The following is a 257,997-nucleotide window of genomic DNA, read 5'->3' as shown; positions in this document are numbered from 1 at the left end:
TATGTGCATATAACAGGAGATTGCAGTTACTGAAGATAGACCCTGGTGTCACACAATGGGCCAGGCATTGTACACCAGTTATAGATGATGAACCTCAGGATTAGGGAATGGAAGACTTCAACTCCAGTGCTCACATATTCAGCTGACTGTCACTAGCCAAAGATCCAGAGAGACCTAAAAATTTATACATGTTGACATTTATCAATTGAAGTTAGATGGTGAGGACTCTGAAGATGACAGTTGCCTAAGTCTTACTCTTTCTATATATCTTCCCCAAACTATACAGATCAAGGAAAGCAAATAAAATCACAATTAACTCACTACATAACACAATTATATCTACCACATAACCAGTTAAGGGCCCTGCAGTCAAGGCTCCTTTGGCCTTGGGCAGGACTTGCAAGAGTCAGGGTGGAGAGCCTTGCCACTTGGGGGTGACTAGGACATGAGCAGTGTTGAGTCCTTCCTGTGGCCAGCTTTTCTCCCAGCCAGGATCCTAGCATCAGTCCCTTTACAAGGCAGAAAGAGCTCCATGGAGGGATTAAATCTTCTATCCCATCAGGAGTTGCCATCTTGCACCCCTGATTCTAAGTCTATGCACCCTGAGAAAGTGATTTCCTGTCAATGAAGAATCGGGGATACAAAAAGGAATGGTCTGTGTCCAGATTAGTCAAGACGGATCAGTCATTCTCTTCACAGTAATGGTCCCAATACACTGACCACCCTAGATCCACTGACTGTGTTATATTATTACATCAACCACCCTGGGTCCAGCAGTAGGGGAGAAGAGGGTACAGGCTAGCATTCCTTAAAGACCTGAATGAATCATCTGTATTTTATCTGTATTAAACTGTTATGTTCCCCCTGTATTAAGGCAGTGTGCTGTGCTTAGTTGCTCAGTTGTGTCCGACTCTGCGACCTCACAGACTGTATGTAGCCTGCCAGGTACCTCTGTCAACCAGGATTCTCCAGGCTAGAATACTGGAGTGGGTTGCCATGCCCTCCTCCAGGGGATCTTCCCAACCCAGGGATTGAACCTGTGTGTCTTGCATTGCAGGTGGATTCTTCACCATCTGAGCCGCCAGGGAAGCCCATATTAAGCCAATAAAACAACTCAATTTAGTGCTCATGAAAACCTTGGGCTTCCCAGGTGGCACTAATGGTAAAGAACCTACCTGTCAATGCAGGAGACATAAGAGACTCAGGTTCAATCTTTGGTTTGGGAAGATCCCCTGGAGGAAGCATGGCAATCCTCTCCAGTATTCTTACCTGGAGAATCCCATGGACAGAGGAGCCTGGCAGGGTATAGTCCATAGGGTTGCAGAGTTGGGCATGACTGAAGTGACTTTGCATGCATGCATGCATGCATGAAAACATGACCTAAAAATTTATGCTTGTTGGCGTTTATCAATTGATGTTAGATGGTGAGGACTCTTTGAAGATGACAGTTGCCTAAGTCTTACCCTTTCTATATATCTTCCCCAAACTATACAGATCCAGGAAAGCAAATAAAATCACAATTAACTCACTACATAACACAATTATATCTACTACATAACCAGAAAACAAACTGTTATTGTATTTGAGTGGAGAAATATCTCTAATTAAGAGCACTGCCTATGGAGCCCATTTGAAAATGGAGAGTGAGGCTGGGATTATTTGGAAAAAGAGTGCAGTGACATTTAGAGAGTCCCAACACTAAGTGGAAAAATACTGAGAAGAGCCATGCTGGATTAGGGCTCTCACTAATGGGGGAAGATACAGTCTAATAAACATGTAAAAGTGCAGCTTCTGGGAGAAAACAAGGAACTTAGGAGGAGACATCTCTTGGGGAAATAGTAACAAGTGGGAAAAATAAAGAAGTTAGTAGAAATTACAGTTTCTAGAGAAATGAGAGTTTCATTAAATCTAAACATCCTAAACTCTCCCTAATCCTCCTCCCCTTATCCTCCAAAAGGCTAGTCATTAAAGAAACTGTATTTCACTGTACCAACTGAAGAGGGCACTCTTGAACTGAGAAACTAGTAAGTCATTCATCCTTCAACCCTATCCATGGAAACATCTGGTCCAGGAAAATCCAAGAGTCTTGACAATCCGAATGTCTTGAAAATGAGCAGGTGAAAGCAGCCAATATCCACAGAAAGTTAGTTTCAAAAGGGAATCAATTGAGAATCAAAATTCTTCAGCTGATGAAAGCATTTAAGGCCCAATCTAAAAGCAGAAGAAGCTATAGCACAACACTCCAACCTGAATCAAATATTGTTAGACAAGCCATAAAAGATATGAAAAAACATCACAAATCATTAATCCATAAATGCAGACAAGCAGTGGGCACAAAGCAAAAAGGTGTGAAGAATTGATGGAACACAGAAAAGAAAGTGAATGAAATGACCACCATCTCCAAAATTAGGACAAAATTACAAGATGCACAAGAAGGAATAGATTCATCAAAGTACACAAAGGAGGTGTGGGAAAGTGAGATGAAAATTTCCAAGACAATGAAACAAAATAAGAAAAAGTAAGACACTCAGAAAAAAAAATAATAGCCATAGAAGTCTGATAAAGAAGATCTAATATACCTATAACTGAGTCTGTAAAGAAGAAAAAAAAAATAAAGCCAACATTTAAAGCTGTAATGCAATAAAAACTTACCAATAAATAAGCAAACCCTGAATCTATATATTGAAAGGGGTATTGTATGTTGCAAGTTACACTGTGGAATTTTGAAAGTTGACTCAGAATAGTCAATGTTAAGACATACTCTTTATGTGTTTGGTTGTGCTGGGCCTTCATTGCTGCAGGGGCTTTTCTGTAGTTGCTGTGAGGGGGCTCCTCTCTAGTGGTGCTCGGGCTTCTCACTGCAGTGGCTTCTCTCGTTGCGGAGCTCGGGCTCTAGAGCGCAGTCTCAATAGTTGTGGCTCATGGGCTTAATTACTCCTCGGCATGTGGGATCTTCCAGGATCAGGGATCAAACCTGTGTTTCCTGCATGAATGGGCAGATTCTTTACCACGGAGCCACCAGAAAAGCCTAAGACATGTTCTTATATGTCCAGAAAAACGCTTCTAAACTTCAAGTCAAAAAGACCGAGTGATTCATTTTACAAATCAAACCAACAAATGAGTAATATTTTCAAGGAAACGAAGTGTGAGCCAAGGATTTTGTATCTAGCCAAGCTCATTTTCAGTTATTAAGCAAATGTGGCAAAAAAGAAAAAAAGGGTATAGTTGTTGACTCTGGGTAAAAGGCATCAGGAGTAGTATTCTTTTAATTTTTATTTAGTTGGGAAATACTTTAATTACTAAGTTGCTACATTTTAAAAAAAGTTTTAAAATGTATTTACTGTTTTGAATATTTATTGATTTCTTAATTTCTTCCTCTCCCCAGCCCCTGGTAACCACTCATCTGCTTTCTGTCTATGAATTTAACTATTCTGGGCATTCATTGTAAATGGAACCGTGTAAGAGGCCTTTTTATGCCTGGCTTTTTCATTTAGCTTTTTTTTTTTTTTTTTAAGGTTCATCCATGTTGTAGCGTGAATCAGTGCTTAATTCTTTTTTTTGTGAGGGAAAATATTCTATTAATATAGGATGTACCACATTTTGTTTATTCATCACTTGGGTAGTTTCCATCTTTTGGTTATAAAGAATAATGCTGCAATGAACACTTGTGTATAAGTTTTTGTGTGGATGGATGTTTTCAATTCACTTGGTTATATATTAATACTTAAGAATTAAGTTACTAGGGCATATGATAATCCTATGTTTAACTTTTTAACGAATGGCCAAAGTGTTTTCGAAGGTGAGAATTTTACATTCTCACCAGCAGTGCATTCCAATGGGTTCCAATTTCTTCATGCTCTTACTAACATTTGCTATTGTGTCTTTTTTTTTTTAATTTATTTTTATTGAAGGATAATTGCTTTACAGAATTTTGTTGTTTTCTGTCAAACCTCAACATGAATCAGCCATAGGTATACGAACCTCCCTCCCATCTCCCTCCCCATCTCACCCCTCTAGGTTGATACAGAGCCCCTGGTTGAGTTTCCTGAGCCATACAGCAAATTCCCATTGGCTATCTATTTTACATATGGTAATGTAAGTTTTCACGTTACTCTTTCCACACATCTCACCCTCTCCTCCCCTCTCCCCATGTCCATAAATCTATTCTCTATGTCTGTTTCTCCATTGCTGCTAAGTCGCTCCAGTCGTGTCCGACTCTGCGTGACCGCATAGACGGCAGCCCACCAGGGTCCCCTGTCCCTGGGATTCTCCAGGCAAGAACACTGGAGTGGGTTGCCATTTCCTTCTCCAATGCATGAAAGTGAAAAGTGAAAGTGACGTCGCTCAGTCGTGTCCGACTCTTAGCAACCCCATGGACTGCAGCCCACCAGGCTCCTCCATCCACGGGATTTTCCAGGCAAGAGTACTGGAGTGGGGTGCCATTGCCTTCTCCATTGCTGCCCTGTAAATAAATTCTTCAGTACCATTTTTCTAGATTCTGTATATGTGCATTCAAATACGATATTTCTCTTTCTCTTCCTGATTCACTTCACTCTGTATAATAGGTTCTAGGTTCATCCACCTCATCAGAACTAACTCAAATGCATTCCTTTTTATAGCTGAGTAATATTCCATTGTGTATATGTAGCACAACTTTTTTATCCATTCATCTGCTGATGGACATCTTGGTTGCTTCTATGTTCTAGCTATTGTAAATAGTGCTGCAATGAACAATGGGATACATGTGTCCTTTTCAATTTTGGTTTCCTCAGGGTATATGTCTAGGAATGGGATTGCTGGGTCATATGGTGGTTTTATTCCTAGTTTTTAAAGGAATCTCCATACCATCTTCCATAGTGGCTGTATCAATTTACATTCCCACCAACAGTGCAAGAATGTTCATTTCTCCGCACCATCTCCCGCATTTATTTTTTGTAGACTTTTTGATAATGGCCATTCTGACTAGTGTGAGGTGATATCTCATTGTGGTTTTGATTTGCATTTCTCTAATACTGATGTTGAGCATCTTTTCATGGGTTTGTTAGCCATCTGTATGGCTTCTTTGGAGAAATGTCTGTTTAGATCTTTTTCCCACTTTTTGACTGGGTTGTTTATTTTTCTGGCATTGAGTTGTATGAGCTGCTTGTATATTTTGGAAATTAATGCTTTGTCAGTTGTTTCATTTGCTATTATTTTTTCCCATTCTGAGGGTTGTCTTTTCACCTTGCTTATAGTTTCCTTTGCTGTGCAAAAGCTTTTCAGTTTAATCAGGTCCAACTTGTTTACATTTGTTTTTATTTCCATTACTCTAGGAGGTGGGTCATAGAGGATCTTGTTTTGATTTATGTCATTGAGTGTTCTGCCTATGTTTTCCTCCTAAGAGTTTTATAGTTTCTATTCTTATATTTCAGAGAAGGCAATGGCACCCCACTCCAGGACTCTTGCCTGGAAAATCCCATGGATGGAGGAGCCTGGCAGGCTGCAGTCCAGGGGGTCACTAAGAGTCAGATACTACTGAGCGACTTCCCTTTCACTTTTCACTTTCATGCATTGGAGAAGGAAATGGCAACCCACTCCAGTGTTCTTGCCTGGAGAATCCCAGGGATGGGGAAGCCTGGAGGGCTGCCGTCTATGGGGTCACACAGAGTCAGACATGACTGAAGTGACTTAGCATAGCATAGCATATTCTTACATTTAGGTCTTTAATCCAGTTTGGGTTTATCTTTGTGTATGATGTTAGGAAGTGTTCTAATTTCATTCTTCTACATGTAGCTGTCCAGTTTTCCCAGCACCATTTATTGAAGAGGCTGTCTTTGCCCTGTTGTATATTCCTGCCTCCTTTGTAAAAAATAAGGTACCTATGCTGCTGCTGCTGTTAAGTCGCTTCAGTCGTGTCCGACTCTGCGTGACCCCAGAGACGGCAGCCCACCAGGCTTCGCCATCCCTGGGATTCTCCAGGCAAGAACACTGGAGTGGGTCACCATTTCCTTCTCCAATGCATGAAAGTGAAAAGTGAAAGTGAAGTCGCTCAGTCGTTCCCGACTCTTAGCGACCCCATGTACTGCAGCCTACCAGGCTCCTCTGTTCATGGATTTTCCAGGCAAGAGTACTGGAGTGGGGTGCCATTGCCTTCTCCGAAGGTACCTATAGGTACATGGATTTATTTCTGGGCTTTCTATCTTGTTCCATTGGTCTATATTTCTGTTTTTGTGCCAGTACCATACTGTCTTGATGCCTGTAGCTTTGTAGTATAATCTGAAGTCAAGAAGGCTGATTCCTCCAGCTCCATTCTTCTTTCTCAAGACTGCTTTGGCTATTCGGGGTCTTTTGTGTTTCCATATGAATTGTGAAATTTTTTGTTTCAGTTCTGTGAAAAATACCATTGGTAATTTGATAGGGATCACATTAAATCTGTGGTTTATGTTTGGTAGCATAGTCATTTTCATAATATTGATTCTTCCGACCCAGGAACGTGGAATATCTCTCCATCTATTTATGTCATCTTTGGTTTCTTTCATTAGTGTCTTATAATTTTCTGTGTATAGTTCTTTTGTCTCTTTAGGTAAGTTTAGTCTTAGATATTTAATTCTTTTTGTTTGCAATGGTGAATGGGATTGATTCCTTAATTTCTCTTTCTGATTTTTCATTGTTAGTATATAGAAATGCAAGTGATTTCTGTGTATTGATTTTGTATCCTGCAACTTTGCTAAATTCACTGATTAGCTCTAGTAATTTTCTGATACTATCTTTAGGGTTTTCTATGTACAGTATCATGTCATCTGCAAACAGTGAGAGCTTTACTTCTTTTCTGATCTGTATTCATTTTATTTCTTTTTCTTCTCAGATTGTGGTATCTAGGACTTCCAAAACTATGTTGAATAATGATGGTGAAAGTGGACACCCTTGTCTTGTTTCTGATCCTAGGGGGAATGCTTTCAGTTTTTCACCATTGAGAATAATGTTTGCCATAGGCTTATCATGTATGGCCTTTACTATGTTGAGGTAGGTTCCTTCTATGCCCATTTTTTGAAGAGTTTAAACCATAAATGGGTGCTGAATTTTGTCAAAGGCTTTTTCTGAATCTACTGAGATTATCATATGACTTTTATCTTTCAATTTGTTAATGTGGTGTATCACATTGATTGATTTGTGTTTATTGGAGAATCCTTGCAGTCCTGGAATAAACTCAACTTGATCATGGTGTATGAGCTTTTTGATGTGTTGCTGAATTCTGTTTGCTAAAATTTTGTTGAGGATTTTTGCATCTATGTTCTTCAGTGACATTAGCCTGTAGTTTTCATTTTTTGTGTTGTCTTTGTCTGGTTTTGGTATCAGGGTGATGGTGGCGTCATAGAATGAGTTTGGAAGTGTTACTTCCTCTGCAATTTTCTGAAAGAATTTTAGAAGGATAGGCATTAGCTCTTCTCTAAATGCTTGTTAGAATTTTCCTGTGAAGCCATCTGGTCCTGGACTTTTGTTTCTTGGGAGATTTTTGATCACAGCTTCAATTTCAGTGCTTGTAATTGGATTATTCATAATTTCTATTTCTTCCAGGTTTAGTCTTGGAAGTTTGAACTTTTCTAAGAACCTGTCCATTTCTTCCAAGTTATCCATTTTATTGCACTATAGTTGTTCATTATAGTCTCTTCTATTCCTTTGTATTTCTGCATTGTCTGTTGTAACCTCTCCTTTTTCATTTCTAATTTTGTTGAAATGAGTCTTCTCTCTCTTTTTCTTGACGAGTCTGGCTGAAGGTTTGTCAATTTTGTTTATCTTCTCAAAGAACCAGCTTTTAGTTTTATTAATCTTTACTATTGTTTCTTTCATTTCTTTTTCATTTATTTCTGCTCAGATCTTTATAATTTCTTTCCTTCTATTAATTTTTTTTTCTTCTTTTTCCAGTTGTTTTAGGTGTAAAGTTAGGTTGTCTATTCGATGTTTTTCTTGTTTCTTGAGGTAGGATTGTATTGCTATAAACTTCCCTCTTAGAACTGCTTTTGCTGCATCCTATAGGTTTTGAGTTGTCATGTTTTCATTGTAATTTGTTTCTAGAAATTTTTTTATTTCCCTTTTGATTTCTTTAGTAACCTGTTGGTTATTCAGAAACATGCTGTTTAATCTTCAAGTATTTCTTACAGTTGTTTTTTTTTCTTTTCCTATAATTGATATCTAGTCTCATAACATTGTGGTCAGAGAAGATGCTTGATATGATTTCAATTTTCTTAAATTTATTGAGGTTTGATTTGGGACCCAAGATGTGGTCTATCCTGGAGAATGTTCCATGTGCACTTGAGAAGAAGGTATATTCTTCTGCATTTGGATGGAAATGTCCTGAAGATATCAATGAGATCCATCTCATCTAAGGTATCACTTAAGACATGTGTTTCCTTATTAATTTTCTGTTTTGATGATCTGTCCATTGGTGTGAATGGGGTGTTAGAGTCTCCTACTCTTATTGTGTTACTGTCAATCTCTCCTTTTATGTCTGTCTTATGTACTGAGGTGCTCCTATGTTGGGTGCATAGATATTTACAGTTGTTATCTCCCTCTTGGATTGATCCCTTGATCATTATGTAGTGTCCTTCCTTATCTCTTGTAATATTCTTTATTATAAGGTCTATTTTGTATAATAGGAGGATTGCTACTCCAGCATTCTTTTGCTTCCCATTTGCATGGAATATATTTTTCCATCCTCTCACTTTCAGTCTATATGTGTCTTTAGGTCTGAAGTGGGTTTCTTATAGACAGCATATATATGGGTCTTGTTTTTGTATCCATTCAGCCAGTCTGTGTCTTTTGGTTGGAGGATTTAATCCATTTACAATGAAAGTAATTATTGATATATATGTTCCTATTGCCATTTTCTTAACTATTTGGGGTTGATTTTGTAGATCTTTTTTCTTCTCCTGTGTTTCTTGCCTGTATAAGTCCCTTTAAGATTTGTTGTAAAGCTGATTTGGTGGTACTGAATTCTCTTAACTGGCTTGTCTGAAAAGCTTTTTATTTCTCCATCAATTTTGAATGAGATCCTTGCCAGGTACAGTAATCTTGGTTGTAGATTTTTCCCTTTCAGTACTTTAAATATATCCTGTCATTCCCTTCCGGCCTGCAGAGTTTCTGCTGAAAGATCAGCTATTAAGCATATGGGGTTTCCCCTGTATGTTACTTGTTGCTTCTCCCTTGCTGCTTTTAATATTCTTTCTTTGTGTTTAGTCTTTGTTAGTTTGATTAGTATGTATCTTTGGCGTGTTTCTCCTTGGATTTATCCTGTATGGGACTCTTTGTGCCTCTTGGACTTGATTGACTATTTCCTTTTCCATGTTGGGGAAATTTTCAACTATAGTCCCTTCAAAAATTTTCTCATACCCTTTCTTTTTCTCTTCTTCTTCTGCTGCTAAGCTGCTAAGTTGCTTCAGTCGTGTCCAACTCTGTGCGACTCCATAGATGGCAGCCCACCAGGTTCCCCCGTCCCTGGGATTCTCCAGGCAAGAACACTGGAGTGGGTTGCCATTGCCTTCTCCGTGAGACCCATATAGATGCCAGCTATCTTGAGGTTCCTTTTTATGGGACCCCTATAATTCGAATGTTGGTACATTTGATATTGTCCCAGAGGCCTCTGAGACTATCCTCAGTTCTTTTCATTCTTTTTGCTTTATTCTGCTCTTCAAAAGTTATTTCTACTTTTTTGTCTTCCAGCTCACTGATTTGTTCTGCTTCAGATATTCTGCTATTGATTCCTTCCAGAGTATTTTTAGTTTCAGTAGTTGTGTTGTTTGTCTCTGTATGTTTACTCTTTAATTCTTCTAGGTCTTTGTTAATTGATTCTTGCATTTTCTCCATTTTGTTTTCAAGGGTTTTGGTCATCTTTACTATCATTATTCTGAATTCTTTTTCAGGTAGTTTGCCTATTTCCTCTTCATTTATTTGGACTTTTGTGTTTATAGTTTGTTCCTTCATTTGTGTAGTATTTCTCTGTCTTTTTGTTATTTTTGTTAACTTATTGTTCTTGAGGTCTCCTTTTCCCAGACTTCAAGGAAAGTTCAATTCTTTCCTTGAAGAAGGTTGAATTCCTTCTTCCTTTTTGTTTCTGCCCTCCTATGGTTGGTCAACTGGTTTGTGTAAGCTTGGTATAGGATGAGATTTGTGCTAAGTGTTTGTTTGTTTTTCCTTTGATGGGCAAGGCTGAGTGAGGTGGTAATCATGTCTGCTGATGACTGGGTTTGTATTTTTGTTTTGTTTGTTGTTTAGTAGCACCACAGGGTGTTACTGGTGGTTGGGTGATGCTGGGTCTTATATTCAACTGGATTGCTTTGCTTGAGTTCTCACTATTTGATACTCCCTAGGGTTAGTTCTCTGATAGTCTGGGGTCTTGGAGCCAGTGCTCCCACTCCAAAGGCTTGGGGCTTGATCTCTGGTCAGGAATGAAGATACCACAAGTGATTTGTTATGGCATTAAGTGAGATTAAAACAAATATCCAAAGATGAGAAACCAAAGATGAACCCCAGGCAAATGGCAGTTACAAAATCAGGCAAATAATAATTAAAATAATGGAATATACACATATACATATATACCCATGAGCAGGGTCAAAACAGCCCAACAAAAATAAAGTACAGTAGACTGACCCAGCGAACAAAGGAAATAAAAAATTATATTTACCAGTTAAGAACAAAACTAACTAAAGCACAAACCGGAAAACAAAACTAAAGCAAGGTGGGGAATAAAGCCATGAAAATAAAACTAACAAATATGTTAAGAGGAAAGAAAAGAAAGAAAGAATAGTAGATCAGTTTTGTTCAGTTCACTTGCTCAGGCAGTCATGTCCAACTCTTTCAAACCCCATGGACTGCAGCACGCCAGGCTTCCCTGCCTTCACCAACTCATGGAGCTTGCTCAAACTCATGTCCATCAAGTTGGTGATGACATCCAACCATCTCATCCTCTGTCATCCCCTCCTCCTTCCGCCTTCAGTCGTTCCCAGCACCAGGGTCTTTTCAGTGAGTCAGTTCTTCGCATCAGGTAGCCAAAGTAGTGGAGTTTCAGGACTGATTTCCTTTAGGATTGATTGGTTGGATCTCCTTGAAGTCCAAGAGACTCTCAAGAGTCTTCTCCAACACCACAGTTCAAAAGCATCAATTCTTCACCATTCAGCCTTCTTTATAGTCCAACTCTCACATCCATACATGACTACTGGAAAAACCATAGCATTGACTAGATAAACTTTTGTTGGCAAAGTAATGGCTCTGCTTTTGAATATCCTATCTAGGTTGGTCATAGCTTTTCTTCCAAGGAGCAAGTGTCTTTTAATTTCATGGCTGCAGTCACCATCTGCAGTGATTTTGCGACCCAAGAAAATAAAGTCTCTCACTGTTTCCATTATTTCCACAACTATTTGCCACGAAGCGATGGTACTGGATGCCATGATCTTCATTTTTTGAATGTTGAGTTCTAAGCCAACTTTTCACTCTCCTCTTTCAGTTTCATCAAGAGGCTCTGATTTAGTTCTTCTTCACTTTCTGCCGTGAGGGTGGTATCATCTGCATATCTGAGGTTATTGATATTTCTCCCAGCAATCTTGATTCTAGCTTGTGCTTCATCTAGCCCGGCATTTTGCATGATGTACTCTGATATAAGTTAAATAAACAGGGTGACAATATACAGCCTTGACGTACTCCTTTCCCGATTTGGAACCAGTCTGTTCCATGTCCAGTTCTGACTGTTGCTTCTTGACCTGCATACAGATTTCTCAGGAGGCAGGTAAGGTGCTCTGGTATTACCATCTCTTTCAGAATTTTCCACAGTTTGTTGTGATCCACACAGTCAAAGTCTTTGGCATAGTCAATAAAGCAGAAGTAGATGTTTTTCTGGAACTCTCTTGCTTTTCGATGATCCAATGGATGTTGGCAATTTGATCTGTGGTTCCTCTGCTTTTTCTAAAGGCAGCTTGATCTGCCTTTTCTAAGTGCAGCTTGAACATCTGGAAATTCACAGTTCACACACTGTTGAAGCCTGGCTTGGAGAATTTTGAGCATTACTTTGATAGCATGTGAGATAATTGCAATTGTGCGGTAGTTTGAATATTCTTTGGCATTGCCTTTCTTTGGGATTGGAATGAAAACTGATCTTTTCCAGTCCTGTGGCCACTGCTGAGTTTTCCAAATTTGCTGGCATATTGAGTGCAGCACTTTCACAACATCATCTTTAGGATTTGAAATAGCTGAACTGGAATTCCATCACCTCCACTAGCTTTATTCATAGTGATGCTTCCTAAGTTCCACTTGACTTCACATTCCAGGATGACTGGCTCTTGGTGAGTGATCACACCATCATGGTAATAGGGTTCATGAAGGTATTTTTTGTATTGTTCTTCTGTGTATTCTTGCCACCTCTTAATATCTTCTGCTTCTGTTAGGTCCATACAATTTCTGTCCTTTATTGTGCCCATCTTTTCATGAAATGTTCCCTTGGTATCTTGAATTTTCTTGAAGAGATCTTTAGTCTTTCCCATTCTATTATTTTCTTCTATTTATTTGCATTTATTACTTATCTCTCCTTGTTATTCTTTGGAACTCTGCATTCAAATGGGTATATCTTTCCTTTTCTCCTTTGCCCTTAGCTTCTCTTTCTTTCTCAACTATTTGTAAGGTCTTCTCAGACAACCATGTTGCCTTTTTGCATTTCTTTTTCTTAGGGATGTTCTTTATCACTGCCTGTTATACAGTGTCACAAACCTCCATCCATAGTTCTTCAGGCACTCTGTCTATCAGGTCTAATCCCTTGAATCTATTTGTTATGTCCACTGTATAATCATAAAAGTTGATTTAGGTCATACTTGAATGGTCTAGTGGTTTTCCCTACTTTATTCAATTGAAGTCTGAATTTAGTAATAAGAAGTTCATGATCTGAGCTACAGTCAGCTCCTGGTCTTGTTGTATACAAGACTGCTGACTGTATACAGCTTCTCCTTCTTTGGCTGCAAAGAATATAATCAGTCTGATTTTGGTATTGACCATCTGGTGAAGTCTATGTGTAGAGTCTTCTCTTGTGTTGTTGGAAGAGTGTGTTTGCTTTGACCAGTGTGTTCTTTTGGCAAAACTGTGTTAGACTTTGCCCTACTTCATTTTGTACTCCAAGGCCAAATTTGCTTGTCACTCCAGGTATCTCTTGACTTCCTACTTTTTCATTCCAGTCCCCTATAATGAAAAGGACATCTTTTTTGGATGTGAGTTCTAGAAGGTCTTGTAGGTCTTCATAGAACCATTTAATGTCAGCTTCTGCGCATTACTGGTCAGAGCATAGACTTGGATTACTGAGATATTGAATGGTTTGCCTTGGAAACGAACAGAGATCATTCTGCCGTTTTTGAGATTGCATCCAAGTACTGCATTTTGGACTCTTCTGTTTACTGTGATGGCTACTCCATTTCTTCTAAGGGATTCCTGCCCACAGTAGTAGATATAATGGTCATCTGAGTTAAATTCACCCATTCCAGTCCATTTTATTTCACTGATTCCTAAAATGTCAATGTTAACTCTTGCCATCTCCTGTTTGACCACTTCCAATTTGCCTTGATTCATGGACCTGACATTCCAGGTTCCTATACAATATTGCTCTTACAACATGAGACTTTACTTCCATCATGAGTCAAATCCACAACTGGGTGTCGTTTTTGCTTTGGCTCCATCTCTATTCTTTCTGGAGTTAGTTCTCCACTGATCTCCAGTAGCCTACTGGGCACCTACCAACCTGGGGAGTTCACCTTTCAGTGTCCTATCTTTTTGCCTTTTCATGCTGTTCATGGGGTTCTCAAGGGAAGAATACTGAAATTGTTTGCCATTCCCTTCTCCAGTGGACCAGGTTTTGTCAGAACTCTCCACCATGACTCATCCATCTTGGGTGACCTTCCATGCATGGCTCATGGTTTCATTGAGTTAGACAAGGCTGTGTGATCAGTTTAGTTAGTTTTCTGTGATTGTGGTTTTCATTCTGTCTGCCTTTTGATGGATAAGGATAAGAGGCTTGTGGAAGCTTCTTTTGGGAGAGACTGACTGAGGGAGATGCTGGGTCTTGTTCTGATGGGCCATGCTCAGTAATCTTTAATCCAATTTTCTGTTGATGGATGGGGCTGTGTTCCCACCCTGTTGCTTGACCTGAAGCCAGACTATGGTGGAGGTAATGAAGATAAAAAAGCAAAATGGCTGTCTGGGGAGGTCTTACAAATAGCTGTGAAAAGAAGAGAAGCGAAAAGCAAGGGAGGAAAGGAAAGATATAAGCATCTGAATGCAGAGTTCCAAAGAATAGCAAGAAGAGATAAGAAAGCCTTCCTCAGCTATCAATGCAAAGAAATAGAGAAAAACAACAGAATGGGAAAGACTAGAGATCTCTTCAAGAAAATTAGAGATACCAAGGGAACATTTCATGCAAAGATGGGCTCGATAAAGGACAGAAATGGTATGGACCTAACAGAAGCAGAAGATATTAAGAAGAGGTGGCAAGAATACACAGAAGAACTGTACAAAAAAGATCTTCACGACCCAGATAATCATGATGCTGTGATCACTCACCTAGAACCAGACATCCTGGAATGTGAAGTCAAGTGGGCCTTAGAAAGCATCACTACAAACAAAGCTAGTGGAGGTGATGGAATTCCAGTTGAGCTATTTCAAATCCTGAAAGATGATGCTGTGAAAGTGCTGCACTCAATATGCCAGCACATTTGGAAAACTCAGCAGTGGCCACAGGACTGGAAAAGGTCAGTGTTCATTCCAATCCCAAAGAAAGGCAATGCCAAAGAATGCTCAAACTACCACACAATTGCACTCATCTCACATGCTACTAAAGTAATGCTCAAAATTCTCCAAGCCAGGCTTCAGCAATATGTGAACCATGAACTTCCAGATGTTCAAACTGGTTTTAGAAAAGGCAGAGGAACCAGAGATCAAATTGCCAACATCCGCTGGATCATGGAAAAAGCAAGAGAGTTCCAGAAAAGCATCTATTTCTGCTTTATTGACTATGCCAAACCTTTGACTGTGTGGATCACAATAAACTGTGGGAAATTCTGAAAGAGATGGGAATACCAGACCACCTGATCTGCCTCTTGAGAAATCTGTATGCAGATCAGGAAGCAACAGTTAGAACTGGACATGGAACAACAGACTGGTTCCAAATCAGGAAAGGAGTACGTCAAGGCTATATATTGTCACCCTGCTTATTTAACTTACATGCAGAGTACATCATGAGAAACGCTGGACTGGAAGAAACACAAGATGGAATCAAGATTGCCGGAAGAAATATTAATAACCTCAGATATGCAGATGACACCACCCTTATGGCAGAAAGTGAAGAGGAACTAAAAAGCCTCTTGATGAAAGTGAAAGAGGAGAGTGAAAAAGTTGGCTTAAAACTCAACATTCAGAAAATGAAGATCATGGCATCCGGTCCCATCACTTCATGGGAAATAGATGGGGAAACGGTGGAAACAGTGTCAGACTTTATTTTTTTGGGTTCCAAAATCACTAAAGATGGTGACTGCAGCCATGAAATTAAAAGACGCTTACTCCTTCGAAGGAAAATTATGACCAACCTAGATAGCATATTCAAAAGCAGAGACATGACTTTGCCAACAAAGGTCCATCTAGTCAAGGCTATGGTTTTTCCTGTGGTCATGTATGGATGTGAGAGTTGGACTGTGAAGAAGGCTGAGTGCCGAAGAATTGATGCTTTTGAACTGTGGTGTTGGAGAAGACTCTTGAGAGTCCCTGGGACTGCAAGGAGATCCAACCAGTCCATTCTGAAGGAGATCAGCCCTGGGATTTCTTTGGAGGGAATGATGCTAAAGCTGAAACTCCAGTACTTTGGCCACCTCATGCAAAGAGTTGACTCATTGGAAAAGACTCTGGTGCTGGGAGGGATTGGGGGCAGGAGGAGAAGGGGACGATAGAGGATGAGATGGCTGGATGGCATCACTGATTCGATGAATGTGAGTCTGAGTGAACTCCGGGAGTCGGTGAGGGACAGGGAGGCCTGGTGTGCTGTGATTCATGGGGTCGCAAAGAGTCAGACACGATTGAGCGACTGAACTGAACTGAACTGAATGAAGATAATGGGGACCTCCTTCAAAAGGTCCCATGCAGACACTGCCACACCAGAGCCTCTCCCCCTGCAGCAGATCACTGCTGGATGCATAGTTAAATAGAGGTAGATAAAGAAGATTTATATACATTAAAGATTAACTTCAAGGGGAAAAGAACAGTAGGAAAAGCAAACAAAGGAGTAAATGTAGAAAAAATAACCATAAGTTTTAAAAATTAAAATGATGAAAAGAAAAAAAAAATAAAAAAAAGGAGGAAAACGTCACAGAACTGCAAAAGCCCAACATAGAGGCAGAGGTTTATAAGAACAATAAAAATGTGACTGAGGGCAAAAAAAGCTCAAAAGCTTAACTAGATTTCATAGTGCCAATAAAATCAAGAACTACAACAGAGGTGGGGGGGAAAGGAAAAGAAAAATCCAAAAGAATGTACTGCTGCTGCTGCTAAGTTGCTTCAGTCATGTCCACCTCTGTGTGACCCCATAGACGGCAGCCCACCAGGCTCTCCCGTCCCTGGGATTCTCCAGGCAAGAATTCTGGAGTGGGTTGCCATTTCCTCCTCCAATGCATGAAAGTGAAAAGTGAAAGTGAAGTCACTCAGTCGTGTCCGACTTATAGCGACCCCATGGACTGTAGTCCACCAGGCTCCTCCATCCATGGGATTTTCCAGGCAAGAGTACTGGAGTGGGGTGCCATTGCCTTCTCCAAAAAGAATGTACTGCTAAGTCACTTCAGTCATGTCCGACTCTGTGTGACCCCATAGACGGCAGCCCACCAGGCTCCCCCGTCCCTGGGATTCTCCAGGCAAGAACACTGGAGTGGGTTGCCATTTCCTTCTCCAATGCATGAAAGTGAAAAGTGAAAGGGAAGTCGCTCAGTAGTGTCTGACTCTTAGCAACCCCCTGGACTGCAGCCTGCCAGGCTCCTCCATCCATGGGATTTTCCAGGCAAGAGTACTGGAGTAGGGTGCCATCGCCTTCTCCAAAGAATGTACAGAACAAGTCAAAACATAAGAATAATAAATGTTTTTCTCGAGTCACTGCTGTCAGAGTCCCTCTCCTCACTGGGAGTCACAGTCCACTTCACTTCCCTAGGATGCCCTCCAACACTGTGCTGATCTCTGGACCCGCTGTGAGGGTAGCTCATATTCTCTTCTGGTCCTATTCCTGTGTGTTCTCCCCTCCAATGTCCACAGCTATCAGAACTAGTGTGTTTTCTTTTATGGGAGCTCTCAATTACTATTTATATATTCCATAGACACAGAGTCTGCCCAGTTGATCATATGGATTTATTCTGCAGCTTGTACAGCTGGTGGGAAGGTTTTGAGTCTTCTGCCTTACCCACACTGCCCTTGGTTTCAATTTGGGTTTTATTTCCACCTCTGCATGTGGGTCGTCCACTGGGGTTTGCTCTTGGGGCTTCCCTGGAGGACTTGGTTTGCCCCTGTGAGGGCCAGTGTGAAGGTGATGCAGCTGCTTGGATTGCAGGGGTTCTGGCAGCACCAGATACTGAGGGGAGATGGCAGCTAGGGCAGCAGGAAATATAGTGCTCTAGAAGGGTTTGGCAACCAGAGAAGGAAACGGCAACCCACTCCTGTATTTATGCCTGGAAAATCCCATGGACTGAGGAGCCTGGTGGGCTACAATCCATGGGGTCACAAAGAGTCGGACACAACTGAGCGACTTCTGTGTGTGTGTGTCTGTGTGTGTATTGGCCAATACGCCCCAGTATTCTTGCCTGGAGAACCCCACTCCCTGACAGAGAAGCCTGGCAGGCCTCAGTCTATAGGGTCGCAAAGAGTCAGACACTACAGAAGTGACCCTGCACATGTAGAAGCGAGAATTTTTTGCCCGTGGCAGCTCTGCCCCAGTGAGAGTTGAGCGTGAAGGTGACGCCGCTGCTTGGCTGGCAGGGACCTTGGCGGCACCAAGTGTTCAGGGACAGGGACTGTCTCCGCCACAGGAGTTATGGCTCTTACCAGCGTCTTTCTCGAGCCTCTGGTAGCTGGTGATCAGAAGGCCTCTTTGGCCAGTCTTTCTCCATAGCTCTGCCCATTCAGGCACTTAGAGGGCTCCCTTGCCTGGGGTCCTTCTCTGTTCAGTGCAGCAGGCACCTAGAGGGTCCCCCCCGACTGGGGTCCTACTCTATAGATTAGCGTGTCAGGCACTTAAAGGAGCACTCTGGGTGGGGTCCTACTCTAGTTCCCTATGTCAGGCATTTGATGGCCCAGCCTCTCTCTTGTTCAGCTGCTGATGCTGGCCTGTGGGGGAAGAGAGGCCATGGTGATGGCTCCACCCCCTACACATGACTCAGCAGTATGGCCTTGCTTCCATGGCTGCCCTGCTTTCCTTCACAGGCATTTCCCATCACAGTCTCCTCCCTCACATTCCCTTGATCTGTCTCTCCTCAGTCAACAGCAGCCCTCACTCTGGAATTGCTCCACAATCCCTAAACTCCAGCTCCTAGCTGCTTTGCCTTCCAGGGGACCTGCGTCCCTGTCTGGGGTATGTATGACTGTGGCAAGGACTGTCTGATTCTCATTCCATTTAGGCTGCCACAAATCAGCTGTTTCACTCTCAGCCTTAAATGTTTCTCCTCTGACTCAGACAATTGCCCCGACATGGGGATTGGACCCTTGCTTCAGTTTCCCCACCCACCGAGGACAGGTCCAGTCCTACTAACACTCCTGTTTTCCCCCCTAGTTCCTTCCTCCTACCAAGTTTTGCGTGGTTCTATGTATTCTTTTTCACTGGTCAGGCACTCCTGTCCGCTTTCAGCTGGTGTTCTGCATGTAGTTCTATGTCTGAAGATGTATTCCTGATGCATCTGTGGAGAGAGATGTACTCCATGTCCACTACTCCTCCACCATCTTGTTCTCCCAGGTCCTATTGTGTCTTTTTGATTATATCTATTCTTATGGATGTGAAGTGTAATGTTATTGTGATTTTGATTTACATCTCCCTAATAAAGTCAAGCATCTTTCATATTTAATTATTGGCCATTTGTACATCTTCTTTGGAAAAATGTCTATTTATTCTAGGTTTACCATTTGCCCACTTAAAAACTGGGTTATTTGTCTTATTGTTGAGTTGTAAGTGTTCTTTATATATTGCATACTAGACTTTAATCAGATATAAGATTTGTACAATTTTCTCCCATTATATGGGTTGGTTTTTCCACTTACTTTGATAATGTCCTTTGAAGCACAACAGGTTTTTTTTTTTTTTTTTTTAATATTTACTTTTTTGGCTGTGCTGGATCTTAGCTGTGGCACACAGGATCTTTTAATTGTGGCAGAGATCTTTTAGTTTCCTGACCAGTAATTGAATCTCAGGACCCCTGCATTGAGAGTGTGAAGTTTTAGCCACTGAACCACCAGGAATGTCCCCACAGTTTTTAATTTTGATGAAGTACAACCCTGAATATTTATTTGAAGAACTGATGCTGAAGCTGAAGCTCCAATACTTTGGCCACCAGATGTGATGAGCCAACTCATTGGAAAAGACCCAGGTGCTGGGAAAGATTGAAGGCAAGGAGAAGAGGACAGCAGAGGATGAGATGGTTATAGCATCACCAACTCAATGGATATGAATCTGAGCAAACTCCGGGAGATAGTGAAGGACCGGGAAGCCTGGAGTGCTGCAGTTCATGGGGTCACAAAGAGGTGGACACGACTCAGCGACTGAACAACAGTAACACTGAAGTACAAGTTACCATTTTTTTTCTTGTGTTGTTTGTGTTTTGGTGTCATATCTAAGAAACAATTACCTAATCCACAGTCACAAAGATTTACCCCTATGCTTTCTTCTAAGAATTTTATAATCCTTTTTAGGTCTTTGGTCTATTTTGAGTTAATTTTTGTGTATGGCATAAGGTGGGGCTCCAACAATTCTTTTGCATGTGGACATGCAGTTGTGCAACAACTTTTGTTAGAGTGGCTATTCTTTCTTAATTGAATTGTCTTGGTACTTTTGTTAAAATCAACTAAAAATACATAAATGCTTCTATTTCTGGATTCTCAAATCTCTCCTATTGATCTATGTATCTCTCCTTATGCCATCACTACAATCTTGATTACACTGTCTTGTAGTAAGTACATTTTGAAATAGAAAACACAAGTCTCCAAATTTGATCTTCTCTTTCAAGAAGGGACCTTTCCTGGGTGCCTTTAATTTCAATATGAATTTTAAGGTCAACTGGTCAATTTTGCAAAAAATGACAGCTGGGATTTTTTGCTAGAGATTACATTTAATCTGTAGGTCAATTTCGGGTATCAGATCAGATCAGATCAGATAAGTCGCTCAGTCGTGTCCGACTCTTTGCGACCCCATGAATCGCAGCACGCCAGGCCTCCCTGGCCATCACCAACTCCCGGAGTTCACTCAGACTCATGTCCATCGAGTCAGTGATGCCATCCAGTCATCTCATCCTCTGTCGTCCCCTTCTCCTCTTGCCCCCAATCCCTCCCAGCATCAGAGTCTTTTCCAATGAGTCAACTCTTCGCATGAGGTGGCCAAGTACTAGAGTTTCAGCTTTAGCATCATTCCCTCCAAAGAAATCCCAGGGCTGATCTCCTTCAGAATGGACTGGTTGGATCTCCTTGCAGTCCCAGGGACTCTCAAGAGTCTTCTCCAACACCACAGTTCAAAAGCATCAATTCTTCAGCACTCAGCCTTCTTCACAGTCCAACTCTCACATCCATACATGACCACAGGAAAAACCATAGCCTTGACTAGACGGACCTTTGTTGGCAAAGTAATGTCTCTGCTTTTGAATATGCTATCTAGGTTGGTCATAACTTTCCTTCCAAGGAGTAAGCGTCTTTTAATTTCATGGCTGCAGTCACCATCTGCAGTGATTTTGGAGCCCAGAAAAATAAAGTCTGACACTGTTTCCACTGTTTCTCCATCTATTTCCCATGAAGTGATGGGACCGGATGCCATGATCTTCATTTTCTGAATGTTGAGCTTTAAGCCAACTTTTTCACTCTCCACTTTCACTTTCATCAAGAGGCTTTTGAGTTCCTCTTCCCTTTCTGCCATAAGGGTGGTGTCATCTGCATATCTGAGGTTATTGATATTTCTCCTGGCAATCTTGATTCCAGCTTGTGTTTCTTCCAGTCCAGGGTTTCTCATGATGTACTCTGCATGTAAGTTAAATAAACAGGGTGACAATATACAGCCTTGACGTACTCCTTTCCTGATTTGGAACCAGTCTGTTGTTCCATGTCCAGTTCTAACTGTTGCTTCCTGACCTGCATACAGATTTCTCAAGAGGCAGGTCAGGTGGTCTGGTATTCCCATCTCTTTCAGAATTTCCCACAGTTTATTGTGATCCACACAGTGAAAGGCTTTGGCATAGTCAATAAAGCAGAAATAGATGCTTTTCTGGAACTCTCTTGCTTTTTCCATGATCCAGCGGATGTTGGCAATTTAATCTCTGGTTCCTCTGCCTTTTCTAAAACCAGCTTGAACATCTGGAAGTTCATGGTTCACATATTGCTGAAGCCTGGCTTGGAGAATTTTGAACATTACTTTACTAGTGTGTGAGATGAGTGCAGTTGTGCGGTAGTTTGAGCATTCTTTGGCATTGCCTTTCTTTGGGATTGGAATGAACACTGACCTTTTCCAGTCCTGTGGCCACTGCTGAGTTTTCCAAATGTGCTGGCATATTGAGTGCAGCACTTTCACAGCATCATCTTTCAGGATTTGGAATAGCTCAACTGGAATTCCATCACCTCCACTAGCTTTGTTTGTAGTGATGCTTTCTAAGGCCCACTTGACTTCACATTCCAGGATGTCTGGCTCTAGGTCAGTGATCACACCATCGTGATTATCTGGGTCGTGAAGATCTTTTTTGTACAGTTCTTCTGTGTATTCTTGCCATCTCTTCTTAATATCTTCTGCTTCTGTTAGGTCCATACCATTTCTGTTCTTTATCGAGCCCATCTTTGCATGAAATATTCCTTTGGTATCTCAGATTTTTTTGAAGAGATCCCTAGTCTTTCCCATTCTGTTGTTTTCCTCTATTTCTTTGCATTGATCCCTGAAAAGGGCTTTCTTACCTCTTTGTCTATTCTTTGGAACTCTGCATTCAGATGTTTATATCTTTCCTTTTCTCCTTTGCTTTTCACTTCTCTTCTTTTCACAGCTATTTGTAAGGCCTCCCCAGACAGCCATTTTGCTTTTTTGCATTTCTTTTCTATGGGAATGGTCTTGATCCCTGTCTCCTGTACAATGTCATGAACCTCATTCCATAGTGCATCAGGCACTCTATCTATCAGATCTAGGCCCTTAAATCTATTTCTCACTTCCACTGTATACTCATAAGGGATTTGATTTAGGTCATACCTGAATGGTCTAGTGGTTTTCCCTACTCTCTTCAATCTAAGACAGATTGAACTCCCTTCAATCTAATGAACTCTCTTCATTCTGACAGAATGTGGTCCACTGGAGAAGGGAATGTTAAACCACTTCAGTATTCTTGCCTTGAGAACCCCATGAACAGTATGAAAAGGCACAATGATAGGATACTGAAAGAGGAACTCCCCAGGTCAGTAGGTGCCCAATATGCTACTGGAGATCAGTGGAGAAATAACTCCAGAAAGAATGAAGGGATAGAGCCAAAGCAAAAACAATAACCAGCTGTGGATGTTACTGGTGATAGAAGCAAGGTCCAATGCTGTAAAGAGCAATATTGCATAGGAACCTGGAATGTCAGGTCCATGAATCAAGGCAAATTGGAAGTGGTCAAACAAGAGATGGCAAGAGTTAATGTCAACATTCTAGGAATCAGCAAACTGAAATGGACTGGAATGGGTGAATTTAACTCAGATGACCATTATATCTACTACTGCGGGCAAGAATCCCTCAGAAGAAATGGAGTGGCCATCATGGTCAACACAAGAGTCCGAAATGTAGTACTTGGATGCAATCTCAAAAACAAGAGAATGATCTCTGTTTGTTTCCAAGGCAAACCATTCAATGTCACAGTAATTCAAGTCTATGCCCCAACCAGTAACGCTGAAGAAGCTGAAGTTGAACGGTTCTATGAAGACCTAAAAGACCTTCTAGAACTAACACCCAAAAAAGATGTCCTTTTCATTATAGGGGACTGGAATGCAAAAGTAGGAAGTCAAGAAACACCTGGAGTAACAGGCAAATTTGGCCTTGGAATACGGAATGAAGCAGGGCAAAGACTAATAGAGTTTTGCCAAGAAAATGCACTGGTCATAACAAACACCCTCTTCCAACAACACAAGAGAAGATTCTATACATGGACATCACCAGATGGTCAACACCAAAATCAGATTGATTATGTTCTTTGCAGCCAAAGATGGAGAAGCTCTATACAGTCAGCAAAAACAAGACTAGGAGCTGACTGTGGCTCAGACCATGAACTCCTTATTTCGGGTGTATTGTCATTTTAACAATATTAAATCTTCCCTCCTATGACTATGTGATGCCTTTCTATTTATTTAATTATTTTCCAATTTCTCTCAATAAAGTTTTGTAGTTTTTTGTGTACATATCTTTTGCTAAGGTTTTTAGAAAATACTGTTGCTAAGTATTACATTCTTTTGATGTTATTGTAAATGAAATTTTTTTCTTAATTTCATTTTCATATTGTTTATTGCTAGTACAGATATGCAATTGATTTTTGTGTACTCATCTTGTAACCTCATGTCTTGCTAACCGCATTTTTAGCTCTAACAATTATTTTCTCATGTTCCAATTGTCTCAGATTTGGCAAGTAGGATCCTCTTCAAGTTGTTCTTGTTTCTTTTTAATGAGGATCCATCAGTATTTGAATACTTACTTGATTGTTGGCATAAGATTTCACAGTGTCATCTCAACTTTCCCTTCCAAGACCTGGAATTAGTCAATTCTCCACAGAGTTCTGGCCTCTTTTAGTGGGATGATGGAGTATTTAGAAACCACCAGGTCCTGGCACCAAGTATGCTCATTGTCATTGTGGTGACATTAGATAGAATTAAGAAATGTATATATTTTAAGTTATAAGTTCATACTGATGTTTGTAATTCAAATTTAAACATTGCAAGATTTTTCCATACCCTCTTTTATTTTATATTTTCTTCTCAAACTGAAAATCTTATTTCCTATTCACATTGATATATTTATCTGCTTTGTCCCAGTGCTACTCTCTGTATTATGTAAATCAACTCATTGTGTTCTGCAGGTACTAGGAAGTTTTTCTTTTTAAAAAGTTGCCAGTCTAGTTCAGTAGCGTATTTAGTGGCCTAGCTGATTTACATTCTGGTACTAGCTCCTTATTTTCTTGAAGACCAGTAGCAAGCAGTTGACTGACAGACAGTTGGCTGTTAATTTTCATATGTCAGTTTTACATTCTGCTATATTAGGGAATTCTTTTATTATTTCTATGATATAATACTGATTCTGCTGGTTCTTCCATGTTTAATATCTGTACATAGGAATGCTGCTGCTGCTGCTAAGTCACTTCAGTTGTGTCCGACTCTGTGCGACCCCACAGATGGCAGCCACCAGGCTCCCCCGTCCCTGGGATTCTCCAGGCAAGAACACTGGAGTGGGTTGCCATTGCCTTCTCCAATGCATGAAAGTGAAAAGTGAAAGTGAAGTCGCTCAGTCATGTCCGACTTTCCAGACCCTATGGACTGCAGCCCACCAGGCTCCTCCGTCCATGGGAGTTTCCAGGCAAGGGTACTGGAGTGGGGTGCCATTGCCTTCTCCAGTACATAGGAATAGTTTTACCTATTTTCCACTTTTTTAGTTCTAATTGTTTTCTCTTTTGTTTCTAATTGTTTTTCTTTCTGCACTGGTTAATATTTCCAACAGTGTTAAGTAGTAGTGGAGACAATAGCATCCTTTATCTTGTTTCTGGCCTTAGAAGGAATCTGTCTCATGTTTCTCCATAAATAAGACTTTTTAAATTTCCTGCATTTTAAAAGGTAGCTATGTTCCTTTCACTGATTCTTTCCTAAAATATTTTAATTATGTGTCTATGTCATATTCCATTGATTTATATTTTTCTCCTTATTATCTCCTTCCTTGGAATTCTTGATTAAGTTTGTTGATTTTTTCCCTAGCTGTTTAAGTTGAAAATTTAATTCATGTATGTTCATTTTGTGATTTTTATACATGTTTAAGACTGTGAGTTTTCCTCTGATTATTTTCATAGCAGCATCTCACAAATTCTGACATGCAATGCTTTCATTATAGTACTTATAGAAATTTTTTGATTTTGTTTGTATATTCTCTTTACACAAAGGCTGTTTAATAGTTTTTCTTTCATATCCTATGCAGAAGGGTTTTTGATTTTTCAATTTTGATATTAATTTATAGTATTATTGCATTGTGGTCAAATTTTTTTTTTAGTATTGGACTTCCCTGTTGGCCCAGTGGTTAAGATTCTGTGCTCCCAATGTAGGAGACATGGGTTCCATCCCTGGTTGGGGAACTAATCTCACATGCTGCACAATGGGGCCTAAAGTTAAGAAAAAAAAATTTGGGGGTATGATTTCTACCTTATTGTACTTTTGAATATTCTTTTGTCAGGCTTTGTGACTCTCCATGAATGCTTGAAAAGAAGCTAAATTCTCTATTATTCCATATCTGCATTATTTATTAATAATGAGTTTTAAAAGAGTTTCATCATTAAATTTATTAAGTGTTATATCTGAGAAAAATGAGATTGTTAATCAGGATTACATTATGATATATTTAAGTAAGATTCTACTAGAAATCTGGTTAATCACTTGTTTCTTTTAGAAGTCTGTACTTTTTTTGGCCACACAGTGCGGCATATGGGATCTTAGTACCCCAACTGGAACCTGCACCTCCTGTATTGGAAGCATGGAGTCTTAACTGTTGGGCCACTGGGGAAATCCAAGAAATCCCTGCTTCTTAATCTCCTAAAATGGGATATGCCAGTTGGCCAAAGCTGGAAAGAGGAAGAAAATTTCTTACTTTTCAATTACCCTGAAGTGACCAATGAAAAATACTTTTAACTATCAAATGTCAAAATTTTAAAATACTAATGATATTCAGGATTGTGAAGTTATAATGTAAAGGGAAATATATATACTGTCACAGGATATACAAATCAATAGAGTCACTATGGAAGGCAAATTGCTAGTATATATCTTATCAATATTAAAAATTCACACGTCTTTTGATCCTATATTCTATTTATTTCAAGGACTCCTTTCTACAGAAATACATATGTGCACAAAGTTATGTAGAATATATGTTGAAGTCTTGCTTGAAACAGCAAACACTTGAAACAAGCTGAGTATCTTACAGTAAGGGTATGGGTCAGTAGTAAATAATAAATCATAGTCTATCCATATATGGACCATTATGCACTGGATAATTTTCCAGATATATTGCTTGCTTGTTTATTTTTGGCTGCACTGAGTCTTTGTTGTTGCACACAGGCTTTCTCTAGTTTCAGTGAGCAGGGGCTGCTCTAGTTGTGCTGAGCGGGCTTCTCATTGTGGTGCTTCTCTTGTTGCGGAGCACAGGCTCTAGGGTGCGTGGGCTTCAGTGCCACAGGCATGTGGGCTCAGTTGCCCTGTGGCATGCGGAATCTTCTCATACCAAGGATGAAACTAGTGTCCCCTGCATTGGCAGGGAGATTCTTAACCACTGGACCCCTAGGGAAGTCCATTAATAAAAAATATAAACAATTGTAGATGATACCATTTATATAAAAACTAGTATGTGTGTGTTTGTGTGTGTGATGGATAGTAAGTCCGTTACTCAGGTATACAAGAAAAAGAACTTCTTTTATTTTTATAATTTGGTCTAATTTCTATTTTGAATCCTCACCATATCAACTCTGTAGATATACTCTCAATGAATTTGAAGTTTATCATTCCTTTTCTCCAGGGGTGCATCTGAGTTTCAAGGAACTGGGAGATAGGGGTGGCTATTGGTCCCTCTGATACTCAAGGTCCTCTGTCAACACAGCCACCTGCCAAGATATCCATCCTCCTGATTTGTGGTCATCAGTCCCCTAGGTGTTTCCACCCTGTCAGCCCAAGAGTTTCTCCCTGCTGTTGCTCCATCTTGTTCCTGGGCACAGAAGTCATTTGTCAGGTCCAGGACTTGTTTTGCTGTTTCTATTCCCTGCCAGGGTACTGAACAGTCTACGAGCAACATCTCAGAATGCTGCCTCAGAGGCAATCTACCAAGACTCTCACTCCAGAACTGTCTGAAATCTATGTCCTCACTACTTTCTTTCAGACTCTGCTCCCCTCCTCCCAGGGAAATATCCAAGGGAGAAGAAATGATGAGTGAGCAATCCCTCTGTCCTTAATTTTCTTAATTAGCACTATAGAAACTAAGATTCATCCTCATTCCAAGGGTTTTAGACTTTGGAAAACCAAAGCCAAGGAAAGACCCTCACAACCCCCATACTTGTCTTTTATCATCCTTCCCTCAATGAGCACAAAAAAGCCAAGCTGTTTAACTGGAGACTTCCAGCAAGAAAGGAAGAAGTAAACCAGAAAGAGAAAAATAAATATTGTATATTAATGCATAGATGTGGAATCCAAAAAAATTGGTATGACAATCTTATTTACAAAGCAGAAATAGAGACAGATGTAGAGAACAAACATGGATACCAAAGGGGAAGGGAGGTGATAGGATGAATTGGGAGATTGGGATTGACATATATACACTATTGATACTATGAATAAAATAGATAACCAATGAGAACCTATTGCAAAGCATTGCTGCTGCTAAGTTTCTTTAGTCGTGTCCGACTCTGTGTGACCCCATAGATGGCAGCCCACCAGGCTCTGCCGTCCCTGGGATTCTCCAGGCAAGAATACTGGAGTGGGTTGCCATTTCCTTCTCCAATGCTTGAGAGTGAAAAAGTGAAAGTGAAGTCGCTCAGTCGTGTCTGACTCTTAACTACCCCATGGACTGCAGCCCACCAGGCTCCTCCATCCACGGGATTTTCCAGGCAAGAGTACTGGAGTGGGGTGCCATTGCCTTCTCCGATTGCAAAGCACAGGGGACTCTATTTGATGCTCTGTGGTGACCTAAAGGGGAAGGAAATCCAAAAAAGAGGGGATATATGTATACATTTAGCTGATCCACTTTAATGTACAGTAGAAACAAACACAACATTGTAAAGCAACTATACTCCAATAAAAAAAATTTTAAAACCTTGTAAATTTTGAAAACAAAAAATAAAAAGAAAGGAATTTGGTCGATATTTCTAAATATCTTATAGTGATATTTTTACTCATATTTATTCATATGTGGAAATGTAGAAGAAATGTCTTGAAAGGTATGTCAAACAATTGAGAGTGACTGCCTCTGGGGAAGGCTGTAAAAATTGGGGAGCTGCAACCTTGCTGTGTGCCTGGAAGGTGACAGAGAATGACATTTGTGAACCCACTAATGACTCCACACACTCCAAACTAGAGGTTCAGAAAAAGTGATGTGTATGGGATACTCCTTTTAATCCCTCCTGGTTGGCTGACTTTTTATAAGCAGATCGGATGTCACCTCTCATTTATCCCCTCCTAATGGATAGGATTAATAAATAAGGATTCATCAAATGAGTTTCTGATCTATATTTAATTTCCAATTGGAATCTTTGGAGAATCCTGAAACTCTATTTTATCTGTGCTGTTTCAAATTCTTGTGATGAATTTTGTTTTTGTCACCAAATCTGTTAAGGAGTGGTAAATGAATCACTCGCTGATTTATCATGCTTGACAGTCTTTTGGTTCAAATATAAAGAGGAAAGACTAGGGGGCTTTCTTGGTGGTCCAGTGTGTAAGAATCTCCTTTCCAATGCAGGGTAGTGGGTTCGATCCCTGGTCAGGGAACTAAGATCCTACATGCCATGGGGCAGCTAAGCCAGTGTACCACAACTACTGAGCCCGTGTGCCACAACTAAAGAGAAGTCCACACACAATGAAAGATCCCGCATGCCACAACTAAGACCCAATGCAGCCAAATAAATAAACATTAAAAAAAATAATAAAGAAGAAGACCTAAAATGGAGGAAGGGTGAAAGCGACAGGTTAAACACACAGTCCCAAGACAAGTCACCTGCAAAGATCAGCGGAAGCAGATCTGTGTATTTGAAGCAAGGTCACATCTGTTTTATAGGCCTCTGCTTTTGGCCTTAGATGCTGCAGTGATTTAGTGGAAGTAAAATTATATTTATTAGATTTATAGCTGGGAGGGATTGGCTTTGGATAAAGCACTCAAGATTTTGAAAGACCTTGAAGTTAGGTCAAAACAACAAAATGCAGTTTAATGGAAATGATTGCCAAGTCCTACATTTAGGCTTAAAATATTCAGCAGTTGCATAAGTATAGAATGGGAGGAACTTGGCTTAATAATTTTATGAAAAAAATTCTGAAATTTTAGGTAACTATATACTAGCCTAATCTACTGTTAAAAAATCTTCCACCCTCTAAAAAGACAACTAACAGGATCTTCACTCATAATAGAAATACAGTTTTGTGTTCAGATTAATGGAGGCATCATATTGTACTCAGCATTGGAGATATTTCCAGATTTCTTGTTAATGAAAAATATGAACAAAACATAGACTATGATACCACTTGTATAAAAAATGTGTGTGTGCATGCGTGTAGTAGATATGAACTAAGTCTTGTATTTAACTTTCAAAATTCAGTTATAGGAGTAAACCCCATAAATGATTTTTAAATAAATTTTTTAAATGTTAAAAAATTATTAAATGAATTCCTCCTCATGGCACATTTTGGTAGTCACTGATGTATAGTATTTGGGCAATACCTGAAGTACCTGGAGAGGTTCTGAGTTCTACTTTTTAGAAAAGTATTGTGAAAGAAGAAAATATTCAGAAATGAAAGGAGGAGTTGCAGAAGTGGGGTAGGTAGGTGAAGGACCCAGAGCTGAGTGTGGGGAGGGGATAAGCAGGCATAGTCTTCAGATATCTAATGAACAGTCCACAGCAGAGTTAATTGTCATAAAGAGGGTAATCTGTGATCAATACAAAGAAGGCCTATACCATTTATTATTATCCCCAAATGAATAAGGCTGAGTTGCCTTCCCACTGTGTTGCCTGTCAACTGGGAAGATGATGATGATGTGAACAATAAGTTATTATTTATTGAATGTTTACTAAGTGTTTTTCATATATTTAATACCTTCATTTAATACCCACAACAGTGTTATGAGGCTCAGAGAGCTTAAGTACCTTTCCCAAGGTTTGATTGTCTACCTACAAACCCCCCCAAATTGGGATAGTCCAGTGCATCCATATTTCAAACACTTTTTGCTCTAGTCATCTAAGACTTTTTAACAATGTAATAGTTCAGCCTTTTTCAGTATACAGTATAGACTCTGATAGCAGTAGATGTTCAATGTACATTAGTGTGCATTAGTTGAATGAGGATGAATAATCTATGAATATGAATGAGGTATCATGTATTATGAATGGATTCTGGAATAAAATGCACTCTGCTATGGTTACAGATCTTAAGATGAACCCAAGAAGCATAAAGCATGTTTCTATATTGTCTAATAGAACATTCTGCAACAATAGAAACTTTAACTATGTTCTTTAACTATGCTGGCAATATAGTAGCCACAAGGCACTTGTGATAACTGAATATTTTTAATGTGACATGTTTGGACTTCCCTGGTGATCCAGCGGTTAAAACTCCCTGCTTCCAATGCAGGGGGCATGGGCTCTATCCCTGGTCTGGGATCTAAGATCCCATGTGCTGCATGGTGCAGCCAAAAATAAATGTGGCTAGTTCAACTGAGGAATTTTTATTCAATCAAATGTTATTAATTAAGTGTAAAGGCAAATAGCTACATGTGTCTAGTGGATGCTGTAATGAACAACATAACTCTAGAAGCTTTGATTTTTTTTTTTTTTTTTGCATTTCCTGTACTTGACTGCAAGAGGGGTAAATTGTGTGAGGAGGGTATACAAGGATAATGATTGTACTGAGTTAGATGAAGTCAGCTTGTCTTGGGCTCACTGAGGTGTATCAGGCTGGCTGAGAAGTCACAGGCATCATGAGCAAAACACTATTAAAGAAGCAGGTACATTGAACCCATGGGTAGGATGTCCTGGTGGCCCCCAGGCCGATTATCCAGAAGAAAGAACTAAACTCCATAGGGAAGAATCATGGCTGATAGGATGTGCAAGCTGCTAATGGGGCAGGACCACCTCTCTATCCCCCAGGGTCATGACCTCCAAAGTTCATGGGTCACCAAATTCACGTGGAGAAAATAAAGATCAAGATTGCTCAGAATTTTAGGGGACTTTATTGACCTCTTAGTATATGCCATGGTGGTGATTTAGTCCCTAAATCATGTCTGACTCTTGCAACCCCATGGACTGTAGCCCACCCAGGCTCTTCTGTCTATGGATTTTCCCAGGCAAGCATACTGGATTGGGTTGCCATTTCCTTCTCCAGGGGATCTTCCCAACCCAGGGATCGAACCCACGTCTCCTGCATTGCAGGAGGATTCTTTATTGACTGACCCACCAGGGAAGCCCTACCCTGAAAGAATTCCCAAGTCCATCTCACTGTTTTACCTTGTGCCATCTTCTCCTTTGCTCACCAAGTTTCAGTTATGCCTGTCTTCTGTGTTCCTGCCCAGAATCTACCAAATCTCAGCAGACTATTGTGACTAAGAGTACAAAATTCTGGAGCCAGGTAGTTGGAGTGAAAATTCTTCCCTTGCTGTTTATTAGCAACTTATTAACATTTCTATGCCTCAGTTTTTTCATTTGCAAAATGAAAATAATAATAGTACTTACCTTATAGGATTGCTGAAAGGATTAAATGTATGAACATATGTAAAGTACTTAGAGTATTACCTGAGCCATAATAAGTATTATAAAACCATTGGTTAATATTATCAGTAATATTAATGTTCAGTTCAGTTCAGTCACTCAGTCGTGTCCGACTCTTTGTAACCCCATGAATTGCAGCACGCCAGGCCTCCCTGTCCAGCACCAACTCCCAGAGTTCGCTTAGACTCACGTCCATCGAGTCAGTGACGCCATCCAGCCATTTCATCCTCTGTCGTCCCCTTCTCCTCCTGCCCCCAATCCCTCCCAGCATCAGAGTCTTTTCCAATGAGTCAACTCTTCACATGAGGTGGCCAAAGTACTGGAGTTTCAGCTTTAGCATCATTCCTTCCAAAGAAATCCCAGTGCTGATCTCCTTCAGAATGGACTGGTTGGATCTCCTTGCAGTCCAAGGGACTCTCAAGAGTCTTCTCCAACACCACAGTTCAAAAGCATCAATTCTTTGGTGCGCAGCTTTCTTCACAGTCCAACTCTCACATCCATGCATGACCACTGGAAAAACCATAGCCTTGACTAGATGGACCTTTGTTGGCAAAGTAATGTCTCTGCTTTTCAATATGCTATCTAGGCTGTAGTTCTCCTACATTAAGATCTGCTTCCCATACCTTATATATTTTTCCCCTGGACAACTGGTCATCCTGCAGGTCTTAAAGTTCACATCATTTTCTCAGGGAGCTGTTTCCCTTTCAGTGAATTTAGCCACCACACACCCACCCCCACCATTATATGTTCTAACACTGCTGGAACACTGGGCTTTTCCTTCATAGCACCTATTCCACTTGTGTGATTATCTGTTTGGGTAATTGGTTATTTAATGTCTTTCTTCTCCATTAGACCATAAACTCCTTGAGTAAAAGAACCACAGTTGTTCAGTTTTTCAGAGTTATATCCCACTGTATCAGGGACTAGTGGGATATTTGTTCAGAGTAATTGTTTAATGAAAGAAAGAATTAAAGGAGGCCTGTTAGTATCACAGGATAAGGCAATGTAATATTTCAAGCCAAGCTCACAGAAGCAAACCCTCTGAAATATTCAAAAACCTTCTCCATTTTGTAACAGCTTTTACTATCCACCCCGTTCAGGTCCTTCCATCATCATTAACAACTCACAGTTGAAAATAAGAAGCCAAGGTAATTATTCATGGAAGAGGGAAACATAAACCAGCAAATGTAATTGAGAGAAAATTATCCTTAGAGGTTACATCCAATGATCTGATTTGCTTTTTGTGGCCCCTTGGGAGATGGTGATATGCAGCTCCAGCTAATCTTCCTTGGAAGTGTCCATCTGGCACCATGTTGCCAGGGATACCACTCAGAGTTAGATATTTCTCCCCCAGTATGCCTTCTCTGTAGGGGTATTTCTAAGAGTACTCTGACTGCTGTAACAAACAACTGCAGAATCTCAATGCCAGACATAGCAAAGGTGTTTCTTGCTTACACTGCAGTTCAATGTGATTGATGGAAGAGCAGAAGGAATTTGTTTCATGCAGTCATTCAGGGACCCAGCTCCCTCCTTCTGAAAGCTCTGGGCTTCAAAAATCAGTCAGTGGATCTTCAGCTTCCAGTCAGCTGATCTGTGAAGAAAGAGAGCATGGAGGATTATGTGAGAACGGTCAGAGGCCAGGCTTCTGAGTGATGTACATCATTATTCCCCATTCCTTTGGCCAGACTCAGTCACTTGGCCATGACCAACTGCAAGTTAGGCTGTGAAAGTAGTCTAGCTGGGGCCCAGGAAGAAGAGGATATGGTGAGCACCACCCATCTCTGTCACAAAAGCAAACTGATACTTTGATAACCAAGATTAACAGCAAGTAGAAGAGAAGTTAAGAACTCCAATTTTAACTATAATTATACCTCAAACATGGAGAAGGCAATGGCACCCCACTCCAGTACTCTTGCCTGAAAAATCCCATGGATGGAGGAGCCTGGTAGGCTGCAGTCCATGGGGTCGCTAAGACTCAGACACGACTGAGCGACTTCACTTTCACTTTTCTCTTTTCATGCACTGGAGAAGGAAATGGCAACCCACTCCAGTGTTCTTGCCTGGAGAATCCCAGGGACTGGGGACCCTGGTGGGCTGCCGTCTATGGGGTCACACAGAGTCAGACATGACTGAAGCGACTTAGCATAGCATAGCATAGCATACCTCAAACAAACGAAAAAAGGAGTATCTTCACAATCTAAGATTTAAAAGCATGCAGGCCTTCCCTGAGGGCATTACACCACAATTCTAAGTGTTGCAAAGGAACTCTCCAGGAGAACAAAAGATGTCAGGATTGCAGACCCAGCTGGTGAGACTGGTTTGAAACAGCCACCACCATCCCATGTGGTTAGAGCTGAATCCCCAGTGGAACCCATATTATTTCCATTTTCCTATTACCACTCATTTTATTATTTATTAATTTATTTAGGGCTGTTCTGGTGGCTCAGTGGTGAGGAATCCATCTGCCAATGCAGGAAACACGTGTTCGATCCCTAGATTGGGAAGATCCCCTTGAGAAGGAAATGACAACCCACTCCAATATTGTTGCCTGGGAAATCCCATGGACAGAGGATGCTGGCAGGCTGCATACAGTTCATGGGGTCGCAAAAGAGTTAGACATGACTGAGCAACTAACCAGCAACTACAACACTTATTTATTTGGCCACATCATCTGGCATATGGGATCTTATTTCCCTGACCAGGGATTGAATCTGTGTCCCCTGCAGAAGATATGAGTCTTAACCACTGGACTGCCGGGGAAGTCCCCCATTCATTTTAAAGCCTTGCCAATAGAGTCAGCTTTGTTAGTTGACCTAAAAGTTGGTGCTTAATTTTTCTTTCTTATTATACAAGATCCACACATAGAAAGCTTGAAAAAAGAAAAATAGAAGGATGTGAGGAAAAAAATAATTTACACAATTGGACTGTCATTTTCACCAAAGTCTCTGACAAGGAGATTAGAGAAAGAAGAGGAGGGACCCTCAAGTCACCCTCCCTCAACCCGTCAGCCATTCCCATGGCCCTTCCCTTCTCTACTTGAAGGCTTTCCAACTACGCATCTATAGATAATCATTCACCCTATATTTCATTTCCCATCCACCAAGGCATACAGTTAAACTCTAAGCCATGGCCAACATTTCCAGAAAGATCCCTTGCCCTTTGACGGATTTTCTAGTCTCCACACAAAAGTTTTTCTCTAATAGAAAGGGGTGGAATACAAAAGCCTTTTGTTACAGCATGTTCTGTGTCATTTAAAAAGGGAGGGTGAGGATTAGCATAATTTGAATGTTTGCTTTGTGCCAGACAAGCCTAGATGCTTTGTAAATGTAATCTCACATTTCTTCTTCAACTTTTACCCCTCGAGATATATACGAATTTCCCAATTTTACAGAGGAGAAAACGAAGGCACACAGAAGCTAGTTACCCAGAAGTGATCAATTCTGTGACTTTAATCACTCTTCTCCACTGCTCTGAAATCCCACATATCATAAGGGAGACAGAGAAGGAGGATTTCTGGAAAAACTCCTTGCAAGTGTGGGATGTCTGGATTATGTGGGGCTGCACATTGTGTTACAGGTCAGGAAACATTTTCCTGAAATCTCTGCTGAGCCTGTTTTTTCTGGGCATCTCCTTGGTTCCAGTCTCTAGTGACTCCACCCCTGGGCTGCTGTAATGCCTTCTCCTTCTGTCAGTCCAGCCTAGAGTGGTAATGACTTTTTACTACGCCTGTTTTCTGGACTGTGGGCTTCCCTGGGCCTCAGTGGCAAAGAATCCACCTGTCATTGTAGGAGACTCAGTTTTGATCCCTGGGTTGGGAAGATTCCCTGGAGAAGGAAATGGCAACCCACTCCAGTATTCTTGCCTGGGAAATCCCATGGATTTCCTGGAGGATTTCCTGGATTTCCATGGAGGAGCCTGGCAGGCTACATTCCATGGGTTCACAAAGAGTCAGACACAACTTAGCAACTAAACAACAACAACAACATTCTCTGGACTACTTCAAGATCACCACTCCTCTGCAATAAAGTCCTTTGGTTCTGATGTAAACCAAAACCAGAATGAGTATACATTTGATGAGAACCTCTATTTTACCAAGTCTGTGCTGGGCGTAGAGAATCTTGTGATTAATAAGTCAGGAGTCAGATGCAAAAATGAGAGCGCTAGTCTGTGGAGTGAGAAAGACTTTTAAGCACCTATTTTAAATATAATATGAACTTCAGAACTTCAGATTGAAAAATAAGTGTAAAGTGGAGACTGCTCTGAATTGTTTCCTGGGCTAAGAACGGTCCTATTGGCATTGCCACTGGGGTGACGTGAAACAGCGCCCAGTGGTTCCAAAGGCACCTGAGATGTTTTTAGGTTATACAGTTTAGTTTACATTCTGGAACTTTCTGTAAGGAAGGGTGAGTAACAGGACACTTCAGACATAAAAGAAGACAGACATAGAGTTAAATTATGAAGTCTGAAGGATGTGATTTTCACCAAGAATCAATTGTTTCATTTCTCTCTCTTGAGACTCATGTACACAAACACACACACACACTTATTAATTGTGAAAGAAGATGCTATTCTTTTTTATCTGTTGTATCTCTAAATGGACATAGTATTATAGTAAGCTCCTTTCTTGTCATTGAGCCTATTCAATTCTTTATATATGATAATAAAACATATCACAACCCTGTGAGTTGTGATATGGTACTATTTACTAAATCCATTTTACAGATGGGGAAACTGAGACTTAGAGAAGTTAGGCAAGTTGGATAAGGTGACATATACAGTAAGTGGCAGAGCCAGGATTCACACAGCTCTGCCTAGCTGGGAAGTGTAGGTCCTTTCTGTTAGCCCCCTCTCCACACATACACACATAGAATCTTGTATCCTATCAACTTTGAGCATTGCTGGACTTAGCTTTGTAAATCCAATGACATGAATGAAATTCAGGGTTTGGGGGAGGTTCTTTTCTTTCTGTCCTATGCCCAACATTTGTTTTGCACTTTTGATATTTGAAAAGAAATTCTATGTTGCTAGTGCTCATGAATGTGCTCAGGGCACTTGAGTGTTTCTACTAGGGTGGAAGATCTTCTCTCAAACTAAATTCTTTCCCCATGGGCTCCAGGGACTGCAGATAAGGCTTCCCACTGGATCTGCCTGAAGCAGTCTGTGACTGTGGGAGCCAGAGACTTTTGACCTGGTTCCAGCTCCAAGCTGGAGGGGTGTCATGAAATCACATGACATTTGGACTAAAAGGGCAAGCTGAAGAATGTCTCTCTCATGCTGTCCTGACTTGTGAATCTAAGCAGCGAGCAAATGTACCCCTCCAAGGAGCAACTATAATCCACTGGATATGCCAAAGAACAGAAGAAAAGGTAAGTCTCCAAGCCAGGCCAACTTGGGTTACTGATGCTTAGCAGTATTCCAAGACCAGTGGGACACGTGCAGGGAAGGATGGTGGGAAGCCCTGGAAGGAAACTTCTAGGTCGTCTGGTTAAATTCCATTAATGAATGGGAGTGGATGCGGTGGTGATTAAAATAGTAAGCCATGAGGGGGAGGGACATAACTAGTATTTTGCAGATGGTTCGAGTATCCAGGATTGGATTTAAGTGTCCTTACCCCCAAAATACACAGAAGAACTGTACAAAAAAGATCTTCACGACCCAGATAATCATGATGGTGTGATCACTCATCTAGAGCCAGACACCCTGGAATGTGAAGTCAAGTGGGCCTTAGAAAGCATCACTACGAACAAAGCTAGTGGAGGTGATGGAATTCCAGTTGAGCTATTTCAAATCCTGAAAGATGATGCTGTGAAAGTGCTGCACTCAATATGCCAGCACATTTGGAAAACTCAGCAGTGGCCACAGGACTGGAAAAGGTCAGTGTTCATTCCAATCCCAAAGAAAGGCAATGCCAAAGAATGCTCAAACTACCACACACTTGCACTCATCTCACATGCTAGTAAAGTAATGTTCAAAATTCTCCAAGCCAGGCTTCAGCAACATGTGAACCATGAACTTCCTGATGTTCAAGCTGGTTTTAGAAAAGGCAGAGGAACCAGAGATCAAATTGCCAACATCCGCTGGATCATGGAAAAAGAAGAGAGTTCCAGAAAAATATCTATTTCTGCTTTATTGACTATGCCAAAACCTTTGACTGTGTGGATCACAATAAACTGTGGGAAATTCTGAAAGAGATGGGAATACCAGACCACCTGACCTGCCTCTTGAGAAATCTGTATGCAGGTCAGGAAGCAACAGTTAGAACTGGACATGGAACAACAGACTGGTTCCAAATAGGAAAAGGAGTTCGTCAAGGCTGTATATTATCACCCTGCTTATTTAACTTATATGCAGAGTACATCATGAGAAACGCTGGGCTGGAAGAAGCACAACTGGAATCAAGATTGCCGGGAGAAATATCAATAACCTCAGATATGCAGATGACACCACCCTTATGGCAGAAAGTGAAGAGGAACTAAAAAGCCTCTTGATGAAAGTGAAAGTGGAGAGTGAAAAAGTTGGCTTAAAGCTCAACATTCAGAAAACAAAGATCATGGCATCCTGTCCCATCACTTCATGGCAAATAGATGGGGAAACAGTGGAAACAGTGTCAGACTTTATTTTTCTGGGCTCCAAAATCACTACAGATGGTGACTGCAGCCATGAAATTAAAAGACGCTTACTCCTTGGAAGGAAAGTTATGACCAACCTAGATAGCATATTCAAAAGCAGAGACATGACTTTGCCAACAAAGGTCCATCTAGTCAAGGCTATGGTTTTTCCAGTGGTCATGCATGGATGTGAGAGTTAGACTCTGAAGAAGGCTGAGAGCCGAAGAATTGATGCTTTTGAACTGTGGTGTTGGAGAAGACTCTTGAGAGTCCCTTAGACTACAAGGAGATCCAACCAGTCCATTCTGAAGGAGATCAGCCCTGGGATTTCTTTGGAAGGAATGATGCTAAAGCTGAAACTCCAGTACTTTGGCCACCTCATGTGAAGAGTTGACTCATTGGAAAAGACTCTGATGCTGGGAGGGATTGGGGGCAGAAGGAGAAGGGGACGACAGAGGATGAGATGGCTGGATGGCATCACTGACTTGATGGACATGAGTCTGAGTGAACTCTGGGAGTTGGTGATGGCCAGGGAGGCCTGGCATGCTGCGATTCATGGGGTCGCGAAGAGTTGGACATGACTGAGTGACTGAACTGAACTGAACTGAACCCCAAGGCCAAGTAAGAAGTCCCAGGAGCAGAGGTAACCCTTCTCTAGGGTGTGAGTTGCTGGCACATGTGTGCTATTTCTAAGTAGCTTTGTTCATTAGATCATTTCTTCTAAGGAATTATTTGTTTAGACTTTAGGTGCTATGGAGAATGAAGGCTGATGTACAAAAAAATGCAGCTCATTGCTAAGAGAGAGGATACCTCTTGATTTCTACCCTCTTCATGGTTTCTCCCACCTCCCTTCTTTATTTCATATTTATATCTTCCTACTCTTTTTGGATTCAAGAAAGAGCAGAATAGATCTGGCCCATAATAATTTTCACAGTGTCACTTACCTCCAAGGGACTCATTTCAAACAGGAGAATCCTGTTTGTTCCCTGGTGCTCCAGTGGTTAAGAATCTGCCTTCCAGTGATTCCAGGTCAGGGAACTAAGATCCCACATATGTCATGGAAACTAAGCCTGTGCACCACAACTACTGAGCCTGTGCTCTGGAGCCAGCGTGCCATAACTAGAAAGTAGCCTGAGCACCACAAGGAAAGATTCTGAGTTAACACAAGGAAGATCCCATGTGTCACAGCTAAGACTTGGCGTAGCCAAATAAATACGTTAAATAAAAACAAACCCAAGAGAGTAGTTTAGCACTCCCTGACTGACCTGGGTCTCCGTGCTCCTGTGACCTTTCGGAGTCCTCCTTCCCTCCTCCCTGGAACCGAGCAGCGGATCCTTGGCCTTTCACAGTGAGCCAGCAGTCAAGAGAAAGCCTAGTGTGGCCATGAAGGTGTGGACCTTGGTGGAATCTTGGTTCAATCACGATTTAGACATTAGAGTGAACTATATGAATTGCAGACCTGTCATTTTTTAAAAATGAAACTTTTAATTTAAAAATATTGTAGATTCACATGCAGTTGTAAAAAATAATACAGAGATTTTATGTACAGCTTTATGCATTGCCCCCAGTGGGAACATTGTGCAAAACTGTAGTCTAATATCACAGCCAGTATAGACACTGATACAGACAAGATACAGAACAGTTCCATTACCACAGGTCTCTCTCTCCTGCTGTATTTAAAAAAATTTTCTTTTTAAATTTATTTAGCTGTGCTGGGTCTTAGTTGTAGCACACAAACTCTGAGTTGCAGCATCTGTGGAATCTAGCTCCCTGACCAGGGATTGAACTCAGGGTCCCTGCATTTGGAACCCGGAGTCTTAGCCACTGGACCACCAGCAGAGTCCCTCTTGTACTTTCATAGCCATACTCACCTCCCTCATCCCTGGCAACCATGATCTGTCTTTGATTTACATAATTTTTGCCATTTCAAGAATACTACATAAATGGAACCATATAGTATGTAACTTTGGGGATTGGTTTTATTTTCTCAGCATAATTCCCTGGAGATTCATTTAGCTTATTGCCTGTAGCAGTAGCTTTGTTACTTTTTATTGCTTAGTATTCCTTGCCAGGGATATACCACAGTTTGTTTAACCATTTACCCATCAAAGGATATCTGATATCTGGGTTGTTTCTAGTTTGGGGCTATTACAAATAAAGCTACTATAAACATTGTTGTATATGTTTTTGTGTGAACATAAGTTTTCACTTTTTTCTGGGATAAGTACCCAAGAGTGTAATTGTTGGGTCTTATGGTAGTTGTGTTTAGTTTTATTTGTTGCTGTTGTTCAGTTGCCAAGTCATGTCTCACTTTTTGCAACCACATGAACTGCAGTATGCCAGACTTCTCTGTCCTTCACTATTTCCCTGAGTTTGCTCAAACTCAAGTCCATTGAGTTGGTGATGCCATCCAACCATTTCATCCTCTGTTGCCTCCTTCTCCTCTTGCCCTCAATCTTTCCAAGCATCATGGCCTTTTCCAATGAGTCGGCTCTTCACATCACATGGCCAAAGTATTAGAGTTTCAGCTTCAGTCCTTGCAATGAATATTCAGGGTTGATTTCCTTCAGGATTGACTGATTTGATCTCCTTGTTGTCCAAGGGACTCTCAAGACTTGAGTCTTCTTCAGCACACAGTTTGAAAGCATCAATTCTTTGGTGCTTGACCTTCTTTACAGTTCACCTCTCACATATGTACATGACTTCTGGAAAAACCATAGCTGTGACTACGTGGACCTTTGTTGGCAAAGTGATGTCTCTGCTTTTTAATATGCTGTCTAGGTTTGTCATAGTTTTTCTTCCAAGAAGCAAGTGTCTTTTAACTTCATGGTTGTAGTCACAGTCGGCAGTGATTTTAGAGCCCAAGTTTAGTTTTATAAGAAATTGCCAAATTATTTTCCAAAGTGGCTGTGCCATTTATATTTCTACCAGCAATGTATAAATGATCCAGTTTCTCCCTCTGCATCCTCACCAGCATTTGGTGTTATCACTATTTTTCATTTTAGCCATTCTAATCAGTTCAGTTCAGTTGCTCAGTCATGTGCGACTCTTTGCGACCCCATGAATTGCAGCATGCCAGGCCTCTCTGTCCATCACCAACTCCTGGAGTTCACTCAGACTCACGTCCATCAAATCAGTTATGCCATCCAGCCATCTCATCCTCTGTCGTCCCCTTCTCCTTCTGCCCCCAATCCCTTCCAGCATCACAGTCTTTTCCAATGAGTCAACTCTTCACATGAGGTGGCCAAAGTACTGGAGTTGCAGCTTTAGCATCATTCCTTCCAAAGAAATCCCAGTGCTGATCTCCTTCAGAATGGACTGGTTGGATCTCCTTGTAGTCTAAGGGACTCTCAAGAGTCTTCTCCAACACCACAGTTCAAAAGCATCAATTCTTCGGCTCTCAGCCTTCTTCACAGTCCAACTCTCACTTCCATACATGACCACAGGAAAAACCATAGCCTTGACTAGATGGACCCTTGTTGGCAAAGTCATGTCTCTGCTTTTGAATATGCTATCTAGGTTGGACATAACTTTCCTTCCAAGGAGTAAGCGTCTTTTAATTTCATGGCTGCAGTCACCATCTGTAGTGATTTTGGAGCCCAGAAAAATAAAGTCTGACACTGTTTCCACTGTTTCCCCATCTATTTGCCATGAAGTGATGGGACAGGATGCCATGATCTTTGTTTTCTGAATGTTGAGCTTTAAGCCAACTTTTTCACTCTCCTCTTTCACTTTCATCAAGAGGCTTTTTAGTTCCTCTTCACTTTCTGCCATAAGGGTGGTGTCATCTGCATATCTGAGGTTATTAATATTTCTCCTGGAAATCTTGATTCCAGCTTGTGTTTCTTCCAGTCCAGCGTTTCTCATGATGTACTCTGCATATAAGTTAAACAAGCAGGGTGATAATATACAGCCTTGACGAACTCCTTTTCCTATTTGGAACCAGTCTGTTGTTCCATGTCCAGTTCTAACTGTTGCTTCCTGACCTGCATACAGATTTCTCAAGAGGCAAGTCAGATGGTCTGGTATTCCCATCTCTTTCAGAATTTCCCACAGTTTATTGTGATCCACACAGTCAAAGGCTTTGGCATAGTCAATAAAGCAGAAATAGATGTTTTTCTGGAACTCTCTTGCTTTTTCCATGATCCAGCAGATGTTGGCAATTTGATCTCTGGTTCCTCTGCCTTTTCTAAAACCAGCTTGAACATCAGGAAGTTCATGGTTCACATGTTGCTGAAGCCTGGCTTGGAGAATTTTGAGCATTACTTTACTAGCATGTGAGATGAGTGCAATTGTGCAGTAGTTTGAGTATTCTTTGGCATTGCCTTTCTTTGGGATTGGAATGAACACTGACCTTTTCCAGTCCTGTGGCCACTGCTGAGTTTTCCAAATTTGCTGGCATATTGAGTTCAGCACTTTCACAGCATCATCTTTCAGGATTTGAAATAGCTCAACTGGAGTTCCATCACCTCCACTAGCTTTGTTCATAGTGATGCTTTCTAAGGCCCACTTGACTTCACATTCCAGGATGTCTGGCTCTAGGTCAGTGATCACAGCATCGTGATTATCTGGGACATGAAGATCTTTTTTGTATTATAGGTGACTGGAATGCAAAAGTAGGAAGTCAGGAAACACCTGGAGTAACAGGCAAATTTGGCCTTGGAATACGGAATGAAGAAGGGCAAAGACTAATAGAGTTTTGCCAAGAGAACACACTGGTCATAGCAAACACCCTCTTCCAACAACACAAGAGAAGACTCTACACATGGACATCACCAGATGGTCAACACCGAAATCAGATTGATTATATTCTTTGCAGCCAAAGATAGAGAAGCTCTATACTGTCAACAAAAACAAGACCTGGATCTGACTGTGGCTCAGATCATGAACTCCTTATTACCAAATTCAGACTTAAATTGAAGAAAGTAGGGAAAACCACTAGACCATTCAGGTATGACCTAAATAAAATCCCTTATGATTATACAGTGGAAGTGAGAAATAGATTTAAGGGCCTAGATCTGATAGAGTACCTGATGAACTATGGAATGAGATTCGTGACATTGTACAGGAGACAGGGATCAAGACCATCCCCATGGGAAAGAAATGAGACAGGGATCAAGACCATCCCCATGGGAAAGAAATGAGACAGGGATCAAGACCATCCACATGTAAAAGAAATGCAAAAAAGCAAAATGGCTGTCTGGGGAGGCCTTACAAATAGCTGTGAAAGAAGAGAAGCGAAAAGCAAAGGAGAAAAAGAAAGATATAAGCATCTGAATGCAGAGTTCCAAAGAATAGCAAGAAGAGATAAGAAAGCCTTCCTCAGCAATCAATGCAAAGAAATAGAGGAAAACAACAGAATGGGAAAGACTAGAGATCTCTTCAAGAAAATTAGAGATACCAAGGGAACATTTCATGCAAAGATGGGCTCGATAAAGGACAGAAATTGTATGGACCTAACAGAAGCAGAAGATATCAAGAAGAGGTGACAAGAATACACAGAAGAACTGTACAAAAAAGATCTTCATGTATGCACTAATATATCATTGTGGTTTTAATTTGTATTTCCTTAATAGCTAATGGTTCTGGGTAGCTTTTCATGTGCTTATTTGACATTTGTATATCCATCCTCTCTACTGAAATATCTGCTCAAGTCTTTTGCACATTTCCAATTAAATTTTTTAAAAAATTTATTTATATTTGACTGTGCTGGATCTTCACTGTTGCACGGGCTTTCTGTAGTTGTAGCCAGCAGGGGTATTTTTCAATGTGGTAAGCAGGCTTCTCATTGTGGTGGCTTCTCCTGTTGCAGAGCATGGGCTCTAGAGTGCAAGTTCAGTAGTTATGGAACATGGACTTTATTGCCCCATGACATGTGGGATCTTCCTGGACCAAGTATTAAACCTGTGTCCCCTGCTTTGGCAGGTGGATTGTTAACCTCTGAACTATGAGGGAAGTGAGTCCCTTTGCACGTTTTCTAATTGGATTTTTTTAATGCTGAGTTTTGAGATTCTTTATATATTATAAATACTAGTCCTTTGTTGGATAAGGATTTTTTGTCCATTTTGTAGCTTGTATTTTCATCCTCTTAAAAGGGTCTTTCACAGAGCAAAAGTATTTAATTTTTATACAGTCCAATTTATCAGCCTTTTCTTGTATGGATCATGCATTTGGTGATACCTCTCTGTTGTATTCCAGATTACAGATGATTTACTCTTATTTGCCCCTAGAAGTTTTATAATTCTACATTTAAGTCTATAATCCATTTTCTAGACTTTCATATAAGGTGTGAGGTTACGTCAAGGTAATTTTTTTTCTTTTTTTGCCAACGCATGTCCATTTGCTTCAGCATTATTTGTTGAAACAGCTGTTTGTCCTCCATTGCACTGCTTTTGCATCCTTGTCAAAAATCTGTTGGGTATCCATGCATAGGCCTGTTTTTCGAGTTATTTACTGATCTATGCATCTATCCCTCTGGCAAGACCACATTGTTTTGATAAATATAGCCTTATAGTAGGCCTTAATATCAGGTACAGTGAGTCTTCCCACTTTATTTTCTTTTTCTATGCAACAAAGGTTGTTTTACCCTTTCACCTGGGAATAAATTGAAATCTTACAGAAAAGTTGCAAGAATAAAAAATAGTACAAAGCACACCCATATACTCTTTATACAGATTCATCTATTATTATGATTTTCCTGTATTTGCCTTATCATTTGCTTCTCCCCTCTCCGCAAACATATATATGAAACTTCTTTGGTAAAGCACTCGAAGGAAAATTAAATGCATCATGACTATTTACTCCTAAATATCTTAGTATGTATTTTCTAAAACTTGGATATTTTCTTACCAATATAATGATCAACTTCAACAGTTTATCACTGACAAAGACTCTTAAACATATATGAAAAAAAATGAAAGCGTTAGTTGCTTAGTTGTGTCTTACTCTTTGCAATCCCCATGGACTGTAGCCCATTAGGCCCCTTTGTCCATGGAATTCTCCAGGCAATAATACTGGAGTAGGTTGCCATACCCTTCTCCAGGGGATCTTCCCAACTCAGGGATCGAAGGCGGCCACCAGGGAAATCCTGAAACATATGTTTCTCAGTGTATCATCTAGATGCATTGAGTTATCAGTTGCCTCCTTTGGTTATTTAAATTTTGATCATTTGGTGAAACTATCCTATAATAAATTGAGCTTTTTGTTTGAACCTACAAAAATGGCATGATTCAACTTAACATAGAAACTTTATTAAGGCTTTATATATGTAACCTGACCTCTCTGATGCTCAGTTTCCCCCATCTGTTAAGTGTATATATGGATATATGTGCTCGGTCCTGTCCAGTTGTTTGCCACCCCAGGGACTGTAGCCTGCCAGGCTCCTCTGCCCATGGAATTTTTGAGGCAAGAATACTGGTGTAGGTTGCCATTCCCTACTCCGGAGGATCTTCCCCACCCAGGGATCAAACACTGACTCTTGTGTCTCCAGCACTGGCAGGTGGATTCTTTACCACTAGCTCCACCTGGGAAGCCTTCTGTTAAGCATAGATATTAATAATTTCTCTCCCATGAGTATCATTGGGAGAGTTAAATAAAGTATGTAAAACCTGACACATGAAAGGCATTCTATACACATGAGCTATTACTGTTGCAGCCAGGCCCTGTTAAGGAATCTTGGTTTTGCTCTTCTTCTCTTGGACTCCCCCAACTGCAAGCAAAATCACTCCAGAGACAAAGTGGTGAGAAGGCTGGGCGACCTCAGCCCTGACATTTCAGTTTCCTCATCTGGCAAAAGGGGAAATGCTTCCTACCCCACAGCGGTACTATGAGGTTTAATGGCATGTGTGTAAAAGTCCCTGGACATAGACTAGGTTCTTAAAAAAGAGAGAGAAAAACAGGTGATTCTTAATCTGTTATATGAAGAAAACAGGAATATCTATCACACTTAAAAAAAAAAATCGAACATAACGTGGAATCATCCTGAGGAAATAGAAAGGAATGAACAAATGCAGTTAGAGCCAAGGACTTAGGAATCTGCATGGTTTAGGGACTGTGATCTCCCGGTCAATTACCTGACCTTTCGGACAGTCAATCTTCTCATTTGTAATTTGGGGATAAAAATCAGCGCATATCCCAGGGGTTTTTGTGTTAATTAATGATGCCGAGCTGTAGTCGGGCAATCTATCGACACCTCCGGAATCAGGGACGAATGACAAGCATTGAGCCGTGAGCTGCTGAGCGCTTCCCCCGGGCTGGCGCATCCCGGCAGCGCCCCCGCCTCGGCCGACAGCGCCCTCAGGCTCGGCGCGAGCGCGGTGCCCCACCCCCATCCCCCGCCCCCTGCCCCCAACCCGGCCGCAAGCTCCTCCCCACGCGGCCGCGTCCTCCCCCGCGACGGCCGGGCACCTGGCAGACGCGCGGCGGCCGGGGAAGCGGGAGGCGACCCTCGGGCGGCGGCGGGCGGCGGGGGAGGGGTGCGGGCGCACAGATGGGAGCAACTGAGAAGAGCGGCAAGAAGAGCCGGAGGCTGTTTTCTTCGCTGCGGCCGTGGAAGGCGACCCGGCGACTCTGGAGGACGCGCTCGGCTTCCAAGGCTGCGCAGGGTGAGTGTGGGCGCGGCCGCGGGACCTGTTACTGCGCACCGCGGGCGCCGGCCTTCTACTGCTGGGGGGCTGCGGTGGCCCCGAAGGCCGTAGGTGGCATCTCCCGCTGGGTTCTCGGCCCCCAACTCACCCCCCTCCCCGAACTGCCCGGGACCCACGGGCGGGGGCGACGCCGCCTGGATGTCTGGCCCTGCCTGGGCGACCCTGCACCCTGACCCTTGGCCGCAGGGACTAGACCAGTACCGGAGCTCCCCCGGGGTCGCTCAAAGACAGTCCTCTTCCCGTCCCTCCATCCCCCTCCACCCCTGAGCATCTCCCCTTGGCTCAGGTGGTTGCAGCTTGTTTATTTCCCGAAGAAGTCCCTGTGTGTCCGTTTGGCTGTGAGCAGAGAGAATCCGGGGTGCCTCGGAGAAACAGTTTGTATCCCCCACCCCCGAACACCTGGCCCGCACCTGCAATGCAGTACCCGTTGGGGGAATTAATCCGATCCAGGTCTGCGTGTGAGGTCCTCCCTATCTGGACCCACCCCCTTTCCAACCTGTTATCATGTACACTCTAGTCACGATTACCTATTTCCCAAACACATTCTACCTTGTCCTCAACTAGGCCTTCACTCACATGTATTCAATCACTGACTTACTGCTTTCATTCATTCCAAAATGTTTATTGAGCTCCCCAGTGTGTCAGGGCCGGGAGAGAACCAAATAGACAAGGCCACAGCTCATGGAACTACTTCCAGAGGGGGAACCGACATTATGCACGTCAGACCGGTAAAAATCCCCATTACAAATTGCCGTGTGTACTTGGCAGGAATCAGATCATCTGCTGGGAGAGGCAAAAAGGTAGAGGGGCCCTGGCTTATATGGAAGGTGGCCAGGGAGGGTCTCTGAGGCGGTGCCATTGCAGTGGAGTCTGAAGACTGATCCGGAGTTACTCCAGCATGGAGCCAGGGTTAGAGCATCCTGCCAGAGGCAATAACAGGTGGAAAGCATCCCAGTGCCTGAGCTTAGCAAGGGGAAAGTAAGGGAGACAGGGCCTGCTCAGGGTCTGAGTAGGATGTGACAAGGAGTTGGGATTTTATTCCAAGTGAGCTGGGAAGGCACTGCAGGTTGCCGGCATGTTCTGAGCACAGGGGCCTGATCCGATATGCTGGCTCACTGCGTTCTTCTCTCTATCTGCAGGGGCCAAGCGTTGGTCTCTCAGCCTGGCCAATTCCTACCCATCCCTCAGGACTAGCACACATGCCATCTCCTCTGGGAAGCCTTTCCTGGGGTTCATGCCACCTGTAGCCTCTCTTTTGGTATTTTGTCATCCATAGGGCATTCGTCACTGTTCATCTGCTGTTATAGGTTCCATGTAGGCAAGTTCTCATCCACTTCATCTTTGCCATCTCCCACCAAGCTAAGTCAGGATTTGGTACTTTTAAGATACCTGTTTGCTTGTGTGTGTGTGTGTGTCCTGTCTTGTCCTTTTCATCTGTTTCCATCACGTGAGCATTCTTCTTCCGAGGCTGACATGCCTTGAGCTCTAAAATGGCCGACCAGGGCCAGAGGCAGGCTGCACCAGGGCCCTGTCGCTGGTGTTGGCGTCACCGCCCCCCTCCACCCCAGGGTTGTTTGGAAGATTGAATGAATTAATGAGTTAATAATTGTAAAGTGCAGGCACATAGTAAGCATTCTAAAGAGAAATTTGACAAAGGGCAAAAACAATTTTCAAACATTTATTTATTGTGTTAGAAACAAGCCTTTCAAGTTAGGGAGACTCTGTGGCTTGGCATTGTCATCTTGCGAGCTTTCAAAGGATGTCTTCTTACTTTTAGTCAGTGTGCCAATTAAATTCCTTTCTCCTTGCATCAAACGGTTGCTGAAACTTAGTAGGTCTGAAAGCTGACCACCCGCACCCCCCCCCTTTTTTTTAGCTTGCCTGAGTAGTTGAATAGATTGGGAATTGCAACAAGTATTGCTTTAGTGATACTTACATGCATAATGTTACTCCGGGTGTTGTGTGAATGTTTTACAAAAGAGGAATAAACGGATATTCCCACTGCAGTGAATTGGGTGAGGATAAGTTTTCTAGTTTTACAATTTTTAAACCCAGGTGTATACTGTGTACACAGCCACCCTCTCCTCTTCTCTGTTCCCACTCTAGACTTCACCCGTGGATTCCCATGGCCCACTGCCATGCCACACCTCTCTTTTCTTCAGTAGGATCTTGGCTGATCACTATATTGCCCTATTTCCTCCCACCCCAACCTGGAGATAAGGCCATTAAAATGTCTTATATTATATGATACTTTACAGTTTACAGAATAGCTCAACTATGAGGTCTTGTTTAGATGTTAACAAACCTTGGAAAGAAGGAGGATGGATGGTATTTATTTCCCCCATATTAGAGATGAGGAAAGTGAAGCAAGAGACCAGGTAACTTGCAGACGTTCATAGGACTGGTGTGTGGCCGTTTTAGGCCTGGTTATCCACACAGCTTCCTTTCTTCCACGTCAGACAAAATAAACGTGTTCCAATATCTATACTCATAGAAGGAAGAAGTAAAATGAATGAATATTATGCAATGAGTGAAGTCCATATCCAAATTTTATTTAATTTTCCTTAAAGGTGGCCTGAATTCCTCATGATGATGTCAACATCACTTAGGGCATCTATAATCATATGGTTTGGTGCCAGACAGACTGTGATTTAAAGCTGCCACTGATGAGTGGCACACTAATAAATGGTGTGATCTTGGGCCGGGTGCTGAATCTTTCTAAAGCTCATTTATCTATCATATGTAAGATAGGAATGATATTCCTGTCTTAGGTTACTGTGATGATTAAATGGGTTAATATATATAAAGTACTTGGTACGTAGTAGCTCACAGGTGGTGGTTATTTTTATTAATTTTAGTCCAGATATTCAACCCTATGATCACACCCCAAATATGGGAAGTTCAGTGGGTGGTGGGGTGAAACATGACTGGAAGCTCCTTAGGGGGCAGCAGTCCCTTCTGGACCAACTGGAAGGCCTTCCATGTCAGTATCCTTCTCTCCCCTTCCCCCCTTTTTTTCCACCAGGAGATTACAGGTGAGAAGTAGCATAGCTTTGTGAATCCCTGGCATCTTTTCAGCTTAACATTGTATCCTGAATGTAGAAGATGAATGTAAATATGTTTATTTATTTATTGGGTAACAATACATGAATGGATAAGTAATAATTGAATCCTCTAGGATATATATGTATTGATTCCTTACTTCCTTGCTAACACTCAGTGGTGTCTGCCTTTTTGATGGGTATGAATTGGTACTGCCTGGTTGTTTTATATTGAATTTCCCTGACAAATAATGAAGCTGAGGATTTTTTCATATGAATATTGGCTATATGTGACTAAGACATGTGTGAATGCCTGTTTATGTCTTTTCCTATTTTTTTCTTGGGGGTTTGTTTTTTTCTTATCTACTTATAGGAGTTCTTGAAATATTCTAGATACTAATGAGTTATTGGCTTATATGTCCAAGCAACTTTAAAAACTATACTAACCATGCAAGCTATTCTAAATGAACAAGCTGTGCTCCAGTAGAAATTAACCCCCCCAAATTGCTTTCATCTTTTATAGAGAATCACATTTTAGTCAAATATCAAAGCTTTTAGGTTATCAAGCAGGGAGCAAATAGTTGGTGGAAGTATTTTGTGAGTAGTAGACTTTCCTAGTCCTTGAAATGATGGTAGAAAATGGGTCTTATGCTCTTCCCACCAGAAATTACCTCCCACAAACTGTGGTGGGCCGAAGTGCCCTTGCCTGAATTGAAGTTATTCTTTGTAAAGTCACAGGTTGGAACTGGAGTCAGTCTCCATCAGCAGGTAGTGTTTCCAGGACCAGTTACTTGGAGGGAAGAACAGAACTTGTCAGGTGACCTGTGGTTTATGCTCTCACTGCCATTTTCTTAACCATATGTCCCTACAAACAAATCACAATGAATGGGGATAATGATCACTACGTAGGGATGTTGGAAAGATCAGATGAGATCATAACTGTCAAAGGACCATGTAAATGCAAAGTATGTTTGCTGGGCCCAGGGGAGTAACCAAGCCTTTGTTGGGGTGGGACCCATAACCTTTGGGCCCCATCCCTTCTACTCTCTGTTCTGCATACAGGTGCCTGATTGTAGGCAATGCGGGCTCCAGACTAGCAGCAACAGTCTCTTCAGAACTTGTCAGAAATGCCAATCCCTGGCCCCCCACCACAGAGCTACCCAATCAGAAACTCTGGAGGTAGGGTCCAGCGGCCTATGCTTAACCAACCCCAGCAGTCATTCTGATGTACGCTAATGCTTGAGAACAGCCTAGTGGGATGTGCAAAGGCTTTAAAGACAGCGAATGTGGGATTTTCAATCTTAACTCTCCTATTTGCCAGCTTGTGTGATGAGCAGGTTACTAAGCTGTCTGCCTTCCAGGCTCTCACTGATAGAAGGAAGAGGATGTCACTTCCCTCCCAGGGTTTGTGAGAAGTCAATGACAGGCAGTATCCAGGTTCTGCCACCATGTAGTTGTGTGTCCTTCAGCAAGTCTCCTTTCTTCTTTCTGCCTCAGTTTTCTCATCTGAAAAAGATGGGCTGGAACTTCCCTGGTGGTCCAGTTAACCGGTTAAGGCTCCTTGCTTCCACTGCAGGAGGCACAGGTTCAATTCCTGGTCTGGGAACAAAGATCCTGCATGTCTTGCAGCATGTCCAGAAAAAAAAATTACAAAAAAGAGATGGACCAGCAAGTGTTAACATGCATGCTGCACAGCTTATTGTGTGCCAGCTCTTGTCCTAAACATGTGAATATTTTAATTTTGTTTAGTTCTTACAATAACCCTGTTTTACAGTCTCTATATTATGAATGAGAAAACTGCAGCACAAAAAGGGTAAGTAACGTATTCAAAGTTACACAACTAGTAAGCTTGGATTCAGACCTAGGCAGTGTGCTGTGAGAGTCCTTGCTTTAAAGGCCATGCTTGGCAAATAAGTTCTCTTTAAATGTATGGTGCTGCTGATGAGAAGAGTGCCTGGTACACAGTAGGCACGGCATGTGTGAATTCTCTTCCCCTTGCCTTGTGGCTTGGCTTCATCAGAGCCCACCCAGCTTTTCTTATAGTCATGCTGCCTTCCTCTGCGGTGCCCCTAATCACAAACCCCCCTCCCCCCACCCACCCCCAGGCAGCAGTTTTCTCACTCTAGACATCTCTCTCACGGCTGAGCAAACCAAACAGAGGCTTGGCTGGGGGAGAACCAGAAATGTGGTGGTGCAGGTGAAGTCACCCTTCTGTCACCCTACCCTGCCATGTTTGGGAAATGAATGACTAAGCCAGAAGAGGTCCAGGCAAGTTACCGAAAGATCATTAGGTTTGCCTAATTTGATACATAGCCTCCAAGTCTCTTTTGCTCTCAGATTTCCAAGGGAATGTGAAAGCTTTTTTTGCTGAGTTTTTCTTCTCAGTACAATTTACAGCTGGGCAGTTGAACCCACAGTGTTAACAGCAGCATGTTTTTTTTTTTTTCATCGTTATTTTGCTAGGACAATGAAAAGCCTTATTCTCTTTCAGTTCAGGGTGTCACTCATTGTTCTTGAAAATTCTTTTTGGTTTTGCTCTCAAGATGGCCTCCCTCGCTGGGGATGACTCACCAGTCTAATGACTCAGAAGTGGCATCTGAGAAGACAAGGACTGGGGAGAGCTGTGAAGGGACTTGTGGCCAGTGGAGCCTGCCTGACGCTTTCCCTAAACTTGGTTATTGAGATGGAGCATCATTTCCATTAATGGTTGTTGGTACCAGTTTAATAGGAGCGTAGGATCTGCCAGAGACGCTGCCTTGTTCTGGAAAGCTCCAAGGCTTGAGTTCATCCTTGTTCCTCAACTGTGCCTGGCCTTGATGTGGCCACATCCTTGTTTACTGCGGGCCAGATAAGACTTCTGAGAATTACCAAACACTGCTTAGAATGGCCACAGAATCAGACAGTCTAAGGCTTCTGTAAAATCTGTATCATGAGTGAAAATAAAGACTTGTTTTATCTGAAGAAGACCAGATCTCTTTTGACTTAATTTAAAAAATCAAGTAAGGATGAATAGAAAGATAAGCATATATGTGATAAAGCAAATTTAGTAAATATACTTGAAAATGTTTGCCATGCAATTCTTTCAACTTTTTGTATTTTGAAACTTTTCAAAATACAGTGTTGAGTAAAATGCATGTAAGCCTAGAAAAGACCACACTCTTGGGAAGAAAATTGTTTCCTTGTTAATATGAATGCCAGCCCCTCTCCCTCTTCCTCAATCCTCCCAGCCTTAGTTTTTTTTTCTTGGAAAACCTGCTTGATTAAAAGGGGCCTGGAGTGAGCCTGGCAGGGCTTGAGCTGATCCTGTATGCCAGGGCTTTATAGTTTTCCTGATATGTAATTCTCACAATAGCCATATTAGCTGTTTATTATTTTCTGTATTTTACGAGGAAACTGAGGTGCTGAGGGGTATGCTTGATCCAGATCAGTAGGTGATAATACTAGTCTTAACAGCATTTATGGAGCCCTCCCTTTATGCGTCATACTTGACATATGCAGCAGCATACTTGACAAGTGCTGTGTACTTGACATGCACTAACTCACTTGAGCCTCATCCTGCCCTGGGAAGTAGGTGCCTTATTGTCTGCATCTTACAGATCAGGCAATAGAGACTGAGAGAGGTGCAGGAATGTATCCCAGCTACCTCAGGAGCCAGGAAATGGCAGAGCTTGTGTTTGGACCTGGCCTCTTCTGCTGTCCTATTCAAACCCAAGCCTTGGCCTAATGGAGTAAATCAGCAAGCCTTGTGGAAAGCTCTTGTTCTGAGACCACAGGCTCTTTAAGAACAGAATGTTCTGTTCAACACTGTGTTATTCTTTGTGTTCAGAGCAGTGTCTGGCATAATGAATATTTATTGGACGAAAGAGTACCTGGATGGTGGCTCTTAGCACCTCCTTCTTCACCCTATCTGCCCCTAAAGGAGCTCTGAACTGGGCACTTTTTGGCTGCCCTGGCCTTGGTCCTTGGAGATGGAGATGCTTATTTCTTTGAGGTGATTTATGGGCCAGCCTGGCCCATTTGGTTGGCAGTGAGGAATTCCAGTGAAGGCAGATTTTTCTCATTGGCCTTTTTTTCAAAGATGAGCATAAAGTTATTATGCACTGTCAAGGAAAGATGGAAAATAAAATAAAATTACTCCACACTTTGGAGGAGTCTTTAAATTGTGGCAGCTAGCAGTCAACTCCCGGAGAAGGCAATGGCACCCCACTCCAGTACTCTTGCCTGAAAAATCCCATGGACGAAGGAGCCTGGTAGGCTGCAGTCCATAGGGTCGCTGAGGGTCAGACAGGACTGAGCGACTTCACTTTCACTTTTCACTTTCATGCATTGGAGAAGGAAATGTTCTTGCCTGGAGAATCCCAGGGACGGGGGAGCCTGGTGGGCTGCCGTCTATGGGGTCGCACAGAGTTGGACACAACTGATGCGACTTAGCAGCAGCAGTAGCAGCAGCAGTCAACTCCAGGACCCCTAGTGGCCATGACAAGCTTTTGCTCTATAGCTGTGTTTAACTTGGGCTGCAGTAATGAGCAGGTAAATACTAGCAATTAGTTCTCTTAATGTGCCCAAGTATGTTGATAATTATACTTTATATTTATATAGAACTTGGTTTACAAAGTGGCATGTCTATTCTCTTTTGATCTCCTGAACAGCCTGGAATATACACAGGGCCGGAATGATTAGCCCCACTTTACAGATGAGTAAACTGGTGACAGAGAGGTTAAATCACCTGCCCTACACAACTCAGGTAATAGTGGTAGAGATAGGCCTTCACCTTCTTACCTCTCCTCCCTCCAGCAAAACTTCCATGTCAGTCTTGTACTGGGGATGAAAGCAATGGGTTGGTTTATTTTTTTAAATAATTTTTTTTTTGGAATATAGTTGATATACAAAGGTGTGTTAGTTTCTGCTGTATGGCAAAGGATGTCTTTCTTTTTGTTGTTTTTCCAACTTAGTGAGGGCCTGGATTGGGTCAGTTAATCTTTCTGAATATCAGTTTACCAATCTGTATAATGGGGAATAAACACTGCCCATTAGTGAGTGCACTTGGAGCTAAGGAGGTTGTGAGAGTTCAGAACTTTTAAAACAATTTCTGAGTGAAGATTTTTGGAAGGGACTGTGTTAACTCTGATCCATTTCCCACAAAAGCATGCTAAGTGGCACCTCCCCTGGCCACGCTATCTAAAATAGCACCTCTTTTACCTTACTGTCATGCTTCAGTTTTATTCACAGCATTCACTGCCATTAATTATGTGTTTGTATTTATTTGTTAATGGCCTGTCTGAAGCCTCCCACCCAAATGTGACAGCCATGAGAGCAGGTACTTGGTCTGTTTTCCTGCACTCCTGAGTCACTAGCAGGTGGAGTTGTGCCTGGCACAGATAACCACTCATTGAGTGAATGAATGAAGGGATGAATTGGAGCTATGTAACGATTGAAAGTAAGCTGGAACTGGATGATCGAAAGGTTTGCTTGAGTATTCCTGGCTATCTAACAGAGGGGTCTTGGGTCTGGCTTTCCACAGATCATTTCTGTCTCAGCCATCCAGTGGCTTTAAAGCCTTGAGTACCAACTTATGCCTGGGTGAAATGGGTTCAATAATCCAGGTCCATACAGCAGATATAGGTCATTGTATGGCACTGTATGCTGCATTGTAACAGCTGGTGAGTGGCCTGAAGACTGGGGCTGGTTCTGTCACTGTTTTATCCCCAGTACTTAGCACAGAGCCTGCTCCACAGAAAGGTAAAAGAAATGTTTGCTGAATGAATGAATATGTAAGAAGAAATGGCACAGGGCTCTTAATCCACCTCCAAAATGAAGGTCTCCATTTGAGGATAAGCTTGGTGCATGGCACACACGTTCCCCTTTCAATTTGAATCAAATCTCTCTGGAGAGAAGGAGGCACTAAACAGTGCCCTAACCTACTGCAAGGAATGGCAAGCCTAAGCTCCAGATCCAGTTCCATGCCATGTTTTGGAATTTGTGTTTACGTCTGCCTTCATCTCCATCCTTTCCGCTTCAGTATAAGCAAAATTATAACCCAACACACTGACTTGCATGCAATTATCAGAGCCCTGGTGCTCCTCCGTTGAGGGACTTTGTCCCCGAGACTGCTGACTGTCTGAATGACAGATCTAAAGTCAGAGTTGCAGAATCAGCCGGACTTTCCTGCTCCTTTGCAGCAGAGGCAGGAGGGAGAGAATGAAAGATTCTGAAAATAAAGGTAAGAGGCTGACTGCAGAGGGAAGGCTAAAAGATGCTAGGGTTAAGAGGTCACTCCATGGACATGCTGAGTGTATATTAAATGGCTGGTTTAAAATTAGTGTGCATATATTATTTAAAAAGTCTAGTTATATAATAAACATGACTTTTAAAATTAACTGGTTTCTGGTTTCCAAATACTGTGTCATTCAGTTTTCCATTTTTGTGCTACTAAATATAACAACATTTTTGCATTCTTCATTTAATCCTGGCTGAGAAACACATATTTACATTTCACAAATTTCCTTATAATAGCTTGCTTTTATTTCAAGAGTGTTCACAGTACTTAATATATAGGTCTTCAATACATTATTGGAATTGCAATATCTGAAATACTTCAGACTTTTTACAGTCTGGGTTCTCAAGAAAAATGTGGGCCAAGAATCCTTTAATGAAGATTCACCTTTTCAGGAGGATCCAACGGGGAGCTGTCACTGACCTTCAGAAGTGTTTATCTTGCAGAGAGATTTTCAGATGCAAACTTTCCCCCCACCCCAACCCTAGCCTCTGTCCCTAGATCCCTGGGCCCTCCCCAAGCACCTTCCCCCTACATCCCCCAATTCTGTTGAGGCATGGGGGAAGACAGAACGGATTTAAAGGAAAATTCAGGAAAGGACAGGGGTCTCTAAAGTGAGCCAGACAAATATTAAGCTCAACAACGATTCTGGAGCATACTGAGGTTTTGAATTCCGAGGCTCCTTACATTTTCTTCCTCAAACGGGGGAGGAGCTCTAGAACTCAAGGCTCGGGAGGCTACAGGGCGTACCTCAATCCTGTTCCCAGGAAGGAGCCCGTCCTTGGTGCTGCGTAGGTGCTGCTCCCGGTTGGGTGCAGGAGGAAAGTGCAGGGTATGCAGGCAGCAAGGCTCCCGGGGAAAGCTCTAGGATAGCCGCCGTCATCGCGCCACCTGGGCCAGCCCCAGCCTCCCCAGCGCTAATTTTAGGGTTTGCCTGCTGCATCGCGGCCTCCCCCTCCCCACCCCGCCCGCAGCAGGCGTTCGCTGATCTCACCCCAAGCCTCTGCGCAGCAATTTGCACTCCACTCTCTCCTCCAAGAGCGCTCTGCTTTAAGGACACCGCAGCACTTTGCCTCTGGGCACAGGGCTTGGATGCCCAGCTGATGCGTGGCACGCAACTCCGGGCGGGTTACTTGAAACCACCGACCCTCCCCAACGCCCGAGATGAGTTGTTTGCGTAATCAGTGAGACCCGCACAGGCCCCAATCCTCCTGACTCTACCGTGCGCAGGACTGCTTGCTTGGCCTTCTTCAGCCCAGTTCTCGGCCACACTTTCTGGGGTGCAGTCTTACTTGTAATGGACAGTGATGTTTGTTCCATATTAAAAATAAACAAAAAACGACCAACCGAACAAATAAAAAACACACAGCCTGATGCGGGTAGGGGGGGCTGGTATTTTAATCTATCACACTGTAAGGAAGGCTCTTAAACCATCTCACTTTCTCTTATTGAGGCTTTAAAAGGAGCCTGGGTAGCTGGTGTTTGTAGATTTAGGTCTAATAGGCTCTGGATCATTCATGTCCACATATCGATCTCTGGTTTTGATGTTTAAATTTTAATTCAACAGCCTGAGCGGGGAGATTTGCATGTCCCTGGTAAATCAAAGAGGACCTGCCCACTGCTATTTGTAAGCCAGTCTCTCATGGACAAATAAAATATGTGCGTGTTTGTTTAAAATATTTTAAATGAACTCGAGGAGAATGTTGGCCTTTCATGTGTTGTTTTCAGTAGCTGGAGAAAGGGTTTCCGGAAAGAAAAAAAATGTGCTTATATGCCCTGTCATGCTAGGCCAGAGGCATGGTTTAGAAAAAATTAAGATTGAGCTGGAGGCTCAGGTTAGGTTAATATTCACCATCATTTGGAATGGAAACACTCTCAGTTTCTCAAGTGTATCAGGATACTTTAAACTTCAACGGTATTTAGAATTTTGTTCCACTTTATTTTGGAAAGAGCCTTGGTTGGAAGTGAGAATGGTTAGGTTCTTGCTTGTTTTGTCATTTAACTCATTAGTGACCTAGCACAAAACCCTTTGGATCTATTTTCTTATATCGAAAATGGAGTAATGTTAGACCAGAGCACTGTTCTTCAGGTTATGGGTCATAAGAAAGCAATTTAGTGAATCTCAAGCAACCTTGTATAAAAATGTAATAGGATAGAAAATATCAGAAACCATTGTGTATGCTAAGTGTAAATAATTGTTTCCTGTAACTTCTGTTTTAGGTATTTATGTTTATGTGAATATGGGCTGTATTAATGTCAGATCTGTTTCTTATTGCAAATCCTACTCAAAAGAGTTTGAGAAACACTGAAATCAATCATAGCTTCCTAGTTTGTCAAGAAGTCTATGAAATGTGGTTTTATATGCATATCCACTTTTGTTTCTGTATGATGAGAATGTCAGTAGTTTTTCCTCAAAATTTTGAAGGAGTTTGAGATCCCAAATAGGTTATGAATCATTCTGTTTCCACTAAGGCCCTCACAAGCTAACTTCTTAGAGATCAAAGAATCCTTTCAGGGCTGGGAGATAGGTGTGTGTTGACAGGACCAGTTAAGTGTGAGACGTGAGATGGAGTATGTGAGCATGTTAAAGAGAAACTGTGACCATGGTAACCAGACCATGAGAGCTATTTGTAGATTCCAAAGTGCCAGTTGGTGACCTAAATATGAAACATAAATATCTAAAAATTAGTCTTTGTGCTGAAAAGTACCACAGGAAAACCATCAAAATGTTGTGCTTTGTTTGGAAGTTAGCTCTCCTTGAAAAGATTGAAAACAAGAACCAGGTAAAATCTCAAGAAACTGACAGGGACAAATAAATCATCAGAATGTTGGTAGGCAGAAATGGAATTTTTATAAGCTGCCATCACGTGACTCGTGTTCTCTAAATGTTGAGCTGTGGTTTAATAAATGCCTTTCTTTTTCCTCTTTTAAGTACATCTTAAGACAGTCTGATGAGACTTTTAAACACAAATGGCATTGTATAGCATTTACCCAACATCTCAAAATGCTCTGCAAGCCAGAAAAAAACTTTGTATGGGGCAACTCAGAAGAAAATAGTTGAATGAGTTAATGACTAGGTATTGGCAAACATGACAGCTAATTATAATAATAACAACCATAGCTCCTATTTGATGAACAAGTAATATGTGAAAAGCTCTCTGCAAGGTGCTTTACACATTGTCACAACACTGCAAGGCTGGAGGTATTTTATGTGTAAAGAACTGAATTAAGAATTTGTACAGGGACACATAGCTAGTAAGTGGCAGACCTTTTATCTTCATTTTATCTTCAAAACCATTCACATGGTGTGCAAGGGCTTGAGAGTAAGTAGCATGGGAAGATAGCAGAATTTTTAATAAAATTTTCTGCATTATTTATTGCTGGATTAATTTACTTATTATAAAAAGGGAAATGTGAACTGTAGAAAATGCTGGCTTTTGCATAATTTTCTAGACTGTGTTTATTTGGAAAATATGCATTTTAACTCTTAAGTTCAGCTGCAAATTTTCCTTTTAAGTTCTCTGAGTATTTTGTACAACAAGATTTTAGAAACAGAAATAAAAAAGAATAGTGCAGAGTTTGAAAATTTGAGTGGAAACATTTTTTTCCTACAACAGTTTAGGTCAAATAGTTCTTTTTTCAATTTTTTTCTATGTTTTATTTCAAAATAACAAGCATGACATTTTGTGAGCAAATAAAATTATGCATGACATTGTAACACGGTAAAACTAGGATTAGAGCACACTCTTTCCTGACAGATTTTGATTTTTTACTGAAAGTTATTACAGAATCTGATTGGGAGTTTGAATATTGTCAGATCCAGACTTCTAAACCCTAAATATTTAAAAGACTATGGTGTACATTCCCCAATCAGCAGTTCAAAATGAAATCAGTGCTGTGCTTAGTCACTCAGTCATATCCGACTCTTTGTGACCCCATAGAAGGCAGCCTGCCAGGCTTCTCTGTCCATAGGGATTCTCCAGGCAAGAATACTGGAGTGGGTTGCTATGCCCTCCTCCAGGGGATCTTCCCAACCCAGGGACTGAACCCAGGTCTCCCACATTGTAGGCAGATTCTTTACCATCTGAGCCACCAGGAAAGCCCAAGAATATTGGAGTGGGTAGCCTGTCTCTTCTCCAGGGGAACTTCCTGACCCAGTAATCGAACCAGGATCTCCTGCACTGCAGGTGGATTCTTTACCAGCTGAGCTACCAGGGAAACCCCCTAATGTTTTGTGTGTGTGTGTGTGTGTGTGTGTGTGTGTGTGTGTGTGTGTTAACAACCATGACTATTTTTAGAAAAAGTGATACTTTTAGAGAAAACTCAATTCTTTCAAGATTTTTGTCCTTGCTGCTTGGGACTGTGTAGGTTAGGCAAATGATGTATGTTGGTTGGGGTGATCTATACATGGTTGAATGAGTTTTCAGCTTTCATGGCTAGCATGAGATAAAGCTTGGTTTAGAGCCTGGACTATGTCAGTGGTTCTCAAATGCACATGATACTGCTTCCAGTTGTTATGTGCTTCCTGTGGAACATACTAGAAATATGCAAGGGGCTCTAGCAGCATTCCCTGGGCAGAAACTGGAGCTGCTTGATGGCTGGCAATGTTCCTGATTGTTCCATTTAATGATGAATTATTCCTGGGTCCTGTGCAATTTTCAGATGTTTTGCTGAAGAGGTAAGTTGAAAAACTCTCTATACTTTTCTGAGCCTAGAACATATTTATTGGTTTTACATTTGCACTGAAATTTCCAGGATTAAAAATGCTGTGTAAAGCAAGGAAATATTTTATTTAATACTTAATTGTGTTTAGAAAAATCACTTGCCCAAAGCACCAATTGGTTTGAGACATCAATACAACATACCCGTCTCATTCAGTGTATGTACCTGTATGGGTATGAATATTATATCTTGCTTGAGTATTTGTATATTGAAATCCATATTGTTTTGTTATTCACTTCTCTTTTATGTTATTGTTGATATATACATACAGTTATTGTTTAATTGTGTTAGGTAGATAATTTTATCTTTAAATTTTATCTTGAGATGCTAAACAAGGAAATATACGATATTTTTATATTTGTATATATGTATGTTAGAGTGTAGGGCTTCCCTGGTGGCTCAGATGGTAAAGAATCTGCCTGCAATTCAGGAGACCTGGGTCTAATCCCTGGGTTAGGAGGATACCCTGAAAAAAGGGAATGGCTACTCACTCCAGTATTCTTGCCTGGAGAATCCCATGGACAGAGCAGCCTGGCAGACTATAGTCCATGGGGTTGCAAAGAGTCGGACATGATTGAGCGACTGACACACACACATGTTAGAGTGTACAAATGACTTTATTTTTACCTCTTTAATAATTTAAAAGAATTTCAGCAAACATTAAAACTTTTGGAGACTGTATATTCAATTTTACTTTTCTTATTCTTAAAAAAAATTAGAGTAGTCTACAACAATGAGTTTGAGCTGAGCATTAACTGACCTCTTTAAGGGCAGAAATACTGAGATATAGGCATTATAAATCTTCTAAAAAATAATGTCACTGGTAATATATAGTTGTGTTACTGTAACTGGAATTTTAAAATTTCACTTTGTAATTGTTTGCTGTTAGGAAGTAAAAATATAGTTGATTTTTATTTGTTGACTTTATTTCTGTGACCTTGCTAAATTCATTTATTAAATAGTTTTAGATTTTTGTAGATAGTAGGTTTTCTACGAATAAAGACGTTGTATTTCTTACTTTCCAGTCCTTATACTTTTTATCCCTTTAATAACCAGTATTATTGCACTGGCTATGCTCTCTTAAAATGTTTACTAGAAGTGGTGATGGTGAGCATCCTTATCTTGTTCCTTAATCTCAGAGAAAAAGCTATCTTTCACCATTAAATACATTATTTGATTTAGGGCTTACATAGACATTTTTATATCAGATTAAGAAAGTTAACTTCTGTTCCTAGTGTGCCAGGTTTTTATCATGACTCAGTGCTGAGTTTTATCAAATGCTTTCCTGTTTTGAGGAGCCCAGCCTGGTGCTTTATGATGACCAAGAGGGGTGGGATGGGAGGAAGGAGGGAGACTTCAGAGGGAGGGGAAATATATATATATATATAAACTGATGACTGATTCCTATTGTTGAACAGCAGAAACCAACACAACATTGTAAAGAAATTATCCTCCAATTAAAAAAAAAGATAAAAATGTTTTCCTGTTTTATGATGATCATATGACTGTTCTATATTTATTCTGTTAATATGATGAATTACATTGATTTTTTCTTTTTGAATGATCTTTTTAAAGTTTGAAGTATAGCTGGTTTACAATATTATATGATAAAGATGTATAGCATAGTGTTTCAAAATTTTTGTAGAGTATAGATTATACCCCATTTATAGTTGTTATAAAATGTTGGCTATATTCCCAGTGCTGTACAATGTAACACTTATACTTAGAGCTTATTTATTTTATACACAGTAGTTTGCACCTCTTAATCCCCCTACTCCTATCTTCCTCCTCTCTTCTTCCCTCTCCGCACTGGTAACTGCTAGTTTGTTCTCTGTATCTGTGAATCAGTTTTTTTATATTTATTTGTTTGTTTTATTTTTACATTTATGTTTTGAGTGTTAAACTAACTTTGCATTACTTAATAAACTCACTTTAGTTGTGGCATATTATCGTTTGCATATATTTGCTGGCTTTCACTTGCTAATGTTTTGTGGCGGAGTGTTTTTGTTCAAAAGAGAGATTAACCTGTAATTTTCTATTGTGGTGGTGTCCTTGCCTGGTTTGGACGTGAAGGTTTTGCTGAACTTATAAAACAAGTTAAGAAGTAATTCTTCAGTCTGTTCTCCTGAAGAGTTCTGTGAGAGTTCTAACTCCTTTTTAGAGTTATTCTCTAAAAATTCACTGGTGGAAACCATTTGTGTCTGGAAATTTTGTTGTGGGAAAGCTTTAAAATATGGATTCATTTATTGTAATAGGTATAGATTTATTTAGATTTCTTATTTCTTTTTGTGTTTTAGGAAGTTTTTTTTAGTGTTTTTTTAGTAGGTGTTTTTCTAAGAATTTGTCCATTTTATCTGAACTTTCGAATTGATTGGCATAAGGTTTTCTTTACATCCTCTTATGATCTTTCTAATATCTGTAGGTTGCCTGGTATTTTCCCTACTTTTATTCCTGATATTGATTTTCTATTTTTTATACTGGCAATTCTCAGTTTTTGCATGCATATTACAAAGATTTTATAAATTGTATTAATCTTTGCAAAGAGCTGGGTGTTTTTGGATGGGCGCCATGGCTTGCAGGATCTTAGTTTCCTGAGCAGGGATCAAACACTCTCCCCCTGCAGTGGAAGCAGGGAGTCCTAAACACTGGACTGCCAGCAAAGTCCCTTGCTCTTTGTTTCTAGCTTACTTTTACTGTGGTCAGAGAATGCACTTTGTTTATTTCTTGTACTTTTATTATTTAAAAAATTTACATTTTATATTGGAGTAGATTTGATTAACAGTGTTGTGTTAGTTGTAGGTGTACAGTGGAGTGATTGTTATACGTATTATGCATCTGTTCTTTTAAAAATTCTTTTTGCATTTAGGTTGTTACAGAGTATTGAGCAGAGATCCATGTGCTGTACAGTCTGTCCATGTTGGCTTTCTATTTTAAATGTAACAGTGTGTACATGTTTGTCCCAAACTCCTAATCTATCCCTACCCCCACTCCTGCTCCCTCCCCCATAATCGTAAATTTCTTCTCTAAGTCTGTGAGTCTGTTTCTGTTTTGTAATAAGTTCATTTGTATTTTTTTTATTCCACATATAAGTGATATCATATGATATTTGTCTCTCTCAATCTGATTTTCTTCATTTACTATGATAATCTCCATGTCCATTCATGTTGCTGCAGTTGGCATTATTTCATTCTTTTTAATGACTGAGTGCTATTTCACTGTATATATGTACCACAGCTTCTTTGTCATTCATCGGTCTGTGGACACTCAGGTTGCTTCTGGTTCTTGGCTATTGTGAATAGTGCGGCAGTGAACATTGGGGTGCATGTATTCTTTTGAACCACATTTGTCTCTGACTGTATGCCCAGGAGTGGGATTGCTGAATCATATATGTGTTCTGGTTTTAGTTTCTTAAGGAACCTCCACACTGTTCTCTATAGTGGCTGTACCAACTTACATTTCCACCAGCAGTGTAGAAGGGTTCCCTTTTCTCCACTTGCTCGCCAACATTTATTGTTTGTAGACTTTTGGTGATGGCCGTTCTGACTGGTGTGAGGTGATATCTGATTGTACTTTTGATTTGCATTTCCCTAATAATTAGAGATGGGCTCGATAAAGGACAGAAATGGTATGGACCTAATAAAGCAAAAGATATTAAGAGGTGGCACGAATATACAGAAGAACTGTACAAAAAAGATCTTCATGACCCAGATAATCACAATGGTGTGATCACTCATCTAGAGCCAGACATCCTGGAATGTGAAGTCAAGTGGCCTTAGATCACTACGAACAAAGCTAGTGGAGGTGATGGAATTCCAGTTGAGCTATTTCAAATCCTGAAAGATGATGCTGTGAAAGTGCTGCACTCAATATGCCAGCACATTTGGAAAACTCAGCAGTGGCCACAGGACTGGAAAAGGTCAGTTTTCATTCCAATCCCAAAGAAAGGCAATGCCAAAGAATGCTTAAACTACCGCACAATTGCACTCATCTCACATGCTAGTAAAGTAATGCTCAAAATTCTCCAAGCCAGGCTTCAGCAATACGTGAACTGTGAACTTCCTGATGTTCAAGCTGGTTTTAGAAAAGGCAGAGGAACCAGAGATCAAATTGCCAACATCTGCTGGATCATGGAAAAAGCAAGAGTTCCAGAAAAACATCTATTTCTGCTTTATTGACTATGCCAAAGCCTTTGACTGTGTGGATCAAAATAAACTGTGGGAAATTCTGAAAGAGATGGGAATACCAGACCACCTGACCTGCCTCTTGAGAAATCTGTATGCAGGTCAGGAAGCAACAGTTAGAACTGGACATGGAACAACAGACTGGTTCCAAATAGGAAAAGGAGTCCGTCAAGGCTGTATATTGTCACCCTGTTTATTTAACTTATATGCAGAGTACATCATGAGAAACGCTGGGCTGGAAGAAACACAAGCTGGAATCGAGATTGCCGGAAGAAATATTAATAATCTCAGACATGCAGATGACACCACCCTTATGGCAGAAAGTGAAGAGGAACTAAAAAGCCTCTTGATGAAAGTGAAAGAGGAGAGTGAAAAAGTTGGCTTAAAGCTCAACATTCAGAAAATGAAGATCATGGCATCCGGTCCCATCACTTCATGGCAAATAGATGGGGAAACAGTGGAAACAGTGTCAGAATTTATTTTTTGGGGCTCCAAAATCACTGCAGATGGCAACTGCAGCCATGAAATTAAAAGACGCTTACTCCTTGGAAGAAAAGTTATGACCAACCTAGATAGCATATTCAAAAGCAGAGACATGACTTTGCCAACAAAGGTCCATCTAGTCAAGGCTATGGTTTTTCCTGTGGTCATGTATGGATGTGAGAGTTGGACTGTGAAGAAGGCTGAGTGCCGAAGAATTGATGCTTTTGAACTGTGGTGTTGGAGAAGACTCTCGAGAGTCCCTTGGACTGCAAGGAGATCCAACCAGTCCATTCTGAAGGAGATCAGCCCTGGGATTGCTTTGGAAGGAATGATGCTAAAGCTGAAACTCCAGTACTTTGGCCACCTCATGTGGAGAGTTGACTCATTGGAAAAGACTCTGATGCTGAGAGGGATTAGGGGCAGGAGGAGAAGGGGACGACAGAGGATGAGATGGCTGGATGGCATCGCTGACTCGATGGATGTGAGTCTGAGTGAACTCCGGGAGTTGGTGATGGACAGGGAGGCCTGGCGTGCTGCGATTCATGGGGTCGCAAAGAGTCAGACACGACTGAGCGACTGAACTGAACTGAACTGAATAATTAGTGATGTTGAGCATCTTTTCATGTGCCTCTTGGCTGAAGAAATGTCTGTTTAGATCTTCTGCCCATTTTTTGTTTGGGTTGTTTGTTTTGATATTGAGGCGCGTGAGCTGTTTATAAATTTTGGAGGTGAATCTCTTGTTGGTAGCATCGTTTACAAATATTTTTTCCCGCCCTCAGTTGTCTTTTGTTTGTTTATGGTTTCCTTTGCTGTGAAAAACTTTTGAGCTTAATTAGGTCACATTTGTTCATTTTTGTATTCATTTCCATTATGCTGCTGCTGGTGCTGGTGCTGCTAAGTCGCTTCAGTTGTGTCCGACTCTTAGTGACCCCATGGACTGCAGCCTACCAGGCTTCTCCGTCCATGGATTTTCCAGGCAAGAGTACTGGAGTGGGGTGCCATTGCCTTCTCCGTCCATTTTGCTAGGAGACATTAAAAAAGATATTGCTGAGATTTATGTCGAGTATTCTGCCTATGTTTTCCTCTAAGATCTTTGAGTATCTGGTCTTACATTTAATTCTTTAATCCATTTTGAGTTTATTTTTGTGTGGTGTTAAAGGGGGCTTCCCTGGTAGCTCAGACAGTAAAGAATCTGCCTGCAACCTGGGTTTGACCCCTGGGTGAGGAAGATACCCTGGAGGAGGAAATGGCAACCTATTCCAGTATTCTTGCCTAGAGAATTCCATGGAGAGAAGAGCCTGGCAGGCTACAGTCTGTGGGGTCACAAAAAGTTGGATACAACTGAGAGACTTAACACACATACATGGTGTGTGTTACACATAACATCCCTTATGTGTGATACACATGATGTTACATATGATACATATGATGTCACACCATATGATCATATGATGTGATACATATGTGTGATATTATGTGTGATATACATAACATCCCTTAAAGGATGTTCTAATTTCATTTTTTTTTCACATGTAAATGTCCAGTTTTCCCAGTACCACTTGTTGAAGAGACTGTCTTTTCTCTATTGTATAGTCTTGCCTCCTCTTTCATAGATTAATTCACCATAAGTGTGTGCATTTATTTCTGGGCTTTCTATCATGTTCTTTGGATTTAAATGTCTGTTTTTGTGCCAGTATCCTACTTTTTTGATGATTGTATCTTTATAGCATAGCCTAAAATCAGGGAGCCTGATTCCTCCAGCTCCATTTTTCTTTTTCAAATTTGCTTTGGCTCTTCAGGGTCTTTTGTGTCTCCATAAAAATATAAAGATTTTTTTGTTTTAGTTCTGTGAAAAATGCCATTTTGCATTGAATCTGTAGATTGTTTTGGATGGTATAGTCATTTTAACAATATCAGTTCTTCAAATCTAGGAACATGGTATATCTTCCCATCTGTTTGTATCATCTTTGCTTTCTTTCATCAGCATCTTATAGTTTTTGTAGTTCAGGTCTTTTGCCTCCTTAGGTAAGTTTATTCCTAGGTATTTTATTCTTTTTAATGTGATGGTAAATGGGATTCTCACATGGTCCACAGCCTTGTCTAACTCAATGAAACTATGAGCCATGCTGTGTAGGGTTGCCCAAGATGGACAGGCCATGGTGGAGAGTTCTGACAAAACGTGGTCCGCTGGAGAAGGGAATGGCAAACTACTTCAGTATTCTTGCCTTGAGAACCCCATGAACAGTATGAAAAGGGAAAGAGATAGGACACTGAAAGATGAACTCCCCAGATTGGTAGGTGCCCAATATGCTCCTGGAGAACAGTGGAGAACTAACTCCAGAAAGAATGAAGAGATGGAACCAAAGCAAAAATGACACCCAGTTGTGGATGTGACTGGTGATGGAAGTAAAGTCCGATGCTATAAAGAACAATATTGCATAGGAACCTGGAATGTTAGGTCCATGAATCAAGGCAAATTGGACGTGGTCAAACAGGAGATGGCACGAATGAACATCAACAATTTAGGAATCAGCGAAATAAAATGGATTGGAATGGGTTTTAACTCAAATGACCATTATATCGACTACTGTGAGCAAGAATCCCTTAGAAGAAATGGAGTAGCCATCATAGTCAACAAAAGAGTCCAAAATGCAGTACTTGGATGCAATCTCAAAAATGACAGAATGATCTCTGTTTCCAAGGCAAACCATTCAATATCACAGTAATCCAAGTCTATGCCCCAACCAATACGGCTGAAGAAGCTGAAGTTGAACAGTTCTATGAAGACCTACAAGACCTTCTAGAACTCACACCCCAAAAAGATGTCCTTTTCATTATAGGGGACTGGAATGAAAAAGTAGGAAATCAAGAAATACCGGGTGTAACAGGAAAATTTGGCCTTTGAGTACAGAATGAAGCAGGGCAAAGGCTAATAGAGCTTTGCCAAGAGAACACACTGGTCATAGCAAACACCCTCTTCCAACAACACAAGAGAAGACTCTACACATGGACATCACCGGATGGTCAATACTGAAATCAGATTGATTATATTCTTTGCAGCCAAAGAAGGAGAAGCTGTATACAGTCAGCAAAAACAAGACTGGGAGGTTACTGTGGCTCAGATCATGAACTCCTTATTGCCGAATTCAGACTTCAATTGAAGAATGTAGGGAAAACAACTAGACTATTCAGGTATGACTTAAATCAAATTCCTTATGATTATACAGTGGAAGTGAGAAATAGATTCAAGGGATTAGATCTGATAGACAGAGAGCCTGATGAACTATCAACAGAGATTTGTGTCATTATACAGGAGGCAGTGATCAAGACCATCCCCAAGAAAAAGAAATGCAAAAAGGCAAAATGGTTGTCTGAAGAGGTCTTACAAACAGCTATGAAAAGAAGAGAAGCAAAAGACAAAGGAGAAAAGGAAAGATATATGCAGCATTCCAAAGAATGGCAAGGAGAGATAAGAAAACTTTCCTAAGTGATCAGTGCAAAGAAATAGAGGAAAACAATAGAATGGGAAAGACTAGAGATCTCTTCAAGAAAATTAGAGATACCGAGGGAAATTTTCATGCAAAGATGCACTCAATATAGGACAGAAATGGTATGGACCGAACAGAAGCAGAGATATTTAGAAAAGGTGGCAAGAATACACAGAAGAACTATACAAAAAAGATCTTCACAACCCTGATAATCACAATGGTGTGATGACTCACCTAGAGCCAGACATCCTGGAATGTGAAGTCAAGTGGGCTTTAGGAAGCATCATTATGAACAAAGCTAGTGGAGGTGATGGAATTCTACTTGAGCTAAATTCTACTTGAACTAAATTCTAATTAGCTACTTTAGCTAATTCTACTTGAGCTATTTCAAATCCTAAAAGATGATGCTGTGAAAGTGCTTCACTCAATATGCCAGCAAATTTGGAAAGCTCAACAGTGGCCACAGGACTGGAAAGGTTGGTTTTCATTCCAATCCCCAAAAAAGGCAATGCCAAAGAATGCTCAAACTACCACACAATTGCACTCATCTCACACACTAGCCAAGTAATGCTCAAAATTCTCCAAGCCAGGCTTCAACAGTACGTGAACCACGTGAACCGTGAACTTCCAGATGTTCAGGCTGCATTTAGAGAAGGCAGAGGAACCAGAGATCAAATTGCCAGCATCTATTGGATCATCAAAAAAGCAAGAGAAATCCAGAAAAACATCTACTTCTGCTTTATTGACTATGCCAAAACCTTTGACTGTGTGGGTCACAATAAACTGTGGAAAATTCTGAAAGAGATGGGAATATCAGACCACCTGACCTGCCTCCTGAGAAATCTGTATGCAGGTCAAGAAGCAACAGTTAGAACTGGACATGGAACAACAGACTGGTTCCATATTGGGAAAGGAGTATGTCAAGGCTATATATTTACTGTGCTTATTTAACTTGTATGCAGAATACATCATGAGAAATGCTGGACTGCATGAAGCACAAGCTGGAATCAAGATTTCTGGGAGAAATATCAATAACCTCAGATATGCAGATGACACCACATTTATGGCAGAAAGTGAAGAGGAACTGAAGAGCCTCTTGATGAAAGTGAAAGAGGAGAGTGAAAAAGCTGGCTTAAAACTCAACATTCAAAAAATGAAGATCATGGCATCTGGTCCCATCACTTCATGGCAAATAGATGGGGAAACAATGTGAACAGTGAGAGAATTTATTTTTGGGGGCTCCAAAATCACTGCAGATGGTGATTGCAGCCATGAAATTAAAAGATGCTTGCTCCTTGGAAGAAGAGTTATAACCAACCTAGATGCTATTAAAAAGCAGAGACATTGTCAACAAAGGTCTGTCTAGTCAAGGTTATGGTTTTTCTAGTAGTCATGTATGGATGTGAGAGTTGGACTGTAAAGAAAGCTGAGCACCGAAGAATTAATGTTTTTGAACTGTGGTGTTGGAGAAGACTCTTGAGAGCCCCTTGGACTGCAAGGAGATCCAACCAGTCCATCCTAAATGAAGTCAGTCCTGAATATTCATTGAAAGGACTGACGTTGAAGCTGAAACTCCAATACTTTGGCCACCTGTTGCAAAGAACTGACTCATTTGAATAACCCTGATGCTGGGAAAGAATGAGGGTGGGAGAAGGGGATGACAGAGGATGAGATCGTTGTGTGGCATCACCGACTCAATATACATGAGTTTGAGTAAACTTTGGGAGTTGGTGATGGACAAGGATGCCTGGCGTGCTGCAGTCCATGTGGTCACAAAGAGTGGGACACAACTGAGCGACTGAACTGAACTGAACTGAAAATGGGATTGTTTTTTTAACGCCTCTTTTTGATCTTTCACTGTTAGTGTGTAAAAGTGCAGCAGATTTTTGTGTATTTATTTTGTATCCTTCAACTTTACTGAATTTGTTGATGATCTTTAGCACTTCTCTAGTAGCATCTTTTCTGGTAGGATTTTCTATGTATAGTATCATATCATGTGCAAACAGTGACAGTTTTACTACTTTTCTTATTTGGATTCCCTTTATTTCTTTTTCCAGAGAATATACTTCGGATGATTTAGTTCATAGAATGTGTTGCTAACTTACTTTAGGGTCCTGCGTATTGTCAATTTATATGTTAATATATGTATACTTTCAAAGAATGCACATTCTGAGATTGTTTCACATTCTACATATATGCCATCATGTCAGTTTTTAAAATCTTATACTACAAGTCTTCTGTATCCCCACTAACTTTTTTCTCATCTATTAGTTACTGAGAGGGGATTAAACTCCCATTATGACTTTAGATTTCCTGTTTCTCTTTTTATATTTGCTAAGTTTTGCTTTTATTAACTTTGAGACTCTGTTTTTAGGTGCCTGCCATATAAATTTAGAGTTGATATATCTGTATTATGAAATGTTTCTTCTTTTCTCAAGTAATGCTTCCTACTTTAAAGTCTACCTTTCTGAAACTAATAGAACCATATCAGCTTTCTTTGGGCTAATATGTACATGGTATCTTTTTTCATATTTATATTTAAGTTTTTCTATGCTCTTATGTTTTAATATGAATCTTCTTGAGAAACATATAAAGTTTTAAAAAGTCCAGTCTGACAGTTCTGGTCTTCAGTTTGAGTATTTAAAGCTTTTATTATAATTATTCATGTTTGTTTCTTCTTTGTGTTCTGTTTTTTGTACCACTTTCTTCTCTTTTGCTGTTTTTTGGACTAATCAAGCATTATTTTTAATTTTCCCTTTTTTTCACTACTAGCATGTTGCATATTTTTTCTCATTTTACTTTTCATTTTCTGTATATGTGATTACCCCAGTTCTACTTATCACACTCAGACAACATTAGACTCTGGCAACACTTTTACTTCATCCTGTGTCTTCCCCTTACCCATCCTCCCTCCCCCACCTTCTGCCTCTTGTGTCATTATTATTATTCATTTAAATTTTATTTGATCCCCCATGAGACACTAGCATCACTGTTTCATTAAAGTTTTTTAAACTGGAGTATAAATACATTACAATGTTGTGTTGGTTTCTGCTTATAACAACATAAATCAGCTGTAAATATCCACATATCCTCTCCCTCTTGAGCCTCCCTGTCACCACCACCCTCTCCCCCATGCAGCATCATTGTTTTTTACAATCAATTTTCACTTAGATGTACTCACATATTTTCCCGATCCATTGCTTTTTGCTATTTTCTGAATTTATGTGTTTTTCCCTAGGGATCTTCCTTTCTGAATTTAAAAAAAAAAAAAAAAAGACTTCCTTTGTATTACTTGTAATACATATTTTCTATGAAAGAATATTCTGTGTTTTTTTTTTCTGGAAATGAATTATCTTTACCTTTGCTTTTGAAGATAATTTCATTGGATGAATGGAGGATGCAGTACACCCCCTTTCACCCCCCAATACACACTTTAAAGTTGCCATTCCATTGTCTTTGGCTTTTATCTTTTCTTGGCAATGTTGGCTGTCAGTCTTATTGCTATTTGATGTGATGTCTTTTTTCTCTGCCTACTTTTAAGAGTTTATATATTTCATTTGTGGTAGCTTTTTTAGGCATGATTTTTTCCCTTCTGTTTATCCAACTTGGAATTTTCAACCTTTCTTTAATTTGTGAGATGATGTTTTTTGTAATTCTCTGCCATTATATTTTCAAATATTATTTTTGCTCCTTTTTTCCTCTCTTTTGGGTTCTTTTATGTTAGAAATTTTAACCCTCATCAATGTATTCCTTACTTTATTATCTGTATTCTTACTCTTCCTCTTTTTCAGTTTGATTATTTTTTGCTGTTTTAAGGTTCACTAACTAGCTCTCTTTGTTGTGTCTAATGTATTATTATGCAATCTATTAATTTAATTTCATTTTATATTTTTCAGTTTTAAAGTTTTTGTTATTAAAAAGTAGGTTCACCATCTTGTAATCTATTTTCTCAAATATATAATCACAGTCATCTTAAAGACCATGTTTAATACAACTTTATTAAAGACCATCTTTAATACAACTCCGGTGTATGGGTCACTTGTATGTCTACCTTTTCTGTTTTTCCTTCTTGACTTCTTTCTTCATATGCCTGACAATATTTTATTGTTGAGCATTATGTATAAAGATGATCTGAATGATGTCTTCTGTTTTATGAGAGTATTTCTGCTACCCTTTGATGGCTCAGATGGTAACGAATATGCCTACAATGCAGGAGACCTGGGTTTGATCCCTGGGTCAGAAGATCCCCTGGAGAAGGAAATGGCAACCCACTGCAATATTCTTACCTGACAGGGTACAGTTCATGGGGTTGCAAAGTGTCAGACACGACTGGGTGACTAACACACTCACTTGCCCACAGTAGAAAGGAAATTGCCTCTATCCAGTCAGGCACTCAGTTCAGTTAAGGATGTTTTGCAGACATTCAAAATTTGGTCTGTTTTGGGTTTACCCAATTCTAGATCCCCAGGAATGCTGACTGAGCACCTGAGATGAGAGCCTCAGCAGGTCCTAAACTCCAGTTTTTGTGTTCCTATACTGTGAGTCCGTTGAAAGCTCTACTCTGCAAAAATGCTCATTCTGCTTTTCATTTCTTTTCTCCTTGGCTCTGAGCCCCTAGCCTTGTACAGCTGAGTTAGCAATACTCTTGGGAAAAAGTTTATATCAGACTCACTTCTCTGGGCCCCTGCAGGATGTGCCTTTTCAGTTCTGAACTCCACTTGCATTTTTACAGCCCCACAAGAGTGGCTAAAGTCCTGCAGTCTTCTCTGTCTCTTAACATCTGCTCTCTTCCTGGCTTCTCAACTTCTTTCCCCATGCCAAGAATCAGCAAATAACCCCTGAGGGAAAAATGAGCTTTCAGAAAGTTGGACTTACCTCAGTGAGCTTTCTATTTCTCCAGGATCTGGCTCCTCAAATCCTGACTACTCAGCAACTCTCCAGTTACATCAACAGATGTTTTTGGATTTTATCTGGCTTTTTTAATTGCCCTCAGCAGACATATTGGTCTTCTACATTCTACTCTATTTTAGCTAGAAGTTGAACCAGATCTTTTCTTTTTTCTTTTTAGTGTAGATGATATTAAACATCTTATACAAAGTATAAAAGATATGTGCAGTTGATTTCTAGTTACTGCTTTTTATTCTAGTTATTCTGTTTCTTGCTTATTAAAAGCTTGTGTCTTCTTTCCTCATATTTCTCTGGAATGCTTACACATTTTTTGTTGTTGCTTTTTTCCAGAGAAAATGTATTACTAAATGACTTTTTCATTTTCCTGAGTCTGGCCCTCCATCCAATTGTTTACTACTTTTGTGATTTTTATGACTTGAAATTGTCAACTCTCACTTCCTAAGTTCAGATATAATTCTGAAATTTACAAAATAATTTGAATTATTGAATTACAATAAATTTTAGAACACTTGATTCAAACCTTTATACTGTAGATGAGTACTTTTTTCCCCCCAACTCCTTCCCAGGATGCAGGTTATTTATAGTGTAGTTGCACCCATGATTTAATTTTGCTGTGTCCTTAGTCTTTCAAGGACAAGTTCAGTTCATTCACTTGATAATCTCATACTTTTTGAGCACTTATGTACTAGACTTTCCTATAGTTTTAGGAGTTAAGTAGGGCAATAAATAATTCTACTCACATGTGACATAAAACGAAAAGGTGACCAGATGATTGGTGCATTACTCACTTGTGGAAATGTTTTCTATGTGTTTCCAAATTTTCTTTTAAAATGAAACAAAATAGTACTTATTTTTCAGTCTTTGCAGTGTTTTCCTACTCAATTGCTGGTAGTGTTCTGTTACTAAATCTGGCTGCTGGTTTTTTAGATATATTCAGTTTGTGAAAATTCACTGGGCTCAACACATAATTTGATCAGTTTTTAGTATTATCATTTTTGTACTTCAGTAAAAATTTTAAAAAGAACTAACTGTGAAAGTGCTGCACTCAATATGTCAGCAAATCTGGAAAACTCAGCAGTGGCCACAGGACTGGAAAAGGTCAGTTTTCTTTCCAATCCCAAAGAAAGGCAATGCCAAAGAATGCTCAAACTACTGCACAGTTGCACTCATCTCACACACTAGTAATGCTCAAAGTTCTCCAAGCCAGGCTTTGGCAATATGTGAACTGTGAAATTCCAGATGTTCAAGCTGGTTTTAGAAAAGGGAGAGGAACCAGAGATCAAATTGCCAGCATCCACTGGATCATCGAAAAAGCAAGAGAGTTCCAGAAAAACATCTATTTCTGCTTTATTGACTATGCCAAAGCCTTTGACTGTGTGGATCACAATAAACTGGAAAATTCTGAAAGCAATTGGAATACCAGACCACCTGACCTGCCTCTTGAGAAACCTGTATGCAGGTCAAGAAGCAACAGTTAGAACTGGACATGGAACAACAGACTGGTTCCAAATAGAAAAGGGGTACATCAAGGCTATATATTGTCACCCTGCTTATTAACTTATATGCAGAGTATATCATGAGAAACACTGGGCTGGAAGAAGCACAAGCTGGAATCAAGATTGCCGGGAGAAATATCAATAACCTCAGATATGCAGATGACACCACCCTTATGACAGAAAGTGAGGAAGAACTAAAAAGCCTCTTGATGAAAGTGAAAGAGGAGAGTGAAAAAGTTGACTTAAAGCTCAACATTCAGGAAACGAAGATCACGGCATCTGGTCCCATCACTTCATGGGAAATAGATGGGGAAACAGTGGAAACAGTGGCTGACTTTCTTTTTGGGGGCTCCAAAATCACTGCAGATAGTGATTGCAGCCATGAAATTAAAAGACACTTACTCCTTGGAAGGAAAGTTATGACCAACCTAGATAGCATATTAAAAAGCAGAGACATTACTTTGTCAACAAAGGTCTGTCTAGTCAAGGCTATGGTTTTTCCAGTGGTCGTGTATGGATGTGAGTTGGAGTGTAAAGAAAGCTGAGTGCCGAAGAATTGATGCTTTTGAGCTGTGGTGTTGGAGAAGACTCTTGAGAGTCCCTTGGACTGCAAGGAGATCCAAACAGTCCATCCTAAAGGAGATCAGTCCTGGGTGTTCATTGGAAGGACTGATGTTGAAGCTGAAACTCCAATACTTTGGCCACCCGATGAGAAGAGCTGACTCATTTGAAAAGACCATGATTCTGGGAAAGATTGAGGGCAGGAGGAGAAGGGGACGATGGAGGATGAGATGGTTGGATGGCATCACTGACCCAATGGACATGAGTTTGGGTAAACTCCAGGAGTTAGTGATGGACAGGGAGGCCTGGCCTGCTGCTGTTCATGGGGTTGCAAAGAGTTGGACACGGCTGAGCGACTGAACTGAATACTATAATGTCAAATCTAAAGAAAGTGCCAAAGACAAGAAAGCTTGAAAACCATTGATCTAGTGTAGCCTCCAATCCCTAGGGTGATCAGGGAAGAGAAGACTGAAACTTAGTAAAGGGAGTGTCTCATGGAACAAAGATGGGCACTCAGGCTCTCTGACTCCTAGTTGTGTCTTACTTTTCTTACTGGTTGGTTCAGGAAAAGCAGAAGAAGGAGAAACTCAGCATGCAGCAACATTGGAGCTTGATGATATTCTCAGAACCCCAAATGCAGCTTGTGTGAGTCAGCACTTCCTACTCTTTTTCTACCCTCTTCTCTGGTCATTTAAAAACAGATCCTTTTATCTCAGGCAAACTTGGAGATGGTTATTTTATCACCTAAGAATCATTTGACTATGTATGCTTAGGAAAGAGGGTGATTTGTGCCTGTGAAATCTAACAAGGGCCCAGCACAAGGTACATCTGTTCCCATTTCTAAGCCATTTTTAGTTTGATGCTGTATAGTTTAAATTTAGAATACTTTTTTTTTTTTTTTTCAAACTGGGGGTGATGGTGCAGAGATTGAACCCAGCTGTGAGTTCTGCTGCTGTGAAATGAATGGGGGAAAATCTGGGAACTCGTGTTTAAAAAAGAGGACTCAAGAAAGAGGGTGGCAGGGCAGGGTACTTGCCTTAATTGGGGTCGGGTGGACCGGTAAGAAGAAAGAAACAGTGGGAGATATCTCTGTTTCCCCTCCTGCTTCTACAAGACTTGGCCTACTGAGGATGTGGTGAGGGTATTTTATGTATAAACACACACACACAGGCATACACTCAGACACATACACCTTGGACTTGGTAGTGAATCATTAAGTCACGTTGGATGCATTTTACTTTCTTAAAGGCTAAATCTTGAGTTCCCCAAATGCTGTTCCTTCTGCTTGGAATCTACTTACCTTCCTCTTGCCCAGCCGTCAGTTCTTCTGCTCCTCTTTTAAGTAGTAGCTTCCTCAGGAAGAGTTTCTCTCACCCTAGGCCCCTCCCCATGCCCTGCCTTATAACATGCCCTCAGAGCGTTCTGTTTTCCCTTTCATGTCACTTCCAATACTTTAAATTACTATATTAAATTCAGGCAGATCACAGACCTTCAAAATATACTGTAAAAAGCAGGAAAGGAGAAGAAAAAAGGAAAGAAGAGAAGAAAGGAGGGATAGAGGTGAAAGAAGACAGCCATGTTTGGATCCCTCCTCTCAGAGACTGGCAAGATGGGCAGTTTGAGTCTCTGAGTCTCAGTCTTCTCATTTTCAAAACTGAAAGAGTAATTCAGGTATGCTGCATTTTATTGCACTTTGCAGATACTGTGTATTTTTTTTTTTTTTTTACAAGTTGAAAGTTGTAAAACCCAGTATGTGTCTGAGTGTATGCCTGTGTGTGTGTGTGTTTATACATAAAATACCCTCACCACATCCTCAGTAGGCCAAGTCTTGTAGAAGCAGGAGGGGAAACGGAGATATCTCCCACTGTTTCTTTCTTCTTACCGGTCTACCCGACCCCAATTAAGGCAAGTACCCTGCCCTGCCACCCTCTTTCTTGAGTCCTCTTTTTTAAACACGAGTTCCCAGATTTTCCCCCATTCATTTCACAGCAGCAGAACTCACAGCTGGGTTCAATCTCTGCACCAACCCAGCAACCCTGGGTTGAGCAGCATTTTCCCAGCAGCATTTGCTCTCTCTGTGTTTTTGTGTCACATTTTGCAATATTTTGAACTTTTTTCATTTTTGTTGTATTTGCTGTGGTAATATGTGGTCAATGATCTTTGATGTTGCTCTTGCAAAGGTATTACAGCATGCTGAAGGCTCAGATGGTAATTAGCATTTTTTGTTTTAGCAATAAAGTACCTTTTAAAGTACATTGTTTTTAAAGACATACTGCTATTGTACACTTAATAGATTATGGTATAGTGTAAATACAACTTTTATGTGAAAATTGTATGACTTGCTTTATTTTGATATTCACTAGATTGGAGTCATCCTGGAGCCACACCTGTGACATCTCTGAGGTATGCCTATAGTCAACTCAAAGGGTTATTGTGAGATTAGAAATAGTGTGTACAAAGCACCTAGTATTGTGCCTGACACATAGAGGTACTCAGTACTGTGTGACTAAAAAGACTATATGCTCCCCCAAAGAAGTTAGGGAAAGCACAGAGGAAGCCTGTAAAATGTTCACTAACCCATGCTTTAGAGATAAGTTTTCTTAAAATAATTGTATCCCCATAGAAAGTGGTATACACTTTCTATGTATGTATGTAGAGTGGTATGGGGATACCACTCTAATGTCAGAAACAGAAGAGGAACTAAAGAGCCTCTTGATGAGGGTGGAGGAGGAGAGTGAAAGAGCTGGCTTGAAACTAAATATTAGAAAAACTAAGATCATGGCATCTGGCCCCATTACTTAATGGCAAATAGAAGGGGAAAAGGTGGAAGTAGTGACAGATTTCCTCTTCTTGGGCTCCAAAATCACTGTGGATGGTGATTGCAGGCTTGAAATCAGAAGACAATTGCTTCTTGGCAGGAAAGCTATGACAAACCTAGACAGTGTGTTGAAAAGCAGAGACATTTCTCTGCCAACAAAGGTCCATATAGTCAAGGCTCCGGTCTTCCCAGTGGTCATGTACAATTGTGAGAGCTGGACCATGAAGAAGGCAGAGCGCCAAACAATTGATGCCTTCCAACCGTGGTGCTGGAGAAGACGCCTGAGAGTCCATGGGACAGTGTGGAGATCAAACCAGTCAATCTTAAGGGAAATCAACCCTGAATACTCGTTGGAAGGACTGATGCTGAAGCTGAAGCACCAGTATTTTGGTCATCTGATGCAAACAGACGATTCATTGGAAAAGTCCCTGATGCTGGGAAAGATTGAGGGCAGAAGGAGAAGAGGGTGTCAGAGGATGAGATGGCTGGATGGCATCACCAATGCAATGGGCATGAACTGGGGTAAACTTCAGGAGCTGGTGAGGGTCAGGGAGACCTGATATGCTGCTGTCCAGGGGGTTGCAGAGTCAGACATGGCTGGGCAACTAAAGAGCAGTGACAACAGAAAGTGTATTCCTTTTCTGTATCTTTATATTTCCATGTATGTGCTTTACCTTGCTGAGGTCGTATTTTCTTTTTCACATGTGACTGCCTGCTTTCCATATTTTTTAGTGTTTGTGAAATACTGTTATAGTCAATATTTCATAATAATAACCAGGCCTTCAGCTATTAAAAGAAGATCTAGGGGAGTTCCCTGGTGATCTGGTAGTTAGAATACTGTGCTTTCACTGCCGTGATCTGGGTTCAGTCCCTGTTTGGGGGACTGAGGTCTCACAAACCGTGTGGTACAGCCAAAAAAAAAAGATCTAGAAACTGACATTTTAACAATTTCAACTTTACCTTGGCAGTGTTTATGATTTAGGACGATAATTCAAATCTGAAGAAAATAAATAATATAGTGACTAGGGTATAAATTGACTTTGTTTTTAAAAAAACACCAAAATCCATCTGAGTAAATTTGAAGCTCTATTTGGCTTTATTCAGTGATTTATGAATCAGGAAGTACTCCATCTAACAATTGGAAAGGAGCTCGGAGGAGCTGTACAAAATGAAAGGCTTTTATAGGCAGAAGGGGATGGAAAAAGGAAGTTTCTAAAGAACAGGTCATTTCAGGCAGGGTCACCTTTCTTTGGGGAAAGGTGGGGTCTGTCTGGCAGATTACCTCCCTATTGCCAACCAGGTAATCCCAGATTGATTGGTTAAAGGTCACATTCCTGGGAGAGGCCGAAGCTGCCATCAGGTTAGATATTATCTTAGTTTGTTGACATGGGGCTTAGCATAAGTGATTCCATTTTGGGCGTGTTGTTTCTTTTTAATGATTTCACCTTTTTGTTCAGACTCTCAGCCTGAAAGATGTGATCAAAATTCAAAGCACCACTCTTAGTCACTGCTCTGTGGTTCTCATAGCTTTTATTGATCCTCTGTGTGATATTCACAGGTCATGACTGTTTTTTGCTGAATTTCTGTGGTATTCACAGGTCATGACTTCAGGTTTACATTTTTAAAGTCAGTCATTTTCTTTGTTCCTTTTCTGATGTTCTAGTCTTATGAAGACCATTTGCTTGGTGGTCAGCATCTCCTAGAGTGGTGGTGGTGGTACTCAGTTCTGTTTAACTCTTTGCGGCCCCATGGACTGTAGTCTGCCAGGCTCCTCTGCCCGTTGATCTTCCAGGCAAGAATACTGATCAGGTTGCCGTTTCCTACTTGGAGTAGTCCGAGGGATCTTCCTGACCTGGTGATTGAACCAGTGTCTTATGCGTCTCCTGTATTGACAGGTAGATTCTTTACTACTAGCTCCAGGCTGAAAACATGCCTTTAAAGATTTTGAAAGAATACAGCATACCAGGGGGACTGATACCACTATTATAAGCAGGGTACTTCCCAATGTCTGGTTGCCCTTTGGCGCCATGGTCCCCAAGACATAAATCAATCAAAATTAAATAAGTTAAAGAAAGATCTCATCAAAGGAGTTACCTTTCTAAGCCAGGTGGCTTGCTCAGTGATCCATAGTAATTGAGTTTCAGTTTCCACAGAAGTGTTAATCCAGGTACAACAGGTGGTGTTGACCATAGCACAGATATCTCTTTGCTCAGCTAAAAGATAATCAAGTGCTGGGGTCCAGCCCCAGCGGATCCAGGGAATTCAAAGGGGAGAAGGCATCGGCGATCAGGAAACAACAGCTTATTTAAATGCTAATTAAAGATATAAAGAGTGGTTAAATAAGGATAGCTCAGTGAGGAAATTCAGTGGAGAAAAGAGGCTGAATAATTCAGCCAGAAGGTGAGAGAAAGAATGACATGGGGAGACCAAGCTTTGGTGAACAAGGCCTGCACTTTATTTTCCAAAGTAGTTTTTATACCTTAAGTTATGCATAGAGGATAATGGGGGAAGGGGTAGAGTCATGCAGTAAGCCAGGCTTTCTTCCTGCAAACTTATCATACGCAAAAGTTCAGGTGATTTGCATCATCTTCTGGCCCGGAGGCCTGTTAACATTTTAAGACCCTTTCTTCAGAAAACTTATTTTTCTCTAAAGGTGATAAGTCAGGCGCCACCCTCCAAAAGCATTAGATAAAGTTGCATTCCTACAGGGCAAAGGTGTGGTGGGCTACAACAAGAAAAAGAATTAGCTCAAGGGTCCAAGTTTACAAACATTAAAGCTACTACTTACACCAATTATATTAATCAATACACTGCCAGGGACACAGCAGGTAGGGGATATGGAAACTTAGCAGCAAACATTGGCCCAACAAGTGAAAAACCCTTCACCAATACAATTTCTAATCAATCTTTTAACTGCTCAAAGGAATCTGTATTTAGACAGTTTAGAACATTTCATGCCTCTCACAGTTGGAAGGCTCTGAACAATCACATGTGGCTGGAAAAACATATTCAGGCAGGCTAGAGGACTTCCAAAGGAGTTTGTAGGTTGAAACAGTATCACACCCGGGAACTTTATTAACTGGAGCTGTAAGTTAACTCTTTTTTTCAGAGAGAGGTAGTGGGGGACAGCCCCCTGTAAAGTCAGAGGTGTAGGTGAGAGCACAAAGCAGAAAGTAGGCAGACTCTGGTTTTGGGGGTAGATGCTCGAGAATTTCCAGGGGGACTCTTGAGGCTCCATCTCGCCTTTGCGTACGCCGAGCCTCCTTCCTCATGACCTTTGCCATGGGTGGAGCTCCTGCTCCTGGCATCTCCCCCTTTTTTATTTCTTAAAACAGCCAGATGCAGCTCAGTTGCGAGCTTCTGAATGTTCTGCCGAAGAATCCTGACAATACAAGGAAGAATGATTATGAGAAGCAAAATTAAAGCACCAACAGATTAGACAGAATGTTTTTTTCCTGAAATGAAGTTAGAGAAAGTGTGAAAAAAGTCATTAGCTGCTCCAGTGGCGGTAAAATCCAGTCGAGAGTGTTCCAGGGTCTGTATTTGATTATGAAGTTTCCCTAAGTCCAGGCAATCAAGGACTATCCAGTTATCAGGAACAACTTTGGCCAGAGAGTCTAAGGAATTTTGGGGGCAGTTATTGCTTTAGCATAGGATTCTGCAGTGGTTTCAGGAGTTAAGGAGATATTCCTAATTATAGCCTTATTTTTATTTATTCCTAACTGAGGAATTGGGGCCCTGCAAATGGGAGCTAATTCTGAATCATGAGGTCCTTTCTAACTTGGCAGTGTAAATTCAGGAGAGTTGACCAGGGAGGTGTTCCAGTTTGTGAACAGTTAGGGCACAGTTAGATGACCTAAAAGGCATTGCTCATTATGCACCAGCCGTCAAGGCATTTATAGGCCTAAAGCCCACACAGCAACTATGCATGCATGCATGTATGCATGCTAAGTCACTTCAGTCATGTCTGACTCTTTGTAACGCTGTGGACTGCAGCTTGCCAGGTTTCTCTGTCCATGGGATTCTCCAGGCAAGAATACTGGAGTGTGTTGCTATGCCCTCCTCCAGGGGATCTTGCCGACCCAGGGACTGAACCTGCATCTTGTATGTCTCCTTCATTTACCACTGGCACCACCTGGGAAGCCCATGTGCAAAGATGCACTTAACTAAATTGAGATAAATCACAGATAGCTTAAGAGAAAAGATTTCCTTAACTTTTTTTTCTTTAACAAAAAGTGCATTTCTATTTCTCATACCTTCTTCTACCGAAAACACACATCCTACTTTCCTTGTATATGGAAGTGTTTTTCATATTATTTTTAGTAGTTTTAATTACATATACTAGAAATTTTAACCCTTGTTTGTTGTTTCGTCACTAAGTTGTGTCCAACTCTTTTGCGACCCCAAGGATTCTAGATTGCCAGGTTCCTCTGTTCATGGGATTATTTGGGCAAGAATAACTGGAGTGGGTTGCCATTTCCTTCCCCATTTTAACCTTAAAAAGTTTTTTTTTTTTTACTGAAAACAAATAAGTAGACAATTATGAACTGTATGTTATGCCAACATTATTTACATTGGCAAACTTATGAGTACATTTTGTAATTTCTAGAAACATATGTTTCCTCATATGCAACTTTTAATGTGATGTGAGACATGTTTACTAATAAACTCAAATGTAGTTTTAGTTTCTCTACAGTAGGAAGCCAAAATATAACTACTGTTTAGTAGTTAATTTTTTTATTAGTTTGTCTTGTTTGGAAATGACCTTGATATTCAATAAATTTCCATCATTTAACTTAGTGAAATTCTGAAGTTTTAAGTTTCCAATGCATTAGTATATGATATTTGTTTTTCTCTTTCTGACTTGCTTCACTGTGTATAATAGGCTCTAGATTCATCCACGTCATTAGTTCTGGCTCAAATGCATTCCTTCTTATGGCTGAGTAAGATTCCATTGTATATATGTACCACAGCTTCTTTATCTGTCCGTCTGTTGATGGACATCTGGGTTGCTTCCATGTCCTAGCTGTTGTAAACAGAGCTACTACAAACACTGTGGTACATGTGTCTTCTTCAGTTTTGGTTTCCTTAGTGTATATGCCTAGTAGTGGGGTTGTTGGATCATATGGTGGTTTTATTCCTAGTTTTTTAAGGAATCTCTACTGTTTTCCGTAGTGGCTGTATCAATTTACATTCCCACCAACAGTACAAGAGGGTTCCCTTTTCTCCATACCCTCTCCAGCATTTATTGTTTGTAGATTTTTTGATGATGGTTATTCTGACCAGTGTGAGGTGATATCTCATTGTAGTTTTGATTTGCATTTCTCTAATAATGAGTGATATTGAGCATTAACCTGCATTGTTTTTAATGCTGATAATTCTGAATATATACTTATTTTAATTAATGCAACAGAAAAACCAGTTTTTATTTAACCAAGATTATTCCAGATCATGTGAACTTGAAAAACATTTTGATTTGTTTCTGTATTTCTGAGAGTTTTGGAGTACTCAGTCCTTAAAAGTGCTTGACCTTCAACCCAACTAAATAGAGCTCTTTAGCAGATCAATTTTGGCAATACCATTCAGAGGCAGAAAAATATCACACATCTATAAACATATTAACATATAGACACAAATGCAAATAGTGACCATATAGCCTTTGTTTTAAAATTTTAGACATAAGACAGGTACAATAATACAAAACTTACAAAACTTATTTTATAAAAGAACAGTTGGATCCAAATTATGTTTTGGCAGTTGTAATAAGTTAAGTTCACTTGCTCAGAGCTACAGCTTTCTAGTATATTTGTAGAGTAGAAATTAAAGATTTTTCTTTTGCCCAAGTTCCAAATAACCTTCCCTCCTTTTTGTTTTTCTTCTGATAAGAATTACCTCCTTGAAGTTTGCATTTTAAACAAATGACCTAGATAGGAATATAAGAGTTTTCTGAGAATACCAAGTAGAACATTTATATCTCAAAAGCTCAGGGAAAGAAAGCACACTCTTTCAAGAAGGACTTTTATTCACTAAGACCAGAATTTTAACAATGCTTACCACAATAACCTTTTGAGATACACAGGGGAAGGTTGAAGATTTTTTAGTTGTTTCTGGAGTTCCATCTTGGGTCTTATAAAGACTTGATTCATAAGACAAGGATAGTTGCTTTTAATTTCTTAAAGAAATCTTTTGCAACTTGAAAGACATCATAGGTTGGTTCAGTCCTAAATCTTTTCACAAGGGCTTTAGGGAAAAAAAATTCCTCTCTGGGTACATAGTTTTATTTTAGCTTAAAGGAGAAGGCCTCATTTTTTTTTTTTTTTTAATATCAGACTCTGAATATAATCCATTTACAAAAACTTTTGAGTGTCCTCCTTGGGTTTTGGAAATTCTTTACCTGTAGCCCTGAGTTTTGTATTGGACCAGGGATTAAAAAATAACTGTTTTACAGTCTCTTTAAAGTGAAAGGCAATTCAGACAAAGGATTACTAGAATGAGTACTCAAAAAAGGATAGAGGGAAACAGTAGGAGTTTATCTCAGTATTAGATTATTTTACTTTGGGTATCTTTTATATCTTTAATTTTTCATTACCTTTTTGCGACAGACCTTTCAATGGGCTTCCCTTGTAGCTCACTCGGTAAAGAATCTGCCTGCAGTGCAGGAGACCAGGGTTTGATCCCTGGGTTGGGAAGATCCCCTGGAGAAGGAAATGGCAACCCACTTCAGGATCCTTGCCTGGAAAATCTCATGGACAGAGGAGCCTGGTGGGCTGCAGTCCATGGGGTCGCAAAGAGTTGGGCATGACCAAGTGACTAACATTTTCAATGAAGCTATTTTGAATCTTGGAGCTTTTTAGAATTTTCTACATACCAGATTTCCTGGTGGCTTCCCTGGTGGCTGAGAGGTTAAAGCATCTGCCTGGAATGCAGGAGACCCGGGTTTGATCCCTGGATCAGGACGATCCCCTGGAGAAGGAAATGGCAACCCACTCTAGTACTCTTGCCTGGAGAATCCCATGGAGGGAGGAGCCTGGTAGTCCATGGGGTTGCAAAGAGTCAGACACGACTGAGCAACTTCACTTTCACTTTCACTTCACATACCAGATTAAACTAGGAATTCCATTCTGTTTGCTTGATATGGGAATCCTTACTGTCAAGTGTACATCGTAAATGAATGATCTTGTCTAAATGTAACAATCCTCATAGTGGCTATTGTAATTCTAGGTTGTTTTAAGTAAATTTTGCTATTTTTGTAGATATCCTGGGTTTCTGAGACCATATAATTCTTAGAAATAAAATAAGCAGTTGTGCTGAAAGATGGTATATTTAACTCTTTGGATTTTTAAGGATCTCATATCTTTTAGCCAAGTTTGGGTCTTTTGGAGCCAAATTAATACATGAGAGTGATGTGCAATGTGGTTGGGGATTGTGTGGTATTTTACAGTGTACCTCATTGCACAGAAATCTTCTCAAGTTGGAGGGTGACCTAGTGTTAATCTAACCCATTCCATGACCAACTTATTCTAGAATGGGAGTCTTTGGGTTAGGGGGTGAGTGCCCTAACAGCTTCTAAATGCTTAATCTGTGCCCACCAATATTACAGCTTTTTGACCTGTGAGATGCCCATTAGCAATATCCTTTACCTCTTGGGCACATTAATATACCAGCAGTAATCAACAAACTAGGGTCTGCAGACTGATTTTCAAACAGAAAGGGAACTGCCACTGCAGAAATGGGAAGATAAGCAGCCTATCTGATAAAGAGTTCAAAATAATGATTATAAAGATGCTCACCAACTTTGGGAGACAAATGGTTGAACACAGTGAGAACTTCAACAAAGAGATGGAAAATATAAGGAGGTATCAAACAGAAGTCATAACTGAACTGGAAAATACACTTTAAGTGTTTAACAGCAGACTGGATGAAGTGGAAGAATGAATCAGTGAGACAAATCAATGGAAATCACTCGGACAGAGCTGCAAATTGAAAAAACAATTTAAAAAGAAGGCTCCTTAAGAGACCTCTGGAACAACATCAAGCAGAGCAACATTTGCATTATAGGAGTCCCAGAAGGAGAAGACAGAAAAAGGGAGAAAGATTAATTGAAGAAATAATGGCTGTAAACTTCCTTAATTTGAGGAAAGAAACAGACATCCAGGTCCAGGAAACCCAGAAAGTTCCAAATAAGATGAACCTAAAGAGAACCACATCAAGATACTTTATAATTACAATGATAAAAATAAAGGGTAAAGAGAGAATTTTAAAAACAGCAAGAGAAAAACAACTTATATACAAATGAAACTCCATAAGGCTTCTCAGATATTTTAGCAGAAACTTTACAGGTCACAAGGGAGTAACATAACATATTCAAAGGGAAGAAAGGAAAAAAAATTCCAACCAAGAATGTTCTACCTGGAAGGATTATCATCTGGAATTGAAGGAAACATGAGTTACAGATAAGAAAAAGCTGAAGGAGTTCATTATCACTAAATTGGTCTGACATGAAGTTCCAGCTTCTCTAAGCTGAAAGAAGAAAATATACAAAAGTATAAATATTAATTTCTACTTTTTTAATAATAGTATTAGAAATACTTTTAAGTATTTCTTAAAAGTATTTCTAAGTAGTAATTTCTAAGTAGTATTAGAAATACTACTTAGTATTTATAATACTACTACTAAGTATTAGTACTACTACTACTATTAGAAATACTTAGTATTTCCAATACTAAATTAGTATTTCTAATACTTAGTATTTCTAATACTAATTAGTATTTCTAATACTACTTAGTATTTGTAATACTACTACTATTAGTACTACTACTACTAAGTATTAGAAATACTTAGTATTTCTAATACTAATTAGTATTTGTAATACTACTACTCTAATACTCTAATACTACTTAGTATTTCTAATACTAAAATTTCTAAGTAGTATTAGAAATACTACTTTTCTAATAATAGTATTGGAAATACTAATAAGAAAATATACAAAAGTAGAAATCTCTTTTGAAAGGTAAATATATAGTAAAGGTATTGGATCACTTATAAAGCAAGTATGAACATTAAAAGACAAAGTAGTAAGATTAACTAAAATTACAATAATTAGGGGACTCAGCAAGAAAATGTACCATATATAAAAATATATGTACCCTACATAGAAGGACCAAAATATATAAAGCAAACATTAACAGACTTAAAGGGAGAAATTGAAAACAGCATAATATTGGTAGGGGAGTTTAAACCCACTTACAGTAATGGATAGATCATCCTGACAGAAAATCAATAAAGAAACATCAGCCTTAAATGACACATTAGACTAGATTGACTTAATAGATATGTATAGAACATCAGAATACACATTCTTCTCAAGTGCACCTAGAATGTTCTCCAGGATAGATCACAGTTTCACCCCAAGAACAAATGTCAATACATTCAAGAAAACTGAAATAATTTCAAACATTTTTTCCTTCCAAAGTGGTATGAAACTAAAAATGAAATACAAGAAGAAAACTGGAAAACCCACAAAAGTATGGAGATTAAAAGAGAAAAAATATCTAGGCATAGTGACAAATAACAACAGAAATATGACATACTAAATTATACAGGATACAGCAAGATCAGTTCAGAGAGAGTCCACAGCAATAAAGGCTTACCTCAAGAAACAAGAAAAATCTCAAATAAACAATTTGTACACCTCAAGGAACTAGAAGAACAAATGAAGCCCAAAGTTACTAATAGTAGAAGGAGGGATCAGAGTGGAAATAAAAATCAGAGCAGAAATAAAATGGAGGCTAGAAAGACAGTAGAAAAGATCAATGAAAGTAAGAGCTGGTTCTTTGAAAAGATAAGCAAAATAGACAAGGCTTTATTTAGACTAACCAAGAAAAAAAAAAAGAGAGTGCTCAGATAAATAAAATCAGAATGAAAGAGTGTAAGTTACAGCTGATACCACAGAAATATAAAGGATCATAAGAGTACTGTGAACAATTACACGCCAACAAATTGGACAAAAAGAAATGGACAAATTCCTAGAAACTTGTAGTCTACCAAAACTGAAATAAGGAAATAGAAAACCTGAATAGACCAATTACTAGTAAGGAGGAAGGAATTTGAATCAGTAATCAAAAACTTCCCAAAAAGCAGAAATCTGTCACCAGACAGCTTCACCAGTAATTCTTTGAAACATTCAAAGAATTTAACAACTGTCCTTCTCAAACTCTGAAAAAAAAATTGAAGAGAAGGGAATGCTTCAAAACACATTTTACGAGGCCAGCATTATCCTGATATCAAAACTGGACAAGGACACCACAAAAGAAAATTACAGGTCAATATTCTTGATGAACATAGATGTAAAAGTCTTCAACAGAATATTAGTAAACCATAAACCAATTTCAACAATACATTGGAAGTGTCATATACTGTGCTCAAATGGAACTTATTCCAGAAGTGCAGGGATGGTTCAACATTTGCAAATCAACATGATACACTACATGAACAAAATGAAGGATAAAAATCATATGATTATCTCAATAGAAGAAGAAAAAAGCATTTGATAAAGTTCAACCATTAATGATAAAAATTCTCAATAAAGTAGGCATAGAGGAAATGTTCCTCAACATAACAAAAGCCATATATAAGAAACAGACAGCTAACATCATATCATAGTCAAGGGTTTTCTCTAAAATCAGGAACAAGGCAAATATGCCCACTCTCATTGCTTTTATTCAACATAGTTTTGGAAGACCTAGTTATAGCAGTTAGGCAAGAAAAAGAAATAGAAAGCATGCAAATCAGAAAAGAAGTAAAACTGTCACTATTTGTAGATTACATGATACTGTACATTAAAGACTCCACCAAAGAGCCATTAGAACTTATCAATGAATCAGTAAAGTTGCAGGATACAAAGTTAATATGCAGAAATATATTATATTTCTATATGCCAATAATATACTATCAGAAAGAAAAATTAAGAATTTACATTTATAATTGCATTGACAGGAATAAAATAGTTGGATATAAATCTAACCACAGAGGTGGAACACTTGTACACTGGTGAAAGGAATAGAAGAAGACACAAATAAATGGGAAGATATTTTGTCTTCATAGATTGGAAAAATTAATGTTGTTAAAATGTTCATACTACCCAAAACAATCCACAGGTTGAAAGAAATCCATATCAAAATTCCATAGTATATTTCACAAAACTGTATAGAACCATAAAAGATCCCAAATAATCAAAGCAATATTTAGAAAAAAGAACAAACCTGGAGGTATCATGTGCCCTGATTTAAAACTATATTACAAAGCTATAGTAATCAAAACAGTATAGGTTTGACACAAAAATGGACTCACAGATCAATGGGACCAAGTTGAGAGCCCAGGACTAAAGCCATATGTATACTGACAATTATTTTACAAAAAAGCCAAGAATATAAAATGGAGAACGGGAAGTCTCTTCAATAAATGGTGTGAAAACTGGACAGCCACATGCAAAAGACTAAAACTATATCACACAAAAAATAATTCAAAATGGATTGACTTAAAATGTAAGACCTGAAATCATAAAAGTGATGGAAGAAAACATAGGCAGTAACCTCATTGACATTAGTCTTAGTGATGTTTCTGTGGATCTGCCTCTAAAGGCAAGGGAACCAAGGGCAAAAATAAACAAATGAGAGTACATCAAAGTATGAAAAGCTCCTGCACAGCAAAAGCAACCATCATCAAAATGAGAAGGCAACCTACTCAATGAGTGAATATATTTTCAAATCATATACCTGATTTGTACTTAATATCTAATATAAAGAACTCATACACCTCCACAACAAAAAACCAAACAACCTGATTAAAAAATTAGTGGAGGCTCTGTATAGACATTTTTCCAAAGAAGACATAGAGCTGGCCAATAAGCACATTAAGTATGTTCAACATCACTAAATATTAATGAAGTTCTAGTAAAACCACAAGGGTATATCACCTTACACCCGTTAGAATGGCTATTATCAAAAAGACAATAACAAATATTGGAGAAGATGTAGAGAAAAGGGAACTCGTATACTGTTTGTGGGATTTTGAATTGGTGCAGCTGCTATGTAAAACATTATGGAGAGACCTTGAAAAATCAAGAATAGAATTATCATATGATCCAGCGAATCTACTTTGGGGTATTTCTTCAAAGAATAGGAAAATACTAATTCAATAAGATTCTTCTATGCCTATGTACATAGCAGCATTATTTACTATAGCCAAAATATGAAAATAACCTGAGTTTTCATTCATGGATAAATGGATAAGGAAAATATGGTGTGTGTACACACACACACTCACACACACACATACACAGGAATACTACTCAGTTATAAAAACAATAAAATCTTTGCCATTTGTGACAGTAAGGATGTACTTATGGGTATTTTGCTAAGTGAAATCAGTCAGAAAGAAAAAGGCAAATATGATTTCACTCATGTGGAACAAAAAGCAAAAAGATGTACGAATAAAACAAAGCAAAAACAAAGATAAATACAGAGAACTGATGGGTGGGTGAAAGGGGTACAGAGAGTTAACTGTATGGTAATGGATGGGAACTAGATTTGGGGGAGTTTATTCCTATGTAGTGTGTATAGATATCAAATTATAGTGTTGTGCAACTGAAACATATCATTTTTAAAAAAGCTTAACTCCAACATGAGAAATTTATAACTAATGACAACATTGGGAAAAGGCCAAATTGGCAATATATAAAAGTAAGAACATTACATGAATAGGAGATTTAGAGTGTTCTCAGGAGATGAACTGGTAAACTTTGGTGTCAGAATTCTTCATATTGATTTGCGAGTATGATAATGCCCTAAAAATAATTGAATTTTTAAGCTTTTAAGTACATGGAAAAGTACACACAATTTCTAAGTATACAGTTGATGAATTTTTATAAAGTTAACACATTCTTGAAACTAGTATCCAAATCAAGTATGCTACCCTGCCCCACCCTCATGATTTGACAGCTCTGTTCTGTGGACCTCCAGTGTACCCAAAAGATACTTCCCATCAGAGTATCAATCCACTCTTTTGTTCTTAGACTGTAAGCTCCTCCTGTCAATGACTATGACTGATTTGTCCAAAAAGGTTGCTTTTTGTCCTTTAAATGAATGTTATGCTTTTCGTTGTAGAAACTCTGGAAAATAAAAATTTATCAATTAGGTTTGCTACATAGTAAACCACCCCCAGACTTAGTGGCTTAAGACAGTATACATTTATTCAGCTCACAATTATTTTGGTTAGTGAGTAGGCTCAGCTGGGCAGTTCTGATCTGGGCCAAAAAATCTGCTGTTGTCGGTGAAGTTTGCTCACATATCTAGAGTGACTGAACCAGGTTCTCCCTGTGGTCTCCCATCCTGTGGCAGGCTAACCTAGGGAAGGAAAAGGAAGCCAAAAGAGCAAGCAGAATTCCACAAGGTCCAGGCCTGCGCTTGGAGCTGGTACAGTGTCACTTTCCCTCTGTCTTAGTCCAACCATAGATTGGGTGGCTTAAATAACAGACATGCATTTCTCACAGTTCGGGAGACTGAAAATTTTAAGAATAAGGTGCCTGCTGATTCCATTCCTGGTGAGGGCCCTCTTCCTGGCTTGCAGGTGGCTACCATCTTGCTGCATCTTCACATGACACAGAGAGAATATCCTTGTCTTCTTATAAGGACACTAGTCCCATCATGGGGGCCTCACCCTCCTAATTTCATGTATCTAATTATCTTGCAAATCTCCCATCTCCTGTAACATTAGGGTTTAGGGCTACAAATATGAATTGTGGGGAGGGACACAAACATTCAGTCCATAACACTCTGTTGTTCAAAGCAAGTTACAAGACCAGCCCAGATTCTAGGAATGTGGAAGTAAACGATTTCTTGATGAGGGCAAATGTGAAGTAATATTACAAAGTAATGTGGATGGCAAGGGGTGGGAGGTGGGGGAGGTGAATGACTGGAGCCATTTTTATAAACAGTCTTCCAGAACATGCAAAGCTTTAAATCATCCCTAGTATCACCATCAAGAGATAGCCATTGTTAATGTCAATTTCCTCCATCATTTTGTCTATGCACATATAGAGGTAGACTTTTTCTTTTTTTTTAAGAATGTGATTCACATTTTAGAATCAGGTTTGTATTTGTTCATTCCTCTTAACATTATATTGTAGGTATTTTCTCAGACATTAAGTATTCGTTGGCAATGTCATTTACTCTGTGATGTAGAGGAAACCATCATAAATTGCTAGTTCCAGGCACAATATTGAACATTTTCACACAGTTATCTTCACTGTAAAACAAGTTTCTTGTTAATTTGCAGGATTGACATTTTACTACCAAACAAAGAATTCATTTGTTGTGCAAAAAAAAAAAGCAATAGGTTTTGTGTGAAAAGATCCAGAGAAAATTATAATGGTTAAGGTACATCAACAAATGCCTCTTTTTGTCTTGAGAGCCTGACCTGTCAGCTCTAGCTGTTAAGGAAAGAGCTGTCTCCCTGCTGTCAATAATGGGAGGGTTGGGCCATTGGCAGGAGATGAGGCTGTGTGCTTTCTGTTTCTCCCTGTTGCTTAAAGAAATGGTTTTGCTGGACTAGCTCCCATGTTAAAGCTCCACTGAAGGCTGTTAAACAGCTGTTTCAGTGAACAGTTTTATTTGTAATGATTTTGATTTTGATTTTGTGAATAGAGTAATAGCTTGCTAGAGAAGAAGGCGTGACGGAGGAAACTCAGTGATTTGTGACAGTAAGAATCTTATGAACCAGTTGATATAGAGAACGGTGGATTTGGGGCGATTCCTCCCATTTGAGCTCCTCTGTCTCCTTGGTAGGCTCTCTGTCCTAGTGGTGAATCACAAAATATAACCCTTATATGTAGAGACCGCCTGTCCAAACCTTCCATTTTATAGGTGAAGCCACATCACTCTTAATTTATTTGATTGATCTGGCCGTATTTGAAAAATGGGATTGTGTTCTTATTGTACGGTCAGCATAATGTGATAAGGAGAATAAAATTGGGAGGCCAAAGTTCAAGGTTTGTGTCTGGTTATGCACTGTCTAGCTGTTGACTACGAACAAATTACAGTTGACCCTTCAACAACGTGGGTGTGAACTGGGCAGGTCCACTTATACAGAGATTTTAATACATAAATACACGCTGCAGTACTACAGGATTCGTGGTTGGTTGAACCCACAGATGTGCAGGAACTGCCTATGTGGAGGGCTCACTATAAAGTTATATGTGGCTTCTCGACTGTGTTGGGGATTGTTGTTCTAGGGTCACCTGTACTTGATTTCTTTGCGTTTCAATGACAGAAGCCTTAATCTTTATAGAGTTGTTGCAAAGATTGAGACGTTTTTTCATCGGCACTGTCTAATGTAGTCACCACTACTGTGAGTAGCCTTTGAGCACTTAAAATGTGCCTAGTCCAAAATGACACGTGCTGTAAGTGTAAATTACACACTGGCTTTTGAAGATTTCGTTTGGAAAGTATAAAATAGCTCATTGATTACTTTTTTTTCCATTGACTGCATGTTGAAATGGCAGTATTTTGTATTCATTGAATTAAACAAAATATATTATTAAAGTTAATTTACTTGTTTCTTATTAGTTTTTAAAAATGTGGCTACTAGAAAATTTAAAATTACATATGTTACTCATATTTGTGGCTTGCATTATGTTTTTGTTGGACAGTGCTACACTGCATGGCAGTTCTTTGCAGAGCATAGCATACATGTAGAATAAATGTTAGTTACAGCCAGAAAATGTAGGTGGTTCAATTGAATGGATGAGTCTAAGTAATAGCAGGACGCTTATTATTTTTACTAGGTTTCCAAGCAAGCTTTTGTTTAGACATATTAATATTTCCTCTGTAAGTGTAGTAGGGGAGTAGACGAGAATCTTAGAATCCAATTATGTAAGCAAATAATTTCAGTGCATTGAGTTAAGGTGACGCAGGAGTTGTGCTACGTACTGCAGTAGGTAGGATTCCTTTGGTTACAAATGACAGGAACCAGTTGAATTAACTGAATTTAAAAAGGGGGAATCTTGTCACCATGGAAAGGGGAGAAGCGCATCTGAGCTTCCTGGATTCCTAGGATGTAAATGCTATTTTCTCTTGCTCTCTCTCCTCCTCTCCCATACATACTTCTCTCTCCTTGGCAACATTTTTCTCTTAGATCATGTATCTCCCCTTGTCAGAAAGCAGGTCTTCTACAGCTTTCCTTGCTCTAGGGATGGACTCAGACTTACTCTGTGTCTGGTTTTAAACCGAAACATCCTGTGAAAAGGCCATGGTTGACCTAGTTTGGTTTCAGGTACCCACCCCTGGGCCATGGCAGTGCTGATGTCAACCACAGAGAGGATATCTCAGGAAAAGGAAGTGCTGCTCTTGTCTGATAAGAGAATAAATATACGCCATACCTACCCTAACTAATTTAGTAAGTACAGCCATTCTGTGGGGGGTAATACCCCAATTTAACTAAAAAGAAATTACATATTTTGTCCAAGTACAAACATCCAGCTGGAAGCACAGATCTATCTGTAAAGCCCAGGTTCTGAAAACACAGAGTTCTAGTAAATTGGATTGTGTTGACTTAAGTTTTCCTGAATTATATAATTTGCTGTTTTTTACCCTGTTCCAGATTGCTTCCCCTTGAAACTTATGATGGGAATAAGTGTAAGGAAACTGGTCTCATGGTAACATCCACTCAGTAAATCTTTCTTGAATTGAAAACCAACATATTTATGCTTTTTGATCTTTTAGCCAAAACTTTAAAGGTGATAGAAAAACTTTACCATAATTATCTTTGCAGTAATAAGCTTAAAATATATTTACCACCACTTGGGCATTTTGTTTTTGTAATTTGTGATCATCTACCTTCTTTTAAAAACTTCTCTATCTCATTTGTCATCAACATATGGTTCCATTTTTTTTATACCACATGGGCGTAGTGATTTCAGAGGCAAAGATGAAAGAGTTGTTTTCTATGATTCATAAACAGTATCTGTCCCAAAGGAAATATTCTTTAGAAATAATGATCTATAAGTCTTTCAGAAAACGATTATCCAGAGTATATTAATCTCTTCCTTAGGTCAAAAAGTAAATACTGTCAAACAAAAATGACTTCAAAAGGCTAAAGTCTAAGTGTGTTTTTCTTAATCCAGTAGATATGGTTTCATTTACATAGGAAAAGAGAAATAAGTGACAGTGTTAATGGCTGAATTCATATTAGTGCAGTGATGGAATACTAAGATCTCTGCCCTGGACTGGTCAGGAAACTGGTTTCTTATATGCAGCTGTGTGGCCTTAGGCAGCAATAAATGTAATGGCTAATCTTTGTTGGGTGCTAAACAGTATTTAGAACCCTCTTCCCTTAAGTCTTTTGTGGACTCTTCCTAGTGCCAGTAGTCATTCAGTATTTACCAGGGGTCTGCATTGTGTCAGGCACAGCGTTAGGTACCAAACATGATCCTGCCATCATGGAGCTTACAATCTGATATGAGAAGTCGTACATGTAACAGGAAATTTCAATGTAATGTGTTGCAAGTGTTATGTTAGAAGACATATGATGTTCTGTGGGACTACATGGGATTATGTCTAACTTGGTTTTAAGAACTTTGATAGTTTTCTGGGGGAAGTGCTTTCTATGTAGGGGGTCTGAAGGACCAGCAAGGTTGTTCAGGCAGGGTTTTTTTCTTTTTGGCTGTTTTTGAGAGGCTATTTCTTTTATTTTGCTCTTTAAACATTATATTTCCAGTGAAACAAGTAATATAGGAATATGCTCATGTGATGTATCTCCACATTTGAATGCAATCCTTCATTGATGGTTTATCATGCATATGTGTGAATTTTAAGTGATGTTGTCATTTGGGAGCCACAACGGCACCCCACTCCAGTACTCTTGCCTGGAAAATCCCATGGACGGAGGAGCCTGGTGGGCTGCGAAGAGTCGGACATGGGGTCCATGGGGTTGCGAAGAGTTGGACACGACTGAGCGACTTCACTTTCACTTTTCACTTTCAAGCATTGGAGGAGGAAATGGCAACCCACTCCAGTGTTCTTGCCTGGAGAATCCCAGGGACAGGGGAGCCTGGTGGGCTGCTGTCTGTGGGGTCGCACAGAGTCGGACACGACTGAAGCAACTTAGCAGCAGCAGCAGCAGTCAGTCAATGGCACCCCACTCCAGTACTCTTGCCTGGAAAATCCCATGGACGGAGGAGCCTGGTAGGCTGCAGTCCGTGGGGTCGCTAAGAGTCAGACATGACTGAGCGACTTCACGTTCCCTTTTTACTTTCATGCATTGGAGAAGGAAATGGCAACCCACTCTAGTGTTCTTGCCTGGAGAATCCCAGGGATGGGGAAGCCGAGTGGGCTGACGTCTATGGGGTCGCACAGAGTCGGACACGACTGAAGCGACTTAGCAGCAGCAGCAGCAGTCAGTCACATATGTGCTTAGTCACTCAGTTGTGTCTGACTCTTTGCGACCCCATGGACTGTAGCCTGCCAGGCTCCTCTATCCATGGGGATTCATTGCCATGCCCTTATCCAGGGGGTTTTCCAACCCAGGGATTGATCCCAGGTCTCCTGCATTGCAGGCGGATGCTTTACTGTCTGAGGCACCAGGGAACCCCTAGTCAATACAGATTTTTAAATGTAAATGATTTTAAATTAAGTTTGAAACTTAGCTCCTTAGTCATAATTGCCATATTTCACATGCTCCAAGCCACATGTAGCTGGTGATTCAGGCAGGTTTTCTTAAAGAAGCTCAGTGTCTGGACTTAGAGGATGGGGAAAGTGGAAATGGTGATGCTTCTCTCCAGAGGAAAGTAGCTGGTATTGGAATGTGGAGGTTCCATTGTGCTGAATACCTTAGACTGAGGGCAGTGGGAAATCCCTGGATGGTTTTTAAGCATCTGAGTCACATAATTGGATCTGCATTTTAGAAAGCTCTAATATGAATCAGTTCACTCCTCTTTCTCAGTTTTCTTATCTCTAAATTGAAATGGATAGTCTCCCCTTTACAGCTCCTTCCAGGTTTAATATTACAAAAATTTCAGCTGTTATGAAAAAATTTAATTCCATGCTGACTTTTAGAACTCTTGGGTAGTGAGATTACAACTAGTGCTTAAATGGGTGATTTTGTGGGAATAGGGGTGGGTGAGAGGGCAGGCAGAAAGCTGAATGAATAATACATCATTTCCACTGAGAAATAAGGAAATGGGAAGGTTATGCAGATTCCTCTGTCAGTCTCCTGAGAGGGAACTAGTGGACTTTAGCCTCTCAGCAGACAGATGGAATGGCACCTTGCCCTACTTCTACTACAGATGAAATCTGATAGTTGTTCTCCAAAAATCAAAGTGCTACATACTGAGATATTTACTGATAAAATGATATTTGCTGATGGAATCTATAATTTGCTTAAATTAGGGGTTTATACATATAAAACATGGTTGGCTGTGACTTAGTTATTATAAATGCTGAATGATGGGTATCAAAGGTCCATTATATAATTTAATTTTGTATATGTTTGAAAAATTTCATAACAGGAAATTAAAGATACAATAACAATATAAAAGTGCTCCAATTTATTACTCAAGTTCTTTATTTACTTTTAGCACAAATGGAGAAACAGTCAGACTCTCGTTTTGGCCATATTGAAATAAATAGACTTAGAACTGCTGTGTCATAAATACTGACACTTTGCTTTAAGTTTTGTATCAACTTTGGTGGCTTAAAATATTCCAGACCACATTGAGTTTGTGTAGGCAGATCAAAGGAAGAGAATTATACTCTAAGGACAGGGGTGACTCTTTTAGGGATTTTGTTGATGACATAAGGTAAGGGCTCTGCTACTCTGGGCTTGATCTACCCAGGAAGGCAGTCTCTGGATAGCAGGGTGAGGTTACTCGTTTTGAAGTCAGGAGTAATAGACTCCAAGCTCCAATACTTTGGCCACCTGATGTGAAGAGCTGACTCATTGAAAAAGACCCTGATACTGGGAAGGATTGAGGGCAGGAGGAGAAGGGGGTGACAGAGGATGAGATGGCTGGATGGCATCACCGACTCAGTGGACATGACTTACAGCAAACTCCAGGTGATAGTGAAAGACAGGGAAGCCTGGAGTGCTGCAGTTCATGGGGTTGCAAAGAGCTGGACATGACTTAGCAACTGAACAGCAACAACAGCATAATAGACTCAGCGAAATTATCACTTGAAGGACAATGACAAAAAATAAAATAGATAACTATGTTCATTGAACTCTATATGCTAGGCGCTGTATCAAGCTCTGTGTGTTTTTTATATCATAGAATTTTAATAGCTATCCTGTTAGTTCAGTGCCACTATTTTACAGACTAGGAATTGAGGCATAAAGAAGTTATATGATTTGTCCGTGATCATAGAGATTTTATGTAATTCCCAGTAAATGTTATGATAAATAAAAATTGAAATCCAGTGGTTAGGTTGTAGTTGGTATCCCAGTGAGGATTAGGTTTGGATGAATGTAACAGAAAAGAAAAAATCAATGACTTTTAATAGTTTCTTTCTCACCTTGAAGAGGTCTAGAGAAAATCGCTCCAGGCTGCCATGGTTCTCTGGGGATCACAGTCCTTCTATCCTGTTGTTTCCCTGTGAAAGTCTTCCATCCTCAAGGTCACTTCATAGTCCAAGATACCTACTGGAACGCCATATTCCAACCAGAAGAACGGGAAAAGGAATGGAAGAAGGGCATACCATCAATCTTCCTTTTTAAGGATAAATACCAGAAATTACACACATCATTTCTGCCTATATTATAATGGCTTTTACTTAGTCCCATGTACATACCTAGTAGATTATAGAAACCTTGCATGTGGCAGGCCCAGGACATGAAAGAAGACTGAGAAATATATTCTTTATAAAACTGTAACCCTGTGCCCAGCTGAAGCTCAAGGGTTCTGTTAGCATAGAAGAGGATAATGAATATTGAGGATGACTCACAATCACTGCTTGGCTCTTACTCAGCTGCATTTCAGAGCTCTGGTCTCCTTGGGTATTAAATGGACATGGTAATTCTTATCAAAAGACCTTTCACATTTAAATGGGTAAATAAATGAAAAAACCCAGGCACTTAATTTAGAGCTTAGAAAATGCTAGTTCGTTTCCTCCAGGTAGATTTGGTCAAGTGGGCAGCAGTGGTTGGGTGCCCAGGAGATTCTGCCTGGAGATTCAGCACCCTGAGAATGGGCTTTACCTGCATCTTCTGTGGTCACTGCCTTCTGCTTCACCACCACAGAGGATTTGCCACATACTCTAGGGCCAACAGCCTTTAGGCACAATGGGATTACAAAGAATAAGCCTCCATATTTCAATGATCTTGAGCAAAAAATCATATATAAGGAGCTCAGAGTCAAATATGGGGATATCTAGGATTTAGGGAAACTTTTACTTCAGTGTAGCTTCCCTGGTGGTTCAGATGGTAAAGCATCTGCCTGCAATGCAGGAGACCTGGGTTCAATCCCTGGGTTGGGAAGATCCCCTGGAGAAGGAAATGGCAACCCATTCCAGTATTCTTGCCTGGCAAATCCCATGGACGGAGGAGCCTGGTAGGCTACAGGGATCGCGAAGAGTCAGACACGACTGAGCAACTTCACTGGTTCACTGGTTTACTTCAGTGTAGATTTTCACCTGACTTTGGGGGAACTCTTTACCACACAGAATTTTTCAGTCTGTTTTTCCCAAGAATGAGAGTAACTGATCACAGGGCCAGCTCGTGGTAGTCTGTCAGGGTCTGTCCAGGAAGCTAAAGTTTTCCAGCTTGTAAAGTGACAGATAAAAGGGGCTGGTGCTTCCATGAATTACTCTTGAAATGGTAATGAATGTGTAACATTATTATACCATGACCATGTCCTTGCAAAGTCAAGGGTAAGTTGAATGTTAGCAAGTGGAACTATATTTTCAGTGAGCTTACTAAAGGAGAACCTTTGGTGAATTTTCCTGTAAGTTAAAGATGGCCTCCCAAACAATTTTTTGCATTTTCTTTCATTCAGTTAGCAAATACTTATTAAGCATGTACTGCTTGGTAGGCGCTGTGCTAGACCTGGCAAAACATGGCAAATATTGCCTTTACCTACCAGAGTTGCTCAATTATAAATTGACAAATAGTATTCTCAGGCTAACTTATAGTCAAATAATAGTATTTGTTTCATCAATTCTAAAACTGTTTAAAAATACATAAACATTTATAAAACCTTGAAGCACTCTAAATTGATAGTATATTGTGTGTCATACTTCACCAGTGATAAATGTATTTTAATGCTGCAACTTAAGCTGGATGATTTCATAGATTTGATAAGTAGGGCTTTTGTGTTTATTGTGTGCTTTTATGTGCCCTATTTCATTTTATTTTATTTTTTTCCTGTGAGAAAGGGTGAATGGTCCACTTCATAGAAAGGGAATATGGCTATGAGACTGAGGAAAACTTGTGGCAAGTCTAGGACTCAAACATAGGTTGTATTTTTTTTTCTCCCAAAGCTAGTGGTTTTCAACCATATGTGATGTCTCTTTAATCTGCAAACACATATACATATACACATACACATGTGTGAACACAGTGAAAGTCAAGCTTCTTTTAAAGCATGGAGCTTGCTTTTAATGAAAACAAAGCGTTTTTTTTTTTTTTTTTTTTTTCCTTCTAGTGGTTTAAAACTAGGCCAAACAATAGCCACATATCAATTTTCAGGAACACAACATAAAAAGTCTTCTAACTCAGATGGTTACAAAACAAGCTTGCTTGTTGTGAAGACACATTAATTAAAACCTTTCAGGTTTCATTGCAGAGAAGGCAATGGCACCCCACTCCAGTGCTCTTGCCTGGAAAATCCCATGGATGGAGGAGCTTTGGGGGGCTGCAGTCCATGGGGTCGCTGAGGGTCAGACACGACTGAGCGACTTCACTTTCACTTTTCACTTTCATGCATTGGAGAAGGAAATGGCAACCCACTCCAGTGTTCTTGCCTGGAGAATCCCAGGGACGGGGAAGCCTAGTGGGCTGCCGTCTACGGGGTCGCACAGAGTCGGACACGACTGAAGTGACTTAGCAGCAGGTTTCGATAAGGTACCCAAACCATTTTCACTAACCACACTTTGTAAGGCAGGTCAGAGCCAAGGAATGACCTAAATGTCTTCCAGCTTTCACTTTGACCTCTAAAATTACCTCTTCTGACTGGTTGTTGTTGTTCAGTTGCCCAGTCATGTCCGACTCTTTGTGAACCCATGGACTGCAGCATGTCAGGCCTCTCTGTCCCTCACCATCTCCCCAAATTTGCCCAAGTTCATGTCCATTGCATCAGTGATGCCATCCAGACATCTCATCCACTGATGCCCTCTTCTCCTGCCCTCAATCTTTCCCAGCATCAGGGACTTTTCCAATGAGTCAGCTGTGACTAGAACAGGGGCCAAAGCATGATTCTTCTTGATGAATTTTAATCTCAATCAGTAGCTGGCTGTGTGAGTTTTGGCAAGTTATTTACCATTGCCAGGCTTGCCTGAAAATAAGGATAACACCTTTGCAGGGATGTTGGGAAGGTGAGAGTTAAGGTGGGTTAGATAATAGCAAATGGTAAGTAATCAGTGGAGCTTCCTGGTGGCTCAATGGTAATAAATCTGCCTGCCAGTGCAGGAGACAGAAGAGACAAAGGAAATGCAGGTTAGATTCCTGGGTTGGGAAGACCCCCTGGAGGAGAAGATGGCAACCCACTCAGGATTCTTGCCTGGAAAATCCCTTGGACTGAGGAGCCTGGTGGGCTGCAGTACAAAAGAGTCAGTCACAACTGAGTGACTGAGCACAGCATAGCAGCACAAGTAATCAATGGCAGTTATTTTTATTAGGACTAGACTAGAGCTTCAAGGAGGCACAGGCCTTAGGATATTGAGTTATCTTTAAAAATATGGCCTTCCTGGAAAAACTGTTGTATTTTCTAGGAACTCCAGCACTCCACCAAGCACCAAGAACAGACCACCTCATTCCTGAAGAATTTCACGGGGATAACTGAGATTTTCTTCTCAGCATACTTTTTTCCCCAGCATACTTCGTCTTTTCTCTTGCGTATTGCTCTAAGTGTAGCTCCTGACAGCTGCCACTATTTATGGATGCATTCTATGGTAAAACCTTAATTAAATGGGACTTGGCAACTGGAACATTTCAGTGGCCATGGTTTTTCCCTCTGGGCTTCATTTGGAGGAGAAAGAAGAAATGACGACCTAAGTGTTGAGAAAAATAGGAACATTTAAGAACTAGAGAGAATCTTGTAATTCAGCACCTTCATTGTACTGCTGAGAGAAGGAGAAGCAACCAAGGCCTCTCTTCTGACTCATAATTTGTTGTTGTTCAGTCCCTAAGTCGTGTCTGATTCTGTGACCCCATGGATGCAGCATGCCAGGTTCCTCTGTCCTCCACTATCTCCCGGAGTTTTCTCAAATTCGCGTCCATTGAGTTGGTGATGCTATCGATTCATTACAGAGTCAGATAGTTACAGAGTTGGAAGAGAATTCCCAATCTGTTGGTTTTTATTCTGGACTGTGGCTTGAAGATGTGACCTTAGCATCCCTCTTAATGTTAATCTTCCAGGTGTGCTGCTACATGACAGGTCTCAAATATGTCTGTCCGCAGGGCTGTCAGTGGGGAAGAGTTGGGCAGGCTGGGGATCATACACTGGGAAGTGGTGGTCAACAGCTGCACTCCAGCTGGAGCCTGTGTATCTTTTGTAAAGGCATCTAAGCTGAATTTTTTTTTTAAACGACAGGACAAACAAAATATCTGGGGCTAAATGTGGCCTCCTGGTCCCCAGCTTGAATGCCTTGCACTGTTTGTATCTGTAGGCCATATTCACTAGGAAGATAGAGTCATGTAGCTGAGGCATGCTGCCAAAGAAAGTTTTAGTGCTGTTCATTGATTTATGCTAGTTGAATACTGAAGAAGTTTTTTTTCAGAAACCAAATCATAATACATCTTTAACAGAAGGCAGAAGCTCTGCCCTCAGATACAGTTTGGTTAGCTAGAATTCTTTGTTATCTGATTATTCAGGTGAATTCAGATGTTACAGTGTGTAGGACAGTCACAGCTGGGAATTCACCAGTCTCAATACTGGAGGTTTTGCGCTATAAGCCCAAAACAATATTTCAAAAAAAATAACATCTTACCATGTGGTAAAAACTGGTATTTTCCAACTTACTGCATTTTTATGAAAATAATAGTCATGAATTGCTGTTTATTTTATAGTCCACTAGCAGGCCACAATATGTAGTTTAAAAAATCACTAGGCTAGGTGATAATAATACATTTTTATTTATTCACTAGTTTTAAAATTCAGCAGGTACTTAATATCTAATGAGTATGAGATTCTCTTTGGTGTCATGAGGGTACAGACATGAGCAAAATATGGATGTTTGTGTTTAAGGAGTCCAAAATCTAACAGGATAGACATGCATTAAATTATCTAAACACTCAAGGCAGAATAATCACTTCACATTATACATAATGCTTTTATAGTATCATAAATCATAATTACAATCAATCTCTTAAGTATGCAAGACCTATTTTAACTTAATTTACAGATAGGAAATTATGTTTTTGAAAAAAGTGACTGATAATGGTATTTGCTAAGCTCTTACTATGTGTTATGTACTATTTATTTCTCACTACAATTTTGTTATGATTACACTATTATTCTATTTTCACTATTCACTATTTATAGATGAGAAAAGTGAGGCAGAGAGAGTAAGTAACTTGCACAAGCTTGTAGAGCTAACAGTCTATGGAACTGGGATTCAGTCCTGGGAAATATGGTGCTAGAATCTCAGTCATAAGCAATGTTTTCTAGTTCCTGGAAACAGATTTTCTAGTTCTTGGTATAGATCATAATCCCAGATAGGTTGTATCACACAAAAGTTGTGTGACATCTGCTGTGTTAAGAGAGCATTTGGGGGATGAAGGGGATGATGGAGAATAGAGTCTGTTTCTCAAACATTCCTCAGTGTAGATAATCTTCATCAAGTTAATAAAACTGACTGAAGTCAGCAACAGAAAAGGTGAAGAGAACTCTCTCCCAAAGAGGGCATCTAATCCTTTGGCTCTGCCCCGTATAGGATATGATGTTCTTTTTTTCTTTTTTAAATGTATTTTTTATTGAAGTATAGTTGATTTACAGTGTTATGCCAGTCTCTGCTGTACAGCAAAGTGACTCAATTATTTATATATGAGCATTCTTTTTTATATTCTTTTCCATTATGACATCACGTGATATTGAATCTAGTTCCCTCTGGTATACATTAGGACCTTGTAGTTTATCCATTCTAAATGTCACAGTATGCAGTTGCCAACCCCAACTCCCAGTCATCCCTCTCCCTCCCCCATGCCTGTCTGTTCTCTGCTTCTGTGATCTGTTTGTTTGGTAGATAGGTGCATTTGTGCCATATTTTAGATTGTACATGCAAGTGATGTCATATAGTATTTGTTTTTCCTTTCTGACTCAGTATAATAATCTTTAATTGCACCTATGTTGCTGCAAATGGCATTGTTTTGTTATTTTCTTATGGCTGAGTAATACTCCATTGTATGTATGTACTACATCTTTATCCACTCATCTGTTGATGGGCATTTAGGTTGTTTCCATGTTTTGGCTATTGTGAATAGTGTGATATTCTTGAGATAAAATAAATTATGAAACAATCATCTTGGAAAAACAGACTTTGATTGTAAATGTTCACCTTGGATTTTACCAGTACCACCTTTATTCCTTAAGCCCAAGCCTGCATTCAAAATCACATAGACAAGTTTCCATGAGTATAGTCCTGGAGAAAATAATACTTAGCCGTTACTGAGCTCCTGTCATGAGAGGAAGTTAGACTATTAGCACTAAGGATAGAGTTGTGCCCAAGCCATATCACTAAGAGTAAAAATAGAGAACATTTGTTAAGAACTTTCTCTATATGTGTTAGGTACTAATTTAATTCTTAATTCAACTGTATAACGATGGTAGTTTTATTATGCTTTATCTTATAGAATACAAAAGTGGTATCTTTATGCATTTGTGAACTCTGTGAATTTGATCTTTAGGATAGTAAAGAAAATTTTAGTGATGAAATTTGTGTATACTCTAATTTAAGCCCTACTAAACTAACTTTTAGGCTGTTGTAAATTAATCTAGTTACTGTATTTTCCTGCCTTTTATGTTCTTTATATTCTGAATTTTGTAGGGTTATTTATTAATAACTATTCTGATTGGTTGTAATTATGTTAAATTAAGTGTAAATATAAAAATAAAATGCCCCCTGTATTCCATTCATGTTTTTCTTTAAATTTACAAAGTGATTAAATAGATATCACAAAATACAAGGCATGTGTTTATAATTTATTCCAGCAGTATATCTGCAACTTTGAAAAGTTGAGTAAAAATAACTGAGTGCTTTTTTTGGAAAATAATAATTCTCACTTTTCAAAATGGTATTTTCTAAATTCTCTTAATCCAGGGTATAAATCCAGAATTTGTCAAGGCATATGACAGATATTAAGTATTTTCCTCTCCCTGTGGGTCAGTAATAAATTAAAAGATGAGGAAGGGTGCAGAAAAAGATGATCTAAAATGTTATTGGAAAAGATTTGCTTCCTAGACTTTAGGGAGTACTAGTCAAGTATCTAAAATAATGTCAAACTGACAGATTGGGAAAATTGAAAGTATAAAACTTGTGTTTAAATTTTATTACAGTTTTAACTGCCACCACTCAAATTGTTTGATCCTGTAAATGAGCATTAACTGTGATTTGTGATTTGGGTAAGAACACATGTTCATCAGATAATGCAGTTAGGAAAGCAACTGGCCGATAATCCACCTTTTCCCAGAGGGACTGGAAGGGTCTAGAAGACAGCAAACACTCTTGGCTTTTACTGATTTATCCCCTTCCTACAAGAATTTGCATTTGAGTAATCCCTGAAGAGGAAAATTTGTTTCAATCCAGTTAATTTATTTTATGTAGACGTGTAGAGCTAGAGCTCCCAGGAAACTCCTTGGATCCCAATAATTTAGACTGAAGTCTCTTAGATGCTACAGTTTGACTTTGTATTCTTAAAGATATCAAATTAATAACAGCAAGAGAAAGTCATGAAAAGTGAGATGGCAAATTTAGGTTTGTGTATGGGGTTAAACAAGTTTTACACGCATGAACTTTTTTCTTGTTGTTTTGGTGATGAAAGTCCATCAGATGACTTGAAGACACCTCAGTAATCCCAAATCTTAATAGGGAAAAACAATTTTAAGCCAAGATTTTCACCTGGTCTTCACCTAAACTGATGAGAATGAAGGGGATACTTCTGCAATCTTATTCCAGGTGAAAGTGAGCATTTGGTAATTGCATTTTGAGACTTTGTAACAGAGTTAAGCCCTGGTTTCATAAGACCTGAAATATATAATGTTGAGGCCCTGTTTAAGAATAAAAAAACAAAATCACGGATATAAAATTAGGTGCATTAGTCTTGAAAGGGGCTTCTCCAAAAAATGAGTCCTTATTCTTAGGTTTCATTAGCTTCTTGATAAATTCTCCTCTGATTAATTAGTGACTACCCTTTGTGTTCCGCATTATGAGAGAAAAAAGGGGGAGGGGCTATAGACTAGGAAGAAAATCCTTGTCTAGCTTTCTTCCCACCATCCCCTCACGATAGCTGAGTGGTGCAGACTCCTTAGCTCTAGGTCCCAAGGTAAATGATGTCAGAACTGAAACTGCACCTGATTGAACCTTGTCCCCTCTCCGCCTCACCCCGCCAATATTTTCATTCAACAAAGAGTTACTAAACAGTCACATCTCCTCCTTAGGTGGAATAGGCTGTAACTGCCTCCTAGCGTTAAAATAGCCAGGTCTTTGCTGTCTCACTTAGGGATTTTACCCATTCCGGGAAATGTGCAAAATACTGCTGTTTCTTTCTATCCTGGCATAACATGCGTTCTTTTTCTGTTCAGTTGAGTTAAAGTCAGTCCTCCCGTAGGGCAACTGTTGGGGTGGCTTTGACTCGCCGAATCTTCCAGCAAATATAGGTTAAGTTATACAAAATGGGCGTGTCTGGATCTTACCAAGAGAACCTCTCGTCCCCAAAGCTAACCAGGCAGAGACACCCAGCCCCTTTCTTCTTCACCTCACGTGCGCGAAAACACCCTTCTCTCTAGTCGTAGTAGTCCCCTCCCCCTCCCACCCCGCCCCATTTTCCGCCTTCAACAGCCCCCTCCCCGAGAATCTCCCCTCCCTTACTCTCTCTTTCCTTTCCTCCCCGCAGGCCAGCCGCGCTTGGAGTTGCCCTGCCGCGCGGCGCGGGGCGACGCGGCGACACCTATAGGACTGCTTCCGGGCACTCCCCAGACAGAGGGTGGCTGGCCCGGGTCGGGAGCTCGGCAGGGCCGGCGGCTCCACCGCGGCTGCACCAGGGACGCGCGCACCCGCCTGCCCGCCCGCGTCCCTCCTCCCCTGCGCCCTCGCGCCCGGCGCCCAGAGCCGCGCTCTGCCCAGGGCGGTGGCTTCACCGGGCCCCGCAAAGCTCCTCTCCGCCGGCCGCTTCCCGTTTCCCTCCTATTTGCGTCATGTGGGGCACTTGATTTTTTTTTTTCCCCCTTTAAAAAAAAAATTCCTCCTTTAGCTCTTTCCACCTTCCACCCGCCCCCCACCCCCCTGGTCTCCTCAGGTTGATCCCCCCCCCCCCCTTCTCTGAGCTTGCTCATGAGCCTTCTCGGAAGCTACCGGAAAAAGACCAGCAACGATGGTTATGAATCCTTGCAGCTGGTGGACAGTAACGGGGACCTAAGCGCGGGGAGCGGCGGGGGAGGCGGCAAACAGAGAGTGAACGCCGGGGCGGCAGCGGCGCGGAGTCCCGCCCGGCAACCTCAGGACCGCGCCAGCACCATGGACAGCTCAGGTAGCGCCGCGGGAGGGCAGCGCCCCGCTGAACTCTGCAGGGTCCTCCAGTTGCGGCCCGGTTCACTAGCTCTCAACCCAGTCCGGGCTTGGGAGAGGACAGGATGAAGGCGAAGGCACCTAATACCACTAGGGTGTCGCGTCTCTAATTTCTCTAGTCAAGGGAGCTAGGAAACGTTAGATCAGTCCGGAGGCCCGGTGACCGTAGCGAGCGCCTCTTAATCTCTCTAGGCTGCTGGATACACCAGCTGGGGGGCGGGGAGAGAAGGGGAAAGGGGAGGGTAAGGGTGGACAGGATTGGGGAGGGGGTGGCGCGAGGAGCGGTTGGGAAGAAGGCGGGGAGTGGCAGCGGCTTTCACTCCCCAGCTGGATGAGGGGGAGAGGGGAAGGGCCGAGTGTGCTGATTGCTTTTGCAGCCTGCCGAAGGTATTTATTCCAATTATTATTCTTGCAGTGCTGATCTTATTTACAATTCTGTAAAGCTCTGCCTCTTCTCCACTCTGCTGTGTGCCAAGGTTAATGCTGTTACCTTTCTTGAGCAAATTTTACCTGGGATCTAGAGCCGTTTTGCACAATGAAAATGTTTTCATCTGTTGTTGGCTTTGATCTTGTTTATCTTTATACTTTTGCAGTGAGTGTATTAATATTTCATGAACCTCTACATGTAAAGAAAATGGAAATATCTCTAAACTTTGCATCTGGGCTTGCAGCCGTCTTTTAGAAAGCGTTTTAGCAAGTTGGATTTTCTCTTGGAGATGCTCTTTTAGCGATTTCCATAGTAGAACAGTTATTTAATATATCCACATTTGACCTGGAATGTCATTATAGTGGTTTGCTTACCTTTTCAAGGAGCCAAAATAGGACGACTGTGTACGTAAAGATAATGTATAATTGAGGTGCTCTTTGGTTTGTTCTATATTGGTAACTTAAATACTGGACAACTGAGAACTCTGGGAGGAAAGATTTGTGTTGAGTTGTTTGGGAGGTAATGAAACCAAACTGAATTTAATTCCAGCACTTTGCAAAAAAAAAAAAAAAAAAAGCTTCTTTTCTTTTAGTTGTGTAATGACTCTTCTTGGGCTACCATTTTCTATTTTATTCATCCTAATAGTGTGATGAAATATTGTCCACAGGTGTTCAAGTGTCCAGGCTGAGAACTAATTTTATCCATATAAGTTCTTATTGACGTTAAATAAGGTATTGATGGGATGTTGTCTCATGACAGTTTTAAACTAAAGCTAAAATTATCCCTAAGGGACTGATGGTTTCAAGGGCTTTGGTATGATGTTTTACATGATTATTTGATTTATGTTTTTCCAAATCTGTGTTATATCAAGGTACAAACTATCTTTTGACAGGATGTAGTCTCTTTTAAATCTTAAAAAAAGATTCACACTCTAAATGATGCTACTATAATTCTTTTGGAACATAATGCACATATAACAGATAAATGCAATGAAAATGAACATTTCCAGATGTGTACAGAGGAGCCTCACTTCAAGGAAATGAAATATGAAATTCCAAGTAATTTAATTTTTATAGAGATTTTCATTTTAAAATTGGAATTTGTTTTTTAAAATATATTACCTTCTAGAATAAATTCTACATGTATTTTCTGAGCCTGGTTGTATATGTGCTAGGCACTGTGCTAAGTAAGCACTGTAGGGAAAAGGAAAGTGAAAGTGAAGTTGCTCAGTCGTGTTGGACTCTTTGGGACCCCATGGACTGTAGTCTACCAGGCTCCTCTGTCCATGGGATTTTCCAGGCAATAGTACTGGAATGGATCGCCATTTCCTTCTCCAGGGGATCCCGACCCAGGGTACGAACCCAGGTCTCCCACATTGTAGACAGATGCTTTTCCGCCTGGGCCACCAGGGAAGCTGTATGGAATGCACTGTATGGAATGCAGTAGTAAATGAGACCCCTCTGATCTCTAGGGCGCCATCCTACCATAGGGGCAGTAACTTGGACACCGTTAGTAAATTCTGCTAAATTCTGGATTTTTGAGGATTTTTTCCCCCTATCATTATGAAATCAGATTTTTTAATATCTTTAGAGAAAAATAATGAATTGCTTTGATAAATTATTGTAATGAAAAACCATTTTTATTAAGAATACTGTAATTTCTAAAGTGCTATTGCTAGGAGTTGATTGTTCAACTTGATCAAACTAGCACTATATGAAGAGGTTGCTAGGTCTCCACCCACCCACTTTAGGCTAGGAGAATATTGGCTTTGTTTTAGCATTCATTTCAGGAGAATGCTGTTTGGTGAGGGATTGGTCTCTGAGAATGAGTTTTCCTGTAGTGGGTAGGAAGTTTCATTTACCAGGGAAACTATACCTGTTTATCTAATTATAGTTCTAGCATCTAAGATTTTCGAAGAGTGGCCTTGTGCAGTATAAATATGTCCATTTGTTTAAGGTATTTAATTAAACTTATGGATCACTTCTAAACTAGCAATAGTTTGCCCATTTATTCAACTGATTGTACTGACATGCTGAATAGGATAGGTGGTTCATGGGGCTTTTGCTTTAATGAAAATGTTTAAGAATGAAAAAAAATATGTCAAGATCCCTTAGAGAATGTAAAGCTTAGTCTTAATAATGCCTTACACGTTTATAGTTATTTATAATAGAATACTTGTATACTTATTTTATTTCCCCAGAATTCTGTTAGATAGGGTAAGCAGCATGTGTCCATGTCTAGAGACTTGGGATCAAACCTCTGCACTATTGTTACTAGATGGAAAATATAGAAATGCTTTAAACTTGTTCTCCATTTACAAAAGGAGAATCCTCATAGAGTTCTGACCATAGAGCTTAAGTCTGAGACTTGAAACAACGTAAGAATACTTTTGCAGTTTTTCTTCTTTTTACTATCTGTGCCCTTCCAATTTATGAGATGAGGAAATACTCTTACAGATGGCAGGAGACTTGCTCAAGGTAAAATAGCAAGTTAGTGACAGCTAGATTCACGTCTTCTGACTCTAAGGTCTAAGTGTTTCCCCATTGAACCAAGCTGTCTTTCTATGTAGGCATACTATCATTGTTGAAATGGAAGCAATCTTGTCTACTTTGATTTTCCCCTCTGTTCTTAGATGAAAGACCGATAGATGTTCAGAGAAGTGTAATGACTTTCTAAGTTAACAGACTCCAGGTAGATTCCAGAGCAGTCTCCTTGCTGGGTTTGTTCTGCAGAGCTCTCTGTCTGTCCTGGCTCACTTTCTCTTCATTTAAATTATTCTCTAGAAGATTGTCATTCGAAGGTCATCCTCTCATATCCCAAATGGCATTGCAGCTATCCCAACTCATTATCTCAGAAACTCCATATTTCTCTTATGTGTATTTTACCTTCCATGGAAAGTAGAATCCACAAAAATGTTCCAACATTAGGCTTTACTTAAAAAATTCATAATGATAAGTCATAAAACAGACCAATTAAAATCCAGATTTTAATGGGATTTGAAAGTATAAGGATAATGAGAACTGCTACAATGATTTAATGAAGTATAAGGATGATGAAGAATGCTAAAATGTTTTCTTGCTTTATATGAATCTGACTTGAAAATAGAAGTTACTTTCAACAAATACTGTTTTAGGTAGTGTTTAAACCCAGGATTCCGGAGAAGGCAATGGCACCCCACTCCAGTACTCTTGCCTGAAAAATCCCATGGACAGAGGAGCCTGGTAGGCTGCAGTCCATGGGGTCGCTAAGAGTGGGACACGACTGAGCGACTTCACTTTCACTTTTCACTTTCATGCATTGGAGAAGGAAATGGCAACCCACTCCAGTGTTCTTGCCTGGAGAACCCCAGGGACGGGGGAGCCTGGTGGGCTGCCATCTATGGGATCACACAGAGTCGGACACGACTGAAGCGACTTAGCAGCAGCAGCAGCAAACCCAGGATTCACAATTTGAATCTGGCTTTAACTTTATGAAATATTTACTTGGATAACTTTGTAATTCATTACTGAAATATCATCAACATATAGGTACTGATAGTACTTACTTAGGAATACCTGCCCATTTAAGGGTTTTGAAGGTTGAAGCCACAATTGATTCATCCAACTTATTTAGTTGTGGCTAAAGTTTGAGTGACTCTGGATAACCATTTAACGATGCATCTGTGTCAAATTTCAAATGCTTAGAGACTGCTATGTTTCATAGACTTAGAGGGGGAATCCATGTAGCCTATGATGTACGCTTTCTGTGAGGAAGCATTCACTGCCTCCTGAGGCAGTACCTTTGGACTGTTCTCCTTGGTACAGAGTCCTTTCTCTTATCTAGGCAAAACTCAGCCTTTCTGCCTTCTACATTTCCAAATAAATCCAATCTCCTTCCAAAGATTTTTTTTTTCATGAGTTTTTATTATAAAAGTTTTCCATGCCCTTGACTAAAAAAGCATAAAAGATTTCATTAAGGAACAAAATGAAAAATATAGAAATGTACCATCTCCCCGTCTTGGATAGGCCCTTGCTCCAGAGATAATCCCTATTGAAAGTTTATGTAAATAAATATATATTGTGTGTATATATGTATGCATATTGGAGAAGGAGATGGCAACCTACTTCGTTATTCTTATTTGGGAAATCCCATGGACAGGGAAGCCTGGTGGGTACAGTCCAGGGGGTCACAAGAATCAGACATGACTTAGCAACTAAATCACCACCACCATGTGTGCATATATAAGATTAAAATTATAATAATAATTTGTAATACAAATTCAAAGTTGTAACCATATACTTTATACACAATTGTTTAATAACTCTTAATGATAAAATAGCTACAATTTAGCGATTATAATCCAGGCATTGTGCTAAGCATTGTGCATATGCCATCTTGTTTAACGCTCATATGAATTCTTTAAGGTGGATGATAGCTATTTTCCTCTTATAGTTGGTTAAACTGAGGCACAGAGAGCTTAAGCAAGTTACCTGAGGTTACACAAGCTCTCCTCATAGTATATTGTGTAAAATTCCATAGAGGAATGCCTATAAGACTGGAAATGAAGAATTTATTAGTAAATGTTTCTATCTGCTTCTTTTCCTGAGGTAAGAAGGAATAAAAGTATCTGAGAGAGCTGAAATGAGTGTATTTTTTTTCACATTGAACCTCGTAAAACAAGACAAATGTCTCCTTTTGTATTAAATATAAGGAATTTTTAAGTGCTGGAAACAAAGGAGATAGAGCAAAAGGAGTATTGGAGAAGGGTTATTAAATCCTGATATAACACTGAAAAAGAGTGTAATTGGTGGAGCTTCATAAATTTACGGAACAATATCTTGTCAGTTGAAGCCCCAATACTTTGGCCACCTGATGCAAAGAGCCAACTCATTGGAAAAGACTCTGATGCTGGGAAGGATTGAGGGCAGGAGGAGAAGGGAGCAACAGAGGACGAGATGGTTGGATGGCATCACCAACTTGATGGACATGAGTTTGAGCAAATACGGGAGATGGTGAAGGACAGGGAAGCCTGGCATGCTGCAGTCCATGGGGTCGAAAGAGTTGGCCACAACTGAGTGACTGAACAGCAAAATCTTGTCAATGGAGATGAGTCTTTACTGCTCTGGGAATTAGGTCCAGAGTGTGCTCAACTGGACATCAGAAGCCCATTGTAGTACGTCAGAAGGCCATCCCAGTAGAACTTTGTTTCCTTTCTCTACTGGTAGGTCCCCTGCCTCCCATCTCCATCTCTGTTTCTGCATATACTGTTCACTCAGCTTTGGCTAGCTTATCCCATAGCCATCTAGATATCTATTTTTCCATTTTATCTTCTACTCATTCTTCAAGACATGGCTTTCATATTTTAAAACCCTATAGGCTGTATGGTTCCAAATTGGGAAAGAAGTACATCAAGGCAGTTGATGTACTGCCTAAGGGTGTATATTGTCACCCTGCTTATTTAACTTATATGCAAAGTACATCATATGAAATGCTGGGCTGGATGAAGCACAAGCTGGAATCAAGATTGCTGGGAGAAATATCAATAATCTCAGATATGCAGATGACACCACCCTTATGGCAGAAAGTGAAGAGAAACTAAAGAACCTCTTGAAGAAGGTAAAAGAGGAGAGTGAAAAAGCTGGCTTAACTCAAGATTCAAAAAATGAAGATCATGGCTTCCAGTTCCATCACTTCATGACAAATAGGTGGGGAAACAATGAAAACAGTGACAGACTTTATTTTCTTGGGCTCCAAAATCACTGCAGATGGTGACTGCAGCCATGAAATTAAAAGACCCTTACTCCTTGGTAGAAAACAAACCTAGATAGCATATTAAAAAACAGAGACATTACTTTGCCAACAATGGTTCATCTAGTCAAAGCTGTGGTTTTTCCAATAGTCATATATGGATGTGAGAGTTGGACCATAAAGAAAGCTGAGCACCGAAGAACTGATGCCTTTGAACTGTGGTGTTGGAAAAGACTCTTGAGAGTCCCTTGGACTACAAGGAGATCAAAGCAGTCAATCCTAGAGGAAATCAGTCCTGAATATACATTGGAAGGACTGATGCTGAAGCTGAAGTTCCAATACTTTGGCCACCTGTTGCAAAAAACTGACTCATTAGAAAAGATGCTGATGCTGGGAAAGATTAAAGGCAGAGGAAAAGGGGATGATGGAGAATGCAATGGTTGGATGGCATCACTGAGTCGATGGACATGAGTTTGAGCAAGCTTCGGGAGTTGGTGATGGACAGGGAAGACTGGCATGCTGCAGTCCATGGGGTCGCAATGAGTCAGATACGATTGATCGAGTAAACTGAACTGATAGGCTACATGAGTTGAAGCAATCTCCATGCTCCTTCAGTGGCTTGCACATCCCTGTCATAGCTCTCATCACATTGAATTGTGATATGTTGCCTAGTCTGTCTGTCCCTCTAGACATTAAGTAAAGTTCAGAACAAGCCTGTGTCTTATTCACCTTTGTACTCTTGTCACTGCTTGGCATTTATTAGGAGCTTGATAGATATTCTTTGAATGACTGAAAGCATGAACGGATCTGAATTTTTAAAAAGGGCATTTATAATGAAATATGCCCATCTAAACCTAAAAATAAGCAAACAGCTAGATTTTCACAGAAATGAGGCCAGACTTGAAAAAAAATTAAACTGTTGGCAAAAAGCTAGACCAATTCAATAATGAGCATTTTTCATATACAAGGAAATCAGACCAGGGAGAAAGATGATTAATACATTTCTCAGACTCCCAAGAATTTTCTAATGTGGAGATTAATAGCTTTACAAAAGACTGCTTTCTTGACCAAAAAATATAATTTATTGTATGATTCCTCAAGGTAGCTTTTTCAGCAGAAAAACAGAAACATTAAACATATATAATTTTAAAAAATAGACTAACACTAGACAACTTTTTTCTGTAGACCTACATGTTTCTTCATCAGTATCTCAAGGTTTGAATATTTGTCATTTTCAGGTTTAGTGTTAAACACGTTTTTGGTAGCACCTTTGGCCATGTGTGTTAATAGTTATAGACAAACTTTATGGTGGCTTACTGCTTTTTATAACCTGTATTCATCATCTTGAACTCCTTTTGGAAAGAATCTATACTTTTGAGGTAACTTGAAGGATCCTGTAGTTCAGATCGTGCATTTTCTTGTTGGCAAAACTTGTAACTCAGGAAAAAACTAAATTACACTTAGTGTATATTAAATAATTTCTCTTAAAATCTACTTGGAAGCTTTCAACAGAGCAGCTCAGTGTATGAGAATTAGTCCCTCACAGTCAAAGGAATTAGGAAATTTCACGACATGTTAAGAGATCTGGCAGTCTCTATTACCTTTAATTACTTTACCTGACATGTCACAGGCTATAGTCTAGATCCAGATATCTTCTTATTTCATTAATGCATCAAAGCATAATATTTTAGGTGCTGGGGATAGATATTAAAGTTCAACTGTATGAGCTGTTAACAATGCAGATAACCCCACCGTGGAAGCAATCAGATGACCCAGTATCTTCTGTGTAGTGTTGGGTTGGCATTTGTGGAAAATGACTGTTGGCATGTTACAACTAGAGTACTCTACCTGGTGGCTTGCAAGTTTGTTTGGCATATGTTGTTAGTCCTTTCATGATTTTACAAATATGCTGTGAAAGATGTGCATGTTGGAACCAGGCGTATAGGTGGTCTAATAAGAGATGGAGAAAGTGTGAAGGGGGTGCAGAAGAAGGAGCCATAATTTGAGCCAGGAGGACTAAGAAAGGCCACAGTGGAAAGTGATGTTTGAGCCTGAAGTCAGCAGGTGGAGAAGGAAAGGAAAATTGGTTGGAGCTGAGGGCCAAGACACAGTGGTATCATCGTGCACGGTGTGTTGAGAGACCTGCATTTAGACCTGGAAGCTGAAGCCCAAGTGGGTGGAAGATGCTCTAGTGGATGGTGCTGGAAGAGAGTTCCAAGTGAGCCTGCTGACGAGGTTGGACTTTACTCTGTAGGCTGTGAGAGGGTGCTGAAGATTTGGGAATCTGGTTGAGGCAAGCCTGACTTATCCAACAGGCATTGTGCCTGGAGACTACAATAATTTGAAGGCCCGTAAAAATATCTTGATTTCAATTTCTTTTAAAAACCTAGCATACAATAAATGAGTATGTAAGTAAGCAGTTCATCTTGGTATCAGTGCGGTTAAAAAATACATAAACTTTTTTAAAAATGGAGGAGTGGGTGCAGGAAGGCAAAGGGCCCACAGAGTCTCCTGCAGCTCCAGAGAGGAGTGTAATGTGTGGAAGCTGGGAGAATTTGCAGCTGTGTACATGGTTCCTACCTGTGTCCTGGCTGCATCAGATGTTCCTGGAGTGCTGGTTGAAAGCACTGGTTCCTAGGCTCCAGGAATTCCTGATTTATAAGGAGGGAGGGGGTGCACTGAGAGGGAGCATACAGCTGGAGGACCGGGAGAACAGTTACAGGGCAGTTTAGTTGATGACCTGAGAAATAACCAAGGCCCAAGTCAGGACAGTGCCAATGAGACTGGAAGGAAGAGGCCACTCCCAAAAGTATTACACAGAAAAATGGACAGGGACTTTCCTGATGGTCCCTGTGGTTAAGAATTTGCCTTGCAATGCAAGGGACTCAGGTTTGATCCCTGGTTGGGGATCTAAATCCCACATGCCATGGAGTAGCTAAGCCTGAGTGCCACAACTAGGTAAGTCCATGTGCTGGAGTGAAAGATCCCACCTGCTGTAACTAAGACCTGATGCAGCCAAATTTAAAAAAAAGAAAAAGAATGGACAGCTGATGAGATGTGGGGTTGGAGGCACAGGAATGCTAGAGATGATTAGCTTGGATGGCAGGAGGGGAGGAGGTAGTACTTCTGGTCTTGGGCAAAAGTGGCAAATACGATCAACTGGTTTTCTCTGCTGTAGATGCCCCATGGGTACACTTGTGGAAGGGCTTAATCTACTGTCAGCTTGGCACAAGCTTTCACCAGGCTCTCAGCATTTTGGTAGGCTGCCCATTGGGCTCTGCAGATCTCCAGGGGAGTGCTGTGGAGGGGAGAGGACAGGAGGCAGGAGCAGAACCTGTGTTTACCTGGGGGAGGAGTAAGGTACTCATTGAAAATGCTAGAACTGTAGCTCTATGCCTCTGGGCGGAGTCCAGGACCCAGGCTGGAGGCCAGGATGGTGTAGGGTAGCCAGCCTGCCCTTATGCCCCTCTCACCGGCAGAGCCCTCGACTCTGGTTCATTGCTGTGTGATGGAGGCCCAGGAAGAAAGTTCAAATACCAGAGAAGCTTGGAAGATGTTACTGCAGCAGGAACTCTTGGTCTCTATGGAAATAGACAAGGACCTGAAAAAAACCTGACCCTAGTAGTTCTCCAGGCCTGCCGTGTACCAGCACTGGGCCACTTGAGCATTGCAGCACGAGTTCTCGCAGCACAGAAACCCCCGTTTCTCCTCCTCTCTCCTCCTCTGCAGTCCTCCTTCCCTCTTTTTGCTTCTTCCTTTCTCTTTCTCCTTTCCTTCCATCTTCAACTTCTTCAGCTCCCTCTTTCCTCCTTTGCCTCTACTACTCTTCTGTTCCATTCTCTCTCCTTTGCCCTTTTCTGTCTGGATCTCCTTCCTTCTTCCCAGTCAGTGAGTCAGCATGGTCGGGAGACATGCCATAGGAAGTGTGTGGATGACTGTAGTTTTGGGTGTGTGTGTGTGTGTGTGTGTGTGTGACTTAGATCCAGCCTGCTGCATGTTGTCCAATAGGTGTGAACAGTGGTGTCACTTGCCAGTTTGGGTAAATGCATCTGACCTACCTAAAATTTCACTTGCTGTTTCAATTAGCAAAGTATTCCATGCTGTGACTTGGTGATGAGAGGTTTCAAAAGCCTCCATCCCAAAGGTAACTTTATTTCATTCAGATGAAGGAAAGAATTTTACTTACTAATTCGCAGTGAGGGAGTACAAGATCATGCCTTGCCATTTCCCCCTCCCTCTCTCTCCTACTTCAGCCTGCCAGGAAAGCAGATCTTTCTCTTCCCTTCCCCTGATGCTGAAGCCTAGATAAATTGCTCTGTTTTCATAATTTCCAAGTTCAATTTGTCAGTGCTGTTGAGCAGTGGGGGTATTAGGGAGTCATGACGCAGAAACCCCAGATTTATGCTCTGGCTCTGCCATTTACAAGCTGTGACCTTGGGCAGGTAATCCAAGTGAGAAAAGTCATACTGACCCTGCCTGTTTCACAGGCACAGTGGCATGTAGATGAAAGCACCATGTTGTGAATAACCCTTCATTTATTCACTTCACCAGTGTCTCCAGACTGCCTGCTATGTGCTGGCACTATTCTAGGCATAGGATGAGACAGCTAAGACCTCGACACTTATAAACTTATATTATATTGCAGAAGACATACCACCATCCAGTAAGCAAAGAGAAAGGATTATATGGTGTGTCAAATGCCATGGAAGGACCGGAGTGGGAAGAGAGAACTTCGAGTGGTGGAGGCCTGTCTTACAGGGCATGACCAGGAATGCCTTTCTGAGGAGATGACATTTGAGCTGACACCTGAAAAAACAGATGCAAGCAGAAAAAAATAAGAAGAAGAACTGGGACTTCCCTGGCAGTCTAGTGGTTAAGACCCTCTATTTCCAACATAGGGGAATGCAGATTCAGTCCGTGGGTGGGGAACTGAGATCCCACATGCCGCGTGACATAACCAAAAAAAAAAAAAAAAAAAAAATGGACAGCTGGATAAAGAGCTTTTAGTACAGCATACAGCAAATGCAAAAGATGTGGAAGGGGGAGAAAGCTCTGCAGAGAGGAGTAGTGGTGTGACTGGTACTTAGGGAGCCAGGAGGGAGTGACAACGAAGGAAGTCTAAGTTGTGTTTCTGAGAAACTGTTTGTCTGCTGGTGTTGAGAAAGAATTTGAGGTGGCTTCATAGGTATTCCAGATTGTAAGCCCAGCTTATTCACCATAGGTGAGGTCAGTAACTATCTGTTCAACATTAATAGCCAGCCTTTTTTTCTTTTCCAGGTTCAAGTGACATGTTCACAGCATCCTAGTGTTGACCACATGTTTTAAAAAAATACCCTCTCATATTTATTTTTATAATATATTTATAATTTATGTTCATAATTATCCACTGGAGTAGGTGGCGTTTATAAAATGTTTTAGAGATGAGGAGCTCTGCTAAGTTCAGTGAAATGATACACAGCCAAGCCAGCAGCAGGGTCCAGGTCTTCTGACATATCGGAGTGTGACCGAGATTGCAAAGCGGGGGAGGGCTGTGAGGGCCAAGATGTATCAGCTACTTTACATCCTAGACAGGCTGGAGACAAGCTGGAGGGAGAAAAGAGGAAAAATTGGATTTTAGCTGTTAGGGAAATTGGCTTAGGTTGCCTCAAAAAAGTATATAGCAGGATTTCATTTTAATTTTTGGTCTTAAAATCCAGCCATTAAATCCCCTCCCACGGTGGGAGGCTGGCTTTGTCTCTCAGTGTGCCAGGAGAGAACTGTCTCCATTATGCCTCTCACTGGCACACAGAACCTGGCAGGCTTTCACACTGTCTTGTTTTGTGAGCATTTGCAGTCGTAACAGAAGACAGTTCTATTTCATATGTTGCTTTGTTTTCAAGCCTTTGCATGAGAGCTGTGCTTCTTGTCTCTTAAAAACCAAAACCAAACCAAAATAAAAGCCCCAGTTCTTGTGTATAGCAGTAATGTATGTTGTGAAAAGAAAATTTAAAGCAATTCAGAGAGTGGTAGAAAAATGAAAACAAAACTCCATTTTCTTTATCTTGTAGTCTTACTTTCCAGGTATAATGAATATTTAATAATTTCCTGCATATACTTACAGAAGATTCAAGCATATGCAAGTTTATATACAACCACATAGACACATGCAGATTCCTACATACCCACACACATATATACACACATTCATATACAATGTACACCTGTATATTCTGGAATCCTTCTATTCCTGCTGTTATGAAACTTGATTTTTACTTAATACTATATCTTGGATAACTTTCTACATTCGTACTTAGAGATGTAACTCATTTTCTGTAATGACTGCTTTGAATTCCACTGTGCAAGGTCCTCAAGTGATAGGTAGTAAATATCTTTGAACATATATTTTTGTGTACCTGTGGTATACTTATGGGATAAATTCTTTGAAATGGCAATGCCAGCAGAAAGAGCATATTCATTTCACATTATGGTAGATCTTGCCAGAGTGCTTTCTAAGAACCTTGTACTAACTTAGATTTCTACTGACAATGTGTAAGATTTCTTTTTCCCCACATCCTTGTCAAGTCTAAGTATTATCAAACATCTTAATTTTTGGCAATCTCATAAATGAGAAATAGTGATAATTGTTTGTTTAAAACTAGCATTGCATCTTGATACTTCCATAAGTTATTTTTGGTTTTTGAAATGGGATGTGATTACTATTTTATTTCATAGGTAATACATTCTGTGCTGCGCTGTGCTTAGTCGTTCAGCCATGTCTCATTCTTTTCTGACCCAATGGACTGTAGCTTGCCAGGCTCCTCTGTCCTATGGGATTCTCCTCCTCCTCCTATGGGATTCTCCAGGCCAGAATACTGGAGTGGGTTGCCATGCCCTACTCCAAGGGATCTTCCCAATCCAGGGGTCAAACCCAGGTCTCCCCTTTGCAGGAGGATTCTTTACTGTCTGAGCCACCAGGGAAGCCCAAGAATACTGGAGTGGGTAGCCTATCCTTTCTCCAGGGGATCCTCCTGACCCAGGAATTGAACCAGGGTCTCCTTCATTGTGGGCGGATTCTTTACCAGCTGAGCTACCAGGGAAGCCCAGATAATACATATTTAGGGCAAAACAGTTTAGAAAATGCAGAAAAGTGCATGCACACAAACAGACACACACAGAGAATAGCTGGTAAATTTATTTTCCATGGATGGCCATTGTTAGCATTTTTGAATTTGCCCTTTTGTCTCTTATGTGAAAATATGAATGACAGGTTACCTTCTTGGCTCTCCATCAACTGTGGCTTCTAGTTTTCTTGTAGATACGGCAGTGCATCAGTGGAGAGAGCCCTGGTGTTGGAGCTAGTGGATGTTCTAGAGTCAAGTTCTGAAATCACTGACTATCTTTGGGACTTTGGACAGTACTTTTCTCATCCAATTGTTAGGAAAGCCAAATGGCATACGGTAGATAACAGTGCCTAGTGCATTCGCACCTGATAGTAGATTCTTGCTAAGTGTTGGCTACGTTAAGAGGTTTAAGCTAAGTGAGTCTGTGTTGGGAATGTTTTATTATCTTGAGTTTTTTCATTTTACAATGTTCTGAGCATTTTTTTTTAAAGGACAATGTGTGGTTAGCATGTAGTACTTATAAATATGTGGGGTTATTAGCAGAACTCTCGGACGAGGCTATCAGCAGGCTTGATACATTATCTGGTGCTCAGGAAAGCCTAGTTTAAGGAGAATTTTCAGGGTGAAGGATGAAACTCAGGAATTTTCCAAGGATGAAAGGAATCTACTATTTAAGTTCTAATCATGATTAGTCAATGCTTATTTTTGTTTATTTTTTTTCTGTGTTGCTATCGAAGCTAGTGCATGTAAAGCTGGTTCCCTGTGACTCTGTGTCCCACTGCCCCTGCCCCTGACACTTGGCAATGTTTGGAGACATTTTTGGTGTCGCAGTGTTGGGGGAGGGGTTGTTCCTGGCATCAAGTGGATAGAGGCCAGGATACTGCTAAACATCTTACAATGCACCAGACAGCTCTACACAATGAAGAATTATCTGACCCAAAATATCAATAATTTGAAGGCTGAGAAGCTCTGATATTAATGGGATGAATATATTTGTTTATGAGTTAAAGTTAGTGAATGTGGTGAGGTATGCATTCATGGATTCATCAAACTGGTCAGTGCTAGGCTACAGATGAAGCTGTACCTGAAAGGAATTTCTTCTTGGCTGCAAAAAGGTCCTTTGCTTTTCAGGAAGATGTAGTGGGAAAGGCCTAAGTTATAAAATGGTTCTCTTTGGCTAGGGTTATTACCTGGAAGGCGTCCCTGTTGCCTCAGATGGTAAAGAATCTGCCCGCAATGTAGGAGACTCGGGTTCAATCCCTGGGTTAGGAAGATCTCCTGGAGAAGGGAATGGCAATACGCTCGAGTATTCTTGCCTGGAGAATCCAATGGACAGAGGAGCCTGGTGGGCTATGGTCCATGAGGTCACAAAGAGAGACATGACTGAGTTACTTAACACACACATACACATTACCTAGAGGCAGCTGAAGTCCTAGAAAGCTCAAGTTTGTGTCTCAATTTCCATGGAATCCACGAGAGACTTCCTTTGTTCATTCAAGCATTTATTCATTCATCAAACACTATTAAATGACTACCAGCCAAGTAACTGGTGTGAAATCAAAGAGAGAAAGGAACAGAAGTCACAGTGTCTGTGCTGGGGGAGCATAGAAGACAGTATAGTGGTTTAGAACTTGGGTCTGGATCTGGATTGTATTCTGGGCTCAAATCCTGCCTCTGCCACTTGTGATTTATGTGACTCTGGTCATCATTTTTGGATGGAGTTAGTAATATCTACCTCACAGGACTATTGTGATGATCAAAATGTTGACAAACATAGGATGTTTAGAACAGTGTCTCACTCAATAACATTTTATTTTTCTTTCACTATCATTGGAATTTTGGAGCCCTATGGGTTATCTTCGGAGAAGGCAATGGCACCCCACACCAGTACTCTTGCCTGGAAAATCCCATGGACAGAGGAGCCTGGTGGGCTGCAGTCCATGGGGTCGCTAAGGGTCGGACACGACTGAGTGACTTCACTTTCACTTTTCACTTTCATGCATTGGAGAAGGAAATGGCAACCCACTCCAGTGTTCTTGCCTGGAGAATCCCAGGGACTGGAGAGCCTGGTTGGCTGTCGTCTATGGGGTCACACAGAGTCAGACACGACTGAAGCGACTTAGCAGCAGCAGCAGCAACAGCAGCAGCATGGGTTATCTTGTTTAGGCTTTTCAAATTAGCACTATGTTCCTTTTTCAATAAAGCCTTACTCAGAATCCTACTGTATGAAATACATGAGAACAGAGCAACTCTGGTCCAAGTAAGGATGGGGGGGCTGGCACACTGCTTCCTTGGGACCACTTGCCTGTCCTTCCCAGAACTGGTTTCTTGTGCGTAACTGAAGAACCTGGGACTGAATAGAATTCAGTTTGACAACCACTAAGCTCATCTAGTCCACTCCTTTTAAGAGTGAGGACACTGAGACCTGGAGAGAGGAAGTGACTTAAAGGGAGGATAAGGCAAGTACAGGCATCACTGTGATGAGCATGTGCCAAGCACTGTTGTGCTCTAGGAGGGGCTTAAGAGAAGGCAGAGACAGACTTCTCTGTGGTTAGGTTGTACTTAGGGCTGGTCTTGAAGGATGGGTAGACTTTGAACGTTTCAGATCAAGTTGGAAAGAATATTTTCAGAGGAAGAAGTAGGTGATAAAGGGAAGGAGGAAAAATCATTATTAGAGTCTTTAGTGAAGGCTCCATGTCTTGCTGAATTATCTTTGGTTGCAAATAATTAAAACCAAAGGGAAGGGAGTTGTTATAAAGTCCCAGGGTCAGAGTGGAGCCCTGCTTCATTTGTGCCTGGAACTCCAGAGCTGAGAGATTCCTGGCAGCCACTCTGTCTAGTGCCTCATGGTTCTTGTTTTGCTTCCTTTTGTGCCTTTGCTTTTCCTTTGTTCTCTCTGTAGATCAGATTTCTTGTCTTCTCTGTGTGTATGGCTTCCCCAGAGTTCCCAATGTACCTGTTGCTGATTCAAGCATTCAGTCTTTGCTGATCGTCTGTCTCTGAACCCCAAATCCTAAGTTTCAGAAGGAGAGGATCCCGTTGGCTTAATAGGTGTTACCAGTGTACCTCTCATCCAATAGCTATAACCAAAGTAGGAGATGTGATGAGCCTGTTTTATGTCAACACTTTTGGCAAAGCCCTACTCAAACTTGAAAAAGAAACAGCTTGACCCACAAGTTTCTCCTTTACATCACTGTGGACAGACATCTGTGTATCTATAACAAAGTATAAGGTAAAGAATATGGGCACAAAGTAAGTTAAGGGGGTTGATGAAGGCTTTTCTGAGGAGGGACCATAGTGCCCACTCTGAAGTGTTGGTGAGAAGGAGCTGAGGAAGACATTCTGCATAGGAGCTGACTGGAAAGGTAGAAGAATATGGAGTATTTGAGGAATAGTGAGTGTTGAGTAACTATATATGCATCAATAAGTTCAGTCATTCATTTACATGGCAAATATTTATTGAGGACTTGCTAGAAGGAGTTTATGTTAATGGATGAAGGAGCAAAATTAAAATACTTAAATTGCTTCCCCAGTGTCATAGAGAATGAGAATATGAACCATATCTAGAATATTTTAATCTTAAAATTTTTTTCCTCTATAGTTTTCTTCATTTATGATTTTTCTACTTATTTCTACAAGGTCAAAAATGACTTGGAGCAAGGTTGGCTGCTCATGCTTTTTTACAAAAAGGATAGCTGTTGAAATTGTGCATTGTCCTTACTTTTTAAAGTGGGGATAGGCACATAATTTCTATAACTATGAAATGTGGGGAAGGAATGATGCTAAAGCTGAAACTCCAGTACTTTGGCCACTTCATGCGAAGAGTTGACTCATTGGAAAAGACTCTGATGCTGGGAGGGATTGGGGGCAGGAGGAGAAGGGGACGACAGAGGATGAGATGGCTGGATGGCATCACTGACTCGATGGATGTGAGTCTGAGTGAACTCCGGGAATTGGTGATGGACAGGGAGGCCTGGCATGCTGCGATTCATGGGGTCGCAAAGAGTCGGACACGACTGAGCGACTGATCTGATCTGATATGTTTGTTTCAGGGGATTGTTTGGGCATATAATTTCTAAGATCTTTTCTAACTCTAATATTTCAGTATTCAGGGGCTGGCTCTCCTTCATCTCAGTAATGTTGGCAACCAGTTAGACTTAATTTATTGCAGAATTACTTAGAAAAAAATTTAAAGCTACCTAAAATGTTCCATTAAGAAGATTGGTTCAGATTGTTATGATGTGACTATATGGTATTTCTAAACAGCCATTAAAATAATTGTTCAAAGAATTTTAATGTAATGAGAAGGTCTTTAAAATATAAAATTCATGGAATAAGTAAAACTATATGCTGTATTAAACTATATAAAAACACAAATATATATTTATATACACACAGAAAAATCATTATAGTTTATGTAATAGGCTAAAAGTGAAGGAACTAGATTTAAATATTATAAAAGGATATTTGGATTGTAGGGTACTAGTAATTTTAACATATCATTTTTAAGGGTTTTGCTATAGTTTTAACAATAAATTTGCATTTCATAACTACAATTTTATATAACTGTTCTTTTTCTGTAGCTAATTTTGTAGCTAAATTTTTATTTAAGTAATTATAGATTCACATGCAGTTGTAAGAAACAGTAGAGAGAGATCTTTGTAGACTTTGCCTATTTCTCCCAATATTTTGCAATACTGTAGTATTTTATCACAGCCAAGATACTGACATAACTTCCTGGTATTACCTGTACATTGTGTGTGTGTGTGTGTGTGTGTGTGTGTGTGTGTGTGTGTGTGTGTATGGGGGGGTATAAGTTCTATACTATTTGTCACCTGAGTGGGTTCTGGAATCAACCACCACAGTCAAGATACTGAACAGTCACAACATACCACCAGAAGCCCTCATATTGTCCTTTTATAATCATATCCACACCCCTCACTATTCTTTTAAAAATGTAGTCAGCTCTCATGTGTAGGGAAATTTATTTAATTTTGCTTCTTCATTGTAGAACTTTAGGATTGGAAGCAACTTGGCCATCTGATTGGTTACTCAGCATGCAGCGATCTTAGAGGGATGGTGAAGAGGTTTATGATCCTCCGGCCTCCTTCAAACACATATGGGCTTGAGCTCTCTCCCCACCCTTCACTCCAGACACCTTTGCCTCAGAAGTGTAAGTCTTAGGTTATCTCTCATTTTCTCTGGAAACCCTCATCTGACCCTCTAACTCTGGGTCAGATGCTTCTCCTCTGTGCCCTGATTATTCTCTGTATTTTCCTCATTGGAGTACTTTTCTCACATTATAATTGCTCATAGATAATCAATAAATGTTGGATAAGTACATGATGTCTGGATGAGTCCTTCCCCAGGTTCTGATGAGACTCTATCTGCCAGCTCTCCTTCCTCTCCTACTCTTTCAGTGATGTTTGATCCTGCTGCACTTTGCAGCATTTATACGGCAAGCCCTAGTTTATTTTGGCCATGCAACTACTTGCCCAGTCCACAAATTCCAGGCTTCTACCTGCCGATGCTGTCACCAGGATAAATAACTCTCATCTTCTAAGCTCCTCCCAAAAGGAGGAACTTTTCTCTTTTCCTTCTCCATATCTACAGTTAATATGATGTTAATGACCTCTATAAGTATCTATGAGCCTAGCACTGTGCTACATGCTTGATATGTATTATTCTCTTTTAGTACAATGTGTTAAGGCAGTTAAGGCAGAATGTGATGGAGTGTTACAACCTGTCCCTGGCACATAGTAGGCTCTAATATTTACTTGCAGAATTAACCACCCTCTCTGAAAGAGTGGAGCCCTGCTCAACTCCTACTCCCAAGTTGCTTAAAGCCTAATCCTAATGCTCTGGTTTATCTTTTTTCTCCTAGCTTATAGTCTTTCCTTGTGAGACAGATTCTTTCAGCCTTCCTTTGCCCTAGTCATTCTCCCATGAATACTTCTTAGCTGGCCACTGTCCCTCTTGTTTTTAGAACTGATCTCAATATTCCAAATTTGATTTGATTGCCTGGAGTTCTGGAGAGGGTGTTTAGTTCTGCAAGTAAATATGAGAGCATACTCTGTGGCAGGGGCATGTTGTAAGCCTCCATCACGTTCTGCCTTCTTTATTCCTTTCTCCACATTGTCTATAATATTTATGGGAGTATAGGTTTGGCTGCAGGTAACAAAGGCCGTCATAACTATGGCTTCAATAGATGGAAGCTTATCTCTTACTCATAAAGCCTGATCTGCAATGGCAGCTTTACTCTTTGGAATAACTAGGGTCTCAGGCCCCTTCTATCTGGCTGCTTTATGCTCCTAGGGTTTGCCTTCTTCTTCATTGCCTAACATGACCAACTAACACTGTTGTTTTCCAGCATACCTCTTCTCTCTAAGACATACCCTAGAAACTGCACTCACTGCCACTCACATCTCATTGGTCAGAACTTAGTCACATGGTCACAGTTTGCTGAAGGGGAGCCTGGGAATGTAATCTTTTATTCTGGGAGGCCATGTGACCAGATAAAAAGTATTCCCAAGGAAGAAGGGGATAACTGATATTAGTGTGACAAATAGCAGTCTCTGTCACATCCCTCTTTGTATTCCAGCTCCAAAAAAAGAAGTCCCAGTTTGGTACTCTATAGTGACTGTCCTCCCAGGCTTATGAAGTTCCATTTCGAGGAAATATGGCAAAGCAGGACCTTCTAGTGTGGACAAGAGAAATTTCAGAATTTCATGAAAGACAAGTTCAGAATCCTTGATGAGAAGGTCACACTAGTATAAATAGCTGTCGTTTACGACTTACTATTTATCTGCCATGCAGGTTTTAAATATTTAATATTAATTGTATTATTTAATGTTGAGAAGATTTCTAGGAGGCAAGTACTATTATTAATCCCCAATTTACAGATCAGATTTTCCAGAGAGATGAAGTCACTTTCCTAAGGTCACACGTAATGAAACTGCCACCTGTTTATCTTAGTATGCTGGTGGCCTGAGGTCATTGTCCCTTCACTCTGATGCCAGACAAATCAAGGATGCTCATTAATACTTTATGAAGTTCTCTCATGTTCCTCATAATAGTCAGACATTCCTACTTATAACCTGAGCAGGAAGAGTTGTTGTAAGTAGGTTATGAGCCCCAAGTTGACAGGACAGGTTCTACATCTTGCTGGCTGAGTATGAGCTTGGATCACAGAGAAATATTTGGTCACCACATTGGCACAAGCTGTTGTCCTTGTGTGCCATCTTTCCATCATCAGTGCTCCTTAGGATATTTTCTTTTGCCTGAGGAAGCAGATGCACAGAAATATCACAGAGCTTACAACATGTGGTAGAGTTGGGATTTGCCTCCATGTGGGTCTGATGCCAAGCAGGAACTCTGAATTTGTCTTCTGCCTCATTTTCATTGCTTTGGTGAGCATGAACCCTGCTTCCTTATGTTCTGGAGTCTCTCCATGTATCTTAGGACCAAGCCTCAGTTTGCTAGCTTTGTTGCACTTGGTTAGAGATTGTAGGCTCTGATTTAACACAGATGTTTCTAGGTCTTTATTGGGGATAGTCTTGCCTTTTATCATTTATTTTTTTCCTCTTAACAGTATCACAGATGGTTTATATGTGTACCTATTAACAATAGGGCACTCCATGAGGAATCCATGTGTACGTGGTTAAACTTCTTTTTCACCCCCAAATCAGCATATGTAGACAACAGGAGGGGGACACTTGTAACCTGGATATTTCAGAATCACAAATATTTGGTGACTTGTGGGGTAGTGATAGGGGCTGCTTTAGAACTGATAGAAGAGTGCACCTTTATGAATGGGTAGCATTTGTAGTAGGATCTCCTGGAGAATGAGAAGGAATCAACCATGCAAAGAGCCAGGAAGAGCTTCCTAGTGGAAGAAATAGTAAAGGCAAATGCCCTGAGTGGGGAAGTAGAAAAGAGGCAAGAAATAAACTAGTATGTTTGAGTCTGTATACTTTATATATATTTTGTAACTTTTTATTTTGTATTGGAGTGTAGCTGATTAACAATGTGATAATTTTAGGTAGGCAGAAAAGGACTCAGCCATACACATCTATGTGTCCATTCTTCCCCAAACTCCCTTCCCATTCAGAGCCTTGTATACTTTAGAGTTTGTTACCAAAGGGGAGTCAGAAGCTCATTGTCAGTGTTGCCTGTCCCACCCCATCATGGAGAATCAATGGCTTATTTTTGGACACTCTTCAATGATGCTGGGGCAAACACCTTCATGCTTGTCAGATCTTACCTTGCCTAGGTACCTTTGGAAGAGAGATCAACAACTTCCTTGATGAAGTGGTTTTTTTTGGCTTCATTAAACTGACTTTTAGAAGTGGTTACACTGACAGTGTTCCTTCAGAAATCTTTTGAGATCTCCCAGGGGCTTTGAACGCGAGAAAGCACTGATGTTTTTGATGTTAGCAGTGATTTATAAAAATATTTAGATCACTCTTTCCTCTTAAAACCCATTCAAGCACTTAAATGGTTGGAAATCAGATGATTACATCAGAACCTGAAACCTGGAATTTATAGAAAATTGGAGGGTACTCAAAGGGTATTCTGTTGGCAGAGGGGCTGAGCTGCTCTGGAAACAATGACAGATTCTTTGATTTACAGTGACTAGAGCCTCACAGATGTGCATCCACTGGCAGCAATCCATCCATCACTAACGGAACTGGCAGATTTGCACATGGTTCCAGTTTGGGCACTTGGGTCTTAATCTAGTGCTAATTCATCTATTCATGTTAAGGTTTGTAATATACTAATATCCTTTCCTTTAAAGAAAGGAAAAGAACACAAGCTCAGTAATTAATTGTGGGAACTTAATAGTACATTCTGGACTTGTTTGGTATTTGCCCAGGCTCAGAAGAGATCCGTCTGATGTACTTCCAATAACAATAAAAATAATAGCTTGGAGAAATAAGCAGCAGACTGTTAGGTGGAGAACTGAAGTTCTTGGAAGAGCATTATCTTTTAATCACATTACTCTTTGGCATTGGCCATCAGTACACACCATCAATGCCTTATTTTTAGTTTACAAAGTGCTTCCACAGGCATAATTTTACTCCCTTTTTACAACTGTCTTTGAGCTGAGTTTAATTATCTTGGTTTTATGGCTGAGGAGTCTGAGGCTCAAAAGGGATAACTTGCCCAAGATCACAACATAGCTGGCAGGTGACAGAACCAGGACTCCAACCCAGATATTGTTGTATGTATAGTCAGAGTTCCTGAAAAATACAGTAGCTTTAAAATCTTAAAAAGCGTTGGTGCCATCTGTAGGATAATGACTTAGGGATTTTTTCTCCTTGAATATTATTGTAAATACTTTCAGGAAATAACTGCAAATTCTGTTTTATACTAACCCTAATAATGCATTCTATAACGTCTTTGAGTCTGGAATTCTTCAGAACTATTTTTTCCCCCAGCTTCAGTCTTTACTATCACCTTATGTTTGATTATACCATATTGAAGGCAGAGCCTGGAGAATCATCAAGGATTTGTAGGTTGTTTAAGGGACTTTTTTTTTTTTTAAAAAGGAAGAAACATAGTTATGAATATAAATAAAAATTATTTTGCAAAGTAACCAAGGCTTTAGCCATGTTCATATCCGATCTATTTATTATAAGAAATTCTTCTGAAGATATATTTTGAATCTCTTGGACTAGATAATTGAAAGAAAGGTGGCAGTTATGTTACTTTAACTATCCCTGCTTTAGGAGAAGGCAATAACAAAACATAATAGCAAATGAAAAAGAGGGCTCCCAGTTGAGATTATACTTGCAAAATTTTCTAGGCTGACATGAAAACTGCAAGTATAAGATGCAATCATGTTTAACGCAAGAACTAGGAGAACATAGACTTCAAACGCTGAAGCCTGACAGCCTCTGGCAAGGTGATAAATAATATGAGGTCTTTTAGAGTAGTTTCTTGGGGGGATATAGCACACCAAATGTAGTACATCTAACACATGCAGAATTGTTGCTGGAGAGGAGATAGCAAAAATACTCTTGAGAGAGCAAAGGATACCTAGGAAAGCTTATGCAGAGTTCCGGAAAGTGAGAGCATAGGCTGTTGGGAGAGCTGCAGGTGGTTCCCTGGGGATGGAACAAAGAGCCAGAGAATCCAGGATGAATGAGGGAATGTGGGAGATGAGACTGTAGAGGCAAGCAGCTCCCGTCATTCAAGGCTTGTAAACCCTGTTACCTGAAGCACCTAAATGTTTTTTAGAAGTGGAGTGATAAGATTAAATTTGCATATTATTAATAACAACATCCCTCTGGAGGGGATCAAAGAGATTCAAGGCTGGTGGTAGGAAGATCAGTTACAGGAAATCAGGAGACTAGAGATGAAAGGGACCTGAACCAAGGTGCTAGCTAGTAGTGGATACTTAGACAGGATGGATGGGTTTGGTGCCTGCCTGTGGGAACAGGGGTCGGGGGCAGGAGGAGACAAGATGACTCTTAGATTTCTTTGTATCCGCTCTTTCTTACCTCATAACTTTCTATGCTATAAAGTCACGGTGGGTACAAGGGCTTTTGTGGCCCATCAAGGCTTCCTTGGTGGCTCAGATAGTAAAGAATCTGCCTGCAATGTGGGAGACCTGGGTTTGATCCCTGGGTCAGGAAGATCCCCTGGAGAAGGGAATGGCAACCCACTCCAGTATTCTTGCCTGGAAAATTCCATGGACAAGGAGCCTGGTGGGCTTTAATCCGTGGGGTCACAAAGAGACACGACTGAGTGACTAACACACACACACACACACAGTGAGAGTTTTGTTTCTTAAACAGTTTGCTCCCAAATAACCCCTTATACCCTAAGTTGCTAATGTCCTTGGGGCCTTTTTATTCAAAAAATCTTGCAAGCAAATGATTGTCTCTTTTTTACATGCCCATATCTCTTTGTCTGGGGACATTTAATTCTAATTCAGGAGGATCCAGTTGTTTTAAGTAGCTAACCAGAAGTATGGTGATTCAGCTTCTTTAATTGGAAGATGATAAACCTTGTAATGTATAAACCCTATAAATACCCCAAACACATTTATTTCCTTTAATGTAATAATGATGGTGGCAAGAATGACTATAATTAAATTTTTTTAAAAATTATATATTTTTGGCTGTGCTGGGTCTTCATTGCTGCCTGTGGAGTTTCTCTAGTTGCCGGGAGTGGGGGCCACCCTCTAGCTGTGGCCTGTGGGCGCGTCTCACTTCGGTGCAGCACAGGCTCTCGGCGTGCACGATTCAGTGGTTGTGGTGTGTGGGCTCAGTAGTTGCCGCTCCTAGGCTGCAGAGCTCAGGCTTATTAGTTGTGGCCCATGGCCTCAGTTGTCCTGTGGCCCAGGGGATCTTCCCAGACCAGGTATTGAACAGATGTCCCTTGCATCACAAGGCATATTTTTAACCACTAGATCACCAGGGGAAGCCCTGTAATTAAAATTTGAGGGCTTGTTGTTTATGGTTTGAGACTCCCCATCACCTGTATGCAGGTCAAGAGGCACCAGTTAGAACTGAACATGGAACAACAGACTGGTTCCAAATTGGGAATGGAGTACGTCAAGGCTGTATATTGTCATCCTGCTTATTTAACTTCTATGAGTTCAGAGTACATCACGTGAAATGCCACGCAGGATGAAGCACAAGCTGGAATCAAGATTGTTGGGAGAAATATCAATAACGTCAGATATGCAGATGACACCACCCTTATATCAGGAAGTGAAAAGAAACTAAAGAGCCTCTTTATGAAGATGAAAGACAAGAGTGAAAAAGCTGGCTTAAAACTCAGCATTCAGAAAACTAAGATCATGACATCCAGTCCCATCACTTCATGGCAAATAGATGGGGAAACAATGGAAGCAGTGACAGACTTTATTTTCTTGGTTTCCCAAATCACTGCAGATGGTGACTGCAGCCATGAAATTAAAACACATTTACTCCTTGGAAGAAAAGCTATGACAAACCTAGACAGTGTATTAAAAAGCAGACATTACTTTGCTGACAAAGGTCCATCTGGTCAAAGCTATGGTTTTTCCAGTGGTCATGTATGGATGTGAGAGTTGAACCATAAAGAAAGCCGAGTGCTGAAGAATTGATGCTTTTGAACTGTGGTGTTGGAGAAGACTCTTGAGAGTCCTTTGGACTACAAAGAGATCAAACCAGTCAATCCTAAAGGAAATCAGTCCTGAATATTCATTAGAAGGCTGTTGCTGCTGCTGCTAAGTCGCGTCAGTCGTGTCCAACTCTGTGCGACCCCATAGACTGCAGCCCACCAGGCTCCCCTGTCCCTGGTATTCTCTGAAGAACTGATGCTGAAATTGAAGCTCCAATACTTTGGCCACCTGATGCGAAGGGCCAACTATTAGAAAAGACACTGATGCTGGGAAAGATTGAAGGCAGAAGGAGAAGGGGACGACAGAGGATGTAATGGTTGGATGGCGTCTCTGATTCAATGGACCTGAGTTTGAGCAAGCTCCAGGAGATGGTGATGGACAGGGAAGCCTGGCGTGCTGCAGTCCATGGGGTTGCAAAGAGTTGGACATGACTAAGCAACTGAACAATGACAACAATCACCTGCAAGATAAAACTCGGTGTCTTAAAAAGGCTCACTGCCTTTCAAGCTGCGGTTCCTACCTCCTGCACTACTCCTTGCTCAGCACTCCCTGTACAGTGTTGGTGGCTAGTTTATAGTTCAGAATTTTGTTGTTTTGCTTTTGGTTACACCTAGTGGCTTGTGGGATTTTAGTTTCCCAACTAGGGATTGAACCCAGGCCCTTGGCAGTAAGAGCACTGAGTCCTAACCTCTGGGTCTCCAGGTAATTCCCTTCAGTTCAGAATTTAAGGTCAAAGTCAACAATATGTAATGAGCCAGACACTATGGGAAATAACAGTGCCCAAGCAAACTATATACATTCTTTTATAGAGCTTCGTTTTTAGTAGGTGGAAGAAAAAAGTCAAGATAAGAGTACCATGAGGACAAATAAACTAAAATAAGAGGACGGGGGATGCCACTTTATATAGGGTGATCTGGAAAACTCTCTGAAAAAGCATTTAAGCAGAGACCTGTAGGAAGTGAGGAAGTAAGCCATGTGGATATCTGGGGGGACAGTGGGATAGTAAATGTCAAGGCCCTGAGGCAGGTATATGTTGAATAGAAGAATGAATAGTTTGTCTACAGCAAAGAGATGGGGAAAGAGAGGTGTGAGATATAAGCCAGAGATGAGTACAGAGGTCAGCTCCTGTAGAGCCTTTAGGCCAGCGGTCCCCAGCCTTTTTGGCACCAGGGACTGCTTTCTTGGATCACATTTTTTCCATGAACCAGTGGTGGGGGGTGGTTTCAGGATGCTTCAAGCACATCATGCTTACTGTGCACTTTATTTCTGTTATTGTTATATTGTGACACTGTGGTGATGTGAGGGATGGGGAGTGGCTAGAAACACAGATGAATCTTCACTTGCTTGCCTGCTACTCATCTCTTGCTGTGTGTCCTTGTGTCCAGGACCCAGACTGCTCTGTAACCCTACTTTAGGCCATAGTGAGAACTTTGCTTTTTACTCCAGGCAGGATGGGAATCCATTGGAAGATTTTAAGCAGAAGAGTAACACGACCTGCCTTATTTCTTAAAAGAACACTTCTATTGCTTTTTATATACCAGGCTACAGGGATGTAAGAGTAGAGGCAAAAGCACCAGTTAAGAGGTTGTTGCCATAATTCAGGTGAGAAATGGTGATGACTTAGATTCACGGCTGGTTGTACCACAGGTAGTGAGGAAAGGTGGGTTATATCTAAATGTATGTATATAAAAATATATATGTTATATATTGTGGCCTATAATGTGTATAATATATAAAAATACATGATTTTAAATTTCAAATATATATAAAGGTAGGAAGGGGAGACAACATAAGTAGAGAGTGGAAACCCATGTCCTTGTCACCTAACTTCAGCAATTATCTGCCCATGAACAGTCTCATTTCTTTTGTATTTACCTGCCCCTCTGGATTATTATGAAATAAATCTCAACCATAATAATCAGTTCATCCAAGGTGTCTCTAAGATAGAAGGGCTTCTTTTAAAAATGTGATCACAATATTTCATTTTATCTAAAATATTATTAATTCCTTAATATTATAAAATATCTAGTCTGTTTAAAATTTTCCAGTTTTTAAAGTAAGAGTCTTATTTTTTTTTCCTTTCTACAGTTTGCTTGAAGAAAGATCCGTTTTAATATAATATTCATACTTTGAAGTTGGTTGACATGTCTCTTAATTCTCTTTATTTTTCAAAGTTTTCTTTCCATCTGTTTTTTTGTCCCCTTGCATATCTATGTTGACATAAATCAGGTAATTTGCACTGTATGTTTTCCCTGAAGTCTGGATTTTGCTGACTGTATCAACGTGGTGGCACATAATCCATTCCCATGTCCCCTATGTTCCCTGATACTTAGATGTAGAAGCTTGATCAGATTCAGATTCAGATTAGATTTTGTCTTATATTTCCATAGGGGTACGTAATGCATGATTGCTTCTGTTTTTGTGATCACTACCTTGTTACATTATGCTATCAGGACTTGCAAAGGGTAAATTTCATTCTTTTCATTCTTTCTTTGTTAGCTCGAAATACTTCCATGAAGAGAGAAATCCTTATCTTGAAGTATAGTTCATATAGCTAAGTCTGGAAAAAAGCCGATTCTTCTCTTTTGTGAAAGTGAAAGTGAAGTCGCTCAGTCGTGCCCGACTCTTTGTGACCCCATGGACTGTAGCCTACCAGGCTTTTCGGTCCATGGGATTCTCCAGGCAAGAATATTGGAGTGGGTTACCATTTCCTTCTCCAGGGGATCTTCCCGACCCAGGGATCGAACCCTGGGTCTTCTGCATTGGAGGTAGACGCTTTAACCTCTAAGCCACCAGGGAAGCCAGATTGGTTCCCTATCCTTCTCCAAAGGTGACTAATGAAGTTTTTCTCTCTTTTCTTTATTATCTTATTATTATAAACTCATGTTTATAAACATATATTTGTTTCAATCCATTGCAGTTATTATATTATTCTTACTGATGTTCAAATGGACCCATCCTTGGCCAGTGGGAGCCTCTTCAGTTGGCATCTGAGTCCTTTTCACACATCTCAATATTCATTTTCTCTTTCCTTGGTTTCTGGTATCACAAACTGGGCTCATCTTGTATATTTTCTGCCTCAGTCTTAGAATCAGGCACTTTTCAAAGGGCCCTAATTATTTTCAGCAGGCAGTATTGTGTCAAGTCTGTAATCTTGGTGTGATAGGTTCTCTTTGCTACTGGGTTGGTCTCTGTCTAGCTCTTTTCATTAGCCAGAGCTATAAACAATTAAAAAATAGAATATAACATGGATTCATAATGCTAATTTAAACTCAGATTCAGGGACATGGGTTTCTTTTTTAAACTTCATTTGATTAATTTTTAAATATCAGTACCTCTTATGTCTGTTTTTCCTTTTTTCCCATGCCCAAAACCCTGGTTCTCAATTATACAAATATAATTTCTTATTTGCTTTATGCCATAATAATAATCACAGAACAATAATACCAGCACTACCACCAAAACCAGTTTAAGGATGTAAAGTTGTTGGGTTTTTAAAGTTTTTGGCAGGCAGGAGAGGGTTTGGATAGATTTCACTTTAAGATAATTACTTTGTGTTTTAAGGTTACTTTAATATGTGGTTCGGAGAAGGCAATGGCACCCCACTCCAGTACTCTTGCTTGGAAAATCCCATGGACAGAGGAGCCTGGTGGGCTGCAGTCCATGGGGTCGCTCAGAGTCGGACACGACTGAGCGACTTCACTTTCACTTTTCACTTTCATGCATTGGAGAAGGAAATGGCAACTCACTCCAGTGTTCTTGCCTGGAGAATCCCAGGGACTGGGGAGCCTGGTGGGCTGCCGTCTATGGGGTTGCACAGAGTCGGACACGACTGAAGTGACTTAGCATAGCATAGCATAATATGTGGTTATCTCATCAGTTTGGTACTTAGTTGGGTTAATTTGCTTCATTTTGCTTTCACTTTTTACAGGTTACTTTTATGTTTCCAATTACAAAGAATATTTATATAGTTTCAAATTCAAATCTATAAAACAAGTTGTATTAAAAAAAATTCAACTTCTATCCCTGCCCCCTATATCCTGTTTCCTGCCTCATAGGTGGCTTTGGGTTTATCTTTTCACTTTGTATATATAAGTGTATGTGTATATAATAAAATATATCCCCACTGCCAAGTCTCCTCCATTTTCTCTTAGATAAGTGGAAGCTCTGCACATGGTTTGGATTCTAGAAGAATTCGAAGGCAGCACAGAGAGTGTTTTCTGAAAGATTGAGTGTGAGATGTGAGAACAGGGTCAAGGTCAGTACCCTCATCAGCTGGGAATGAAATCATCTATCCAAGTGTGCCTGGCTAGCCTCACTCATCTTGTGGATTCTGGTCAGCTCTCCTTGCCCTCAGGCGCTTCCCACTGTTTCCAGTGAGATCCAGTGCATAGCACCATATTTCCCTCCTGGTGTATACTTTTTTGTGTATGTTTGCCTGAGCAGCTTGAGGGCAGGGATCGTGGTTTCTTCTGTTTTCCTACCACCTGCCACAGAGCCTTTTACACAGAAGGGGCTTAGTAAATATATGAGTAGATGAGTAGGCTAGGGTTCTTTTTATAGGAATTTGCCTCTGATCTTCAGAATAACCCCATAAAATAGATACTGTTATCCCATTTTACAGATGAAGTTACTGAGGTTCAGAAAGGTTTAAGCAGCTTATCCAAAGAAATAGCCAATAAATGGCTGAGGTAAAGTTTGGACCCAGGTCTGTCTGTCTGATGCCAAAGGAACACAGTCCCAACTGTGGTCTGTGTAATTTCATTCAGGAGATGGCTGTGGGAGACTGTCCACATTTGGCTTTTATTAACTCTGTGACCTCAGCAAGTAAGATAGGCTCTATCTGTTTCCACACAAATAAAATATAGGATAGCGGTAATATCTCATAGAGTTGTAAAGCATTTAGAACAATGTCTGGTACAGAATAGGTTCTCAGATATTAGCCTACTTTAGTTACTGTTTGTTATTTTTAGTAGTGGAATACTAGAATATTCTTACCACTGCTGTATCCACAGCTCTGTGCTCTGCACTGCATATTCAGTCTCATCTAACCCACCCAACGTGCCTTCCAGGAGCTTACAGTTGTCAAGGTAAGATGCAAATGTTTAAAGGTTACAAAGAAGGGCACCCTGGTAGAGATCAGTCCCTTTGAGATTAATGCCAAGGCAGAGAAAAAAGGACAAAAGGAGCTTGCAGCTGGCCAGCCTATTACATAACAGCCCACTCCAGGTCTTCCCGGACAGAAATAGAAAACGGAAGGCATGGTGGAGATAGGGATGTTTTTTGTTTGACCAGTGCTGCGAAGTAGGAAATGGCAACCCACTCCAGTATGCTTGCCTGGAAAATTCCACAGATAGAGGAGCCTGGTGGGCTTCAGTCCATGGGATTGCAAAGAGTCAGACATGACTGAGCAGCGCCCCCTGAACCCCCTCCACCCCCCACAAGCTTTAGTGGCAGTTAAGATGTCAGCTCCCTGTCCAGTTTGGTGGGGTTCCTACCAGTGCCTTGTCTTATAGCAGTTTGCATAAATGACAGTTTAACACTCATGTTTTAGAGAGTCTGTGAATCATGGAGTCTCCTGTGTCTTGGAACCTAAGGGAGCAGCATTTTACAGAGGAAGTGGCTTTGCCTGTGGAGGGAAAGCCGCCTGCTTCAGGACACACTGGTGTTTGAAACTGAACTCCTTTGGTTACTCTCATGAGTCAGATAATACAGATTCCAGAATGCCTGGATTCACGTGCAGAAGTGGGCTCAAATGTGTAGGTGTGTGGGGAGGAGAGCCACTGGTCGTACTCATGTAGTGCCCCCCACTGTCCTCAGTGAGTCCAGGCACCTGCTCTCGTGGGAGGCGCAGTGACAGTGGCTGCTAGGGGAAGAGTTGGGCATCTTGGTCCTAGGCAGTTCTGATGTCTGATTTATATTGGGCACAGTCATCTTGGGGCTTTTTCAGAGGTACATCCACCCATGCCCTGTTGGCGATTACACTGAGACCCCTGCTCTTCTCTCTAGTGGGAAATGAAAAATGTGATGATGAGAGGGCGTGAGGTTTAGGACCAGGCAGACCCACTTCATGTTTCACCCTGCTGTTTGTTACATATGTGACCTCTGATGCCATTGTTGGGGACACTTGTACACATACTAGTGAACGGGAGGATTAAAATCTGAGCAGCTGCTGACCCTAAAGAGTGCCTGTGCCTGTAAGGGTGGGTGGGATTGGGCAGCATGAAGAGACCAATTTAGGAAAGAGCATCTTTTTTAAATTGAAATATATTTAACATATAACATTATATAACTGTAAAATGTACAACATGTTAATTAGATATGTTTCTATGCTGTCATATGATTTCCGTTATAGCATTTGTTAACACCTCTATCACATCACATAATTATTATTTCTTTTTTTGTTGTTAAAATAATGAAGATATAGTATCTTAGCAGGTTTGACAATTATGTTGTTTGTGTTCACTCTTTTGTGCATTAGATCAGTTCAGTTGAGTCACTCAGTCATGTCCGACTCTTTGCGACCCCATGAATCACAGCACGCCAGGCCTCCCTGTCCATCACCAACTCCCAGAGTCCACCCAAACCCATGTCCATTGAATCAGTGATGCCATCCAACCATCTCATCCTTTGTCGTCCCCTTCTCCTCCTGCCCTCAATCTTTCCCAGCCTCAGGGTCTTTTCAAATGCGTCAGCTCTTCTCATCAGGTGGCCAAAGTATTGGAGTTTCAGCTTCAACATCAGTCCCTCCAATGAACACCCAGGACTGATCTGCTTGGAGGATGGACTGGTTGGATCTCCTTACAGTCCAAGGGACTCTCAAGAGTCTTCTCCAACACCACAGCTCAAAAGCATCAATTCTTCAGTGCTCAGCCTTCTTTATAGTCCAACTCTCACATCCATACATGACCACTGGAAAAGCCATAGCCTTGACTAGATGGATCTTTGTTGACAAAGTAATGTCTCTGCTTTTTAATATGCTATCTAGGTTGGTCATAACTTTCCTTCCAAGGAGTAAGCGTCTTTTAATTTCATGGCTGCAATCACCATCTGCAGTGATTTTGGAGCCCAGAAAAATAAAGTCAGCCACTGTGTCCACTGTTTCCCCATCTATTTCCCATGAAGTGATGGGACTGGATGCCGTGATCTTAGTTTTCTGAATGTTGACCTTTAAGCCAACTTTTTCACTCTCCTCTTTCACTTTCATCAAGAGGCTTTTTAGTTCTTCTTCACTTTCTGCCATAAGGGTGATGTCATCTGCGTATCTGAGGTTATTGATACTTCTCCTTGCAATCTTGATTCCAGCTTGTGCATCTTCCAGCCCAGCGTTTCCCATGATGTACTCTGTATATAAGTTAAATAAGCAGGTTGACAATATATAGCCTTGACATACTCCTTTTCCTATTTGTAACCAGTCTGTCATTCCATGTCCAGTTCTAACTGTTGCTTCCTGACCTGCATACAAGTTTCTCAAGAGGCAGGTCAGGTGGTCTGGTATTCCCATCTCTTTCAGAATTTTCCACAGTTTATTGTGATCCACACAGTCAAAGGTTTTGGCATAGTCAATAAAGCAGAAATAGATGTTTTTCTGGAACTCTCTTCTTTTTCCATGATCCAGCGGCTGTTGGCAATTTGATCTCTGGTTCCTCTGCCTTTTCTAAAACCAGCTTAAACATTTGGAAGTTCACATTTCATGTATTGCTGAAGCCTGGCTTGGAGAATTTTGAGCATTACTTTACTAGCGTGTGAGATGAGTGCAATTGTGTGGTAGTTTGAGCATTCTTTGATTGCCTTTCTTTGGGATTGGAATGAAAACTGACCTTTTCCAGTCCTGTGGCCACTGCTGAGTTTTCCAAATTTGCTGGCGTATTGAGTGCAGCACTTTCACAGCATCATCTTTCAGGATTTGAAATAGCTCAACTGGAATTCCATCACCTCCACTAGCTTTGTTCATATTGGATCACTAGGACTTATTTTCAGCTCATTGTAAGTTTGTACCCTTAAAACCTCAGTCCTGTCTCCGCACCCTCCAGACCCTGGTAACCACCATTTTGCTCTCTTTTTTTACAAGTTTGGCTTTTTTACAGTCTGTGTATAAAGAGCCTCTGAAGGCACTGCCCCCACCCCAGTGTGTGATCACTCACTCTGCACGAAGGACCACGAGCTGAGCTGGCCTCAGCTTTCTTCTCCTGCCTGCTAAAGACTCAGCATGTAGTTTTCATTCATTTGTGCCTTCCCAGCAAGTGATGTTTAGAGGTTTCCCCTCCTTAACATCTGGTCCTAAGAATATCCTTAGATCATCCACAGAGCTGACATCACAGGACCTGGCTTCTCTGTTCCTACAATGCTTGCTGGTTTGAATGTTTCCCTTTATGTTTTAAGCTTTTAACTAATATATAAAATGTCATGAGAAGAACATGGGCTTTGGAAGGAGACACATCTGGGGAAGAACCCTGGCTGTGTGACTGTATCTATGTCCTGGGTCCTCACTTTGCCCATCTGAAAAAGGGGGACAATAGAGCTAACTTGGCAACGTCATTGCAAGGATTAAATGAGATAATGGAGTCCCAGTTCCCAGCCATCAGAAGGTGAGTGATAAATGATAACCCCTGCCATTATCACCATGCAGCACTTCAAAGCAATTTGCAGTTGGTGTAAGAACGAAGTGGCGCTCTTGGTTTCTTTACAGATTTGATTCCGTTAGATTCGGCGTCCTATTTTGAACGGTTTACCTTGGTAGGCCTCCTGTTGGGTGTTTTCTACAGACACAAATGAAGCACCATCTCTGTTCTCACTAAGTTTTTCTTGCACATTAATTTGTCTGTCTGCAGCTTTCAGCAAAAGCATTCCCACCTCCTTCCCAGTAACTCTAAATCACTCTGTTCTGTGGAAGGTTAGTTTGACCCTCAAGCCTTTTGGAATTTGAGGACCATTTACTTTATTCATCTTGTCTTCCACCCTCTGTAACACACTGTCTACATCCTCACAATTCCCTGAGGAAACAGCATGATATCCTGGTTCCAGAATGTTCTATAGGCAAGCCTTAGACACATTACCCAGCATCTCAAGAGTTCCGTCCTTCCTTCTCTGTAGAGGAGAGTGTGATACCCATCTCAGTGTTGGGTGGGGATTCGTGCCTGTAATCTTTGTCCCGAGAGCAGGTAGCCTCACACAGACTAGAGCGAAGGAAGTAGAAGAGACATGCTGGAATCTGCTATGTCAGATGCCAAGGAGAGGTAGAAGCTGCCTCGAGTGCAGGGAGGCTCTGAATGTACAATGATTCGTCTGGTCATTTGTGGTTCCACTTCTGCAACCTGAGAAGAAAAGCCACACAACTCTTTCTTGTTCCCTTCTGCACCTCCAAGCTCCTTTTAAGAGTTGTTGAGTTGCTAATTTGTGTCACACTCTTTTCGGACACCATGGACTGTAGCCTGTCAAGCTCCTCTATCTATGGAATTTCCCAGGCAAGAATACTGGAGTGGGTTGCCATTTCCTTCTCCAGGGTCTCTTCCTGACCCAAGGATCAAACCTGGGTCTCCTGCATTGGCAGGTGGATTCTTTGCCACTGAGCCACCTGGCAAGCCCCCCTTATGATAGCAGATGAGGATAAATATGGAATGATGATAATGACTGCTTCTTATTGAGAATGTACTGTATGTGTACATTCACAGTGATCACAAAACGGAGACTCAAAGAGCGTACACAGCACTCTTAAGCATGTAGAAGACAGGAAGGGGGCTGAAATGGTGGTGATGGTCCCTTCAAAGCACGACAGAATTGGGAGCTCTATGCCAGGGAAATAATCAACTATCTGTCTCCTCAGCAACACCCGATGTTTGACTTTGTTATCACTGGTGCATTTCAGTTATCTTCATGTGCCTGAAGAAACAGGTCTCAGAAGATTTGATCCAGCTGGCTGTGCTATGCCCAGAATTCAATTAAGTCCATGATTTCCAATTAACGGGCCCTCATGCTAAGATTGAGGTCATATCATTAATCTTGCTTTTATTTTAGAATTTCCACCGTCGTGATTTACAATGCAGCCCCGCCAGTCTTGTCAGGATTATCGGTGCATAATTAAGCCTGAAAGACAGCCAGAGCAGCTAGTTAATGTGGGTGCCAGGGAGGGACCCCTTCTCTTTGCTTGGTAAGCCTGCCTCAGGCAGCATGGGGCCACATGTGAGGATTTTATCTGAGGACAATTCTCCTGCATGTCTGATCTCTGCAGTTCAAATCCTCATACAATAAGAAAAAACTCCAGACAAAGGGTTTCAGAGCCCCCATTGGTGATCCATTGTGAACAGTGTTCTAGTTAATTCAATACCACCTTATGCACCTCCACCTTAAGTTGCCATTTGCTAAGTTGTAAATGTAACTGTGTTTTTTATAGATGAAGGATTTAATCTTTATAATCATTCTATGAGGAAGGTATCATAGGCTTTCTCTTTGCATGAGATCATACAGATAGGTAAAGGTCACTAAATGGATGGAAGAATGTTGCAGTTCCTAGATACAGACCATTTCTAAGTCCCGTTTCCTTCCCTTTCTCATGGTGGTTCTGCTCAGGAGGCTCTCTTCCAGTTCCCCACAGGGGATAAGAAGACAGGCATGCATAGGAAAATACTGATTATGGTTGCCTTCCCAGTGACAGATGTTTGTCTGTCATTATGTTGTTTAAACTCCACCACATACATGGGAGGAAGATATTCTCTGTCCCCATTTTACAGCTGAGGAAACTGAGGCTTAGATTAATAAACCTGCCTGTTGTTACACAGGTGATAAGAAAGGAAGGTCAGTGTCACGAAGCCAGGTCTGCGTATTTGCAAAGCCTTGGTCCTTTCAATTACATTATGCTGGTACCAAATGCTTCTCTTTCCCTGATTTTCTGGGAGTGCTTATTGTTGAGACTCTCTAGACAAGTAAGATGTGGACAGGCATTTTTTGAGTTGGGGAGGGGTCTGAAGAAATACTGGAAAACGAACTATACTCATCAGGTAAAGGTGTCCTTGAGCTCCAGCTCACATCTGCTGCATGCCGAGGCCAGATCTAGGTATCTCCCATCATTACCTTTGATTGAATTTGCTCAGTGTTTGGTTTTCCCAAAGGAGAGGGTAGTGGTGAGGCCTTTATGAGAATGTCTCCCAGACAAGTCCATGCCAGTTTTGTCCTGGGACCAGTGAAATGAGGAGTCGTCGGTTCTCTTTGCACTTAAGTAGCAGATTTTCCTCCGATAGCTTGCTGTGGGGTTTTGTTTTGCTGTTTATTTTTTTTGTCCCAGGATTCACTTTCAAAGCATTTTCATGTACCCTGTTGAGTTAGCATTTAGATGTATCCTCACTCTGAGTTCACTGAGCCTCACTGAGCATTTTTATGCTGGGCACGGCTTACTCCAGAGGCTGCCCATTACAGACTACTACTAATACATTTATCTGATGATTAGATGTTGAAGGTACTGCCTTGAAATTTCCTTCAGGTGCCCTCAGATGGAATTCTGGCTTTTGAAATGTGTCCTAAAGTGTGTGTGCTAGCCCTGGGGAATTCCACTGGTCTGAGGCAGCATTAATCTGCTCTGCAGATTTTTTTTTCTAAGAAGTCATTAGAAATCTGCTTCTTCGAAATCTGCTGATAACTGCTTTTTTGTCATTTGTTATGTCAGTGTGAGGACCAAATCCCACAGGCAGTTATACAGAGAACAGGCAAAAGTTCTTGGTCTTTTGCTTGACCTTCAGTCCTTCTGGGTTCTGAGGACCTCTCACCTTCCCAAGCTCACCCCCCTCCTTTCTGTAACACACCCTCCGCTGCTCCTTAGTTGCTTCATTCATATCTGACTCTGTGCGGCCCTATGAACTGTAACCCACCAGGCTCCTCTGTCCATGGAATTCTCCAGGCAAGACTGTTGGAGTGGAAAAAATAAAAAAAATAAATAAAGAGAATGCTGGAGTGGGTGTCCACACCCTTCTCCATGGGATCTTCCCAATCCAGGGATTGAACCTGGGTCTCCTGCATTGTAGGCGGATTCTTTACCACTGAGCTACCAGGGAAGCCCCAACACACCCTCTCCCTCTTCCCAGTTCCCTGAGGAAACAGCGTGATATTCTGGTGCAGCATGCACTATAGTTGGTCCCTTCGACAAATGACTTACCATCTCAACATCCCCCTCCTCCCTCTCCATTTAGTGAAGACCCTGGAAACCTAAAAACTGTGAAATTTATTGAAAGTCTCATGGACAGCAAGGAAATCAAACCAGTCAATCCTAAAGGAAGTCTACCCTGAATATTCATTGGAAGGACTGATGCTGAAGCTGAAGCTCCAGTACTTTGGCCATTAAGAGCTGACTCATTGGAAAAGACCCTGATGCTGGGAAAGATTGAGGGCAGGAGGAGAAGGGGACGATAGGGGATGAGATGGTTGGATGGCATTACAGACTCAGTGGACATGAGTTTGAGCAAACTCTGGGAGATAGTGAAGGACAGGGAAGCCTGGCATGCTGCGGTCCCTGGGTGGCAAAGAGTCAGACACAACTTAGTGACTGAACAGCAGCAACAGCAATTAAAAACCCATCTCTCAGTGTTCTTAGTATGGAATATGGTCCCCAGTACAGTTATAACTGGTACTCAGGTATGGTTCTTTCCCTTCTTGTGTATATCCTTGACTTGGTGTTCTCTTGGTCTGAGCTTTCTCTCCTCCCTCAGCCTGAAATGTCCATTTCTACCTAAGCTGCAATTCAAATACTCCTTCTTCCATAAAACTGTCTTCTTTACTGCTTCCAGCAACCTGCATCCCTCTCCTCAAGCTGGAAGTAAGCTCTTCGGAACTCCTGTTTACTCTTTATCACCAGGATGGGAGATGAAATGAGAAAAAAAGAAAATCTAGGATAAAACCAGAGAGGGGCCTGTGCAGTGTAGTATGATTAAGTTACTTTTCGATATCTGAGGTCCTCTAAAACCAAAGAAAATGGAGTTAAAACAGAGAATAAAATAAACAAGAAAACAAACAAGGGTGACCACTGTTTACATTTTTGGAGAAATGTACATCTTTGCATTTTTTAGTTCCGTGTTTTTGTGGGCATGCATGCATATATATTATGTGTTCTATGTACAGTTACACATAAAAAGGGTCATACTGTGAAATAGTTTGGATTTGTCATTTTTTTCCAATTTATACTGAAAAGTAGTCAAAGTCATGGCTATTTTTTTTCTCTAACATCCCTCATAGAACTGCACCATTTATATTATATAATATATATATGTAATAGTGGGCAAGTCTGAGCAAAAGAAAAAGCAGTTAACAATGGTGCATCTGTTGGTTAATGCCTCCCTTGAGCTCTGAGATACATACATGGCTGTGCATGGCCTTTTCTTTGAATTGTCCCAAGCAATTGGTCTAGGCTCCTAGTTCTTAGCACAGCACAGAGGTTTAGCAGAGAACGGCCATGACAATGGGGACGACTTTGTGGGACCAAGGATGGTAATTTGTGGTGATGCGTGTGTTGTCTCATCTTCTCTCCAATCAGTCTGGACTCTGTTGGAAGGTATTGAAAGACAGAGACCCAGGCTCTGGAGTTAGTACTGTGTGTGTGTGTATGGTTATGTGTGTATCCGTATGTATATATGTGAATACTTACTGAATGTTTACATTTTAAATATGTATAGTTTATTGTATGTCAATTTTATATGCATCAATAGAGCTGTTTTTTTTAAAGTTAATCATATTAATGCTTTGTGGAGAGTAATTTTGTCTTCACGGTGTATCTGTATGAAGCATAAGAATATGTCACTGATATCCTGTTGAGTTTTGAAATGTTATGAATCTGCACTGCTTCCTCTCACGGTTCAAGCAGAACTTCCACCCCTGTGGTTGAATGTACTGATGTGATTGATGAAATGAAGAAAGCATGGGTCTTGGCATCACATAGGCATTATATATTTCCTATGAAATATATTCCTTGCATGACTTAATCTGCCTCCTTGAGACCCACTTGCCTTATCTGAAAAATAAGAGCAACAATATCGGTCAGTCTATTGTGTGGGGTACTGCATGTTCCTTACATGATGCTTTGCATGTAGTGAGGCTCCTTTGGTGTATGTGCAGTATCTGTGTTGTGTGTAGTATGTGTGCATCTGCTCTGAGTTTGTAAACAACAAATAAGATCTGTCCATGATAGCGCTGCCCCTTTGGAGAGCAGTGGTGGGAGCATTCTCTCAGAAGTCTGCTTACAGTGATAGTTTTAGAATTTCCATCTATGAGGAGCTAAGAGAGGACAGTCTTATTGGAAGGAGGAGGGTTGAGAGAGTCCTCTTGGAACTTCATCTGCATAACAGATAGCGCTTTCCTAAGATTCTTGGTGTATCTGGGAAAATGGCTCAGCTGATAAAGAATCCATATGCAGTGCTGGAGATGCAGGAGATGTGGGTTTGATCCCTGGGTCGGGAAGATCTCCTGGAGGAGGAAATGACAACCCACTCAGTATTCTTGCCTGGAGAATCCCATGGACAGAGGAGCCTGGTGGGCTGCAGTCCATAGGGTCACAAAGAGTTGGACATGACTGAATGACTCAACATGGGAGTTGTTTGGGAGGAAAGTTGGGTTCTTAGTCACCCTTTGAGAACTCTATTGCCTCCCCTTTCCACATTAAATGGAACCCACATGATGAAAAGAAGATTTTGCTTGATTTTTTTTCTTGGCAGTATTCTTTCAGCAGGCTGTCAGTCTTTTGCTTTCTCTGTACTCTGTCATGGACAGTGTTGTTTTCTCTGTTCCAGGCAACAAGACTGGTCATTAGAAGGGAAATATCATAGTCCATTTAATGCAATTTAAGCCTTGACCTTTTGTTAAAGAGGTAAAAATGTGATGGTCCCTCACTTCCTGGAGTTGAGAGGCCTTGTGGTGGGCAGAACATTTTCTGTTTCTTCAGAATTCCACTGAGGGTTCTGATCTCATTAGATTTGATCATTATTGTTTCATAAAGGGGAACCTCTATTTGGCCCAAGTTTTGGAGAGTAAAGATCTCCTAGACAGATCTGTTTCCCTGGTATACCATGAGTGCTTAAAATATTTGTTGACTGAAAGTAAGCAATATCAATGCATTGTTTTTATGAGAATTACTGTGTAGAATTTGGATTGACAAATGTAGCCTGACTCTGACAATCAGTCCCTGAATGAACAAAATGTTACATCCATTTTACTGGGGTTTTCCTGGCATTACCAGCCTGTTTGTGATCACTGTGCCTTGCCTTTTTCTATAGCAGAGTCAATTTCAGTCTCACTGTGTTCTTCACTTTGACTCTATTTCTCATTCTTTCCACTCTTATCATCCTTTTTTAATATCTTGGATCCTTTCAGGAAAGAGGAGCTCGAGATGGTTACTTAATTAGCTTCTCTTATCTGTCTGAATATAAAAACTGTATGCAGCAAATACAACCAGCTCTTGTTAAGTTTCATGAAATCTTCATCTTTCAGGCAAGCATGCTGAGTGGGTGCTGGATGATACAGTGCTACAATCAGAAATTCAGAGAAATACGAGGAGACAGTGAAAGCATCTGGTTATATTTGCGGCCTACAATAATGCCAAGACAAAGTCTTTCCCAAAGTTGATCTGTTTGGTCTTTCTTGCCACCTCTACCATCTTCTCTCTGATTCTTGCATTCTGCAGCAGCCCAGTTTCATGTCCTTTTATTGAGTGTTTACTCTGTGCCAGGTATCGTGCTAAAGATTTTAGGAAGGTATGAGGAAGTGTGGAACATTTTTCCTGTTACCGAAGACCCAAAGTGCTGGGATTAAGGTGCATGGGTCAGACTCATTCACAAATAATTTTGTGTTGTTCAAACTACTCCACATCCTAGGATGGAGGTGCAAAGTGAGGTGCAAGAGTAGGGACAGAGTTCTTATGCAAGACTTCAGAATGGGAAGGGGGGTAAGGGCAGAGGCTTTAGGGACTTCTGTAGTGGTCTAGTGGCTAAGACTCTGGGCCCCAATGCAGAGGGCCCAGATTCAAGCCTTTGTCAGGAAACTAGGTCCTGAATAATTTAACTAATAACAGCAACAAAATATATATATATAAATTTTAAAATTTTGTTTAAACCTATATACTGCCACAAAGACCAGTGCAGCCAAATAAATAAATAAGCAGAGGCTTTGAATCCAGCTAAACCTAGATTCACTTTCGTTCTGCCACCATGGTTACTAAACTTTACCAAAGCCTCAGTTTCCTCAGTGGGACTCCCAAGGACCACCAGGCTTACTGTGAAGGCCTAATCTAGTAGTGTATGGAAACTGCTTAGCAGTGTGCCTAGTCTAGGGCATGTGCTTCACAGATGACCTTTTTACAATGATGATAGTCTCCAAGAATTTTACAACTGAAAGAGACTTAACGAATCATCCATTTCCGTCTTCTTTGAGACCTTGAGTCTATGATTCTGTTATGGCCTCTTAGCTCCGTGAGGAGCTGGGGTTGCCCCTCCTATCAAAGTCCTGAAAGTGGGTGCAGAAATATTGTATATACTGGTTTGATGGTATCAGAAGTGATAGTAAAATCTTTAATAACTGTCATGATGAGATAAGTTAATATATAAATAAATATATAATATATTCTCTAAAATATAAAGTATAAAATATATATAAATATAAAATGTAAATATATAGTATAAAGTATATTCTCTAAACAAGTAAATATACATATGCACATGTAACTGTTTAGTATGTGATAGTATTTATAGCACACATAATTTATCATTCAAATATCCATCTTTTGTGTTGATTTGGGACATTCTCTGGAGTATCTTTTTCACTAGCTAAATGATCCCATTTACAAGTGTTGGCTTGATGTAGGGAATGGCATCGGGTCCTTTCTGCAACATCCCTGATAAATTGACTGTCAAAGAGGCACGTTATTTCAGTACCAGAAGGCCTGAGTATGCTGTTGATGTGTCAGGACTGTGCTGCACTTTGAGGGTCCTTCCTGGTTTGGATGCTCAAGGCCAGCATCACTGACTTCACCTGCTCTGTGGCCTGTGCCTGCCAGCGCTGAGTTCCTTTAGAACTGCTGGTGGAAGCCGCACACACCGAGGCCTCTGCCCCCTTGGTCTGTCGAGCAGCTGCCAGACTGGTCCATGTCTAGGGCCACTGCTGTGCAATGTCATCAAGTGACTTATAGTTTCGTAGCTCATGTTATGTGCCAAATAGTACAGAAGTATTTCAGTATTTCAAAAGCCAGTATTTTTGATTCTGTGTGAACTTGAATATTAGTCGTGCAAACAGCATATAATTGTTCCCCATATTACATACCAGATTACTTCAGGGTGGGAAGAAGAAGCACCAGAACTATAAAGAGGTTCACCTCTGTTAAACACTCATGATTTTGGACTATCAAATGTGAAGAATTAACATGTGCTGTAGCAGAAGCTCTAGAAAGAGATTCTGTCCTTGTCGCACGTGTCCCTACTGTCTGTCTTCATCAAACCTGAAACGGAACAGCATGGCTTTTTTTTTTTTTTTTTTTTTTAATTTCCGAGGCTGCTTAACTCCGCTGGAGACAGCATTTTCATGGCTTTATTCTTTTCATTCCCCAGAGCCACCTTATAGCTATCATTTAATAAGTGTGCACAACACTCCAGGCACTGTGCTGAGAGTTTGTAGAACTTTGACTTATATAATCCTCACTGAGATCCTGTGTGAGATTCTATTAAAGCTTCCAGTTTGCAGATAAGGATATCAAGAGCCTGATAAATTGGCTATATATCCAGCTAGTAGCAGAAGTTGACTCCTATCCCTGTTTTGACTTAAACACCATATTTTGAGTGTGGTGGCTTTGACTCTTAAAACTTTGTTTGGCATAGGGTGTGTCAGTTTTTTCACTTACTTTTTTTTCTATGAAATTTGTTATCTCTAATCCAATCCTACCTTTTTGCCTTTTCATACTGTTCATGGGGTTCTCAAGGCAAGAATACTGAAGTGGTTTGCCATTCCCTTCTCCAGTGGACCACGTTTTGTCAGAACTCTCCACCATGACCTATCCATCTTGGGTGGCCCCACACGGGCATGGCTCATAGTTTCATTGAGTTAGACAAGGCTGTGGTCTGTGTGATCAGATTGGTTAGTTTTCTGTGATTGTGGTTTTCAGTCTGTCTGCCCGCTGATGGAGAAGGATAAGAGGCTTATGGAAACTTCCTGATGGGAGAAACTGACTGTGGGTGAAACTGGGTCTTGTTCTGATGGGCGGGGCCATGCTCAGTAAATCTTTAATCCAATTTTCTGTTGATGGGTGGGGCTGTGTTCTCTCCCTGTTATTTGACCTGAGGCCAAATTATGGTGGCTGTAATGAAGATAATGGTGACCTCCTTCAAAAGGTCCTATGCACACACTGCTTCTTTCAGTGCCCCCAACCCTGCAGCAGGCCACCACCGACCCACGCCTCCACTGGAGACTCCTGGACACTCATGGCAAGTCTGGATCAGTCTCTTGTGGGGTCACTGCTCCTTTCTCCTGGATCCTGGCACACACAAAGTTTTGTTTGTGCCCTCCACCAGTCTGTTTCCCAGTCCTGTGTAAGTTCTGGTGGCTCTATGGTGGGTTAATGGTGACCTCCTCCAAGAGGGCTTATGCCATCCCCTGGTCTACCGTACCCTGAGCCCCTGCCCCTGCAGCAGTCCACTGCTGACCCATACCTCCGCAGGAGACACTCAAACACAGTTCTGTCTCAGTCTATGGGGTCTCTGGGTCCTGGTGTGCAAAAGGTTTGTCTGAGCCCTCTGGTTACTGCAGCCGTGAAATTAAAAGATGCTTGTTCCTTGGAAAAAAAGTTATAACTAACCTAGACAGCATATTAGAAAGCAGAGACATTACTTGTCCAACGAAGGTCCGTCTAGTCAAAGCTTTGGGTTTTCCAGTAGTCATGTATGGATGTGAGAGTTGGACTATAAAGAAGGCTGAGTGCAGCAGAATTTATGCCTTTGAACGGTGGTGTTGGAGAAGACTCCTGAGAGTCCCTTGGACTGCAAGGAGATACAACCAGTCCATCCTAAAGGAAATCAGTCCTGGGTGTTCATTGGAAGAACTGATGGTGAAGCTGAAACTCCAATACTTTGGCCACCTGATGCAAAGAACTGACTTATCTGAAAAGACCCTGATGCTGGGAAAGATTGAAGGCAGGAGGAGAAGGTTACAACAGAGGATGAGATGGCTGGATGGCATCACTGACTCAAAGGATATGAGTTTGAGTAAACTCCGGGAGTTGGTGATGGACAGGGAAGCCTGGCATGCTGCAGTCCATGGGGTTGCAAAGAGTCGGACACGACTGAATGACTGAAATGAACTGAATCCAGTCCACTGACTCATTTGTATGAGAACTGAATTTATAAGAATTAAAATAAAAATTCCTGATTGTTTTAGAAAATCTTATTACTTAAAAATCACTTTGACATACATGATCACATTTGATCTTTTGGACACCATGAGACATGTAGGCAAGCTTTTTTTCTTAATTTGTTCCAATTTGCAAAGGCAGAAGCAGCTTTAAAAGAGTGAAAAATCATGTGTAGAGTCACACAGATTTTAAGTGAAAAAATTAAGTCTTCAGTCTAAGATCTCTCTGCCCAAAGTCCATCCTGTTTTCTTTAAGATTCCTTGAACTGAGATGAATTGGGAATGAGGTTTAAGCAGTCTTTGATTTTAGAAGCCAAGGTAGCAGGATTTTTCATGATATATCTAGTTGTTATCCCCATGTGATCCATTTCTTGAATAATGGAAGCCAAGAATTTGAAGAATCTGCTACAAAACAAGGATGATAAAGCCTTCTGTGGTGATGACATTGGTTCTTTGCCCCTTTGCCAAGTATTGAGGAGAAGAAACAGTAATATCCTAGCATAGGGGCTAATGGTGCATCTCTTCAAGGTCCCTTTAGTTTTGGGAATTTCTATCCCAACTTTGTAGAAGCCAGGAAAGGACATTTGTAGTTTGATGGCACTTAAATAAGTACAAAGGAAAATGCCCTGTTGGTGCAAAAGAATGTGAATATGAAAAGATAAACATGTCAGAATTTGGATTATCAGTTATCCCTCATACTGGCTGATCCTGAACACTATGGCATAATTCATAATTACTAGAACTGAATGACAAAGACTTTCCAGAGGTGGGAAAGGTGATGTTGTGTAGAAATGTCTTTGTGGAGGCCCAAAGAACCCACTGGGGAAGGCTGATATCCCAAGAACTTTAATTGTTGCCAAGAGTCCTTTGCCATCTTTTCCTTGTTCTTAATGTACTGGATTATCTTACCAGAGCTGAGACAGCTACTACCATGATGGAGCAGGTCTTAGGTCTTAGAAATAGAGTCAAGTACTGAAAAATGTTTGTGGTAGGTTCCCAGCCTGAATGGAGTTAAAGATCTATATAGGGCTACTCAGGGGTTTCCTTGGTGGCTCATACGGTAAAGAATCTGCCTACAAATACTCAAGGGCTTATGGGCAACATTTGCTTGTATCTCATAGGCTGGGCTGAGAAACTCCTGTGTGACTGTGAACTAATATGAATTACATGCAGAGGAGGGAGGTCTCTGTATCTATTGAAGGACAAACTGAATTTTAACATTGGATCACTTGGCTGTTGTCTTTATTTTATATAACATATTTTAAATTATAAACCTAATGAATATAAAATATAGAAAGCTTAGAAGTTATAGTCTATCAACAAAAAATCACTTATCATTCTCCCACTTAGATATAATTGCTGTAACTATTTTGAAAATGTAGCAGCTTGGATTTTCCTGGTGGTCCAGTGCTTCCATTGCAGGGAGCCTGGGTTCCATCCCTGGTTGGGGAGCTAAGATCCCACATGCCTTGAAGCATAGACAAAAAATAAATATATTAAAATAAAATTGAAAATGTTGCAGCTATGAGCCTAGACTCTGGAGCAGCCTGCCTGAGTAAAATCCTGGTTTACTAACTGTGGGACCTGGGGTGAGTCACTGATGTATCTTTGCTTCAGTTTCCTCCTGTGGAAAATTGAGATAGTCTGGTATCTCCTTCATAGGATAATTGTGAAGATTAAATACTCTCTATAAAGAATTTGGGGCTCCCCTGGTAGCGCAGCTGGTAAAGAATCTGCCTGCAATGCAGGAGACCCCTGGTTTGAATCCTGAGTCAGGAAGATTCCCTGGAGAAGGGATAGGCTACCCAATCCAGTATTCTTGCCTGGAGAATCCCCATGGACAGAGGAGCCTGGCAGGCTACTGTTCATGGGGTTGCAAAGAGTCAGACACAACTGAGCAACTAAGCACAGCACAGTATAAAGAATTTGAGCTTCCCAGGTGGCACAATGGTAAAGAATCTATCTGCTAATGCAGGAGACACAGGAGACTTGGGTTCAATCCCTGGGTCAGGAAAATCCCCTGGAGTAGGAAATGGCAACCCACTCCAGTATTCATGCCTGGGAAATCCCATGGACAGAAGAGCCTGGCAGACTACAGTCCATGGAGTCACAAAGAGTCAGACATGACTGAGCACACACACTGCATAAAGAGTTAAGATTGGTGCCAGCAATTAAGAAAGTTTGAATTTTTATTTTATGTTTACTATTTATGTTTATTAAATCATCTGAATTCTTTCTCTAAACTCGGATATTTTTCTTTTGCAAAAATTAGATTGTACTGTGCGTTTTTGTATCCTCTTTATCTCTCACTTAGCCTTTTGTCGTGAGCATCTGTACTCTTCTACAAAGTAATGTTAATAGCTAATTTCATAACTAGGAGCTAGTTGCATTCTTAGAGATACTCAATCAATCTCTTACCGTGGGACAATACATCCTTTATTGTCTCTTGCCATTGTAAGCAGTACCTCAGTGAACATCTTTTTTTTTTTTTTTTTTTTTTTTTTGCTGCACTGGGTCTTCATTGCAGCCTGCAGCTTGCAGGCTTCTCTAGTTGCAGCACTCAGGCTGTCTCGCAGCAGGTGGGCTTAGTTGCCCATGGCTTGTGGGATCTTAGTTCCCTCACCAGGGATCGAATCAACGTTCCCTGCGTGGGAAGGCATATTTTTAACCACTGAAGTCTCAGGGAACATCTTTATGCATAAATATTTGCATACCTTCTTTTTCTTTTGGTGACAGTATTTTATGGAGGAACATCCTTTCTTAGGGGTTACCAAGTGAAATTATATGCAGCCTAGAGTGTCATAAGCATATATATATATATTGCATTAGCAATGAAAGCATATATGGGGAATGCCCAGCATGCACTGTGGACTTTCCAAGATAAGGCGTCTGTCAACATCTGCCTTCTTATTTCACAGTGTTTCTCAGGGTGTTTTGTCCACAGCTAACTAATCAATTGGATGTTTATGAAAAATACCCACACTTACTTTTCTTTTATTTCTAGTTACATTAAGACAGTTAAGACCAGCCTTAACATTTTTCTGGTCTTCTTAGTAGTCATGTATGGATGTGAGAGTTGGACTATAAAGAAAGCTGAGTGCAGAATTGATGCTTTTGAACTGTGGTGTTGGAGAAGACTGTTGAGAGTCTTGGACTGCAAGGAGATCCAGCCAGTCCATCCTAAAGGAGATCAGTCCTGGGTGTTCATTGGAAGGACTGATGTTGAAGCTGAAACTCCAATACTTTGGCCACCTGATGTGAAGAGTTGACTCATTTGAAAAGACCCTGATGCTGGGAAAGATTGAGGGCAGGAGGAGAAGGGGATGACAGAGGATGAGATGGTTGGATGGCATCACCGACTCAATGGACATGAGTTTGGGAAAACTCCAGGAGTTGGTAATGGACAAGGAGGCCTGGTGTGCTGCAGTTCATGGGGTTGCAAAGAGTTGGACATGACTGAGTGACTGAACTGAACTGAAAAATACATTGATTTTTTAAATTCTAAATAACTATCAGATCATCTCAAATCTTTTTTGGACTGATACTTAGTATAAGTAAATGAGCAAACAGCTGACTAATAGACCCATGGGAAGAGAATCTCTCCTAGGAGAGAGAAATTTGATGTCACTTTGTGAGTAAGAACAGGTCAAGTCATAGCCATGGTGAGTTCTCATGACTTGGGAGAGATAGGATGCTGTTTCTAGTTTCCTAAACATTAGGAATCCCAAGAAAAACTTGTTTATCACATCCTTATAAATGACACAGGGGGCAAAGTGCAGTTCTCTTGTGCTTATCTTGGGTGGGATTAGGTTTTAAAATGAAAAGACTTCACAAAACAGGATTCTACCTGGAGCCTTAGCAGCACAGACCTGGACTCTTTCTCCTTGGGTGGCATTCTCATGCTGTCTCAACTCTGACCTCCCCTCTCCTACCCTCTTAGACCTTCAAATCTCCAAAGACTCTTTCTAAGCCCAGGGTGTGTGTTCTTCACATGAAAAATTTAGAAAAGTGTTAGAAGTGGCAAGATCTGGATTCCAGTGCAGAATCTTTCAACCATTTAGTGCAAGGATTAAAAAACTTTTTATATAAAGGACCAGATAGTAAGTACTTTAGATTTTATGAGCCATAAGGTCTCCATCACAACTCTTCATCTTGGCTGTCATAGCATGAGAGAAGCCATAGACAGTGTGTAAATGAATGAGTATAGCTGTTTTCTACTAAGACTATACTTATAAACGTTGAAATTTGACCTTCATGTAGTTTTTAAGTGTGTTTAACATTATTCTTCTTTTGACTTTTTTTCCAATCATTTAAAAGTGGTAAAAGCCATTCTTATTTCACGGACTGTGTAAAAATAGACAGCAGACTGGGTTTGGCCCGTGGGCTGTGGTTTGTCGACCCCTGATCTATTAGTCACTGTCTTTCTCCTGCGTGTCACTGTTTCTCTCTTTGTTATGTCACTTTTCAAAGACTTTCTGCTTTTCCTCTTAACAAGCTGAGTCTCCAAAATCCTTTTTAGATTCTGTGCTTCTGACACTCATATAGCTCATTAGGGAAAGCCAAAATACCCTCCTCAAAGCCCTGTAATGTCAGATGGTGTCTTTCTTTTCTTTTTTGCGTCCGGGTTAGTTTGACATATAACTTGGGTATATAGAGGTTGCAGACGTTGTAGCTCTGCCAAATGGCTCTGGTTTCTGCAGGGTTCCAAGGCTCTAATGAGCAGAGCATGCAGCCTGAGTGATGATAAGAGCCTGATTTTTAGATAATCAAGGATATTTATATCTTTTAATAGGTTGGTGTCTTGGAGTTCTATTCCAGCATGAAATCGAGAGTCAGAGAGAGGTCTGAATAATCAATTTGGTGTCATCTCTTAGAACAATCATATATGAGAATGGTGTTCAGGCTGGAATGGGAACTTGGGGTGGAAATGAGGATTTATAAGCATATGTTGCCCTATCTTTGCTGTATTTAAAATGAAAACACGATACAGCCTTTTATGTGTGAGTGTGTTTAAAGGGAAATAATATGCCCTTTTTCTTACGGAAGCAGAACACAAGAGAACATTCTTAGATCTGTGGCCCTAGCCCTTGCCTAGGAGGAGCTGCTCATTGGGCTGGCTCCTGGCAATTATATAGGTCTGTGAAGCAGTGGGGGCGACAGAGGCTCAGCTGCCGGAGTAATGAGATTGGTTTGGTTGGTCTGACAGATGCAGTGATTTGTGAGAGGGCTTGTTGGGAGGACAGCTGCTGCTGAGAGCAGCCAGATGAAAGGCAGACCTGTGGGAGGTGGAGAGGGGCAAAGAGTTGGAGAGGGATGGCTGTGTGTGAGGCAGCTGAGGATCTTCCTGAATACAGCTGTTGAAACTGTGGACTGGAATGGAGCTGTGGAGGAGTGTGCAATGGTAGGAGTGGCATAGACTTTGGAATGCTACAGACTTGAGCTTGAATCCTTGACTCTGTTGCTCATTAGCTGAGGTCTTAGGCAAGTTGCTACCCCTGTTTGAGCTTCTGTTTCTTTGCCTTTAAAATGGGGATAATAAACACCCTCCTCATCTCCCACAACATGAAACTGTACTAACATAAAAGTCCAAGTGGAGTCTAGTGCTTGAGAGAACTCGGTAAGTGGTAGACTTTACAAGTGTTTATTCGTGTGTCTGTTCATTGATTGTTCTTTGCAATTTCTAATAGAGCCTTGTTTTCAAATAGATGGCTAATGGTGACTTGGCCATCAAAAGCTCTTGTGATCAAGAGATAAGCACATTACAGTCAGCATGTATTTATAGGTATGTGTTTGAACTCCTACAGCTCGGAGGAGTTTAGTAGATATAGTGAAGTATGGTTTAAAGAACAACTACCTGGCCAGTAAACACAACAAAAGATACCTCCTTTTCTGATAATTAGGGAAACCACAAATAAGACCAAAAGGAGATGTTGTCTCATTCACCAGACTGGTAAAAATGTTAAAGTCTGACCATACTAAGTGTTAAGGAGAATGCAGTTTGAAAACATGAAAAATAATATTAATGTATTACCTGTGGATACCTACATATGTAAGAAAAGTTTAAAGAAATTATTTGGAATGATAAATATTAAATTCAAGATAGTATTAGGAGAAGAAAGAGGGATAATTTTGTCCAGGTTGCATAGGGCTTAAATCCCAAACTCTGCCCAAGACTTATTAGCCAATGAGCCATATACACTTAGACAAGTGACTTAACCTCTGTGCCTTGGTTTTTTTGATGTATGAAATGGAAAAATAATATTATCTACCTCATAAGTATGCTTTTGGGATGAGTGAGCATAGGTAAGATGTTTAAAATAATACCTAGCAAATAGTGCTGTATATGTTAACAATTCAGGGTTTTATTACATGAATATTTTATTATTCTCTATTTGTTTTTTAAAATATAAAACACTGCAATTTAAAATTTATAAATATTTCAGTATTCTAGAAGATAAGGACTACATGTAATATAATGACAATATCATTATTATACCTAAAAATTAACAATAAATCCTTAATGTTGAATACCCAGTTAATTGTTCAAATCCTTATTGCCCATAAATGTCATTAACTTTTTATTTATTTATGTAATTTTTTTGGCTCTGATGAGGGCTCCAACCCGTGTCTGCTTCAGTGGAAGCTCAAGAGTCCCAATCACTGGACCACTAGAGAATTGTCATTAACTTTTTATGGTTTGTTCGGATTAAGTTCCATGCATTGTACTTGGTTGATTGGTCTTTTAAGACATTTTCATTTATAAATTCCTCCTCCAACTTTCCTTTTTCTGGTAGTTAATTTTTAAGCTTTATTGAGGTATCATTGATATATACAGCATCACCATATTTAATGTATACATCTTGATGAGTTTAGATATATGCATATAGTCATGATACTATTACCACAACCTCCAAAAATTTTCCTGTGTTCTTTTGTGTGGCTTGCTTTTTGTTTTGTAAGAACACTTAACATGAGATCCGTCTTTTTTTGTTTGTTTGTTTTAAAATTTTCTCTCCAGACTTCGCACAGACACATTTAGCCATTGTCCACACGCATGCATCTACCTGTCATTTAAAATAACTGATCAGGTTGGAACATAGATGTGCATCCATTCCCCTGTCCTGAGGGAGGTATGAAGGGAAACTCAGTCAACAACAGATTCAGAGTTACAGAGGTTTGCTCCTGTAAGCTAAATAAGGTCCCGTGTTCTACTGTACCTGAGATCCAGAGATCTATCCTCTTAACATATTTTGAAGTATACAACAAATACTGCATTTTTTTTTTTTAAAGAAAAGAAGAGATGCCATTCTTGCCCTTTGTCATCATCGAGTTGAAAAGTGAACAAAGATGAAAAAATATCAACATAGGAATTTCAGGGTGCAGCATAGAAATAGTATAGCTGCAAATCTGTTGACTCCTTAATATAGTAGGTACTATTCTTGCCTGGAAAATCCCATGGATGGAGGAGCCTGGTAGGCTGCAGACCATGGGGTTGCGAAGAGTCGGACACGACTGAGCGACTTCACTTTCACTTTTCACTTTCATGCATTGGAGAAGGAAATGGCAACCCACTCCAGTGTTCTTGCCTGGATAATCCCAGGGACAGGGGAGCCTGGTGGGCTGCTGTCTATGGGGTCGCACAGAGTCGGACATGACTGAAGCGACTTAGCAGCAGCAGCATGCTAATAGCTTAAAATACACTTATTTAATGTTTTCTGATGAAGTAGGCATTATTTTTATCCCAATTTTATAGACACCAAGAAAGAGGCTTAGAAAGGCTTCCCAAGTTCTTACAGTTAGGAATAGCAAGGCTGGGCCAGAACCCAGGTGAGAGGGACTCAGACTCATACCTGCTGGTCTGTACAACCTGCCTGGCTGTTGTTTATATTAGCTTCCTCTGCACAGATTCCTCGGAGAAGGCAGTGGCACCCCACTCCAGTACTTTTGCCTGGAAAATCCCATGGACGGAGGAGCCTGGTAGGCTGCAGACCATGGGGTTGCGAAGAGTCGGACACGACTGAGCAACTTCACTTTCACTTTTCACTTTCATGCATTGGAGAAGGAAATGGCAACCCACTCCAGTGTTCTTGCCTGGAGAATCCCAGGGACAGGGAAGCCTGGTGGGCTGCCATGGGATTTTCCAGGCAAAAGTACTGGAGTGGGGTGCCATTGCCTTCTCCGAGGAATCTGTGCAGAGGAAGCTAATATAAACAACAGCCAGGCAGGTTGTACAGACCAGCAGGTATGAGTCTGAGTCCCTCTCACCTGGGTTCTGGCCCAGCCTTGCTATTCCTATGGGGTCTATGGGGTCGCACAGAGTCGGACACAACTGAAGTGACTTTGCAGCACAGATTCCTACTTCCTTCATGTATCAATCTTGATAAGCTGTTATGCTATGGTAAGAAACAGTCCCCAAATGGGAACAGGGTTCAGTTCAGTTCAGTTCAGTTCAGTCTCTCAGTCGTGTCCAACTCCTTGCAACCCATGAATCGCAGCACACCAGGCCTCCCTGTCCATCACCAACTCCCGGAGTTCACTGAGACTCACGTCCATCGAGTCAGTGATGCCATCCAGCCATCTCATCCTCTGTCATCCCCTTCTCCTCCTGCCCCCAATCCCTCCCAGCATCAGAGTCTTTTCCAATGAGTCAACTCTTCGCATGAGGTGGCCAAAGTACTGGAGTTTCAGCTTTAGCATCATTCCTTCCAAAGAAATCTCAGGGCTGATCTCCTTCAGAATGGACTGGTGGGTAGCTTCTAATAATAAGGGGATATTCCTCATCCATGCCACATATTCATCATGCTTAGTTGCTAAGTCGTGTCCAACTCTTTGTGACCCCATGGACTGTAGCCTACCAGGCTCCTCTGTCCATGGGATTCTCCAGGCAAGAATACTGGAGTGGGTTGCCATTTCCTTCTCCAGGGTATCTTCCAGACCCAGAGGTTGAACCCGCGTTCTTCTGCATTTCTTACATTGGCACGCAGATTTTTTTTTTTTTTTTTTTTTTTTACTGACGAGCCACCTGGGAAACCCATTACCTCTTTTTCTGCTATTACTTCTTTTTCTGATTTCCATTGGCAGGTGCCTCATCTCCAGACATGGAGCCCAGCTATGGCGGAGGTCTTTTTGACATGGTGAAAGGAGGGGCAGGGAGGCTCTTTAGCAACCTAAAGGACAACTTGAAAGACACTCTCAAAGACACGTCTTCCAGAGTTATACAATCTGTTACCAGGTATGTGCGTTCTTCCCTTTACGTTAATGGACTTTGTGCCCCCAGAGGATCTGGTTACCTGCCAACTGCTTATCTGCCTCAAAGATGATCAATTTTGTGATGCAGTCGCATGGGGTCTGATTGAGGAATGCCATTGAAGTCATCAGATTGAGTCTTTGAGAAGCTAAAAGCACAGGCTAGGAGGACTTGGCTCACTGGTACATTAGAGGATAGTGGTTGCCATCCCTGGCTTTCAAATCCATCATCCTGGATTCTAACGCAGTACCTGCCCTTGTTAACCTAAGGCACATTAACTAATCTCTTGGAGCTCTACTTTTATACTCTGCGAAGGTTTATGTCTTTAGTGGTTCAAGAATTAAGTGAGATAATAATGCACATGCAATCCAAGTAAGCAGTACTTATGGATTGTATTCAAAACAGCACTTTGTTTTTATATTTTAATAGCCCTTTAACATTTATTTACTGGGAGAAGTTTCCTACCCTTCTCCTGTATGAAACTTTTACAAGCGGGCCATATATTTTTTTGAACATTAAGAATTAGAAAGTTCTAGGGTCCTTTTAAGTTACAGTGTGCTGTGCTAGGCTAAGTCGCTTCAGTTGTGTCTGATTCTTTGTGACCCTGTGGACTAAAGCCCTCCAGGCTCCTCTGTCCATGGGATTTTCCAGTGAAGAATACTGGAGTGGGTTGCCATTTAGTTACAAAATGTGGGTTTAAAGCAGAAATCCATGTGTGTAGTCCAGTATATTAATCAGCATTTTAATTTTTGTTCAAATATAAATTTATCCTTTACCTTCAGTCTCCAACTAGCACCTTATAGGCCTCAACAAAGGGTCCTCTGTTTTTCCTCCATCACTTCCTCTTCTACCTGCTTGCTGCTGACACTTAGGGGAACTGTTTTCCTGTAGGTGAAGAGGCTGAGACAATCAGCGTTAATAAATTAGCAGTGTTTTCTCCTCTGAGATGGATTCTGTTCATGAAGTGGCATCTACAAAGGATTTTGGGGTGCCCCGTTTGGAGGGGTAGATGTGTGCTCCTGAGCGTGTGGGTTGTCTTCTGTCAACAATGCTTCCTTGGTAGAGAGAAGACGGCCTTGAGGGAAATCAAAATATGGCTACTGGATGGAAATGTCCAGGGATGTGATGCGCAGGTGGCTGAGAGAGAGAGAGAGAGATCTTGGGATATTTGGATCATTTTAATGAATGCCCTTTCCTGTCTTGCTTTTAGCTACACGAAGGGAGATTTAGACTTCACTTACGTTACCTCCAGAATTATTGGTAAGTTCCTCACGTGTATTAACAGCTCAGTGGCTCAGCTCTCAACTGCTGCCCGTTGTGACAGCAGACCTGTTTAACCTATTTTCTTTCTGTGTTAACCTTCCCAGTGATGTCCTTTCCTCTGGACAGTGTTGACATAGGATTCAGGAATCAGGTTGATGATATTCGAAGCTTTTTGGATTCCAGACATCTTGACCACTACACGGTATACAATCTGTCGCCCAAGTCTTATCGAACTGCCAAGTTTCACAGCAGGGTAAGGAATTTTAGACCTAATCACAAGGTTAAAGACATTAACAGGGTATTTTACCCTTTAAGAGCTATTCTCAAAGCCTGTGCCCCTAGGCACATGGGGCTGAAAAACTATGTACTGTCTATACTTCTCTATCTGTAAAATTCTTATTAGGCTACTATAAGATATTCTGAAGCTTTTCCTTGGGTGAGGATGTTTGCAGGAAAGTTTCTGTGTCAGTGAGGTACCAGCTAATTGGGCGCCTCAAATCAGCTGTGACTGGTTGCTCAGTTGTTAGGGCACGTTGCTGCGTGGCTCAGTGAAGATTGGACTGCTCCGTAGGGCAGTTGGAGACCCTTATACTGGAGCACTAATGACGCCTTTCACCCTTCCTTACTGCTGCTTTGGCATCACGTTGAAGCAGTGTGGTGGGACCAGTAGAGACGCACCAGTTTTAATGGAAATAGCTTTCTGACTTTTGGTAGAGGTACGTTTTTCATAAGTGAGGTATAGCACGTAAAAGTCCACACTGTGGGTTTGGTGATGCGATTGCTCATATTTATAGTGCTGACACCGGCAGCACATTTCTAGAGCATTTCCAGTGTGCCGGGAACTTTACATGCAGTACATTATTAATTCCCTCAACAGTCCTCTGAAGTAGATGGAGAAACTGAGGTACAGAGAAGTGAGGTAACTTAGCCATTACTCTGGGCTGAGAGTATGACCTAGAAAACGGATTTATCCTCTCAAGGAGCTTTTGGGACTGGGCACAGAAAGAGTTCTAGTTTCAGGCTGGTTAAGGAGTGATGCGAGCTGGCTTTGGTTTGAATCTAATGCCAAGTCTAATATTTCTGGCCACTGAATTCAATTTACTCACTAAAATAATAAGGCTTTTTCTCTCTCAAGAACACTTTCAAATATCTCAACTTAGCCTTTAGCTATGATTGGTTCTGCAGCTGCATCTGGATTTCTGAATAAATAGAAAGGGTTTTTTACACATTGGACCCTGTAAAAGTGAAGTGTTAGTCACTCGGTCTTCTCCGACTCTTTGTGACACCATGGACTATAGCTCACCAGGCTCCTCTGTCCATGGAATTCTCCAAGCAAGAATACTGGAGTGGGTTGCCATTTCCTTCTCCAGGGGATCTTCCCAATCCAAGGATCGAACCCATGTCTCCTGCATTGCAGATGGATTCTTTACTGTCTGAGCCACCAGGGAAGTCCTGTAAAAGTGAAACTTGATTTCAAATATGCAAAATAATACCTGGCTATGTTTACTCTGCATCAAGGATCTCAGTTTTGATGCCAGAAAGCATTTTGCTCCAAACTTTAGTTGCCATTAATAATCTCTGGGCCTCAGTTTCCTGATCTGTAAAATGTAGAAATTATTCTGTATGCTCTCTTAGACCACTTCCTAGCCTAATGTTCAATAAAATAAGGGAGAATTTTGTGAAGGATTCTCTTTTCTCAGGGTGTTTCCAAATAAGGCAAGAGGTCACCCAGTGGTTCTCAAGATTTAATGTACATCGGAATCTCCTAGAGGGCTTTTAAACACCCAGACCTGGCCCTTCTGCTTCGGCAGAGGGGTGTGATGAGAAGCTGCTATGCTCACAACTTCCTGGATACTCCTTCTGCTGTTGCCCTGGGGACCACTCTCTGAGAAGCACTGATAAAACTGTTTTCAAGTGGTTTGCTCTAAATTCCCATTCTATAACAGATTTTAAATGCAGCTCTTTAAAATTTCACTATGATTAACTGCCCTTCCAACTCTTATTCCATCTATTACCTTATTGAGAGCAAGTAAATTAGCATCCACAAAAATGTGGGTAGATATTTTATTTATAATTCAACAAATCTTTCGAATTGATCTTTTTGGTTTAAAAACTCAGTGCCATCATTTTCTTTCTTCTTTGTTTTTATTGAAGTATAGTTGATTTTCAGTGTTGTGCCAGTCTCTGCTTTATAGCAAAGTGACTCAGTTATACACAAAATGCCATTATTTTCATAATTGAAGGACCATGAAACATCCTGCATAATATTCCATAGAAATTTTATTTCATCTTGAAATATTTGTGATCATCTGAAAAATTTTCCCTCTAGAAGTAAATAAAGATATAATATCATTATAGAAGTATTCATGCATATTAATATATGCATATATGATTATGCATATATACATATATGATTTATAAAAGCAATGTCTATAAAGATATTTAAAGAAAGGCATCAATTAGTAGAAGCACATATTTTGTGACCAGACTTAGCAGTCTTACCAAAGGAACAAGAAACTGAACATGGAACACCTGCCATAGGCTGTTCTCACTGCCCTTAAAAAGCAGTTCAGTTCAGTCACTCAGTCATGTTCTACTCTTTGCAACCCCATGGACTGCAGCACGCCAGGCCTCCCTGTCCATCACCAACTCCCGGAGCTTGCTCAAACTCATGTCCATCGAGTCAGTGATGCCACCCAACCATCTCATCCCCTTCTCCCCCTTGCCTTCAATCTTTTCCAGCATCAGGGTCTTTTCCAATGAGTCAGTTCTTCACATCAGGTGGCCAAAGTATTGGAGTTTCAGCTTCAAGATCAGTCCTTCCAATGAATATTTAGGACTGATTTCCTTTAGGATGGACTGGTTGGATCTCCTTGCAGACCAAGGGACTCTCAAGAGTCTTTTCCAACACCACAGTTCAAGAGCATCAATTCTTTGGCGCTCAGCTTTCTTTATAGTCCAACTCTCACATCCATACTTGACTACTGGAAAAACCATAGCTTTGACTAGATGGACCTTTGTTGGCAAGGTAATGTCTCTGCTTTTTAATATGCTGTCTAAGTTTGTCATAGCTTTTCTTCCAAGGAGCAAGCGTCTTTTAATTTCATGGCTGCAGTCACCATCTGCATGATTTTAGAGCCCCCAAAAATAAAGTCTCTCACTGTTTCCACTGTTTCCTCATCTATTTGCCATGAAGTAATGGGACCAGATGCCATGATCTTCGTCTTTTGAATGTTGAGTTTTAAGCCAGCTCTTTCACTCTCCTCTTTCACTTTCATCAAGAGGCTCCTCAGTTCCTCTTCACTTTCTGCCATAAAGGTGGTGTCATCTGCGTATCTGAGGTTATTGATATTTCCCCTGGCCATCTTGATTCCAGCTTGTGCTTTATCCTGTCTACACAGTCAAAGGCTTTGGCGTAGTCAGTAAAGCAGAAGTAGATGTTTTTCTGGAACTCTCTTGCTTTTTTGATGATCCAATGGATGTTGGCAATTTGATCTCTGGCTCCTCTGCCTTTTCTAAATCCAGCTTGTATATCCAGAAGTTCTTGGTTCATGTACTGTTCATGCCTTGCTTGGAGAAATTTGAGCATTACTTTGCTAGTGTGTGAGATGAGTGCAATTGTGCAGTAGTTTGAGCATTCTTTGGCATTGTTTTTCTTTGGGATTGGAATGAAAACTGACCTTTTCCAATCCTGTGGCCACTGCTGAGTTTTCCAAATTTGCTGGCATATTGAGTGTAGCACTTTAACAGTATCATCTTTTAGGACTTGAAATAGCTCGGCTGGAATTCCACCACCCTCACTAGCTTTGTTCATTGTGATGCTTCTTAAGGCCCACTTGACTTTGGACTCCAGGATGTCTGGCTCTAGGTGAGTGATCACACCATTGTGGTTATCTGGGTCAAAGAGCAGAGAGCACGTTTTTTAATTTGCTGCCTAGAGTGATGCCTGGCCTGGCTAGGAAAGGTTTCTCAGATGATCAAATGTGCCAAGTATTGTTGAATATGTAGATATCGAATAAAAATTTGATTTTTGTTCTCAAGGCACCTCAGCCTAGTTGGAGAAAGAAGCCAGGATGTTCTCAAGACAAATGGAAATAATATTTACAATACATACTGAGGAAGTTTAGTGAAGAGAGACAGTAGTGAGAGCTGGATGGACCCCAAAGCATGAGTAAATCTCATCTAGGTGAAAGGAGTGGGGTTATTTCTTCTCCATGCAAACTGTAGAGGGTGTCTTACCCATCTTTTCATGATCTGGCCTCTGCGCTCTCTAGCTCATCTTTCACTGTTCTTCACGTCCTGAGAACCCATGCTCCCGCCAGGGGAGGCACACTGTCTCATCCATGAGCTGCTCCCACTCCCTGACAGGCCACCCATTCCACAGCCCCACTCTTTGTTCGCCTAGCTTCACTAATGCGAGGATTTCTGCGTGCCAATTCCAATTCTTTCCCCTAAAATACAGAACTGCAGTACATCGTTAGCCCTTTACAGATGGTCCCAGAACTCCACAGAATGGGACTAGACCCTCTGACTTCACTCAACCCTCGGGTGCATCTCAGGAAGACAGTCCCACAGCCTTAGAATTTTCAGCATAGCTCTGCTTTTGATAGGTCTGCATCTCTTTCCAAGTCCCTGGTCCTTTCTCTTCCCAACACTAACACTACAAGCTGATTTGCATCATATTGTTGCATGACTTAGAAACGTGTTCTTGGTTCTCATCTTCCTGTCTTCAAGGACTGAAATCATTTTCTCCTCCTTCCAGACCAGTGGAGGACTAGGCCTGCAGTTAAGTCTTATTTTAATAAATGTAGATGACCAAGGCTTCCATGGATACCACTGTTGGAAGAGACCAAACACAAGACCAGTTTTGTGTAGGGACTCACATGAATGGAGCTCTGTCTACGTCTCTGTACCTTTGAACTCAGCCATTTTACCGTATTCTTATGTGATGTGTGTTTGGAGATAAAAGTGGTGATAACAGAGACAGGCTGTTTCTAGGATGATCTTATTTTGCTGAGGGGCATCATTCTTTATGTTGATTAACTTTTATGCTTAGAAACCACATGGGTTGACAGGAATCATATGAAATAATTAAATAGCAGTTTCTTAGTATTTGCATATGTAGGTATGTATGAAAGTGTTAGTTGCTCAGCCGTGTCTGACTCTTTGTGACCCCATGCACAGAATATTAAAATAGGACTCTGTGTTTAGTTTCAGTTTTAGCAGAGGATCCACACAATTGCACTCATCTCACACGCTAGTAAAGTAATGCTCAAAATTCTCCAAGCCAGGCTTCAGCAATATGTGAACCGTGAACTTCCTGATGTTCAAGCTGGTTTTAGAAAAGGCAGAGGAACCAGAGATCAAATTGCCAACATCCGCTGGATCATGGAAAAAGCAAGAGAGTTCCAGAAAAACATCTATTTCTGCTTTATTGACTATGCCAAAGCCTTTGACTGTGTGGATCACAATAAATTGTGGAAAATTCTGAAAGAGATGGGAATACCAGACCACCTGACCTGCCTCTTGAGAAACCTGTATGCAGGTCAGGAAGCAACAGTTAGAACTGGACATGGAACAACAGACTGGTTCCAAATAGGAAAAGGAGTTCATCAAGGCTGTATATTGTCACCCTGTTTATTTAACTTATATGCAGAGTATATCATGAGAAACGTTGGACTGGAAGAAACACAAGCTGGAATCAAGATTGGCGGGAGAAATATCAATAACCTCAGATATGCAGATGACACCACCCTTATGGCAGAAAGTGAAGAAGAACTAAAGAGCCTCTTGATGAAAGTGAAAGAGGAGAGTGAAAAAGTTGGCTTAAAGCTCAACATTCAGAAAACGAAGATCATGGCATCCGGTCCCACCACTTCATGGGAAATAGATGGGGAAACAGTGGAAACAGTGTCAGACTTTATTTTTCTGGGCTCCAAAATCACTACAGATGGTGACTGCAGCCATGAAGTTAAAAGACGCTTACTCCTTGGAAGGAAAGTTATGACCAACCTAGATAGCATATTCAAAAGCAGAGACATTACTTTGCCAACAAAGGTTCGTCTAGTCAAGGCTATGGTTTTTCCTGTGGTCATGTATGGATGTGAGAGGTGGACTGTGAAGAAGGGTGAGTGCTGAAGAATTGATGCTTTTGAACTATAGTGTTGGAGAAGACTCTTGAGAGTCCCTTGGACTGCAAGGAGATCCAACCAGTCCATTCTGAAGGAGATCAGCCCTGGGATTTCTTTGGAAGGAATGATGCTAAAGCTGAAACTCCAGTACTTTGGCCACCTCATGCAAAGAGTTGACTCATTGGAAAAAACTCTGATGCTGGGAGGGATTGGGGGCAGGAGGAGAAGGGGACAACAGAGGATGAGATAGGTGGATGGCATCACTGACTCGATGGACGTGAGTCTGAGTGAACTCCGGGAGTTGGTGTTGGACAGTGAGGCCTGGCGTGCTGCGATTTATGGGGGTCACAAAGAGTCGGACATGACTGAGTGACTGATCTGATCTGATCTGATCTTGACTCAAAACAAAGCATAGCTGATAGCCCTGTGTTCATAGTGTTAGAATTCCTATTCAGGACTGCAGAGGAGGTGTTGAATGTCAATTTTTTGCCTCTTCTTAGCCAGTATCCACCTTGAGGAAATAAAAGTCATGCTGTTGACAGTGAAGTCCTGGAGACCAGTGAGATGCATCATCTAAACCAGATGTTCTGAATCTAAGTTAAACAGGCATGAATCCATTGTATATTTTGATTCATGCGTGGACTTCAGAGTTTAACCATGTATTTTCACTCCTATTTTTTCTTTATTATGATAGAAGACATATAACATAAACATACCATTTTAGACATTTGTAAGGGTACAATTCAGCAGCATTAAATACACTCATAATAGTGTATAATCATCACCATTATCTATACCCAACCTTTTTCATCATCCCCCAAATATACACTGTACTCATTCCCTCTTGAGTGAGTGTATGTGTGTGTGTACTGGTTCCATTTCTGCACAGAAGTTTTGTAGCTATGTCCTAGAGTTTCAGGAACCACTGCTTTACACATTTCTTGGTGTTATTGTTGGCAATAAATGGAAAAGTGGATGAATGGCCAGCAAATCTAGGCTGCCCTAAAGTTCTTACATCCCGATAATATGAATGTAAGTGCCACTTTGAGCCTCCTTCTCCCTCTGTGCAACCAGGAAGGAGCAAGCTGAAGGAGCCCAGTTAGAAACATAGAAAAGATAAACCCAACTAGTTCTTTTAGAATCTTATTTTATTTCCACTATTTCTAAACTGTATGAGCTTATAGAATTTCTTCCTCTTTGCAAATAATTTAATTTTAGGAAAATATATGATCAAGTTGGGTTTCTTAAAGGGTTTGTGATTTTTTTTTGAAGGTCACCTTTTTTTCCTTTTTCCTTCCAGAACTCACTAAAGAGGTCACCATAGCTCCTAGTTGTTTCTCTGCTGGTTTTCTGGATGGTGAGGGGAGTTGGCCATAGAGGAATGACTTTATAGATTATATTCATCTCTCCTCTGTCACTGTGCATCAATGTAAGGGCAGGAAATAATGGGGCAGAAAAATACCCCTGGCCTGGGAGCCAGAGAACCTGAAAGTCCCACATTCTAGTTTCGCAGCCTTCAGTGACTTGACTGTCTTATTAACCTTGGTAAAAAAAACTAGCCCCCATGTGGTGCCATAACTGCCTCAGAAATGTATGAAATTGTAGTTAATAATCATCAGACAGTGTACAAATTTTTATTATTTTTTACTGAGGTGAAATTCATATGATGTGCACAAAAATTATCCTAGATTCACATCTCAACTCTTCCTCATCTTGGGTAAGTTACTTCATGTCATCTAAAACTCATCCTCCTGTAGTAAGTGGAGATGACAATAAGGATTTCTATCTCACAAATACTTAGAATATTTTTCTGTGGGTGTACTATAAGGAATACATTTGACACCAGTGTCTGGCTTAGAGTAAGCCTTCAGTAAGGGGAAGCTATAATCACCATTTGGAGAAGGCAATGGCAACCCACTCTAGTACTCTTGCCTGGAAAATCCCATGGATGGAGGAGCCTGGTAGGCTGCAGTCCCAATTGCCTGAAGTACCTCTGTCCTCCAGAAATGGAAACAGATTCTTAAAACACTGGATATGACTCTTCAGTCTGATTCTCTATAGCATCTTTTGCTCTTATGCTCAGCAAATGGGATGCTTCTGTCATCTCCTCTCTTGCCTGGGGAGACAGAAAGATGAAAACCGAATAGCATTCAGCCCTGTGCTGCTTTGGCCTCCTTTCCCTCCGGGTGGTATCATGGCAGCCTGTAATCCATATGGCGTTTTCTGCTGTCTGCTACTCCGGGAGGGGTTCAGAGAGACTGGAGGCAGCATGATGAAGTGTCACCTGCCCAAGGATTGTGCTTATCGCACAAAGCTGTGAACCTCACAGAGCTACAAAAACCTCTTGCAGTGATTGATTTTGTTTAAAAATTTTTTTGTATTTTTTTTACACCTTAATGTTTTTCCCCTTTAGACAGAGCACATGCTTTTAAAAAATTCTAATTGTATGTTTGTCTAATGGTGTGTAATTATATATCAAGTAAATATGTAATTATGGAGTACTTTAAATTAATATTATTTACTTGATTGATTTAATGATTCTGAACAATTGGTGTATTGTGCTAAGAACAATTTAGCCAGCTTTTAGCTGAGACTCATTATAGATACTGACATTTAGTATTTGTAGAGGTGACATATAATTTATAAAAGGTTTAAAAATGCTGCCTGAATACTACTTGAGAAAATAAATTTTCTACACTTTTACATAGTCATAATCTAAAAATACAACAAAATTGATTCACCGTTGCTTCTTCAAGATCTTTTACACATAGACAAAGATAAATCATATTATAAGAAGAGATTACCACATAGGGTTCCTTCCTTGGTTCTTTCATTCGTTCATTCACTCAGCAAATACCTACTGAGTGCCTGCCATTGGACTAGCGTGTGGACTCTGTACTTGGGTTACAAAAACAAAAAATGGTCTCTCTTCTCCTGGACCTTAGTGTCTAAATGGGGAGATAGATGTAAACACTTAATTTGAATACAGCTTGTCAGTTAGCTGGCACTTACTGTGTTTATGTCACGCTCCTTAATTCTTACAGCTGCCTTGTAATGCCCATTTTTACTTCACACACAAGAGACTTGAGTCTTGGAGAGGTTGCTGCTGCTGCTGCTGCTGCTAAGTCGCTTCAGTCGTGTCCGACTCTGTGCGACCCCATAGATGGCAGCCCACCAGGCTCCCCCGTCCCTGGGATTCTCCAGGCAAGAACACTGGAGTGGGTTGCCATTTCCTTCTCCAATGCATGAAAGTGAAAAGTGAAAGTGAAGTCGCTGAGTCGTGTCCAACTCTTAGCGACCCCATGGACTGCAGCCTACCAGGCTCCTCCATCCGTGGGGTTTTCCAGGCAAGAGTACTGGAGTGGGGTGCCATTGCCTTCTCCACTTGGAGAGGTTAGCACCTTGCCAAAGGTTAATTAGGTAGTAAGTGGTAAAGCTAAGGTGAAAACCCAACCTGTGGGCTTCACCATGTTGCTCTGATGATCAGGATGACTAAGCATTTCTGCCTGTGAGTGTTAAGAGAAACTGTCAGAGACAGGAGAACACTTGAACTTGGGCTTTGTATTGTGAATAGAAATTTACCAAGGGAAGGAAAAACATCGCAGACAGGAAGCAGCTTGTATAAATGTACATTTTGCAATTCCTCTGATGGCAGATCTTTTCTTCCCAATTATTCTATTTTTAATCATTATTTCCATACCTTGAGAACACATCAATGGGGATCTCTTTGAGGATAAAGAATGGGCCAGAAACAGCCCTAAATCATATTAGGTGAAAGGGGCAAGCTTTATGGAGTTTAAATTGACAGAGGCTCAGCACTGGCTACCCTGAGTTGTTTGGTAGCTTCATTAGGTATTTTGTCTATTTTGTTTAATAAAGATAAATTGTACCTGTCATTCCCAAAGGTTTAGGATAATTAACAACCTGGAAAGTCCCCTGATGCCACCTATGATCATTTTACAGGAAAAAAAGTTACAAACTAACCAAAAAGAATGGGGTTTTTGGCATCCACAGAGAGAGAAACTCTGTGTTTGCTTTCGGGTGTCAACTCTAGACAGCACAGATAATTTCCCACCCATATTTTGACTAGTTACTATATGGTTACTAGAAAAGCATGAACCAAACAGATTATTCCTACCTCTCTTTCCCTACTGTTATATGTAAAGAATTGGGACATTTGGGTTTTCTTAGACCAGTATTGTTAGTGTTGCAGAGCACTTTTTGATGACACTGTCTGTAAAAGCCTGTTCCTTTGACCAGAATTCCTGTCTCAATAATGGCACCTCGCATCCTTTTATCCAGCCATTCAGGCGGGAAATCTGGCAGTCATTTTTGTGTCCTCTCACTGCACATCCCCGTCTACACTCATGCACTGCCACCCTCTGGTTGATCACTAGGGTCTTGTATACAGGCATTCCACTTCCTGTCTATTTTTTGAATTCCTCAAGTCTTTGTGTGTCCCACTACCACTCATCTAGCCTAAGCCACCATCGTTTCTTACTTAGATTCCACTTACAGCCATCTGACTGTTCTCTCTGACTTTGTCTTTTGTCATCTATATCCTTTCTTCATACTGAAATCTAATAAGAGTTACTTTCCTTCTTAGATATTTCTCTCAGTTCTTAACAAGGCCTTGTATGATCTGACCCTTCAGTCTAAACTTTTGCCCTAAAGGGTTTTATTCATTTTTTTCAAACATAGTTGGCTCTATCTGACCTTAAGGATTTGCACTACAGTTACCTGATTAAAAATAATAATAGTGATAGCCAGTATTTGTTGATCATTTTGTGTGTGTCAAATATTGAGCTAAGCCTTTGAAATACAGTCTCATGTGGTAGCCACAATCCTATAAGTTAGGTAGGTGATTATCATTCACAATATTTTATGGAGAAAGGCTTAGCGAGGTCATTAAAGAAAAGTGAAGGTGTTAGTCATTGAGTTATGTCCGACTCTCCTCAGTCTATGGAGTTCTCCACAGGCAACAATACTGGAGTGGGTTGCCATGCCCTCCTCCAGGGGATCTTCCTGACCCAGGGATCGAACCCAGGTCTCCTGCATTACAGGCAGATCCTTTACCATCTGAGGCACCAGGAAAGACCAGAGAGGTCATTGAGAAGAAAAGTGAAAGTGAAAGTAGCTCGATCATGTCTGACTCTTTGCCACCCCATGAACTGGAGCCCTCCAGGCTTCTCTGTTTTCATGAGTTTGCCTATATCTAAGCTTTTCCCTACCGAGACTCGTGCCTAGAATTTTGAGGCAAATAACAGTCTCAGCCAGTATACTGCTGCAGCAAAGTGACTTACATTCAGAAGACCTTGGTTGCAATCCTGGTGCTAACCAGTGGTGTGACTTTAGATAAGATGGCCTCTGAGAGTCAGTCTTCTCATTTGCAAAGCGGGAATCATATTAGTACCCATCTTACATGATTTTTCAGATCAGAACCAAGCAGAATTCTACAAATGTAGTCAGTGTTCTATTATGTGCTAAATGATTGTATGTGTTAAATGAATGAAAATGCCAGATATCACCCCCTTGGAGTTGTGGGTTCCTTCATTAAAAGAGAAAGAAATAAGACCCCTGAAAAAGCCTATCTTTGGCTTACTCAGCAGCACTTTTTCATGTTTTCACTTTTATCAGCTTGGATACAATTAAGGGTAGTGCAGGATTTATAATGTAACCCTATAATTAAGCATCTAGTAGGCAGATCAAAACATTTTATACTAAACAGAAGTTAAATTCAGTGTAACCCCACAGAATTTTTAAAAATCCAAATAGGTAGTTTAAATCATCCAGTTTAATTTAAAATGTATTTCAAACTGTGTTTTCATACCATTTACTGAAACAGAATTTTTAAAGTAAAAAAAATTACAAGATTAAACTCTTCTGTGTTTGGACCCTGTTCCCAACTCTTTCTGCTGTGTTGAAAGAGGATGTAGTGTCACTTCCAGAAGTCGTTTGGTGTGATACCTGCTCATGGAGAGGGAGTTGCTTGGGAATTCATTCCTTTCTGCTGTGTTCCTTTAGGTCTCAGAATGCAGTTGGCCCATCAGGCAGGCCCCCAGCCTGCACAACCTCTTTGCTGTGTGTCGGAATATGTATAACTGGCTACTACAGAATCCCAAAAACGTCTGTGTTGTCCACTGCTTGGTGAGTAACCTTTTCATGTTGCTGATATGGCTGTCGTGTGTGCTGGTTTGGTTTGGTCAAATACAAATGGCCTTATATAGACTAGTGAGCAGGTAATGCTTATATTGAATAAACATTTATTAAGAACCTCCTTAGGAATTACATGATGTAAGGGTTATAAATGAGGGGAACACATTAATCTTGCCTTAAAACTCGAATGCTAGTGGGAGAGGCAGATATGTATACAACCCCCATAACACAGAGCTTCTGAAATATGCTATTACTAATATAAAAGAGGTAGAAACAAGAGCTATGGTTGCCCAGGCAAAAATGCCAGAGTTTTGGGTGAATAGAATTGACATAAGCATATTGGAATATTTTATTCTCTTACCTTTATGTTTGAATAAAAACAAAATTAAAAGACATTTATGCCCTTGTATGCAGTCACATAGATTGACGATATTTTATAGCAGTTCTAGTGAGACTGATGATTTTTCTGACCACTGACCTCCAAGAGTCCCTTTACTCAACCTTCCCTCTGGAGGGCTTTTGCATATTGCTTTAAACTCAACTTTAGGTAAAGTCTTCTTTTTCACAATATGGGCATTCGATTATATATCTAAATATCTTTGGTGGCATTTAATGTACCGCATCATCATGACCTGGTGACCTGCCTGTTTTCTCACTAGACTATAAGCATCTTGTGGGCAAGAACTGTGCCTTTTTTACCTTTGTATCCCAGGTACGAAAGATATGAATAAGTGATGGACTACGTGAAGAAAGGAGCACAAAAATGAAATCTGAGCATAAGTATTAGAACTATTCATTATGTTGATAAACTTTAGGGTATATATTTTGCTATAATCTTAGTTGATGACTTTTCCCCTCTTTCTTAAGAGTCAGTTGGCTAAAAAAGGGATGAAAGCTGAGAACATTTTTTCTTCTTTCCATTTCACATCCTCAAAGTCTTGGTAATAAAGGAAAAACACTTGGTGTTCATAGCAGTTTAATGTGAAAGGCTGAAGGGTCTTCCTTTTAGAGGCAGAACAGATTGTTTAAAAGACAGATTATTTTAGAAACTAAGCAGCCTTTAGGCACTTTGGTGATTTTTCTCTTCACTTAGAAACTTTCTAAAAGTTCAACAAGCCTAGGTCTGGTGGCTTTGTAAGAGGAGATGGCTCGAGAGAGACCAGAGGCTCCCAGTTCTGATGATACAATCATGACAAATAAAAACCCAATGAAAGAAGAAAAAAAAAGAGGCAGACAAAGAGTTAAGACCCTATAGTCTGCTCTCCAGGCTTTCATGTGTTGGACATGTATGAGTTGGAAGTCTGCACTAAGTCTTCGGAAATGGAATTGAAGCTGGAGGTGGGAGCACTTATTTTTATTCTATATACTCCTTTTTTTACTATTATTAAAAATAAACACGTGGACTTCCTTGGTGACACAGTGGATAAGAATCTGCCTGCCAATGCAGAGGACATGGGTTCCATCCCCAGCCCAGGAAGATCTCACATCCTGCAGAACTTAGTTGGTTCAGCTAAGCCCGTGAACCAAAACTACTAAGCCTGCGCCCCACAAGGGAAGACACTGCAATGAGAAGCCCTCTTGCCACAACTAGAGGAAGCCTGAGCAAAGCAGTGAAGACCCAGCACAGTCAAAAATAAATAAATAAATAAAATTTAAAAGCATATATTCGTCTTTTAATTAAAAAAAAAATGAATAAAACTTTTAAAAGACCTGGATAGCAGATAAAGGGAGCGAACACATATCTAAAAGCCATGAACCTGTTAAAAGAGTGTCAGGAAGACTAAATTCTAAAATTCTAGAATTAAGATTGAGAAGTATGTCTTTTAAAAAAACTGTCCTTGGAGTAAGGACAGCTACAAATGCTTGAGGCACACAGTAAAACGGTTAATCCTTTATTCTGTTCCTTCCTCAGGGGAACAGATGTCAAGCTAGAAAGGGAGGGACAATGATAATTAAGACAAAGCTGAGAGGTAGTGAGATAGTAAAATCCCATCACAGTACTTAACAATAATCCTCTCTCTAGACTTAAATTATGTGACAGAATGCTTAAAGCACTTGGAGAAGAAAATACGGGTTCCTTATATGTTATCAGGAAACAGGAAAAAGAGTGCCAGGCAGGCAAGGAAAGGAGGTTTTTTCCTCAAAAGACAGAGGAGTTGATCTTGAAAAGTTACAGACTGGTGAGCCTGATGGTGATTCAAGGTGAAATTCTAATACAATTTTTGCATAGATAATTTTAAACTCTTAGAATAAAGAAGTCCATGTTGATTCATTATAAACCTACATGTCAAAGCAACTGAACTTTTGGAATAAGACTAATAGATTAGTAGAGATATTTTCCTATTTCTTATATTCAAGATGGAAAAATTTGGGCTAAATTGTTATACATTTAGTTAAAAATTGGCTGAATATTTCTTCCAAAGAAGGGTGATTAATGGATCAGCATCTTCCCAGGAAAAGGTTGCATTTGGTTGTCCTTTTAATTAACAACTTTGAAAATGTGGAGATAAGCTTATCAGCTTTCTCAGGCCAGGAAGGTCACATAATGAATCTGGATCTTAGAAGTTTTTGCAGGTTAATATAAACCACTAATGTGAAATTAAATACAGGATAAATGTAAAGTCCTGAATTCTGGTTCTTAATGATTAAGTGTATTTATCTGTTATCACATCATCTGAAAAAGGGCTCACAGTTCTACTGGATGGAAAGATCAATAAGAGCTTATGGTATGATTTAGCTTGCATTTAGTTTAGTGTGGGGCTATGTTAATAAAAGCATAGTATTCTTACCACATGAAGGAAAATGGTATTTCCTCTCTAGTTTGGTCAGAACACATCTTATATCTTGCATTTCACATCTGGGCAGCACATTTAAGGCTGTTGTTTTTAAACTGGAGTCTGTTCAGAGGAAGTCCATCAAATGATGATCTCTCTTAAAATGAAACATCAAATGAGGAAGAATTGAAGAAATGGTGTGGTAGTCAAGATTCTCAGAACTGATGGGATGATATAGAGATACATATGCAAGAGGTGATTTATTATAGCAATTGGCTTAAGGGATTCTGGAAGCCTAGAAGTCCCACAGTCCACCTGCTGGAAGATGGTGGATCAAGAAAGGGAGTAGTAACATTTAGTCTATGTCCAAAGACCCGAAAACCGAGGAGGCCACTGGTGTTGGCTCAAAAACCAAGAGTTCTGATGTCCAAGAACAGAAGATGGAGGTCCCAGCTCAAGATGACAAAGAAAATTCTTCCTTCCTTTGCCTTTTTGTTCTGTTTGGGCCCTTGGTAGATTGAGTGATGCCAGCCCACCGCGGTGAGGGTATATACCTCTACTCAGTCTACTGATTCAATGCTGATCTCTTGCAGAAACGCACCCCGCTGAACCCCCGGACACACACAGAAATAATGTCTTACCAGTTCTCTGGGCATCTCTTAGCCCAATCAGTTGACACGTAAAATTAACAATCACAGATCAGGCGTGTTTTCAACCTGCAAAATAGAAAAGTTGATTGAGAGTATTTCAAATATGTGAAGGGTTGTCCTGGGAGAAAGGAGTAGGTTTCCTCTTTGTCCTGACAGAAGGAAGAACGAGGATCATTGAGTGGAATACTTTGCAACTTCAACATACTCAGTATAAGGAAGAACTTTGAGTTCTTCCTGAAACAGGATGATCCCTGTCACTTAAAAAGTATTCTAGAAGAAGCTGGCTTACCATCTGTCAGGAATGTTACTGTGTGCATTCCTTTACCGAACATGGTTGAATCATGTGAAACTTCTTTATTTTATATCAATCTGAGAACATACTTTGGATAAAATGTACACAAGGCATAGTCCAAAAAGCAGTATTTGCCTAACCTGAGAACTCTTTACCTTCACCCTAAACTGAGAGACCTTAACTGTTCTCATCCTTCTGGTCCAAAGTTATTTTGAAGACTAGATTATTTTTCAGTAAGTAAGTACAAATCAAATTTATATTGCTGGGTTTCTTAGGTTAGCAGAGTCAGTCATATCCTAAGAACAAGCCTTCCCTTGCTGCTTTGTGATTTAAATAATTGGAACAGATTTTTGTTTTCAAGTGAACAATTTTGAATGGATGAGTACCTCCAATTAGGTTTTCTCTCCTCCGCATCCCACACCCCCCCCCCCAGACTTCCCACCCTGACATGTCTCTTTTAATCGCACTGCAGGTGCTGAGTTGCCTGACTGGCCCATATTTGTGACAAGTTTATACATTTTCTTTGATAGGATGGACGGGCAGCATCATCGATTCTGGTTGGTGCTATGTTCATTTTCTGTAATCTCTACTCTACTCCTGGCCCAGCCGTTCGATTGCTCTACGCAAAGCGACCAGGAATTGGACTTTCACCATCCCACAGGAGGTAAAGTCAGCTCCTGGCGCAGGCATGGTCTAACTAGTATCATGTCTGTAAAAAAGATAAAGATCTTTAAATAACTGACGTATCATCTTCTCTTTAGTCAGAGTGTCTTGTTTCTCTTATTTATATTGTATCTTCTTGCTTCCTTTTGGATTAAAAATTGCTTCTGGAGACATCCCTGGTGGTTCACTGGTTAAGACTCCCTGCCTCCAGTGCAGGAGGCATAGGTTCGATCCCGGGTAGGGGAATAAGATCCCACATGTCATGCAGTATGGCCAAAAGACTAAAAAAATTGCTTCTGATGATAAATTCTGACTTTTCCCCCAAAGCCAGCCTTCAGCTGATAACAAATATAATCTGCTAGATCAAATATTGAGTAAAGTGTAAAGCTCCCATAAACTTTTTTTATTTAATAAATATCTCACTATAAGATATTTGGAGGGAAGTGCAGCAGTGTCATTAGATAAAAGCTTTCCTAAATCATTGGCAACATTTCTTTTTGCCAGTTAATGTTTAAGGGACTAACACAGTAAATTTTTACTGTAGGTTAATAACGTATGACAATAAACTTTATAGCAAATCGATTGCTTATTTCTTCTGGTGTTGTCGGCACCAACAGAATGTCAGTCTTGTGTTTTAGGTACCTGGGCTACATGTGTGACCTCCTAGCAGACAAACCCTACCGCCCTCACTTCAAGCCTCTCACAATTAAGTCGATCACTGTCAGTCCAGTTCCTTTTTTCAACAAACAGAGAAATGGATGTCGCCCCTACTGTGATGTACTGATTGGAGAAACCAAAATATATACAACCTGTGCAGATTTTGAACGAATGAAGTAAGTCATGATGCCTTTCTTCATTTCTCCTTGTGAACTGCTCCATTCCTGTGTAAGTTGGATCCTATTCTTCCTTTGAGGACTATATCATTGTGAAGTGGCTGGTAATTTAAAAAAACGTTCAACATAGGTGGTAATCATAGAAAAGCACAGTGAAATCAAGGGATGCTGTAGCCCCTTCAAGTGGTGATACAAGCTAAGGGACTCACATGAGTTATAATGAGGGTTAAGAAAGTGGTGTGGGCAGAAGGCCTGGACATTTAAGAAGGAGATGACCTTGATAAGAATTGGTGAGGCTAATGGAGGAATTGGAAATGAATGAGGTTTCTATGTGAGCAACTAGGTGGATGGTGATGTAACTAAAATGTTTCAGAAACTATTATAAAGAGCGGGTGCCAGTGGAAGGTGGTAGGGGATGTGGAGAAAAGAGACTGTATGATAACAGAAAATGAAGTTAATTTGGAATAGATTGAATTTCAAGATTGCTATTCAAGACCTTCACAGAGTATTTCACTGCTGTTTCTATATTGATCTCCATTGAAGTTTTTGTTCTCTCTCTCTGTTCTTACCATAAATTTACAATTAGGGAAAGGTAAATATGTTAAGACTACCCATATTTGAAGAGAGTGATTTCTGCTAATGGGCAATTGATTGATCTAGAAATCAGGATGGGATGGAGAGGGAGGACCTGGCAGAAGACCAGTGGCATCTCGTGGCAGAACCAATTTGCATCCAGTTGGCATAGACTGTGCTCCTAACTGTGCTTAAGTTAGGAAATAGTTCCTGGGTTCAGGCCTGCACAAACAGATGCTTTGACCAGAGTCACAGAGGACTATACCTGTAAATCTATGTTATTGTGCCAAATTAGACTCTCTTTCAGTATTTTTTGTCTCTGTTTAAAGGGAATACCGTGTCCAAGATGGAAAAATCTTCATTCCTTTGAGCATCACTGTGCAAGGAGATGTGGTTGTTTCCATGTATCACTTGAGGTCAACAATTGGAAGCCGGCTACAGGCTAAGGTATGGTTTCAGAAAGAATCATGACTTAAGCTCAGCTGACCCTTTAACAGGAGCATTTCAGTATTTTTTTCTGTATCACATTGGGCTTGAATAACTTCTGGTTTTAGAGTTAGAAAAAACATTTAAAGATTACTTACGGAAATGACATATATGTCCATCAATAGATGAATGGATGAAGAAGATGTTGTATGTGCATATATACATACATACAATGGAGTATCATTCAGATAAAAACCATCAAATAATGCCATTTGCAGCAACATGGATGGAATTAGAGATTATCATACTAAATAAAGTAAGTCAGAAAGAGAAAGACAAATGCCATGTGCTGTCACTTATTTGGGCTTCCCAGGTGGCACCAGTGGTAAAGAACCCGCCTGCCAATGCAGGAGACATAGGAGACTCGGGTTCAATCCCTGGGTCAGGAAGATCCCCTGGAGGAGGGCATGGCAACCCACTCCAGTATTCTTGCCTGGAGAATCCCGTGGACAGAGAGGAGCCTGGAGGGCTACAGTTGATAGAGTCGCAAAGAGTCAGACATGACTGAAGCGACTTAGCATGCACACACACATCACTCATATATGGAATCTAAAATATGATACAAATGAGCTTATCCACCAAACACAGACAGACTCATGGAGAGAACAGACTTGTGGTTGTCAAGGGAGAGAAGAAGATGGATTGGGAGTTTGCGCTTAACAGATGCAAACTATTGTATATAAAATAGATAAACAATAGTGTCCTACTGAATACCACAGGGAACTATATTCAATACCCTGTGATAAACCGTAATGGGAAAGAATATAAAAAAGAATGTGTGTATATATATATATATATAAATATACATATACATATATATATATAAAAATATACATATACATATATATATATATATAACTGAATCACTTTGCTGTGCAGCAGAAATTAACACAACATTCTAAATCACCTATACTTCAATTAAAAAAAGAAAACAAAAAAAATACTTATGCCCATTGCCCTCTTTCTACCAGGGAGAAAACTAAGACTTGGAAGTTGTGACTAGCCCAGGTAGTGTTGCCAGGAGACGGCAGCCCTGAAGCTGAAGAGCAAATCTTGCTCCGTAGCAACCTGTCTTTCTTTACAGTGCCCTGTTTGGATCACTGTGAGAGGAGATATCTCTGTTAAGAACGTGGGATTAAGTAATTACATTTTTTCAGTTTTTCAATTGGAATAAATTTGATATAACATAAAATTCACCCTTTTGAAGTATGCAGTGCTCTTATTCTTAGTACTGTCAAAGAGTTGTACAGCACTGCAGTCTGATTCCCAAACGTTTTCATCACCCACAAAGGAAACTCTATGTATATTAGTAGCCACTAATTAGCAGCAGTCCATTCCTCCTCTTCCATCCCCTAGGCAACCAGGAATCCGCTTTCTATTTCTATGGACTTGCCTATTTTAGACATTTCATATAAATGGAACCATACAATGTATGCTCTTTTGTGGCTGGCTTCTTTCACTTAGCCTAATGTTTTCAAGGTTCATCCTTGGTGTATCAGTACTTTACATAGCCAGACAATGTTCCGTTTTATGATGATATAGCTTTTATTCATCCCTTCATCATTTGGTGAACATCTGAGTTATTGCCACTGTTGGGATATCACAAATGACGCTACAAGTAGTTGCATTAAAAAAAATTATGTATGGAAGTGCAGTTGACTTAAAATGTTATATTATTTCAAGTGTCCAGCATAGTGATTTGTTATTTTTATAGAGTATACACCATACAGAGTTGTTATAAAATATTGACTATGCTCCCTCATGTGCCATATACTACATTCTTGTGACTTTATTTTGTAACTGGCAACTTGTATCTCTTAGTCTCCTTCACCTATTTCACCTTTCTCCCCTGTGGCAGCCACTGGTTTGTTCCATGTGTGTGTGAGTCTGTTTCTGTTTTATTGTTCATTTTTTTTTGTTTTTTATAATCCACATATAAGTGAAAGCATACAGTATTTATCTTTCTCTGTCTGACTTATCTCACTAAGCATAATACCCTTCAGGTCCGTGCATGGTGCTACAAATGGCAAGATTTTATTATTTTTGTATGGCTGAGTAATCATATATGTTGTATATATATGCTACATAAATATATATATATGTGTATGTGTGTATATATATACACATATATATGTATATGACTAACATATATCACATTATTATTATTATATATGATTAACATATATCACATTATTCATTCATCTGTCAATGGGCACTCAGATTGCTTCCATATCTATTGTGAATAATACTGCTGTGAACTCAATATTAAGAAAACAAACAATCCAATTTAAAAATGGGCACAAGACCTAAAGAGACATTTTTGTTTTCCCCCAAAGAAACATACAGATGGTCAACAGACTCATGAAAAGATGCTTAACATCACTAATCATCAGGGAAATGCAAATCAAAACCACGCTGAGATATCACCTCACACCCATCAGAATAGAATGGCTATTGTCAAAAAGACAAGAAATATCAAGTGTTATTGTGGCAGTGATGTGGAGGAAAGGGAACCCTAATACACAGTTGGTGGGGGTGTAAGTCGCTGCAGCAATATGAAAAGCAATACAGCGTTTCCCTCCCCCTCGAGTGAAGAGTAGAGCTACCATGTTGTTGTTGCTCAGTCACTAAGTTGTGTCTGACTCTTTGTGACGCCATGGACTGCAGCACGTCAGGCTTCCTTGTCCTTCACTATCTCCTGGAGTTTGCTCAAATTCATGTTCATTGAGTCAGTGATACTATCCAACTGATCCTGTAATTTCACACCTGGGTATCTGTCTGAAGAGAATGAAAACACTAATTTGAAAATATATATGCACCCTAATGTTCAGAGCAAATGTTCGTATTTTAGTTCATCAAGTATTTGCCAAGTACATGTTCTATGGCAGTCATTGCCTAGGGGTTTAGGATTGACAAAAGTAAGACTGCCTTTTAGGAGTTCAGGGGAAATTAACACATGTGTGAGTATCCACTACCATTATAGAGGTGGGATGAGATGGCATAAAGGTAGCAGTTTATTCTATCCAGTGGTGGCTCAGAAAGGCTACAGAAGATGTGAAGGTGGATCTTGAAGGATTAGTTCATCAGGTTGGAACAGGGGCATCCAGGACAGAAGGAAAGTTCATCAGGTTGGAACAGGGGCATCCTGGACAGAAGGAATGAGATGAGTCAAAGTATGGCAAGGTACAAGAACATAGGGTCTCAGGGATAAGGGAATGGCTTGCCACAAAAGAGTTTATGGAGAGGAGAGGTTGGAAGTGAAGCTGGGCTAGATCCAAATGAGGTTGTTTAATATTCATAGTAAACTTTACAGTAACTAGTAAACTAAAAATTCAAAGTGCAGATATAGAAGCAGTTGATGATGTATGACTCCCCCAAATATAATCATTTGATCTGGTTCCCTTTTCACTGATTGATTGTAATGTGCTGCTTTTGTATTTTTTAGGTGACCAACACTCAAATATTTCAGCTTCAGTTTCATACTGGATTCATTCCACTGGACACAACAGTTTTAAAGTTCACCAAGTGAGTGCTACTTGGACCAACCTGCCTTTTCAATCCAAGGAGCTGTGAAATGCTGGCAGTTAGTGCCAGCAATTAGTGCCCATGTGACAGCTTCCCCCTCACCCAAATCCTGTGCCTGTGGCTTAGCAACATACTGGAGGCTGGTTGCATTTTACAACTCTCAGTTGGATATAATTTGTTATAAACACAAATGGATCAGACTTCAAATAAAAAGATCTGAAATACCTTGTAGGGGAACAGAAGTGAGCAGAGAAGGAACAGAGTTTCAATATGGTCATCCTTTGCATCTGTGTATTTCTTTGTGTTTTGCAACAGGGAAGGAAATGGATCAACAAAGATCCATCTGAATGGATGCCTGGCTGTAGCACTGAAGCAGGATCCCCTGGGACCTCTGCATCAGATATTAGTTGCTGTATTATAGTGCAGTCTAGAGGACCCATGGGAGTGGCTGAAACTGGGGTGATACGTGGGAGTTGCTAGAGCCAGGTTAGGAGTAGACATGCAGGAGCTCAGGATGGTGGCTGTGAGCCTTTTTCATTATTTTAACAACTGATTTGGACATGCCAGTGTACACTGTCAGGATATATCTGCCCTGCTATCTAGAATGCTTTCACAAGCAGTAGTATCTAAATTCTATAAGTAGGCATTCTTCTCCTCTTTTATCTTGATGAGGAAACCGAGGCTCAGAACAGTAAAGTCTCTTATGTGGTAATGGTTGATTTTTCCTTAGAAATAAGTCTCAGAGTGAACCTCAGAATCCATCTACAATGGTTTCTGCATTGAACATCATACTGGTTCCATTGTTTTTCACTGACCTTATTCTTCTAAATTCCTATTTAGGCCTGAGTTGGATGCATGTGATGTACCAGAAAAATATCCTCAGCTATTTCAGGTAACTCTGGATGTAGAACTACAGCCTCACGACAAAGTGATGGAGCTAACCCCACCGTGGGAACATTACTGCACAAAAGATGTCAACCCCAGCATCCTCTTCTCTTCTCACCAGGAGCAGCAAGATACTCTGGTCTTAGGAGGTATGAGTCATCCAGTGGTTTAGTTTTCAGAATGAAGCCTCTGTGTTATTTATCTCATTGATTTATTTCCTGTGTTTCCTTGATGTCTTTTGTCTTGCAGGACAGGCTCCAATAGATATCCCTCCAGATAATCCCAGACATTTTGGGCAAGGTGGCTTCTTTTCCACTCTCTGCTGGCAAGGTATTTATTTCCAAGCATTTCTTTAAGTTACATGGTTAGGTGGTTAAATCACATGGTTCTTCTATAAAAATGATTAGTCCTTGAAACAGTCTAAAGTAAAAACAACACTTAGAAGTCATCTATCTAACATGTTATTTCACATTCTTCCTGCTCATTCCTTTTCCATATGAGGCAACTTTCCTACTCTGAACTCCATGGATGCTATTAGACTGATGCAAAAGACCATTTTAAGCTGAATTCTACCTTTTCTATTATGCAGTGTCTTGGCTCACAGCACTGGGTTTATGAATAATCATGGTATTTTCTAGGATCTCCATTTACTGCTGACACACACAAAAAATTAGCAAAGAACTCTATCTCACGGCCTTAACTAAATTCTCCAAAAATAAAAAATCTGGCAACACCCACCTCCACCCTGCCCAGGGCTTTACCACTAGCAGGGCAGAGCTGAGCTTCCCTGGTGCAGGGAAGGCAAACACTACCTACATATCTCTGCTGCTGCTGCTGCTAAGTCGATTCAGTCATGTCTGACTCTGCGCGACCCCATAGACGGCAGCCCACCAGGCTCTGCCGTCCCTGTGATTCTTATATCTCTGCTACTTGCTTTAAAAACCTTGACAGAGGTTGGACTTGATTGCAATATCCTTTTTTGCAGAACCTGGAGATATGTTTAGAATCTTTCCCAACGTGAAACTCTGGACAGCTCCCAGTAGATTAGCATTGGTATTCTGATTGATACCCCTTTGCTTGGGAGAAGGCAATGGCACCCCACTCCAGTACTCTTGCCTGGAAAATCCCATGGACGGAGGAGCCTGGTGCACTGCAGTCCATGGGGTCGCTAGGAGTTGGACACGACTGAGCGACTTCACTTTCACTTTTCACTTTCATGCATTGGAGAAGGAAATGGAAACCCACTCCAGTGTTCTTGCCTGGAGAATCCCAGGGACGGGGGAGCCTGGTGGGCCGCCGTCTATGGGGTCGCACAGAGTTGGGCACAACTGACGCGACTTAGCAGCAGCACCCCTTTGCTTTAGAGTTTGCTGAGGTTAACTGCAAGACTGAATGCGGAATTCCATGGTAAGGACTTTCTTAAGAAAGGGGTAGGAAACTGCCTCTGGTGATAGTGTACTTAAAATCCTCTTGGTTGACTTTCCTTTCCGTGTCAATATAACACACTATTCCCATTGCCTACAGAGTTTTCCATGTGTGATGAAAAAGTTGTTTATAGAATTCCTTTGAATTGAAAGGTTTACTTTCAGAATTTTCTTTTTTTTTTTTAATTTTTATTGGAAAATAGTTGATTTACAATGTTGTGGTGTTTTCAGGTGTACTATAAAGTGAATCTGTTGTACATATATCCACCCTTTTTAGATTCTTTCAGAATTTTCTACTGAGAATTGGGATCAAAAAAATTAAAAAAATGGGAAAACCCAATGAAATCTGTATAGCAGGTAGATTTCCCAGTCCCCTCTTGGTTTCTCCTTCATCTTGCTTCTTCACATAAGAGCTTTTAATAAAACTTTACTTTTACTTTCCTCTGCTATTTTAGTAAGTACTTGAGAAATCTTCTTATCAGGCTATAAAATAGGTTTAGCACAAATGCACAGTCTTTGAACTGAACAGAGCCAGATGGATTTAGGAATGCAGAATTTTCTGCACGTTAGAAAGTCAATATGATACATAAACTGCGTATTACTTAGCACCCCTGAGGGTATCTACACAGCAGCATGTCATTAAATATGTTAAAATGTCTGCAGTGAGGGGCTGGAAGAAGTTGCTGCTGTAGGTGTCCCGGCTTTAGGCAGACCAGATCACACATTGAGCTTTTGCAATGGACCAGGCATTGTAATAGGGGCTAGAGAAACAAGGATATCCCCAGTCCTCAAGGATCTTCCCTTCTGGTTTGTGAGGAAATGGCTGTATTGTGAAATTTGGGCAGGTGAAACATCAGAAAGTAGAAAAGTCAAATACTGAGGTCCTGGTACTCTCTGTTGGCCTCACTGCCCCTCATAAAGTTTGCAACATTGTAGATCAAGCCCTGAGCATTTGGAGTGGGAGCACTGACTCCAAGACCTAGAGTACCAGAGAACTAACCCTAGGGAGTGTCAAATAGTGAGAATTCACACAAAGGAAACTACTTGAATACAAGGCCTGGCATCACCCAACCACCAGTAGTACCCTGTGCAGGATGCCTCACCTAAACAACAAAAAGACAAAAATACAAACCCAATAATCAGCAGACAGAATTACCACCTCACTCAGCTTTGCCCATCAGAGGAAAAACAAACAAACAAAAACTCAGCACAATTCTCACCCTATATGAAGCTTACACAGACCACTGGACCAACCTTAGGAGGGCAGAAACAAAAAGGAAGAAAGAATTCAACCTTCTTCAAGGAAAGAATTCAACTTTCCTTCAAGCCTGGGAAAAGGAGACCTCAAACACAATAAGTTAAAAAAGTAATGAGAAGGGAGAGAAATATTATGCAAAGGAAGGAACAAACTAGAAATACAGAAGTCCAAATAAATGAAGAGGAAATAAGCAAACTACATGAAAAAGAATGCAGAATAATGATAGTAAAAATGATCAAAAACTTGAAAACAGAATGGAGAAAATGCAGGAATCAATTAACAAAGACCTAGGAGAATTAAAGAATAAACATCCAGAGACAAACAACACAATTACTGAAATTAAAAAACTCTAGAAGGAATCAATAGCAGAATATCTGAAACAGAAGAACGAATCAGTGAGCTGGAAGATAAAATGGTGGAAATAACTTCTGAAGAGCAGAATAAGGTAAAAATTTTGAAGAGATTATAGTTGAAAATTTCCCCAACATGGAAAAGGAAATAGTCAATCAAGTCTAAGAGGCACAATGAGTCCCATACAGGATAAACCCAAGAAGAAACATGCCAAGACATATACTAATCAAACTAGCAAGACTAAACACAAAGAATATTAAAAGCAGCAAGGAAGAAGCAACAAGTAACATACAGGGGAAACCCCATACACTTAACAGTTGATCTTTCAGCAGAAACTCTGCAGGCCAGAAGGGAATAGCAGGATATATTTAAAGTACTGAAAGGGAAAAATCTACAATCAAGATTACTATACCCGGCAAGGATCTCATTCAAAATTGATGGAGAAATAAAAAGCTTTTCAGACAAGTCAAAGTTAAGAGAATTCAGTACCACCAAACCAGCTTTACAACAAATGTTAAAGGGACTTACATAGTCAAGAAATACAAGAGAAGAAAAAGGATCTACAAATCAACCCCAAACAATCAAGAGAATGGCAATAGGAACATGATAATTACTTTAAATGTAAATGGATTAAATGCTCCAACAAAAAGACACAGACTGGCTGAATGGATACAAAAACAAGACCCCTATATATGCTGTCTACAAGAAACCTACTTCAGACCTAAAGACATGTATAGACTGAAAGTGAGAGGAAAGAAAAATATATTCCATGCAAATGGGAAGCAAAAGAAAGCTGGAGTAGCAATCCTCCTATCCAAAAAAATAGACCTTAATATAAAGAATATTACAAGAAATAAGGAAGGACATTCTGTAATGATCAAGGGATCAATACAAGAGGAAGACACAATGATTGTAAATATCTATGCACCCAACATAGGAGCACCTCAATACATAAGACAAATAGTAACAGACATAAAGGAGAAATTGACAGTAACAATAATAGTAGGAGACTTTAACACTCCACTCACACCCATGAACAGATTATCAAAACAGAAAATTAATAAGGAACACAAGTCTTAAATGACACATTAGATGAGATGGATCTCATTGATATCTTCAGGACATTTGCATCCAAATGCAGAAGAATACACCTTCTTCTCAAGTGCACATGGAACATTCTCCAGGATAGACCACATCTTGGGTCCCAAATCAAACCTCAATTAATTAAAAAAAATTGAAATCATAGCAAGCATCTTCTCCAATCACAGAGCTATGAGACTAGATATCAATTATAAGAAAAAAAGCTGTAAGAAACACAAACACATGGAAATTAAACAACACATTTCTAAATAACCAACAGGTTACTGAAGAAATCAAAAAAGAAATAAAAATTTCATGATACAAATGACAATGAAAACACAACAACTCAAAACCTGTGGGATGCAGCAAAACCAGTTCTAAGAGGGAAGTTTATAGCAATACAATCCTACCTCAAGAAATAAGAAGCACATCGAATAGACAACCTAACTTTACACCTAAAACAGCTGGAAAAGGAAGAACAAAACCCCAAAAAACTTAGTAGAAGGAAAGAAATCATAAAGATCTGAGCAGAAATAAATGAAAAAGAAATGAAAGAAACAATAGTAAAGATTAATAAAACCAAAAGCTAGTTCTTTGAGAAGATAAACAAAATTAGCAAACCTTTAGCCAGATTCATCAAAAAAAAAAAAAAAGGAAAAGAATCAAATCAACAAAATTAGAAATAAAAAAGGAGAGGTTACAACAGACAATGCAGAAATACAAAGGATTAGAAGAGACTATTATTAACAACTATATGGCAATAAAATGGATAACCTGGAAGAAATGGACAGATTATTAGAAAAGTTCAATCTTCCAAGACTGAACCAGGAAGAAATAGAAATTATGAACAACACAATTATAAGCACAGAAATTGAAGCTGTGATCAAATATCTCCCAAAAAACAAGAGCCCAGGACCAGATGGCTTCACAGGAAGATTCTATCAAATATTTAGAGAATAGCTAATGCCTATCCTTCTAAAACTCTTACAAAAAATTGCAGAGGAAAGAACACTTCCAAACTCATTCTACAAGGCTGCCATCACCCTGATACCAAAACCAGACAAAGACAACACAAAAGATGAAAACTACAGGCCAATATCACTGAAGAACATAGATGCAAAAATCCTCAACAAAATTTTAGCAAACAGAATTCAGTAACATATCACAAAGCTCATACACTGTGATCAAGTTGAGTTATTCCAAGAATGCAAGGACTCTATACCATATTAACAAATTGAAAGATAAAAATCATGTGATAATCTCAATAAATGCAGAAAAAGCCTTTGACAAAATTCAGCACCCATTTATGGTTTAAACTCTTCAAAAAATGGGCATAGAAGGAACCTACCTCAACATAGTAAAGGGCATATATGATGAACCTACAGCAAACATTATTCTCAATGTTGGGAAACTGAAAGCATTCCCCCTAAGATCAGAAACAAGACAAGGGTGTCCACTTTCACCACTATTATTCAAGTCCTAGCTACCACAATCAGAGAAGAAAAAGAAATAAAAGGAATCCAGATCAGAAAAGAAGTGAAGTCTCACTGTTTGCAGATGACATGATACTGTACATAGAAACCCTTAAAGATAGTATCAGAAAATTACTAGAGCTAATCAGTGAATTTAGCAAAGTTGCAGGATACAAAATCAATACACAGAAATCACTTGTATTTCTATATACTAACAATGAAAAATCAGAAAGAGTAAATTAAGGAATCAATCCCATTCACCATTACAACAAAAAGAATTAAATATCTAGGATTAAACTTACCTAAGGAGACAAAAGAGCTATACACAGAAAATTATAAGACACTAATGAAAGAAATCAAAGATGATATAAACAGATGGAGAGATATTCCATGTTCCTGGGTAGGAAGAATCAATATTGTGAAAATGACTATACATCCAAATGCAAACTACAGATTCAATGTAATCCCTATCAAATTACCAATGGTATTTTTCACAGAACTGGAACAAAAAATTTCACCATTCACATGGAAACACGAAAGACCCCAAATAGCCAAAGTAGTCTTGAGAAAGAAGAATGGAGCTGGAGGAATCAACCTTCTTGACTTCAGATTATACTACAAACTTACAGTCATCAAGACAGTATGGTACTGGCACAAAAACAGAAATATAAACCAATGGAACAAGATAGAAAGCCCAGAAATAAACCCATGCACTTATGGGTACCTTATTTTTGACAAAGGAGGTAGGAATATACAATGGGACAAAGACAGCCTTTTCAATAAATGGTGCTGGGGAAACTGGACAGCTACATGTAAAAGAATGAAATTAGAACACTTCCTAACACCATACACAAAGATAAAAAAGATTAAAGACCTAAATGTAAGACCAGAAACTATAAAACTCTTAGGAGGAAAACATACGCAGAACACTGGATGACATAAGTCAAAGCAAGATCCTCTATGACCCACCTCCTAGAGTAATGGAAATAAAAACAGAAGTAAATAAGTGGGACCTGATTAAACTGAAAAACTTTAGAACAGCAAAGGAAATTATAAGCAAGGTGAAAAGACAGCTCTCAGAATGGGAGAAAATAACAGCAAATGAAACAACTGACATAGGATTAATTTCCAAAATATACATGCAGTTCATGCCAGAAAAACAACCCAATTAAAAAGTGGGAAAAAGATCTAAACAGACATTTCTCCAAAGAAGCCATACAGATGGCTAACAAACACATGAAAAGATGCTCAACATCATTCATTATTAGAGAAATGCAAATCAAAACTACAATGAGATATTGCCTCACACCAGTCAGAATGGCCATCATCAAAAAGTCTACAAACAATAGATGCTGGAGAGGGTATGGAGAAGGAATGCTCTTGCACTGTTAATGGGAATGTAGATTGATACAGCTACTGTGGAAGATGGTATGGAGATTCCTTAAAAAACTAGGAATAAACCCACCATATGACCCAGAAATTCCACTCCTAGGCATATACCCTGAGGAAACCAAAATTGAAAAGATGCATGTATCCTAATGTTCATTGCAGCACTATTTACAATAGCTAGAACATGGAAGCAACCTAGATGCCCATCAACAGATGAATGGATAAAGAATTTGTGGTACATATACACAATGGAATATTACTCAGGCCATAAAAAGGAACCCATTTGAGTCAGTTCTGATGAGGTGGTTGAACCTAGAACCTATTATACAGAGTGAAGTGAGTCAGAAAGATAAATATCATATTCTAATGCACATGTACAGAATCTAGAAAAATGGTACTGAAGAATTTATTTACAGGGCAGCAGTGGAGAAACAGACATAGAGAATAGACTTATGGACATGGAGAGAGAGGAGGAGAGGGTGAGATGTATGGAAAGAGTAACATGGAAACTTATATTACCATATGTAAAATAGATAGCCAATGGGAATTTGCTGTATGGCTCAGGAAACTCAAACAGGCTCTGTATCAACCTAGAGGGGTGGGATGGGGAGGGAGATGGGAGGGAGGTTCAAAAGGGAGGGGATATATGTATACCTATGGCTGATACATGTTGAAGTTTGACAGAAAACAACAAAATTCTGTAAAGCAATTATCCTTCAATAAAAAAATAAAAAGAAAAAAAATGTCTGCAGTGAAACATAACTCATAGCCCTGAGTGAAATCAATGAAGACATTTATAAGTAACTTTCACATCAGTTCTAGTCAGATTTTCCCACAAATGTAGGGAAACCTTTAGTTTTTCACAGCTTTTTGCATTTCAGAACTGGGGAGGAGGGATGTGGATCTGCACTTGGTTTGGAACAGGGATCTACCTGCCAGTAGATGAAGTTCCATAGGGCCATCTGTACCATGGAGGGCCTGGAATGTCACTCACCAGCCTCTCCATTCCTTCCCCAGAAGAAAGGAATTTCCTGCTGGAAATCTTTCCTGCTGAAAGTAGCTCCTCCCAGTTGGTGTAAGGGCCATCCTTACACGAGAGCCATTCCCTCTGGTCACTTATTAGGCATGGGGTTCACTTCTGCTCCAGACTGGGAGAAAGGCCCTGCTTTTGGCTGCAGGTCATTTGAAGAAGAAAAAGACCATGAGAGGAGGCAGCAAGGACTAGGAAATGATGTTTTGTTTTTTTCAAAGCATCTAGCATAGTGCTGGAAGGAAAAAGAGGATGGTGATAGTAGTTATTTTAAAAATAAGAAAAACCACTTAAGTACTACTTACTATTGATCTGAGCACTTTCCATATCGAATCTCATGTAATTTTCACAACACTCAATGGGAGCTAGGTTCTATTTACTACTCCCATTTTGCAGAGGGAAAAACCAAGGCACAGAGAAGTAAAGCCACTTTCTCAGCACAGAGCCAGTAAGTAGCAGAGATGAGATTCAAACTTGGGCTGATTCTAGAGTTTTTGGTCTTCACGCCTAGGCTATATTCCTCTCAAATGCTCATCAGATAGTAATTGAATGTTATGTGAAATACATCAAGTTTTCCATCAGTAAGAGTCTAAAAGCATTGTTTTTTCCAGGCTGCTTTCTCTCTCTTTCTGAAGTTAAGTGTGTAGACTCTTAACAAAAAGCACTCTAACAAAAAGCTGGTGACTGACTGTTTGTGGAATACTGGCCTTCCTTAGATCAGAAATCAGAGAAGTCATTCTGCGAGGAGGACCACGCTGCCCTAGTGAATCAGGAGAGTGAGCAGTCAGATGATGAGCTTCTGACGCTGTCCAGCCCACATGGCAATGCCAATGGTGACAAACCTCACGCAGCCAGGAAGCCCAGCAAAAAGCAGCAGGAGCCAGCGGCCCCTGCACCCCCTGAGGATGTGGATCTTCTGGGTCTAGAAGGGTCAGCAGTGAGTAAGAACTTCTCTTCGCCGGCGGCTCCTCCCTCCAATTCCGAACTTCTGAGTGACCTGTTCGGGGGCGGAGGTGCAGCTGGTCCCGTCCAGTCTGGACAGTCAGGGGTGGACGACGTGTTTCACCCGAGTGGACCTACATCCACCCAGTCCACACCACGCCGATCTGCCACCTCCACCTCTGCATCTCCAACACTGAGAGTAGGAGAAGGTAATTGTTTCCATATTGTGCTGTACCTCTCAGTGTTGAATTATAACTTTTGGGCCAAGCAGGTGGAATCAAACTTTCCTCATAATCTAGACTTTTCTGATCTCCCTAAAAGTCTCCAGAAGGTCTGTATCTTCATGTCAGTGGGAACCACAAGAGGAAATAGAAATACTGTCCATTTTGGTAGGACAGTCTAAGGAAGAATATTTGAGTTCACCACCCTTACTTTTTTTTTAAGGCTTCAGTCCCTCAGCTGCTTTACTTATTTCTGCTTGGAGGTGTAGATTGATGAATTGTTATTAATAATAACAGGAACTATTTGTGGGGTACTCACCATTTGCCAAACATGGAATTTAACACCAGCCATGAATTCAGTCTTTATAAAAACACAGTAAATAAGGTGCTATTGTTATCTGCATTTTCTAGTGGAGGAAACAGAGGCTTAGAGTCAAATTAGTAATGTTCTTTTATATAGCGAGTCTCCGGGCCCAAAACTAGGCCATTTGACTCCCGAGCTTTCCCTCAGTTTTCCTGTAATGCCTTCTTGGAACTGTAGTTTTCTGAATACATTTTTGCTGTGCAGAGAAGCACTTAATTAATTTAAGATATATTTAAGGGACTCCTGCCAGCAGCACAGCTGATGGACTGGAGCAGTTGGTGCCAGATATAGAGTTTGAGCCCCATGAGGCTCAGTCAGCTTCACTCCGCTCATTGCCACAGACTCAACCCTTGTGGCTGGCCATCTACAATTTTTTGACGTTTGCAGGCAGACTCTTTAACATCTGAGCCACCAGGGAAGCCTAATTTAACATAGGTTAGTATTAAAAGTGTACCAAGTAATAGTGAGAAGATTTTAGCATTCTCTACTGGTGGACGTCAAAGTTAGGTGTCCACTTGCAGGTATTCTATAAATCTCAGTATTCTTATTTTATAGAAGGGATAAAGTTTGGTTAGTATTAAATGAGCTAAATGACACACGTCATGTAATAGAGTGCCTGATGTATAGTTGATTCATTGCTGCTATGTAAGGCTAATCTACTGCCCAGCAGACATTAGGAGAGCATTATGCCAAATGAAGTTGTAGCTGAACACATATTAAATCATATCCCTCCCTGGGTTTTGAGAATGGGGTTTATTCATTAACTCATTTGACTGTAGTTATCTATTCCTAGAATAGGTCACTCCTACTCCAGGAAGCAGTAAGCCATTAGCTTGATACCTACAAATTAGGAAGTGACATCTCATTATAGGAAGCTAATTCCCTTGCCCATTAATGCAAAATTAAAGCCCAGTTATATATATGCCACTCTGTCATTTTCATCACATTTATCTCACGTCTGTGAAGAATGTGAGATGCCTTTGGGAAATTCCTGGAATTTGAAGTCCGAAAACTTGAACATGAGTCCAGTCTTATCATTTACTTGATATTGGGCAAGAAACTCGGCTCTCTGAACCTCAGTTTTATTGTCTGTAGAATAAAAATGCTATCACTTCTTTCTGACAGCTGACAGGATCAGCTGATGTACTCTTTATGAAAGGCAACATGAACCCTAGCGAAATGATGCAATATTAAGTTACTGCATTGTTGGGCTTCCCTGATGGCTCAGTGGTTACAAATTCTCCTGCCAATGCAGGAGACGTGGGTTTGATCCCCGGTCTGGGAAGATCACACATGCCACAAAGCAACTAAGCCCGTGTGTCACAGCTGTTGAGCCTGTGCTCTAGAGCCCAGGAATCGCAACTGCTGAGCCCATACGCTGCAACTGTTGAAGCCCACGTGCCCTCCACAACAAGTGCAGCCCCTGTAATGAGAAGCCCAGGCACCATAACGAGAGAAAAGCCTGCACAGCAATGAAGATCGAACATACTCAAAATAAATAAATAAAATTTAAAAATACTATTATTGTGTTGTTGCTGGAAACCTCAGGTGCCACTTTGTTGTAGTTTTCTTGGTTCATTCACAAACTTTTTTGCATTTTACTACATCTGCTCCTAGTTTCTAGCAAGTTGTAAGCAAGCAATGTTTTGAAAGCATTTCGTGTCATAGAACATAAGGTGTGATGAGAGCTCAGTTTTTGTCACTCTCCTTTTCTTTTCTTTTTAACTTTCAATGTGCCAGGACCTCTAAAAACACAAAACTAAGCAAATCCTGGTCAGTGAGGTTTTCTACTGTTCACCTTAATAGCAAAGCTCCTCGTGCCTGGCGTTTGTTCACTAATTCACTGAACATGATCGCAGTTCATTCATTGATCATCTCTTGTGATTCAGGCCATGGTTTCACCACTTATCTATTAATCTATAAACTTGCTTGATTTATTTCATGTTATTAAGATGCCCAAAGGCCCACAGGGCCCTTGTTTATAGAGTTTATGGATCATCCTACAGGTAAATCAGGAGTTCTCCTTTGTCCTCAAAGGTTATTCACATGTAGTCAGAAATCCTTGGGCTTCATTGTTAACCTTGAAGGAAGTTTTAAGGATAAGATGGGCCTGTGGAGCAGCTCATGAGGCAGGCATCATCCTGACTTTTCAAGTATTTGGCTAGGGCCTTGTAAGAGTGACAGCTGTCCAATATTTATTGAATGAGTGAACCCATAGGACAAAGAAACACCTTTTTCCTGTTTTCTAGGTGCCACCTTTGACCCATTTGGAGCACCTTCTAAACCATCAGGTCAAGATTTGCTGGGTTCTTTTTTGAACACAGCCAGTGCTTCCAGTGACCCCTTTCTTCAGCCTACAAGGAGTCCTTCTCCTACAGTGCATGGTAAGGAAGTATTTATGCTGTGTTTAGTGGAACAGGGTTCCCTACAAGACATCAGTAGGTGTTCAGATATAGAAACATCCTGTAGGCAGGGTTTTGTTTTTGAAAAGCTACATATCTCTTGAAAATTAACAATTCATGTTAACATATTAAAAGCTCTACAGTGTTTTACAGTAAAGAAGCCTGTTTAACTTTTACTCAGCTTCCCTAAAATTTAATTTGGAAATTTTTTTTGCATTAGAGCTACATGCACAAAATGTATAGGGCACCATCGGTTGTAGGACATATCTTTATTTTATGTGCTGTCACTTCTAGTTGATTGGAAGATGCCTACTAGTTGAAGTCTTTGAACTAGAAAAAATATGTGTCTTGAGTTAATAAAATGTAATATGATGAGCATTCCACAAAATTAGTATTCCACAGAGCAGTTTAGAATACAATATCCTGATATATTAAACTAGTTCTAAGATGAAGCCACTAACCACACTCGACTGTTGAGCACTTAAAATGTGCCAGTCCGATCTGAAACATACTTTAAGTGTAAAGTGCATACCAAAATTCAAAACTTAGTACAAAAAAGCAATGTAACATGCCATTAATATTTTTATATTAGTCATTTATATAATATTTTGAATGTATTAGGTTAAATAAAATGCTATATTAATATTACTTTTACCAGTGTCTTTTTACCTTTTTTAATGTGACTACTAGAAAAATTTTAAGTTATACAAGGCCCACATTATATTTCTAAGTTAGAGACAAACTTTATGGAAAGAATCATAACCACATCTGTTTGTAAGAGCAAAAAGGTATCACTTAGGTAACACTGATTAAAACTGAAGGTCTTCAGTGAAGGATATATGGCTTTGAGCTGGAGAAATGAAGCTCCTTCTTGATGCTGAAGGATGCTGAACCCCAGTGGCCTAGACTTAGAGGACGATGTATTTATAGTTGAAGGCCCCCTGAGCCCCTCTGGGGAACACAGTTTAGTGATCAGCTTGACTTCATGGGAGCTATGCAAATGCAAAAGGAAACTGTGCAACACTGAGTTGAGTTGTGCAACACTGGTCAAACTGTAATGACAGAAAATGAGGAAGCAGTCCAGGAACAAACTTTATGGGTGATTTCCTATTGCTCTTAAATCTCAAACTGTATGAAGTGGATCCCCAGGACGATATGCAAGAAATTCACCTCTGACCCTTGTGCAGTGCCCACTTAAAAGAACCTCTGGATTGGAAGTTGGCTACCCCAAGAGGAAAGATGCAGGGTGATAGGTTAAAGCTGTTGTTTTTTTCACTTATTTAAAATGCAGGTCATGTCATTGCTGTCCCTGCAGTGGCTCCCTGCTTCAGTCAGCATGGAAGCCAAAGTCATTGAGATGGCCTTGGTCGGCCCTCTGTGCTCGAATACCCAGGGCTGTGACCTCCTTCCCCACTTGCTCCCTCTGCTCGTTCCATTCCAGTCACATGGCTCTCCACCGTGACACTGGCCGTCCTCTCTTCCCCAGATCGTGGCTAATTCCTTCTCCTCTTTTTATCTTTGCTCAGCGATCACCTTCTCAGTGGGGTCTCCTCTGACTGCTCTATTTCACATGGAAACTTCTCCTCCTGTCTATCTTTCCCCACTAGAACATGAGTTCAGAGGCAGAGACTTTTGTTAGTTTTGTTTATGAATGCTTTCCTAGTGCCTACAAGATCTATATGATGTGTTGTATTATCTACCTGTCTTTCCATATAAAATGAATTATCATTTTTTCCTATATAAATCTCTTTGATGCATACTGATAATATTAATAAGGTTATCTATTTTCCTGACTTTAATACTTTGAATTTACTGTTTTCATATGAGTACCACCTTTTATGTCCCATGGGTATGGATGTTTGTACTTGAGCATGGCAGTACTGGACTTGGTTCTATCTTGTGAGTTGGCTAGATGTTTATCCCTCAGTTTCAGCCAGTTAGAACTCTTATCTTTTGTGGCTGTGCTGCTTATTTTGATCTGTGTGATGCTAGTGTGTGAAAGAATGTTCCACTATCCTTGCTGAGAAGGGAATTATTCCATTGTTAGTGGGTCAGTTGCATCCTCTTCATATATAGATGAGACTCAGGTGTCAGTTTGGGAGGTCAGATTGCCCACCTCCAGTTTCTACAAGGCACTATCCATCACTTGTGAAAATCAAGAAATGTTGCCTTCAAGTTCTATGAATATTTACTGAACATTTTCTCTGAAGAGAATAATTATTTGGGGCTTAATCTGAGAAGAAAAACTGAACAAGTAACCATAATAAAAAGCTAAGTAGAAGTTTAAAATACTGGGTATTATCTTTTCATTTGTTTATTCCTTTCTTTCCAGCAGATTTTAAATTTCTTGAGGATAGACACTTGCCCTTTAGCTCTCTGTTCCCTGATGGTGCCTAGTGTGTGGTAGGTTTGTGGGTTTGATTAGTAATAAGGTTGAAGTACTAATTCCTAGTTCTGCATCCTAGTTGGGTGGAAGACTAAGGTCAGAGTTTAAAGGAAATCAAACAGAAAAAGTTAGCAAAATTATCTAGTTTCCACCTCAGTTTTCATGGATTACTGTGGAAAAAGAGAAGGGAAAACTGAAAGGAAAGAACTGTTATTTCTGATAATGGAATATTCTATTTAATTCAGTGATGGGAAGGTACAGCGTCTTGGTTTGTAGTAAGGAAATGAAACAGGTAAATATAAGGCTTGATAAGGATGGCTTGGTGCCTTGATGAACCTTTTGATGGTGATATGTGTACTGTGTCTTAAATCCTACTCGCAGTGTTATTTTAGTATTTGCATTGTATTCTTTGATTTAATGAACAGAACCTAGAGGAGTCTTAGAAAGAAGTTCTTTCTTACGGCATCCAGTTTCTTATTTGCATTCTACAGATGCAGAAAAAGTGTACTCTACCAATGTGTACTCTAGTATACCTGATTATATTTAACTGAACATTTCTTTTAAATTCTCCACTTGAAACTTTGAGAAGGGTCAGTCAGTTCAGTTGCTCAGTTGTGTATGACTCTTTCTTACCCCATGGACTGCAGCATGCCAGGCTTCCCTGTCTTTCACTAACTCCTGGAGCTTGCTCAAATACATGTCCATTGAGTCGGTGATGCCATCCAACCATCTCATCCTTTGTCGTTGCCTTCTCTGCCTGCCTTCAACCTTTCCCAGCATCGGGGTCTTTTCCAATAAGTCAGTTTTTTTTTTTCCCCCAATAAGTCAGTTTTTTGCATCAGGTGGCCAAAGTTTTGGAGTTTCAGCTTCAGCATTAGTCCTTCCAATGAATATTCAGGACTGATTTCCTTTAGAATGGACTGGTTGGATCTCCTTGCAGTCCAAGGGATTCTCAAGAGTTTTCTCCAACACCACAGTTCAAAAGCATCAATACTTTGGCACTCAGCTTTCTTTATAGTCCAACTCTCACATCCATACATGACCACTGGAAAAATCATAGCTTTGACTAGATGGACCTTTGTTGGTGAGGTAATGTCTCTCCTTTTTAATATGCTGTCTAGGTTGGTCATATCTTTTCCTCCAAGGAGTAAGAATCTTTTAATTTCATGGCTGCAGTCACTATCTGCAGTGATTTTGGAGCCCAAGAAGATAAAGTAAGTCACTGATTCCACTGTTTCCCCATCTATTTGCCATGAAGTGATGAGACCAGATGCTATGATTTTAGTTTTTTGAATGTTGAGTTTTGAGCCAGCTTTTTCACTCTCCTTTTTCAGTTTATCGCTTTCTGCCATAAGAGTGGTGTCATCTGCATATCTGAGGTTATTGATATTTTTCTTGGCAGTCTTGATTCTAGCTTGTGCTTCGTCCAGCCCAGCATTTCACATGATGTGCTCTGCATGTAAGTTAAAGAAGCAGGGTGAAAACATACAGCCTTGATGTACCCTTTTCCCAATTTTGAACCAGTCTGTCTGTTGTTCCATGTCCAGTTCTAACTGTTGCTTCTTGACCTTCATGCAGATTTCTCAGGAGACAGGTAAGGTGATCTGGTATTCCCATCTGTTTAAGAATTTTCCAGTTTTTTTGTGAGCCACACAGTCAAAGATTTTGGCGTAGTCAATAAAGCAGAAGTAGATGTTTTTCTGGAACTCTCTTGCTTTTTCGATGATCTAATGGATGTGGACAGTTTTATCTCTGGTTCCTCTGCCTAAATGCAGCTTGAACATCTGGAAGTTCACAGTTCATGTACTGTTGAAGCCTGGCTTGGAGAATTTTAAGCATAACTTTGCTAGCGTGTGAGATGAGTGCAATTGTGCAGTAGTTTGAACATTCTTTGACATTGCCTTCCTTTGGGATTGGAATGAAAAGTGACCTTTTCCAGTCCTGTGGCCACTGCTGAGTTTTCCATACTTGCTGGCATATTGAGTGCAGTACTTTCACAGCATCATCTTTTAGGATTTGAAATAGCTCAAATGGAATTTCATCACCTCCACTAGCTTTGTTCATAGTGATGTTTCCTAAGGCCCCCTTGACTTCACATTCCAGGATGTCTAGCTCTAGGTGGGTGATCACACCATCATGGTTATCTGGGTCATGAAGATCTTTTTTGTATAGTTCTTCTGTGTATTCTTGTCATCTCTTCTTAGTATCTTCTGCTTCTGTTAGGTCCATACCATTTTCTGTCCTTTATTGAGCCCATCTTTGCATGAAATGTTCCCTTGGTATCTCTAATTTTCTTGGAGAGATCTCTAGTCTTTCCCATTATATTGTTTCCCTCTATTTCTTTGCATTGATCACTGGATGGCTTTCTTATCTCTCCTTGCTGTTCTTTGGAACTCTGCATTCAAATGGGTATATCTTTCTTTTTTGCCTTTGCCTTTCACTTCTCTTCTTTTCTCAGCTGTTTGTAATGTCTTCTAAGACAACCATTTTGCCTTTTTGCATTTCTTTTTCTTGGGAATAGTCTTGATCACTGCCTCCTGTACAATGTCATGAACCTCCGTCCATAGTTCTTCAAGCACTCTATCAGATGTAATCCCTTGACCTCCCTTGAGAGGGGTCAGAATGATCTATTTTGAAGCTGTAGTGAGTTTGTTGTTTTAGTGACAGTAGATACATCCCTGACACCAGCATGGTGGGTGGATGGTATCTAGTCACTTCCTAGTAAGTGTTCTGATTGACTCATGTTCTCTGTTAATGTCCCAGCAGAGGAGACAAAAACAAAAAAATTTAATTTTTATTCATTTTTTAACATAAAATACATTTGCTATTGGGGTACAACAATGTTGTGATAATTTCAGGTGAACAGTGAAGGGACTCAGCCACATATACATGTATCCATTCTCCCCCAAATGAAAAAACAAAATTTTTGTTCTAAGTTGCTCATGCAGTTTATGCCAGCTTAAGGCAAATTGAGTTTGAGTTTCATTTCACCTTTTTTTTTATTGCCTACTGACTTTGTGTTAAGGGTAGAGGTGGGACCCATGCAGATGTATAAGATAATTCTTGCTTTCACAGTGTACTCAAGACAGATATATGCACAGTTACAATTCAAAGTGTACCTTTGGAGGTAAAATAAAGGCAAACAAGGAAGTAACAGAGACAAATAATATATGGCTTCCACCAGTGCTCATATAAGTAAGTACAGATGAAGGCAGAAAATATCAATGTTGCAGAATGTGGAGAGAGCTCAGAGGGAGAGTAGAATCACATGAGACATGGGCATATCATGAGAGGGAGAGCATTTTCTTTTGTGAACTCAGAAAAGTGGATTCTGAGCAATTTTGTCTTGATTCTTTTTGCAGCTTCTAGTACCCCTGCTGTGAACATTCAGCCAGATGTTTCAGGAGGCTGGGACTGGCATACCAAACCAGGTAAACATCAGCAGATGAATTTTGTGCCACATAATTGGTCACTGGAGCATAATCCTTCACCCAAGGTGAAGTGAGTACTTGCAGAGTGCTAGCCGCATTTATGGAAGTTCCTAAAGGTTCCCAATCTGAGAAAGCTTTTCACATTGCCCTTGATGACATGGTAGTGCTGCATGTCTTATGATAATTTCTCTAAGTCTCAATTTGCTAAATGTTTGCCGTGACAATAGAGTTAGACAGATCTGGGTATACATCTAACTCAACCATTTAGAAGCTCTTGAATTTTTTTTTTACCAGTCTGAACTTCAGTATTCTTATCTGTAAAATGGAATTCATAATTCTTATCCCACACAGTTTAAGTGAAATTACTTACATGAAATTTTCTGGCATAGAGTAGGTGCTGCATAATCTGAATGGTTTTCTCTCTTACAGAGAACTTGTTTTAGATCTGAATTTGTCTATAGTAAATAAATTCTCTTTCTTATGGCTAGTATTGTATTTTTTGAGAGCCATCTTGTGTGATTATCTTTCTGACACTGTGCAAGTTACACACACACACACACACACACACACTATATGTCTGTCACAGCAACTTTCTAAAGCAGTTGCTGTTTCCTTATGTAACCAATGAGAAAATATCGACACTCAGAAAAGTTAAGCAACATGTCAAAGGTCACTCAGCTAGGAAGTGGCAGAACCAGAATTCAACTGTGACTCCTCTCATAGGAAATCCCATAGGAAATAATGGAGTCAGGTGACATGAAGTAAGCACCAGATGTAATGGTTTAGAGGAGTGGCTGCTACTGCTAAGTCACTTCAGTCGTGTCCAACTCTGTGCGACCCCATAGACGGCAGCCCACCAGGCTTCCCCGTTCCTGGGATTCTCCAGGCAAGAACACTGGAATGGGTTGCCATTTCCTTCTCTAATGCATGAAAGTGAAAAGTGAAAGTGAAGTCACTCAGTCGTGTCTGACTCTTAGCGACCCCATGGACTGCAGCCTACCAGGCTCCTCCGTCCATGGGATTTTCCAGGCAAGAGTACTGGAGTGGGGTGCCATTGCTTGGTAATGACTTATACCTTTCCTGTTCCCTGTCCTTGCTCCAGGTCACTACTCCCTTAAATTAGGGAAATGGGGTCTAGCAACTTCTAACGTATTTGCAAACCTTGTCCTAATTTGCCCTTAGAGACGAGGTGAGCAGTAGCTCTAGATTTCTGAACTTCAGAATTCAGCCTCAGACAACTAATTCATTTGCAATGACCTTTTTTTTCAGGAGGTTTTGGAATGGGAAGCAAATCAGCTGCCACCAGCCCAACAGGCTCCTCGCATGGTACTCCCACCCATCAAAACAAACCACAGACTCTGGACCCTTTTGCTGACCTTGGGACATTAGGTATACACATAACAAATGAAGATACATACTTACTTTTGGCTACAAAGCCTCAAATCTAAATCTTTGGGGTTAAAAATAAGCTGTAGTGTTTACCTGGGATCTAACATAATCTGTATTTTTAAGCTATATTCTAAAACCTAAAGCTGTCTTTTTAGAAAAGGAAACAGGCTTCAAATACTGAGTTGGAGCTAACCCCTATTAATGCATTTCTCCAATCCCTGAGTTTGGAGTAGTAGTGTAAATAAAGTTAGAACTTCTGGGACCATCTGAAAATAGAGTTTGCACCGAAAGTAGTGACTATGTAGGGAAACAGTGAGAGACAAGGGTGGTCAAATAGAGCTGTGCCATGAGGGGCCCGCTGTGTGCAGATCTTATTCTGAAGTTGCCAGTGAGGTCCTCACACTGTGCCTCTCTTCTCTCCATGGGCCACAGTCCTCTCTGGTTGGTTTGTAATCTTCCATACAGAAAATAGACTCTCTGGAGAGTATTTCTGAAGAGTTTTTTCATCAGATGTTAATTATTATTATTATTATTATAGAATAAGTGTTTTATCCAACCAGTCCCTTCTGAAGGAGATCAGCCCTGGGATTTCTTTGGAAGGAATGATGCTAAAGCTGAAACTCCAGTACTTTGGCCACCTCATGTGAAGAGTTGACTCATTGGAAAAGACTCTGATGCTGGGAGGGATTGGGGGCAGGAGAACAAGGGGATGACAGAGGATGAGATGGCTGGATGGCATCACTGACTCGATGGACGTGGGTTTGAGTGAACTCCAGGAGTTGGTGATGGACAGGGAGGCCTGGCGTGCTGCGATTCATGGGGTTGCAAAGAGTTGGACACGACTGCAATAATCAAAGTCCACTGAAGCTGGTGTTTCCAAAACTACTCGCTCATAAAACACTTAATTGAAGTTCACTGAACCCTGTGTTTCCAAAATTACTTGCTCATAAAACACTTCAGTTCAGTTCAGTTCAGTCACTCAGTCGTGTCCAACTCTTTGCGACCCCATGAATCGCAGCATGCCAGGCCTCCCTGCATCAGTGCTCATGGTGATGCTCCCTAGTGAGGGGTACAGTGTGCAGGGTTCTGTTTTACCAAGAAATCTCTCTTCAAGGTGTAGTTGATGGGACTAGTGTGTTTTGAAACTTTTTCCCTCCTCCTTTTCCATCCTCTTGCGTGAAGTGCACCCTTATTAAATAAGGGTGAGGTAGCTCTGACACAAAGGTTTAAATAAGCCAACTTGATATTTTAGTTTCCCCCAAAGGCCTCCGGAAGCACTTAGAGCTGAATTATCTGCAGGGAATGAGAACATGCTACCGTTTTATTTGTCTTAGTAGTTATGTTAGAATCTTGACCTTTCCTTTTATATCATTTAGATCTTCTTTCCTTTTAAGAATTTCTCAAGTTATTTTCCTTTTTTTTGTATCTTAAAGTTCAAATTTTAGAATAATAACCTTCTATAAAACAGGCAAAGTTCTATTTCAAGTAAAATCTTTTCAGTGTTCATTTTTTACCCATTTATTCATCCCACAATTAATTATTAAGTGCCTTCTGTGTTCTAACATTGTTTTAGTGAAAACCAACCAGCCAAACTAACAAAACCAAAACAAAATTCCTTCTTCTTAAAGTTGATATTCTAGAAGGGGAAATAAACATTAAATGAATAAATATACAATATAATGTCAACTAATAAAAGCAACTAATGTTTAGCTGGACATTTTACTCTGTACCAGGGTCTATTTTAAGTGCATTACATACATCATTTCGTTTAATCTTCCCAATATTTTTTGAAGTAGAAACTATTATAATCCTCATTTTACAGATGAAGAAATGGACACAGAAGTTTCAGGAACATGCCCAAATCACAAGGTTTCAACACCATGAAGTCTAGGTCTGTGGCTTGCACTATAACCCCATGAAGAGTCCTGTGAAAAAAATAAGGCAGAAAGTGATGGCGCATGGGGGATGGGCCAGGGTGTTATTTTAAATATCAAGTGGTTAGGGAAGGGCCTTACTGAATAGGTAACCTTTATAAGAAGTTCTTTTAAAAAATTCAGCATCATGTCTTGCATCTAGTTGTCATGTCCTTTTAGACACCTTTAACCTGGAATCATTCCTCAACTTTTCATGACATTGATATTTGAAGGGTACAGGCCAGTTGCCAAAGTCTTGATTTGTTAACTTTGATCACTTGGTTAAGGTGATGTCTGCCAGGTTTCCTTCACCATGAAGTTACCATTTTTCCCTTCAGTAATTAATGAGTAATGTGGAGACAGAATTTGAGATTATCCAATTCTCCATCTGACCTTTACCCGCTGGTTTTAGCATTCATTGGTGATTCTTGCCTAAAGCAGTTATTGCCATGATATCTGCAAAACTGTGATTTTCTGATTCCCTTCTTCTTTCTATATATATTAATTGGCATTTCATTCTAAGGAAGAATCTCCTGTCTCTCCCTCTCCCATCCCCTTCCTTACTTTCTGACTCCCTCCATCTCTCACATCATAATGGACTAATGGATTCTTTTTTGACTTGGTTGGTTATCATCTATTACTGTTATTATTTAATGTTCACATGGTCCCACATTTGATTTGTGAAAGCTCCTTTCTTCTGACTTCTATATCGTTTTCACTTGATTCCATCATTTTTGAGAACTTTCTTTATGGCACAAGGTGTCCTAGGCTTCTCTTGAACTTTTCACATGCCTGTCCTATAATCAGGCATTTCTGAGAAATCTCATTCCTTTTTGTGGGGAATGGTATTTAGAAACCAAAATCTCTGCTATAAGTATGTTTTTTTGCTCTGGGGTGGGTGTCACTGCTCTGCCTTCCAGGAGATGGAGATAGGTGATCAGTGGATATTAACACATAAATTAAGTCCCATCCACTGCCACAGGGTCTTCCTTGCCTTCCCCTGTTCCACATCTGTATCTTCCATTTCCTTGGATCTCAACGACATTAATAGACAACAAAAATAGTTTTAGAATAGCTGCATCTTTATTACTACAACAACATACCTACTCGGAGGAATTCAAGAGTAGTGGTTATTTTTGGGTTTTTTTTGCCACGCCTCATAGCTTCTGGGACTTTTCCCAACCAGGGATTGAATCCAGGCCACCACAGTGAAAGCCCTAGGCACCTAGGCACCTAACCCTAGGCACCAGGGAAATTCAAAAATATTTTTTCGAAGAGTTACTTGTTTTTGAAATGCAATAATTCTTAAAAACTGCTGGGGAAACTAGTTTCCTTTTGCCTCATTTTCAAGTCACATAATTTAGGAAAGGTAACTGATTTTTCTGAAACTGTACAGCAAATGAGTATATAAGCAAGGGCTACTTACACACTAAAATTTTTGACTCCTAGGCAATTGCTTTAGAGTAAAAATTAAACTTCTAAGTTATATAGCTACAATTAAAAAAAGATAGCATGCTTCTCCTTTAGGTATTTTCACACTGAACAATTCTGATACAAACACCATAGTTCTTCCCATAGACATTCCGATTTAATTAGTTTGGTTGTGGCTTGGGTATAGAGAATTTTTAAAGCTCCCCAAGTGAGTCTAATGCACAGCCAAGTTTGACAACCACTGCTTTTGCTTTTAATGAGAATAGCTGTGGGCTCTGGGTTCAGCTACTACTCTATATTTCCGTCAGTTCTCTGCTTCAGTGGCTTTAAAGATTAGAATTGCTAACCAGTCTAAAAAATATTTAGGAAAGAATTCTGAAAGGGTAACATCAGAAAGCCCTGCAATGTTGATGAGCAGCTTGAGATCAGAGGCAGCATCTGCCATTTCACCACTGTATCTGCAGCCTCATGTGGAGAAGACGCTCAATAGTGTATTAGAAATGAACAAATAAATGGCAAAGCGGTGGGAACATGGAAGAATTTTTTAAGTTTTTCAGGTCTTTCTGTAGTTACTGACTTTTTAAATAATAAACATAATATATTCAGAAAGAAGATTGTAAGCATCCTTAAAATAAAAGATGAAATTCCAGTGTGGAATGTCTACCCAACCTCAGGTATGTTGAGGTGCTGTTGGCAGAGGGGCCCAGAGGCTCACAAAGAAGGGCTTCACTACAGGGGCATTGCCAGCCTGTCGTGTGCAACAGTGTCATTCCCTTTTTCTATTACCAAATGTTTATTGAGTCTTTATGGTGTATGGGTGCATGCTGGGAATATGAATTTGCATTATTTTAAAATAGTGCCTCTTATTTGCTTAGTTCAGGAATTGTGAAGAGCTTTCACATAGTCATTGTGTCTTTATGTTTTTTCTGCGATGTAGACATAGTTCTGATTTTACAGGTGATAACACTGAGGTCAAGGAGATGAGTTTTTCACTGAACTTCAGAAGAGCGAGGATTCTCCGTAGACTGTTTTCGGCTATATTCCTGGGGCACTGTATCTGGTACCTAGTTGTTGTTTAGTTACTAAGTTGTGTCTGACTCTTTGCGACCTCAGGGACCGCAGCATGCGAGGCTCTTCTGTCTTTCACTGTCTCCCAGAGTTTGCTCAAACTCATGTCCATTGAGACAATGATGCCATCCAACCGTCTCACCCTCTGTCATCCCCTTCTCCTCCTGCCCTCAATCTTTCCCAGCATCTGGGTCTTTTCCAGTGAATTGGCTCTTTGCATCAGGTACCCAAAGTGTTGAAGCTTCAGTTTCAGCATCCATCCTTCCAATGAATATTCAGGGTTGATTTCTTTTAGGATTGACTGGTTTCATCTCCTTGCAGTCCAAGAGACTCTTAAGAGCCTTCTCCAGCACCACAGTTCAAAAGCATCAATTCTTTGGCACTCAGCCTTCCTTATAGTTCAACTGTCACATCTGTACATGACTACTGGAAAAAAAACATAGCTTTGACTATACGGACCTTTGTTGGCAAACTGATTTCCTTGCCTTTTTAATATACTATCTAGGTTTGTCATAGCTGTTCTTCCAAGGAGCAAGTGTCTTTTAATTTCTTTATAATTTCTTAGCTGTACTCATCATCCTCAGTGATTTTGGAGCCTAAGAAAATCTTTTTACTTTCTGGTACTTGGTAATGCTCAACAAATACTGATGAATGAATGAATAAATAAACAAATGTAAGAATGAATGCATGAATGTGTGATGGAGCAGAGACAGATTGATTCCAAGTCTGCTGGTCATAACACAGCATTCCCAGTGGGAGTGGGAAGAGGAACCTACATCAGACCAGAGGAACAATACTGATAGAAAGAAGAGACATAAGTGAGGGATAAGTTGTAGTAAAAGACTCAGAGATTTGGAGAGGAATTTGAGATTATGGATGCAGGAAATGAACATGACATGTGGAGACGGGAAGCTCATAGTCAAGTCCCAGCTCCATGAACTAGATGTGGGACCATAAGCCTATAAGTATACCAAGTATACCTCCTTTATTTCCTTATCTTTAAAGTGGGGCCAGACTGTAGAAAATGGTATGGACATTTTTCAAAAAACTGAAAATAGAACTAACCTATGACCTAGCAATTCCACTCTTGGGTATACATCTGGAAAAAAAACCCACTAAATTGAAAAGATATGTGCACCCCAATGTTCATAGCAACATTATTTACAATTACCAAGATATGGAAGTGACCAAGTGTCCATCAGCAGAGGAGTGGTTAAAGAGGATATGGCATATAACAGTATACACAGTGGAATACTACTCAGTCATAAAAAGAACAAAAATTTTTGCCATTAATAGCAACATGGATGGATTTGGAGGGCATTATGCTAAGCGATGTATGTCAGAGAGAGAACAACAAATACTGTATAATATCATTTATATGTGGAACCTGAAAAATACAAGAAATACAGCAGACAAGAAGCAGACTCACAGATATAGAGAACAAATTAGAGCTTACCAGTGGGAAGTAGGGGGAGGGCAAGAGAGGGGTGAGGAAATGGGAGGTACAAATTATTGGGTATAAGATAGGCTCAGGGATGTACTATAAAACATTGGGAATATAGCCAAGATTTTGTAATAACTAAATGGAAAGTAACCTTTAAAAACTGTATAAAAATGAAAAAATAAATGGTAATTTTGACAAAGAAAAATAAAGTGGAACCAGTAATACTACCTATTTCCTAAGGGTGTTGTATAGATTAAAGGCAGTAATAGTCATAAACATATTTTGTAAATTCTAAAAGAGCTATATAAATGTTATTTTATTATCACTGTTGCTTTGGTATCGGTACCAGAAAGGGTTCCTGGAGATCACCTCTTCAAACATGAGTCACAGCTAGTCTTCATATTTTGGGAAAAGCCCAGCATTTATGTAGTGAGTACTTAAAAGTTAGGAGTTACAGAGTCAGGATTCTACTTAAATTCCCAGGACAGAGTAATATCATTTTTTAAAGCTTGAATAAGTTTCTTTACCCTATTCAGAGTTGTCAGAGTGTTAGCTGTATTTACTCTCCTGCAATGAAGTGTAAGTAGTGTGAAATTGAAACCTATTTATGAAATTTTAAAACACCTTTGTTTACTCGTGGACACTAACCATGCTGGTATTTATAACAGACAGTGAATAATCCTGATCGTTGATGTTTAAATAGCAGCTTCACCAATGAATGTATTTTTGTTTTATTCCCTGTTCTTGTCATTTGATAGATTTTGCTCAAGTTAAGAAATAGAATCTTCTGAGAGGGTGGGAGGGAGAGCTGCAATGGCGCAGTGGAGGAGCCAGGGCTCTTCTGGCTTGGAGTCAGACTTGGACACAGGTCCCAGTTCTGCCACTTTCTGGCTGTATAACTTTCAAAAAATTGCTTAACTATTCTGAGCTATAGTTTGTTTATCAGAAGGAAAAATGAAACTGTTAATACATACCTAAAAATGTCATTGTGAGGATTAAAGGAAAATATATGAATGCAATTTATTTAGCTATTCAGTTCAGTTCAGTTCAGCCTCAGTCGTGTCCGACTCTTTGCGACCCCATGAATTGCAGGATGCCAGGCCTCCCTGTCCATCACCAACTCCTGGAGTTCACTCAGACTCACGTCCATCGAGTCGGTGATACCATCCAGCCATCTCATCCTCTGTCGTCCCCTTCTCCTCCTGCCCCCAATCCCGCCCAGCATCAGAGTCTTTTCCAATGGGTCCACTCTTCGCATGAGGTGGCCAAAGTACTAGAGTTTCAGCTTTAGCATCATTCCTTCCAAAGAACACCCAGGACTGATCTCCTTTAGGATGGACTGGGTAGGAAGGCTAATTATGCCACTAGTCAAGGGAGGTTCCACTAAAGTCATTGTAAGCAGTGACTTGGGACACAGGAGTTAGAGGCTACTCACAATAGCATTACCTTCTTTCTCTCTTTCTCTTTCTGTTTTTCCTGTAGGTGGTTCTTCATTTGCCAGCAAACCTTCCACACCAACTGGATTGGGTGGTGGATTTCCACCTCTCAGCTCGCCACAGAAAGCATCTCCCCAGCCCATGGGTGGGGGGTGGCAGCAGGGAGGGGGCTACAACTGGCAGCAGACACAATCCAAGCCACAGTCCAGCATGCCCCACTCCTCTCCCCAGAACCGGCCCAACTACAACGTGAGCTTCTCATCCATGCCTGGGGGCCAGAACGAACGTGGGAAAGCAGCAGCTAATTTGGGTAAGGATGATGGTATGGGGCCTGGCTAGAGGGTACCCAGCGGTATGCATGTCTGAAGAAGGAGACAGGGAATTTGGCATTTTCTGAGGCAGTCTTTGAATTGTAATGATGCAGCACGATCCCTCCCAGTGCTGTGCCTGGAGCTCCTTGGTTTATCATTCTCCTCGCACACTGTGGTTTTGTGAGTGCTGGCTCACCTGTTTGCCTCTTTCCACACTGAGACCAAATGGTGGGCAGAGACTGGGTCTTTTTTTGACTCATTAGCATTAGCACCTAGCAGAACACTAGACAGGTAGGAGGCACTAAAGGAGTATTGAATGGAAATGAGTGGATGGGTGGATGGATCTTGAAACTGCCATCCCTTTGGAAGAGAGGGTGGAAGACGAAAGTTGGAAACATTTCAAGCACTGCGTTCACATTTTACCTTGGATCCCAGTTAGAGGAGTGGACATGTCTTGGACATTTGGTCTTGATTATGCTCTGGCTGGGGGATGTTCCTGAGATCTTGGGTTTCCTGTGATGGTTTTTCCCTCTCTTCTGAGAAGAAAGTTAAAAGAACACAAAGTGGCCCAAAAGCTAAGGCTGGAGGATAACTCTGGATGGGATTCTTTCTTTTTTCAAATGGGGTTCTTGATAGCAAGTTAAAAATAATATATTTTTCATAGAAGGGATGGTTACATTTGAATTTTCTAAAAGGCCTGTAATGATATGTTTTACATCTCAGTTGATTTCACTATACCCAAGAATGGAATGTATAGGGACGTGATGAGGAAACAGGCCTTTCTATGGAACATGGGAAAGGAAATTCTTCTGCTTTTCCTAGTAGCTTTAGCTGACATCTTTTGAGGGCTTATTATATGTCAGGTGCTATTCTAAGCAGTTTTCGCATATTATTTCATATAATCTCCAAACCCTTGTTGTAGACAGAGATCAATAATTTTCTTAGTCCATACAGCTTGTAAGGGACAGAGCCAAGATCTACCAGGGCAATGTGACTCCAGAGCCCCTACCATTCACCACCACACCCTGCTTCTCACGATACTTACATGGCAAGGAGTCTTTTTTAGGTCTTTGTAACATCGTGTTTGTTCTTTGGTTAGCAGTGGATATTCTCTGGTAATTCCGTAGAGTCATTTGGCTTCCCCTCCATTTTTATTCTGAGTAGATATGGGGTGAGTGTTGTCAATCAGTAAACACTTATGGAGTATCTTCAGTGTAGAAAGCATTGGGGATACAGCTCCAAACAAGACAGACAAAACCCCTAATCTCAGAGCACCCACATTTGAGTGTGTGTGTGTGTGTGACAGTGTGTGTTCAGGATGCCTGACAGTATAGGGACGGCAGGTGGGTTTCAAGTGAGACAACAGCGTTGGTTAAAGGCATGGACTAAATGGACTCTTGTGTTGTGGTTCTGTTTTAACAGCAAACATTTAATAGCCAGGCACTGTTTTGAGCACTTAAAAATATTTAACTCGCCAATTTTCACAACAACCTTATGAGATAAGTCATGTTATTAACACCACGCCTGGTTGACAGATGAGGACACTGAGGCAGGAAGATGGTAAGGAACTTGTCCCAAGGTCGCATTGCTAATAAAGGCAGAGCTGGAATTCAAACCTGGGGGTCTGTCTCCAGAGCCCTTGCCATTTGCTACTACCACGCTAGGCTGCTTTTCCAAGCAGATTGATAAAGATTGTGAGGCCAAAACCAGACTTAGGGGAAAAGAGTTCTGTGATGGTCTAAAAGTGTCAGCTGAGTGTGGGCAGGGAAGCAGCAGTGTGTGTGCATTTCAAGTACCGAAACCCAGGTCATAGGCCCATCACTGCTGCTAGCCAGTTGTAAGACTGGGGCCTGAGGTGGGGAGGGAGCAGTGGGCAGAATCGTGACTGTCCTCATCTGTGAAAGGATGGAACGGTGGACATGGAATCATGGAATTAGGTTCGTGCAACAACCCAACCTCGAGTCTGAGCTTTGCCGTGGACATTGCATGTGATCCTGAACAGATCTCTTAAGTTTTCCAGACTTCACTTTCCTCATCTATAAGATGGACATGACAGTCTCATACTCTACTCACAGGCTAAGTGAGAGGATTAAGGGGCATAGTGCGTGTGAAAGCCCTATGCAGTATGCCTAAGTGTTATGATAGTGTGTTTATGAGTAAACACTATAATAATTTTAAAAATATTATGTTGCAGAGGGGAAACAGAAAGCAGCTGACTTTGAAGACCTGCTCTCTGGTCAAGGTTTTAATGCTCACAAAGACAAAAAGGGACCTCGAACAATAGCTGAGATGAGAAAGGAGGAAATGGCTAAGGAGATGGATCCTGAGAAATTAAAGGTGAGTGAGCCCCTGGCCCGCAGTGACTATTGTGTTGTGTGGAACCGTCAGTGTGGGACTAACCTACAGAAGGTGCCATGTTGAGTTTCTAGCATCCACTGTATCTCATTTGGTTCTTGTAGTTGTGATTTGAGTATAACTGTGTCCTTTAATAGAAAAATACTTTCAGGGAGTGCTGTATATGTTGTTTCATTTCTTTAATACAATGCATTTATTCCATAATATATAGTGTAGATTTTCTTCATTCACATTTTCAAATAAGCAATGGCACTCTTTAAGATGTGATCTTATTATTCAGATGGCATTGCAATATGTAGGTAAGTCATTATGATTTGGTGGTAAGAAGAATGTATTATTTATGTTCTCTGTTTCTGCTTTGGTAGCTTTATATAGGACTAGATTGGCTGAAGCCCTCAGGATCTCTTCTTTGCTGATAGAGAGGGAGCTATTGATTGATGTGCCTGAGAATTACTCACTCCCATAATGTTAGACCTGGAGGTTTGGGAAGGTGAAAAGGATGGAGGCTAAGGGAAGTGGGGTCTCTGGCTTCTACACTGCTTCACTTCACTTTTAACCAGAGCATTTCTACTTTTATCTGTTTCTGATTCTTGGATGTCTAGGTAAGATTTTATTTGGAAAAAGAGAATGTTTTCATATTCTTTTCTTCTAAGGTTTGCAAACCAGTGTCTATAACTTCATTGTTTCATAGATGAGAAAACAGAGATGTTACTTCATAGCTGAAGATATTATCTGGACAATGGTTAATTGGGGGACAAAAGGATGGTTATGTTGATGAATGGTGTGAGGTAGTGAAACAGTTTGTGAAGATCAAGAGAACTGGAAAGCTTGTCACAGACAGGCTGAATTCCCACGTGACAAAATACACTGACACTGTTCCAGCCTGGAAGATGAGAGTCTAATCTAGCGCTCCAAAGCCAGAGTGGCACAACCACTCAGTGTTACACGTGTGGAAAAATATACCACTGTTGTTTTCCATAATTTGTTGAAGATGCAGCGATACAATTTGCAGTACAATATATGATGCTCTGTTTACATTTGCTATTCACTTCAGGCAGTGTTATAAAGGTTTTATGTTCCTGCCACAAACACTGTGCTCCATCTCAAGAGCCTTTGTGTATTAGGTAAACTTTGACAATTTTCTGGAAAAGAAAGTGGTTTATGTCTTTTAAACCATGCTTGGTTGTTTAGTTGGTATGGAGTATTTCATTGTTTGGGAGAGTAGTCATCATTCACTTTGACTGAGCTTCTGTTACCTGCTAACTGCTGATTCCTTGTTACAAACCTTTCAATTTAGTGACCTCATTTGTTGCAACTATGATGATGCAAACTATGAATGGTCATAGTTGGAATGAATGACTAAATGTATTGATTCATTTAACAGACCTTTTCAAGCTCTTTTCCTGCCAGGCATACTGTTTCGGAGTTAGAGTGATATGTAAGAAACACAATCCTTCTTCAAACAGGTCTGCCTAATGGCAGGGGAAAAACAAATGCACAATTATGGTGAAGTGTAGCACATTTTATGATAGAAATATGTTTAAAAGGTAGCCTGGAGAAATTTGTTTTTGTTTTTCCAAGGAATTTGTGTGTGTGTGTGTGTGTGTACATGTCAGACACTCTACTAGACATAGCAGATAGCAGGGACCCAGACAGACATGATGTGTGCCCTCATGGAGTTCATACTTTAGGCATAAGTCATTAACTCAGGGGGACCAGAGAGGAAGGAAGGTATTTAGATTTTCCAAGGTGGAACAGTGTGAAATTCCTGAGCAGGCTTTTGAAGGCTGATAAGGAGTTAACCAGAAAGAAGAGGTGTAGGGGGCGGAGGAAGAAGAGCCGTTCTGGTAGTGGGAAGGATGACCTTGGCAGGTACCTGATGTTGCTGGAGCTGGAGGGGTTTCCAGAGTCACAGTGGAGATGCTCTGGACTCAGAAGCATTTGAATTTCTTAACTGCCCCTGTGTTTACAGATTCTAGAATGGATTGAAGGCAAAGAGAGGAATATCAGAGCCCTTCTGTCCACAATGCACACTGTGCTGTGGGCTGGGGAGACTAAGTGGAAACCAGTTGGCATGGCGGACCTGGTCACCCCGGAGCAGGTGAAGAAGGTGTACAGGAAGGCCGTGCTGGTGGTGCACCCGGATAAAGTGAGTACAAGCTGTCCTCCCGCACCCCTGGGGTGTCTGGTCCTCCTGTCCTTGGTTTATAAGCCTGTGTCAAGGAGTCATACTTTCAACTTGCTTCTTATTAGGCTGTTTATATGATAAAATAAATTTCATAGGCTCAAAAAGGTACTTAAACAGTTATACTTTATGACACAGAAGCAAAGAAATCAAGCTATACATTACAAATAATGGAATGAGGGCTTTACTTAGGTATGAGATTCATTACTGACTAATTTTCAGGGATCAGATAGAAGTTGTGCCTGACTTAAGGATGAACTCAGAGTTGGACAGAGGAAAATTTTCTCCTACAGTAATATGGCAGTATATTCAGCCAGGATTATACAGTGAAAAAACTTTAGAATGTAGTTGGTAAAATTGGTGAGACTCAACAAAATATTGAAAATGGAGTTAAATTCATCACTATATTGATTTTGGCAGTTTATTTTCACTGAAGTACATACACACACACACACACACACGCTCTGCAGTGTCAGAGACTTCAACCAGTGGATGGCCCGGTTGAGATCACCATAACAAACCTCCCTGACAGAATTGCATCACTTGCCATCATATGGACTTTGTTATTGTTGACTAGTCACTAAGCTGGTTCTGACTCTTTGTGATCCCATGGACTGTAGCCCACCAGCCTCCTCTGTCCATGGGATTTCCTAGGCAAGGATAGTAGAGTGGGTTGCCATTCCCTTCTCCAGGGGTTCGTCCCTACCCAGGGAGCGAACACGCATCTCCTGCATTGTGGGCGGATTCTTTACTGCTGAGCCACCAGGGAAGCCCCATCATATGGACCGTGTGAGTCCTACAGTGTGAGGCTGTGACTGAATCCTACTTGAGAACACACACTTGAATTTGATGTCTTAGATTTTCATCTCTCTAAACTTTTGCTGACAATCCAGATAGTAGTCAAGAAATGATGTATCTCAGTGACTTGAAGAGAAAGGGAAAGAGCCCAGAAAAACCCACAAACTGTATGCCCGTGTTATGGGTCTCCAAGAAAATTTTTTTAAGAAATAGAATAAACAGTGTTTCAAAATGCAGTCCATCAATCAGAGCTACGCAGTCATGAATCTTTGTCATTTGGTAGGTAACTCTGGAGAATGGAGATACATCTTGTGCTGACCAATAAATTCTCTGTTACCTACTCAGTGACTGATCACTACTACCATATGTGAATTCCTGGGGGAGGGCTTTGTGGAGAGGTCATAGTAATTAGGGTCATGTAGATAGGGCTATCTTCCCTAGTGTCTCAAGCGGTATAGAATCTGCCTGCCCATGCAGGAGATGCGGGTTTAATCCCTGGGTCAGGAAGATCCCCTGAAGAAAGAAATGGCAATCCAATCCAGTATTCTTAACTGGGAAATCCCATGGACAGAAGAGCCTGTTGGGCTCTGTGGAGTCACAAAGAATTGGACATGACTTAGTGACCAAACAGCAACAGCAGCAAGATGGGGCTGTAAAGAGAGAAATGGTCTAACAGAAAAAGATTTCAATTACTCAGAGCCCACATTAGCAATGAAAATTTTAATATAAATAAAATTTTGGTCTGTGGTATCTAATGTGTATTTTTTTTTTTTCTGTAGGCTACTGGGCAACCCTATGAACAATATGCAAAGATGATTTTCATGGAGCTCAATGATGCCTGGTCAGAATTTGAAAATCAAGGCCAAAAGCCCTTGTATTAACTTATGAGCTTTTCCATTTCTGCTGCAGACCCGTGCTAATGCTTAGTGTGTGTCACAGTTCTGAGGTTTTTGCAGGTGAACCAAAAACTCCAGCAATGTGTATCCAGTACTTAACTGTTAAGTTACTCGTGAATTAATTCCTCTTTAATAAGGAATGTGAATGTTTGTTTTCTCAAGTCCCCACCATAAAAAGTCCAAAACAGGAAAGGAACTTTTAGTCAGATGACCTTGCAGAGTTTTTTTTACAACATTCCAGCCTGCCCTGTGGGGAGCCTACTCAGCAATTTGTGGGGAAATTGAAAATAAAGGCTACCAAAGGCATAGCACCCATCTCATTGTCTGAGGATAGGATAATGAGCCAAAGTTATAATAATAGGATTACATGATGGATTTTAACTAATAGTTTTGAGATTTTCTTGGAAAGATAAAATTTGAGCCATGGCTTTACGTAGACTTCAGGAACATGACCATTAAGTTTTGTTTGTTTGTTTGTTTTTTAACAGAAATTTACTATGGTCTATAGTATAATACTGTACATCTCTTTTGGTCAAGAGGACTAACAGATGTAAAAGAACCTGAACTGTGGGAAGTAATTATATTATAATCCAGTGATTACTACCAACACTTCCTTCCTGGATAAGCTAAAATTTAGTGAAAATGTTGACTGAAGAAAAATAGGGACGCTAAAGCTGTAGAATCTGTATTCCTGATCAGAGAGTTGGGCTACTATCTTCTTTTCCCTTTAGAAAGATGTGGTAGCTTGAAGAATGTCTTAATGCCATAACAACAACCTGATTTGATGAAACTTCTAATTTTTCCTGTAAGGCTTAATGCTCCTCCTTTTTCTTAGCAGAGAAAATGCTCTTAGCTGAGAACAGATTGTAAGGCAGTTTGGCGTGTTCACAATTGATCAGGAAGGCTGTCTAGTATGGATCCCCTGTCCTCCAGGTTTGTGATTGGCTGGGGGAAGGAAATCGATGACCACAGTGACAGGGGCAATTGCAGTGAGAGACAGAGAGAGGCCACTTCAGGCCACTTCAGACCAAGTCACATGGCTTATCAAGACTGGCTTCTCTGAGGAACCAGGTTCTTCTTCCCACCTGATGAAATAGGACCGCTTGGATTATTACAGTGGGGTTTATTGTTCTAAAAGTTGTTGGGGGTCCACAGGAATAACAGTTGCACAGGAACGTCTGTGAAAATAAAGCAGGAGTGAAACCTTTGCAGACTTCAGACTGGTTGGATTTCAGTTCAGTGTTTTGGCTGTTTGTCACGTTAAGGGGCAAGTGATTGTTTCCATGACTTTGGTAGATCTCTTTGGGTGTGCAGGTACACGGTGTGCAGAGGATATTCATACAAGGCAGATGGGCAGAAAGATCTTGATCTAATCTTAAAAGGTTTGTGCTCAGTATTGTGAAAAGCTTTCAAAAATTGTTTTTAAAAGACAATCTTTTTTGTTGTTTCTTTCTGTTTTTCATTTCCTTGTGGCAAACTGTACTGGAAAAGCAGCATGTCAAAAATACTTTATGTTCTATATACAGCTCTCTTCTTTCTTTCTCTCTTCCTTTCTTTCCTTCGTTCTTTTTTGTTGTTGTTGTTATAAAGGTTCATTATTTATTTTACCTTTTGCTGACAATGTGAAACTCGCCTCAAATATTCTCTTTTTAAATATACAGCTGTAAACTGTTCAAAGTAACCATAAAAAACTAGGTGTTATTTATTAACATATTATAAAATAATGTTTGCAGTATGTGCTTGTCTTATTTAAAATTGGAATGTGAGACATGTTGCTGTGACTTTTTTTCTCATTCACATCTGTAGATATTGTGTGAACTACAGTATATAATAATAATTAAAAGGATACTATGTGAATGTCACGTACATTTTGAAATGATAGAACTATATTAGCTTGGTATCATGTTTGGATAATTCATCCATGTTCACAGTTTAAAACATCATTAAACATTATGTAATTAGCAATGAGAAAGAATCTTATCTAACTTAAATTTGGGATGCTCCCTATCTCTTTTCCGGATACATTATAATTCTGGACCCCTATTTATCTCAAACCTCTTAACATATGCAGACCAACAGGTTTTCGCATTCCTTTTAAATATCTGATTGTGACAGAGCTTGTTGTTGATCGGATTCACTGTTTCATTCATATTTATTGTAATATATTTTTGTTTTGTAAATATGTTACACTCAACAAAATGTGATTGGTCTAAAATATTTGTAATGTATATTAAAAGGCTCAAAAATATTTGTAGAAACATAAGTTATTTTTTCACTCATAGGAATGTGACAACAAGCTTGAATTACACCTTCTGACATGATTCACTTTTAAGAAAAGTTATGGGGAAAGAATATGCTGCTGCTGCTGCACATATAATACATTTGCACCAAAACATAATCTGATAGAATTTATTGATTTATACTTTAACCACCCCCCTTACCACCCTTGCCTCCATATACAGACACACTTTTGATCATGCTGCATGAATGCTGTGTTCCTAAAAGAATCAGCACAGAAATCCTGGCTCTAGCTAGGATATTAATGCATTTTTGTGCTGAGGCAAAGGGTTGGATCCTGGGAGTCTGAGACTTTGTTGCAGAAAACAGATCATTTAGCTCTTTAAGAAGAGAAGCAGCATGTTTACTTGGAAACAAATGTTGCAAATCAAAAGTATTTGAATTATCATTGCTGTATCCCTGTCTAGAAGAATCTTCAAGTTGGACCCTAGGTGGCGCTAGTGGTAAATAACTCTCCTGCCAATGCACGAAGCTTAAGAGAGGTGGGTTCCATCCCTGGGTGGAGAAGATTCCCTGGAGTAGGAAATGGCAAACCACTCCAGTATTCTTGCCTGGGAAATCCCGTGGACAGAGGAGCCTGGCGGACTATAGTCCATGGGGTTAAGAAAGAGTCAGACACAACTCAAGCGACTTAGCACGCTATTGAAGAAACACTGTGTAAGGAATGAACATGCAAGTTGAATTCCAGAGCCAGTTATCACAGCAACAGGACAGTTTCCCTGCTGACAACATCTACGGGGGAATTTAGGTCAAGTAGACAGGTTTTGGTTGTTCTACAATCTAAAATGGGGAACAATTCAAGTGCTGATTTTCTGACTTCAGATTTAAACTGTTTAAGGTTTGATCTCAGCTTTCCTACTCAGTAGGTACCATCTGAGCCTCAGTTGTCTCATCTGTAAAGTCAAGATAATAAAACCTAGTTTATAGTGTGAGAATTGAATGCAAGGAGAGAATATAAACAATTTATCCTAAGAGGTCCTGTTTAGTCCTAGCCAGTTTGACAGAGGACGTGGATCTTATATTTCCAAGTAACACACTGACAACAAGTTGGGAAAGGGTTCAGCTTCTAAGGTTTTTACTTTCTGTTTTTGATTGAAAGTCTTCTTTATTCTTGAGGAAATACAGAATGGGGTAGTAGAAGAACAGTTTTTCAGTGAACCTCTGGTAAGAGGAAAGCAGATTTTCTCAGAAGATGGTTAAAGCCTCTGGTAAGATGGCTAAGTTCCTCTTTAAAATGTTTCGTAAACTGGGAAGAACGGCTGGTGTGGGCAGGAAAGTTACTGGAGACAAATACTGTCTCTGCATTTTTCTGATTCTAGACATCACCCTGGGGCAAACTCCTCATCTTTTTGCCATCTTCCAGTTTCTTACTGCTAAGTCCAAGGCACTCAAACCAAGCTTTGCCTCTGAAGTGTTACTTTTCTCCAAATCATTTCTCTTCCATGGGACTAGCCTTAGGGTGATATGGGAGGCTCCAGCAAGCCCTTAAATATGGTTTTCTACACACCTGGTGCTGTGCTCAGTCTCTCAGTCATGTCCCACTCTGTGCAACCCCATGGACTGCATAGCCTACCAGATTCCTCTATCTATGGGATTCTCCAGGCAAGACTATAGAAGTAGGTTGCCATTTCCTCCTCCAGGAGATCTTCCCAACCCAGGGATCAAACCCAGGTCTCCTGGATTGCAGGCGGACTTTTACCATCTTGTGCCACCAGGGAAATCACACACATTTGGCAGGTGGTTGGAAATCGAAGGGAAAATGTGAGATTTGACCCCATAGAAAATCCTCATCAGTTAAGGAGAATTTTCCTCATGAGTGCAGCTTTGCACTTCAGTAAGGGAGCTAAAAAAGGGGCTTCCCTGGTAGCTCAGTGGTAAAGAATCTGTCTGCAATGCAGGAGATGTGTATTCAATCCCTGGGTTGGGAAGATCCCCTGGAGAAGGAAATGCCAACCCTCTGTAGTATTCTTGCCTGAGAAATCCCATGGACAGAGGAGCCTGGCTACAGTTCCATGGGGTCGCAAGAGCCAGACATAACTTCGTGGCTGAACCACCATCACCACCAAGTGAGCTAAAAACCCAGGCTGCAAGAGTTTGGGTGGTGGGCAGTTTTCACTGCCACCCAATATAGGGAACTCAGAATAGGGAAAGAGAAGTTCTCAGTGATCTTGGATAGATCACAGGCTACAAAGTAAAGAATGCAGTGTAATTCCGGATCTGCAAGTTGTGCAGTGAGCTAGGGACTAGCAACAAAGTTTTTAATAAGTGTACCTTCTATCTAGGAGGAGAAATGGGAGGATCTAGAAACATAAACTCACAAGTAATTAAACGTGTCGAGACAATAATATGCTCAGTGTACAATTTAAAAAAGGAAACCAAGCAGGGGTTCTGAAAGGTGGTGGTAGTGAGATTTTGTGTTTCTATAGTCAGGGGAACCTGGATTCCCCAGAACTCCTTTAGCTTTCAGTCCTGTTGAAAAATTTTAAAAAGAAAAAGAAAAAGAGCGCAGCATCATAAGGTGTAGGGGTTCTCAGCTAGAAAGAGGGATAAGTGACCCATAATCCAACCTTCCCCAAAGAGTTGTGTGAGCAGGGAAGTCCTAGCCTTTCTGGGCCTCTTTCTGTAGAGGTAAAATGAAGCCTTTGGACCAGATGGTTTTTAATATCTCTTCCAGATTGTACCCACGAAGCCAAAACTCTGCCCTGTGAGCAGACTACGAAGTGGTCCAGTGAAGTCTAAACTAGCTTTGCCTACCTGCAGACCTTGAGGCCCATGATATAGAAATAATAGCTGTTTATTTAAATGTTCATGAAAGCCTCAAGCACAAAATAGCTTGTTTTTCGTTTCTATAGATACACCTGAGTGTAAAGGAGAAAAGGCTATTGCCCGAAAAGCGCTCAAGTTGGTATTATTAAGCAAGGCCAGGCCAGGCTCCTTGGGGCCAGGCTCCTTGGGGCCTCTTCTCTGGTGTCCCCATCCCTTCCTCCGCCACAGCTACGTAAACGCAGACAGGCACACAAACGCAGTCTAGGCCTTAGAGAAAGTAATGCCAGAGAAAGCAGGTATCCCTGCTCTACCGACTATAATTTTCCCCCTCCCCTATTTTCGCTATCCTCACGCAGAAATTCCTTGCAGCCAGGAATCGCGGTTCCCGCCCTTCCGTGCTATGGTGGACGCGTCCCTAGTGGGCTGTGCTGGGGAGCTCTGGGCCCGCGGACCCAGCGATTCGGCAGAGCCGGGATTCTGGCCAACCGATGGAAAGGAGGAGCGTGGGGCAATTTCGAGGATTATGCAGAAGCTCAGGACCTAAGGGAGCATCGTCGCCGCTATCCTGAGAAAGCGGGTTTGCGGTACACTCCCATCAGCGTGACGGGTGGGTAGGAGCGGGGATCTCCTTGGGTGGGCGGGAGGAGATGCGGTCTGGTCTGGGTGGGTTCTGAGCGGCGGGGACAGGGGCGGGGCTCTGAGTGTGGGGGGCAGAGACGAGCAGGGGCGTGGCTATGCGTAGCGGGGGCGGGGACTGGCAGGGGCGGGGCCCTGAGTGGCTAGGCCTGGGGAGATCGGAGCCGTCAGGGGCGGGGCTCTGCGAGGCGGGGCGGGGTCGCGAGCCTAGGTACGGCCCTGGACCCGGCCTCGGGCGGGGCTGGGGCCGTGGCAGGAAGCCGGAAGCAGCCGCGGCCCCAGCTCGGGAGACATGGCTGGCGTTAAAGGTACATCCTAGGTTCCTAGCTCGCTAGTCCTGCGGTGGGGTCGCCGCCTTGGCTCTGGGCTAATCCTGGAGCTGCGCCTTTAGCGCGTGGGCTGGAAACGGCCTCCCCAGATGTGCCATCATTTTCTCCTTTCCCGGTGGGAAGGAGTTCCCTTGCTCTCTTCGCTCCTTGGGGTACGGGTGGAGGCGTGTTTTGGGGAACCTCAGCCTTTTTCTGCTACTAGTCCTCACTCTTTCACCCGGCGTGTCCGGGTCGCTGCAGGCGAAGCCCTCGCCTGGAGCATTCCTTCCCTGGGAATCACCGGCTACCCCGGGTGGGGCATCACCTCCCGGATTGCTTCCCAGTTCCTCGGGAAGCAGTTCCGACCCCCTCCTCTGCCTGGTTTTAAACTGGGCTTTCACTTCCCGTCATGTTCACCCTAACGCCTCTCCCCGCTTTTCCTGCCACTTTGCCGAGTTTCCTACTTTTTCCAGACGAGCCACTGTCTCCAGTGTTCTCGGCATTAGAACCCTTACATCTGTCGTGTCGTGTAAATTGATTTTTACAATTGGGCAGAGTTGGCTGCAGGCGGGTGTCTGCGAAAAGCACCCTGAAATGCTGTATTTGTCTTAATTGTACAGAGTAGATTAGGTGGGATTTTATCGTTACTTTCATCAGTGTTTATTCCTTTATGGGCAGACAGGAAGGTGGTGTTTGTATAGTACTTAAAAAAAAATGTAGTTTATTTACAATATCGTGTTAATTTCAGGTGTACAGCACAACAATTCAGACACACACACACACACGTATATACTTCAGATTCTCTTCCCTTATAGGTTATTACAAAATATTGAATATAGTTCCCTATGCTATACAGTAGGTCTTTGTGCAGTGGGCTTCCCTGGTGGCTTAGACGGTAAACTGTCTGCTTGCAATGTGTGAGACCTGGGTTCGATCCCTGGGTCTGGAAGATCCTCTGGAGCAGGAAATGGCAACGCACTCCAGTACTCTTGTCTGGAAAATTTCATGGGCTGAGAAGCCTAGTAGGGTACAGTCCATGGGATCACAAAGAGTCGGACACGACTGAGCAACTTCACTTTGTGCAGTGAGTGTTTTTGCATGGGACAGTTGATTTTTAAAAAGGGGGTACCAAGAACACCAGTTCCCTCATCTGTGCACCTTCAGAATGAAGGGGAATGCCAGCAGTGGGAGAGGTTATTGGAAGGCTTCCTTAGGTGGTAGGACCCACCCCATTAGATGTCTAATCTTTTGAATAGAGTAGGATAACTTGTTTCCATGTTGGAGCTCCTGTCCTTGAAATTTGTACACAAAGATCTTCCCTCTCTAGTTAATCAACATATGCTGTAAACATGCATACGGGTATATTTGTACACATGCATGTGTTTGCTATGACATTTATCTGAGTGTGTAAACTGTTAGCAGACATTTTAAAATTACTTCTGGTGGACTTTTATAATTGGCATTAATTTAGTAAACATGATTTACTTGGACAGTGTGCATTTTGTAATATTCCATCTGAAGCCAGTGCAGAAAACCGATAAGAAGTAGCACCACTGCGCTTTGTTTAGTCGTGTCCGGAAGCTATCAAATAATAATGTTTATGTGTGAATGTGTTAGAAATTGCACTGTAGTTAAAAAAAAAAGAAGATAGGGTATGAAATAGAAAAGGACTAAGGAAGTTTTTTACATATAACTTAAAGAAGGACTGCTGTGTGCCTGAGGCTTGGGATCAGTTATTGTGTGACAGGGCTGGAAATAATTGTGTTACTGTTTAAATGTCTAAGGTGTGCTCAGATACAGTGTGAGGACCAAGATGGTATTGCAGGCTGACTGTATCCCCCAAATAAATACATTCAAGTTCCAACTCCCCAGTGTCTGTGAATTTGACCTTATTTGGAAATAGGGTCTTTGCAGATATAATCAAGTTAGGATGATATCGGATTAGCTGGACTCTAACCCAATGACTCGGAGAAGGCAGTGGCACCACACTCCAGTACTCTTGCCTGGAAAATCCATGGATGGAAGAGCCTGGTAGGCTGCAGTCCATGGGGTCGCGAGGAGTCGGACACAACTGAGTGACTTCACTTTCACTTTCATTCATTGGAGAAGGAAATGGCAACCCACTCCAGTGTTCTTGCCTGGAGAATCCCAGGGACGGGGGAGCCTGGTGGGCTGCTGTCTATGGGGTCGCACAGAGTCGGACATGACTGAAGCGACTTAGCAGCAGCAGCCGCAGCAACCCAATGACTAGTGTCCTTGTAAGAAAAGGGAAATTGAGACATGGATAAATATAGGGAGAACACCATAGGAGGACAGAGGCAGAACTTGGAATGATGCAACTGTGAGCTAGAGAGGACCAGAGATGGCAGTCAACTGCCACTAGTTAAAAAGAGGCAAGGAAGGATTCTTCCCTTAGAGTCTTCAGAGGGAGCAGATGTCCTTTCTAGATATGAGAGAGTAAATTTCTGTTCTTCTAAGCCACCCAGTTTGTGATGCATTTTTAATAGCAGGTCTAGGAAACTAATACAGATGGCATTACCAAACCCTGCTCCAGGGAGGAAGAGGACCAGTCTCCCGAAAGAGGCATTCCTTGCTCTGAATCTAAAAGGATCAATAAGACTTCACCTGGCAAAGGACTGGGGTAAGGGCAGAGTTGATTCTAATGGAGAGAACATGTGAGACGGGGCAGAGGTGCGCCTCCAGTGCTAGAACAGCTCATAGGCTGTGAAAGCAACTGTGCAGGTGACACCAGCTTTGTATGTTCGAGAGGTCACCGTCTGCTGTGCGGAGGAGAGATTGGAAGAGGCATGAGGTGAAGGCGGGCCTGAGATGACAAGGGTCTGCACACAGATGATAAGGGGCTGAGGGCACGAGAGAAGAGGTGGTTGTCTTAATCCTTTAAGGCTGCTAGGACAAAAATACCATAAGCTGGGTGGCTTAAATAACGTTTATTTCTTAGTTTGAAATGCTGGGTTCTCCACAATCAAGGTGCCAGCAGATTTGTTGTCTGGTGAAGGCTTGCTTCCTGGTTCCTGGACAGATATCTTTTTGCTGTGTCCCCACACAACAGAAGGGGTTAGGAAGCTCTGTGGAGTCCCTTTACAAGGGTCCTAATCCTGTCGTGATCTAATCACCTCCTACCACCATCTCACTGGATGTTAAAATTTAATATATGAATTTGGGGAGTGGGGACATAATCACTTAGTCTTTTGCAGTGGGTTTGAGTGAGGTCTGGGAGATTGAGTCACCCTGACTTACTGATTTTCTAGAAAATGGAGTGTAGGGCTGGTGTTAATCTTTCAAGATAGAACCTTGGAAAGGAAGAAGTGTGTGTTTGGGAGGAGAAGGGGAGATGTTTCAGTTTTACATATGTTGAAGTTGAGTTCTATGTTGACTACCCAGAGAAATCCAGATTGGAGTTGGAGGTGCAGGCTGAGTTCTTCGGAGTTACTTCAAACTGCAGCATTAGATGTAGCTGGGTCCTTGTGGTACCAGGGAGCTTTGTGTTGAATGCAGTGTCCCAGCAAGAGTGTGGAGTGATAGGTGAATTTGGATTTCTGGTTAGCTCCAAGTTTAAGAGATGGCTGAGGATGCAATTCCTGAAAAAGAAAAGGAGGTAAAGAGCATCAATTGGAGATACAGTTGTGAACTTTGAGTGATTGATGTCCCAGAACAGAAGGAAGAGGTCTATGGTTCATAGCTCTGAATGGTCTTCTGTAGGACAGAATGGTGCAGGTGGTTAGGCACAGGCAGGGGACAGAACCAATGAGGAAAAGATCATCTGTAGTGAAACAATATGGGAAAAGTTACTTTTGTCCATTTTTTTCCCCCCAAAAGTGACATGTACTAAATGGAAAAATAGATAAAACTGATAGTCCGTCCTTGTCCTCTAACATCTGTATACTCCTAGATGTTTTTAAAAATCACCTAGGTATCTTTCTATAAAAGTCTCCCCAGATTGTCTCTTAAAGTAAAAGGAAGCAATCAAAATGTTAATTGGTTTACCTAGTGACTAATTTTGAGTATTATGGATTTTTTTTCAGAGGAGTACTCAGGTAATTCAGTATCCTCTGCTTGTGATTGCTACCTTTACCGAAGACCATTGCTAAAATGAGCATATAGTTACATCAGTATTTGCTTACTGAGCGCCTGCCTTTGCCAATCACTTTATATACATTATCTCATTTGAGTCCCATAAACTCCCTAATAAGTTGGCATCATTATTCCCATTTTACGGCTGAATAATCCGGTTTAAGGAGGTTCAGCTTCTACCACAGTCACACAACCAGTCAGTGACAGAGTTACCAACATGAACCCATGTTGGTGACCCAGAGCAGCACAAGATTTTTTAAACAATTCTGTTATTCTCACTCAGCAGTGGACAAAGCAAACACATTTCTACCTCCTCAAAGATTAGTGTCCAACAGATGCAGGGAATCGATATTCAGGGGTTACTAGTTGGGAAGAATTTTCTATGAAGACATGAAAGTAATCTTCAAATACTTGAAGCCCTGTGGTATGGGGAGGCACAGTGATCAAAGGGTTTATATTACAGGGAGACCGTTTGGGGGTACAGTTTAAGGAAAGAGGGTTTTCAGCATTTGAAAACTGTCAGAATGAAATATCTGCCTCAGGAGAAAGTGAGTTTCCCTTCACTGGTATTTTATCAACTGGCTGTCTGGCCTCTTAGTATGGGTGTTAGGGAATTCATACATTAGACAGGGGCTGAGTACTGGAAAGGCTTGAGCTCTTTCTCCACCTGAAGACTTAAGAGTAGCAGACATAGGCTATTTGCTAGTCAAATGTAACATCAACCAATGAAATAAGTAAATCTCTTTCAATGAAATAAGCAGTTTTTTTTGTTAAAAAATTTAAAATTGAGGTATCATTCACATATCAAAAATTAGCCTTTTTAAAGTGTAAAATTCTTTACACTCTAAAAATTCTTTAAGTGGTTTTTAATATATACACAAGGTTGTACAACCATTACTACTTTCTAATTTCAGGACATTTCATCCATCCCAGAAGAATCCTTCTCCATTCCTCTCCCCCTCCCCCAGTCCCTGATAACCATTGGAACCTATAACTCTTGATTTTATTTTTCCCAGCTCTTGTGGCCTTATCTTTCAGTGGGGCTATTGGGCTGACTTTTCTGATGCTGGGATGTGCCTTAGAGGATTATGGGTAAGTTATTTCAGAAAGAACTATTCTTTTTATATCTTTGTCACTATTAGTATGGGTGTTAGAGAGTTTGGTCAATTTAGCACCAAGCTCTAATGAATGAATTAATGAAGCCCAAATTACAAACCCAGTCCCTTAGTTAGTTGTATTTGTACAGAGAAAAGCTCTTTTCAAAATTGATGTGTTCATTTAATGAGAATTTATTGAAGACTTCCTCTGGACCAGCTGAGGATACAAGAATGATGAGACACAATCCTGTCCTCAGGGAGCTTGCAGTTCTAGTTATGAGTGAGAGATGGGCAGGCAGTCCAGTCAGGAGAGATGTGTACAAAGTACAGTGAGAGCTTCGAGAAAGGGAACCCGAGTTTCCCTGGTAAAGTCAGGGAGGACTGCATAGAAGAGGTTGTCCTTAACCTGAGATTTTGTGGATAAATAAGTTTATCAGGTCAATGAGTCAGGAGAGGGCATTCCAGAGGAAGTATTTAAGAAATAGAAAAGCTAATGTGGCTACAGATGAAGCGAATGAGGGAAGATGGCACGGAATGAATGGAAGAAGTTGGCCAGATCATGTGAGGTTTTGTAGTCCAGGGCAAGGAATCTTGAGTTTTACTCCAAGAAATGGAAAGGTTTCCAACCTGCGCACACTCAGATAATTTCTCCTGAATGAACATGTGCAAGGCACTGTGCTGTGTTCTATATGGAAAGCAAAGATGACTAAGTTAGGATTCTGTCCCTAAAGAAACTACAGCTCAGTAACACAGAAAACCATGAAGATTCTAGACTTTACATTGTGTCATTGTTTTTTAACACAGTATAAGCTGTCTGCATATTAATGTACTGGTAATTTTTAATCATCACTACTACTCAGCTGTTCCTGGAAAATAATCATCCCATGCACTAATGTTGACAACTGAATAAATGATTGTTGACCTAGACATTTAAAATAATATAAACTTTGAAACAGCAGTGTATCTTTAATTACGATGTGACTAACTCTTCCTTCTGGATTTCTCCTGGGTCCACCAACAGCGTTTACTGGCCCTTGTTTGTCCTGGTTTTCCACGCCATCTCTCCCATCCCCCATTTCATTGCCAAACGAGCAACATATGACTCCGATGCGACAAGTAGTGCCTGTCGGGAACTGGCTTATTTTTTCACTACAGGAATTGTTGTTTCTGCCTTTGGATTTCCTGTTATTCTTGCTCGTGTGTCTGTGGTAAGTCTTGTTGTCTATTGTTTTGCCCAGCTATCGCCGAGGTTACTTCACAGGCCTGTGTCTGGAACCACAGTTTCATTTCCACTGCTTAGACTTAATACTCAAAGCCAGACATATTTTTAGTTTCTGTATTCCCCTGATTTAGATCTACCTATCAGTATCTTGCGCATACTTTCAGAATGCTTTCTTTGTTCCTCTTGAGATTTTTAGCCAGACCAAGTGATTTCTTGCTTTTTCTGTTGTAAGCTATTTTCTGGAATTATTCTGAAATCCTTGCCTCTTCTTGTAGGGCAATCTAGAGTCTCATGTAGCAATACTTTTCTAGTTCCAAAATAAATGTCAAAAGGGGTCCTGGTCACCTAATTCCAGTGTGTGTATGTGTGTGTGTGGTGGCGGGGGGTGGGGGTGGGGTTGTTCCCTATACCATTAAGGAGCAATTCTTCCACACCAGGTGAGTATCCTACAATTCGGCTCAAGTCTGATTCCATCTACCTGGAGACAGCAACAGATGCTACTGGTTCAGGGCTCAGTCCCACAAGACTACCTCCCTCTTCAGATGCCAATCACAAGTCCAGGTTGTTACCCATGCTTCTGACTGACTGGCAATAAATCAGAGGTTTCCACCATAAAAATAGTCACTCTCATCACTTACGAAGTTGCAAGGATTTTAGAAGCTCTTTGCAGAATATGGGGACTGATCAAATATATATTTTTTAATATAAATCACAACATCATACCCAATTCTTCTCCTGCAAATAGGATCATGGACATAATTCTCAACACAAGAGTTACATATTGAGGGAAAACTATATAGCTACTGGAAGATACAGTGAGTAATATGACATCTTCATATTGTCAATGAGAAAATTAATGACTCACTCACTCAATCAAAGAAATAGAAAATTTTATTTCCCCCAACCTGAGGATCATACCCTGGGAGATGACTGTTCCTTCTGTAAGAGATCAAACCACAGCTACGTAAGTTTTAGAGACAAATGGTTATATGTCAGATGGCATACTATTGGCCATTTACACAATCCAGATTGGCATGTATAAAGTGAGCAGTGGGTCATCATGGCCCACTACATCATTAAGAAGGAAGATTATCTCCTAAGCAGTTATGACGTTTATGAGATTAGGAAGGAATGTTAAGAAGCAATGTTATCTCCTAAGGAGGTCTGGTTAATACAGATGCAAAGTACACAAAGGGGAGGGAGGAGGCCTGAACAAGAAGAGAAAATTTTATGTTTAAGTTTTTCTTGTCTTGCCATAAATATGCACTTTATTTAATCAGTATCCAATATAAAGATTTTATCTCCAAAATACACATTATGGGAATAATTTATTCAGTTCTTTGATATTCACTGTCTTCCATACTGTTTGCTTTTATTTCCCCAATTACATACTGTTTCAATTTCATGAGACTTATTTGGGACATTGAATATCAGACCTACACAAGTGCTATTTATTCATACAGTAAACAGAGCATATGCTATTTGTAGGGCACTCGGAATAAGAACTAGATACTGTCTCTGTTCTCAAAAGAGAACAGAAATTAGCCTGATGGGTAAGTATAGTATAAGTGTACTATATGTGGTCATTAAAACATGATCAGAATGCCATAGGTGCACCAAGAAGCGAGAAATTACCTCTGGTATTTGGTGTGGCTTCTATGGATAAATACTATTTTGATTAAAGTAGAAAAGACAATCATATGGAATGGTTCTCAAATGCAAAAATGAAATGTATGGACTAAAGAGTAGTCCGAAATGATGGAGCAAAAAGGGAGAGGTTGAGATTGAGGCTAGAAAGGCTGGGGAAGCCTGACTGGGGAAGGTCTGGAATGCCAGGCCAGTTTGAACTCTTTTTAGATAACAGAAGCATGGAAGGTTTTTCAGTGTAAGATTGTCATGATCTTATCCCTCTTGTGCTTTAGACTAGTACTTCTTAAATTTTTCTCTAAGGATTTCTATTTTTACCTTTCAAATGCTGCATCATGTTTTATGAAAAAATTTTCACTGATGTTCTCCGCTTGTTAAAACAAAATTATGCCCACTAGAGGGTAGTCTCATCCCCAACTGTGCCTCTGGAAAACCATCTGCCACGCTGGAAAGCTCTTTTTAGTTGCATCCTGAGTATTATTTAAAATCTTTTGCCTGGAAAAGAAACAACTCAGTCTGTAACTCTCTAATTCCTATTTTCATGAAAAAAGGCAATCTATCCAGGACTTCCAGTAACCAATATTGTAATTGGACCCTTTCTAATCTTGCTTTGTGTATTTTACTGAGGGCAGTCATTGTCTCATGAAAACACGTAGAGAAGTATGTCTAATGGGGAAAATGTTAAGGATGATACCAGACTTAATTAACAAGCGTCACAAAGTGATTGGACTAATTACTGAATTGTTCACTGTCTCCTGCCTATTACATTGTTAAGCTTTTTAGCAGTTTTATTTAGTATTTCATTGGTTGTTTCTGACGCAGAAAATAATATGTTTGCAAAGAGTACAGTATAAAGTAAAGATTTAATCCTCTTTTTAATCCTCTTGTGTTTCAGATCAAATGGGGAGCCTGTGGCCTGGTGCTGGCAGGCAATGCAGTGATTTTCCTTACAATTCAAGGTTTCTTCCTTGTATTTGGAAGAGGAGATGATTTTAGCTGGGAGCAGTGGTAGCCCGTGCTTTATCCTGACAAAATGCATTTAATTTCTTAGAATCCATGCTGTATGTATATGTGTGCACATGTGGCCTTTTACTATGAAATTTAATACGCTGGTTTTTTATACCTTTGTAATCATGTAATCACTTTAAGGAGGACTACATGGGGAAAAGGTTAGTTTTATTCCCAACGAGTAGACTTCTCCATTCACTCAAGTTGAGTTATGTTGTTCAGCTGTTCATATAGTCATAGTATGGTGCTGTCAGAAAATACATTAATGTACATTTCCCACTCAGTGTGCCACATCTCCAACTGCAGCCCAGGGATGTGCTTGGGTGGGTCCATAACACTGGGGTTATCTCAGCTCTCCTCAGGACTTCCAACATATACTCGTGGCCCAGAGAGAAGGAGGTGGCCCCCTCTTTGTGTTGCAGACTCTTGCTTCTCAAAGTGTGGTCCATAGGAGCTTAACTACAAATGCAGAACCTGTGGCCCCAGCCCCAACCCAGCGCGCTTTGGTGAGATCCCAAGTGAATCCTATGCACATGAAAGTTTGAGAAGCATGTTCATGAAGAAATAAGCATTGCCGTCCCCTTGGCGGAACCACTTAGCCTGTGTGGGCATTAGCGGCTTGTAAAAGCTGTTTCCCCTTCCCCTCATGTTGAGGCCTAGTTCAGATTCTCCGTGATGTTTGTGCAGTGTCCAAACCTATAATTTATAGGCTGTTCCTCAGGTTTGTGAAGTGTTCTCAATAGCGAACAGCCATGGCTTCACATTGTCTGAAAAGCAAATGCTGTCTTCACAGTGGAGGGGAACAGAGCCCCTGCTGGGAGACAGTGGATGGAGGCTGGACTGGAGCTGTCCCCTGCTTCAACAGGATGGGGAGGAGTGGACAAGTAATACTGTTTAATTTCCCTTTATAGTCTGACATTTCTCCCCGGTTATTTCCCTGTGCTGTTTCCCCCCACCTTCACCAGTCCCCCTAAGCCCCCCAAAACACACTCCCAGCAGTTCTGATTGGCCCGCACTTCTTTATGGCTCAGCTTCTCCTTTCTACAGAGACATGGAGCCAAGTAAGCAAGCAGAGGGTGAGCTGCTTAATTGTATTTACATGTGATGTACTTATTGTCCTCCATGTCCTATAGGGCTTTTAATAACACTTTATGCTAGTTTTAAATGAATCATTGAGAATGTGATGCTAGGTTCTGTAATCACAGTTTTTCTAGCTCAACTTTTGTCCAAGACCTATCGAGAAAAGGGATTATTGGAACTAGAACCACTTGATTAGAATATAAGCAATGATTTTAAAGCATTATTAATGTGTGATAACTGACATACATTCAAAACACTGAAACCTTGATGTTTGTAACCCCTTTGTATTCTGGAATGATGTTGGGATCAGAAGAGTGATACCTAAAATGATAATGTGCAGTGATATTTAGCCTTGTGCGTGATTTTGTGTTTTCAATGTACTGTGTACTTACAGAATTGTTAAAGTTGTTATTTCCGATATTTATACTAGAAAAATTGTATAGACACTTTATGATTTTAACCAGCATTTTTAATAACATTTGCACTTACTGTATTGTAATAAACTTCACTTTTAACACAAAAGTTTAACTGAAAGTCTTTATTCTGATGTTGATTTGCATAAATGGTAACCAAAACAATGAAAGTTTCTTGGTGTTCTGAAATGTGCAGTTTTAAGCAATAATCTGTCCTGCATTAGAATAATAGCAATAAGTCGTAAGGTACCATTTTGGATGTGTAGTTGGCTTGTAATAGCTTTTCTTTTCCTAAGATGGAGATACTGTTAATACTACATTTTGCAAAAGTTCCTTTGTTGCTTATACACATTTTAAATAACCAGTGTAGCTTTAATGTGTAGTCTTCCAGCATTGCTTCTTGATTATATTTCCAGAATGATATAAAGTCTTTCAGGTAGAGTATTTGTGGAATGGAAAGACTAATGTGTTGGAAACACTAATGTGGCTACTAATGGAATGGTTTATTGAAATGATAGGTTATTGGATTTGCTAAGTGTCTGAAACGGGCATTTATTCTGCAGCACCTAAGTGTCATTTAAGTAATAAACTTCAGTATTATTTAAGAAATAAATGTTGGTAAGAAGTATTGCTTGGTATGAATGTATGGTACAAAAGTTTCATCTTGGTAACCCAAATTTTTGGCACTTTTTTCATCCTTATAAAAAGTTCATTTTTCCCCCCTTTATATATTACAATATATTTTGGAAATTCAAAGCACATTAATAATATTCTAAAACTGAGAATGCACATAAAGAATTGCCCAGAAAAGAAATTTTCTATCATGTTCCAAACAACTGGCTTACATTTTGAAACGCTTTTCCCACAGAAACAATATTAGGAATGCCAAACCCTAACATAGCTGACATTTAATACTCAAGGTACCTGCCTGAGATTTGGGTCTTGGCACTGGGGTCGTGCTGATCTCGAGTGGCCTTGGTCTGCAGCAGCCTAAAGCAGGGCTTTGGTTCCTGGCCAGAGATTGAGGTCAGGTTGTGGAGGATGAGAACATGGAATCCTAGTCACTAGACTAGTGCTCAGTGACAAGGCCTTGGCCCTTTGGCTTTTAGAAAAACAATTCCCACAAAGATAGAAAGTAGTGAAACAAAGTGTTTCTTAGGAAAAAGAGTCCAGTATGTGTGGATAGACACACAGGTGGGCTCAGAGAGTCATGCCCTCGTGGTGGTTTGGATCACTTTTATGGGGCATTTCTGCCGGTTTTCCTGTGGCTAATCATTTTGACTTGCCCAGTTCTTTAGTCCATATTGATATGTCTCAGGTCCTCCCACGTGTGTGTGCTCATCTCTTAGTCAAGATGAATTCTAGTGAAGAGGCCTATGGGTAGCCAGCATCACTTACTATGAGGTGATGCCCTCTCCCTTTTTGACCTCCAAGGAGCCTTGTGTAGTCAGGGAGGTGTCCTTCACTTCAAGAATGAGAAGTATGTGGTCTTTTTATGTCTTGTCTGGGCAGGGCTCAGCCTCCTTCATCATCCATAAAAGCTTTTATGGAGCTTTTGCTATTACGAAGTTTCGTCCATAGGGGAGAGATTGTTCAGTTGGGGGCCCATCTATCTCCTGCCTCACTGTGAGCAGTTTGAAGGAAAGGAAGTGTGAATTTCCACCTCCTTTCCCAAGAACAGGGTCTTTCTCACTTTGATTTTTGCAGTCTTATCTATCCCCTAATGCCCTTTGAGTTCAGTTCAGTCGCTCAGTCCTGTCCGACTCTTTGCAACCCCATGAATCGCAGCCTGCCAGGCCTCCCTGTCCATCACCAACTCCCGGAGTTCACTCAGACTCATGTCCATTGAGTCGGTGATGCCATCCAGCCATCTCATCCTCTGTCGTCCCCTTCTCTTCCTGCTCCCAATCCCTCCCAGCATCAGAGTCTTTTCCAACGAGTCAACTCTTCGCATGAGGTGGCCAAAGTACTGGAGTTTCAGCTTTAGCATCATTCCTTCCAAAGAAATCCCAGGGCTGATCTTCAGAATGGACTGGTTGGATCTCCTTGCAGTCCAAGGGACTCTCAAGAGTCTTCTCCAACACCACAGTTCAAAAGCATCAATTCTTCGGCCTTTGGGGTCCATTAAACCTGTGATGTTGGCTGGCCTCCTCTCCTGGCTCAGAGGCATCCTCCTAGTCGGCCCCATATCCTGAGGTTCTTCATATTCCAAAGTCACCCACCGTTCTACTCCTACCGATCAGTTTTCTTGGTAGTGCTGACATCTTGGGATGTGTAAGGGGAAAGTGGCCTGCTCATGCTCTTCCCTAGAGAGAATGAAGGATGGTGATTATTTTCCCGACATCTGGAACACATCCATGCCTGCCCAGTGCAGTTACCACGTAAGGCTGCAGCTGCGTTGTTACAAGGGTGTGCCTTGGAACCCATTTGCAGAGATGGTAATGTTTCAAAGTAAAGTGAAGAAAGTACTCCAGCGGTTTATAGAAGCATGTGATATTTTGAGCTACCCCATCACACATCATCCCTTCCTCAGGGTGAGTTCTCAGTTGGTCCCACATTTCATAGTCGTTTCTTTTCCTCCACTTAGGAACCTGCAGATTTTTCTTATGGTCCCCCAGAAATCTACCTCTGGGGTATCTTCCTGATGAAGACCTTTCTAGAGATTGAAAAGTTTTCATGAAGTTAATAGCTTTAGGCTCTCAGAAATGCTTAGGAGATGTCATGAAAATGTGCCTTTTCAAAGTTTGCAAAATTCAGATTTTGCACCATAATTTACCCAAAATATTTATGAGGATTTTAGCATTTTCCAAGTATTGTAATTAACTCACAACTGGGAAATCAGTATTTCTGTAGATGAATATAAGTTGTGTGTTTAAATGTTCTTTTGACATTCTTCCTCATGAAGTACCTTATTTCCAAAAATCCAAGTGCATAATGACTCATGCATTGCAATCTGCTTTCATGTGGCCATGCTCCTGGAGTAGAGCAGTGACACATGACCCCAAACTTGATGTGAAAAATCCCCAAGACTGCTTTAGAATGCAGTTATATACATATGATGAGGATGAATCTCTTTTTCTCTTTTTTTCTTTCCTCCAGCAGGGTTGCCCGAGGATGATTTCCTTTAAAATAAAGCTTGTCATTTACAGTTGAACAAAGACTTTTATGTACATTATTAAACAAAAATTCTTATATTGTATTACTACCATGGGATGCATTATATTTGGACAGGAGACCAGCAGATTTCTTTTCCAAGTTTTTTGTTTGGATAATCTTAATCAAATTTGGAGAATTTGACTAGTTTTGAGCCTATATTTATTGTAGGCTATATTTATTTATATTTAAATAAATATTATTTATATTTATTTAGGAACATGTGTAACATGTTCCTATATTTATTCAGGAACATGTGTAACTGGGAGAACTCCAGTTCCTAGTTACAGTTTTGCTAACATTCCAGGGCTGGAGCTGGGTATGTGGGGCATAGTTAATCAAGAATTTGCTGTATTGAAAAAGAAAGAAAAAGTCAACACTTGAAAATAGTGCTGTACGTATTCTATAGAGTTGTTTTGTGCACTGCATAAAAGAATGCACACATTCTTAAGTACCACTTAAGGAGTAATGTGTCCCCCTTATACACAAAGCATTTGGGAATGATCTGATGTTTTCAAGGTGGATTGAAGCAGTTAGATTATAAAGAAACTGAGCTAGCTATTTCATTGCATTGTCAAACTAAGCATGAAATTAAATTCTTAATAGAAATTGGGTAATACCAACATAACTATAAAATGCCCGTAAGAGAAAAACAGTTCCCAAGGAAGCCTTTCTGGTTCAAGGGATTGAACACATGCATCTTCATTCAAAAACACATGCTGGGTGCTTTGAGAGACCTCCTCTGGGACTGAGAATTGATGCGTCTGGAGAAATCATGTACCTGCTATTTAAACATAGTATCTTCTGTCTTGAGATTTTTTTTTTAATGCCTGCCTATTATTTTTGTTAGTTAAATGTAAATAAAAATGTTTTGTCCAGTATCCAGTAATTATAATTTGTAAGTTATTTTCTTTTCTTCCTACAATGGCTCTCAAAAATCTCTATTTAGGTTATCAGTCAAGTTTCATCTTTTCTTTGTTTTTGCAGTAGAAAACACCAGCTTTTTAAAACAAATGAAAGTTACAAAGAGTTTAAATTTCAAGCATTTCCCCACATTTTAAAAAAGTGTAACTTGGTAGAAAATAAATTTCAATTCATTTCCCTGTAGTTATGAAGCACAGTACAAATTAATAGATGACCACTTCCATGGTAGCTCAGCTGTAAAGAATCTGCCTGCAATGTGGGAGACCTGGGTTCGATCCCTGGATTGGGAAGATCCCCTGGAGAAGGAAAAGGCTACCCACTGCAGTATTCTGGCCTGGAGAATTCCATGGAGTCCATGGAGTTGCAAAGAGTCGGACACGACAGAGCAGCTTTCATTTTCACTTTGGAATAAGGATTCATCTTCAATATTGAGCATATAGGCAAAGTGGTCTTAATCTTTGAAATTACTCACTTAGAAAAGGACACACTTGAAGACTTGGCATAAATAAATCAATAGTGATGAGCTACTGTTGACTTATCTATTAAACTTGAATAGTTACAGCTGTTTTGTATACTTCCAAATTAATTACTAGATATAATTAAATTAAAAGTTGCTCATTCCCTTTCTATCCTCAGAATAATTAAATAATAAGACTATCAATTCGATCTTATCTGGATAATTATTTCATTTAATAATTTAAAGCATAAATGTACATCTATGCTTCTGTCTCAATACTTTAATGTCATCTGCAGTTGAAAAACAAATTTTGTTACCACATTCTGTAAAATTTCATGATTTTTACTGCTCTGCCCCCAAAATTATGCTTGTTCTGCCGACAAATCCAGAATTCTCCAGCAGTTCTATCATTGCTGCAGCCTAACCATTTGAGGTTTCTTGGTGATGCTCTTGTTGAAATCCACTTGCAGCTGATGAAAATGAGTCAAATGAACTTAATCTACACCTTAGATTACACCTCTGTAATCTACTCACTTTGCTTGTGACTGTGTCCCCTTTTATGGATGTTTTCTGTCATTCTGAGGCCATTTAGTTAGAAGCTCTGAAACCAAGGGTCCCCCTAAACAACTAACATCAATATTTATCTCCTCTTTTTCTGTAGCTCATCAATAAGTGGAAATTGAGATTATAGGACAGGTACACAGGCTGTGTGAAGATGAGACTATTTGGACCCCCCCTTTGACAGATGAATGTGAGATGTCACATAAAACATATTTATGAAAGCTAATTAGAGGCATAAGTAGCTACAGGATTAATATACTTCCCACAAATCTAATGTGAAATTTATACTGCCTTTATCATTTAGTCACTAAGTCATGTCTGACTCTTTGCAACCCCAGAGACTATAGCCCACCAGTCTCCTCTGTCCATGGGATTTCCCAGGCGAGAATACTAGAGTAGGTTGCTAGTGCTAGGCGCTTTTATAACACCTATATATGTAAATCATAGATAAATAGTAAACATCATTTGTTCAGCAAAAATCTTTTCTATTCTGTATCAGACTTGATGATCTCATGCTATTTCCTGGCTTTAGTTACCTTTCTAAGCAGCTGACTCATGCGTGTTTCTCTAGCCCAGACTTCACTAAATCCCAGAACTGTGCATCTGACTGCCAATATCATCTCTCTACTTGGATGCTTAACAGGCATCTCAAACTTAGCATGTCCAGAATCAAAGCTCCTGACACTTCCTATTATTCCTGTTTCTCCAGAACAAAAGATCTGGAGTATTTCAAAACATCTCATTACTGCACATCTCCCAGGTACTCCATCAGGGAATCATGTTGCTTCTATCTTCAAAATGTATCCTGCATCAAAACATGTCTTATATTCTTGCTACTACCAATGGTTCAAGTCACTATGGTCTTATTTGGGTTATTGCTCTGGCCTCCTAACTGGTCTCCCTGCTTTTGTCCTTCCCCACCCCACTTCAGACTAGTTTCAACAGAGCCGTAAGAGTCAACCTGTAAAATGTAAATCAGATCAAGTTATCCCTCTGCTCCACTGACTTCTCATCCCACTTCAATAGTAAAATGACAATCCAGTTGAGAAATGGACAAAGCTTCTGAACAGGTATTTCTCCAAAGATGTGCAGATGGCCAATAAGCACATGAAAAGATGCTCAACATCACTAGACATCAGGGAAATGGAAATCGAAAACCAATATGAGCTTTCATTTCACACCCACTAGAATGGCTAGAAACAAAAAGACAGGCAGTAACTAGTGTTGACAAGGATAGGATACAGTCAGAGCCCTTGTAAATTGCTGGTGGGAATGTAAAATGGTGTAGCCACTATAGAAAATTTTGAAAGTTCCTCAAGGTGTTAAACATTGAGTTGCCATCTGACCCAGCAAATCAATTACTAGGCATATATCAAGAAAGATGAAAACATATATCACACAAAAACTTGTATACAAATGCTCATAGCAGCATTATTCATAATAGCCCCAAAGTGGAAACAATCCAAATGTCTATTAACTGATGAATGGATACAGTAGTCTATCCATAAAATGGAATAGTTTTCAGCCATAAAAAGAGAGGAAGTATCAATAAATGCTACAACATGGATAAAACTTGAAAGCATCATGTTAAGTGGGGAAAAAGTCACAAAAGCCTACATATAATTTAATTCTATCTGTATGAAATATCCAGAATAAGCAAAGCCATAGAAACAGTGTAGATGTGTAGTTGCCAGGGGCTGAGGGAAGAGGAAATGAGGAATGACTGCTCATGCGTATGGGCTAGTTTTTTGGGGTGATGAAAATGGTGGGGAATTAGTTGCAATAGTTGCACAGCTTTTGAATATACTAGAAACCAGTGGACTGCACACTTTGAAAAGGTGAATTGTGCAGAAGGTAAATTTCATCTCAATAAGAAAACACAGAAAACAAAAAGTCAAACAAACAAATGAAAAGAGGAAGCAACCTCAATGTCTATCACCTGAAAAGTACGGTGCAGACTTACCTTGGGTGATGAAAATATTCTAGATTGATTGTGGTGATGTTTGAACACCTTGTTGACTATGCTATCAACTACTGAACTGGACTCTTGAAATGCATATTATGGTGTGTGAACTGTACTTTAGTAATCTGCAAAACATAATGAATGAGTGGATGAACGTTTTGAACTACAGAAAAAGTGAAGGTGCATCAGTTATTCCCATACTTGCCTTTAGGAATATCTTTAGAAATCCAACCAATAATAAAACAATTCAAATGCTGAGCTTTAATTTACCAGCATTATCATTTTTCTAGATTTTATAGTATTTATTTTATTTATCAGATTCTTAAAATGTGATTTTTTTTGGAAAACACTTCTTTTTAAAAGGAGAACCCCCAAATCATGTGTCAGGAGCCATAAAATGTAGGACTGTCTCTGGCCATACATAGGACTCACATTTCAGTGGGAAAAGAAAATTAAATGCTAGATAAAAACAAAATACATGATATGACAGGTGCCATGGGTGAAAATACAGAAGGAGAGGGGTATAAGTAGCATGTGGGTCCTTGCAATGTTAGACTGGGTGACATAGACTTCACTGTGAAAAAGGCATCTGAGTTCAGACCTAAAGGAGATGAGAAAGAGAGCTGTGTGGATGTGAGGGAGGAGTCAATCTTTGTGCAGATCCTTAATTAGCTCTTTAAGATGCTTTTCTAGAAGTGCAAAGTTGGGTTGAAGAGTAAACACATGTTTCATGATGCCAAAGCATCTTCCTGCTCAGCAGTTCTTGAGACTGCTCTGCCCCCTGCCTAAAAAATATGCCTTTATATTTTAACAGAATTGCTAATTTGTTCAGAAAAAAAAACCACTCCAACTTCATTGTTATTTTTAATTGAATGTTTAAAATACAATAAAATTGTATATTTAGAAACTGGTGATGTTGAATTCTTTTTCATACTTTTTTTCTAAAACCTTGCTCTCTCTTTTATGAATTGCCTACATGTCTTTTAGGACATTTATCTTTTTTATTGATTTGTAAGAGTTCTTTACATACTAAGATTCTAAACACTGTCTTTTATATTACATATGTATATTTTTAATCAGATGGTATCATATAAAAGACTAGCAAGAGATAGTCCTGTGAATTTCCTACCTGTAGAATTTTCTGAATTTTGTGTAGCCAAAGATATTACTTTTTCCTAAAACTTTGAATTTGTATGTATTCCTAGAAATGTCTCCTCTACTCTAAGAGAAGGAAAATATTCCCTCCTAGAGCTATCATAGCTTCATTCATTCACTTAGAATTTACTCTGGTAAATAATATCAACCAAGAGTATTTCTCCTGATATTTTTAGCTAGGTAGCTCCATTGGCTAGTAAGTTGGTTAAATGATTTAATTTCAAATATCACTTTTAACATATAGTAAAACTTTATATCAACCTAGCTTATTTCTGGGGCTTCCCAGGTGACTCAGTGATAAAGAATACATGTGCCAATGGTGTATATGCCAGGAGATGTGAGTTTGATCCCTAGGTCAGCAAGATCCCCTGGAGAAGGCAATGGCAACCCTCTCCAGCATTCTTGCCTGGGAAACCCCATGGAGAGAGGAGTCTGGCTGGGCTACAGTCCATGGGGTCACAAAAAGTTGGACACAACTTAGCAACTGAACAACAAAAGTTTGTGTCTAGAATTTTCTCTTCTGTTCTTTTTGATTTGGGCTTCCGTCATAGCACAGTTGGTAAAGAATCCGCCTGCAATGCAGGAGACCCCAGATCGATTCCTGGTTCAGGAAGATTCCCTGGCTACCCATTCCAGTATTCTTGGGCTTCCCTTGTGGCTCAGCTGGTAAAGAATCCACCTGCAATGCTGGAGACCTGTGTTTGATCCCTGGGTTGGGAAGATCGTTTGGAGAAGGAAAAGGCTTCCCACTCCAGTATTCTGGTCTGGAAAATTCCATGGATTGTATGTATAGTCCATGGGGTCACAAAGAGTCGGACGGACACGACTTTCACTTTCACTTTTTCTTTTTGACTTATCTCTTCCTGAACTGGTGTGCTTGCGTGCCGTTGCTTCAGGAGTTTCCAACTCTTTGTGACCTTATGGATTATAGCTTGACACGCTCTTCTGTCCATGGGATTTCCCAGGCAAGAATACTGGAGTGGGTTGCCATTTCCTTCTCCAGGGGATCTTCCCAATTCAGGGATGGAACCTCTATCTCCTGCACTGGCAGGCTGATTCTTTACCACTGAGCCACCTGGGTCTGGTACTACATTTAAAAAATGTGTAGCTTTATAATAAGAACACTTTTGGGACTTCCCTGCTGATCCAGTGGCTAAGGCTCTGTGCTTGCTAATGCAGGGGACTGGGCTGGATTTCTGGTCAGGGAACTAGATCCCATATGCTGCAATGAAGATTGAAGATCCTGTGTGCCACAACTAAGATCCGACCCAGGCAAATACATAAATAGTAATTTTTTTTTAAAGAGCACTTTTAAATTTGATAGAATAAATTTGCATAAATAATCTGCCTTCAGTGCAGGAGATACGTGTTTGATCTTTGGGTTGGGAAGATTCCCTGGAGAAGAAAATGGCGGCATTTTTTTCTGGGAAATCCCATGGACATAGGAGCCTGGTGGACTATATAGTCCACAGGATCACAAAAGAGTCAAATATGACTTAACAACTAAACAACAACAACAAATTTTCTTTTTTTTTTTAAATAAAAAAACAATATTAGGACTTTCTTAGAGAAGGGTTAGTAGAGTAAGATTAAGTAGCTTTAGCTAAAAATAGGTTTATTTTGTTTCAAGAGATTAGATTGTGACCTATATTTGAGCCTCTGCATTTCAGTCCTTGGCAATTTAGAACTGTGGTTTCTTATTAAAAGTATTTTTAATTGATTTTCAAGTTTGCCTCTTTCACCCCAATGAGAAATTCTCCAGTTCTTTCTTCTAGCTTGTTTGGGTTTGACACATTCTTAGTAACATGGGAATAAACAGAGTCTGAGTTGATAACTGAATTCAATTAACCCACAGATAGACTGGTTTGCATATGTGATTTGTTGTACTGTCTTTTTAATTTTCTTAAATAAAAGTTTGATTGAGACATAATTCACATGTCATACAATTTGCCTATTTAGAGTGTGTAATTCAGTGGTTTTTAATCTACTCACAGAGTTGTACAGCCATCATTGCGGTCAACTTTAGAACATTTTCATCACTCCAAAAGGAATCCTGTACACACTAACAGTCGCCCATCCCACACCCCCACCACCACACCACGGAGCCCTAAGAAACCGGTAGTCTACCTTCTGTCTTTATGGATTTGCCGATCCTGGATATTTCCTATAGATAGAATCACATAGTACATCATCTTTGTGACTGGCTTCTTACACTTAGCAAAATGATTTCTTTCATTTAAAAAATTGGTGTTGATGAATAAAAATTGCATATATTTAAAGGTATATGATGTCTTTTTAAATTTAAGGTTTTTATTTTGTATTTGGTTAACAATATAGTTTCAGATGAGCAGTGAAGGGATTCAGCCATACATATACATGTATCTATTCTTCCCCAAACTCTCCTTCCAAAAAGGCTGCCACATAACATTGAACAGAGATCCATGTGCTATACAGTAGGTCCTTGTTAGTTATCCATTTTAAATGTAGCTGTGTGGACGTGACCATCCCAAGCTTCCTAACTATCCTGTCTCCCTATCCTTGCCCTCAACAGTCGTAAGTTTGTTCTCTAAGTTTGTGAGTCTCTTTCTAGTTTGTAAGTTCATTTGTATCATTTCCTTTTAGATTTCACACATAAGGGGTGTCATACAATATTTGTTCTCTTACTTCACTCAGTATGATAATCTCTAGGTCCATCCATGTTGCTACAAATGGCATTATTCTTTTCTTTTTAACGGATGAGTATTATTCCATTGTATATATGTACCACATCTTCCTTATCCACTCCTTTGTTGATGGACATTTAGGTTGCTTCCATTTCTTGGCTATAAAATATGATACTTTGATACTTGTATGCATTATGCAATGATGACCACAATGGATTTAATTAACATATTCACCACCTCACATAACTACCGTGTGTGTGTGTTCATACTAAGAACAGTTGAGATCTACTTCATTACTGAATTCCAAATATGTAATACAGTGTGTGTGCTCTCAGTGGCTCAGTTGTGTCCAGCTCTTTGTGACCCCATGGACTGTAACCAGCCAGGATCCTCTGTACAAGGAATTTTCCAGGCAAGAATTCTGGAGTGGGTTGCTATTTACTACACTGGGGGATCTTCCCAACCCAGGGATCAAACCTGCATGTCTTGCATCTCCTGCATTGGCAGGTGGATTCTTTACCACTGCGTGACCTGGGAAGCCCTATACAATGCAGCAGAGTTAACTATAGTCACTATGCTATACCCTCAGTCTTCGGAAACTCTTCATATTATAACCGAAGGCATGTACCCTTTTATCAACATATCTCAATTTCTTCACCATACTCCCTCCCCTGCCCCACCCCCAGGTCCTGGTTACTACCATTCTACTTTCTGTTCCTATGAGCTTGACTTTTTTTAATAAAAAATTCCACATGTAAGTGATGTCATACAGTATTTGTCTTTCTCTGTCTGGCTTATTTCACTCATATCATGTCCTTCAGGTTCATCCATGCTGTTGCAAATGTCAGGACCTCCTTTTTTTCTCCTGGCTGAATAATATTCCATTGTATATTCATCACATCTTTATCCATTCATCCATTAATGGATAGGTAGCCTGTTTTCATATATTAGCCACTGTAAATAATGCTACAATGAACATGGATGTGCAGATAGCCCTTTGAGATTTTGATCTTATTTCCTTTGGATATGCATCCAGGAGTGGGATTGCTGAGTCATCTGGTAGTTCACTTAATTTTTTCAGGAACCACATATTATTTTCCACTATTGCTGTACATTCCAACCGACAATGGCTAAGGGTCCCCTTTCCTCCTCATCCTCACCAACATTTTTTATCTCTTGTCTTTTTGATAATAGCCATCCTAACAGGTGTTTAGTGATATCTCATGGTGGCTTTTTTTTTTAATTTATCTATAATTTATCTACTTATTTATGTTTTATTTGGCCTCACTACCCTGCATGTAGGATCTCAGATCCTTGACCAGGGATTGAACCTGTGCCCCCCTGCAGTAGAAGTACAGAGTCTTAACCACTGGACCATCAGGGAAATCCTTCATGGTGATTTTAATTTGCATCTCCCTTATTAATGAAGTTGATTACCTATTGGCCATTTGAATGTCTTCTTTGGAAAAAAATGTCTATTTTCCCTCTGTCCATTTAAAAAATCTGATTATTTGGCTTTTTGCTATTGAGTTGTAATGAGTTCTTTATATATTGTTAACCTAAAACAAAAAATGCCCAGTTATTTTATCAACAAAACTGGTTTATTTGGGAGCAGTGAAGTGAGTGAAGTCGCTCAGTCGTGTCCGACTCTTTGTGACCCCGTGGACTGTAGCCTACCAGACCCCTCCATCCAATTTCCCTGGTGGCTCAGACGGTAAAGCATCTGCCTACAATGCAGGAGACCCAGGTTCAATTCCTGGTCAGGAAGATCTCTTGGAGAAGGGAAAGGCAACCCACTCCAGTATTCTTGCCTCCCCCCGCTCCACCCAAAAGAGGGGCTCAAAGAAACATTTGGGAGCAGTAGAGAATTGCAAATTGGGGCATACAACTGTGGCAAACCATATGCAAATACTATAAAGCAAAAGAGAGAAAACCCCTTTAAAGAGGAGTATGGAAAATTGGGAGGGGCTATTATAAACTAAAAGTCCATGGGAGGAAGCTGAGAGTTCATTGGCTGAGGTGTGACAGTTTCTCATTGGCAAAACTGTTGCCAGGCAGAGAAAAGCTCTTTCTCCTGCTAGCTATTGTAAAGGACTGTCACTTCCTGCCAGAGATGCAAGGTACATCTCTTCCTGTTGGGCCCTGAATTGAGTTGCGTGGTACATACATGAGAGCTTCTGCTTCTGGCCTCCTGACCCTGTTTTAGTCAGGTTCCCTTCTGTTAATTTTCATGATGGTCTGCAATTATCTTCTCCCATTCTGTAGGTTGCCTTTTCAATTTATTACCCTCATGATGTTTAAGATAAATTATTTATTTAAAGTAAACAAATATTTGAGGAATAAAATTTGACAATGGTGAAGGCTATGAATAATAAATCAGGAAAAAGGCTTAGGGAATGACTTCCAATAAGGGCTGCTTAGTGTGGAGTGAGATGATTATTGAGTAGAGATGTGGCTGATGAGAAGGAACAGACATGATGGCTGACGTGAGCACTTCTGTTTTATTGTCGTTAATTTGTTTATTCATCCTTTCAATAAACTTTTGTTGAGTTCCTACTGTGTGCGACATATTATTCTAGGAGTTGGAAATATAGTAGTGAAGAAGCTATATTTAAAAAGCCTACCCCTAGGCAGCTTACAATTTTTTGTAAAGTAACAAGGAATAAAGTACATAAATAATTAAAGGGCATGGAATGTTAGTGGAAATGCTAAAGTAAAAAACATAAAAAAAGGAAAAGGATAAAAAGAGTGAATGTGCGCATAGGTATGGGTGAATGATGGTTTTCATTTAAGGTACAGTGGCCCCGAAAGACTTACTTAGAAGATAACGTTTGAAGGAAGTGAAGGAAGATTTACATAGTTATGCGGGTGGAAGTAAGGAAAGATGATCCAAGAAAAATAGCAAGCAGGTACAAACATCCTGGAGGGCATCACCGACTCGATGGACGTGAGTCTGAGTGAGCTCCGGGAGTTGGTGATGGACAGGGAGGCCTGGCGTGCTGCGATTCATGGGGTCGCAAGGAGTCAGACACGACTGAGCGACTGATCTGATCTGATCTGACAAACGTCCTGAGGTAGAGCATGCCCACTGGCTAGCAAGGAGCGTGGCTGGGGGAGAGTGGAAAGAATAAGACAGTGTGTATACGGGCTAGACAGAGCCTATGGGCCATATGTATGTACGGAAATGATTTTTGCTTAGAGAGGAGAAGCCACTAGAGGGATCTGAGCAGAAGTAACATATGATTTAGCTCTTAATGGGGTTGCTTTCATTGTGATTTAATTTAAGCTTTTTTTTTTTTTTTTTTAAGAAAGAGGAATAAACAGCTTTGCTTTTCCAATAACTGTGTCGCCTTTGAAAGAAGAAAAAAAAGAGAGATCAAAAACTTCGGAAAGCATAAATAAATGCATTTTATTCAGGGACAGATGGCTAAAACAACAAGGGTGACTCACAGTCACAAAATCAGTTAAGTGCTCAGGAAATGGCTTGGTCCCTAATTAATCACTCCGTGTTGTTTAACTCTGTGGAGATAAATTTAGCTGGCAGTAGGTGGAATAAGATTGGTTCTCATGAAAACATGTTTTCAATAAAGTTGGCCAAAAATGCTGTGTAAAACTCAAATAACCCAAACCATGTTCTAATGTTGCATTTGGTGTTTCACGTTCCCAGCAGCGACCACTTGAGGCAGGTAGACTGAGGATAACATTTGATTTAGCAGAAAGGGCTAGGTTACTGTGGTGGGTGAGGGAAGGAGATAGTCCTGCAATACACAAATGCTTTGGTGTTACCGCCCTCTGGTGGCGATTCTATAAGTTGACTTCCGTGGGATTCGGGCCTATTTGCTGTCTAGGCTCACACTTGGTCAAATTCGAACTATCAATAAAAGGAAAGTGATTTCTTAGTATTAGTCCTTGGATTGCATTTATTTAATGCGCTTAATAAGTAGGCAGAAAGTCTCTATTTTAATGACTGGCAGCACTATTTTTTCTGAGGAAAAATGATTTTTCGTTTATTTAAACTCAGAGGAGCCTTTTAAGTGTCAAGGACAGGGACCCCGGACAAGGTGAGGGGTTTGAAGTGTTTTGCGTAATAAAGTTTGGAGAGAAAGTTGGGCTTTGTGGAAGAAAGAGGAAGGAGGTGCAGTTGTGGGGTTGGGGGTGTGGTGGGGAATACATCTGAGAAGGAGTCCTGGGGAAGAAGGCAAATACTGCCCGGAAGAGCTGGAGCTTGAGGTTAAAACAGTGCCCGTGAGACCCTCCTTTGAAGATGACAGTCCAAGGATTTTTAGCACAAAGATGTTAAATAATACTGTTTCAGTCATTTGCACGTCAGAGGTGAAACCCTCTGATTTCCATGCTGCCTCTCCCTCCTTTGCGTAGACTCACAGTCAAGCCTATGATATACATTGTCAGTGGACTTGTGTTTAGGTACATCCAAGGAGTGGGGGTTTGAAGAAAAAGAGAATGATTGCATGCTGGAGTAAATGTGGGCCAAGTGAGAGCGAGAGTTGTGAGTCACACGGTTAAGAATTCAGAGTTGAGGTAGGGGATATTTGTATACTAATGACTGGTTCACGCTGTTGTACAGCAGAAGCCAGCACAATGTTGTAAAGCAATTATCCTCTGATTTAAAAATTTTTTAAAAAGAATTCAGAGTAAAATGGACACAATGAGGCCAGTGGAAGAAGTGTTCAGTTGCTCAGTCGTGTCTGACTCTTTGTGACCCCATGGACTGCAGCACACCAGGCTTCCCTGGTCTTCACCATCTTCTGAGCTTCCTCAAACTCATGTCCATTGAACTGATGATGCCCTCCAATCATCTCATCCTTTGTCCTCCTCTTCTCCTCCTGCCTTCAGTCTTTCCCAGCATCAGGGTGTCTTCTAATGAATAGGCTCTTTGCACCATGTGGCCATAGTATTGGAGTTCCAGCTTAAGCACCAGTCCTTCCAATAAGTATTCAGGGTTGCTTTTCTTTAAGATGGACTGGTTTGATCTCCTTGCCATCCAAGGGACTGTCAAGAGTCTTCTCTAGCACCGCAGTTCAAAAGCACCAATTCTTTGGCACTCAGCCTTCTTTATGGTCCAGCTCTCACATCCATACATGACTGCTGGAAAAACCATAGCTTTGACTAGATGGACCTTTCAACAGTATGAAAAGGAAAAAGTATAAGCAACCCCAAATACCTTAGAAATACTTGTTAGAGAAAACTCTGCTATATGTGGTTATGAAATAGAATTTATATTTTGTAGAAAGGCAAGAAAAATTTGGGGCTTCTCAAGTGGCACTAATGATAAAAGAATTTGCCTGCCAACTCAAGAGACATAAGAGACATAGGTTCAGTCCCTGGGTTGGGAAGATCCCCTGGAGTTGGAAATGGCAACCCACTCCAGTTTTCTTGCCTGGAAAATTTCATGGACAAAGGAGCTCCATGGGCTACAGTGCATGGGGTCACAGATAAAAACTTTTCTCTGCCCTCTGGCCTCTTCTCTCCAGTCTACTGTGCATTGTTTATCTGCATTATGCATTGACCAGAACTTCCCGTTGGCAGAAATGCCTGCTCAATCATAAAAAGCAATATTCTCTTAGCATCAATAAGACAACTCTTTAAAGGTAACATTCCTTCTTGATTAGGCGTCACAAGGAGCTTAGATCTGGATTAGATGGTTGACTTTAAAAAATGCACAACGTGAGAATTGTGAATTACGTTTTATTTGAGGCAAAATGAGGACCACAGCCTGGGAGACAGCACCTCAGATAGCTCTGTGAAACTGTTCAAAAGAGGTAGGGGGGAAGGACTATATATATGTGTGTGATTTCGGTGAAGGGGGAGTTCGTGCAATCAAGCATATATTTTTCCAAAAGGTTTCTGCTGTTCTTCTGAAGCTTCTGCCAGTCACGAGAAATAGTCATCACCGTGAAGGATTTTAGATTTACTCCTTATAGAAGTATACGGCAAGTACCAACAGCAAGTGCTAATTTATAGTTGACAGAACTGTATAGTCTTCAGTTTAGCAGATATTAATGGACAATGGCCAGTCCATTCTAAATGAGATCAGTGTATAGTCTCCAGTTTAGCAGATATTAATGGACAATGGCCAGTCCATTCTAAATGAGGTCACTCCTGGGTATTCTTTGGAAGGAATGATGCTAAAGCTGAAACTCCAGTACTTTGGCCACCTCATGAGAAGAGTTGGCTCATTGGAAAAGACTCTGATGCTAGGAGGGATTGGGGGCAGGAGGAGAAGGGGATGATAGAGGATGAGATGGCTGGATGGCATCACGGACTCGATGGACATGAGTCTGAGTGAACTCAGGGAGTTGGTGATGGACAGGGAGGCCTGGCGTGCTGTGGTTCATGGGGTGGCAGAGAGTCAGACATGACTGAGTGACCGAACTGAACTGAACTGAATGGACAATGGCAGGTTATTTCTTTCTTACTCCATTACCAACCCACTCAGTTTAATTTCATTTGCCTCTCAAAGAAGACAAACAAAATCATTAAAGAAATCGGACATCAAGTTTAAAACAGATGATAGAGTTCATCAGTTCAGTTCAGTTCAGTCATTCAGTCGTGTCCGACTCTTTGCGACCCCATGAATCGCAGCACGCCAGGCCTCCCTGTCCATCACCAACTCCTGGAGTTCACTCAGACTCACGTCCATCGAGTCAGTGATGCCATCCAGCCATCTCATCCTCTGTCGTCCCCTTCTCCTCCTGCCCCCAATCCCTCCCAGCATCAGAGTCTTTTCCAATGAGTCAACTCTTTGCATGAGGTGGCCAAAGTACTGGAGTTTCAGTTTAGCATCATTCCTTCTAAAGAAATCCCAGGGCTGATCTCCTTCAGAATGGACTGGTTGGATCTCCTTGCAGTCCAAGGGACTCTCAAGAGTCTTCTCCAACACCACAGTTCAAAAGCATCAATTCTTCGGCGCTCAGCCTTCTTCACAGTCCAACTCTCACATCCATACATGACCACAGGAAAAACCATAGCCTTGACTAGACGGACCTTTGTTGGCAAAGTCATGTCTCTGCTTTTGAATATGCTATCTAGGTTGGTCGTAACTTTCCTTCCAAGGAGCAAGCGTCTTTTAATTTCATGGCTGCAGTCACCATCTGCAGTGATTTTGGAGCCCAGAAAAATAAAGTCTGACACTGTTTCCACTGTTTCCACTCTTTCCCCATCTATTTCCCATGAAGTGATGGGACCGGATGCCATGATCTTCGTTTTCTGAATGTTGAGCTTTAAGCCAACTTTTTCACTCTCCACTTTCACTTTCCTCAAGAGGCTTTTTATTTCCTCTTCACTTTCTGCCATAAGGGTACTGTCATCTGCATATCTGAGGTTATTGATATTTCTCCGGCCAATCTTGATTCCAGCTTGTGTTTCTTCCAGTCCAGCGTTTCTCATGATGTACTCTGCATATAAGTTAAATAAGCAGGGTGATAATATACAGCCTTGACGAACTCCTTTTCCTATTTGGAACCAGTCTGTTGTGCCATGTCCAGTTCTAACTGTTGCTTCCTGACCTGCATACAGATTTCTCAAGAGGCAGGTTAGGTGGTCTGGTATTCCCATCTCTTTCAGAATTTTCCACAGTTTCTTGTGATCCACATAGTCAAAGGCTTTGGCATAGTCAATAAAGCAGAAATAGATGTTTTTCTGGAACTCTCTTGCTTTTTCCATGATCCAGAGGATGTTGGCAATTTGATCTCTGGTTCCTCTGCCTTTTCTAAAACCAGCTTGAACATCAGGCAGTTCACGGTTCACGTATTGCTGAAGCCTGGCTTGGAGAATTTTGAGCATTACTTTACTAGCATGTGAGATGAGTGCAATTGTGTGGTAGTTTGAGCATTCTTTGGCATTGCCTTTCTTTGGGATTGGAATGAAAACTGACCTTTTCCAGTCCTGTGGCCACTGCTGAGTTTTCCAAATTTGCTGGCATATTGAGTGCAGCCCTTTCACAGCATCATCTTTCAGGATTTGAAATAGCTCAACTGGAATTCCGTCACCTCCACTAGCTTTGTTCGTAGTGATGCTTTCTAAGGCCCAATTGACTTCACATTCCAGGATGTCTGGCTCTAGATCAGTGATCACACCATCATGATTATCTGGGCCATGAAGATCTTTTTTGTACAGTTCTTCTGTGTATTCTTGCCACCTCTTCTTAATATCTTCTGCTTCTGTTAGGTCCATACCATTTCTGTCCTTTATCGAGCCCATCTTTGCATGAAATGTCCTCTTGGTAGCTCTAATTTTCTTGAAGAGATCTCTAGTCTTTCCCATTCTGTTGTTTTCCTCTATTTCTTTGCATTGATCACTGAGGAAGGCTTTCTTATCTCTTCTTGCTATTCTTTGGAACTCTGCATTCAGATGCTTTTATCTTTCCTTTTCTCCTTTGCTTTTTGCTTCTCTTCTTTTCACAGCTATTTGTAAGGCCTCCCCATACAGTCATTTTGCTTTTTTGCATTTCCTTTCCATGGGGATGGTCTTGATCCCTGTCTCCTGTACAATGTCACAAACCTCCATCCATAGTTTATCAGGAACTCTATCTATCAGATCTAAGCCCTTAAATCTATTTCTCACTTCCACTGTATAATCATAAGGGATTTGATTTAGGTCATACCTGAATGGCCTACTTTCCCTACTTTCTTCAATTTAAGTCTGAATTTGGTAATAAGGAGTTCATGATCTGAGCCACAGTCAGCTCCAGGTCTTGTTTTTGTTGACTGTATAGAGCTTCTCCATCTTTGGCTGCAAAGAATATAATCAATCTGATTTCAGTGTTGACCATCTGGTGATGTCCACGTGTAGAGTCTTCTCTTGTGTTGTTGGAAGAGTATGTTTGCTATGACCAGTGCATTTTCTTGGCAAAACTCTATTAGTCTTTGCCCTGCTTCATTCCATACTCCAAGGCCAAATTTGCCTGTTACTCCAGGTGTTTCTTGACTTCCTACTTTTGCATTCCAGTCCCCTATAATGAAAAGGACATCTTTTTGGGGCGTTAGTTCTAAAAGGTCTTGTAGGTCTTCATAGAATGGTTCAACTTCAGCTTCTTCAGCATTACTGGTTGGGGCATAGACTTGGATTACTGTGATATTGAATGGTTTGCCTTGGAAACGAACAGAGATCATTCTGTCGTTTTTGAGATTGCATCCAAGTACTGCATTTCAGACTCTTTTGTTGACCATGATGGCTACTCCATTTCTTCTGAGGGATTCCTGCCTGCAGTAGTAGATATAACGGTCATCTGAGTTAAATTCACCCATTCCAGTCCATTTCAGTTTGCTGATTCCTAGAATGTCTACATTCACTCTTGCATCTCTTTTTTGACCACTTCCAATTTGCCTTGATTCATGGACCTGACATTCCAGGTTCCTATGCAATATTGCTCTTTACAATATCAGACCATGCTTCTATCACTAGTCACATCCACAACTGGGTATTGTTTTGCTTTGGCTCCATCCCCTCATTCTTTCTGGAGTTATTTCTCCACTGATCTCCAGTAGCATATTGGGCACTTACTGACCTGGGGAGTTCTTCTTTCAGTATCCTATCATTTTGTCTTTTCATACTGTTCATGGGGTTGTCAAGGCAAGAATACTGAAGTGGTTTGCCATTTCCTTCTCCAGTGGACCACATTCTGTCAGATCTCTCCACCATGACCTGCCCATCTTGGGTTGCCCCATGGGCATGGCTTAGTTTCATTGAGTTAGACAAGGCTGTGGTCCTAGTGTGATTAGATTGACTAGTTTCCTGTGAGTATGGTTTCAGTGTGTCTGCCCTCTGATGCCCTCTTGCAACACCTACTGTCTTACTTGGGTTTCTCTTACCTTGGGTGTGGGGTATCTCTTCACGGCTGCTCCAGCAAAGCGCAGTGCTGCTCCTTGGACATGGGGTTGGTCCTCCCGGCCGCTAGGGAAAAGCAAAAAGGACATAAGAGTTGAGCATACTTAGGATAAAACTTCAAAATTTCATTGCAGGACATATAAGCTCTAAAGGAATAAAAATATATACTCTAAGTATTAGGAATATAATAGTAAGTACTCAACGAACACAGAATAAATGATTGAATGGGTTAATTGATGTGGGAAAGGGTGCATCTTATTTTTGGTTTTGGTATCCTTTCTTCATAGAACAACTAGAATAGTACCTGATCCATAGTAGGGACTCAAAAATATTGAAAGGAAGAATACAAAGGAAGGAGGGGAGAGGAGAAAAGGATGAGTCACTTTAAG

At 40.6% G+C, this 257,997-nt stretch overlaps 2 protein-coding genes and 2 non-coding genes across 9 annotated transcripts; 3 read left to right on the top strand and 1 right to left on the bottom strand.

The window, feature by feature from the left end:
* Positions 1-46,907: 46,907 nt before the first annotated feature.
* DNAJC6 (DnaJ heat shock protein family (Hsp40) member C6) lies at positions 46,908-222,567 on the top strand. Of its 5 annotated transcripts, XM_044944890.1 has the most exons (20): positions 77,774-78,003; positions 78,696-78,735; positions 162,947-163,097; positions 164,323-164,372; positions 164,480-164,628; positions 176,531-176,653; positions 180,909-181,042; positions 181,680-181,874; positions 182,777-182,894; positions 186,379-186,458; positions 187,299-187,492; positions 187,593-187,673; positions 196,064-196,498; positions 199,124-199,258; positions 205,025-205,093; positions 206,363-206,482; positions 213,821-214,084; positions 216,280-216,422; positions 218,413-218,589; positions 220,203-222,567. In XM_044944890.1, exons 3-20 carry the CDS (start codon positions 162,964-162,966, stop codon positions 220,302-220,304), a joined length of 2,703 nt encoding a protein of 900 aa, XP_044800825.1. In that variant the 5' UTR covers positions 77,774-78,003; positions 78,696-78,735; positions 162,947-162,963; the 3' UTR covers positions 220,305-222,567. The 5 variants fall into 5 exon arrangements, with proteins under 5 accessions (XP_006058977.2, XP_006058979.2, XP_044800825.1 ...); XM_006058915.3 differs by lacking the exons at positions 77,774-78,003; positions 78,696-78,735 and adding an exon at positions 46,908-47,136; XM_006058917.3 differs by lacking the exons at positions 77,774-78,003; positions 78,696-78,735 and adding an exon at positions 56,218-56,439.
* A 3,622-nt stretch (positions 222,568-226,189) lies between these two features.
* Positions 226,190-236,995, top strand: LEPROT. 2 transcript variants are annotated; one of them, XM_006058913.3, is made up of 4 exons: positions 226,190-226,327; positions 231,436-231,511; positions 232,538-232,724; positions 235,281-236,995. In XM_006058913.3, exons 1-4 carry the CDS (start codon positions 226,312-226,314, stop codon positions 235,395-235,397), a joined length of 396 nt encoding a protein of 131 aa, XP_006058975.2. In that variant the 5' UTR covers positions 226,190-226,311; the 3' UTR covers positions 235,398-236,995. The 2 variants fall into 2 exon arrangements, with proteins under 2 accessions (XP_006058975.2, XP_006058974.2); XM_006058912.3 differs by lacking the exon at positions 226,190-226,327 and adding an exon at positions 228,838-228,968.
* Positions 236,996-249,072: 12,077 nt separating this feature from the next.
* On the bottom strand, positions 249,073-249,146 carry TRNAR-UCU. Its single transcript has one exon. It is a non-coding gene; the product is annotated as a tRNA-Arg (tRNA).
* Positions 249,147-249,458: 312 nt separating this feature from the next.
* TRNAC-ACA lies at positions 249,459-249,530 on the top strand. The gene has a single exon. It is a non-coding gene; the product is annotated as a tRNA-Cys (tRNA).
* Positions 249,531-257,997: the final 8,467 nt, after the last annotated feature.

The sequence above is a fragment of the Bubalus bubalis genome, chromosome 6 (genome assembly GCF_019923935.1).
Source record: "Bubalus bubalis isolate 160015118507 breed Murrah chromosome 6, NDDB_SH_1, whole genome shotgun sequence".
In the NCBI taxonomy this organism is placed as follows: Eukaryota; Metazoa; Chordata; class Mammalia; order Artiodactyla; family Bovidae; genus Bubalus; species Bubalus bubalis.
Note: the sequence above shows the minus strand (reverse complement) of the source record. Positions and strands in the feature narration are given on the sequence as shown.

What these genes read in the sequence shown, in the direction of transcription:
- DNAJC6 (XM_006058914.4), top strand. Translation starts at nt 108,901, where the DNA reads ATGAGCCTTCTCGGAAGCTACCGGAAAAAGACCAGCAACGATGGTTAT. An exon ending in TTCCACTCTCTGCTGGCAAG is followed by an intron (nt 187,674 to 196,063) that starts GTATTTATTTCC and finishes GGCCTTCCTTAG; the next exon opens with ATCAGAAATCAGAGAAGTCA. An exon ending in TGGATCCTGAGAAATTAAAG is followed by an intron (nt 216,423 to 218,412) that starts GTGAGTGAGCCC and finishes CTGTGTTTACAG; the next exon opens with ATTCTAGAATGGATTGAAGG.
- LEPROT (XM_006058912.3), top strand. Translation starts at nt 228,857, where the DNA reads ATGGCATTACCAAACCCTGCTCCAGGGAGGAAGAGGACCAGTCTCCCG. An exon ending in TGTGCCTTAGAGGATTATGG is followed by an intron (nt 231,512 to 232,537) that starts GTAAGTTATTTC and finishes GTCCACCAACAG; the next exon opens with CGTTTACTGGCCCTTGTTTG. An exon ending in TTCTTGCTCGTGTGTCTGTG is followed by an intron (nt 232,725 to 235,280) that starts GTAAGTCTTGTT and finishes CTTGTGTTTCAG; the next exon opens with ATCAAATGGGGAGCCTGTGG.